Consider the following 210,572-nt stretch of genomic DNA (forward strand, 5'->3'; position numbering starts at 1 on the left):
TACCCCAATCCAATCACCCCACCGCATCCAATTCACCTACACCTATCCAATCCACCACACTCAATCCAATGCACCCCACCCTAATCCACCCCACTCAATCCAGTCCACCCCACTCAGTCCAACCCACCTCACTTCAATCTACCCCACCCCAATCTGATCTACCCCAATCGGATCCACCCCAATCCAATACAACCCAATCCGATCCACCCCACCCCAGTCCACCCACTGTAATCCAGTTCACCCCTTGCCACCCCAATCCAACCCACCCTATCTCACACCAATCTAATCCACCCCTCCACTCCACCCACCCCAATTTCAATCCACTCCACCCCAATCCACCCCACTCCAAACCACCCCACTCTACTCCATCCCACTACATATTACCCCAATCTACCCCACCCCATCCCAGTTCAGTCCACTCCACTCCAAACCAATCCATCCAGCCTATCCGACTCCAATTCACCCCACTCCAATCCACCCCACACCAATCCAATCCACCCCACTACAGTTCACCTAACCCAACCCCAAACCAATCCACCCCACCCCTTCCCAGTTCAGCTCACCCCACCTTACTCCAATCCAATCCATTCACCCCACCCCACCCCAATCCATCCCACTCTAATCCACCAAATCCGCCCGCTCCAATCCAATCCAACACACCCCACCCTAATACACCACACCTACCCCATTTCAATCCACCCACTCCAATCCACCCACTCCTCTCCAGTCAGCCCAACTCACTCAAATCCACCACACTCTACTCTAATCCATCCCACTCTATCCCAATCCAATCCATCCCTCCTCATCGGAGTTCAGTCCTTCCCACTGCAATCCACCCCAATCCACCCCACTCACTCCAATCCACCACCCTCTATTCCAATCCACCACACTCTATCCCAATCCAATCAAATCAACCCCACCCCATCCCAATTCAATCCACCCCGCTCCAATCAAATCCATCCAGCCCACCCCACTCCAATCAAATCCATCCCACTCCAAATCCAACCCACACCACTCCAGTCCTTTCCAGTCCACCCCACTCCAATCCAGTGAATCCAATCCACCCCACTCCAGTCTAATCTAATCCATCCTAAGTGTGCATGTCTGTTTGGTCGGCCTAACACAGCCAGCCAAACTGACATGTGCACTTTTAAGTGCATTCCTGGGACTCCACTCCACTCCTCCTCCCCCTCCCATGTCCTGGCCCTGCCCCTCCCTGCACACTCTAGCTTAGCCAGCAGCTGAAAAATACAACAATAACAAAATATTGTTTTATTTTTCAGCTGCTGGCTCTGAGCCAGTGGGTCGACGCTCCTCCGCCATTGCGGAGGAGCTGCCGCTGTGGAGACAGGATAATTGTAAGACTCTTTTTGTAGTGGCCGTTCTCTCTCTTTACATGCTGATCGCCATCGTGCTGGCCACACCCTCCCATATGTTTCATATTTAAACCAATGTAGTTGCTGTGTGAGCCACTATATTTAAAATACACGTGAAGTGAATTTTGGCCTTTTTGGTACCCTGATAGAGCAGTATATTTTGTTGCTGTTGCTGGACCTCCAGCTGAGGCCTGTAGGGACAATGTGGAATATTGAGGTGGTTCAGATGTTTGTTTTCCTCACACCCTTTCCGCAGAGAGCAGTGGCTGAGTAGTGCCGGGTCCTGCTTGGCACTGTCTCCTGCTTCAAAATTGCTTTTCTTCAATTATGGGCACACAACTAGCACTCTGTGTGTCTAAAGCTCAGCCAGCAGACAAAATAGTAGAGCTTTATTGGCATGACTAAACAGAAAAGAATTGTGACAGCTGAGTTTTGCAGTACACCTACTTCACTGCAGCATTTTATTTTACCATAGTTGCCAAGTGGCCACATATCCTGTGGGGGTGCTCTGAACCATTCCTGACACGGCTGGACTGGGTACCAAATGTGGCCCTGTTACAAATGTACAAAACATCCCTGCCCACTTCTTCCCCACATTCTCGCTTCAATCCAACCATTTTCTATCTCTCTTCTCTCCCCATCATCTCTTTCCCTCTCCTGTCTCTTACCTTGTGCCTCTCACTGTCCCTACTGCATTAAAGTAACAGAGGTGCCAGCAGGGTCCCTGGGACTTTAAAAATGGCGCCCGAAGGCGCCAGGCCACCAAAGAAAGGCCTAATGAGATAAGTGACAAGTTCTACCCGATTTTACCGCTTTGATTTCGCCCGTTATATAGAGTGTTTTATAGGCAGTTTTTCCTGTTTCATAGACATAACTGCATAAGCAATCAATGCCAATACCAAGGTGAAAGGTTTGGGTGCGTGTGGAGAAGACGCACAACATTAATTCTGGATGGGCGCTTTAAGGGGACATACTGTAATACGAAGAAATGATGTTATGCAATGTTTTTCACAAAACCAAACAGCACACAGATTGAATCCGAAAAAAGTCATGTATAGCCCCCTTATGATGCTTAGAACTGCCACATCCAATCAGCGCTGGCCTTTAGCATGTGCGAGCTGGGCCCATGTCCAGGGTGCCGACCTCCAGAGGATATGGTGGAGCTCCGTGCAGCAGTCTCTCTACGAATGGGCTCCAAAGAAAAGTTATTTGAACACTCTTTCTGAAGGCCGTTGGTGCCCTTGTCCGCTGTTTGTTTTTCTTTTCATGGCCCTTTAATCTTGCCCACTCACCTTCCTCCTGCTGCTCCCAGATGTTCAATACACAGGCAGTTAAAGAGGATGAGCAGTGATTAATTGGGAAAAAAATGAGTGCCAGGCCCCTGGCCAGAAGGCCATTGTGGCTTTCACCACCCATCTCCCTACCAGCTCTGCCAATGGCAGCACCAACACAGCTACTAACCACCACACTCCTGCAAGTGTGACAATTCAGACCATTTCAGGCCAGTCAAAGCTATAAGAATGGCTTGGTTGGCAGGTACTAGTCATTTTTAAAGTGTACTAAATTAGTAAACAACTGTAGTTGTGTTAATCTCTAAATTAGACAAACATTGTCACCATGTGGCAGACTGTCATGACAATTAAGTACTGGTGTAGAGCACCGGATACCAAAGGCTCAAATTAAGCAATAAGCATGTGTGGGAAGTGGCTTAAAATATGGTTTTGGCTAGGGCACTCTTTCAGCAAAGGCCAGCTTTGCGTCCCCTAAGCAGATCCATTAGTTTACCCTAAGGACATCATGCGGTGTCTTTCCTCCACACAACTAAGGATGGATCACACTTCACCAAAAGGTCAGTGATAGCAGAAGTGACCTCATGCACACTTTGACACACCCGCCTGCCCCAGCTCATTCAATTTACTTATTTTCCTGCTCACTAGCCACTCAAGAGTCTCCTATTTGCTGCTTAGCACTATAGGAATAGCAAGGAGAAGACAAATAAACAGAGTAAACAAGAGTCCAAAAGCTATCAAAATATTCTGTTCACTTTCTGCTGCTGCCAAGGATAGAAGCGCCTGTACCAAGGTTATCAAAAGGTAGGCCGTGATTATGTGTTCTAACCCCTGATGACCCCTAAATGAGATCCATACTCTGGAGATGTTAGCTTTGATGTATCAGGCATAGTAAAGCTGGACTATCCTCGCTGGAGTGGGATTCTACACCCGATACCCTGTCAGCGCTGATTTCTACCGAGCCTCACCAGGCCTGGTGCACTCTGTAGGATGGGCCAAAATCAACTAACTGGGAATGATAGTAAAAGAGCTGCAAGGGGAGGAAGGAAATTAAAAGCACCAATAATTGAAAACAAAAGGAAAGGGAGTTGAAAAATAAAGAAAAAAATTGAATTGATGCAGGTGCTCCCTGGTGGCCTTGCCATTTCTACCACTCATCAATCCGGCACCTATGGGGGAAGTTGACCCCATGGATGTCTCCCAGTCCACAGTGTAGCCGTAAGTTGGCCAGGGTATGCCCAGAGGTGGGTCCCTTGCTTGTTGTGCCATTGGATTCAAGCTAGCCTGGCTGATGAGGGGGGATACCCCAAAACCAGTCCCAGGATGCTTGCTTCAGGTCCAAGGAGGACCTGGTCTGGCAGTTCAGGCTGGACTGTTCCCATGGGGAGCAGGGAGAAGACTGATTTGCATATGGCTGGGTCCAAACTGGGGTGGCATGGTGAGCAAAAGAAGGATGTGTTATACCCAGATCTGTGACTGGTGGTGAGTATTGGAAACTTTTCCACACTCTGTCCATCATCCTTTTGTGTTGCGAAAGGCTAGTAGCCCCATTGGTGAGCACAGGGTGACACACTGACAACTCAGTTGTACTAACGTCTGACTGGGTCTACTAAAGTTGGCACTTCAAGGAATCAAAAGAATTGTTGCTTTAAACCCTACTTGATGCCCAAGTCAAATTTAATGTAATGTTTAAGAAAATGGCAATTTTAGAAAGTTGCCACTCTGTTGCCCAATGTTTTCCAGTGACTATTTACGGTTGCTGGTCACAAGACAGCCTTCTGCCCTACCCGAGGGAGGTGAGAATTACTCTGAGGAAGGAACACAAAAGGCCTGTCATTGGAAGAGGTGGTACGTGTCCCTGGCAGGAAGCTTAAACAGGGTGTGATCCCAAAAGGCAAGCTTCAAAACAGAAGATGCCTTTGAAGGGCAAATGGTGAACACACATGAGCAAGACTGCTCTTTTGTACAGGTTGGCTTTGGGGACAGAGAGGGGAAAACAGTTGCCAAACCAGTTTTCCCATGTGTGTGTAGCCTCAGGGTTGGGCTACCTAGCTCCACACACCAAGAGATAGGTTCTGCCATCTTGGGAGTGAGAAGAATATTACATTCTGGGATAGGTCAAAGCCACGCTTTGCAGGAAGTCATCAACAGGTAAGAGGGGACCTGGTAGCCCATTAACAAGTACTCGCCATATCCCTGAGTGCAAGTTCTTTGCATAAAAGTGGCACACAGACCTCGGATCATGTCCGTGCTAGAAAGAGGACTAAAGAAGGACTGCCCTGCTGTTCCTTGGCAAAGAGAGACTGCACCAAAACTGGACTGCACCTGCTGATCCTTGGTCTAGCAAAAGAGAGGTCTGTGTCTGTGCTGCTCTTCTCAAGGAAAAGTCATCCTGAGCCTCAGACAGAAGTGACTCCCAGAGCCAGTTAGTTGACTTCCTGTTACTGCCACAGGACCATGAAAGCTGAAGAAGCCTCCTTGTTGAGCTGATACTCAAGATTGCCTGACCGCTGAAGTGCAGCCTTGGAGAACAAGTCTTGAAGCTCACAATTAGCACACAAGTCTGCTGAACCCAGGAGAGTTGTCAGAGTACAATTTGGATGCAAAAGATATACACTAGCCTCAGTTAAAGGGAACCATTGGTTTCCCTGTAACCAGAGGCCAGTAGACCAGTGGCAACTGTTTTTTTGCTAGACTTTCACTGGGCTTCGAGAGACTTCGACCCTTATGGCCAAAGTTCCCAACATATTTCTGGAACGAGGGGTGGTCTCAGGAATACGGACATCACCCGATTAGTATCTTCAGCATCTTCAGTGGAATACTCTCCCATTGGTGGGTTTAGCATGTAGGGCAGTGGTGGCAGCATACTATGATTTGTGGATCCATAGTTGTGACCAGACCTTATTATCCCTGTCACAAGAGTCGAGGCCTGCTGGCCCACTCATGTAAAGTTTTGCTTCTGCGCTGTTACCTAAATCCTAGTGCTACTATCTCAAGTGTATGTTGTGCATGTTCTTGCATGTAGCCTACATGGCATATGCATGGTCTGTGTGGGATCCAGGGTAATGGTGGCTTGTGGGATCCGTTTTTGATACCCTTGGTATGTCCTTTTGCATAAGATGGTGGAAGGGTTGTTTTGGTAGACAATGGCAGTGTATTGCTGACATTCCTGAAGCTGGGTGGAGGAGACCTAGACAGTGAAGCGAGGTAAGAAGAGACAAGGCTCCTTTGGAAATTCATGCTTCCCTTTTGCCAGGCAAGGAGCTGCTGACTAGTCCTCCAGAACTGCCCTTTTTTCCTTTGGCGGCTCCTCCAAGGAGCGTCGCCCCCGCCAGCAGCAGAAGCTGCAAAAATTTCACAACGAGAGGATAATAAACCGTGTTTATTATCCCCTCTTTGTGAAAGGGGCAGGGCATCTGGGATGAGGAGCAGTGAGGGGGAGTGCTCGGCACTCCCCCTCACTGTGCATGTATGTTTGGCCAGCCGTCTCGGGACGGCCAAACACACATGCGCAGTAGGCTCTCTCCAGCCCGGCAACACTGTTGCCGGGCTGGAGAGTGCCTGCACAGGCTCCAGCTAATCCTAATGCAGCTTTGAGCAATGTCAGGATTGGCCGCAGGGCAGGCTGGGAGCCCGTGCCTGCGTGCAGCCAGCAGGGAAGAGGAGCGCGGGACAGCATTGAAAAGGTAAGTGTTTTTTTTTTTTTTATTTAATTACATTTTAGAACCCCCTCAACCCCCCCCCCGCTCACTGCACCTGCCCCACTGCTTTTGAGCAAAGTGAGCTGCAACTACATTTGATGGATAGTAGGAATGAATGGTGAGATTGCAAACTCCATGTATTGTGAGCAGAAGGGGTGAGTAAAACTGCATAAGGTCAGTTACTCAGAAATTAAGTTAACCAGTACCACGATGATTCTCTCACACCAATACCAGTCAAACAATCCAGCAGAATATTATGTGACACGGTGTTGAAGGCTGCAAAGGCATCCAAAAGGACCAACTGGCCTGTACCTGCTAATTCAAGGATCATTCTGATCCAGCTGATACCAGGATTTAGGGCAAAAACCATATAGTTTAGTGTTTAGAAAGTCATTATGTTCGATGTAGTAAGAGGGGTGCAATTTAACAAAGCTGTCCATAATCACAGCACTGAATGGAAAGAGCAGCTGGATCCCAGCAGACTGTTGCAGGACAGTCACCCACGCCTTAGTCACTAGCAAGCTCAACTACGGCAAAGCCCTCTATGCCGGCACCTCAACTAGGAACATCAAAAAACTACAACTCCTCCAGAACGCCACTGCCAGGCTCATTCTGGACCTCCCTCGCTGAGAACACATCTCCCGACACCTGAGGTCCCTCCACTGACTACCAGTCGAGAAGCGAATCACCCTAAAGCTTCTCACCCACACGTACAGGGCCGTTCACAACGAAGGACCAGCCTACCTGAGCCACCACGTCTTCTTCCACACCCCTGCCAGATCCCTCCGCTCCACCCTGATGGCCCTGGCCACCATCCCTTGCATCCGCAAAATCACCGCCGGAGGATGATCCTTCACCTACACTGAAGCAAAAAGCTGGAACAACCTCCCCCTGCACCTCAGACAAAGCCCGTTGCTCACCATCTTCATGAAGAACCTCAAGATGTGGCTCTTCATGTAAGGCCCCTCGTCTCCCCCCAGCACCTTGAGAGCCTCAAGGGTGAGTAACCGCCCTTTACAAACACTGATTGATTTATTGAAAGAGCAAGACCGGCCTATAGCTGGATAGTTGAGGGGTCTGCAGAAGTGTTTTAGCAGAGGCACTATCAAGGCCTTTTTCCAGGAATCAGGCACTATTACATAAGACAAGTAGGAATAGCAGAAAGAGATCAATTACAGATGCAATGGCTTTAGAAATATAGACAGGACATGATTCGAGCAGAGACCCAGAGAAAATGGAGATCAATTTAACCAGAACCTCTTACTGACTCACTAAATTAAAGGAAAAAGCTGTATCATATAGTTGGTCTCTTGCAGCTTGAGTGGAGTGTCTGGCGTAGAAAGGGGATCAGCCTAGGTCTTTGTGCCTCTATTGTGCTGTTCTAGACTAGAGAGAACCCATCCGTGAGAAACGCCACTTTGTATGGAGAACAACCTGAAAAGGATGCTTGAAAGGAGAGCCACTCCAAAACAGTTCTAAAAGCGAAGACATTGGATGCACATCTCCTGTCTTCTTTCTCTGTATAAAAGTGGGGCACCACTGCTCCACTTGTTGTTTCAGTTCCAAGTCCTCTATGGCCAAGGAAGGGAGCATTGAGAAGGCTCCTGTATGACCAGAGCCAGTGTGTACCTGACTGCCAGCTTCCAAAGGGGATGAGCAGGGACATAGCTTGGTCAGTAAGATTGGGGGGATGTGAGCTGCAGATTTTCCGACAATCAGGCTGGCATGTAATGGTAAAATACATGATATGACAAGCTGGGTGCAGAAGAGGAGCCTAAGGGGCAATGGAAATGGAGAGAAGTGAGGACTGGTAGATGTACTAAGTGAGAGAAAGCACAATATTTTGTAAAGATACCAACATTTTTGAAGACTTTCAAAGCAGAGAGAGGAGAGAGTGTGTGCAGGGTTTTGTCTGTGTGTATGTAAAAAGTACTGGTGAAATCTGACAGACACCTTACAATACCCAATTGAAAGTTCCTGTACCCAAATATTTGCCTGAAAATACTTTTATTTAGGGGTGTAACACCCCAAACACCTCCTCTGAAGCTATGCCCCTGGGGATTAGACTTAACGTAAATCTGATCCTTTGCAGGAAGAGTTCTATGCTTGTCTGAAGCGCCCTAAAGCCAACATGCTTGTCCAGAGAAGGAAGGAGGCTGACAGCTCTGCAGTGTACGTGACTGTCTAGGAGGAGGAAGGCGTTGAGGGCCCCAGTGATGGTGGGACTTCCAGAAAAGGACTGCGGAGAGCAATCTGTATGCCCCAAAACATTTGGGTTTGCAGTCTCTCTGGAAGCAGTTCATGGTAGGAACCGCAATGACTCATCCTGGGCGTGCCAAAACATGGTTTATTGCCCAGGAGAAGATAGGCCTGAGCTTGGCTGTGTTATCTGGGAGGAGCTCAGCCTGTGTGTGGGTGCTGCACCAGTAGATCAGCCAGTGCGTGGCCACACTGTAGGAAGGAGATCGGCCTGTGTGTGGTTGCACTGTTCCCTGAGAGTCAGCCCATGCAGGACCACCTGTTATGCGCTGAGATCAAGCCTTTCTTGGGTATCGCCTTCCCTGTCTGCTCAACCACCACCTTCAGAAACATGCAGAAATAGGACCTCTGAAGCTGTCTGCTGGGCTGATACCTGCAGCCAGTGAGGAGACCAAAGACAGAGCTGCTGGTGAGCACACCTCCTCCCAGAAGCAGGAAGATGTGGATGCCCTGATATATAGCTGGACGGCTGTCTGAAAGGACTGTTCCACCTCGGGTGGTAAGAACTGAGCAACTGAACTGCATAAAAAGTAAACTACTGTACTGTGTGAGATTGAGTGCAGAATCCTTAAAGGAGAAATCTGCACCTGAGCCATAATCACACTATTGCCCTTATCCCAGAGGAGACCTGCCTAAACCACAGGGGAGGGAACCAGGGAAAGATAGCGCCTAGAGGCCCGTATCTGCCCAATGGCTCCCAGGAGACAAAAATTGTGCTTTTCCTATGTTTATGTGTAGTGTGCTGTGTGATTGTTGAACACCCAATCACAAACCTGTGACTGTTTGCCATCACTAACACTGAGAGTCAAGTGCTGAAGCAGTTGTACCTGGCAGTTTGCAAAACCATAGTAGGCAACACCCTGGGGCATCTGAGGCAAGCAACTTTAACAGCCACGGTTGAATCCCAGCGGTGCCTGTTTACGCCGTGCCCCCGTAAACAGAGTCTGATTGATGCCAAGCAGGAAAATCACAAGCAAATCTGAGCCACCATCCAGAGCCTGAAAGAGAGTGGAATAACCGTGCTCTAGCAAATTGTGATTTCCTCAAAGGCACCATTCAGTTGTCTGTCTATGTCTTCCCAGCAGCAGTAGTGGGAGCCATAACCAAAAAAACATGTAGGACATTAAGACACTTGTAACGTTCACACAACTCATTGGAAGTCTCTAGTTTTCCAGACATGGTAACTACTGTGGTAAGTTGATTCCTAAATTAGCCGCCCTTACAGCACCCTGAGAGACCTCATCATGAAATACAGAGTGTAGCTCAGGCTGCCCAGAAGACTGTGTGGTACAACTTCAATACTGCTCTTCCACGCCACAACACAATTGCTTACTTTGACCCTCCAAACCATCTGAATGGTGGTGGGTGCCAGACATTGTGAGCTAAGTGCTGTTCTAATACAGGAAGACCCCAGTGAAAGCTACACCCTAGTGCTTACACAAGGCGTGCTGGCATGCCAGAGGACAACACTACTCACAGGTTTATACAATGGCAATATTAGTTGTGTGGAAATGCTGTCACTACCTCCTAAATCTGTATGGTCAGTCCCTCTTTGTTACACAGATCACAAACCACCAGTCCCCTTCTACCAGGGTCAGTATTGCACACCCAGGTAAGAATCAAGAAATAGAGTCTGCAGCTACCAATAAACAAGTCCCGGAATGCCATCCTGACATGAAGACACTAAGGGCCTGATTCTAACTTTGGAGGACGGTGTTAAACCGTCCCAAAAGTGGCGGATATACCACCTACCGTATTACGAGTCCATTATATCCTATGGAACTCGTAATACGGTAGGTGGTATATCCGCCACTTTTGGGACGGTTTAACACCGTCCTCCAAAGTTAGAATCAGGCCCTAAATGATTACCTATTTTATCAATTACATCGAGCAACCAGCCTAGAGAATGCTCGCCAACAAGGAACATGAACAGATGGTGCTGGAGGCAGCGTTAGCAAAGGCCCTTGCCCTTGTTGGGGTTATCTGAGGAACAGCTGCAAACAAAAAGCTAATGTTTAGAGAAACCCCCCTTGTACTGCCAGCCTCTTTTACAAAAATAACATTTCAGATAGCTCACAGCACCCATTAAGGAGTTGTCAAGACAAAGTCCTGCATAGGAAATGAATCTGTTACCCTAGCATGGACCAAGCGGTCGAAGAGAGAAGATCGCTGCATGGTTCATGAGTCGAGCCACTGGCCCATCAGAGAGGACTGCCACTATGGTCACTGTTCAGCTGAGCATCCCTCCCTGGGAACAGCTTAGTGTTCATTTCTACAGCACTGCAGATGGGAGGCATCTACTCATAAACATCTATGAATACTCAATATACCCTGAAGTGGAGCTGTCTCCACTACAGAAAGAGCAGTGTTGCCAAAGTAGAAGGAGTCATGGCCATGCCAATGTTACCCTCTGAAGTAAAGACAGACAATGACCTCTGTTTCAAAGCCATGAGCTTCAGGACTACCTGAAGTATTTTCCACATTTGCCTCACCCTGCCAACTCCAGGGCATCGGGCGGTTGAACATGTCACAAGAATGCTCAAGATAATGCTGCTTACAGCTTTTGAAGAGAGGCATGCTCCTGAGCTGGCTATGCTGACCCTCTCCAAGGACATTGTGGCCTGAAAAGACCTTGACTGATTAAACGTTGACCTCCTCCACCTGGCCCCCTTGCCCCAGTCAGTATCACGCACCCTTTGCTACTATTTGTGTTTCGTTTTGTTTGGAAAAGGATGTTGTGTCCATATGCTACCTTATCAATTTTCACCTTGAGGTCAGGAGTGCAGTGCCTTTGCGCTGCCATGACGCGTAACTTCAGGGAGAGTACTAAGGTTGGTACACCTTTCCAATAGATGCATTCTTTCAGGTTGCTCTAGGGTCTGCAGCACCGCAGACTCAAATGTATGTCTGGATGAATATTTAGAGTATTCATTAAGACCCATGACACAGACAGACACAGACTCACACCCCCCCAGGACTGAGAAAACAAACAGAATAATTATTATCTCCCGCTCACTCACCTTCTCTCTCTACCTACCTCTTCCTCTCCATGTGGAATGACCCATCAAGCTATTTACTGGCATTGGGACAGGTGACTTACGGTTTACACACCGATTGCTGCAGAATTCACATAAACTTGCAACTTACAAGTGACGCAGGCAGCAGTGGTTTCTTCTCAAGGGCGCGTCGCTCCACCTCCCTGTCTGCTGCGAGCCATGCAGGCAAAAATAAAATGGCAATTAAAAGATATCATTGCCATTTTATTTTTACCGGTGCGGCGCAGCGCACCAGCCTAGAGACATGCTGGACAGGTCCGACTGGAACTATGCCTTGACTAGATGCTCCAATGTGCACATCTCACTTTGGCTGGCTGTTTTGTACCTACCAAAGTGACATGCGCACTTTGAAGCTCTCCACTCAGCTGTATTAAGACAGCTGGGTGGATACCAAGCAAAGGCCTCTAGTGCCTGAAGGAGCATCCAGCCAGGTCGCTCCATCCAATCCAGGTGCTTCTCTCATGCTGGTTAACATCGTCTGGATTGGTTAGGGGAGCTCTTCTGGCATCAGAGGAGAAGAAAAGCACTGAGGAGGATGCACAGCCCGTGGGTAAGTGCTATTTTTTATTTTAAATGTGCAATGCATGTGTGTGTAATGCATTTATGTGTAATGCATGTAAATGTAGTGGTTTGTTCATTTTGTGTTTGGTTTTATGGTTTGGGCTTTTGAGGTTTACTTCCGGGTTTTGGAGGAAGGGGGTGATTTATTTATTTTGTTTTGGGAAGTGGTGGGGCACTTCACTTGCCCCACCACTTTCACAGGGTAGAAGCCTAAACCCTACGGTTCCTCGCCATAGTCTGTGGCAGTAACTGCTCTGGATATCAGGTGTGGCCGGGACAGAGAGGAGGTGGGCATCAAAATGGTGGTACATGCACTGGTTTACTGAAGTTCCTGTTCTGCCCTGTGGAAACAGTAGTTCACCATGCACTACCCTGCATGCACAGCGCTTTCAAAGGATTCCCGTGGCCACCCAAGATACATTTACCCTCCATCCTCCCAGGGATATGCAAGAAGGGTGGTGTGTTACCAACAGATCTGAGATTGCAAGCTCCACTGTCACCACCTTGTAGTTCCTGCTGGGTAGCGGATACTGCTGCTTTGGTGGCTGGGTGTATTGCCTCCATCTTCCAAATATAATAGCGACCTCAAGCTTCTTTGGCAGAACATTTCTCAAGCTCATCTTGTAGCCCCTACATATATCTCAATGCTTAGATAGATCTGAAGGGCTTCATATATGTTGTTTGCTCTTCAAAATATTATATTTCCTCTCACGAATACCCACAACAGCCAAATACTCTACCCATCCAGTACCTCCAGGCCATACCCACTCGCTGCTCATTGATTTATGTTTTTTCGCGAGGTTTGCCACTGTATTTATTGGCAAATCCCAGCCTCGCACCCTCCAAATCTCATTGAGCAAGATATGCTCTTCTGCAGGTACTCGGATCACACATGGAGTCACAGGCAAAATAAAAGGATCTTGCTCCACTCAGACAAGTCTGCACCCAGGCATTGTGTCAGTAGAGCATCGCCACAAGCGCTCCCCGCGTGTGGTGCTCTGTTTAATTCCCTGCGCATGCTACCTGCAATGGCCCACAATCTATCTATCACCATTATCATGGTGCAACCTAAATCAGGTGGAATAGTTTCTGCATCATTCGATGGGAGACCAAGGACCCGTATGTAGCAGTTATATCCAACTAGAAGCCAACTAGAATTGCCATCAAAGTGAGGTAAATGGTACTCCCTTCAAAGCCATAATCCGATGTGGATCATGCCCTTCATGATATACTTATACATTATGCCCAGGGCCACTGGAATTATGCGGCATGAGACGGCCAAATTATGCTGCAGGGTTTTGTAAATTATATGGCAGGAAAAGAAAATTATGCGGCATAATGCAGCATACTTTGTAATAATATTACTTCATTATTTCAACATTTTTAAACTTGATAACACTGTCTGGGCATTCGTTGCACCTCATTAGTATTATTTTAATACCCAAATGTAGTAATAAGCAACAAAAAGGGACCATTCAAGTTTTGCAAAGGGCCTTTCACTTCGCAGCAACACATGTCGCTACACTTTTAGTAACATTTGAACAATCTGAGCTACAAACAATTTTTTTTGTTAAAATCTGCAGATTATGTGGCAGATGATGTTTTATGTGGCAAATGCGAAAATCGCCGTGGCCACACAGTCCCATAATTCCAGTGGCCCTGATTATGCTGTACATGGCTAGGCCACCTTTTTGAGTGTTTCGGAGTGGCTTCACAGCTATTATTGTGCAGAAAAGAGGTCTTAACTGTGAATTGTTTCCCATAATTCACCATGCTAAATCGATTTGCAAGATAGTTGGCTTACCTAAACAAATCAAAAGTTAAATGGATGGTTAACACAGCGTTTTATTTTTATTTCAGTGCTGGTAAAAAAAAATGCTAGCTCTGCTTTCAGAGAATTAATCAGCTCACATGACAACCTCACTTTTCCAAGACCATACTTGATGCAAGCAGCTACCAATGAACACTGTCCTGTGTGTGAAAATAAACATGTAAACCCAGAACCCTGTCAGTAAAATGTTTCACTGTCCATGTTGCATTCCATCTTCATCCTTTCTGTCCTTTTAATCCCTCTGTAGAGTGTCAAGGTACTACAGGCGAAAAGCGCATCTTAGAATTAATATTTTAATTTCCATACAAAGAGCTTTGCATTTCAAATTTGATTTATAATAATACACATTGTTGCATAAAACACATTTTAAATATTAGCACATTATCGGCAACAAAAACACACGTTTCTCAAAACATTGACAGACGTCTGCCTTCTTAAGAAAATAGTAAATGCTAAAATGGATGACTTTTCAATGCACTAAATCTTTCTAAAAAGTACTTCAATCAATTAATCAATCATGTATTATAAAAAATGCATAACGAACATACGTAACAAAGCCAGAAAACAATGTTTCCTCGTCTATATATATTAAAAAAAATAAAAATAAAAAAAGAACGAAGGTATTTTGATAAGTTTCCTTTGCTGTTGTTAAGTCTTGATGTGCAGAATAACATTATTGGAACAGAAAGAACATGGAACTTCCCTTGCTTGTAGCCAGGCTCCTCAGCCATTCCAGTCCCCTATCCATTCAGCCTTTGATCCTGTTCAACAACAGCCCTTTGAGCTGAAGGCCTGCTCCGTTTTGATGTTTGGAGGTGATGTTTGCTTCATTTCTCTTTTTTTCATATAAACAGTCTTATGCATTGCTGTTGCTTCTGATTTTATCAGAGCCTGGATGAAGCAAGGGTTTTGTACAGGAATGACTGAATTGCCTTCTCTCCCCTAACAGAGGGCTCTCTGCCTATTCGTGCTCACTCTTCTGAGCAGGACCTCAGCAACAAGCAGTCTTAATTGAAAACAGACAGTTGTAGTGCTTTGTTACCTCTGAGTTTAAACGCTATCGAAATTGAACAAAATGAACGTGTGTGTTACATAAAAATAAACCTTGGGTGAATCACAGCCCAATGTCTGTACAAAAGGGCCAAAGCGCATAGTAATTGGCGAACACTGCGCTGTTCAAATGTGCAGTAACATAACATTTTCTAGGGCTCCTCAGTAAACTGCAACTGACATATACTAGTGCAAGTTTATCTTTTTTCATATAAATGTGAAAAAATATTATTTGCAACAGTTTTTAACGCACAAAAAAACAAATCTGGATAAATATAGATAAAATCATTTTTTTTTAAGTGATGGCTAAAAGGTCCATACAATCAGGAGCCCTTGTTATATTCGGCGTTCTGCAGCCACTCCCCTGGATCATGTGGCACTTGCCCTCTCAACCAGAACATTCCCGCTCCTTCTGTTTACCCTGGTTCATATCCACCCCTGCAGATCTTTGTATACATTGGATGCCAGGACAGGGAGCTGTGTGCAGAGAAAACAAGAGGAAACAGAACAGGAGAGCCACCCGGAAGAGATAAGGCTTCTCCCAGCCCAAACTAGACAAATAAACATGTCTCCTCTTTCCCCATCACAGACCAGGCCGTGTTTGTTCTTGCCACTTAGGGCTGAAGCCAGATTCCCACTTTTTACAACGTGGGACCAAAACATAGATTGCGGATGAGAAAAGGGAATTTGACTGGAAGAGGTGTATTTGCCTCAGCAACTTTCATTGAAGTGAGGCCTTTTTGAGGAGGGTGACAATTGAGAAGTAAGGGATTTTTTCTGTCGGATTCTGTCCTCAGCACGCACAGGTTTGTTTACTTTAGAGGCCACAATGTTCAAATGTAGTGAACGATACGGGTCCCTTATTCCCCCCATCAGTCCCAGGTGCCTGCTCCGGGCAAGGCTCAGTGTTTACAAAAGAAAATGGGGCGGGGAGGGCTGCAGAGCCCCCGAGAGACGGTGCGGGACAGGGCGTGCACTCGTCTCTGGATACCCTTAACCTCCATCTTTTTTTCTGTGAAAGGACTCTCCCGCTTCTTTGACTAAAAAAAGGGCTATTTTGCAAGTTTTTCGTCATTTATCCCTCAACGATTCGGTTTTGTCTGCCGCGCCCTGATTTCTCTTTCATCTTCGCTGCCTGCCATCAGGTACCTTTCCTTCGTTTATTTTCCCTCTCATTAGTCATTCCGTTTTTCTTAGCGGCGTGAAGGTCCTATATAGCAGTAGAAGCACTACAACCGAAACCAAAACACATCTCCCAGCAGCCCTCTCCTTCCCTCTCAAGTGGCGCCTTCCCTCTTCTGTTCCACTCTCAGTGCTTTGAAGAGGCCGACGGGTGGTATAAGCACCATACAAGGGACCAACATAACACGACATTCTGCCATTTTGTTAGCATTTAAGACCCATTGTATGAACTTGTGTTTATGACAAATATATTCTATAATGCACCCAGGATTTTGGTTCAACCTCCTTCAGCCTTTGGCTTCTTTATACGTTCAAGAATTGACTTGAGGTTTGTTAATTGCATCTTGGCCCAGCCCACAGGAGTAGTTAGTCTCATCTTCATTCTGTAAACTGTTTGAATTTATCATTCAACCTCCACAGGAATTATGTAGAGTATGTTTTAAATTAGAAAAGTACACCCTATCCTCACACATTTCTTTTTTTAACTAATTTATGCATTGCATACACAAAGCCATTCATTTGAGATCTAGGTTTTGACAGTACAGCTGGCAAAGAGAACTATTCTTTACAATATACACATAGTGGGCTTTGGGTCCTCCCTTTCAACCACTGGATATCTCAACCAGCCTCTTTCGGTCACTGTCTTTGGACTTTGTCAATGATGTCACAGCTCAGCCAATGACGTATGTATCTCTCACCTAATGCTATTGGTAGTCTAGGTGTATCCTTCTGCCTCTATTCAAGCGCTTACAACAAACTGCACGAGAGACTACTTTACAGCTCTAACCTTCTCTGTCTGCTACTGCAGGTTGCCTCCTGTGCTTCTCACACCGTGTAAGCACAGTCAACCCAGACCTATGTGCTTTGCACTGCTTGTTTGAATTGTTTTGCACTGCATGAAGTTTTTGTCTTGCTTTTGTCAACACTGGAGTGTGTCTAACCTATTACCTTTGCCAGAGCTTATATTATTTTCATTGTAAAGTGTGCATGTCAACGCTTGCCAGCCACCGTTGATGTCCCGCCATGCTGTTCTCCGACACCTTTCAAGTGGGAGAGAAGTATGTTACTTTATGTGAAGTAATTCAATACCACATGCCTTGCTTCCCTTGAAAGGTGATAGAGAACAGCAGGAGGGTAGAAGATGGTCGTTGACAAGCATTTTGTTATTCTTTTGTGCATATAGGACTGCTCTACCGTGAAAATGGTCAGTGTCCTTTACATAATACATCATTCACACAAATGGTGACTAGAGAAATGTTTGTAAATAGTTTGACCACTGGCAATCGTTCAGGGCAGCATTCCAATCCATCGTTTTTCACCCACTGCACCAATCTATACAAAGGCCCGCCGTATGCAAATCAGTACTGATCCTGTTCCTCAAGAGAACCGTCCATGCCGAACTTTGAGGCAAGTCCATCTTCAGATGGGAGCACAGGCAACCCCAGACCAGTTTCTGCATTGTTACGTGTCGTCAATTAGGTATATAGTGGACCGTATGGCACAGTGAGCACAGGAGCCACGTCTGGGCATACCCTTGGTCATAAAGGGTGTTACATCATTCACACAAAAGGTGAGCCTGGAACAACGAGTGATTGCTAGTGGTTAGACTATTTGCAAGCATTCCTTCCATTAGATTGTGTATGATTGGTTTGCTTCACATTATACAAATATGAAGAAACTAGTTTTTCTACAACCTCGCAATGAAATTCAAAATTCCCTTAAGCAGAAGAGAAGCAGGAAAGAAAAGGAGTAATATTCAGGTGAGGGGAAAGACGGGGGCGAAAGTTTGAGCCTGTCATTAAATAGATACAAAATAATTGACACCCTGCCAGGTGGCCGGCAGAGGTCCTCCACTCCTTCCGCAGAAGAGCGACCAACTGGAGGGGACCCCGGGTAAAGTGTTTCCACCGGCAGAGGGAGCTGAGGCTTCACCGGCAAAAGCACCTGCAGTCCCCCCACCTCCAGCTGAGGCAGGGGAAGGGTGAGGTTGGTGGATGGAACATCTGCCGTTTTTGGTCAGATGTGAGGCATCTGCTGATTTATAAATGACACCAGAGTGTCTTTTGTACAGCAGGGATGGAACAGAGGTGAGGTCGTCTTATGATTTTGATATAAAGATATCAGTGGAATAGTAGTGTGTTTGTTCTCGTAGGTCATTTTTTTGGAATCTGAGTTTTTTGAGGAGAGAGTTCTACAACTTTGAGGAGTCACTGAAAAGTTTTGTGAAGAAGGTGGGTGAAAATTGAATTACCTAACTTCAAGGGTCAGATAATGTTTACTCAGGCTTTTTCTTCATGGAGGAGGAGTGATAAAGTCTTAGCCTTCAGCTGTCAAAGTTGCAAAAATGTGGCACAAATTACATTGTAAAAAGTGAAATTTCTTGATGATCCTGGGATTTTGTAGTGAGGGCCCTTCAATTCCCATAAGGGTGTTGGGTGGAAGTCCAGTGGGAGACACCTGCAAAATAGGGAATAGTATGGAAAATATAGTTCGCTCCATTAAAACATTGATTGTTGCATTGTTTTACTACCAGATTACCATGAATAAACAAAAAGGTTGCCACTGCTGAATCAATAAACTTTATTTCCACAGTTCAGCACAAATATGGATCCTCTCTCAGCATCGGCGACTCAGATATGAGCAGAAAGTGCACAAAGGTACCACGAAGGTCGGCCCCAGCAATGGACCTAATTCATAGTACAACTGGGTCACTCTTTGCAGGCTGAAGGCTCACACTATTACCTTGAGGGTTTTTGCATTCCCCTATAGTGCTCACACTATGGGTTGTGAAAGTTCACATTGTGGCTGCTGCCAGTTCCCTATGCCTGCTCTTGGCTAATGGGCTGTCTGCTGCCTGCTGTTCAGGTTGTGGCTGTTGAGAGTTCACGACCTGTCTGTTGAGTGTTAGCACTGTAGCTATTCTGGGTTCTCTGTGCCTGCTGTGGGTTCCTCAGATTTCTGTTCACAGACCTCCAGAACCGGGGCAGTACCAACCGAAGGCTTAGGTAGAGCACGGCCCAGTGCTCAGATCCGCCCCCAAGGTGGGTGGCCATATGATGACTCAGCATGACTGTCCACTACTATCCCCATTGTTTTGAAGATGGTGTCACACCACTTTGCCCGGGGCCACCCTGTCCATCAGTGTGAGATGGGGACAAAGCTGCTGTACACCACCACAGCACCCGAAGCGGAGTCTAGTGCCTACCACCCCTACTTTTAGGCAGACTTGGTTGCTGACCCAATCTGTAATGGAGCAAACCCAGAGAGGGCATTCCCAAATGGTGCACCCTTGGTGGGGTAAAGTACCAGCCCCCTAAGAAACTTCCTTGCTCTCTAGGCTGTCTGCATAACTTCATGTTCTTCTTTCAGAACAATCTGGTTCACACTGACTTCAGATGTGCCTGTTCATTAATCTAGACAATCACACACCAACAGCGGCAGCTCCTCCGCTAAGGCGGAGGACCGTTGCCCCGCTGGATTTTAGCAAAATGAAAAATAAAATGATAACAACGCTATGTTATTATCATTTTATTTTTCCTGGGAGTAAGGGGGTAGGGCAGGGTGGGGCGGGGCTGGGCTGAAGGGGGTGGAGGAGGGCTGGAGGAGGAATGTGTGCACCTTAAATTGCGCATGTCTGTGTTGTCGGTCATGTTGGGACGGCCAAAAAAGACATGCGCACTTTGTATGTTCTCTACCCGGCTGTAGTGCACAGCTGAGTGGAGAACACACTCCTAACCCCAATCTGTGCGCTGAAGCAGGCCGCTCAGGCCAATCACAATGCTGCTGTCATGCGTGCGACGGGAAGAGGACAAGGACGGAGGGGAGATGAACCGTGTCTTCCAAAGGAGAAGGTAAGTGTTTTTTTTTTTAGTTCTTTTTAACTCCGCCCACCCCATCCTGCCTGTCCCGCCCATCCCGCCCCGGCCCACCACCCCCGTTCAGTGACAGCCTGCACACCAACCATTTGCACAATGATAACCAAGCACTATTAATGCACTGAAGCCACCGACCAGTACAGCTTCACCATTTCTAAGCCATTAACCGTCCACAAAATACATTAATTCAGTGTGTCATCGGTGCACCTCTTATATCAATACAGAGCTTTATTACGTGCTCAGTTACAACTAGCAATCATGAGGTTCTGCTTCCTTACTAGTAGACATCAGAGATGCCAGGTTCAGAGTGAGGAAGCAGACAAGAGTGATGTGAGGGTAGAGAACAGCAAAATTGCGAGACAACTAGGCAGTGGAAAGTGTTGTGATTTGTTGGTGGGTCATCGGTCAAGGCTTGTTTTATTTGTACAAATGGATTATCAGTTTCTCTAGACCACAGCAAGGGTTCGGTTGTCCTTTCTGACATAATCTAGCAGTGGCTTTACCGCAGTAGTTTAACCCAGGGACCCAGTCATACCCAAGAAAATTTGCACCTGGGAGATGGACACTAGACAGGCTATTATACGAATGGCTAATGGCTTTAATTTGCTCAGATAATAAGTGGCACTCTCTGGTGGAGATTTCATGACCAAGATATCGTACTTGCAGAAACAGTACTGCAGTTTCTCCTATCAAGCCTTATGCCTCTTCTTACCCAATTCAGTGGAAAGATAGAGGGATTTGGCCTTGCCTGCCCTAAAGTCATCAATGTATTGCACAAATGTAGAGCCCCTGTGAATGACCAAAGTGTCAAATTCTTTCTTTAAAGTATAGGAAAAGATTTATGGGTATTCTGCAGATTCTTCAGGAAACCTCCATCCTGAAAGTTATGATCTACCAAATAAGGACACAAAGAACCATTGACTCTCTTCCTGTATGGGGATGAAGAAGAAGGCGGAGTAAAGATCAATCACACTTAACCACAGGGCATTTGCACTGATGCAATAAAGGATAGTAGTATGATTATGTGCCATAGGGAAAATGGGGATAGCTACATCAATGATTATCCTAAAAATGTTGACAGATCTGTACACATTGGGCATTCCTGCTTTTTTATAAGGAGAATTGGGGTATTACATCTCATAACAATTGGTACCAAAACTCAGATCTTCATTAAGTCAGCAATAATGGGACAAATTCCTGCTTCAGCCTCTGGCTTTAGGGGGTACTGAGGAAGGAATCTGAAGCAGTTCCTTTTGTAGATTGATCTTTAAGTTCGCTAGTCCCATATAAGTTATGTATCCCACATCGTTGGCCCCTATGGACCATACTGTAGAAGGCCCCTAAAAAGTACATTGCTTAGATCTCGTGTCAGGTCAGTACAATATACAACAGGTTGACAATTCATATTTTCACAAAGCAGTGCAAACACCACATTCTTGTGGTGTTGGGGAATGTTGAGGTACACTCCATTGGGTGTACAGAGGACAGTGTAATTGAGTTTGCATAAAATGTCCTGACCCAATAGTGGTGAGGTAGACCTTAGTAAAAAGACATGTTTGTCTGCAATGGGCCAAGGGTTACCGAGACAGGGTAGAAAAAGTGGTGGGGAACTCCCTGATTTCAAATACTGATTGCATCTACGGGCAAGAGAGGAAATGAAGGAATTCAGAAGGCAGAGCAGCTGGTGCCAGTGTAAGTAAGTCTTACACAAAGAGAGAGGTGGGATTCAAATCCCAATATCACCTCCCCATATCAGAGTCTAAACACACACAAAGTGTATGGGGGATCTAGAATAAACAAACCATTGTAGGCCTGTTTGAACTTATTGCACGTCCCTACATTCGGGATTGACCTGTCTACAAGATATGGTTGTGTTGAGGGAGCCTACAGAGGGGATTCCTCCTTATGGAATAGGTGGTCTCACACACTTTATAGTGTCATGCTTCATCAGATGACCACCTACTCCCACCCACGTAGGATATTACCACTTGGGCAGCCTCAGCCTCGTCATTAAATGAGTTCCGAAGGAGTGCAGAAATCATAACTATCTGGATAGTGTGGGGATCCAGTTATACAGACATATACAATTACCTAATCAATCACCTGTGTGCATTGCACATTTAATAGTGGTGATTATTGGTGAGGTGAAAGACACAGTTGGGGCGCTACTGAATAGGATGACTCAAAGGGTCATCAAAATCCTACTGGCCAACATGTTTCTGCTCACTTATCTAAGCCAAAAAGGTCTGGGGCATTCATCAGGGCCTTGGATCCCTCTTGATCACCTATAGAATCGGTGCCTGTCCTCAATTGAAGGAGGAAGGCTTATTTTTAATAGTAAATACAGGGCCTACCTGTGGACCAGCCTAGTTCAGGAGGCCCTGTCAAGGTTGGGCGAGTAGCCCCTGGTCTGGGGTAGCCATATAGTCTCTTATAGTCATACATACGTCAAAGGGGGGCTTTGTGATCCTCACGGTGAGCTCCGGAGAGCGGCGTCGCTGATGTCATGGTGTTGGTCCCAGAGTTGGTGCAGGAATCGTCAGGTCGTTGAAGTCACACACCTTGCGGATCGAACTCTGGGCTGATGAAGACATGTGCGCTAGCGTTGATGGCATCGGGCTGTGGTGCGAAGCGGGACGATGCGACGTGCTGTGCTCACAGGTCACGGTACAGGCAGTGCCTCGGTGAGGGTGTCCAGCAGCGTCGGTGAGACTAGGTCTGCGGTGTGAAGTGGGGCGGTGCAACATGCGGTGTCCACAGGTCACGGTGCAGTCAACGGCGTTGTCATTGCAGAAGCGCTGTCGTCGGTAGTCCCAAGCCAGCAGTGCAGGACGGGACGGTGCTTCTTGACCCTCACAAGCGGTGTCCACAGGTGACTGTGCAGGCAGGGATGCCTGGTGACGACACTGGAGACAATGGTACTGGCGTCGGTGGACCGGGGCTGTGGTACATGACAGTGCTTTGTGCTCCTCACGAGCGGTGTCCACAGACCATGGTGCAGGCAGCGGCACCGGTGTCAGCAGGAGCATCGTCGTCGGGGAGGCCCAGGCTGCGGTGTGAGCAGGCGATGCTGGAGTGCGGGGCCCACAGGTCGTGGTGCGAGCTGCGACTCGGTGAAGTCATCTGATGACGGCGTCGGTGAGACCAGGGTCGCGGTGCGAAGCGGGGCAATGCGACTCTGTGTGTCTATTGTGTCTGTATGACCTAATAGTGCGACGAAGGCTCCTCCCATGTTGATGTGATCAAGAACTGCTAATCTGGTCCATCTGTGACCAATTAGTACAACCAAAGCTCAACCCATGCCACTGTGACTCACACACACTGGTGCTGTCTACTTGCACATTGGGACCTTGACCAGTGTCCAGAAGTGGGCAGGAGGATGACTATGGTCAGATCTACTCCATGGGGCCACCAGGACCCCATGTTACCTGAAATCCTAGCCAGAGGACCTCTGAGACTGGATCCAGCACCAACCTCAACAAAACTGAAGGAGGCTGCATCTGATTAGGAAGTGCACTCTCTCTGAGAATAAATAAAGAAATCCAACACCAATTTATACAAATAACACATACTTTTATATGAATTTAGATACCAAGATCACCAGAATCAGGTGTGTACTTTTGAAGTAATGAATGTTTAAGGTTTGCAAAAGTTGACACTGCATTTTTAAGTAGTGGCAATGTTAATCCTATAGAGGAAGAGAAAGCACTGCATAATAGTATAGTACAGTGACTCACGGGACCAATCTCCTGGTCTTAAGGTAAGTAGGGGGCAAGGTCCAAGGCCACACTAACCCACCTTGGGTGGCAGTGGGGCAGCCGGGTGCAGGGGTGCAGTTCAGTGTCGGGTGCCCCATGTAAGTCTATGGGGATCGGTCCAGTCACAAAGTTGCTGCAGCGGTGGACTGAGAGTCCAGGTGAACTACCGAGGGGGTTCAGTTCTTATGATGCTCAGGGATGTAGGGACACCAATGGTTCTGTTTTCCTCGGTCGGGGCATCTGGGTGCAGAGGTGGTTTGGACCTTTAGGTTTACCGTCACTGGGGTGTTGCGGTGGAATGGACCCACAGAAACAGGCTGCAGGCATGGACTTGTGTCTAGTCTGGCTGAACCAACAAGTGGGCTCAGGTCTCACAAGCCTATAGGATGTATGGACGCCATTTGTCCTCTTCTCCTCGGTGTGGGGCGTCCGGATGCAGAGGTGAAGTGAACCGCTGGCTCTCCATCACCTGTGAAGGGGGGGGTCTGCAGAAACCGGCTGCAGACACCACTGGGAGTCAACAGTCAGGGGACTCAAGGTGGGCTTCATCTCTGGAGGGCCTGGGAACCATGTTTACAACATTGGCCCACTTCAGCTCGGTCTAGGCGGCTTGGGCGCAGTGGTGCAGTCCAGCATCGGGTTTTGGCATCCCGGTCCTCACAGTTCTTTCTGTGAGGACCAGGGAAGCTGTGAGCTCCTCTGCTCCAAGGCAGTTCTTCTTGGCCATTTGGGAAGCACTGGCAGCTCTCCCAGTTTCTTGGAGGCTGCAGCGGCCGGACAGGTCAGTTGCTTCTCGAGAGTCAGGTGTAGCAGGCAGCTAGCAGGGTTGACGCCAAGTCTGTGGTGCTCCTCAGTTCTCGGGTTCATCAGGCTTCTTGTCCAGTCCTTCTTTTCTGTGCAACAAAGACCTGCTGTCCTGATATCAGGGTGCACCCTAAATAGTCAGTTTAGGGGGTGTTAAGTGGAGGGAAGGGTAGTAGCCAATGTGCTACTTACCCTTGGGGTCACTATGCCCCCCCACCCCCCCGAATGACCACTTCCTTTGGGGAGTGGGCTTCACCCTGTCCCAGAATTCCTAATTCCACCACACGCAAGATAGCGGAATTCCTAAGGCTGTGTTCATTTCAGGCTAGTCACCCTAGTGGTGTGTCCAGCCTGAAAATGCAACATGCCTCCTGCATAGCTAATTTTCCCATCTGTCCAGGGGCCAGATGGGCCCTGGGGCAGGGGGTCAGCATCTTCCTTGAGGAAGACCAGATCTGCATCTCAAAGGCGGTGAGCTTCTTTGAAGCCTCCTGCCTTGGAACACAGATTTTCAGGTCATCCTGTTGGGAGGGGTGTGTAACACCCCTGCCAGAACAGGCTTTGTTTCTGACCTCCAGAGAGCAAAGGCTCTCACCTTTGGGGGTCAGAAACGCATCTGCTGGTGGCAGGCTGGCTAGAACTAGTCAAGGAGCCCACCAGCAGTTGGTAGGTTTTCAGGGGGCACCTCTAAAGTGCCCTCTTGCTGCATGTATTAATAAATCAGACACTGGAATCCGTGAGGGTTTATTAATAAGAGATGTTTGATACCAAACATCCCTATTTTCACTGAAGCCATCATGTAGCTGGGGAACTCGTATTGACCAGTGTCCAGCACATGTATTTAAAATGGCTTCCCTGTTCCCTTACTATGTCTAAGAATCAACAAAGACATAGCAGGGGCATATCTGCTCTGGCAGACATGTCCACACAGCTAATATAATTCACCATGCCTTAGGGCTATAAGTCCTAATGTAGGGATGTCTTACAAATATTATATGTATTGTTTAGGGGACATGGCACACAGGTTGTGTGCCAGGTTGTGTTTTCACTTCTGGGAGCACAGTGTCACGCAGTCTGCAGTGGCAGTCTGCATGAGGTTGGTGCTGGGTCCTTTAGACGTGCACAAGTTGTGTGCAGCTCTGAGGGGCCCTCCTTAGTTCCTATGCCCTAGGTACCAGGGGTGCCATTTACTAGGGACTTGCAAAGGTGCTAAATGCCGTGTTCACTTGGGGATCAAGAGACCAGGTGTCTTGTTTTTGGGAAGGAACACTGGCACTGGAGACCTGGTTAGCAGGAACCCAGTGCACATCAGTCAAAGTTGCATCAAAAAAGCAGGCAGAATGTGGGAGTGGGTACTGCAACCAGAACCCAGCTTCTTACATTGTTGGCAAGCCTCGGCCCTGCAGTTTCAGAGATCCCCCATCATGGTGAGATACAAAGACTAATGAGAACTGTGATGAGCTAAGCACACTGAAAGTACTAGAGGAGGGTAATCTGCACCTGAGCATTGAATCATGCTAATAGAAACATTCTTAGAGGGGAGAACCACCTAGTTTGGGTGATTACGGAAACCCGGGAGAAGAGAAGTGGACAGATCGAAGTGCCTCAGTGATGATTACTGAGTTGAGTGTGTCGGAGTGGTGCCGACATGGACCTCACTTTGAATGCCTGGGGGATGCAGCTGTCGGTTTCACTGCACTGCAGACCTGCCAGCTCACAGGGTGCCACCGTGTGTCACACAATCAGCTACCATCACACGGTCACCCGGTGAGGAGTCGATATCACACAGTGGGAGGGAAAACACCTGAAAACCACTGCAAAATAATGGCCTTTCAGCTGTTTTTAGGAGGCTCTGAAAAGCCAATGTCACTTAAGAGGAATGAAAATACATCAGGAAATCGGGGGCAGCCGCCTCAGGACGATTTTGTTCTTTGTTTTTTTTGTTTGGTTTTATGGAGTAAGGAGCAATCGAGGGTGAAGGGGGCAGGAGTGTCTCTTATAGAAGCATTTCTCCGCACGAGGCACTGCCTCTTTCATGGCCCGGCCCCTAATCACAGGTGAAACATTTAACTAAGTTAGCAGGTCTGCTGCAGATTGGCGTGGAGGCCACTACTTTCAGTGCCTGGAAGCCATGCTGCACTCGGCCTCACCTGAGAGCGCTGATTTCAGTAACTGGTGACACTGCCCTGAGCTTCACTGAAGGACACTGCTTTCAGTGACTGGGGATGCTCCGCAAGGCCTCACTAAAGGCTGCTCTGGCCTCACGGACGACCACTGCTTTCAGTGTCTGGAACCTCTCTGCAGACCACTGTTTTCAATATATGGCTCTGGGCCTCACTGAATGAAGACTGTTATCTGGGAATGCTGCAGAGGTCACTGCTTTCACAGCCTGGGAGAGTCCTGCACGGGGTTTTATCTGCGAGGGCTGCAGAGGTTACTGCTTTCACTGCCTGGGAGAGTGGTGCACGGGGTACATTTGGGGAGGGCTGCAGAGGTCACTGCTTTCACTGCCTGGGAGAGTGGTGCATTGGGTATTATTGGGGAGTGCTGCAGAGGTCACTGCTTTCACAGCCTGGGAGAGTGCTGCACGGTGTATTATCTGGGAGGGCTGCAGAGGTCACTGCTTTCACAGCCTGGGAGAGTCCTGCACGGGGTTTTATCTGGGAGTGCTGCAGAGGTCACTGCTGTCACTGACTGGGAGAGTGGTGCACGGGGTACATTTGGGGAGGGCTGCAGAGGTCACTGCTTTCACTGCCTGGGAGAGTGGTGCATTGGGTATTATTGGGGAGGGCTGCAGAGGTCACTGCTTTCACAGCCTGGGAGAGTGCTGCACGGGGTATTATCTGGGAGGGCTGCAGAGGTCACTGCTTTCACAGCCTGGGAGAGTGCTAAAGGGTTTTTTATCTGGGAGGGCTGCAGAGGTCACTGCTTTCACTGCCTGGGAGAGTGGTGCAGCGGGTATTATTGGGGAGGACTGCAGAGGTCACTGTTTTCACAGCCTGGGAGAGTGCTGCATGGGATATTATTTGGGAGGGCTGCAGAGGTCACTGCTTTCATAGCCTGGGAGAGTGGTGCACGGGGTACATTTGGGGAGGGCTGCAGAGGTCACTGCTTTCACTGCCTGGGAGAGTGGTGCACCTGGTATTATTGGGGAGGGCTGCAGAGGTCACTGTTTTCACAGCCTGGGAGAGTGCTGCACAGTGTATTATCTGGGAGGGCTGCAGAGGTCACTGCTTTCACTGACTGGGAGAGTGCTGCACAGGGTATTATCTGGGAGGGCTGCAGAGGTCACTGCTTTCACAGCCTGGGAGAGTGCTGAAGGGTTTTTTATCTGGGAGGGCTGCAGAGGTCACTGCTTTCACTGCCTGGGAGAGTGGTGCAGCGGGTATTATTGGGGAGGACTGCAGAGGTCACTGATTTCGCAGCCTGGGGGACTGCTGCATGGGATATTATTTGGGAGGGCTGCAGAGGTCACTGCTTTCATAGCCTGGGAGAGTGGTGCACGGGGTACATTTGGGGAGGGCTGCAGAGGTCACTACTTTCACAGCCTGGGAGAGTGCTGCACGGGGTATTATCTGGGAGGGCTGCAGAGGTCACTGCTTTCACAGCAAGGGAGAGTGCTGAAGGGTTTTTTATCTGGGAGGGCTGCAGAAGTCACTGCTTTCACTGCCTGGGAGAGTGGTGCAGCGGGTATTATTGGGGAGGACTGCAGAGGTCACTGATTTCACAGCCTGGGGGAGTGCTGCATGGGATATTATTTGGGAGGGCTGCAGAGGTCACTGCTTTCATAGCCTGGGAGAGTGGTGCACGGGGTACATTTGGGGAGGGCTGCAGAGGTCACTGCTTTCACTGCCTGGGAGAGTGGTGCACCTGGTATTATTGGGGAGGGCTGCAGAGGTCACTGTTTTCACAGCCTGGGAGAGTGCCGCACGGTGTATTATCTGGGAGGGCTGCAGAGGTCACTGCTTTCACTGACTGGGAGAGTGGTGCACGGGGTACTGTTGGGGAGGGCTGCAGAGGTTACTGCTTGCAAAGCCTGGGAGAGTGCTGCACGGGATAGTATTTGGGAGGGCTGCAGAGGTCACTGCTTTCACAGCCTGGGAGAGTGCTGCACAGGGTACATTTGGGGAGGGCTGCAGAGGTCACTGCTTCCCCTGCCTGGGAAAGTGGTGCACCTGGTATTATTGGGGAGGGCTGCAGAGGTCACTGCTTTCACAGCCTGGGAGAGTGCTGAAGGGTTTTTTATCTGGGAGGGCTGCAGGGGTCACTGCTTTCACTGCCTGGGAGAGTGGTGCAGCGGGTACTATTGGGGAGGACTGCAGAGGTCACTGATTTCGCAGCCTGGGGGACTGCTGCATGGGATATTATTTGGGAGGGCTGCAGAGGTCACTGCTTTCATAGCCTGGGAGAGTGGTGCACGGGGTACATTTGGGGAGGGCTGCAGAGGTCACTACTTTCACAGCCTGGGAGAGTGCTGCACGGGGTATTATCTGGGAGGGCTGCAGAGGTCACTGCTTTCACAGCCAGGGAGAGTGCTGAAGGGTTTTTTATCTGGGAGGGCTGCAGAAGTCACTGCTTTCCCTGCCTGGGAGAGTGGTGCAGCGGGTATTATTGGGGAGGACTGCAGAGGTCACTGATTTCACAGCCTGGGGGAGTGCTGCATGGGATATTATTTGGGAGGGCTGCAGAGGTCACTGCTTTCATAGCCTGGGAGAGTGGTGCACGGGGTACATTTGGGGAGGGCTGCAGAGGTCACTGCTTTCACTGCCTGGGAGAGTGGTGCACCTGGTATTATTGAGGAGGGCTGCAGAGGTCACTGTTTTCACAGCCTGGGAGAGTGCCGCACGGTGTATTATCTGGGAGGGCTGCAGAGGTCACTGCTTTCACTGACTGGGAGAGTGGTGCACGGGGTACTGTCGGGGAGGGCTGCAGAGGTTACTGCTTGCAAAGCCTGGGAGAGTGCTGCACGGGATAGTATTTGGGAGGGCTGCAGAGGTCACTGCTTTCACAGCCTGGGAGAGTGCTGCACAGGGTACATTTGGGGAGGGCTGCAGAGGTCACTGCTTCCCCTGCCTGGGAGAGTGGTGCACCTGGTATTATTGGGGAGGGCTGCAGAGGTCACTGTTTTCACAGCCTGGGAGAGTGCTGCACAGGGTACATTTGGGGAGGGCTGCAGAGGTCACTGCTTCCCCTGCCTGGGAGAGTGGTGCACCTGGTATTATTGGGGAGGGCTGCAGAGGTCACTGTTTTCACAGCCTGGGAGAGTGCTGCACAGGGTACATTTGGGGAGGGCTGCAGAGGTCACTGCTTCCCCTGCCTGGGAGAGTGGTGCACCTGGTATTATTGGGGAGGGCTGCAGAGGTCACTGTTTTCACAGCCTGGGAGAGTGCTGCACGGTGTATTATCTGGGAGGGCTGCAGAGGTCACTGCTTTCACTGACTGGGAGAGTGGTGCACGGGGTACTGTTGGGGAGGGCTGCAGAGGTTACTGCTTGCAAAGCCTGGGAGAGTGCTGCACGGGATAGTATTTGGGAGGGCTGCAGAGGTCACTGCTTTCACAGCCTGGGAGAGTGCTGCACGGGGCCTTATACCCATCTACTGACGTCTGCCTGCAAGGGATGGGGGGAGAGCTTTTCTGGGCCTCAGATAGGGCTCCTACCCCCAATCAGCTACATGGAGACACCCTAGGCCCTGAAACTGGAGAACAGCAGAGCGGGGTCTGCCGCCCAGGGCCACACATCATGTGGTTAGATGGGCTGGGGGTGGGGGGCTGGGGGGCTGCTCTGTCACTGCAGATCTCTGCCTGCAGCCTTATTACACGGCTGCCTTCTCGAGGGATTTGGCTCTCAAAGATTCAGGGCAGATAGTGGTGGTGGAGGGGGGGGGGGGGGGGGGGGGGCGGGATGGAGGGTTGTCCTGGGCCCTGAGCTCCGCCTGCCCCTAGGGAAGCTTCGCCGCAGGAGAGAACTCGAGGGGTTGATGCAGCAGGGGAAGGAGAGACAGCTGTGTCAGAGAAGGAGCTTAAGAGACTGCTTCAGTCGAGTGAACGGAGACAGCGATGCCATAGAGCGAGCGGGAAAAAGAGAGCTCAGGAGACCGCTTCAACTGTATAACCTAAACGGGTGAGAGACATAGTTAAAGAGACTGCTTCAGCTAGGCGATTAAAGAGGGTTCCTTGACAGAAATCTTTAATAAGAGTGTCTCAAGTGGGACAGCAGAGACAGTTGAGGCAGAGGGATAACCCAAGAGAGTTTACTCTGGGAAAATAACGAGAGGCGAGAGAGCTCGAGAGACTGCTCCATCAGGTGGGGCGGACAGCTGCATGCGTGGGCTTCAGTCAGTACCTCAGCTGGGAGAGCGGATTCAGCTGGGCCGGAGGGAGAGGGCAGGAGACGTCTCCAACTCTAACAATATAAGTAAGCGAAAGACTGCCGAGTTCGAGTGACAGCGTCCGCCAAGAGACCCGAGCTAGCCGTGTAGGAGGAGAGCTCGGACTGCTGCTTCAGCTGAGAGAGCAGACATTGCTGCGTCAGAGAGAGCACCAGAGACTGCTTCGGCTGGGAGGACGGGTGATGAAAGGCAGAGCTCGTGACGCTGTTTGAGCTGGGAGAGCCGAGACATCTATCTGATGCAGAAAGAGCCGCTTCTCCCGGCAGCGTGGACGCGGGAGTGAGAGAGCGCTTCAGGGACGTCTCCGACCCGACAGGCGTCTCGGCCAAGAGAAGGAGTGCTGAAGACCTCTCTGCAGCTGGGAGGGCGGAGGCAATATAGACCTCGTCTTGGACGGGACATACAGCGGAGACAAAGGTCCAGGGACTGCTTGAACCTGGAGAGCAAAAAAAGGTGGAGGAGAGCGCCCCAGAGACAGCCTAAGTAGTGAAAGAGCAGGAAAGAGGCTGAAAGCCCCAGTGGAGGCTTCAGCTGTCTTCGGACCCCCCGTGTGATCTTCGGCAGTCTCGTGGGATGTCCAACTCAGAAACCAGGCGCTGCATTTTTATGGTTTTGTGAGTGAGGCGAGGCAGCGGCGCTGGTCTCCGCGGTTTGTCATGGACTCCTGAGGGCGGTGGATTCTGCAGTCTAGGCGGGAGCCCGACCCCCTGCAGGGACACAGCTGTGGGTTTCGAGGCACTGCCTACATATATCCTACGAGTGACCTTGGCCATTGCTGCTGTGCTAAGATAGCAATATCCGTTCTAGCGCCCGGATAGTCTCCCAGGTGAGATGGGAGCTCTACAATTAGTCATAACATAACATCCTCCAGAGCCCGCAGTGTTGTGCGCTTGGTTTCAGAGGCGCTACATTGTTTTTTACTGACCATGTGAGAAAGGTGTTGCATGCCCTGCGCACCCTGGGGCAGGACGGACCTGGACACGCGGCTCTCCTGGAAAGGAGGACGGACTATGGCACGTGAGGACCGGACATGCCTGGGGGCCCTTGGCTGCATGTGACTGAACACCAGCGATGTTGGTTGTGCACGGCGTGCTGCGGTTGTTGGCCCCTGTGCTACTGCACCTGTCGCACTGTCAGGTAAGAGCCAGCCATGGCTTTATCCACGCCACAGGACAGAAGACACTGCTATACAATTCATCTTATACCATAACTCCGTACACGTCAAACATAATGTAACCTCACAAAGGGACATTCTAGAAGTTAACACAATTTAACTTCACATACAACACTCAAGAAGTCAAAGTGATCCAACATAACTCTCAATGAGTCAACACAAAGTAACAACATAAAAACACTCAAGAAAGCAAACCAAATTAAATATAACGCGCAATAAGTCAAACTAATTTAACTTAACACCGTGTTGTTCTAAGGATTTTTGGGGCCCTGGGCAAAAATATTTTGGAGCTCCCCGTTCGTTATTTTTCAGCTAATTGAACACTGTATGATGCCAAACATTCAGAAACCGTGTTCACACAAAAACTGTTAAAATATGTCTTTTCAGAGGCTCCAAAAATCTTTAAAATGCCACTGAACAAACAGAGACACGGTAGTAGTAGGCAGAGAGGAGAGTCTGAAATGTGGAAATAGACAGAGGTGAAATAGAAAAAAAACCGCTTACTTTCCCAGGGCTGCCCTTGGATGGTGGGGTGGCGAGGCCGGGGCAATTGCCCACTTTTCATATGCCCTCAAACAGCCTCTGACCAAACATAGGAAAACTAAAGAAGTCAAAACACAGACCTCAATATGGCGCAACTCATCAAAACACCATAAAAAAACAAAACAATGCAACATAGAAAACCACAACTTAATTTAGGATAGCAAGCATGACACGGAATTACAGTCACTTGAAATTACATCCGCCTGGTTTAATAGAATGTAGTACAACGTGGCACATCTCAAAATAAAATAATCACCATCTAAACTGAACATAAAGTAACTCCACCTAGCTCAATAAAAAACAATTTTAATATCATCTAATGCAACACTTAACATATCAACTCAAACAAAATAACTTCACACAAATACTCAGCCAAGCCGCAACTTCACACTCGTCAGCACAATGTAAACGAGCTCCATATACCATAACACGACGCAACGTAACTTAGTTCAGCACAACCCACCGTAGCATACACATCCTATATTAATATAAAATGTCTTACCTTAAAATAGCACAATCATTGTCTCAACTCAACCGCCAAGTACCACAACCTAGCAACTCAACAAAAAACTCAAAAGGCAAAACATAAGGATTCATTGTATTGTAATGTAACACGTATTTAGTGCTTACTACCCATATGTGGGCGCTGAAGTACTTGCCTACATGAGTAGCACGCTACCCTGTGTAGAATGTGCTTGGAAGCCTGTTTTCTCCGTTTTATTCCTGTGTGAGAAGTGTTTCCATGTCGAGCGTGTCATGTTATGGGATGCAGCGCTTAGAATTCTCCTGGATGAGGAGGTGTAAGAGATGCGCAGTTTATGAGCAGCTCTGCAGGTCACTTTCTGGTATTTCCTCTGATCACAGTCCGCTGAGCTGGTTGCTGAGCTGGGGATATTTTGTTTAAGGTGTATGGTCCCGAGCAGGCTTAGGTTGGAGGGAGACACAGTGGAGAGATCTGCTGGGATGGACTTTGTTAATATCGTCTTTATTGTCATTGTGAGATGTCAAGAATCGGGCATGTGATGTAGGGTGTTGGGACCTGCAGTGGTGGGCTGTATTAGAGCCTTCTGATTGGCCAGCAGTATGTGGTAATGTCTTCGGTTATTCCATGCCTGATCACTTGCAGATGGCTGGTTCATAATCTAGAACAGTCTTGGGTGATTGACAAACCCACAACAGATGTATCTCATGAGAGTGTGTTGGACAGTATAAGGAAATGATTTTGCGCCCTGTATGAACTACAATGGATTGTCCTACTGCTGAGTGTCATGGTATTAAGCCCGGGAGTCATGGTTGTATCACCTTACACTAGAGAGCGTGCTGCTGCCAAGCCAGGGCTGGTGGGTTTATCATCCCAACATAACTCAATGTAATACAGCTTAATACACACGTTCAACATAATTGTCAACATGTCTCAGCGGGTGCTCTGGTATGACCAGCAGGTCACAAGATCGAACCCTGACAGGGCCAAGGCAGACTTTCATCATTCTGACGATAATACATGGAGTAACATTACACAGCATAAAAGTATCAACTGTTATGTACATAACTTATTAATAGCAAAACCTGTGGCATGAAGTGGTGTGCTAAAGTAAATTATTGTGTATGAGTCAGTCAATCATAAAATAAAACACCGTAATTTAGTGTAGCACCACAGCAAAACCATCCACTTTAGGGCGGCTGAACTCAATTTAACTTTATTTTGTTAGCTTTAAAGGGCTGTGAGTTTGTCACAGTACACTGGAGAAGGCACCTAGACGGCTCTCCTGTTTCTTTCCATTTCCTAAGACTGATTCTGAAACTTATAGTGAGTTATGAAGAACATGTCCCTCTTATTGGGAGATTTGTGGCCACGCCCTGCAGCAAACAGAGCCAGGAGGTACCACGCCTAAATTAATAAACCACGACACATGGGCTGCAACCCCCGAGAGGAACAGCTAGCAGGGTGAGGTTACTCGAACCTGGGGGTAAACTGCTACGATCTCTAGCCGACAGCAGGTGCCCAAGTGGTGTGTTACCACCCAGTGGAGGCCGCCACCTGTAGAGTCCAGCTGGACTCATTCTAGTCTTTCTGCCAGCCACTCTGCTGAGGGCTGGTCTTACAGATGTAACCCACACCCACCCAACACAGGCGTCACCAGTCAGGTGACCCTGCCAATAAAAGAGGCCAGGCGCACGTGCCTGTGGCCAGTTCAGTACCACCCTACCACCGTGTCTGCGTCCCTTCCTTTACTAGCATTAGGGCCTAGGGCCCCACATTACATTGGCGACGAGTGGGATCTGCAACCCCACGTGGTTGCAGACATGAACCTAATCGGTGGAGGAAAGGAGAGAAGGGAAGCCGTCGCAGCCCCAGTCACACTGGTGTAAAGAAGGGGGTGAGTTCTGTCGATGATAGCGTCCGCAGCGCTGCCAAAACGGCTGCGGTGCTGAAAATAAATAAAGCGCTGTGAGGCTCGTGTTCCCGGTGCCCCCCAGAAGGAATTGCCCTGAGCGCGCCCCCCCAGAGTCAGCACATGGAGAGAAGGCGCTGTTGTGCGCCGTTAAGAAAATAAAGAGAATGCCCAGGGCCGCCCCCCTGCACAAGCGCTCGGTGCTGCACCCGGAATGGAGAAATGCCTAGGGCCGCCCCCCCCCATCGAAGAATGTGCGAAAATGGGGCCGGTCAGTCCAGGAAAAGAACGCGGTCCGCAGCGTGTCCCGTGCTGCTGCGGTCGCGTGTGGAGAACATGGTGCGATCGGCACCAAGGAAAAAAGAAAATTACCGGGGCCGTTTCCCCCTTGTCATTTTGAAATGGCGCTGTCGCGCGCCGTGCACTATGAGGAGTTGCCTAAGTGTTCGGGGCCGGTCGCCCCTTTTCATTTTAAATAATGGTGCACACGCGCACCGAAGAAAATGCCTAAGGCCGCCCCACCCCAAAAGAAAAATGCCGGAAAACGGCCGCAGCACGGAGGACTGCTGCGGCCGCAACTTGAGATCACCGATGGTGCTGGCATGCACCAAATATGAAACGAAAATGCCCAGGGGCTGCCCCCCCCTTGTCCCGGCAGGAATTCAAGGATGAGGTGCAGACACGCACCGAAATAACATGGTGCAGACACGCACCAGGTGCCCACGGCCGCGCCCCCACCTCCCAGAAATGAGTAAAGAAGAGAGGTGCTCACACGCACCTACAGGAAAGAAAAAAAACAGTGCCCGGAGCCCCCACCCACCTCACTGAAGTCCTGCCATCTGCATGCCTCTTCAAACGAGGCTGTGCAGTTTAAAAAAAAAAATTGGACAGAAAGGAAAAAAAAAGAGGAAGAGAAAAGGGAGAGAAGTGAGAAAATAAATAAAATTGAACTTACCTGCAGCCCCCACCAGCATGACGAAGTCCTCCCAGCAGCATGCCCTCCTCACCGGCATCTGTTCAAACAAACGAGGCCGGTAACAGGAAAGACCGTCTTAAAGCTAGGAAAAAAGTGCACTACTGGCATCCAGTGGCCAGAGTTGGTATTGCACCCTATTTCTGTTTTAAAGATAAAGCAAGCTTGGATGAAGGAATGTTTACAGCAGCACCTTCAGAAAGTGACTGCTCCAAACCCAGAGTGCGCCCGGGGACCGAAACGGCGCAGAAGACGGAAACGGCGAGAAAGAAGGAAGCGACGCGGGCGACGCTGCAAAAGGGAAGGAGAAGACTGCAGCTGTCCCAGCCAAGCTGCAACGGTGAGAAACGGATGCAAGTGCCACGTGAGGTACGAAGAGAGCGCGCATGGTCTGCGCAGCCTCTGGCGGCCGTCCGCCACCACCGACGAGAGAACGCCACATGCCCCAGCAGTGATGGACATCACCGCAGGACAAGAAAGGGACATGCTAGGCGTTGCCACAGGACGCCCAGAGAAAAAAAGAGACGGACACGTGCGCAGCGTGCACAGAGAGCTGCGCCCGAGAAGGTGATGACATGGGTAAAGTCCGTGAAGATGGAGAGAGCACCCGAGAGCATGACGTAACGCACGGGAAAAGAAGCCATGTCAGCTGGCCGCACAGCGATGGAAGATGGCCACTGTTAGCCCATCAGTGAGCAGGTCATTTGAACTGACCAACCCTGCCAGAGCAGATGGCAGGAGTGAGCGCCACAACAGCGCAGCCTCGAGGCGCAAGAGCGGCGCCCTCGAGTGAAGAGAAGGAGGAAGAGAGCGGGGACCCTCCTGCCAGAGAGAGGTCCACCAAGAGGATCCGGGAACGGACCAGACCGGGAGAGGTCTGCTTGAAGAGCAGATCATGTCCTACCCGCAGGACTCAGCCTGTGAGAGGCTGCGAACGAGCAAGATGCACCAGAGGAGGTGCAGTGATAGGTCCATGTGACACAGCATGCGACCTGTGGCACAACGCCACATCGAGGACGAAGAGGAAGATGCACCAGCGAAGGTGCAGTGATAGGTCCGTGTGAAGCAGCATGAGACCTGTGGCACGACGCCACGTCGAGGACGAAGAGGAAGATGTACCAGCAGAGGTGTAGCGCAAGGTCCATGTGCCGCAACATGTGACCTGTGGCACGACGCCACACCAAGGAGAAGAGAGAGTGTCACGATGCCAACAAGAAATGAGAGGAGTGTGACAGACCGGTCACACCACAGATTAACTCCATCGCAGGTGTGAAAATGGAAGGAAGTAGAGTGACACAACTGAGGACTCGTGCGAGCAGATGAGGAGGCACCCATCAGTACAAGACAGTCACCGGGGTGAGCAGACGTCACTGAAGACAGCGATGCGGTTGGTCCCCCACGCTTCCCAGTACGACCGTCCTGTCACCTGTCACCGGCTGCTTGGCTGTGATGGCATCCCTGACGCCGACTGCACAGGCCACACAAGACCCGCCGTGGCCACTACGTCCATCCAGTGGTCCTTCCGCTGACGAAGCCGCCGCCACCTGTTCGATCTGCAAAAGGATGAAAAAACATCATCATCATGATGAGGTGCATCGCCTAATCATCGAAGGAGGAGCACAGCACCACCCGAGTGGAGACAGTCAGCAACAAGAACCGACGCTGACAAGGCATGCCTGGCAACGTAGAAAATTATCATCTGAACACTTGCCATGAGCTCCGTGAACCAGACGCCTGCCGGTGAGAGCAGACCAGATCATTTGGACCATCCACCCTTGGGGTTGCACAAGACTAGGACGTGGCCCTGTTGGGAGTTCAGAGAGACTCCTTTGGCGTGGCCGACGTTGGCCCACGCAGTCCCGCCGCAATTCAGGGACAAGGGCCTCCAACAAATTCCTGTGAGAGCGGAATATCGCTGACAGAATGCATCTGAGACAGCTCCACGTCAGGCATCCAGAAGCACGGAGGTCTCATATCGAGAGACTGGTCACCTGAAGACTTTGCACTATGACCAGAGCACCTGAATCCGGATGGCTCGAGCAAGCGGACCCTGCATCAACAACCCTTGTGGCTCCATGCGAGACTAGGATGTGGTCCTGTAGGCTGTTCCTCTGAGACGTCTTTGCTGGGCCTGAGATAGGCAAGCACAGTCCACACAGTCCTGTGGAAGCCCGCGAAAGGGCCTCGAGGAGACTCCTGCTTGATGGAGATCTGGCACGAGAGGGAAGACTGACGCTTCTCTGCCGCTGGACTCCCAGGCGCCCCAGGCCGTCACGTCATCTGCAGTCTGAGGAGGTAGACAATCTCCAGAGTCAGAATGCCGTCCAGAACTGTGTACAGTGGACTCCCCACTGCTCCAGATGCACCCGCATCAGAAACTGTAAATAGACTTTGACCACATGAGCCCAGGCAGGACCGGATCGACTATATCCAGTGAACTGTGAGGTCGTGGACAAGCAACTGAAGTATCTGGACTTCATCCACACTGTGTTCGTGCCCAGCTGTACCTGGTTAAATTATGGACTCGTGCGGAGGTGTCCGGATGCTCCCAGCTGCACCATGTCCACTGCAATTCTGCAGTCTGCCTTTTCGAGGCCGAGAGACTGATTGTGGTGCTTTGTTATTGTTTCTTTTACAGGTTGGACTTTTGTTTGGTTCCTCAATAAAGTTTGGGAGGGATGTAGAGTCCAGCTGGACTCATTCTAGTCTTTCTGCCAGCCACTCTGCTGAGGGCTGGTCTTACAGATGTAACCCACACCCACCCAACACAGGCGTCACCAGTCAGGTGACCCTGCCAATAAAAGAGGCCAGGCGCACGTGCCTGTGGCCAGTTCAGTACCACCCTACCACCGTGTCTGCGTCCCTTCCTTTACTAGCATTAGGGCCTAGGGCCCCACATTACACCACCCACGTTCTATGGTTAGCAATGGAAGGGATCCACTCGAAACTAGAGGGCAGCAGGGGTCCAGAATGTGACGGCCACTAGAGTGGGGCAGGTACTCGGGTAATATTAGTAACAGTATGAACTGGCAAGTGACAAAGTAATGCAAATAATTTCAGGGCGAAAAAGGTGCATTACTGATATTAACACAAGGAGGTGGGTGCGGAATGGCATTCTTAGCGCCTTGATACCCTCACAAATGGCGAGCAGCGCTTTACAAATCCACCTTATACGACATTGGTAACATTAGAGTTGAGCAAGTGCTCGAGTAATGTTATTATGAGTGTATGGATGGGAAGCATGTTGGACGCACCGGGAGGGACAGTAGAGTAGACGAAGACCTGACATTGTGGGGGGCAGGGTTGGTAAAATAACGGGGAGGGACACAGCGAGGGCAGGTAGCAGGGTTCCTTGCGGGAGCCCTGAGCTGCAATCTGTGGTTATCCATCGTTGCTTGCAGGTATGTATCTTGTCTGTCATTGCCAGTGCTTAATTTGCAAATAAAAAGGTGCCGATGCCCAAAGCCCTCCTCTTAAACGCGCGGCTGCTGCAATTAAATGTGTGAACACGGAATACTGAGGTGGCGTAATCCTGAGCCACCTCGGGCCTCTTTAATCCACATAAAGCCACTCTCTGCCCCTTCAGCTCACTCTTGCAGCTTTCTACTTTTTCCCTTTATTACGCTATTTCGTTTTTTCCTTTCCTCCGTCTTTCCCATATGTGTCTTTGCTCGCAGCAAATGCTTGAGGCAGAAGAATAAGCCCCGGCCCTAAAAAGTAAATGCCGGTCCTCAGCACCGGAAACAACACGCACAAATTAAGCACTGACCATTGCTGAATATGTGCAAACGTGTAACAGTTTGAGTTTAAACTGAATAAAAAGGTCAATAAACCTATTTTAAAAATCTGTAGCTACCCGGATAACAGAATATTGTGCCATGCCAACACCCACGTAAAACAATAGTATATCTGGCGCTTTATATTTGGTTCTGCAGAGGAGTTGGAGGCTACCACAGTTCGGTATTCTCTCTCTCCATTTCAGATTGACAGTTATCTGCAGCTAGTAATATGAATACTTTAGGAGGTACCACTGACTCTCTTGGGGCCCATTCATAAAGACATTTTGGAGTATGTATAGTAGTACTCAGTAGTACTGTTTTTGTATTCTTATATCACTTTGTGAATTGGCCAGAAAACATCTAAACTGATAATACTCATGGAGTATTCATGTAACGTTCGGACAGGTCTTCACACTTTAACTGGGAGTTGGATGTTTCAAAGCTGATTCACAAAGACCTGTAAGAGTTCCTCTAAGAGTACTACTGTGGTGTCACTTCCTGTACTCATAAATGCTTCAGTGCATCAACACATCTTGTGCGGTCATTATATAGTGGTTTACATGACCTCTTGTGTCTGGTTGTGGAGTTGGCTACAGATTAGTGGCCTATTGAGATCAGGTCACATGACAGCCTCTGACACCCTACGAACTGAAGAAGGCTTGGTGAGTACTGAAAATGGGTCAGTTTCCATGAAGGGAGACTAACATTGATCTATGTGCCGCCTGGCGCTGTCAGCTGCTTTGTTTGGTAGGTGATGCCAACTTCTTCTGAATCTTGAAAGTAGGTGGAGGGGTTAGAGTGGGTCTGAAAGCAAGCAGGAGAGCCCTTGGCAGGGTTGTTGCATGGTTGGCTGCTCTTCAAGAGAACACCTGGCCTTTACCGGGGTTGGCGCGGGGTGGCAGGGAGGCAGTTGATGGTGTAGTTTTGGTTTCCACCTTCCCTTCTCCAGTCTATTTCCTCCTCTAGCCCTGGTCGCATCATAATCAGATGGTGCTGAGTTGGTGCATGACGGTAAAGATGTGCAGCCTGACTCATGTCTAGGAATGAGTTCTCTACCACCCTGGTGTGGAGGCCACGCTGCTCTGTGGTTCTATCCAGGTTGTCTTTCCCTCTTATGGCTTGAAAGTATGCTGGGCGGAGGCCTGAACAGGTCAGTGTCGACATCCCTACAGGGTATGCCTGCATGGGGATCTTCCTGGTACAGCCATGGGTGTTCTGCCTCTCCTGGTCGCTTGGTGTGACCATTGGTCATTCTTTTAAGGTAGCCTGTTTCATCTCCCTGTTCCCTTTCATCATGAGAAATCAGGCGTTGAGGGGCTCTATGACATCTGTGTGGGTTTCTTTCACTGGTATGTGTGGATTTGGTCTTCTTGACCCGGACCATCTGTAGTCCTTTGCAAGAACATCAGTCTAACGTCAAAATATTGGAGTTTGCACCATTTTTTAGATGTGTAAACCTACCTTGTGTCAATGAGATGCAAGGTAGGCGTTCCCATCTAAAAAATGGGGCTAACCCCATAGCTCCATATTTACTCCATACTCCTGTGCTAAAATGATGCACGGGTGGGATGAGGAGCAAAATAATGGTGCTAAGCTTGCTTTGCACCATTATTTAATGCCTGGGTCAAACCAGGCGTTAAGAGACCTGTGGACCCATTTCCGTGGTTAAACACCATGGAATGGGTCCACAGGTGCCCTCCTCAAGCGCCAGGAACACCCCCGCCCACACCAGATGGACACCGGAGGATGGGGCACCCCATCCCAGGTAAGTACAGGTAAGTATTGTTTTTTATTAAAGTGCCATTGGGGGCCCAACCAGGGGCATGACACAGGGTGCAATGGCCATGCCCAGAGGACACAGGTCCTCTGTGCTGGCCATTGGGGTGGTGGGCATGACTCCTGTCTTTTCTAAGACATGAGTCGTCTGGTATGGATGGTTTTGCATAAAAAAATGACGCTAGGCTGGTTAGAGTCATATTTTTTTACTCTAACCAGCCTAATATCATTTTTTGGTGCAAAACCCCCTTCTCCCATACCACCAGCCCCACCCGGCTAATGTCATTTTTTTATGCTAGCCTCAATGCTTTAAATGGGCCGGTACTGTCCGGTACTGAGTACCGGCACTTTTTTATTTTGAGAGGGAGAGTACCGGCACATTTCAAGAAAAACGTAATACTTTTAATAGGAGAGTACCGGCACTTCTAAGGAACAAGCAGGTACTCTGGCACAGAGTACCGGCACTTTAATTTTTCCATTTCAAGCACTGGCTAGCCTTCCCTTTCCACCGGCTTGCACCATTCCATAAATATGGCACCTGGCTGGTGCTCAGGATTGGCGCAAGCCGGTGCTAAACTTTTTGGTGCAAAACTGCGTTAGTTCAGTTTTGCACCAGAAAGTATAAATATGCCCCCTTGTTTCTTATTCATCTGCTTGTCATACTTATGACCTGCCGATTGGCATCTCATCTTCACCATCATCATTTCATCTGCTGCTTGAGGCTGGGACTTTAGCTCTATCTACCATTGGCCTTCCTATCACTGGGTTGGTAAATCTGAAAGCTCACCTCCATTAAAAAAAAAAAATTATTGAGACTTGAGTCAACTTTTAGGATTTTGTGCTTCTTTTAAGTAAGAGAGTCTAATGTTGTTTGTTAAACATATCATTTTCTTTTTTTTTGCCACGTTGGTTAGTTTCTTCTGGTTTCTTTTTCTTACATTTTTCATTTGTTCATCTAAATATTGTACCACTTTGCATAATTTATTCTACAGAACTTTGGTGAAAGTGCTATAATAATTCTATAAAATATATAAATGCAGGGGTCACTTTATTTGTTTATTTGAAGAAGGACTGTCCTACTACCAGATGACTGCCCTGCTGCTTGAAGACTGTGTTGCTGCCTGAGATGGAAGACAGGACCTACTTGCCTTCATCCCAGACTAACCAGAGTGACTCCAAAGGGCTGTTGACTGATCTCCTGTGTGAGCTGCAGGCACACAACAAGCTTCAAAGGCCTCCCTGCAACAGCCCAGCTGATCAACTGCAACTGGATCTGTCTGAGCCCTACTGCCCTCTGCGGGAATGTGTTCCTGATCCTCAAGACATGCCTCTAGGTCCTGGACCCTTGGTTGGCAGCAGTTTGAGCTCCTCAAAAATAAGAAAAGATGAAATCCTGAAACTTAGTCTCTTCGTGACGACAAGAGAGCCCCTTAGCACAAGGCTCTGTCACCCAGGACAACTGTCAATCCGTAGCCCAGGTGAGACCTGCACTACATGCTACAATAATGACAGCTCAGGATAACCGCCTACTCAAAGCTCCAGCAACACGGTCTGCAACAGTTGACCAGGTCCTCGAGCTACAGTGGCGACCGCTGTGACACAAGGTGTGGTCTTTGAACTACAACAGAGACCACCTGTGACAATCTCCTTGCTCCTTGCGGCCTCCTCCACCGGAAATGGAATTCTTTGCACTGGACTTATGTAGGAAGTTGGCTGTGTATGCACTATTTCAAAGTAAGGAATAGTATGCACAGAGTCCAAGGGTTCCCCTTAGAGGTAAGATAGTGGCAAAAATAGATAATACTAATGCTCTATTTTGTGGTAGTGTGGTCGAGCAGTAGGATTATCAAAGGAGTAGTGTTAAGCATTTGTTGTACATACACACAGGCAATAAATGAGGAACACACACTCAGAGACAATTCCAGGCCAATAGGTTTTGTTATAGAAGAATATATTTTCTTAGTTTATTTTAAGAACCACAGGTTCAAATTCTACATGTAATATATCATTTGAAAGGTATTGCAGGTAAGTACTTTAGGAACTTTGAATAATGACAATAGCATATACACTTTTTACACAAAACACATATAGCTATTTCAAAAGTGGACACAGTGCAATTTTCAACAGTTCCTGGGGGAGGTAAAGTAATGTTAGTTCTTGCAGGTAAGTAAACCACCTACGGGGTTCAAATTGGGGTCCAAGGTAGCCCACCGTTGGGGGTTAAGAGCAACCCCAAAGTCACCACACCAGCAGCTCCGGGCCGGTCAGGTGCAGAGTTCAAAGTGGTGCCCAAAACACATAGGCTTCAATGGAGAAGGGGGTGCCCCAGTTCCAGTCTGCCAGCAGGTAAGTACCCACGTCTTCGGAGGGCAGACCAGGGGGGTTTTGTAGGGCACCGGGAGGGACACAAGCTCACACAAAAAGTACACCCTCAGCAGCATGGGGGCGGCCGGGTGCAGTGTGCAAACACGCGTCGGGTTTTCAATAGGTTTCAATGAGAGACCAAGGGGTCTCTTCAGCGATGCAGGCAGGCAAGGGGGGGCTCCTCGGGGTAGCCACCACCTGGGCAAGGGAGAGGGCCTCCTGGGGGTCACTCCTGCACTGGAGTTCCGATCCTTCAGGTCCTGGGGGCTGCGAGTGCAGGGTCTTTTCCAGGCGTCGGGATTTCAGAGTCAGGCAGTCGCGGTCAGGGGGAGCCTCGGGATTCCCTCTGCAGGCGTCGCTGTGGGGGCTCAGGGGGGGCAACTTTGGTTACTCACAGTCTCGGAGTCGCCGGAGGGTCCTCCCTGAGGTGTTGTTTCTCCACCACTCGAGTCGGGGTCGCCGGGTGCAGTGTTGCAAGTCTCACGCTTCTTGCGGGGATTGCAGGGGTCTTTAAATCTGCTCCTCTGGATACAAAGTTGCAGTCTTTGTTGAACAGGGCCGCTGTTCTCGGGAGTTTCTTGGTCTTTTGGAAGCAGAGCAGTCCTCTGAGGATTCAGAGGTCGCTGGTCCCGGGGAAAGCGTAGCTGGAGCAGTTTTCTTCTGAAGGAGGGAGACAGGCCGGTAGGGCTGGGGCCAAAGCAGTTGGTGTCTTCTTCTTCTCTGCAGGGTTTTTCAGCTCAGCAGTCCTCTTCTTCTTTAAGTTGCAGGAATCTAAATTCTTAGGTTCAGGGAAGCCCTTAAATACTAAATTTAAGGGCGTGTTTAGGTCTGGGGGGTTAGTAGCCAATGGCTACTAGCCCTGAGGGTGGCTACACCCTCTTTGTGCCTCCTCCCAAGGGGAGGGGGTCACATTCCTATCCCTATTGGGGGGGATCCTCCATCTGCAAGATGGAGGATTCCTAAAAGTCAGAGTCACTTCAGCTCAGGTTGCCTTAGGGGCTGTCCTGACTGGCCAGTGACTCCTCCTTGTTTTTCTCATTATCTCCTCCGGCCTTGCCGCCAAAAGTGGGGCCGTGGCCGGAGGGGGCGGGCAACTCCACTAGCTGGAGTGCCCTGTGGTGCTGGGACAAAGGGGGTGAGCCTTTGAGGCTCACCGCCAGGTATTACAGCTCCTGCAAGGGGGAGGTGATAGCATCTCCACCCAGTGCAGGCTTTGTTACTAGCCACAGAGTGACAAAGGCACTCTCCCCATGTGGCCAGCAACATGTCTCGAGTGTGGCAGGCTGCTAAAACCAGTCAGCCTACACAGGTAGTTGGTTAAGGTTTCAGGGGGCACCTCTAAGGTTCTCTCTGGGGTGTATTTCACAATAAAATGTACACTGGCATCAGTGTGCATTTATTGTGCTGAGAAGTTTGATACCAAACTTCCCAGTTTTCAGTGTAGCCATTATGGTGCTGTGGAGTTCGTGTTTGACAAACTCCCAGACCATATACTCTTATGGCTACCCTGCACTTACAATGTCTAAGGTTTGGCTTAGACACTGTAGGGGCACAGTGCTCATGCACTGGTGCCCTCACCCATGGTATAGTGCACCCTGCCTTAGGGCTGTAAGGCCTGCTAGAGGGGTGACTTATCTATACTGCATAGGCAGTGTGAGGTTGGCATGGCACTCTGAGGGGAGTGCCATGTCGACTTACTCGTTTTGTCCTCACCAGCACACACAAGCTGGCAAGCATTGTGTCTGTGCTGAGTGAGGGATCCCCAGGGTGGCATAAGATATGCTGCAGCCCTTTGAGACCTTCCCTGGCATCAGGGCCCTTGGTACCAGGGGTACCAGTTACAAGGGACTTACCTGGATGCCAGGGTGTGCCAATTGTGTGAACAAAAGTACAGGTTAGGGAAAGAACACTGGTGCTGGGGCCTGGTTAGCAGGCCTCAGCACACTTTCAAATCAAAACATAGCATCAGCAAAGGCAAAAAGTCAGGGGGTAACCATGCCAAGGAGGCATTTCCTTACACAACCCTTCCCCCCCCAAACGAAAGAGGATGAGACTAACCTTTCCCAAGAGAGTCTTCATTTTCTAAGTGGAAGAACCTGGAAAGGCCATCTGCATTGGCATGGGCAGTCCCAGGTCTGTGTTCCACTATAAAGTCCATTCCCTGTTGGGAGATGGACCACCTCAACAGTTTTGGATTTTCACCTTTCATTTGCATCAGCCATCTGAGAGGTCTGTGGTCAGTTTGAACTACAAAGTGAGTACCAAAGAGGTATGGTCTCAGCTTCTTCAGGGACCAAACCACAGCAAAGGCCTCCCTCTCAATGACACTCTAACGCTGCTCCCTGGGGAGTAACCTCCTGCTAATGAAAGCAACAGGCTGGTCAACGCCATCATCATTTGTTTGGGACAAAACTGCCCCTATCCCATGTTCAGAGGCATCTGTCTGCACAATGAACTGCTTGGAGTAATCTGGAGTTTTTCGAACTGGTGCTGTGCACATTGCTTGTTTCAGGGTGTCAAAGGCCTGTTGGCATTCTACAGTCCAGTTTACTTTCTTGGGCATTTTCTTGGAGGTGAGTTCTGTGAGGGCTGTCACTGTGGATCCTTATCCCTTCACAAACCTCCTATAGTACCCAGTCAAGCCAAGGAATGCCCTGACTTGAGTCTGGGTTTTTGGAGCTACCCAGTCCAGAATAGTCTGGATCTTGGGCTGGAGTGGCTGAACTTGGCCTCCACCTACAAGGTGTCCCAAGTAAACCACAGTTCCCTGCCCTATCTGGCATTTGGATGCCTTGATAGAGAGGCCTGCTGATTGCAGAGCCTTCAAAACCTTCTTCAGGTGGACCAGGGGATCCTGCCAGCTGGAGCTAAAGACAGCAATATCATCAAGATAAGCTGCACTAAAGGACTCCAAACCAGCAAGGACTTGATTCACCAACCTTTGGAAGGTGGCAGGGGCATTCTTTAAACCAAAGGGCATAACAGTAAACTGATAATGCCCATCAGGTGTGGAGAATGCTGTCTTTTCTTTTGCTCCAGGTGCCATTTTGATTTGCCAGTACCCTGCTGTTAAGTCAAAGGTGCTTAAGAATTTGGCAGCACCTAATTTGTCTATCAGTTCATCAGCTCTAGGAATGGGATGGGCATCTGTCTTGGTGACAGAATTGAGTCCTCTGTAGTCCACACAAAACCTCATCTCTCTCTTTCCATCTTTGGTGTGAGGTTTGGGGACTAAGACCACTGGGCTAGCCCAGGGGCTGTCAGAGTGCTCAATTACTCCCAATTCCAGCATCTTGTGGACTTCCACCTTGATGCTTTCCTTAACTTGGTCAGACTGTCTGAAAATTTAGTTTTTGACAGGCATGCTGTCTCCTGTGTCCACATCATGGGTACACAGGTGTGTTTGACCAGGGGTTAGGGAAAAGAGCTCAGCAAACTGCTGCAGGACCTTCCTACAGTCAGATTGCTGTTGGCTAGAGAGGGTGTCTGAATAGATCACTCCATCCACTGAGCCATCTTTAGGGTTTGATGAGAGGAGATCAGGGAGAGGTTCACTCTCAGCTTCCTGGTCCTCATCTGTTACCATCAACAGATTCACATCAGCCCTATCATGGAAGAGTTTTAGGCGGTTCACATGGATCACCCTCTTAGGGGTCCTGCTAGTGCCTAGGTCCACCAGGTAGGTGACCTGACTCTTCTTCTCTAGCACTGGGTAAGGGCCACTCCATCTGTCCTGGAGTGCCCTGGGAGCCGCAGGCTCCAAAACCCAGACTTTCTGCCCTGGTTGAAATTCAACCATTGCAGCCTTTTGGTCATACCAAAACTTCTGGAGCTGTTGGCTGGCCTCAAGGTTTTTACTTGCCTTTTCCTTGTACTCTGCCATTCTTGAGCGAAGGCCAAGTACATAGTCCACTATGGGGGTCATTCTGACCCTGGCGGTCACCGACCGCCAGGGCCAACGACCGCGGAAGCACCGCCAACAGGCTGGCGGTGCTTCCTGGGCCATTCTGACTGCCGCGGTCAGAAAAGGGGAGCCGGCGGTCTCCCGCCGGTTTTCCCCTGGCCCAGGGAATCCGCCATGGCGGCGCTGCTTGCAGCGTCGCCATGGGGATTCCGACCCCCTTCCCGCCATCCCGTTCCTGGCGGTTTCTACCGCCAGGAACAGGATGGCGGGAACGGGTGTCGTGGGGCCCCTGGGGGCCCCATAATGATTTTCAGTGTCTGCTTTGCAGACACTGAAAATCGCGACGGGTGCCACTGCACCCGTCGCACCCCAGCAACTCGAGTCGGAGCCGGCTTCATCGTTGCTGGGTCTTTCCCGCTGGGCCGGCAGGCGGCCTTTTGGCGGTCGCCCGCCGGCCCAGCGGGAAAGTCAGAATGACCGCCGCGGTCATTTGGCGGTCTCCGCCCGGCCGGCGGCGCCCGCCGGTGTCGGAATGACCCCCTATGTCTTGTTTAGGCTCATGAAGAGGTCTCTCCCAGCCTTCTTTCACAAGAGCTAGTGGTCCCCTTACAGGGTGGCCAAACAGAAGTTCAAAGGGTGAGGACCCTACTCCCTTCTGAGGCACCTCTCTGTAAGCGAAAAGCAGACATGGCAAGAGGACATCCCATCTCCTTTTGAGTTTTTCTGGGAGCCCCATGATCATGCACTTTAATGTCTTGTTGAATCTCTCAACAAGGCCATTAGTTTGTGGATGATAGGGTGTAGTGAATTTATAAGTCACTCCACACTCATTCCACATGTGTTTCAGGTATGCTGACATGAAGTTGGTACCTCTGGTGTGAGGTTTGGGGACTAAGACCACTGGGCTAGCCCAGGGGCTGTCAGAGTGCTCAATTACTCCCAATTCCAGCATCTTGTGGACTTCCACCTTGATGCTTTCCTTAACTTGGTCAGACTGTCTGAAAATTTTGTTTTTGACAGGCATGCTGTCTCCTGTGTCCACATCATGGGTACACAGGTGTGTTTGACCAGGGGTTAGGGAAAAGAGCTCAGCAAACTGCGGCAGGACCTTCCTACAGTCAGATTGCTGTTGGCTAGAGAGGGTGTCTGAATAGATCACTCCATCCACTGAGCCATCTTTAGGGTTTGATGAGAGGAGATCAGGGAGAGGTTCACTCTCAGCTTCCTGGTCCTCATCTGTTACCATCAACAGATTCACATCAGCCCTATCATGAAAGAGTTTTAGGTGGTTCACATGGATCACCCTCTTAGGGGTCCTGCTAGTGCCTAGGTCCACCAGGTAGGTGACCTGACTCTTCTTCTCTAGCACTGGGTAAGGGCCACTCCATCTGTCCTGGAGTGCCCTGGGAGCCACAGGCTCCAAAACCCAGACTTTCTGCCCTGGTTGAAATTCAACCATTGCAGCCTTTTGGTCATACCAAAACATCTGGAGCTGTTGGCTGGCCTCAAGGTTTATACTTGCCTTTTCCTGACATGTTCCAGGTATGCTGACATGAAGTTGGTACCTCTGTCAGACACCACCTCCTTAGGGAAGCCCACTCTGGTAAAGATACCAATGAGGGCCTTGGCTACTGCAGGGGCAGTAGTCGACCTAAGGGGAATAGCTTCAGGATACCTAGTAGCATGATCCACTACTACTAGGATGTACATATTTCCTGAGGCTGTGGGAGGTTCAAGTGGACCCACTATGTCCACACCCACTCTTTCAAAGGGGACCCCCACCACTGGAAGTGGAATGAGGGGGGCCTTTGGATGTCCACCTGTCTTACCACTGGCTTGACAGGTGGTACAGGAGACACAAAACTCCTTAACTTTCTGGGACAAGTTGGGCCAGTAGAAGTGGTTGACTAGTCTCTCCCACGTCTTGGTTTGTCCCAAATGCCCAGCAAGGGGAATATCATGGGCTAAGTTCAGTATGAACTCTCTGAACGCCTGAGGCACTACCACTCTCCTAGTGGCCCCAGGTTTGGGATCTCTTGCCTCAGTGTACAGGAGCCCATCTTCCCAATAGACCCTATGTGTTCCAGTTTTCTTGCCATTGGACTCTTCAGCAGCTTGCTGCCTAAGGCCTTCAAGAGAGGGACAGGTTTCTCGCCCCTTACACAACTGCTCCCTTGAGGGTCCCCCTGGGCCTAAGAGCTCAACCTGATAAGGTTCTAACTCCATAGGCTCAGTTCCCTCAGAGGGCAGAACTTCTTCCTGAGAAGAGAGGTTCTCTTTTTGTTGTTGTGTTGCAGCTGGTTTCCCAGCTGACTTTCCTTTCCTCTTGGTAGGCTGGGCCCTTTTTCCAGACTCCAGATCTACTTTTTCACCCTGAGCCTTGCACTTTGCCCTTGTCTTGACACACACCAGTTCAGGGATACCCAGCATGGCTGCATGGGTTTTCAGTTCTACCTCAGCCCATGCTGAGGACTCCAGGTCGTTTCCAAGCAAATAGTCTACTGGGATATTTGAGGAGACCACCACCTGTTTCAGGCCATTGACCCCTCCCCCACTCTAAAGGTACCATAGCCATGGGATGTACTTTAGTCTGATTGTCAGCGTTGGTGACTGGATAAGTTTGTCCAGCCAGGTATTGACCAGGGGAAACCAGTTTCTCTGTCACCATGGTGACACTGGCACCTGTATCCCTCAGGCCTTCTACACTTGTCCCATTAATTAAGAGCTGCTGCCTGTATTTTTGCATGTTAGGAGGCCAGGCAGCCAGTGTGGCTAAATCCACCCCACCCTCAGAGACTAATGTAGCTTCAGTGTGACACCTGATTTGCTCTGGGCACACTGTTGATCCCACTTGGAGACTAGCCCTTCCAGTGTTAGCTGGAGTGGAGTTAGAAGTGGTAGTTTTCTTGGGACAGGCCTTGTCTCCAGTTTGGTGTCCAGGCTGATTACAGCTACGACACCAGGCCTTTTTGGGATCAAAGTTTTTACCCTTGTACCCAAAATTGTTTTGTGAAGAGGCTCTGGGCCCACCCTCCTGTGCAGGTTTTTGGGGGCCTGAAGAAGACTCTTTACAATTTTTGTTTTTGGATGTCTCAACACTCTTCCCCTGGGGGGTCTTTGTGACCCCTTTCTTTTGGTCACCCCCTTTGGTAGTCCTGGTCACCCTAGTCTTGACCCAATGGTCTGCCTTCTTTCCCAATTCTTGGGGAGAAATTGGTCCTAGGTCTACCAGATGCTAATGCAGTTTATCATTTGAACATTTACTTAACAGGTGTTCTTTCACAAATAAATTGTACAGCCCATCATAATTATTATCACCACTGCCTTGAATCCAACCATTCAGTGTTTTCACTGAGTAGTCCACAAAATCAACCCAGGTCTGGCTCGAGGTTTTTTGAGCCCCCCTGAATCTAATTCTATACTCCTCAGTGGAGAATCCAAAGCCCTCAATCAGGGTTCCCTCCATGAGGTCATAAGATTCTGCATCTTTTCCAGAGAGTGTGAGGAGTCTATCCCTACACTTTCCAGTGAACATTTCCCAAAGGAGAGCACCCCAGTGAGATTTGTTCACTTTTCTGGTTACACAAGCCCTCTCAAAAGCTGTGAACCATTTGGTGATGTCATCACCATCTTCATATTTAGTTACAATCCCTTTAGGGATTTTCAACATGTCAGGAGAATCTCTGACCCTAGTTATGTTGCTGCCACCATTGATGGGTCCTAGGCCCATCTCTTGTCTTTCCCTTTCTATGGCTAGGATCTGTCTTTCCAAAGCCAATCTTTTGGCCATCCTGGCTAACTGGATGTCCTCTTCACTGGAGTTATCCTCAGTGATTTCAGAGATGTTGGTCCCTCCTGTGAGGGAAGCAGCATCTCTGACTACTATATTTGGAGACAGGGATGGAGTGGCCCTGTTCTCCCTAGTTAGGACTGGTAGGTGGGAATTTTCCTCTAAGTCACTAACTTCATCCTCTGTGTTGCCATCCTCCGAGGGGTTGGCCTTTTCAAACTCTGCCAAAAGCTCCTGGAGCTGTAGTTTGGAGGGTCTGGGGCCCATTGTTATTTTCTTTATTTTGCAGAGTGACCTTAGCTCCCTCATCTTAAGATGGAGGTAAGGTGTGAGGTCGAGTTCCTCCACATTCATCTCTGCACTAGACATTATGGCCCTCATTCTGACCCTGGCGGTCGGTGATAAAGCGGCGGCCAAGCCGCCAACAGGCCGGCGGTCTAAAATATGCAATTCTGACCCTGGCGGGAACCGCCAACACAGCCCGCCAACTTAACACTCCGACCGCCACAGCGGTACAAACAAACAGCGCGGCGGTTCCCGCCAACAGCCCGGCGGCAGACAATGTACCGCCCACCCTATTACGACCCACCAATCTGCCACCTTTTCCGGGGCGGGAGCACCGCCGATAAGAACACGGCGGAAACAGACTACGAACGGGAAAACGCTCACCTCTACGCACTCCACGCGAGATTCCGGCAGTATGGAGCCAGAGTTGCAGGTCATCCCCGCACTCCTATTCCTGCTCATATACCAGGAGCACGCCCGGCGGCGCGGAAGACATCGGTGAGTACTGCACCTACGACACAGGGGAGGGAAAAGATTACCGGCACACACCCACCCACCCACACCCACTACAACACACACATCAATGCATTCCCACAGATCACTGTCACAACCCACAAACCACCCCCCTCCGAAATAATGCAAAGACCAAAAGAAGAGATCATAAACGGGCAGATATATTGAAATATGGACACCAGTAATCCCAATTAATAAATAAACTATGTACAAAATATATACAGCTACTAAATGTAGTCCAACCACTGTCCGTGGATCACAGGGGTCCTGTGCAAAGGGGCAAGGCCCAGTCCCACGACAAGAACTCCACGGAGAGAACACTGCAGGGGCATCAGAAAGAAAATAGGACAGGCACCTCAGGGGGAAGGGAAGGGGGGGCACCTCAGCCACTTGAGTACACGACGCCAGATCCACGAGGGGACTCCATGACCACCGGCCCATCCTGGGGAGAGCAAAGCCACAGTCCAAACAGTCCATACAGTGGGTGGCCTGCCCACTGGGCCATCCTGGGGAGAGCAAAGCCACAGTCCAAACAGTCCATACAGTGGGTGGCCTGCCCACTGGGCCATCCTGGGGAGAGCAAAGCCACAGTCCATACAGTCCATACAGTGGGTGGCCTGCCCACTGGGCCATCCTGGGGAGAGCAAAGCCACAGTCCATACAGTCCATACAGTAGGTGGCCTGCCCACTGGGCCATCCTGGGGAGAGCAAAGCCACAGTCCATACAGTCCATACAGTGGGTGGCCTGCCCACTGGGCCATCCTGGGGAGAGCAAAGCCACAGTCCATACAGTCCATAACAGACCCCACTGCCACTGGAGGAGGCAAGTTGGCCAGAGGACATCCTGCAGCCCTGCCCGAGATAGATCCTGCCCTGCCACGTCTGCCAAAGGGCCAGCGGTTCTTGCCCTGAAGGGCCCAGTTCAGCGGTTCTTGAGACGGCGGGGCCCAGTTCAGCGCTCCTTGCCTTGAAGGGCCCAGTTCAGCGCTCCTTGCCTTGTAGGGCCCAGTTCAGCGGTCCTTGCCCTGAAGGGCCCAGTTCAGCGGTTCTTGAGACGGCGGGGCCCAGTTCAGCGGTTCTTGCCCTGAAGGGCCCAGTTCAGCGGTTCTTGAGACGGCGGGGCCCAGTTCAGCGGTCCTTGCCCTGAAGGGCCCAGTTCAGCGGTTCTTGAGACGGCGGGGCCCAGTTCAGCGCTCCTTGCCTTGAAGGGCCCAGTTCAGCGGTTCTTGAGACGGCGGGGCCCAGTTCAGCGGTTCTTGCCCTGAAGGGCCCAGTTCAGCGGTTCTTGAGACGGCGGGGCCCAGTTCAGCGGTTCTTGAGACGGCGGGGCCCAGTTCAGCGCTCCTTGCCTTGAAGGGCCCAGTTCAGCGCTCCTTGCCTTGTAGGGCCCAGTTCAGCGGTCCTTGCCCTGAAGGGCCCAGTTCAGCGGTTCTTGCCCTGAAGGGCCCAGTTCAGTGGTTCTTGAGACGGCGGGGCCCAGTTCAGCGCTCCTTGCCTTGAAGGGCCCAGTTCAGCGCTCCTTGCCTTGTAGGGCCCAGTTCAGCGGTCCTTGCCCTGAAGGGCCCAGTTCAGCGGTTCTTGAGACGGCGGGGCCCAGTTCAGCGGTTCTTGCCCTGAAGGGCCCAGTTCAGCGGTTCTTGCCCTGAAGGGCCCAGTTCAGCGGTTCTTGAGACGGCGGGGCCCAGTTCAGCGGTTCTTGAGACGGCGGACGGTCTATGGCCAACTGCTAATTGCCTGGTGGTGCCCTCCTGGGCAGCGGGGATGGTGCTCCTTCACTGCCCACCTGGGCTGTGGGTGGTGGGGCCCTCCTGGCCAGCTGGGCTGGGTCCTCCCTGGGCAGCGGCTATGGGGGTGGTGGGCTCTCCCGGGGCAGCTGTGCCGGTTCCTCCCGGGGCAGCGGCTATGGGGGTTGTGGGCTCCTCCTGGGCAGCAGGCCTGCTGCCTGACCTCTCTGACTTGCTGCCCTTGCCCTCCTTAGTCGTGGGCCTGTGGCCCTTTCCTCCCTTTGGAGCTGTGGCTGGTGACTGTCTCTGGGTGGTGTCCGGGGGGGATGTAGAAGGCGGGCTCCTGCGGCGACCCTTCCGCCTTCTGCTCCTCTTCCCAGGGGGTGGGCTGGCTGTCCCCTTGCTGCTGGGCGAAGATCCAGACATGCGGGCTGGCGGGCTCCAATACCCCTGCACCCTTGTCAAGGGGGCTGCAGGGCTGGTGGTGGCTGAGGTGCTCTTCTTACCCCGACGAGAAGGAGGGGGGGGCTCAGGGTCAGGAAAGAAGTTAGTAGTGGCGAGGAAGAGCTTCTTGGGACAATGGAGAGTGGTAGGTACAGTGGGAATGGGAGTGGAGGGAGAGGATGTGGTTGTAGGTGAGTCACGTTTGCTGTCTTTGGGTGCAGGTGCAGGAGGGATAGGCTGTCGTGAGGTGGATGGCTGTTGGGTGGGTGGGTGGCTGCGTTTGTGTGGTGTGGAAGAGGGGGTGACAGACACAGTGGGAGAGGACACAGGGGACGTGTAAATGGCAGTGGGGGTGGTGACTGCACGTGTGCGGACTGGAGTGGAGGGTGTGCTGGTGATGGAAACACTGGCTGATGGTGAGGTGAATGGAGGTGTGAGTGTAGACGTCACAGGGAGGGAGGAGGGAGACGAGGAGGTGGGGGTCACAGAGGTGGTAGTGACTGTTGGCATGTCTGCATCGGAATGTTGCGTGTGTGAATGTCTGCGTGATCTGTGGTGCTTATGTTTGGATGAGCTTCTCTTGGGTGTTGAGGTGTGTGCAGGCTGGTCTGATGGTGTGGGTGGGACAGGCAGAGGAACAGGAGACTGGGAGGAGGGAGTTAGTAGAGGCAGGCAGGAGACAGGGACAATGGCTGCCGTCAGTGCTGAGGCCAGAGCCTGGAACGATCGCTGATGGGCAGCCTGACCCGAATGAATGCCCTCCAGGTACGCATTGCTGCGATGAACCTCCCTCTCCACCCCCTGGATGGCATTCAAAAGGGTAGTCTGCCCAACAATGAGCGTTCGGAGGAGGTCAATGACCTCCTCACTGAGGGCAGCGGGGGTAACAGGGGCAGGGCCTGAGGTGCCTGGGGCGAAGGAGATGCCCGGCTTCCTGGCAGAGCGGGCACGGGGCGAACGCTGAGGGGCTGCTGGGAGGGCGGAGATGGTGCGCTGGGTGGCGGCTGTACCTGTAATGGCGGGGGGCACGGATGGTGCCACCCCCGCAAGGGAGCCCCCTTCCGAGGACGTGTCCGTGTCGCTGCAGGGTCCAGTCGTCCCCGTCGTGGAGCTCCCCTCGCCCTCCGTCTCACTGGTCCAGTCTGACTCTGTGGCATGGCCCTCCTGGGCCATGTGAGATGCAGCTCCCTCCTGCCCCGATGCCACTTCTCCTCCGCCTGATGATGCTGATGCACACAAGCACAGAAAGACAAACAAAAAGGGGGGGGGAGAGAGAAATAAAGGGAAGTTAGCGGACATGACAGACACAGATGCCCCCTGCACTAAGTTGCGCACTTGGGGTACGCTACGCATTCCGTGGAACATGCCCTACACGCCTAGAGTTGACAACTGCACCCATGGATGACACGGCCCAGGGATGGCTGTACTGACAAACTACTGAGGGTGGTGGCTGGGGACACAGGGGCTTACGGGGGTGCCCAGCCTACAGATATCGCCCTGGCCTAGGGGGACCCCCAGCCCTCCTCCCCCACCCAGACACCTCCACTGCGCGACAACAGAGTAGATAATGCTTGTACTCACCCCCTTGTGTCTGCTGTGCTGCCCTCACGCTCCCATCCAATTCAGGGTAGGCCACCGCCAGGATCCGGAACATCAGGGGGCTCAGTTGACGGCAGGCACCCCGCCTACGTTGGGAGGCCATCCCCAGCAGAGACTCGGCGGTCTTCTTGGTCCCGCGGCGGATGTCCTCCCACCTCTTGCGGCAGTGGGTGCCCCGTCGATGGTGGACCCCCAGGGCCCGGACTTCCTTGGCGATGGCACGCCAAATCCCGATCTTCTCATGGGCGCGGACCTATGTGACACGTACAGGGAGGGAGAAATACCACGTTCAAGTTTCTCAGCATTTTCCTTTCCAGTGGCCCAACGCCCCCCATCCCCGCCAGGCCCCCCGCCATGCCCCCCGCCATGCCCAACATGCCCCCCATCCCCGCCAGGCCCCCCGCCAGGCCCAACATGCCCCCATCCCCGCCAGGCCCCCCGCCATGCCCCCCGCCATGCCCAACATGCCCCCCATCCCCGCCAGGCCCCCCGCCAGGCCCAACATGCCCCCCATCCCCGCCAGGCCCCCCGCCATGCCCCCAAGCCAGCCAGTGGCCCCAAATCCATATTGAATTAAACTCACTTGTTGGTCTGGAGGACCGTAGAGTAGCGCATACTGGGGGAGGACCCCATCCACAAGTTTCTCCAACTCCTCTCCAGTGAAGGCAGGGGCCCTTTCCCCAGGCGCAGCAGCCATTGTCCCTTCCAGACCGAAGTCACAGCAACACTTGCAGTATAGGTCCTCTCCTGTGAAAGTTCAAGTCGCAAGTGGATAAGTAGATAGAAAATGGCGGTCACGTCCGCGGCGGTGCGTATCGCGGCGGTGCGTCCCGCCACCGCCGGCGCCCTTCGCCATTGGCTCCTGAAACCCATAGGCTTCAATGTTAACCAATGCGGCTTTGCGCCGCGGTCTTCGCCCGCCGCCCGCCGCGGTGTGCCACGCCAGCGCATTGACCTCACATCCCATTGTCACACTTCACAGGTCAGGCAGCCGCCATTTCCAGGGCCCACATGGCTCAATTTCAACTGCGTCACACAGGCCTAGGCCTTGCATAGCCACTCAGACACGCCATTCACTGCATAGAGAATCGTATACTGTGCTAGCTGTGAGTACGTACCTGTGGGTTGCTTGACTGTGTGCTCCATGTTGTCCTTCCTAGGCACCGTCCGCTGGGTTGGGCGAGGAGACGGATGAATCCTCCCGTGTACCGACCGCTGGTGGACCTGTCGACAATGGAAGAACGCCACATTATCCTGACCTACCGTCTTAACCGTGCCACTATCCATGAACTGTGTGCCCAGCTGGAGCCCGACCTGATGTCCCCCATCCGCCAACCCACAGGGATTCCCCCTCTGGTGCAGGTCATGTCAGTACTACATTTCTTGGCAAGTGGGTCATTTCAGACAACCGTGGGAATTGCTTCTGGGATGTCTCAGCCCATGTTTTCGAAGGTGTTATCCAGAGTGTTGTCTGCCCTGATGAAATCCGTGAGGAACTACATCATTTTCCCTGAGGTGGGCGAATTGGCTACAGTGAAGGGTGATTTCTACGCCCTTGGACATATTCCCAACGTAATTGGTGCCATTGATGGGACCCATGTGGCTTTGGTTCCCCCAAGAGACAGGGAGCAGGTGTACAGGAACAGAAAAAATTACCATTCAATGAACATCCAGGTGGTGTGTTTGGCTGACCAGTACATCTCGCATGTAAATGCCAAATTCCCAGGGTCAGTGCATGACGCCTACATCCTCAGGAATAGCAGCATCCCTTACGTGATGGAACAGCTACAGAGACACCGTGTATGGCTAGTGGGGGACTCTGGGTACCCCAACCTGTCGTGGCTACTGACCCCAGTAAGGAATCCCCGGACCAGGGCAGAGGAACGGTACAATGAGGCCCATGGGCGTACTAGGAGGGTGATCGAACGCACCTTTGGCCTCCTAAAGGCCAGGTTTAGGTGCCTGCATATGACAGGTGGATCCCTAATGTACTCACCTAAGAAGGTGTGTCACATCATCGTGGCCTGCTGCATGCTTCACAACCTGGCTTTGCGCCGCCAGGTGCCTTTCCTGCAGGAGGATGGTCGAGACGGTGGTGTTGTGGCAGCGGTGGAACCTGAGGAGAGTGACGAGGAGGAAGACGACGGGGCTGAAACAGACAACAGGGACAGAATCATTGAACAGTACTTCCAATAGGACACAGGTAACATTTCAAAGATAATTTAGTAAAAGTTAACTACTCTCCAGCATCTCTGCTGCCTGTCTATTTGCCCCAGTGTATGATGACTGAGTTTTGGCTTTTCCCTCCCTATTTCAGATCTGGGGTCCCCACTACGAGTCCTGTGCTTCGTTTCCCCATGGACTACAGCTTTGTGGCAGCTGTTTGTTGACTTCACCATGTACAAGGACATATTTGCACTGTCATGTCAATTACAATCTATTGAAATCACAGCCAGACTCCAGATATTTTGGTGCAAAATAGGTGTTTATTTAAGTGCTCAAAATGGGATGGGTGGTTTCAAGTGGGTGGGGGCTATGGTGAAGGAATGTCCATGGCAGAGTCCAGAGTAACAGTCACACAGGTGCATTGTCCAGAGGCTGTGGAGAGATGGAGCATGGGCAGTTCAAGGATGGACAGGGTGACTATGTGGGACAGTGGGATGACATCAGGTGGTATCCATTGCTGGCGGGGGTCTTGACATTCTACTCTGTCTTCTTGCGAGATCTCAGGGCCCTCTTGCGGGGTGGTTCTTCTCCTGCAGGAGGTGGGGGTCTGGTGGGCTGCTGCTGTGCGGGGGCCTCCTGTCCACTAGCGCTGGCGGAGGTGGTTGGCTGTTCTTGGTCCAGGCTAGTGGCAGGGGCCCTTGGGTGTTGTTCAGTGTCCGCCCTGTTGTTGACGAGGTCCTGCAGCAGCCCTACCATGGTAACCAGGGTGGTGTTGATGGCTCTGATGTCCTCCCTGTACCCCCGATAGTGTTCCTCCTGCAGCACCTGGATCTCCTGGAACCGGGCCAGTACCGTCGCCATCGTCTCCTGGGAGCGGTTGTATGCTCCCATGATGGTGGTGAGGACCTCATGGAGAGTGTGTTCCCTGGGCCTCTCCTCCCCCCCCTGTCGCACTTGCACTCCGAGTTTCCCTGTTTCCCTGGGCCTCTGCCCCCTGGCCGGTGTGCCCACTACCACTGCCCCCAGGTCCCTGTTGTTGTTGGGGTGGTGGGTTATCCTGGGTGCCCTGTAGTGGTAGACACACCGCAGATTGACGCGCCCTGGAGACAGAGGCATGGGCCCGCTGGGTGGGAGCTGTGCTGGTGTTCCCAGAGGGGTTTGGGTCTGTAGTGGCCTGGGCCTGTGTGAGGGGAACCGACTGTCCAGAGGTCCCCGATGGTCCGGGCTGGTCATCGGTGTCCAGGTCGACAGAGCTGCTGTCATCGCTGACGGCCTCTTGGGTGGGGGGTGTGGAGAATTCTGGCCCCTCCGCCGCGGTGTGTTGACGGTCGGGTCCTGCAGGGGTATAGAGGTATGGTTATAGTTTCAATGTGTGGCATATGGGTGTATCTGTGGGTTCTCGTGTCCCCAAGTGCTGGCATTCGTGTGTGGGGGCTTTGGTGAGGGTGGCTTGTGGGGGGGATGTGTATATGCATTGGGCATGCTTTGGTGATGGGTGTCCATGCTTAGTGGACGCATGCAGGCCTAGGTTTTGGGATGTGTGGGTTGTGATGGTGAGACATTGGCGGGGAATAGGTGTGCTGGGGGTGGGGGTGAGGATGGTGGTGGGGGTGAGGGTGGGGGTGACGATGGGGGTGGGGGTGAGGGTGGGGTTCGAGGATGGGGGTGAGGTTTGGGGTCTGATTTGGCATGCAGGTGGGGGGGAAGCAGTATTGAAGCTTCAACTTACCAGTATCCATTCCTCCGCCGACTCCTGCGAGGCCGTCAGGATGCAGGATGTTCAAGACTTCCTCCTCCCATGATGTGAATTGTGGGGGTTGAGGTGGGGGTCCTCCGCCAGTCTTCTGCACGGCGATGTTGTGCCTGGATACCATGGGACGCACCTTCCCCCGTAGGTCGTTCCATCGCTTCCTGATGTCTTCCCGATTTCTGGGGTGCTGTCCCACTGCGTTCACCCTGTCGACAATCCTCTGCCATAGCTCCGTCCTCCGGGCAATGCTGGTGTATTGTATCTGTGTGCCGAACAGCTGGGGCTCTACCCGAACGATTTCCTCCACCATGACCCTGAGTTCTTCGTCTGTGAAGCGGGGTTGTCTTTGGGGTGCCATGGGGTGGTGTGTATGATGTGTGGGGTGGAGTATGTGTATTTAAGTGAGTTGAGTGTGGTGGTGTGTGTTGTTTTGTGTGTGGATAGTGTGTGGGTGATGGTGTTGAGTGGCTGTGGCTGTTCTTTTTTGGATGCTGGTGTCTCGCTCTTGCCTTCTTGACGAATTTTTTAGCGTAGGGGTTTGTGGGTGATGTGGGTGTGTGTTTTATATTGTATTGTGTGTGTGGGAGTGGTGTGTGTATGTGTATCAGGTGTGTGGGATTCAAATCGTCCAATGTGGCTGAGTTTTGTTCGTTTGTGTGTATTCTGACCGCGGCGGTGTGTCCCGCCAATGGAATACCGCGTTTGAATGACCGCCGCGTGGATTCGTGGGTCGTAATGGGATGGGCGTATTTCTGTTGGCGTGGCGGTGGAGGTTTGGTCACCTCCACCTTTCCGCCGACCGCTGGTCTGGCGGTCTGTTGTGGCGGTCGGATTTTCGGAGGTTTGCCTTCTGCGGGTCAGAATGACCGTGGCGGGTTTCCGCGACCGCGGCGGGATTATGGAGGATTTCTGACCGGCGGTAGGCGCCTTTTACCGCCGAGGTCAGAATGACCACCTATGTTTCTTAAAGTTGGAATACTTTTTAAGAATCTAAAACTAGTTCTAGGTTCTAATTCAAACTTTCACAAAACTTTTAAACTCTAAAAGGAATGCTAAACGGGGACTAACACAAGGCCCTAGCAGGACTTTTAAGAATTTAGAAAAATAGTTCAAATTGCAAAAATCAATTTCTAATGACAATTTTTTGAATTTGTCGTGTGATCAGGTATTGGCTGAGTGGTCCAGCAAATGCAAAGTCTTGTATCCCACCACTGCCACCAATGTAGGAAGTTGGCTCTGTATGCACTATTTCAAAGTAAGGAATAGTATGCACAGAGTCCAAGGGTTCCCCTTAGAGGTAAGATAGTGGCAAAAAGAGATAATACTAATGCTCTATTTTGTGGTAGTGTGGTCGAGCACTAGGCTTATCAAAGGAGTAGTGTTAAGCATTTGTTGTACATACACAAAGGCAATAAATGAGGAACACACACTCAGAGACAATTCCAGGCCAATAGGTTTTGTTATAGAAAAATATATTTTCTTAGTTTATTTTAAGAACCACAGGTTCAAATTCTACATGTAATATCTCATTTGAAAGGTATTGCAGTAAGCACTTTAGGAACTTTGAATAATCACAATAGCATATATACTTTTTACACAAAACACATATAGCTATTTCAAAAGTGGACACAGTGCAATTTTCAACAGTTCCTGGGGGAGGTAAAGTAATGTTAGTTCTTGCAGGTAAGTAAACCACCTATGGGGTTCAAATTGGGGTCCAAGGTAGCCCACCGTTGGGGATTCAGAGCAACCCCAAAGTCACCACACCAGCAGCTCAGGGCCGGTCAGGTGCAGAGTTCAAAGTGGTGCCCAAAACACACAGGCTTCAATGGAGAAGGGGATGCCCCGGTTCCAGTCTGCCAGCAGGTAAGTACCCACGTCTTCGGAGGGCAGACCAGGGGGGTTTTGTACAGCACCGGGGGGGACACAAGCTCACACAAAAAGTACACCCTCAGCAGCACGGGGGCGGCCGAGTGCAGTGTGCAAACACGCGTCGGGTTTTCAATAGGTTTCAATGAGAGACCAAGGGGTCTCTTCAGCGATGCAGGCAGGCAAGGGGGGGGGCTCCTCGGGGTAGCCACCACCTGGGCAAGGGAGAGGGCCTCCTGGGGGTCACTCCTGCACTGGAGTTCCGATCCTTCAGATCCTGGGGGCTGCGGGTGCAGGGTCTTTTCCAGGCGTCGGGATTTCAGAGTCAGGCAGTCGCGGTCAGGGGGAGCCTCGGGATTCCCTCTGCAGGCGTCGCTGTGGGGGCTCAGGGGGGACAACTTTGGTTACTTACAGTCTCTGAGTCGCCAGAGGGTCCTACCTGAGGTGTTGTTTCTCCACCAGTCGAGTCGGGGTCGCCGGGTGCAGTGTTGCAAGTCTCACGCTTCTTGCGGGGATTGCAGGGGTCTTTAAATCTGCTCCTCTGGATACAAAGTTGCAGTCTTTGTTGAACAGGGCCGCTGTTCTCGGGAGTTTCTTAGTCTTTTGGAAGCAGGGCAGTCCTCTGAGGATTCAGAGGTCACTGGTCCCAGGGAAAGCGTCGCTGGAGCAGGTTTCTTCTGAAGGAGGGAGACAGGCCGGTAGGGCTGGGGCCAAAGCAGTTGGTGTCTTCTTCTTCTCTGCAGGGTTTTTCAGCTCAGCAGTCCTATTCTTCTTTAAGTTGCAGGAATCTCAATTCTTAGGTTCAGGGAAGCCCTTAAATACTAAATTTAAGGGCGTGTTTAGGTCTGGGGGCTTAGTAGCCAATGGCTACTAGCCCTGAGGGTGGCTACACCCTCTTTGTGCCTCCTCCCAAGGGGAGGGGGTCACATTCCTATCCCTATTGGGGGGATCCTCCATCTGCAAGATGGAGGATTCCTAAAAGTCAGAGTCACTTCAGCTCAGGTTGCCTTAGGGGCTGTCCTGACTGGCCAGTGACTCCTCCTTGTTTTTCTCATTATCTCCTCCAGGCCTTGCCACCAAAAGTGGGGCCGTGGCCGGAGGGGGCGGGCAACTCCACTAGCTGGAGTGCACTGTGGTGCTGGAACAAAGGGGGTGAGCCTTTGAGGCTCACCGCCAGGTGTTACAGCTCCTGCAAGGGGGAGGTGATAGCATCTCCACCCAGTGCAGGCTTTGTTACTAGCCACAGAGTGACAAAGGCACTCTCCCCATGTGGCCAGCAACATGTCTCGAGTGTGGCAGGCTGCTAAAACCAGTCAGCCTACACAGGTAGTTGGTTAAGGTTTCAGGGGGCACCTCTAAGGTGCCCTCTGGGGTGTATTTCAAAATAAAATGTACACTGGCATCAGTGTGCATTTATTGTGCTGAGAAGTTTGATACCAAACTTCCCAGTTTTCAGTGTAGCCATTATGGTGCTGTGGAGTTCGTGTTTGACAGACTCCCAGACCATATACTCTTATGGCTACCCTGCACTTACAATGTCTAAGGTTTGGCTTAGACACTGTAGGGGCACAGTGCGCATGCACTGGTGCCCTCACCCATGGTATGGTGCACCCTGCCTTAGGGCTGTAAGGCCTGCTAGAGGGGTGACTTATCTATACTGCATAGGCAGTGTGAGGTTGGCATGGCACCCTGAGGGGAGTGCCATGTCGACTTACTCGTTTTGTCCTCACCAGCACACACAAGCTGGCAAGCAGTGTGTCTGTGCTGAGTGAGGGATCCCCAGGGTGGCATAAGATATGCTGCAGCCCTTAGAGACCTTCCCTGGCATCAGGGCCCTTGGTACCAGGGTACCAGTTACAAGGGACTTACCTGGATGCCAGGGTGTGCCAATTGTGTGAACAAAAGTACAGGTTAGGGAAAGAACACTGGTGCTGGGGCCTGGTTAGCAGGCCTCAGCACACTTTCAAATCAAAACATAGCATCAGCAAAGGCAAAAAGTCAGGGGGTAACCATGCCAAGGAGGCATTTCCTTACAACCCCCTTCTCCCATTCCACCAGCCCCACCCGGCTAATGTCATTTTTTTATGCTAGCCTTCCCTTTCCACCGGCTTGCACCATTCCATAAATATGGCGCCTGGCTGGTGCTCAGGATTGGCGCAAGCCGGTGCTAAACTTTTTGGTGCAAAACTGCGTTAGTGCAGTTTTGCACCAGAAAGTATAAATATGCCCCCTTGTTTCTTATTCATCTGCTTGTCATACTTATGACCTGCCGATTGGCATCTCATCTTCACCATCATCATTTCATCTGCTGCTTGAGGCTGGGACTTTAGCTCTATCTACCATTGGCCTTCCTATCACTGGGTTGGTAGATCTGAAAGCTCACCTCCATTTAAAAAAAATAATTATTGAGACTTGAGTCAACTTTTAGGATTTTGTGCTTCTTTTAAGTAAGAGAGTCTAATGTTGTTTGTTAAACATATCATTTTCTTTTTTTTTTGCCACGTTGGTTAGTTTCTTCTGGTTTCTTTTTCTTACATTTTTCATTTGTTCATCTAAATATTGTACCACTTTGCATAATTTATTCTACAGAACTTTGGTGAAAGTGCTATAATAATTCTATAAAATATATAAATGCAGAGGTCACTTTATTTGTTTATTTGAAGAAGGACTGTCCTACTACCAAATGACTGCCCTGCTGCTTGAAGACTGTGTTGCTGCCTGAGATGGAAGACAGGACCTACTTGCCTTCATCCCAGACTAACCAGAGTGACTCCAAAGGGCTGTTGACTGATCTCCTGTGTGAGCTGCAGGCACAAGCTTCAAAGGCCTCCCTGCAACAGCCCAGCTGATCAACTGTAACTGGATCTGTCTGAGCCCTACTAGCCTCTGCCGGAATGTGTTCCTGATCCTCAAGAAATGCCTCTAGGTCCTGGACCCTTGGTTGGCAGCAGTTTGAGCTCCTCAAAAATAAGAAAAGATGAAATCCTGAAACTTAGGCTCTTCGTGACGACAAGAGAGCCCCTTAGCACAAGGCTCTGTCACCCAGGACAACTGTCAATCCGTAGCCCAGGTGAGACCTGCACTACTTGCTACAATAATGACAGCTCAGGATAACCACCTACTCAAAGCTCCAGCAACACGGTCTGCAACAGTTGACCAGGTCCTCGAGCTACAGTGGCGACCGCTGTGACACAAGGTGTGGTCTTTGAACTACAACAGAGACCACCTATGACAATCTCCTTGCTCCTTGCGGCCTCCTCCACCGGAAATGGAATTCTTTGCACTTGACTTATGTAGGAAGTTGGCTCTGTATGCACTATTTCAAAGTAAAGAATAGTATGCACAGAGTCCAAGGGTTCCCCTTAGAGGTAAGATAGTGGCAAAAAGAGATAATACTAATGCTCTATTTTGTGGTAGTGTGGTCGAGCAGTAGGCTTATCAAAGGAGTAGTGTTAAGCATTTGTTGTACATACACAAGCAATAAATGAGGAACACACACTCAAAGACAATTCCAGGCCAATAGGTTTTTGTATAGAAAAATATCTTTTCTTAGTTTATTTTAAGAACCACAGGTTCAAATTTTACATGTAATACTTCAAATGAAAGGTATTGCAGGTAGGTACTTTAGGAACTTTGAATAATCAAAATAGCATACATAGTTTTCAAATAAATCACATATAGCTATTTTAAAACTAGACAGTGCAATTTTCAACAGTTCCTGGGGGGAGTAAGAGTTAGTTAGTTTTTGCAGGTAAGTAAACCACCTACGGGGTTCAAGTTTGGGTCCAAGGTAGCCCACCGTTGGGGGTTCAGAGCAACCCCAAAGTTACCACACCAGCAGCTCAGGGCCGGTCAGGTGCAGAGATCAAAGTGGTGCCCAAAACGCATAGGCTTCAATGGAGAAGGGGGTGCCCCGGTTCCAGTCTGCCAGCAGGTAAGTACCAGCGTCTTCGGAGGGCAGACCAGAGGGGTTTTGTAGGGCACCGGGGGGGACACAAGTCCACACAGAAAGTACACCCTCAGCAGCACGGGGGCGGCTGGGTGCAGTGTGCAAACACACGTCGGGTTTTCAATGGAAATCAATGGAAGACCAAGGGGTCTCTTCAGCGATGCAGGCAAGGGGGGGGGGGCTCCTCGGGGTAGCCACCACCTGGGCAAGGGAGAGGGCCTCCTGGGGGTCACTCCTGCACTGGAGTTCCGATCTTTCAGGTCCTGGGGGCTGCGGGTGCAGAGTCTTTACCAGGCGTCGGGATCTGGGAGTCAGGCAGTCGCGGTCAGGGGGAGCCTCGGGATTCCCTCTGCAGGCGTCGCTGTGGAGGTTCAGGGGGGGCAACTCTGGCTACTCACCGACTCGCAGTCACCGGGGAGTCCTCCCTGAAGTGTTGTTTCTCCACAAGTCGAGCCGGGGGCGTCGGGTGCAGTGTAGCAAGTCTCACGCTTCCGGCGGGAGATGTAGTTGTTTTAAAGTTGCTCCTTTGGAAACAAAGTTGCAGTCTTGGGTGAACAGGGCCGCTGTCCTCAGGAGTTTCTTGGTCTTTCTAGAGCAGGGCAGTCCTCTGAGGATTCAGAGGTCGCTGGTCCCTGGGGAAAGCGTCGCTGGAGCAGTGTCTTTAGAAGTGGGGAGACAGGCCGGTAGAGCTGGGGCCAAAGCAGTTGGTGTCTCTGTCTTCTCTGCAGGGTTTTTCAGCTTAGCAGTCCTCTTCTTCTTAAGTTGCAGGAATCTGAGTTCCTAGGTTCTGGGGAGCCCTTAAATACTAAATTTAAGGGCGTGTTTAGGTCTGGGGGGTTAGTAGCCAATGGCTACTAGCCCTGAGGGTGGGTACACCCTCTTTGTGCCTCCTCCCAAGGGGAGGGGGTCACATTCCTATCCCTATTGGGGGAATCCTCCATCTGCAAGATGGAGGATTTCTAAAAGTCAGAGTCACCTCAGCTCAGGACACCTTAGGGGCTGTCCTGACTGGCCAGTGACTCCTCCTTGTTATTCTCATTATCTCCTCCGGCCTTGCTGCCAAAAGTGGGGCCGTGGCCGGAGGGGGCGGGCAACTCCACTAGCTGGAGTGCCCTGTGGTGCTGTAACAAAGGGGGTGAGCCTTTGAGGCTCACCGCCAGGTGTTACAGTTCCTGCAGGGGGAGGTGTGAAGCACCTCCACCCAGTACAGGCTTTGTTACTAGCCACAGTGTGACAAAGGCACTCTCCCCATGTGGCCAGCAACATGTCTCGAGTGTGGCAGGCTGCTAGAACCAGTCAGCCTACACGGGTAGTTGGTTAAGGTTTCAGGGGGCACCTCTAAGGTGCCCTCTGGGGTGTATGTTACAATAAAATGTACACTGGCATCAGTGTGTATTTATTGTGCTGAGAAGTTTGATACCAAACTTCCCAGTTTTCAGTGTAGCCATTATGGTGCTGTGGAGTTCGTGTTTGACAGACTCCCAGACCATATACTTTTATGGCTACCCTGCACTTACAATGTCTAAGGTTTTGCTTAGACACTGTAGGGGCACAGTGCTCATGCACTGGTGCCCTCACCTATGGTATAGTGCACCCTGCCTTAGGGCTGTAAGGCCTGCTAGAGGGGTGACTTATCTATACTGCATAGGCAGTGTGAGGTTGGCATGGCACCCTGAGGGGAGTGCCATGTCGACTTACTCGTTTTGTCCTCACCAGCACACACAAGCTGGCAAGCAGTGTGCCTGTGCTGAGTGAGGGGTCCCCAGCGTGGCATAAGATATGCTGCAGCCCTTAGAGACCTTCCCTGGCATCAGGGCCCTTGGTACCAGGGGTACCAGTTACAAGGGACTTACCTTGATGACAGGGTGTGCCAATTGTGAAACAAAAGTACAGGTTAGGGAAAGAACACTGGTGCTGGGGCCTGGTTAGCAGGCCTCAGCACACTTTCAAATCAAAACTTAGCATCAGCAAAGGCAAAAAGTCAGGGGGTAACCATGCCAAGGAGGCATTTCCTTACAACTTAGAAGGCAATTGCTCGGCAGGACTAACCTGGCCCCTATATCAGGTACACGCTCCATCTTGATCAGCCCAAACTTGGGACTTTCTCCAATTCTGGCACGGCCAGATGACCGCGAGTTGAACTTTGTGCATCAAGGTGCTATTTCTTTTGCTAAAAACCTTAAAATTGAATATCTCCAGTTCTAGTGATGGGATAGATGATGTTCTGGTATAATTTTGTTTATTACAATATACTCTATTTTTCTACATTGGGATTATTCTTATGTTTTTACTTTATTTTTGTTTGTGTGCTGCACAAATACTTTACACATTGCCTTTAAAATAGGCCTGGCTGTTTAGTGCCAGGCAACCAGAGAGTTAAGCACAGGTTAAATTAGTGACTATTATGGCTCACCCTGGCAAGGCCTGTGGTTGTTGCCTTAATGGGGCTTCCATCCACCCCAGGCAATAATACAATTTCTCACAGAATATATATAGGTGTACATGATTGATAGTATAGACATGGGTAGAGTACTACGGGATTGGTAAGGGTGGAAGTACTAGGGCACAGGCAGAGGTAAAGGACAGATGTTAAGCATCATAGTTGTCAAATTTGCTGCTCTGCAACGACAGAGGTCAAATTTCAGGTTATGTCTGCTTACCAATTGCTGCTTATTTTTTTAACATGTGGATTGGTGTTAACAAACTCCTCTCACTTTGTAGTCAGAGAAACAAAAGTAAAGTGAACTATGTGACAATCTTACTAGGATACGGGGAATTGGAAAGGCAAGGGTGTAGATATCATTTTTTGTAACACTCAACAAAATGTAAATACCTGTAAATGAACTGTGCACATTTAGCACTTAGGAAACCAAGAATGAACTATTTTTTGTAATTCAAAAGTGTGATGGAAACAAAGATTTTAATGGTATAAAATCAAGATACTTTACTTGGTAAGGCACAAACAATAAATATTTACTGAAACTCGATTTCCACCCATCATCTGTATGTAATATAGTTGTATCAGTAAAAATGCATGTGTGTGCAAACTTAGGTGATCATTCTGAGTTTGGCGGGTGGCGCAGGCCACCTGCCAAACTCATCCCACCACCTAACCGCTAGTGCGGCCAGGACCCCGCTGGCCATATTCCAACTGCACCGCAGGACCGGCGGGCAGAAACAGTGTTTCTGCCCACCGGCCCTGCGTTGAAGAGGGCCTTAACATTGACGTTGGTTCGGAATTGAGCCGGCGCCAATATGGCGGTGCGGCGGGTGCAGCAGCACCCATTGCGCATTTCAGTGCCCGTAATTGGGGCAGTGAATTGCACGACGGGACTGTGCATGGGGGCCCCTGGCACCCCCATTCTGCCAGCTTTTAGACAGCTGTGTAAACTGCCATGGAAAGACTGGCAGATGGGGACTTGAATTCGGAACGCTGCCCTGGTGCTTTATGACTGGCGGAACTGCCAGGCTGCAGCATGGGGGAATCCTGGCGGTGTCGGCGGTCCGACAGTGGCGGCTCCACCAGGTCAGAATGGGGCAGTCGGACCTCCACCACCTTAGTGTCCAATTCAATGTAAAATGTGTTCTCTGTAAATGGTAATGCTCTACAACACCATGCTTTAGTTAGATAGTGCTGGGGGATGGTGCTTTCTGGACCAGGGAAGGAGAAGGGCCTGGAAAGACACACACGCTGAGCTCTGCTGCAGTGGGTGACAGGCCTAGGAAAGGGGGAAGGGCTGGCCCTAGTTAGGCTGGGCCTGGACACGAAGGAGCCCCTGGTATGTTCCTGCCCTTGCACGCTCTCGGAGTCCGATATTTATATTCCTTTACTGGCTTACCTTGCACTCTTTACAGTTCCTGCCATGCTTTATGGTAGTGGATCAGTGACTAACCAGCGCCTCACAATATGTTGATTTAAACTCTGAAGAGGGCCTGTGTGCGGGAGGTTCGTCAGCGCTGCAATCCACCAGCCAGGCGTGCCTGAGCACTAAAGTGGGAATGAGATTAAATCGGCAGAAGAGGAAACAAAGGGAGTGAGAGACCGAGGACTGTGGACTGTACAGAAAGAGTCTGAAAATAAACTTGCCCCCTTTTATTTTGTATCTTCGCTGTGATTATCCAAGCTGTGTATGTAGAGGTATCTAAAGGCAGTATATATAGAGAGTTAAACACTTATGTAACTACTATCCATGCTGTGTGTCAAGATCTGCAGTGTGGGCCCATTTTACAAACTCCTGTTAATCTGTATCTAATGTGATGCAAGGTGTACACTCTTTGTATTTTGCCATGTGTGAAGTATTCGAAGTCAAAGTTACTGCGTAGTGTAGGTACATGTACAAGCTTAGCTGCATGTTCAGAATTGTATCCTGTACATATAACAATACTCAAGATAAAAATTAAAACACATACATGTCAATAGACCCAATTCAGGCGGAGAGTCACAAGTCTTAAGCCAAGAATGGCTTTATTTTGGTTTTCTCCTGCCTGAAATTGCCTTTGTTTCAATAGAAGTAAATAGAGAAAATACATTCTCCCAATTCCTTTGACAAAATATCCCACTTATCCAGTGCTTAATTTGAGCCGGTGGTTTCCGGTGTGGGGCACCGGCACTTATTTTTGAGGGCCGCCCCTTATTTTTATGCCTCAAGCATTTACTGCGAGCAAAAGACTCACATGGGAAGGAGGGGGGAAGAGAAAAACGAAAAAGTGTCACAAAGGGCGAAAGCAGAAGGCTGCAAGGGTGAGCTGAAGGTGCAGGAAATGGCTGTAAATGTATTAAAGAGGCCCATGATGGCTTCAGTATTCTGTGCTCACACATTTCCTTGCCGCAGCCACATGTTTCAGAGGAGAGCTTTGGGCACTGGCACATTTTTATTTACAAATGAAGCACTTTACTAACCTATTCTAAAATGTTGGCAAGTATGCACATAGGTGGAAGTACTAGGGCACAGGCCGAGGTAAAGGACAGATGTTAAGCATAATAGTTGTCAAATTTGCTGCTCTGCAACGACAGCGGTCACATTTCAGGTTATGTCTGCTTACGAATTGCTGCTTAATTTTTTAACAAGGGGATCGGTGTTTATAAACTCCGATGGTGTCCATGGGGTGTGACAAGGAAATGGGCATTCACTGCAGAAAAATAGGAGTGGTAAGGGTGAAGCCAAGGAATAGTCCAAATGTGACAATGCAAACCACCATACACAGCCACAAGGGAATAAATTACCCAGGACTCGGAGGAATACTGGTTCACAAATAAGTATATATACATACTCCAGTAGTAATCACATGCCAGTCTGCAAAACGTTGCTCCTATTCATATTGGAGTAAGTCATATCCTACATGCAGGGCGCACTGGAACTGAAAAAGGCACAAACAGCTTGTGTGATTAATCCCCAAAGAAGACATAAAAATATATTCCTACTTAGTGGAAAGGAAAAGTTAAGAAGCATCCTCACAGCTATTGTGCAAAAATCTTCATGATGAAATTTTGGGAAATATAGGACTCCCACCTTAACCTGATAAGCAGTATGTTGTGGTGCACCCAAGGTACAATGAGGGGTCTACATCGGAGGCATGTAGCATGGGACATTACTTTGCATACATATATTTCCATATATTTACTGAAAAAAACAAAGGTTAAAAGGATGTTATTTCCAGGTGAATATTACAGTTAAAACCTCAAGTTTTTAAATAAACAAAACTGCTAAAATTCACCTGTTATAGTTATTTTAAGTAACTATAACTCATGTCCTAAGGTAACTATAACTCCCACCCCAACCATGCACAGTTTTGTCATCAATAATGTCATTGCTAATGAAGACACAGACTCACCTTTGTTGATAAGTCCTATACCTCTATTTTTCTAGAGCACTCTGTTGCAGAAAGGTGTCTTGGCATTGGGAGTACTAATGAGCAGTCCCTCACTATAACTCATGCCTCTGCAATGGACGGTGTTGTCATCAATTATGTCATTTTAGATGTTGCATTGATGTTATCAGTGGTTTGACAGAACATGTCATGAATGATGGAATATGTGAGGTAATTAGCAGTGCATGGCGAGGGCTTACCTTATAGTTACTTTAGGCCTTGAGTTATAGTTCCTTGAGACAGCTGTAGCTGGTGAATTTCAGAGGGAATGCATCAGGTGGCTGATGCTTTTTTAGGTTTCGCCTACAGCACATGTGGGCTGTCAGTGACAGCTATTGTGAATTTTAAAAAAAGCTTAAAAACAGGCATAGGAGACCATCCTATACTTACTGTTACTTACCATTGGTTTGCTCCCACATTCCCCTCATTTCCTTGCTTCTCATTGGTTGGGGGCTCCTGCTGATTCCACTTTTTCTTCTTCCTCTTCAATCGTCTGGTCATCCATAGAACTTGAACGAAGTACATTTTCCTGTCTCTGCAGCCAGTGTCCTTCCACTGGCTGCTGCTGATTGAGGTCCTTTTTATAGGTAGAGCGCGCAAGCGTTCTGACCTGTGTAATCTATCGGTGGACTTTTAACCACGCCCACCGCACGCCATCATTATCACCCATTCGTGGGCTTGCCTTTAAAAAATCCTTTGTTATCATTGGTAACTTCTTTACGTTTGTACCTCCTTGGGGCGGTTTGGTTACCACCTTGGACATCGACCCTGTTACATGTATAATTGCACGATTGCAGATACGTTTGACGGTGAGCGAACTTCCTTTTCCTTTTGTGTCTCTCCTTTGCGCTCATGCTCATGGCAGCCGGGGTGCTTTGAATCAGCTCGATTATGTCAACTGTTTTATTTTTCATTTTCAATTTAAGTGTCAAGAAAAGTCCAGTTAGGAATTTGCAACGTTAACAGCTCTAACTCGAGCAAACACGAGACCCATTGCATTGAAAATGCTTGTTTCTATTTTAATCTAGCCTTTCTCCCATCCTCATTGTTTTCTCTGTCGCTCACACCTCTCCCGCATTGTAATTGCCTATGTAGCTTTTTTTATTATAGCTTTTTCATATTTTTTTAATATAGCGCAAACTCGACCTGAAGGTATTGGGCCACTGCATCATTCTTTTTAACCCACTCACCGCACCGCCATTGGCCGAATCTCTTGGTGTTGATTCGAGCCCCGAGATTCAAACATGGTTGTCCAGGTCTGTAGGGGGCAGTTCTGGCCATAACGCCACATCTGCTTTAAAAAATATTAAAAAATGCTAAATAGCTCAAGCACAGCTATTTGGCTTTCTTAACTTTTTTAAGATGGTGCATGGCAGCACGGGCTGCTGTGCAGCATGACTTAGAGTAAACAAAAATGAGATATGACAAGGTCAGCACTGGCTGTGCCATAGCACTTAGTTTCTATTTACTTTTAGTCATATTGCACAGTAGCTTGCACTGTTGTACAAACATCTTTAAAGAAATTGGCAACACCAATAGGTCTCACATAGGCAAAACCTAATGGCTTTGCCAATGCTTGTTTCTTTTTGGGGTGGGGGCCTGAGGACCCCTTCCCCAAGTCTTGGAAGGACCCTGGGGACCCCATCTCCATGGAGCTGATCCTTTTTTTTGGTGGGGGGAGGAGGGGGTGTCGGTCCCTACTCCCTGAGGCATGGATGAGGGGACTTGCTGTCCCCTATCTGCAAGTGCGTGTGCAGGGAGAACTTCATGCTCCTGCCTGGCCGAAGAAAAGAAAAACTGTTTCTACCAGAGAAAAGCAATCAAATGTAGCTGTCTCCAACTGCACCCGAAATAAGTGCAGACAAGAGAGCCAGAAGGGACCACGAGGGCCATGGGGCTTCCCCTGTGACCCAAAGGGCTCTCATTGCTGTGGGGGACCAGGGTGGGACTGGGGCACCCAGGACAACCAATAACCAATAATTGTTTGGGCTGTGGGGATTGAGTCCTGTGCCATTTTATGGCTTAGGGAGGGGGCGGGTACACCCCCCTTAAAAAGCAAATCGGTCCAAAGGGATGGGGTCTCTAACAACTAACAAATAAAAAAAACAAACACGAACAGCCCTGTCCCTTATAGGGGGTATTAAAAAGGGCGCTTGTTTGTCCTGTAAACAAAAAATATTGTTTATGGCATCTGGGCAGTTCCCCCTCCCCTTAAAAAGTAAATTGTCCTCTGAGGAATGGGGCCCCTGGAGCCTTATAACGGAATTAGGGGGGTCTGTGCCCTCCTCCACTTTTTTTAATGTGATGCAGCCCCAGGAGTGGGGTCCCTAAAAACTAGAAAAAAAACAACCTCAATTGCCAACGCCCACACAGCGGGAGAAAAAGTAAAAATGGCTACCTTTGTTTGACCACACCCCAGATCCATGGTAAAAGCAATAAATAAATACAGTTTATGCACCCATACTCCCCACCAGGCATGGCCCAAGGTATCTCATCCATGCCCCCACTATATGTTTTTGTTTACCTTTTTTGAAGGCAGGGAACTGAGGTACTGATTACGACCATCGTGGTGGGCATTACTACGTCCCAAATGTGATGCATATCCCGTCTGCCATGTTACAAGTTCCATAGGATATAATGGAACTTGTAGTGCAGCAGGCAGAATATCCCACATTTGGGATGGAGTAATGCCCTCCACCAAGGTCGTAATTAGGCCCTAAGTTTCCTAGTCTTAAAATGGCTGTTTCTTCATCTTTGTTGATGTGGCAGTCAATCAGATCCTATCTTTAGATCTGTCGGATCCGCAGATCCTCCACGAAGTGAGATATACATGAATTTCGAACCTTAATTCCGCAAACACTACTGAATAACAGATTTACACCAAATATCAACAAGCACACTTCCTGCACCAAGATCAGGCTATCTGACAACTTTGGTGTAATTCCATCCAGGAGTTTTTGTGAAATCCCTGTTCAATTTTCCAATTAAACAATGTATGGGGAAATGCATTTTGGGGCCTCCCTCCCTTTTTTCTAAGCCCCCTCTTGACCGACCACCCTGAAACTTTCCAGGAAGGCATTAAGGTGTATGAGACTTTATTTTGGAAAATTTTGTGAACATTTGTCAAATGGCACCAAAGTTATAAGCAAACCAAAAAAAGTTTCCTTTGGAAATATGGTCCTAACTATAACCACCCAATGGCAAGCGTTGGTGGATTTTCACCTCTACAGTGTACTTATTTGATCATCCATGTGCTCTAATATTATATAATTTGTAGGCATACATTGCACCTTGCTGTAGATAACCAACATTATACCGTCTTTATGAATCCTTAATGAAACATCTCCGATTAAGAAAATCATTGGCAAGCAGTGGGGGATTTTGCAAGCTGATTGGCTGGTGTATTGAGAATGAACCCCCAAGTTACATTCAAAAGATACCCCTTCATAAATGTTCTTTCTCGTGATACTATACTGAAAGCAATGCTCCTTCTAATTAGGTTTCTCTGACTGCAGCAACAATATGCTCACGTTCACACTTTTCAAAACTGTATGCGAAATTGAGATCAGTGACGAGTCTCTGTGCCACTGATTGTGGTGACTGATCTACCACTCATGTGAGATGGATGGGTGTCATAGACAGGAGCTGTGGCGACCTAGCCAAGATGATTATTACTAATAACTGAGGTAATATCAAATCTGCTTCAAACCGGGATCAGCTGTTTATTTTGGACTCTTATTGTGGACTAAATAGGTTCAGCTTTAAGAGTTTGCAGTTGAGGCTTAAACCTACTGATTCCAGTGTGAAGATTTCCTAACATTCAATAAATTAGGTGAATTATGTTTGTTGTAACCTTTACTCCAATCATAATTGCTGCTTAGCAATCACTGTAACAGGGCACTTCAAGTATGCTTCACACTCTACACTGCCATCCCTGCAGGGTGGCCTATTGCTTAACCAAGTTGCTCTTTTATACACAGTACTCACAACAAAGTGTAGCGCCTGCGATCAGTCAAGGTAGGTAGAGGGTCTGAAATCCAAATACCGTGCGACCGAGTCATTGCACTTGAAGAACACCCGATCACATCTGCATCTTCTAAAGGCGCTTGAGGAAAGTGACCCTGAAATGGTTTTCACCTTGCTCTCCTTAGAATGCTCTGCTATAATGCTGGGATCCTGACTTTATGGGGCCGTGAAGGTTTAGAACAGAACACTCTGCACATATAAGCAGACTCATGCATCACACATTTAGATGCTGCTGGGGTTTTGATGTTTGCTTTGAACGTAAAAGCAATTTTGAGATGCATTTCCAGGCTCACCCTTACTTCTCAGTGCGCCATTGTGAAACTGCCCAAGCACATTTTTATAGACGAGCCTGTCACAGTTTCAGCGTTCTAGTGCTCCTGCACTGATCCGCTGAATTAGAGGATGAGTTTGTCAATGACTGAAGTATGCAAATATCACTGAGTTGACCATACATGTGCACTCTCAGTCCTTTGCAAACTTTCTTACTCTCGTACTGGTGGGCATTTCACAGGATACCCTTCTGCCCTAATGAGAAACAGTGGAAAGCATGTTTTAAAGTCATTTTTCTTCTGTTTTGAGGGGAGAACGTACTTGGAATTAGTATTCTTCGAGTGCGGGCTAGCGGGGCCTTTCATTTAATTAGGAGACCTGGGGATCAAAGCAGCGGTGCCAAAGCTTTCATGAGATGCGAAACGCTCTCCCATCACATTTAATCTTTGTGGCAATGCTGCTGGGGGAAAGGGGGGAATGTAGTGGCCTGCATTAAGGCTTCCATAACCCAGCGGGGGACCGGCCATAAAGCCATTCACGCAGCCGGGCCCAGAGTTGTAGTTAATGGCCAGCACTGCCTCCCATAAAGAAAGATTCCTTTTACTTTTGGTGCCAGCTCACACGTTTTGTGTGCGAGTAATAAAGAGAGAAGCTGGGTGGGCACTCAGGCACGCAGTTTAAAGGGAACACAGATTGGAAGTACTATTTTGTCTGCCAAAAAAACAAGCATTTGCAATGCAGTGGGTCTCGCTTTTGCTCGAGTTAGAGCTATAAGCGTTGTAACTCCCTAACTGGACTTCCCTTGCCACTTAAATTGAAAATGAGAAGTAAAACAGTTGACATAAGCCAGCCGATTCAAAGCGCCACGGCCGCCATGAGCACGAGAGACAAAAAAGGAACAAACATTTACAATGCAACGGGTCTTGCATTTCATCGAGTTTGAGCTATAAGCATTGTAAACTCCTAACTGAACTTTTCTCAATTGGAAAAAAAAAGAGCGCGATCGCGCTACGTAATAAAGAGATAAAGTAGTCCAGAAACCATACAGAAAACACAGAGCCTCGAATGTTTTCAGTAGTTTGTCTGTGTGCTCGAGGAGGGCTAAACACCGGAAAAGGCATGACGTATGCATGCATTTCACTAATGAAAGTAAGCGGATTTTAAAAGGCAAGCCAATGAACCAATGAAAGTGGCTGACGTAACATGGGCGTGGTTAGAAGCCCAAAGAGAGATTACAGCAGGATCCGAGCGCTTTGCGCTCGACCCTAAAAGGAAGTTCCCTCGCCATCAGATGTATTGGCAATCCCGCAATTATCCATGTAACAAGGTCGATGGAGGTAACAAAACTGCCCCAAGGAGGAACAAAAGTAAAGTGTAAGGAAATGCCTCCTTGGCATGGTTGCCCCCTGACTTTTTGCCTTTGCTGATGCTATGTTTACAATTGAAAGTGTGCTGAGGCCTGCTAACCAGGCCCCAGCACCAGTGTTCTTTCCCTAACCTGTACTTTTGTATCCACAATTGGCAGACCCTGGCATCCAGATAAGTCCCTTGTAACTGGTACTTCTAGTACCAAGGGCCCTGATTCCAAGGAAGGTCTCTAAGGGCTGCAGCATGTCTTATGCCACCCTGGAGACCTCTCACTCAGCACAGACACACTGCTTGCCAGCTTGTGCGTGCTAGTGAGGACAAAACGAGTAAGTCGACATGGCACTCCCCTCAGGGTGCCATGCCAGCCTCTCACTGCCTATGCAGTATAGGTAAGACACCCCTCTAGCAGGCCTTACAGCCCTAAGGCAGGGTGCACTATACCATAGGTGAGGGTACCAGTGCATGAGCATGGTACCCCTACAGTGTCTAAACAAAACCTTAGACATTGTAAGTGCAGGGTAGCCATAAGAGTATATGGTCTGGGAGTCTGTCAAACACGAACTCCACAGCACCATAATGGCTACACTGAAAACTGGGAAGTTTGGTATCAAACTTCTCAGCACAATAAATGCACACTGATGCCAGTGTACATTTTATTGCAAAATACACCCCAGAGGGCACCTTAGAGGTGCCCCCTGAAACTTAACCGACTGTCTGTGTAGGCTGACTAGTTCCAGCAGCCTGCCACACCAGAGACATGTTGCTGGCCCCATGGGGAGAGTGCCTTTGTCACTCTGAGGCCAGTAACAAAGCCTGCACTGGGTGGAGATGCTAACACCTCCCCCAGGCAGGAGCTGTAACACCTGGCGGTGAGCCTCAAAGGCTCACCCCTTTGTCACAGCCCAGCAGGGCACTCCAGCTTAGTGGAGTTGCCCGCCCCCTCCGGCCACGGCCCCCACTTTTGGCGGCAAGGCTGGAGGGAACAAAGAAAGCAACAAGGAGGAGTCACTGGCCAGTCAGGACAGCCCCTAAGGTGTCCTGAGCTGAGGTGACTCTGACTTTTAGAAATCCTCCATCTTGCAGATGGAGGATTCCCCCAATAGGGTTAGGATTGTGACCCCCTCCCCTTGGGAGGAGGCACAAAGAGGGTGTACCCACCCTCAGGGCTAGTAGCCATTGGCTACTAACCCCCCAGACCTAAACACGCCCTTAAATTTAGTATTTAAGGGCTACCCTGAACCCTAGAAAATTAGATTCCTGCAACTACAAGAAGAAGGACTGCCTAGCTGAAAACCCCTGCAGAGGAAGACCAGAAGACGACAACTGCCTTGGCTCCAGAAACTCACCGGCCTGTCTCCTGCCTTCCAAAGATCCTGCTCCAGCGACGCCTTCCAAAGGGACCAGCGACCTCGACATCCTCTGAGGACTGCCCCTGCTTCGAAAAGACAAGAAACTCCCGAGGACAGCGGACCTGCTCCAAGAAAGGCTGCAACTTTGTTTCCAGCAGCCTTGAAAGAACCCTGCAAGCTCCCCGCAAGAAGCGTGAGACTTGCAACACTGCACCCGGCGACCCCGACTCGGCTGGTGGAGATCCAACACCTCAGGAGGGACCCCAGGACTACTCTGATACTGTGAGTACCAAAACCTGTCCCCCCTGAGCCCCCACAGCGCCGCCTGCAGAGGGAATCCCGAGGCTTCCCCTGACCGCGACTCTTTGAATCCAAAGTCCCGACGCCTGGGAGAGACCCTGCACCCGCAGCCCCCAGGACCTGAAGGACCGGACTTCCACTGGAGAAGTGACCCCCAGGAGTCCCTCTCCCTTGCCCAAGTGGAGGTTTCCCCGAGGAATCCCCCCCTTGCCTGCCTGCAGCGCTGAAGAGATCCCGAGATCTCTCATAGACTAACATTGCGAACCCGACGCCTGTTTCTACACTGCACCCGGCCGCCCCCGCGCTGCTGAGGGTGAAATTTCTGTGTGGGCTTGTGTCCCCCCCGGTGCCCTACAAAACCCCCCTGGTCTGCCCTCCGAAGACGTGGGTACTTACCTGCAAGCAGACCGGAACCGGGGCACCCCCTTCTCTCCATTCTAGCCTATGTGTTTTGGGCACCACTTTGAACTCTGCACCTGACCGGCCCTGAGCAGCTGGTGTGGTAACTTTGGGGTTGCTCTGAACCCCCAACGGTGGGCTACTTTGGACCAAGAACTGAACCCTGTAAGTGTCTTACTTACCTGGTAAAACTAACAAAAACTTACCTCCCCTAGGAACTGTGAAAATTGCACTAAGGGTCCACTTTTAAAACAGCTATTTGTCAATAACTTGAAAAGTATACATGCAATTTTTATGATTTAAAGTTCCTAAAGTACTTACCTGCAATACCTTTCGAATGAGATATTACATGTAGAAATTGAACCTGTGGTTCTTAAAATAAACTAAGAAAAGATATTTTTCTATACAAAACCCTATTGGCTGGATTTGTCTCTGAGTGTGTGTACCTCATTTATTGTCTATGTGTATGTACAACAAATGCTTAACACTACTCCTTGGATAAGCCTACTGCTCGACCACACTACCACAAAATAGAGCATTAGTATTATCTATTTTTACCACTATTTTACCTCTAAGGGGAACCCTTGGACTCTGTGCATGCTATTCCTTACTTTGAAATAGCACATACAGAGCCAACTTCCTACATTGGTGGATCAGCGGTGGGGTACAAGACTTTGCATTTGCTGGACTACTCAGCCAATACCTGATCACACGACAAATTCCAAAATTGTCATTAGAAATTGATTTTTGCAATTTGAAAAGTTTTCTAAATTCTTAAAAGACCTGCTAGGGCCTTGTGTTAGATCCTGTTTAGCATTTCTTTTAGAGTTTAAAAGTTTGTAAAAGTTTGAATTAGATTCTAGAACCAGTTGTAGATTCTTAAAAAGTATTCCAACTTTTAGAAGCAAAATGTCTAGCACAGATGTGACTGTGGTGGAACTCGACACCACACCTTACCTCCATCTTAAGATGAGGGAGCTAAGGTCACTCTGTAAAATAAAGAAAATAACAATGGGCCCCAAACCTTCCAGGAGCTTTTGGCAGAGTTTGAAAAGGCCAACCCCTCTGAGGGTGGCAACTCAGAGGAAGAGGATAGTGACCAGGAGGAAAATTCCCCCCTACCAGTCCTATCTAGGGAGAACAGGGTCCCTCAAACCCTGACTCCAAAAATAATAGTCAGAGATGCTGGTTCCCTCACAGGAGAGACCAACACCTCTGAAATCACTGAGGATAACCCCAGTGAAGAGGACATCCAGTTAGCCAGGATGGCCAAAAGATTGGCTTTGGAAAGACAGATCCTAGCCATAGAGAGGGAAAGACAAGAGATGGGCCTAGGACCCATCAATGGTGGCAGCAACATAAATAGGGTCAGAGATTCTCCTGACATGTTGAAAATCCCCAAAGGGATTGTAACTAAATATGAAGATGGTGATGACATCACCAAATGGTTCACAGCTTTTGAGAGGGCTTGTGTAACCAGAAAAGTGAACAGATCTCACTGGGGTGCTCTCCTTTGGGAAATGTTCACAGGAAAGTGTAGGGATAGACTCCTCACACTCTCTGGACAAGATGCAGAATCTTATGACCTCATGAAGGGTACCCTGATTGAGGGCTTTGGATTCTCCACTGAGGAGTATAGGATTAGATTCAGGGGGGCTCAAAAATCCTCGAGCCAGACCTGGGTTGACTTTGTAGACTACTCAGTGAAAACACTAGATGGCTGGATTCAAGGCAGTGGTGTAAGTAATTATGATGGGCTGTACAATTTATTTGTGAAAGAACACCTGTTAAGTAATTGTTTCAATGATAAACTGCATCAGCATCTGGTAGACCTAGGACCAATTTCTCCCCAAGAATTGGGAAAGAAGGCGGACCATTGGGTCAAGACAAGGGTGTCCAAGACTTCAACAGGGGGTGACCAAAAGAAAGGGGTCACAAAGACTCCCCAGGGGAAGGGTGATGAGACAACCAAAACTAAAAATAGTAAAGAGTCTTCTACAGGCCCCCAAAAACCTGCACAGGAGGGTGGGCCCAGAGCCTCTTCACAAAACAATGGGTACAAGGGTAAAAACTTTGATCCCAAAAAGGCCTGGTGTCATAGCTGTAAACAGCATGGACACCAAACTGGAGACAAGGCCTGTCCCAAGAAAGGTTCCACTCCAAACTCCCATCCAGGTAACACTGGTATGGCTAGTCTCCAAGTGGGATCAACAGTGTGCCCAGAGCAAATCAGGGTCCACACTGAAGCTACTCTAGTTTCTGAGGGTGGGGTGGATTTAGCCACACTAGCTGTCTGGCCGCCTAACATGCAAAAATACAGACAGCAACTCCTAATTAATGGGACTAGAATAGAGGGCCTGAGGGATACAGGTGCCAGTGTCACCATGGTGACAGAGAAACTGGTTTCCCCTGGCCAATACCTGACTGGAAAAACTTACACAGTCACCAACGCTGACAATCAGAGAAAAGTACATCCCATGGCAATGGTTACTTTAGAATGGGGAGGGGTCAATGGCATGAAACAGGTGGTGGTATCCTCAAATATCCCAGTGGACTGTCTGCTTGGAAATGACCTGGAGTCCTCAGCATGGGCTGAGGTAGAACTAAAAACCCATGCAGCAATGCTGGGTATCCCTGAACTGGTGTGTGTGAAAACAAGAGCACAGTGCAAGGCACAGGGTGAACAAGTAGAGCTGGAGTCTGGAAGAATGGCCCAGCCTACCAAGAGAACAGGAAAGTCAGTTGGGAAACCAACTGCAACACAGCAAAAGAAAGGGAACCTCTCTTCTCAGGAAGAAGTTCTGCCCTCTGAGGGAACTGAGCCTTTGGAGCTTGAACCTTATCAGGTTGAGCTCTTAGGCCCAGGGGGACCCTCAAGGGAGGAGCTGTGTAAGGGACAAGAAACCTGTCCCTCTCTTGAAGGCCTTAGGCAGCAAGCTGCTGAAGAGTCCAAGGGCAAGAAAAATGGAACACATAGGGTCTATTGGGAAGATGGACTCCTGTACACTGAGGCCAGAGACCCCAAACCTGGTGCCACTAGGAGAGTGGTAGTGCCTCAGCTGTTCAGAGAGTTCATCCTAACATTGGCCCATGACATTCCCCTTGCTGGACATTTGGGACAAACCAAGACGTGGGAGAGGCTAGTCAACCACTTCTACTGGCCCAATATGTCCAACATGGTTAAGGAGTTTTGCCTCTCCTGCCCCACCTGTCAAGCCAGTGGTAAGACAGGTGGGCACCCAAAGGCCCCCCTCATTCCACTTCCAGTGGTGGGGGTCCCCTTTGAAAGAGTGGGTGTGGACATAGTTGGTCCACTGGAACCTCCCACAGCCTCAGGAAATATGTATATCCTGGTAGTAGTGGATCATGCTACCAGGTATCCTGAAGCTATTCCCCTTAGGTCGACTACTGCCCCTGCAGTAGCCAAGGCCCTCATTGGTATCTTTACCAGAGTGGGTTTCCCTAAGGAGGTGGTGTCTGACAGAGGTACCAACTTCATGTCAGCATACCTGAAACATATGTGGAATGAGTGTGGAGTGACTTATAAATTCACTACACCTTACCATCCACAAACTAATGGCTTAGTTGAGAGATTCAACAAGACATTAAAGGGCATGATCATGGGGCTCCCAGAAAAACTCAAAAGGAGATGGGATGTCCTCTTGCCATGTCTGCTTTTCGCTTACAGAGAGGTGCCACAGAAGGGAGTAGGATTCTCACCCTTTGAACTTCTGTTTGGTCATCCTGTAAGTGGACCACTTGCCCTTGTTAAAGAAGGCTGGGAGAGACCACTCCATGAGCCTAAACAGGACATAGTGGACTATGTACTTGGCCTTCGCTCTAGAATGGCAGAGTACATGGAAAAGGCAACCAAAAACCTTGAGGCCAGCCAACAGCTCCAGAAGTTTTGGTATGACCAAAAGGCTGCACTGGTTGAGTTCCAACCAGGGCAGAAAGTCTGGGTTCTGGAGCCTGTGGCTCCCAGGGCACTCCAGGACAAATGGAGTGGCCCTTACCCAGTGCTAGAAAGGAAGAGTCAGGTCACCTACCTGGTGGACCTGGGCACAAGCAGGAGCCCCAAGAGGGTGATCCATGTGAACCGCCTTAAGCTCTTCCATGACAGGGCTGATGTGAATCTGTTGATGGTAACAGATGAGGATCAGGAAGCAGAGAGTGAACCTCTCCCTGATCTTCTGTCATCAGACCCAAAAGATGGCACAGTAGATGGAGTGATCTACTCAGACACCCTCTCTGGCCAACAGCAAGCTGATTGTAGGAGAGTCCTACAACAGTTTCCTGAACTCTTCTCCTTAACCCCTGGTCAGACACACCTGTGTACCCATGATGTGGACACAGGAGACAGCATGCCTGTCAAAAACAAAATCTTTAGACAGTCTGACCATGTTAAGGAAAGCATCAAGGTGGAAGTCCACAAGATGCTGGAATTGGGAGTAATTGAGCGCTCTGACAGCCCCTGGGCTAGCCCAGTGGTCTTAGTCCCCAAACCTCACACCAAAGATGGAAAGAAAGAGATGAGGTTTTGTGTGGACTACAGAGGGCTCAATTCTGTCACCAAGACAGATGCTCATCCAATTCCAAGAGCTGATGAGCTCATAGACAAATTAGGTGCTGCCAAATTCTTAAGTACCTTTGACTTGACAGCAGGGTACTGGCAAATAAAAATGGCACCTGGAGCAAAAGAGAAAACAGCATTCTCCACACCTGATGGGCATTATCAGTTTACTGTTATGCCCTTTGGTTTAAAGAATGCCCCTGCCACCTTCCAAAGGTTGGTGAATCAAGTCCTTGCTGGCTTGGAGTCCTTTAGCACAGCTTATCTTGATGATATTGCTGTCTTTAGCTCCACCTGGCAGGATCACCTGGTCCACCTGAAGAAGGTTTTGAAGGCTCTGCAATCTGCAGGCCTCTCTATCAAGGCATCCAAATGCCAGATAGGGCAGGGAACTGTGGTTTACTTGGGCCACCTTGTAGGTGGAGGCCAAGTTCAGCCACTCCAACCCAAGATCCAGACTATTCTGGACTGGGTAGCTCCAAAAACCCAGACTCAAGTCAGGGCATTCCTTGGCTTGACTGGGTATTACAGGAGGTTTGTGAAGGGATATGGATCCATTGTGACAGCCCTCACTGAACTCACCTCCAAGAAAATGCCCAAGAAAGTGAACTGGACTGTGGAATGCCAACAGGCCTTTGACACCCTGAAACAAGCAATGTGCTCAGCACCAGTTCTAAAAGCTCCAGATTATTCTAAGCAGTTCATTGTGCAGACTGATGCCTCTGAACATGGGATAGGGGCAGTTTTGTCCCAAACAAATGATGATGGCCTTGACCAGCCTGTTGCTTTCATTAGCAGGAGGTTACTCCCCAGGGAGCAGCGTTGGAGTGCCATTGAGAGGGAGGCCTTTGCTGTGGTTTGGTCCCTGAAGAAGCTGAGACCATACCTCTTTGGGACTCACTTCCTAGTTCAAACTGACCACAGACCTCTCAAATGGCTGATGCAAATGAAAGGTGAAAATCCTAAACTGTTGAGGTGGTCCATCTCCCTACAGGGAATGGACTTTATAGTGGAACACAGACCTGGGACTGCCCATGCCAATGCAGATGGCCTTTCCAGGTTCTTCCACTTAGAAAATGAAGACTCTCTTGGGAAAGGTTAGTCTCATCCTCTTTCGTTTGGGGGGGGGTTGTGTAAGGAAATGCCTCCTTGGCATGGTTGCCCCCTGACTTTTTGCCTTTGCTGATGCTATGTTTACAATTGAAAGTGTGCTGAGGCCTGCTAACCAGGCCCCAGCACCAGTGTTCTTTTCCTAACCTGTACTTTTGTATCCACAATTGGCAGACCCTGGCATCCAGATAAGTCCCTTGTAACTGGTACTTCTAGTACCAAGGGCCCTGATGCCAAGGAAGGTCTCTAAGGGCTGCAGCATGTCTTATGCCACCCTGGAGACCTCTCACTCAGCACAGACACACTGCTTGCCAGCTTGTGCGTGCTAGTGAGGACAAAACGAGTAAGTCGACATGGCACTCCCCTCAGGGTGCCATGCCAGCCTCTCACTGCCTATGCAGTATAGGTAAGACACCCCTCTAGCAGGCCTTACAGCCCTAAGGCAGGGTGCACTATACCATAGGTGAGGGTACCAGTGCATGAGCATGGTACCCCTACAGTGTCTAAACAAAACCTTAGACATTGTAAGTGCAGGGTAGCCATAAGAGTATATGGTCTGGGAGTCTGTCAAACACGAACTCCACAGCACCATAATGGCTACACTGAAAACTGGGAAGTTTGGTATCAAACTTCTCAGCACAATAAATGCACACTGATGCCAGTGTACATTTTATTGCAAAATACACCCCAGAGGGCACCTTAGAGGTGCCCCCTGAAACTTAACCGACTGTCTGTGTAGGCTGACTAGTTCCAGCAGCCTGCCACACCAGAGACATGTTGCTGGCCCCATGGGGAGAGTGCCTTTGTCACTCTGAGGCCAGTAACAAAGCCTGCACTGGGTGGAGATGCTAACACCTCCCCCAGGCAGGAGCTGTAACACCTGGCGGTGAGCCTCAAAGGCTCACCCCTTTGTCACAGCCCAGCAGGGCACTCCAACTTAGTGGAGTTGCCCGCCCCCTCCGGCCACGGCCCCCACTTTTGGCGGCAAGGCTGGAGGGAACAAAGAAAGCAACAAGGAGGAGTCACTGGCCAGTCAGGACAGCCCCTAAGGTGTCCTGAGCTGAGGTGACTCTGACTTTTAGAAATCCTCCATCTTGCAGATGGAGGATTCCCCCAATAGGGTTAGGATTGTGACCCCCTCCCCTTGGGAGGAGGCACAAAGAGGGTGTACCCACCCTCAGGGCTAGTAGCCATTGGCTACTAACCCCCCAGACCTAAACACGCCCTTAAATTTAGTATTTAAGGGCTACCCTGAACCCTAGAAAATTAGATTCCTGCAACTACAAGAAGAAGGACTGCCTAGCTGAAAACCCCTGCAGAGGAAGACCAGAAGACGACAACTGCCTTGGCTCCAGAAACTCACCGGCCTGTCTCCTGCCTTCCAAAGATCCTGCTCCAGCGACGCCTTCCAAAGGGACCAGCGACCTCGACATCCTCTGAGGACTGCCCCTGCTTCGAAAAGACAAGAAACTCCCGAGGACAGCGGACCTGCTCCAAGAAAGGCTGCAACTTTGTTTCCAGCAGCCTTGAAAGAACCCTGCAAGCTCCCAGCAAGAAGCGTGAGACTTGCAACACTGCACCCGGCAACCCCGACTCGGCTGGTGGAGATCCAACACCTCAGGAGGGACCCCAGGACTACTCTGATACTGTGAGTACCAAAACCTGTCCCCCCTGAGCCCCCACAGCGCCGCCTGCAGAGGGAATCCCGAGGCTTCCCCTGACCGCGACTCTTTGAATCCAAAGTCCCGATGCCTGGGAGAGACCCTGCACCCGCAGCCCCCAGGACCTGAAGGACCGGACTTCCACTGGAGAAGTGACCCCCAGGAGTCCCTCTCCCTTGCCCAAGTGGAGGTTTCCCCGAGGAATGCCTGCCTGCAGCGCTGAAGAGATCCCGAGATCTCTCATAGACTAACATTGCGAACCCGACGCCTGTTTCTACACTGCACCCGGCCGCCCCCGCGCTGCTGAGGGTGAAATTTCTGTGTGGGCTTGTGTCCCCCCCGGTGCCCTACAAAACCCCCCTGGTCTGCCCTCCGAAGACGTGGGTACTTACCTGCAAGCAGACCGGAACCGGGGCACCCCCTTCTCTCCATTCTAGCCTATGTGTTTTGGGCACCACTTTGAACTCTGCACCTGACCGGCCCTGAGCTGCTGGTGTGGTAACTTTGGGGTTGCTCTGAACCCCCAACGGTGGGATACCTTGGACCAAGAACTGAACCCTGTAAGTGTCTTACTTACCTAGTAAAACTAACAAAAACTTACCTCCCCTAGGAACTGTGAAAATTGCACTAAGGGTCCACTTTTAAAACAGCTATTTGTCAATAACTTGAAAAGTATACATGCAATTTTTATGATTTAAAGTTCCTAAAGTACTTACCTGCAATACCTTTCGAATGAGATATTACATGTAGAAATTGAACCTGTGGTTCTTAAAATAAACTAAGAAAAGATATTTTTCTATACAAAACCCTATTGGCTGGATTTGTCTCTGAGTGTGTGTACCTCATTTATTGTCTATGTGTATGTACAACAAATGCTTAACACTACTCCTTGGATAAGCCTACTGCTCGACCACACTACCACAAAATAGAGCATTAGTATTATCTATTTTTACCACTATTTTACCTCTAAGGGGAACCCTTGGACTCTGTGCATGCTATTCCTTACTTTGAAATAGCACATACAGAGCCAACTTCCTACATAAAGCATTTACCAATGATGATAAAGGATTTTTGAAAGGCAAGCCCACAAACGAGTGATAGTGATGGGCATGCGGTGAGCGTGGTTAAAAGCCCACATATAGATTACAACACGTCAGAGAGCTTGCTGTGCTCGACCTAGAAAGGATACTTGAGCATTTATGGGCAACCCCAAATGTGGCAAAAAACATATCTAGAAGTGAGACACTCCAACAGTTTATTGAGATAGTTCAGTATTGCCTGTATATCGTTGAGTCCATGAGGGAATGATCATAAAATGAAGTTAGGACAGCTAGAATCAAGATACATTCTTGGCTTAGATAGTCATGTGCTGAGTTGACTGAATGTGGAACAGGAATTGGGGGTACACATGCGAATTACAAAAGCAACTTGTGAACAACCACATTATAATTGACCAAATAACAAGCTCACTACAGCCACCCTGGTTACTTGGACATCTTTATCGCAACTAGCACTTCTTCTAATATATTGACGTGAAAGCTCTCTGTGATGCAGGGGTATACTTGAGCTGTGTGTGTGTATTTCACTGGTGCAACAACTGAAAACTTAATTTTTCACCACTCAGAGGTTGCTGCATAACTGTATGCTGATGCCTACGGAGATATGTGGTTCTTTATTGTACATCTCTACAGAGCCTCCCAGGCACATGTTCACAAAGTGCTTAAACTGCATTGGGAGGCGCACATAGGTTGGACTCACTCTTACACAGGAGATCACAGTGAAAGCATGTGGAATGTGAGAAGCTGAGATGTTCATGTGGAACGCACACCGTGCACATCTTCACACTAATGATTATGCCTATCCTCTTTTCACATCTCCTGACTCCTTGTATTCGAGCCCATCACTGTACTGAAACTGAGCTCCCACCAAGACAATAACAAAAGTCATCATTGAACTGGTAGTTGGTCTGCTCAAGTCACACTTAAGGCAACTGGATACCTTTAGGGTGTGTCCCTTTGCTTCCCAGGAAGGATGTCGTATTCTGCTGGTATTGCATAATATCATTGACCCAGAGCCACCCACCTGGCCATTCCACAATGGTTGGCTGAATGACCAGGACAGGTTGCACCATATCCACCTCAACTACTGGAAGAGGCAAGAATAGTTAGTTATTCCAAGACAGGAGTTGCAAAGTAGGCTAGACAATGATTGCATTAATGACAGAGGTGGTGAGAACCAAAAGATTAAGATTGCACAACACTCGGAGACAGGTATAACATGTCCTGTGACAGAAACCTATGTGAGACAGTAAAAAGTAGACATCTTTGGTGGTGATGTGACACTGAGACAGCTACATGACCCTGACACAGTGGTTGGCTTATGGTCACTCCACGTTGCAGTGTAGTCCCATTTCCTCTGTTGGGAAAGGCAGAGGGTGTGGCTGACCCAACTGGTGCTGCAAGGTTAATAAAATCCATCAATTTCAAAACGGTATTTAGGTATATTTATAGTGGGAGAGATAGGTGGAGTTTGCCGAGTGTTTGGGGTTTGTGGTATCGCCAAGGGGAGGGGGGCAGAGCCGTAATGGCACAATTTGACGGGATGTGTGTGTGCTATGATGGCAAGATGGAAGGTAATTAGAAGGGTAGGTAAGTACATGTAGCTTTGGTCCTTACCCTGCCTTGTCACCATGCTATCAGTAACAGAGAGGTGATGCAGCTGAAGGGGGTACCTCATTTTCATCATCTGCTGCTCCACTGGGTTCAGTCGAAGATTTTTTCTGGGTCTGCCTCCAGCCAATGTACCTGACACTTGTATCCTGGTGCACATCCCTTTTACCTGAATCGTCTCCTTCTGCGATTTCTTTTTGACTTCCTCCATGTTGTTTACACAACCCCTTGGCATTCACCATGTCTCTAACATGCTGCAACATGGCCTACTTGTCAGGGGCACTGAGGTTGTGTGGTGGCAAACTGGAAAGTTGTCCGTAGTGGTCCATTGCACAGTAGATCAACACCTCCACCATTCCTCTTCCTCTTCAGTGCTTGGGCCTCCATCTTTGCTGGTTAATATGTCACCACAGTGACCATGAGAGGGAAAGGGCGAGGGAGGCTTTTCTGCACTTATGTGTATGGATCTGTCATTGTTATCAGCTGAGTGCTATGTGCTTCCTATTTCTACCATTTGTAGATTTACAGCATTTACAAGTATGTAGGTTATGTGATCCATGTTATTCATAATTTTATACTTTCACAGGCGTAGCTCCGCAATTGCACATCAATAATTTGCATATGCTAATTATGGGAGGTCCTTCATATGTTTACATACAGGTAAATATACAAACACATTTTCTGTGAATCGGGAGAAATCATAGATTTACGTTGAAGATGAGATACAGTTTTACTCTGGCATGCTTTTAGGGGACAGGTCCAATCGTACTGTTGGATAGTGAGTACCTGCAGTTTTATTCTTTCATTCAGCGCACTATAGAGGGGTAACTGTGTAATCAAGTGAGACGGTGCAGAATAACCGAACAGGCAGGTTAAGAACAAAAGGCTGCTTTATAAGGACAGACTGCAGCTGAACTTTTTAAAACAATACAAAGACATCAAACAACCCCACCTCATTAATACAATAAGTCACCTTGGCCCCTCCCATCCTTAAACCTCTCCCCAACCTGCACAAACTCCCAACAAAAGACCCCAACCTTAAACATACTCCCCTTTCATTCCATTCACCATCCTTGCAGACCTGACCCCGCCCTCACTCTTCTGTACTCCTTCTGCCAAGGTCCCCTCAGCAAGGCCTCAACCCTTCCGGCCTAGTGGTGAGCCCTCCGCTTCCCTGCCACCTGTTCAAAGGCGACAAACTAAAATGTAACCTCAACCTGAAGAACCAATAAAGCCAGCGGAGCACAACAAACATTTGAGTGTCTATCGACTCTATGGGAAGGGAGAACGGAAACAAAATATAACCTACCCTACAGTGGCTGCAGGACCACAGAACAACCTACATTGCCCTCTCAAACCGAGGGGCCCCAAGTGACACTAGAGCCCCGCCTCTGCCTATATACTATCCAATCCTTATCCCGCCCAGATCACCTCTCCCCCCGGGGCCTGCTCAGCACCGTTCGCCCAAAAACTCCTGGGATCTACATCATAGTAATACAAAGGATGGCCTGGTACCCGGGTAGTGTTACTAACAGTGGAATGCGATAAGTATCCGAGCGATGTTATTAGCATGATACCAGGGTGATGTTATTTGGAGGTACTGTTCATTCTATCCCATCTCTCTTTGAATGGCATTGTATCACTCACACAGAAGGACAGTGGGTGTTCACAGTGCCGCAGTTGTTTGAGCCTTGGTAACCACAGTGGCGTAACATAAGCCCCTTTGGTGTTGGGGGGCCCCTGACCTCCAGGGGCCACCCTCAGTGTAGGGGGCTGACCCACTATGTAGTGTGTAAAGCTAGACACACTCTGCAGGGGGTCCAGGCAACATTTACAGGGATAAAAACTAGATCCCCTAATGCTCTAATTTTTAAGGTAGCTTTGTCGAGCAGTTAGGCCAGTCTTGGAGAAGTGCAAAGCATTTGTTGTACTCACAGAATCAACCTTGCAAATCACACACTCAAAAGAATAACTCGAGACTGACTTATAAAAATACTTCAGATTTTTATGTAGTTTTTAAGACCAAGATTATCAAAATTGGTTAAGTACTTCTTGAGATATGAAATTTTGAAGTTTAATAAAAATAGTTATTTTGTGCGGAATTACACACCATAGGAATCAAAGGAAGATCACCTTCAAAAATACATATAAAATCGTACAGTTGGTTTACCAAGTTCTTCTTTTGCAGGTTGGTTGAGGTCATCGATGGGCATACTGTGCCAGCTGTAGAAGTTCAAGCAGCTCCCAGTTCCGGCCTGAGCAGCGATGAAAGGTCTCTGGACATGGTGCTGGGCCACCGAGAGGGACCACTGTGAAAAGCAATGCACAGGTAAGCTTAAAGAAGGTTCTTTGGGGTACCCTTGGAGTGTCGAGGTTGCAAGGGCGGGAACCCTTAGGTCACAGCAGATTCTTCGTTGCAGGGCACAGAGCAGCCGGGTGCAGAGCAAATCAGTGAGTCAGGAGCTGTGTGCAAGGATGCCCTCTGGAGCATGAGGTAAGTTGGTTCAACGGTCGGTTGCAGGACAACGGGAGCACTCTGGTGGGAGGCTCTGGGTGTTCCTGAAGTCCCTTGGCTAGGGCTTCCTCCTGGTCCCTTTCAGCCCCAGGTGGGCTGGTTTTCTTGGTGTCTGATGTTAACTGACCAGTACTCACGGTATTGGCTCGGTTTGACCATTGGAGGGCACAGTGCCACCAAACTTGGCACACTTGCATGGTTTGTCCTTGTGTTCATCCGAATGTCGTTTGGTCCAGCTGCGGCTTCTGGTTCGGGAGTTAGCAGCTGGTCAGTGAAGTGACCCTCACTGGCTTGGTGGTACATTGCTGTTGTAGAGTGTTACCTCCACTCTGGAGGGAGTTCTGTGGTGATTTTCGAAGCCTGGAGGTCCTCTGGGTTTTTTTAGAATTTTTCCAGTTGTCCAGCAGCTCCTCAGCGGCAATAGTCGGGTCCTGGGTGCAGCAGGCAGGGTTTAGCACCTTTAATTTGTTGCAGCAGGTCCACAGTTCTTGTGCCTTGGATCTTCTTGGTGCCGGTCTTCTTTTGTCCATCAAAACTGATGTCCTCGTCCAGGGATGCCCACTAAGTACTGTATTTAGTGGTCATTTTAGGGGAAACCTAGTAGTGACCAATGGGCCAGCTACCTTAGGGTGGCTACACCAATTTAAGTGACCACTTCCTTTGGGAAGGGTCACTTCCCTATCCTTGATTGGCTATTTTCCTTCAATCCAAGATGGAGGAAAATGAAATGGAGTACCCACCTCGCAGGCAACAACTTAGGTGTCATGCATGCCAGGTGGGCCACTCCTCCTATCCTTTGTGGAGTTTCCCACCTTTGCACCCACCAAAAGTGGGAGTTTGCAAAGGGGGTGAACATCTGCTGCTAGCAGCAGGCCTGAGGGTTGAGTTTCAAAGGCGGTAAGCCCTTTGAAGCTCGCCGCCCAGGCAGTGCACATTTCTGAGGGAGGGGCTGTTAGCACCGCCACCCAGGAAGGGCATTGTTCTACAAACCAGAGAGACGGATCACTCTCCCAAGGTTTGTAGATTGGGTGTCTGGAGGTGGCAGGCTGGATAAGACCAGTCAGCAACCATGCCAGGGTAGTTAGCTTTTGCAGGGGCTCCTCTAAGGTGACCCCTGGGTACATTTAGGGATAGATCCAATACTGGTACAAGATTTATCATTATGCGTTGAAACCAAACAACCCAGGGTTCAGAGTAGCCGTCATGTAGCTGGGAAACTCGTATTGACCAGTGTCCAGCACATGTATTAAAACTGCTATTCTGTTCACTTACTATGCCCCAGGTTTGGCTAGGACACAGTGGGGGCATATTGCGTATGCAGCTATGCCCTCCCATATAATATGGTGGACCCTGCCTTATGGCTGGAAGGCCCGCAAGAGGGGTGTCTTAGCCATAGTGTATGCAGTGAATGGGGGACAGGGCACACAGGCAGTGCCATTTCGAGTTTGTGTTTTAGGTTTGCACCAGGACATCCAGCCTGCAATGACAGTGCTGGGTGCATCTGGATGCACGGCCCTAGCGGGTGGCAAAATCAGTGCTGTTGCTCTCAGGGGACCTCAGGGGCCTACCCTTACTATACCATGCCCTGGGTAACTAAGTATCTTTTACTAGGGACTTATAGTGGGAGCTGAAGGTGTATCCAATTGTGCCAATGCATCGCAACAGTTTTAGGGAAGAGCTCTGGTCCAGGGAACCAGGTTAGCAGCGTTCCTGGGCACTACAATTTTTAGGCTACATCATACATCAGGAAAAAAGTGGGGGCTAACCATGTCAAAAAAAGGCATTTTCTGACACTCCGCAAAAGAGGTAGGTAGCGGGCCCCCCTCCATGTACATTGCAGCCCTCGCCCCCACCCTCAAGTTTCTTTACAGCACTGGGTAACCAAGGGAGGGTAGGGACCTGGACTGAGAGTCAAACTGAGCTCCGCTGCAGTCAGTGTCATCATGCGGCTTGAGTTAAGCCCAGGAAGAAGAGAAGGGTTACTCCTGGTTAGGCTGTGCCTGGTCACGTAAGCGCCTCTGGTATGTGTCGGCCTCTGCACACCCCTGATCCCTTATTGTCTTAGCAAGTCGTTTATTTTGATTTCCTGGCTTCACTTTACAAGTTGCTGCCATGAGGTTTGGTTGTGGGTCAATGACTAATCCATAACCTTCTCGCGAGATGTTGATTTAAACTCTGAAGATTTGCGTCTGTGTTGGAAATATTTCAAAGCTGCCAGTCAACGGAAAAGCGGCCAGCTGTGGGTGTAATAGAATGAGATGAAATCAGCAGAGGCACCGGAAGAGGAAACCAATAAAGTGAAAGGGCAACAGGATTGAAGAAAGAAATGAAAAGTGAGGCATACACGTGACGTTTCTGTTGCTAAAGTTCGCAAAACCGTGTGAGGAATGATTCACAAAGTCCTTTACTGTGCAGATAAAGCTTACATATGCAAATTGATTGATTTGCAAGGAATCCACAAAAGACGATCTTGCACTCATAAAAAAATGTAACCGTGCTTTATACGGCGCCATTATGACGTAATATAGTTTAAATCGTATAGGGGGGACTTTTTTCGTGGACGGCCGTTAAAAGAACCAAAACGCCGTTCTTCTCAAACCTTTTTCCTACACACCTGAAAACGGTTTAATATTTATTGCTGGCAAAGAAAATGGAAAATCCCTTTCCAGAATGCGAATGGGAGTGTAAAAACCCCAGCACGTAGGGAAGGGTTTCTCCATGTGGAGAATATTTTCTTCATAGAGAAATAAAAGTGATTGCAGAAATGCAATGGCATGCACCCAAGCAGACTTGTACCCTGTGTATTATTGCGCATGTGGAAAGTTATGCGCCTAGACTAATCTCAGAAGTCATGGAAACCTGTGACTGTCGCAAGCTTCCAGAAGTTCTCTTGGTGAGGTTTGGGGTTTACTGATATTCATTCATCGGCACCTATGTGAGAGTGTTAAGCTGTGGGTGCAGATATACGCATGTTTTTATGAGTTGGGCCTAGACCATAGTTAGTCATCTGGCGGCACTGGAAAACGCAGGGCTGGACAAAACCTCTCGGCACAGAGGGGTGTGCGTGCTTCGGCCAGGCTTAGCAAGCATTGGCAAAGCCAGTGGGTCTTGCCTATGAGACATGTTGGCTTTGGCAACGATTTGTAGCATTAAAATAATGGGAAAAAAGCGCGGCCAGCACTAATGCGTTTTCATAAAAAGAAGGACATTAGCACTAGCCTTGTCAAGTGCTTTTTTGTTATTATTTTTAACCACGTGCTCCAGAGCCCCTCTCAGCTGTCCTTCCCCCTCCCACCTGCGTCTGTTTTCCCCGTCTGCCCTCCTTCCGCGTTGCCCCAACCTCTAACCGACTCACCAGACAAACAGGGGAGTGGGCCAGGGCACAAGGCAAAGCTGAGGAGAGAGGTGTGGGAGGAAGAGGAGGACGCAGGTGGGGTAGAGGACCAGCGAGCGGGTGGATGGGAGAGCACAGGGACACCATGAGACAGGCGGGAAGGACAGGGGGGGGTACATGGTCAACAGGATGGGTGGACGGGGCTAGGGAAGCACATGGACACTGGAGGGGTGGCGGGACAGACTAGGCCAAGCACACGGACAACAGAGGATGGGTGGGAGTCAGCGCAAGCACACGGACAACAGAAAGTGGGTGGGATATGCTGGGGCAGGCACAAATCAACCCTGGGAGGCAGAAGGGACTTGGGCAAGTACGTGGACATTGGAGAATGATCTACAGGGGCTGAGTCAAGCACCCGGGCACTCGAGGGTGTGCAAGAGGGCTGAGGCCAGCACACAAACAATGGAAGGTGGGTGGGAAGGGTGTGAGAAGCACACAGGCAATGGAGGGTGGGCGGAAGGGTGTCAGAAGCACACAGACAATGTAGGGTGGGTGGGAAGGGCTGGGGCACCCACAGACAATGGAGGGTGGGCAGGAGGGCTGGGGAAACAAACGGAAAGGCACACAGACGATGGTAGGTGAGTTGGGAGGTGTTCGGGGGAGTCCACTGACAACCTAGGGTGGGTGAAAAGGGCTGTGGGAAGCACATGGGTAACAGAGCGTAGGCTGGTTGGTTTAATGGGGAAGAACGCGGAGGGGGTTGAATACACAAGGGAGACGGGTGGAAAACACATGCACTCTCATAGAGTTCTTAAGCAGAATGAAAAAAGTGGTGCCTGAAAAGCAAGCAGTGGAAGGACACAGTTATGCGACCAGGTTCCAGGGAAGGGGCAGACATAGACAGAGGAAGGAAAGTCTGCAGAAGCTGCTGAATTAGAAATAAGGAATGAGAGGAACAATGAACTCAAGCAATGGTAAGTAACGGGCGAGCTCTAAGCCTACTGTAAGGCAACAAATGTCTAGCAACAGTGAATTGGCTGTCTGGGGCGAGACCTAAAAAGATCTCTACTGTTTATTTGTTGCATGCTAATAACTCCCTTCAAAAACCATTAAATGGGACATCTGGTTTAGTTACTAAGCACAACACAATTTACACCATATAGTACTTTCGTCTCATACATGAGCGAGTGTGTGGTTACAGATGGTATTGGACTCTAGGATTGTTGTGAGATCTCTCATTCTCTCTCTCCTCTCTCTACACTCCTTGCACTCTCTCTAGTGACTCCTTTGTCGTTCAACTTTTCTAACCGTAGGACTGTAGTATTTGGAACAAACACCATGAGGCCATGTTAGAACTCGCAAGGTTATTCATCCATCTAAAAGGAACTCTGCAAGGATAGGTGCTTGACCTCGAGTAGGCCTCATAATATGAGTAAGCATTCCTACATAGGTCTTTAGTTCTTTTACTGTAATATACATATAAGTAAAATCTGCATTTAAGAGTAGTTTTGCTCGACTAAGCCCTACACAGTCCAGCAAGGTATCAAACTAGGGTAAAGCATGCACTCCCAGTTTGATTTTGCACTTCTCAGCACACTAATTCAGCATCTTTAAGGACATCAAGAGTTGTCATATTTCACTAGCTCTGCTCAAAATAAGATGCCAGGCCTTTGTTCTCCCTACTGGACCAAGTTAAGTATTCTGCTTCCGAGCTCAAAGAACAAAGATCTTCCCACACAAAGGGAGCAATTATCAGTGAGACCTGGTTCCTGGAAGGAGTATGGGGGAAATCTTCATCTGATAATTAACTGTTACACTGCACCTGGGCTAGGTTAGCTTAGGCCCACTGAAACAAGGGAGGAAGGCCAGACATCTGGAGCCAATGCAGGAGAGGCTCCCATTTGAAGTTTTGGTGTAAAGGATTCTAGCATTGATGTCAGCCGGTGTGGAGCTGAGGCCCTCAGAGGAGCTCTTCACAGAGAAAACTTGAAAACTCCCTATTGGATTGCCCAGAATGCTGTGTAGAGCGGTTGGAATAGGGGTGGAGGGATATTGTGGCATCTTAAGAACGGCTAAGGATGCCTGTCATCCAGAAAATTCCACTCCCACATATGATCAGGGGTGTGGACTTTGATAAAATATCTACTTGTCCATGTGACAAGTTGCTTCATAAATTTACATGTCCTATAAAAAAAAATCTACTTGTCCCTTTGGTGCCATGTAGTTTGGCGATAAATTATGGCAGCAATCTCATTATGTGAGATCTCTGATAATAGCCCCACTGATTATGCCAGGGCTAATACTAAAGTAGGGGTTGAGTACTAGCAATTTCCTTATTTTGCAACCTTTCCGCAAGTCTACATACTGAGGCTGGAGATAGTGGGTAAGCAATAGTTCCAGGGTTCTAATGCCCTTTTGAGTCTGTGGAAACCTACAAACTTGCATGTTTTAAGGTTTTTCACCAGCTCTCCACTAATCTTTTCCCATACTGAGAAAAGTTGGATATTTACTCCTAGCAAGGGCGGAAGTCAAACTTCTTCCAGGGTTCTAAAAAAAATTAGTTTGAGAGAAAGTGAACTTGTAAACGCTTAGCAGATTTTTGCATGAGCAAATCTACACATGTATATTTGCTCGAGCAAAAATAGAGTTCACAAATATTTTCTAGGAGTACAATTTCTTGGCCTACTTGTGTAAGTTCTTGTGAATTCTTGAAATACGTAAATCTACACTCATGCAGTGACATCTACCCTGGGTGCATTTTTGTGACTTTCTTTAAGAATTAGGTCCGGTGTTAACCAAGACCTTTTGTTTTTATTAAAATTCTCTCTCTCTTTCCATCCATCTGTCAGCTGGCTTCACTGTGGGTGATAGCAATTGGCTATTTCACAATGAGCATATCTGCACGCAAAGTAGTTTTGTTCAGTACCAGGAACTACTGTGGCAATGTGTACTTTTTGAAACCAGAACATGTTTTTGCTTTTTGCCAGCATTTGTTACAATGCCGAGGGCCCAGCAGCCCCCATAACAATAACGTTTTATAAAAACCATGGCTAAACAAGACAGGTATGGACGAAACCAAAACACTGACCACCAATGTCGGGCCAACTGACTTTGCCAATGCTTGTTTATTTTCATGTTTCCCATAATCTTTTTTAAACTGGTTTCACTGATTTTCCATTATTAATATTATTTGGAAACACTAGCATGCATCAACACATTTTACTAAATAATACTTCAAAGAAATGGTACCTTTAATTTAGCAAAACATTTTTTTCCCAGCTGCATTTTTTTAGAACATTTTATCTTGAAAGCAAAGGCTCCACAATTTTGCTTTAAAGTTTCTGCAAATATTTGCATCTAATCAGAGAATTATGGGAGCATTATATGTAGCCTCATATTGTTAAACTTTGAAAAGGTGTACAGATTTTTTTTTCTGGAACCACTGTCAGAAGTGCAGTCCAAGCTTACAACACTTATTTGGAGCACTCACTCTAATAATAAAGGCTTTGCATTAATGAACCATAAATACAAGTTCAAATTGAATTAACATAGGGACACAAACATGACCCCAAACTGCATACAATTCCCTTCCCTGCTTCATAATGTGGTGCTGTAAACTGGCAGTCAAAGGGTTTGTGCTGCAGGGGGTTGGGCCTTCTCATTCCAAAGATAAAAGAAACATGAAAACTTATTGTCCTTGACCCCAAAACAATATGTCCTGGGAATTGGGCTATAGGAATTCCATATCCTTGATATAAACCCCTGCTTAAGGGAGAGACAGGGAGCAAGAAGGCAACAGCTGTGAATTAATGGACAGCTGGAAACTGAAGCCACCTGATACCTTGCAAAGTTTGACTAAAGACTTTGTAGCTGTCTCCCAGGACTAGATAGGTCTCTCTGAGGCCAGAGGCCCTGGCCCCATTATACCTGCTGAGGACCAGTGGAGTAAGACCTGGACTCTATTTCCTCTCTGAGTGCCCTGTATGACACCCAGGTGCCAGGCAGAGACAAAGAACACTTTCACAGGGAGCCTTAGACCCAAACTCCCAGTCAAGTCTTCCCTTTTAGATGCCAGGAGGCCTGCTGACAATGCTCCTAGTGGCCAGAGGTCACCACCAGGAATAAAAGGAGCCAAAGATCATGAAACTGGCCCAAAGGGGGCAAGTGTTATGTTCCTTTAAAGATGTCACATTTGGCTCAAAAACAAACAAAACGAGAATGTTGTGCTGTAACGTCCATTATTTCCACGGGGTGGTCCAGGGCCCAGGGGTTGGTGTGTATTTGTTTTTTTTTCCAAATTCTTAGGCAGAGGGGCGTGCATTGAGCCCCCTCTTGACAACAGTTTTAAGTCCTAGCGACCCCATCACCAGGGCCTGGAACCAGGATGGCTCTAAGGGGCCCCACCCCTCGGAGGCAAACAATAAAGCCAGCAGCCAGCCTAGGGCCAACTGGCTTGAAGCTTCCCTGTCCATGCTCCTCACGAGCAAGGGGAAATAGAGTAGCTCCTGCCATGGGTAGGAGCCAGCAAAATGGCTGCTTCTGCCCAGCAGGGGTACAGGGAAATGTGGTCAGCTTTCACAAAACACCACAGAATGGATGCTGCGCAGAGGAGCCAGTGGGGCTGCACGGGTCTCCACACATTCCCCGTTGTGAATAGAGGTATCGGGATGCTCCTGGTGGGACCAGGACACCCCCATCCTAAGAAGACTCCAGGAGCACTCCATAATGCCCTGAAAGGGCTGTTATCTGCACTTTCCCTTCCTCGTGATGCCCCAAGGAAAAGCAGTGACACCACTAGCAAAATTAGTAGTGTTATCAGCGGCTGTAGGGAGTGCAGCAGCCCCCAGAAAGGTTTTATAAAAACGAATCCTAAGTCTATTTACTGTTTTTTTAAGCTCTCTCTGAGCTGAGGTGTGGTGCTTTTCAGGTCAGAAGTGCAGGTACCCTTTGTGTTTGGTCCTCTGGCTACTTAATATGGCCTCAAGAGAGTAACAGAAAGGCTCAAACACACATATGTTTTTGTTTGCCTTAAAATCTAATGTTTTATTAAAACTTGTGATAAACATTATCATGTTTTACTAAAAATAAATGTATTTGAATATGGTTATTTAGTCAATTGGTTTTAATGACGAAACCTCAACATGTTATTGTTGATTTATTAATAAGACCCCTTGACAAAGCCAATAGGCTTGCCTGATATACTGATGTGGTCATACCTTGACAAAGCCATGATTGGTGTTGCATCTGGTATAGGAGGGGTATTCTAACTATGGGGATCATGACCCATTAGAGGTGAAATGTGAAACAAGGGTGCCATCAAAGTTATTTCCGTCTACCTGCTGTTTTTCTTTGTAAATTATTGCATACTACACAGTGTGTGTGTGTGTGTGTGTGTGTGTGTGTATACAGTAAATGTATTTTTCCTTTTAGAAAAAAAAAGAATTGACTGGAGAATAATTTATTGAATGTTGTTGTTGCATGCCAGCTAAAATGTAACCTCAACCTGAAGAACCAATAAAGCCAGCGGAGCACAACAAACATTTGAGTGTCTATCGACTCTATGGGAAGGGAGAACGGAAACAAAATATAACCTACCCTACAGTGGCTGCAGGACCACAGAGCAACCTACATTGCCCTCTCAAACCGAGGGGCCCCAAGTGACACTAGAGCCCCGCCTCTGCCTATATACTATCCAATCCTTATCCCGCCCAGATCACCTCTCCCCCCGGGGCCTCCTCAGCACCGTTCGCCCAAAAACTCCTGGGATCTACATCATAGTAATACAAAGGATGGCCTGGTACCCGGGTAGTGTTACTAACAGTGGAATGCGATAAGTATCCGAGCGATGTTATTAGCATGATACCAGGGTGATGTTATTTGGAGGTACTGTTCATTCTATCCCATCTCTCTTTGAATGGCATTGTATCACTCACACAGAAGGACAGTGGGTGTTCACAGTGCCGCAGTTGTTTGAGCCTTGGTAACCACAGTGGCGTAACATAAGCCCCTTTGGTGTTGGGGGCCCCTGACCTCCAGGGGCCACCCTCAGTGTAGGGGGCTGACCCACTATGTAGTGTGTAAAGCTAGACACACTCTGCAGGGGGTCCAGGCAACATTTACAGGGATAAAAACTAGATCACCTAATGCTCTAAGTTTTAAGGTAGCTTTGTCGAGCAGTTAGGCCAGTCTTGGAGAAGTGCAAAGCATTTGTTGTACTCCCAGAATCAACCTTGCAAATCACACACTCAAAAGAATAACTCGAGACTGACTTATAAAAATACTTCAGATTTTTATGTAGTTTTTAAGACCAAGATTATCAAAATTGGTTAAGTACTTCTTGAGATATGAAATTTTGAAGTTTAATAAAAATAGTTATTTTGTGCGGAATTACACACCATAGGAATCAAAGGAAGATCACCTTCAAAAATACATATAAAATCGTACAGTTGGTTTACCAAGTTCTTCTTTTGCAGGTTGGTTGAGGTCATCGATGGGCATACTGTGCCAGCTGTAGAAGTTCAAGCAGCTCCCAGTTCCGGCCTGAGCAGCGATGAAAGGTCTCTGGACATGGTGCTGGGCCACCGAGAGGGACCACTGTGAAAAGCAATGCACAGGTAAGCTTAAAGAAGGTTCTTTGGGGTACCCTTGGAGTGTCGAGGTTGCAAGGGCGGGAACCCTTAGGGCACAGCAGATTCTTCGTTGCAGGGCACAGAGCAGCTGGGTGCAGAGCAAATCAGTGAGCCAGGAGCTGTGTGCAAGGATGCCCTCTGGAGCATGAGGTAAGTTGGTTCAACGGTCGGTTGCAGGACAACGGGAGCACTCTGGTGGGAGGTTCTGGGTGTTCCTGAAGTCCCTTGGCTAGGGCTTCCTCCTGGTCCCTTTCAGCCCCAGGTGGGCTGGTTTTCTTGGTGTCTGATGTTAACTGACCAGTACTCAGGGTATTGGCTCGGTTTGACCATTGGAGGGCACAGTGCCACCAAACTTGGCACACTTGCATGGTTTGTCCTTGTGTTCATCCGAATGTCGTTTGGTCCAGCTGCGGCTTCTGGTTCGGGAGTTAGCAGCTGGTCAGTGAAGTGACCCTCACTGGCTTGGTGGTACATTGCTGTTGTAGAGTGTTACCTCCACTCTGGAGGGAGTTCTGTGGTGATTTTCGAAGCCTGGAGGTCCTCTGTTTTTTTTAAGAATTTTTCCAGTTGTCCAGCAGCTCCTCAGCGGCAATAGTCGGGTCCTGGGTGCAGCAGGCAGGGTTTAGCACCTTTAATTTGTTGCAGCAGGTCCACAGTTCTTGTGCCTTGGATCTTCTTGGTGCCGGTCTTCTTTTGTCCATCAAAACTGATGTCCTCGTCTAGGGATGCCCACTAAATACTGTATTTAGTGGTCATTTTAGGGGAAACCTAGTAGTGACCAATGGGCCAGCTACCTTAGGGTGGCTACACCAATTTAAGTGACCACTTCCTTTGGGAAGGGTCACTTCCCTATCCTTGATTGGCTATTTTCCTTCAATCCAAGATGGAGGAAAATGAAATGGAGTACCCACCTCGCAGGCAACAACTTAGGTGTTGTGCATGCCAGGTGGGCCACTCCTCCTATCCTTTGTGGAGTTTCCCACCTTTGCTTCCACCAAAAGTGGGAGTTTGCAAAGGGGGTGAACATCTGCTGCTAGCAGCAGGCCTGAGGGTTGAGTTTCAAAGGCGGTAAGCCCTTTGAAGCTCGCCGCCCAGGCAGTGCACATTTCTGAGGGAGGGGCTGTTAGCACCGCCACCCAGGAAGGGCATTGTTCTACAAACCAGAGAGACGGATCACTCTCCCAAGGTTTGTAGATTGGGTGTCTGGAGGTGGCAGGCTGGATAGGACCAGTCAGCAACCATGCCAGGGTAGTTAGCTTTTGCAGGGGCTCCTCTAAGGTGACCCCTGGGTACATTTAGGGATAGATCCAATACTGGTACAAGATTTATCATTATGCGTTGAAACCAAACAACCCAGGGTTCAGAGTAGCCGTCATGTAGCTGGGAAACTCGTATTGACCAGTGTCCAGCACATGTATTAAAACTGCTATTCTGTTCACTTACTATGCCCCAGGTTTGGCTAGGACACAGTGGGGGCATATTGCGTATGCAGCTATGCCCTCCCATATAATATGGTGGACCCTGCCTTATGGCTGGAAGGCCCGCAAGAGGGGTGTCTTAGCCATAGTGTATGCAGTGAATGGGGGACAGGGCACACAGGCAGTGCCATTTCGAGTTTGTGTTTTAGGTTTGCACCAGGACATCCAGCCTGCAATGACAGTGCTGGGTGCATCTGGATGCACGGCCCTAGCGGGTGGCAAAATCAGTGCTGTTGCTCTCAGGGGACCTCAGGGGCCTACCCTTACTATACCATGCCCTGGGTAACTAAGTATCTTTTACTAGGGACTTATAGTGGGAGCTGAAGGTGTATCCAATTGTGCCAATGCATCGCAACAGTTTTAGGGAAGAGCTCTGGTCCAGGGAACCAGGTTAGCAGCGTTCCTGGGCACTACAATTTTTAGGCTACATCATACATCAGGAAAAAAGTGGGGGCTAACCATGTCAAAAAAAGGCATTTTCTGACACTCCGCAAAAGAGGTAGGTAGAGGGCCCCCCTCCATGTACATTGCAGCCCTCGCCCCCACCCTCAAGTTTCTTTACAGCACTGGGTAACCAAGGGAGGGTAGGGACCTGGACTGAGAGTCAAACTGAGCTCCGCTGCAGTCAGTGTCATCATGCGGCTTGAGTTAAGCCCAGGAAGAAGAGAAGGGTTACTCCTGGTTAGGCTGTGCCTGGTCACGTAAGCGCCTCTGGTATGTGTCGGCCTCTGCACACCCCTGATCCCTTATTGTCTTAGCAAGTCGTTTATTTTGATTTCCTGGCTTCACTTTACAAGTTGCTGCCATGAGGTTTGGTTGTGGGTCAATGACTAATCCATAACCTTCTCGCGAGATGTTGATTTAAACTCTGAAGATTTGCGTCTGTGTTGGAAATATTTCAAAGCTGCCAGTCAACGGAAAAGCGGCCAGATGTGGGTGTAATAGAATGAGATGAAATCAGCAGAGGCACCGGAAGAGGAAACCAATAAAGTGAAAGGGCAACAGGATTGAAGAAAGAAATGAAAAGTGAGGCATACACGTGACGTTTCTGTTGCTAAAGTTCGCAAAACCGTGTGAGGAATGATTCACAAAGTCCTTTACTGTGCAGATAAAGCTTACATATGCAAATTGATTGATTTGCAAGGAATCCACAAAAGACGATCTTGCACTCGTAAAAAAATGTAACCGTGCTTTATACGGCGCCATTATGACGTAATATAGTTTAAATCGTATAGGGGGGACTTTTCTCGTGGACGGCTGTTAAAAGAACCAAAACGCCGTTCTTCTCAAACCTTTTTCCTACACACCTGGAAACGGTTTAATATTTATTGCTGGCAAAGAAAATGGAAAATCCCTTTCCAGAATGCGAATGGGAGTGTAAAAACCCCAGCACGTAGGGAAGGGTTTCTCCATGTGGAGAATATTTTCTTCATAGAGAAATAAAAGTGATTGCAGAAATGCAATGGCATGCACCCAAGCAGACTTGTACCCTGTGTATTATTGCGCATGTGGAAAGTTATGCGCCTAGACTAATCTCAGAAGTCATGGAAACCTGTGACTGTCGCAAGCTTCCAGAAGTTCTCTTGGTGAGGTTTGGGGTTTACTGATATTCATTCACCGGCACCTATGTGAGAGTGTTAAGCTGTGGGTGCAGATATACGCATGTTTTTATGAGTTGGGCCTAGACCATAGTTAGTCATCTGGCGGCACTGGAAAACGCAGGGCTGGACAAAACCTCTCGGCACAGAGGGGTGTGCGTGCTTCGGCCAGGCTTAGCAAGCATTGGCAAAGCCAGTGGGTCTTGCCTATGAGACATGTTGGCTTTGGCAACGATTTGTAGCATTAAAATAATGGGAAAAAAGCGCGGCCAGCACTAATGCGTTTTCATAAAAAGAAGGACATTAGCACTAGCCTTGTCAAGTGCTTTTTTGTTATTATTTTTTAACCACGTGCTCCAGAGCCCCTCTCAGCTGTCCTTGCCCCTCCCACCTGCGTCTGTCTTCCCCGTCTGCCCTCCTTCCGCGTTGCCCCATCCTCTAACCCACTCACCAGACAAACAGGGGAGTGGGCCAGGGCACAAGGCAAAGCTGAGGAGAGAGGTGTGGGAGGAAGAGGAGGACGCAGGTGGGGTAGAGGACCAGCGAGAGGGTGGATGGGAGAGCACAGGGACACCATGAGACAGGCGGGAAGGACAGGGGGGTACATGGTCAACAGGATGGGTGGACGGGGCTAGGGCAAGCACATGGACACTGGAGGGGCGGCGGGACAGACTAGGCCAAGCACACGGACAACAGAGGATGGGTGGGAGTCAGCGCAAGCACACGGACAACGGAGAGTGGGTGGGATATGCTGGGGCAGGCACAAATCAAATCTTTTGTTTTTATTAAAATTCTCTCTTTCTTTCTATCCATCTGTCAGCTGGCTTCACTGTGGGTGATAGCAATTGGCTATTTCACAATGAGCATATCTGCACGCAAAGTAGTTTTGTTCAGTTCCAGGAACTACTGTGGCAATGTGTACTTTTTGAAACCAGAACATGTTTTTGCTTTTTGCCAGCGTTTGTTACAATGCCGAGGGCCCAGCAGCCCCCATAACAATAACGTTTTATAAAAACCATGGCTAAACAAGACAGGTATGGACGAAACCAAAACACTGACCACCAATGTCGGGCCAACTGACTTTGCCAATGCTTGTTTATTTTCATGCTTCCCATAATCTTTTTTAAACTGGTTACACTGATTTTCCATTATTAATATTATTTGGAAACACTAGCATGCATCAACACATTTTACTAAATAATACTTCAAAGAAATGGTACCTTTAATTTAGCAAAACATTTTTTTCCCAGCTGCATTTTTTTAGAACATTTTATCTTGAAAGCAAAGGCTCCTCAATTTCGCTTTCAAGTTTCTGCAAATATTTGCATCTAATCAGAGAATTATGGGAGCATTATATGTAGCCTCATATTGTTAAACTTTGAAAAGGTGTACAGATTTTTTTTTCTGGAACCACTGTCAGAAGTGCAGTTCAAGCTTACAACACTTATTTGGAGCACTCACTCTAATAATAAAGGATTTGCATTAATGAACCATAAATACAAGTTCAAATTGAATTAACATATGGACACAAACATGACCCCAAACTGCATACAATTCCCTTCCCTCCTTCATAATGTGGTGCTGTAAACTGGCAGTCAAAGGGTATGTGCTGCAGGGGGTTGGGCCTTCTCATTCCAAAGATAAAAGAAACATGAAAACTTATTGTCCTTGACCCCAAAACAATATGTCCTGGGAATTGGGCTATAGGAATTCCATATCCTTGATATAAACCCCTGCTTAAGGGAGAGACAGGGAGCAAGAAGGCAACAGCTGTGGATTAATGGACAGCTGGAAACTGAAGCCACCTGATACCTTGCAAAGTTCGACTAAAGACTTTGTAGCTGTCTCCCAGGACTAGATAGGTCTCTCTAAGGCCAGTGGCCCTGGCCCCATTATACCTGCTGAGGACCAGTGGAGTAAGACCTGGACTCTATTTCCTCTCTGAGTGCCCTGTATGACACCCAGGTGCCAGGCAGAGACAAAGAACGCTTTCACAGGGAGCCTTAGACCCAAACTCACAGTCAAGTCTTCCCTTTTAGATGCCAGGAGGCCTGCTGACAATGCTCCTAGTGGCCAGAGGTCACCACCAGGAATAAAAGGAGCCAAGGATCATGAAACTGGCCCAAAGGGGGCGAGTGTTATGTTCCTTTAAAGATGTCACATTTGGCTCAAAAACAAAAAAAACGAGAATGTTGTGCTGTAACGTCCATTATTTCCACGGGGTGGTCCAGGGCACAGGGGTTGGTGTGTATTTGTTTTTTTTCCAAATTCTTAGGCAGAGGGGCGTGCATTGAGCCCCCTCTTGACAACAGTTTTAGGTCCTAACGACCCCATCACCAGGGCCTGGAACCAGGATGGCTCTAAGGGGCCCCATCCCTCGGAGGCAAACAATAAAGCCAGCAGCCAGCCTAGGGCCAACTGGCTTGAAGCTTCCCTGTCCATGCTCCTCACGAGCAAGGGGAAATAGAGTAGCTCCTGCCATGGGTAGGAGCCAGCAAAATGGCTGCTTCTGCCCAGCAGGGGTACAGGGAAATGTGGTCAGCTTTCACAAAACACCACAGAATGGATGCTGCGCAGAGGAGCCAGGGGGGCTGCACGGGTCTCCACACATTCCCCGTTGTGAATAGAGGTATTGGGATGCTCCTGGTGGGACCAGGACACCCCCATCCTAAGAAGACTCCAGGAGCACTCCATAATGCCCTGAAAGGGCTGTTATGTGCACTTTCCCTTCCTCGTGATGCCCCAAGGAAAAGCAGTGACACCACTAGCAAAATTAGTAGTGTTATCAGCGGCTGTAGGCAGTGCAGCAGCCCCCAGAAAGGTTTTATAAAAACGAATCCTAAGTCTATTTACTGTTTTTTTAAGCTCTCTCTGAGCTGAGGTGTGGTGCTTTTCAGGTCAGAAGTGCAGGTACCCTTTGTGTTTGGTCCTCTGGCTACTTAATATGGCCTCAAGAGAGTAACAGAAAGGCTCAAACACACATATGTTTTTGTTTGCCTTAAAATCTAATGTTTTATTAAAACTTGTGATAAACATTATCATGTTTCACTAAAAATAAATGTATTTGAATATGGTTATTTAGTCAATTGGTTTTAATGACGAAACCTCAACATGTTATTGTTGATTTATTAATATGACCCCTTGACAAAGCCAATAGGCTTGCCTGATATACTGATGTGGTCATACCTTGACAAAGCCATGATTGGTGTTGCTTCTGGTATAGGAGGGGCATTCTAACTATGGGGATCATGACCCATTAGAGGTGAAATGTGAAACAAAGGTGCCATCAAAGTTATTTCCGTCTACCTGCTGTTTTTCTTTGTAAATTATTGCATACTACACAGTGTGTGTGTGTGAGTGTGTGTGTATACAGTAAATGTATTTTTCCTTTTAGAAAAAAAAAGAACTGACTGGAGAATAATTTATTGAATGTTGTTGTTGCATGCCAGCTAATGAAGATTATTACCTCCCCTGAGTCTGCCTTTGACTTCTCTGCTTCGCTACCCTGGCAAAGGCAAGCGCTACAATGGGATACTTAGGCCCATATTTATATTTCTTTTGTGCCGCATTTGCGTCATTTTTTGACGCAAAAGCAGCGCAAACTTGCAAAATACAATTGTATTTTGCAAGTTTGCACTGTTTTTGCGTCAAAAGCTGCGCAAATGCGGCACAAAAAAAGTATAAATATGGGCCTAAGTTTTCCTTAAGGGAACAATTTGTGGACCCATTACTTGTGAAAGACAGACTCATTCTTCACTACTACTAACCACTTTCTTTCAGTTTGGAAATATTTTTACATTTGGGGTGTCCTAGGGATAAAACGCTGGGGAATTCTGGGAAATACACAAAAGTCAGAAACTTCCTATATTGTTAGCTGCAGGTGCTGTGCTTTGCCCTGCAGTTAGTTTCACCATCAATAAGATAATTGAGAAAGTAGTATCAAATGATGCTCCTCTCTCTCAGTGAGATGCTCAGCAGGCGTGCTGTATTAACAAAGGTAGAACTGAGGAGGAGAACTGGTGAGTGGAAGGGTGAGGTTGCCCTCTCGCAAGTAGTTTTCAGGTTCTGTGTGCTTGTAATACATTTTTCTCTGCCTTGCCTTTCACAGTTTTGAATATTAAGAATAGGACACCTACAGGTTTACTTAGTGTCTCGCTTCCTAGTGATGTTTGCCACTTACACAATTGCATGCGTAAGACTAACATACTTAGTTTAGTTTCTAAACAAACAATAGTACGTGTGATTTCAATACCCACATGAGTATAGATTGATCTACGACCAATACTAGATGATCATATCATATTTCTGATGTTCGGGTGCTTCCTGAACACTGATTTTCACACTGTAATGCCTTTTTGTCTCGCCTTTTCTGACAGCTTGAGAATCTTGGGGCACCAGCTGTATGACATTACACGGCCAACCTAGAAATAGAAGCACCATGGCATATCCAGAAGCTGGAGCCTTTCTCTATGTCTCCAGGAATCCGCTTATCAGGTCCTTCTCCAAGGCCCTGATGTCAGTGAAACACGTTTCAGCCATATGGGACACCTGTGTTTCCATAGGCCTCTGGACATTCCAGTTCTGGAAAGGTGGCCCCCTGCCCATCTTCCTCCCGGGACTACTTTGTTTTTGATTTCAGATATCAAGAAAATGTATCCGCCAGCAGAGAACAGTAAATACCCTCAATTAGGAGTGGTGCAGACATCTCCACTTTTTTCTTTTTCACCCCACGATTTGTGGTTCTTCAATAACAACGTAAAGAAACAAGCTGTTTTAGCTGTCGGGCATAAACTCTTCCGTGCATGAGTATCCCTAAGCACAAAACGAAGATAAGTGGAGCTGAATTTATACAGATATTTGTCACAACTAAAGGTGAGCTAAACCACCCAGCAAAGCCCAGGCACCTGGGTCTTTACCCTCGGTTTTCAATAGCTTAAAGTTGTCAACTTCTGTGATCCACTCAATTCCTTTTAAAGTGAGTGACTTCTTTCAAAGTAATGAAGGGCTTATTTAGCCTCTGGTGAACTGTACTCTGTGTTCAGTAAGGCAGTGGACGGATGTACTCCGCTGCCCTTGTGGACAATAGTTGGGTCCACTGGAATTATGCGATGGTGCGACCACAGAGTTTGTAACACAACTATGGAAGTGGCACCTTTGCCACATAATCCATCATATGCTGCATAATCTGCAGATTTTAACAAAAGAAAAATTGTTTCTAGTTCCAACGGTTGAGAAGTCACTAAAGCTGCAGCGACACGTGTTGCCATTAAGTGCATGGTCTTTTGTAAAAGGTTGACTGGTCACCTTTCCGTTGCTTCTTGGTATATTTGGGTGTTAAACTGGTACTAATTGGGAGCAACCTATGCCCAGACAGTGTTAACAAGTGCAAAAATGAGAAAATAATGAAGTAATACTATCACAAAATGTGCTGCATTACGCCACATAATGTGCCTTTTCTTGCTGCATAGTTTAGTCAACCCTGCCTCATAATTTGGCCCTGCCACATAATTCCAGTGGCTCAGGCTATACCTGCCATAATTTACAAAGCCCACTTGCTTGGGGCAGATCTGTGTTTTTAGTGAAGACGCCTTCACAGCGGCTCCAACAAAAGGCACTGAAGCTTTGTTGATGCAGGCTCCTCTTCAGAGCACCTGCAGGGCAAAGTTTTAGTTTTAAAAAACAATCCCCCTAATCTGGAGATTGTTTTCGAAAAACAAAGGATAAATTCCTCACGCTCGTAATGGTTATTTATTCCTTTCCGGTTCAGTGCTTACAGGCTTTCTCTGGTGGTTCTAAACAGGAAGAAAGTACAACTGCTCTCAATAAGGTGCATGGTCTTGGGGTACTTTGACCAACAACCCAATGTCAACCAATAGAGTCAACTGGGATTTTGATAGGCAGGGCACTCCAGCACATTTGTGGTGGACTACTCTGTTCTGCAAACTATAACAAAGGCCCACATTGGGTCCCTCACGTGCATGTCCACAATGGTGACTATATTGTCTCACCTGGCTGTAAGCTCATCAGTGCTCTAATTATCCCTTCAGTTCTGTGCTTCAATGGGATCCTGAAGCTTACATATCACAGTCTAGGCATCTGACCACCGACCTGTACCTTCAGCAGTGGGAAAGGAGATTCTTTAGTTAAGGGCATGGAATATGAATAAAAAGCTGAGGGGTGCCACTTTCATTATTTGAGGGAGGAACCCAAGTACATCTCACAAAAGAGTAATCTTGAGGAAATGTTAACCTCAGCCTCCAGGACTCTCTCCCACAGAGCCTGGCTTTGGGTCTTCTGGCCATCTTCTTCAAGCACCAACTCCTGCTGACTTCTGATTAGAGTCGCACCCCCACACGCAAAATTCCATGAAGCGCTGACTAGGCTCCAAGTATCACACCGCCATTTGGAACGGAGGTGCAGGAACATACAACATTTACATCGCTAGAAAATAATCGTTGTAGAGCGGATGACACGTTCATTTACCATATGCATACCCCCAGTTTTAAAATGCAACATGACATACACATCCAAAAATAGGATTGTTGAACTAAGTTAAAACACGGTACCACCATAGATAAATCCAAAGCCTCTGTGAACTTCTCAAAAGTACTTCCATTATACCTAAATAAGTCTCTTGTGAAAATGTTCAGAACCCCTTACTCCAGTATTAGGAGCCGATCAATTAGCTTATGGCTTGCTTCAAAGTTACATTCAGTCTCTCAGTCAGTACACTAGTGCGTGGGTGACAAAGAGCTGAACCGAGGAAGATAAATTCGTCATTAGACAGACGGTATTGAAGAGAACAGTTTGAGTAAATATAAGGAGCTGTGCTGAGCAACAGCAAGTCAACGCCACTCCTTCTGAACTATCTTTCAATGATCCCACAATTGTACCCATGAACCCAGTTGACCCCCTGTCTGAAATTGCACCATTTAATTCACCATTCTGTAACTCCACATATTATACACTCGACAGTCTTACTTTCTTTTATTTTTACAGACGTTCAACCTGCTTAACCGGAACTACACCATGGAAGGTATGTTGAAGTCTCAGGATTACTGTCTCTAGACCTATTATTCTTATGTGTGTGCAGCAGTTTAAGAATTTTAGATGAATTCTGTCTAAGAGGAGAGGAATAATGTAATTTGCACTTGCAAGGAGCCGAATTTGTTTAGGAATGTTTTTGGTAATGTTACTTTCTAAATATAAGACAGTTGTGGCTAACCTCTATTTCATGTTCCAGTGCACTCATTGCCCTCCCTTGAGGTGTCTGAAGTTATTGTTCCTGCAATTGTAATTGTTTTCTAACTTGATGCGTCTTCCAGAGTAAATCTGGAGTTGGTGAGCTAAGAAACACTGACTCTGCACTAGACAACACTAGAGGTGGACAAGGAAGAACTGAGCCAGAGCCAAGCCGGTGGTCTGGCGTGAGGCTGGGAGTCATTATAAAGTCAAGCCATCAGAAGAGTAGCGTGAAAATTCAAAGAAAACAAAATGATAGAAACTTATTTCTCAGAACCCAACTAATCTAAAATACAAAATTCAAAGAAAAACAAAATAATAGCAACTTACTTCTCAGAACTCAAATAATCTAAAATACAAAATTCAAAGAAAAACAAAATAATAGGAACTTATTTCTCAGTACTCAAATAATCTCAAACCCCTTTAACGAGAAAAACAGTAGAAAAATTATTTGGTCCAAAACAATAGAACACGCCTAAGAACAGTTCATAAAAGTTATTTGAATCTTTTGTTTTTTTAACAAAACTATGGACCCGCCATAGAGAAGACCAGCTGGGGAACACCATTTAAAAATTACAGTGGAAAAGATTAGGATGCAAAGTATAAGTGAGGCTGGTTAGGGGAAGGGTTAAGAGACGGAATGGGGTGTTAATGGGGGGTACAAAGTAAAGTAGAACAATAAGAAGCATGTGAATGGAGAAAAATAAACTAATTTTAAAATGGATGAAGCAGATGTTTTGAGAGTGTTCTCCCCAAGCAAAGGGAAGAGAAGGAACACAAGAGGAAAAAACAGTAATTTGTTTTTAAAATGAAACACACCCCTGTAGCTCGATGTGGGAAGGGAGGTGATGAGTGGAAAAGAGGCATACTCAAAGCTTGTTGAAAAAATGAAGAGAGACACCATTTCCCAGATAGAATAATGGCATTACAGCTTTAGAAAATCATGAAAAAATCTGATTTTGAAAAACATTAGCTGGACTAAGGGGTTACTGGAGATTGGGCACATGGGAACTGATGAACTGGAACACCAGAAAGGTGATCATTGACAATACTGATCTTTACTTCAGGGAGAACACAGGAACCGTGACATCAAAGGTAGACTTATGGGAGGCTTACAAAGCAGTGATAAGGGGCCAGCTGATCGCCCATGTGGCAGGAAAAAGGAGAGTGAGAGACAAGGAAAGTAGGACCTGGAGTAGGAACTAGTGGGCTGGAAATGGGAATACACAGGCTCACTCTCACCTGGCCCACAAGATCGAGGGCGTGAAAAAGAAATACAGAGCCCATAGAGAACAAGAAACGAGGGCCCAATTTATAGCAAAACAGGGTACGCTATATGATGTGGGCAATAAGGCTGGGAAAGTCCTGACCTGGTTGGCATAAAAAGAAGAGGGCCAGCGATGGGTACCTGACTTTAGGATAGAGGCTACTGTAAAGGTAGAGACCCCTGCTGAGATTGTGTGGGCCTTTGCCACTTCTCTAGAGGATCTGTATAGAGTGCGGCCCGGGGACAAAGCGGGAGACTTGAAAAGTTTCATTAATGTCCTCCTAACCCCCAAACTTAGGACTGAGGAGTGCCTCTCTCTGCATACGGAGATCACGGAGACCGAAATCTCGGAGGTCCTGACTTAGTTTAACGTCAGTAAAAACCCAGGCCTCAGCGGCCTGGCTCCAGAATTCTTTTTAAGGTGTGAAAGCCCGGGTGGTGGGTCCACTCTGTAAGATATTCTAGGGGCCAGAGAGAAAGGTGTACTCCAGATAAACCTCAGGTGGGCAACAGTTGTACTGAAGACGAGGAAAGCACCTGAAGACTGTGCCTCTTACAGGCCAATATCGTTGTTGAATGTGGAAACATAGATATTGATATTGATACTTACAAACCACCAGATGCATGTGGTGGACTCCTTAGTCGGGTTTCATGCCCTACTGGGCAACATGGCAGAACCTGTGGCGACTGGCTGGGTGCTTGGCATGGAGGGACCACGTAGGCAAGCCGGACATCCTGCTAACCCTAGATGATGAAAAAGCATTTTGCTTCCTAGAATAGTCGTACATGATGGCCATATTGCAGAGGATGGCCTATGGTCCAGTTTTCTTGTCCTGGGTGAAGTTGCTATACATAGATCCCATAGCTAGATTTCAGGTCAATGGGGCATTTTTGGGGGGCATTGAGGCTGAGCAGGGCAGCAGGCAGGAGTGCCAATTGTCCCCCTGCTCTCCACGGTAGTGCTTAAACTACTGGCTACATGGATCTGCACTGATGCGTTGGTTTGCAGTCTTTCCTGGGACCTTGACTGGTAGGACGTCAACTCGCTTTATGTGGACGATATCCCATTATATCTAGCGGACCCAGAGTGCTCCCTCCAAAGAGTTCTACACATCCTCAAAACTTTTGGGTCTCATGCTGGGGTCCGTATTAACTGGCATAAGTCAGTGGCGCTCCCATTCTTCATTGAGGAGCTAGGCCGTAATTGGAAATATCTCCCCCGATGGGAGGCCTAGGGTTTCATATACCTATGGATCTTCACAATGCAGACCAGGGCCTATTTTTTCAACAAAACCTGCCCAGAGTCCTAGGCATGTATAGGAATGGTGCAGGGTAGTGGTGGTAACTCACAATTTCTCTACTGGGATAAATGGCCCTCTATAAGATGATTTACTGGCCAAACATTTCATGTGTTACAAAATACTCCGTTGAGGTTCCGGATAAATACTTCCGCGCTCAGAAAGAGGTGACACGAGTGCCGCTATGGAATAGAAGGGCACCCAGGATCACCTTGGCAACTCTGTCCAGACGACTAACAGAGAGGGCATCAGCCTTTCCAGACCTCCGACTGTACTATTGGGCTGCACAGTTGTTGGTTATTAATGACTAGGCATTCTTGACCTTCAAGAGTTGTCACTTTTGGCAGATAGATGTGCAATGGACTCAGAATGCTACCTCAACTGCTCTATGGAGGGAATGGACTGGCACCCCTGCCCCCCCACTGATGGCCACTGTGAAGACATTGAGACGGGCAACCAAGGCCTTTCCATAGCAGGGCAAACTTGTGTTAGAAACCTCCTTTGGGACTCGCATCAATTGAGTGGCCTGTGGGCAACATAGGGCTACAGGAAAAAGCCACGATGGGCATTTCCAAACTAGGGGATATCTGGCAAGATGGAGATGTGATCCCCTTTTTAGAACTACAAAAAGAATATGAACTAACGGGGAGCCAATTCCTTCAATACCAGCAACGGAGACACATACTAGAAGGACACAGTATGAGGACATGGGGCCCTCATTACAGACGTGGCAGAAGAGTCTCCACTAGAACATAGGGTGTTTAAGGCCGCCCTGACAAGCTATGCAACATCACAAATTTACTCCACTCTAAATAGCTTAGCACCGATAGGCACGCTGAGAGTTGAATGGGAGGGAGGCTTAGGTAAATTGGAGGACGACCATTGGTGGATGGCATGTCGATTTCTGGGAGAGGTGGCAATCATGGCAGGTTTCCAGTTGATCCATTTAAAGTTGGTGCACAGGGCATATATAGTAGAACCCTTTCTGGATGGGGAGGATTGAAAACCATCAATGGAGGGGCTGTAATCGGAAAGGTACCCTGATACACACGACCTGGGAGTGCCAGAGAGCTCGAGAATACTGAGATAAAGTAGATCATAGATTTTCGGCAGTGCTAGACTGCCAGATTACAATCACTCCACAATTGGTGTCCCCAGGTATGTGGGAAGAACAATGCCTTGACCATTACTCACTTCTTCCCTGCAAAGCGGCCCTGGTGGTAGCATGAAGGGATCTGATTAAATAATGGCGGAAATAATTGCTGCCATCTTTGCAGGAGTGGGAAGATAATATGCACTGGTGCATGAGAGCTGAAAAGTTAGTATACGGGGCACAGAGATGCCCCCACAAGTTAGAAAGGATCTAGGGCCTGTGAAAAAACATAGGAGAGATGGCCTATTGTATACTGGTAGGAGGACGGGAGAAACAGACCAGGGGGAATCGATGGGCCCACGGGGGTGAGATGACACAGGTCTGTATGTACTATATTTACTCCCGCAGGCACACGGTGGTCTGCTCTAATCTTTTAAATGTGAATTAGATACAAGGCGAAGATAGCGCGACAATATGCCCCTTGAAGTTGGTATTGATTTGTCATAATACTTAGCTATGTATCAAAATTTAATAAAATTATTTTCCCAAAAAAATGAAAAAAGGCATTCTACTAATGTGCTGATTCCAAATGCCTTTCATCTTGAAAAATTTGATTAAACAATTAAAGTGAAATCGTTTCTCAGAAGTGGCATTGTATGAATACGTTCTTATATGAAATTGCATACAAGCACAGAAAAATCCGCCCTGCCCTATAAATAGCGAGCATGTTACATTGTATAGGATTCTTTGAAATTTAAAAATAGTGCTTTTATGTTTACATTTTTATGGTTCATTTATATACATTAGTTTACACTACTGCATTTAGTATCAACCCGAACCCCATTGGATTTTTTATATCACAGAATAATGGTCAGATGCAAACAAATGACCCCTAACTTTCCACGTGAACCAGGGTGTTTTGACCTCCTGGGCAGAGTTAGTATGGCCACGACCTCCAAATCTGACACGCTGAGGAAGGTGCAGGGGAGAGGGTGTGGGGTTTACATTTAGCACGGTCATGTCCGGAGATCCTCCGTTTTTGGACTCGAGTTATTAACACCGTCCAGAAAATGACAGAATGACAGTTGTCTCCTGCCATGGCCCTACTGGGATCGGTCAGGACCATACCTTATTTCAAGTGAACATTTGCTGCCCTAGCACTTCTATTGGCAAAACACTGGCTGCACTCTTTTGGGGAAGAGGACGCACCCCTATAATACACCTTTGGATGTCGATATCGCATACTGTAATGAGCAATTTGAACTTCATGAGGACCTGCTGCCTCCCGCCATGCAGGGGCGGCTCCTCCATGAGAGTGGAGGAGTGTTGCCTCCCCCCACCTCCCCGCCAGCAGCGACAGCTGCAGAACATTTACCAAACAACGATAATAAACTATGTTTATTATAGTTGTTTGGTAAAAGGTGCGGGGTCGGGTATGACAAGTGTGAGGGGGAGTGCCCAGCACTCCCCCTCAAAGCCCAAATGTGTTTGGCCGGCCGTCTCGGGCTGGCCAAGCACACATGCGCTGTAGGCTCTCTCCAGCCCAGCAACAAAGTTGCAGGGCTGGAAAGAGCCTGCACAGGCTCCCAGTCTGCCTGGGAGCGCCCAGGCTGGGCGCTCCCAGCCAATCCTGACGCTGCTTTGAACAGTGTCAGGATTGGCTGCATGGCAGGCTGAGAGCCTGCGCCTGCAGTCGATGAGGGACACAGGAGCAACACACAGCGGACGAGGTGTTTTAAAAAAAATATTATTTACTTCCCCGCCCGCCCCCTCCCCCGTTCGCCACCCCGCCACTTTACCTTGCCCTGAGCTTCTCCTGCCGCCGTGCACGTCAAATCAATGAAATGCCAGGGGTTGGAAAGTAATATCTCACGCCCCTTGACCTCCACTTTCACTCACACACATACTTACACATACACACAAATTCACGGTTACGTAAACACATACTCACCCGCAAGTAAGCACACAACAAACCTTTCAAAGCATTTTTTACTTACCTCAGTTGCCACGGAAGGGCAAGTCCGGCTAATAGTACTCCATTTTTACTACACTAATAGTGAAAAATACATTATTATTCACTATTAGTCTAATAAAAAAATTGAACGAAAACAAAGAATGTGGAGTCCATAAGGACGACCCACCACTGTGTTTCTGGCACTGAATTTGCCTCCTCTGTGGCCAGGGGTCGCAAAGGGAGTGCCAGGGGTCTCAAAGGGCAAGCCAGGGGTCGCAGCTGCGACCCCTAAATGACGTCCATGCCTCCCGCTTAAAAGGTTCCGAAAATATCTAATTTTATGCTGTGATGACGAGGAGGATGCCATCGCACCCCGGCAGAGGGCAGACTCTGGAGGAGACTGGGGCGAAAGATAATCTAAATGAGCAATAGACAAGCAAGGAGATCGGTAAAGGTGCGTGGGTTCTGGGTATGGGACGGGAACAATGAGTAATGTTATTTCATACTGCTATGATGTAATAAGTCACATTTCAATAAAACAATACAAACAATTAACAACTTGAAAAGATTTAGGAGAAAGCTTCCCAGGTTATTGTCTAGAGTGAGCCACTAGAAAATTATATTTTCCATGTGCACTTCATGAATGATCAATATTTCTATATATGTTACAACATTATATATTACAAAATATGTGTGTAAATCTTTTTGGGAATTGCAAACAGTTAAGTCAATCACTTCTAGGAGTTTCCAAATGAAAACGAGGCCCATTAACGTAACGTGACTTTCTCCTTCTCAAGTGATGGCTGAACGGGGAAGATCGGATTTGAGTCCAGGCTTCTCCACCACACAATCTCCAATGCAGCACTGTAAAGAAATGGCTCCCTGTTGCAGTTACCCCCCACTTTTTGCCTGATACTGATGCTGACTTGACTGAGAAGTGTGCTGGGACCCTGCTAACCAGGCCCCAGCACCAGTGTTCCTTCACCTAAAATGTACCATTGTATCCACAATTGGCACACCCTGGCATTCAGATAAGTCCCTTGTAACTGGTACTTCTAGTACCAAGGGCCCTGATGCCAAGGAAGGTCTCTAAGGGCTGCAGCATGTCTTATGCCACCCTGGAGACCTCTCACTCAGCACAGACACCCTGCTTGCCAGCTTGTGTGTGCTAGTGAGGACAAAACGAGTAAGTCGACATGGCACTCCCCTCAGGGTGCCATGCCAGCCTCTCACTGCCTATGCAGTATAGGTAAGACACCCCTCTAGCAGGCCTTACAGCCCTAAGGCAGGGTGCACTATACCATAGGTGAGGGTACCAGTGCATGAGCATGGTACCCCTACAGTGTCTAAACAAAACCTTAGACATTGTAAGTGCAGGGTAGCCATAAGAGTATATGGTCTGGGAGTTTGTCAAGCACGAACTCCACAGCACCATAATGGCTACACTGAAAACTGGGAAGTTTGGTATCAAACTTCTCAGCACAATAAATGCACACTGATGCCAGTGTACATTTTATTGTAAAATACACCCCAGAGGGCACCTTAGAGGTGCCCCCTGAAACTTGACCGACTATCTGTGTAGGCTGACTAGTTTTAGCAGCCTGCCACAAACCGAGACATGTTGCTGGCCCCATGGGGAGAGTGCCTTTGTCACTCTGAGGCCAGTAACAAAGCCTGCACTGGGTGGAGATGCTAACACCTCTCCCAGGCAGGAATTGTCACACCTGGCGGTGAGCCTCAAAGGCTCACCTCCTGTGTGCCAACCCAGCAGGACACTCCAGCTAGTGGAGTTGCCCGCCCCCTCCGGCCAGGCCCCACTTTTGGCGGCAAGGCCGGAGAAAATAATGAGAAAAACAAGGAGGAGTCACTGGCCAGTCAGGACAGCCCCTAAGGTGTCCTGAGCTGAGGTGACTCTGACTTTTAGAAATCCTCCATCTTGCAGATGGAGGATTCCCCCAATAGGGTTAGGATTGTGACCCCCTCCCCTTGGGAGGAGGCACAAAGAGGGTGTACCCACCCTCAGGGCTAGTAGCCATTGGCTACTAACCCCCCAGACCTAAACACGCCCTTAAATTTAGTATTTAAGGGCTACCCTGAACCCTAGAAAATTAGATTCCTGCAACTACAAGAAGAAGGACTGCCCAGCTGAAAACCCCTGCAGCGGAAGACCAGAAGACGACAACTGCCTTGGCTCCAGAAACTCACCGGCCTGTCTCCTGCCTTCCAAAGATCCTGCTCCAGCGACGCCTTCCAAAGGGACCAGCGACCTCGACATCCTCTGAGGACTGCCCCTGCTTCGAAAAGACAAGAAACTCCCGAGGACAGCGGACCTGCTCCAAGAAAAGCTGCAACTTTGTTTCCAGCAGCTTTAAAGAACCCTGCAAGCTCCCCGCAAGAAGCGTGAGACTTGCCACACTGCACCCGGCGACCCCGACTCGGCTGGTGGCGATCCAACACCTCAGGAGGGACCCCAGGACTACTCTGATACTGTGAGTACCAAAACCTGTCCCCCCTGAGCCCCCACAGCGCCGCCTGCAGAGGGAATCCCGAGGCTTCCCCTGACCGCGACTCTTTGAACCTAAAGTCCCGACGCCTGGGAGAGACCCTGCACCCGCAGCCCCCAGGACCTGAAGGACCGGACTTTCACTGGAGAAGTGACCCCCAGGAGTCCCTCTCCCTTGCCCAAGTGGAGGTTTCCCCGAGGAATCCCCCCCTTGCCTGCCTGCAGCGCTGAAGAGATCCCGAGATCTCTCATAGACTAACATTACAAACCCGACGCTTGTTTCTACGCTGCACCCGGCCGCCCCCGCGCTGCTGAGGGTGAAATTTCTGTGTGGACTTGTGTCCCCCCCGGTGCCCTACAAAACCCCCCTGGTCTGCCCTCCGAAGACGCGGGTACTTACCTGCAAGCAGACCGGAACCGGGGCACCCCCTTCTCTCCATTCTAGCCTATGCGTTTTGGGCACCACTTTGAACTCTGCACCTGACCGGCCCTGCGCTGCTGGTGTGGTGACTTTGGGGTTGCTCTGAACCCCCAACGGTGGGCTACCTTGGACCAAGAACTAAGCCCTGTAAGTGTCTTACTTACCTGGTTAACCTAACCAATACTTACCTCCCCTAGGAACTGTGAAAATTGCACTGTGTCCACTTTCCAAACAGCTATTTGTCAATAACTTGAAAAGTATACATGCAATTTTGATGATTTGAAGTTCCTAAAGTACTTACCTGCAATACCTTTCGAATGAGATATTACATGTAGAATTTGAACCTGTGGTTCTTAAAATAAACTAAGAAAAGATATTTTTCTATACAAAAACCTATTGGCTGGATTTGTCTCTGAGTGTGTGTACCTCATTTATTGTCTATGTGTATGTACAACAAATGCTTAACACTACTCCTTGGATAAGCCTACTGCTCGACCACACTACCACAAAATAGAGCATTAGTATTATCTATTTTTACCACTATTTTACCTCTAAGGGGAACCCTTGGACTCTGTGCATGCTATTCCTTACTTTGAAATAGCACATACAGAGCCAACTTCCTACATTGGTGGATCAGCGGTGGGGTACAAGACTTTGCATTTGCTGGACTACTCAGCCAATACCTGATCACACGACAAATTCCAAAATTGTCATTAGAAATTGATTTTTGCAATTTGAAAAGTTTTCTAAATTCTTAAAAGACCTGCTAGGGCCTTGTGTTAGATCCTGTTTAGCATTTCTTTTAGAGTTTAAAAGTTTGTAAAAGTTTGAATTAGAACCTAGAACTAGTTGTAGATTCTTAAAAAGTATTCCAACTTTTAGAAGCAAAATGTCTAGCACAGATGTGACTGTGGTGGAACTCGACACCACACCTTACCTCCATCTTAAGATGAGGGAGCTAAGGTCACTCTGTAAAATAAAGAAAATAACAATGGGCCCCAAACCTACCAAAATACAGCTCCAGGAGCTTTTGGCAGAGTTTGAAAAGGCCAACCCCTCTGAGGGTGGCAACTCAGAGGAAGAGGATAGTGACTTGGAGGAAAATTCCCCCCTACCAATCCTATCTAGGGAGAACAGGGTCCCTCAAACCCTGACTCCAAAAATAATAGTCAGAGATGCTGGTTCCCTCACAGGAGAGACCAACACCTCTGAAATCACTGAGGATAGCCCCAGTGAAGAGGACATCCAGTTAGCCAGGATGGCCAAAAGATTGGCTTTGGAAAGACAGATCCTAGCCATAGAAAGGGAAAGACAAGAGATGGGCCTAGGACCCATCAATGGTGGCAGCAACTTAAATAGGGTCAGAGATTCTCCTGACATCCTAAAAATCCCCAAAGGGATTGTAACAAAATATGAAGATGGTGATGACATCACCAAATGGTTCACAGCTTTTGAGAGGGCTTGTGTAACCAGAAAAGTGAACAGATCTCACTGGGGTGCTCTCCTTTGGGAAATGTTCACTGGAAAGTGTAGGGATAGACTCCTCACACTCTCTGGAAAAGATGCAGAATCTTATGACCTCATGAAGGGTACCCTGATTGAGGGCTTTGGATTCTCCACTGAGGAGTATAGAATTAGATTCAGGGGGGCTCAAAAATCCTCGAGCCAGACCTGGGTTGACTTTGTAGACTACTCAGTAAAAACACTAGATGGTTGGTTAACTGGAAATGAAGTGTGTGACTATGTTGGGCTTTATAATTTGTTTATGAAAGAACACATTTTAAGTAACTGCTTCAATGAAAAGTTGCATCAGTATCTGGTAGACCTAGGTCCAATTTCTCCCCAAGAATTGGGAAAGAAGGCAGACCACTGGGTCAAGACTAGGGTAACCAAAACTTCCACTGGGGGTGACCAAAATAAAGGGGTTACAAAAACTCCCCAGGAGAAAGTGGGTGACACTAGAAACAAAGAAAAAGAGTCCTCTGTAGGCCCCCAAAAACCAGAACAGGTGGGTGGGCCCCAAGACACAACCCAAAACAAAGGTGGGTACCAGGGTAAGAACTGGGATGCCACTAAGGCATGGTGCCACAACTGTAAACAGTCTGGGCACCACACCAAGGACACTTCTTGTCCCAAAAACAAACCCCAGAACAAGATTCCAGGGGTAACCAGTGTAGCCATGGGAGATGACTCCTCAGATGAGGAGGTCTTCATAGCCTTCAACTGGAAACAGGGCCCAACAGGTGAGTTGGAGATTCCAGAGGGAAGTAGACACTTCCACCACCTACTGGTGAATGGAATCCCAACCACTGCCCTGAGAGACACTTGTGCCAGTCACACTATTGTGCATGACAGGCTGGTGCTCTCAAACCAGTACATCCCAGGTGAGACTGCCAGGGTAAGAGTTAGCCTAGACAGGGTCACTAAGAGGCCTGTGGCTTTAGTGCCCATAGAAGTGGGTGGCACTCTTAGCTGGAGAAGGGTAGTAGTCAGTACAGACCTCCCCCTTGATTGTCTCCTTGGAAATGACTACCCAGAGGTTAGTCAGAGCCCAAGAGAGGAACTGGTCCAGTGCCAGTCCTCTCCCAAGGATTCTGGAAGTCCTGCCTCTGCAGTAAATGCAAGCAGGCCCCAGAAGAAGAAGAAAAGAAAACAGAGTAGGAAGGGTGGACAACCTTTAGCCAAGGTTACAGCAAGCCAAGGAGATTCTGCTCCAGTAGGGGAGAACTCCAAAAATGGCCCTGATAAAGTCCAACCTGACCCACAAGAAGTCCTGGCTAGTCAGGCAACTGTTAAACCTGAGTGGGTGGCTCCTCAGCTAACAGAAGAAAGAGTGGAAGAAGGGTGTTTACTACAAGATGTGGTAACCCCCCACTCTAATACAGCAGACAGGCAACCTGAACCCAAAGAAGCCTGTAACTTAGCCCCTTCCCTTTTAGGTGAAGAGCTAAAGGTGTGGTTCTGGGCACTGACAGCTGTCAGTGGCCTCTGCTGGGTGTTAGCCTTTATGGCTGCACTATCCTTGGCATGGTGGTCTGACCCCATGCCAAATAACAAGTTAGGCCCCCTGACCCTGTTGGTCATGGTGGGGTTACTCCAGCTCTGGGTAACCTCTTTGGGTAAGCTAGGGGTGACCCTGGCTAAGATAAGATTAGCAGAGGTGGATACCTCTGACCTCAAAATAGAGAGAATGGGTGAAGACATAAAAAGCACAGACAAGAGGCAGTTCAGACTAGGTCCTATCACTGTGGAAGTGGGTCAGTTCCCCAGAGGGAATGACCTGAACAGGAGGATGTAAGGCAGAGTAGGCCCTGCAACAAACCAGCCATTTCCTCTACTCTTCCTCGCCTGACAGACTAGGAAGACTCTTCCAGCGTTGGCTGAGTCTCCTGGCCTGTGGGCTGGGGGGGGCTTGTGTAAAGAAATGGCTCCCTGTTGCAGTTACCCCCCACTTTTTGCCTGATACTGATGCTGACTTGACTGAGAAGTGTGCTGGGACCCTGCTAACCAGGCCCCAGCACCAGTGTTCCTTCACCTAAAATGTACCATTGTATCCACAATTGGCACACCCTGGCATTCAGATAAGTCCCTTGTAACTGGTACTTCTAGTACCAAGGGCCCTGATGCCAAGGAAGGTTTCTAAGGGCTGCAGCATGTCTTATGCCACCCTGGAGACCTCTCACTCAGCACAGACACCCTGCTTGCCAGCTTGTGTGTGCTAGTGAGGACAAAACGAGTAAGTCGACATGGCACTCCCCTCAGGGTGCCATGCCAGCCTCTCACTGCCTATGCAGTATAGGTAAGACACCCCTCTAGCAGGCCTTACAGCCCTAAGGCAGGGTGCACTATACCATAGGTGAGGGTACCAGTGCATGAGCATGGTACCCCTACAGTGTCTAAACAAAACCTTAGACATTGTAAGTGCAGGGTAGCCATAAGAGTATATGGTCTGGGAGTTTGTCAAGCACGAACTCCACAGCACCATAATGGCTACACTGAAAACTGGGAAGTTTGGTATCAAACTTCTCAGCACAATAAATGCACACTGATGCCAGTGTACATTTTATTGTAAAATACACCCCAGAGGGCACCTTAGAGGTGCCCCCTGAAACTTGACCGACTATCTGTGTAGGCTGACTAGTTTTAGCAGCCTGCCACAAACCGAGACATGTTGCTGGCCCCATGGGGAGAGTGCCTTTGTCACTCTGAGGCCAGTAACAAAGCCTGCACTGGGTGGAGATGCTAACACCTCTCCCAGGCAGGAATTGTCACACCTGGCGGTGAGCCTCAAAGGCTCACCTCCTGTGTGCCAACCCAGCAGGACACTCCAGCTAGTGGAGTTGCCCGCCCCCTCCGGCCAGGCCCCACTTTTGGCGGCAAGGCCGGAGAAAATAATGAGAAAAACAAGGAGGAGTCACTGGCCAGTCAGGACAGCCCCTAAGGTGTCCTGAGCTGAGGTGACTCTGACTTTTAGAAATCCTCCATCTTGCAGATGGAGGATTCCCCCAATAGGGTTAGGATTGTGACCCCCTCCCCTTGGGAGGAGGCACAAAGAGGGTGTACCCACCCTCAGGGCTAGTAGCCATTGGCTACTAACCCCCCAGACCTAAACACGCCCTTAAATTTAGTATTTAAGGGCTACCCTGAACCCTAGAAAATTAGATTCCTGCAACTACAAGAAGAAGGACTGCCCAGCTGAAAACCCCTGCAGCGGAAGACCAGAAGACGACAACTGCCTTGGCTCCAGAAACTCACCGGCCTGTCTCCTGCCTTCCAAAGATCCTGCTCCAGCGACGCCTTCCAAAGGGACCAGCGACCTCGACATCCTCTGAGGACTGCCCCTGCTTCGAAAAGACAAGAAACTCCCGAGGACAGCGGACCTGCTCCAAGAAAAGCTGCAACTTTGTTTCCAGCAGCTTTAAAGAACCCTGCAAGCTCCCCGCAAGAAGCGTGAGACTTGCCACACTGCACCCGGCGACCCCGACTCGGCTGGTGGCGATCCAACACCTCAGGAGGGACCCCAGGACTACTCTGATACTGTGAGTACCAAAACCTGTCCCCCCTGAGCCCCCACAGCGCCGCCTGCAGAGGGAATCCCGAGGCTTCCCCTGACCGCGACTCTTTGAACCTAAAGTCCCGACGCCTGGGAGAGACCCTGCACCCGCAGCCCCCAGGACCTGAAGGACCGGACTTTCACTGGAGAAGTGACCCCCAGGAGTCCCTCTCCCTTGCCCAAGTGGAGGTTTCCCCGAGGAATCCCCCCCTTGCCTGCCTGCAGCGCTGAAGAGATCCCGAGATCTCTCATAGACTAACATTACAAACCCGACGCTTGTTTCTACGCTGCACCCGGCCGCCCCCGCGCTGCTGAGGGTGAAATTTCTGTGTGGACTTGTGTCCCCCCCGGTGCCCTACAAAACCCCCCTGGTCTGCCCTCCGAAGACGCGGGTACTTACCTGCAAGCAGACCGGAACCGGGGCACCCCCTTCTCTCCATTCTAGCCTATGCGTTTTGGGCACCACTTTGAACTCTGCACCTGACCGGCCCTGCGCTGCTGGTGTGGTGACTTTGGGGTTGCTCTGAACCCCCAACGGTGGGCTACCTTGGACCAAGAACTAAGCCCTGTAAGTGTCTTACTTACCTGGTTAACCTAACCAATACTTACCTCCCCTAGGAACTGTGAAAATTGCACTGTGTCCACTTTCCAAACAGCTATTTGTCAATAACTTGAAAAGTATACATGCAATTTTGATGATTTGAAGTTCCTAAAGTACTTACCTGCAATACCTTTCGAATGAGATATTACATGTAGAATTTGAACCTGTGGTTCTTAAAATAAACTAAGAAAAGATATTTTTCTATACAAAAACCTATTGGCTGGATTTGTCTCTGAGTGTGTGTACCTCATTTATTGTCTATGTGTATGTACAACAAATGCTTAACACTACTCCTTGGATAAGCCTACTGCTCGACCACACTACCACAAAATAGAGCATTAGTATTATCTATTTTTACCACTATTTTACCTCTAAGGGGAACCCTTGGACTCTGTGCATGCTATTCCTTACTTTGAAATAGCACATACAGAGCCAACTTCCTACAAGCACTGAAGTTATTGCCTCCAGTTCCAATTTTTTTCACAAAGGATCAAGCTTCATGCATAGTTCTGAGAAAAGGTCTGAATATGCACCTTGTGTTCATTAAAGCTGACTTGTAAAGAAATGACATGATAAATCAACCTTAAACCGAATAACAATTTTTATAGATAGATATTGGTCAACAGAAGTGTAGCTTACACTCTAAAGAGAGAATATCACATAAAACACTCATTAAATGCAAAATGCGTACAAATAAAATAAACCAGTAAACTACATGAGACAGTTTCCATTTGTGGATAAACAGTTGTGGATATGAAAATGTGTCAGCATTTGCAATTTTATTTTGCTCTGTGGCTGAAACATTTTTTATAGCGGAACCACCTCTCATATGCCACTACAATCTATGAAGAAACAGATTTACTACTACTCTTGAAAGAGGTAAATGTCAGCCTTTTTCCAAAGTAGGGATGAGTTGAGAAAATTAGTGAATACGGTGAGTATTATGAAGTGAGTATAGTGAGAATTATTAAGATAGAAGTCGCAGGAGTTTAGAAGGGTTGGTAAAGGCAATTGTCTATCATTATCACATATTATGCGTGAATACCTCCAAGTTGGCCATACTGGTCCAGGTCTGAAAAAAAATAATTTAGGGTGTAATGAGCAGATCTTTAGGGCTTGGGTTCATATAAAGCTAATAGGTATTTGGAAAGACCTAGATTTGACAAGGTATCAAGAGTCCCTTCATGAACTTGGGTTTGGAGGTAGCAAGAAGGGATATATAAGAAAGACAGGCTAATTCCGAGGTTCCCATAACAGAGCTGTGGTGCAGGACCATAGATTGCTAAAAGGATACTGACAGATTGATCTCCCTGTTGTGTAAAAAGGAATTTCTCCGCAGACTCCAATTACCTCTGGAGAAACGACACATGGACTAGTGTTAGAGCCATTCATTGTAACTACCGAAACCATGGGCAACACTGTTCTAATACAAATATATGCATGTCACCATATGTTTTAAAGGAAAAAGAAGGAAACTCAAAATATTAGTATTTTTTAAATCAAATAGATGTCTTGCCCAAATAGTCCCCTCACAGTAGGCTCCCTCCTTCCCTACGCTGAGCTCCCCTTTACTGTCGAGCTGCACCTGAGGACCTTCCAATCGGCTGACCTGTCTACTACCACCTTCAATAGCCATCTTAATATTTTACTCCTAATAGAAACCTCTTAGACCTTAAAGGCAATCTCGTCCCCCCTAACGTTTGATCAGGATCACCAGGAAAAATAGAGGGTCGCATTGCCATCCTCCACAAAAGCAGACTGTCTTGTTCACTCTCTCCCACATTAGCTTTATCTTTCTTTGTGCTTCTTCAATTTGATTTGCCCCTCATGAAAATTAGAAAACTGAGACTTGTTGCTATCGACCATCCCACTGGAAACAACAAAACGTGCTTGAATTAGGTCAATTAATTAACCACCTCTAACCTATCATTTGTCACTGTCATCTTGGGGGATTTCAACATTGGGTGCAGGAAATCCTATGACCTGCCGTCATCTGAGACTGGCATTCTTCTTCTCAGCTAATTATCTTTTGCAACGCTGCTGCAAACCTGTCCACGGCAAAGACTCCGTCCTCGATCATGCCATCACCAAACAAGATTGCATCCAAAACTCGGATCCTATCTTGGACTTATATGACCATTTCCTAATCCCAGTTATATATATCCACTCTGGCAATGCTGCTTGGACTTGAACCAAACCAGGTTATGTTGTGTCATGATTATCAATTACTTGACAAAGATGATCTGAGCACTTCTATCTCATTCATCCACCTGTTTCCTGTGACACTAATCTCATCTTTGATGAATATAACTCCTGCCTGGCTCCCACTGTTGATGATCGTATCGCTCTCTCTAAAAAACAAACATTGTACAAAACCAAGGCCTCCAAATAGCTCTCACCTAGGCTCAGTCTCAAAAGACTCTCTGTTAGAAAAGTTGAAAAGCTCTGGAGAATTACAAAAAGTCCTTTGTTACTTACCCATCTCAAACACAAAAGGAAAATCTACAATTTTTCCTTTTTGACAAAGTGGCATGTCTAAACTAACAAATACACCTCTTCAAGAACAGAACTAACAAACGGTTGAAATTATTAGATCTCAAACCAATGCTTCCTTCCTTTGATTTTGATTCTGGCACTACAAGATGCAATTAATTCTTCTTATCCTTCTCCAGCAAATTAAACAATCAAACTGGAACTTGATGTCTCTAATAACATCTCTTTAATCAGGGCTCAACTCTCCAGATCCTCTCATGCCATCCCAGCACCAAACCAGTTTTTTTCTTGGCGCTAATTCTCCCTCATGTGGGAGGACACTTGCATCTCCTCTGTCCCCTATTTGAAACCTTCATCCTACTCTGGTGACCCAATATCTCCCCCTAATGCCAAAGCTCTTGTTCAAGCTTTTCGCCCATTGGCTGGCCCTCACAAATTCATGGCCCTGAAAGGGTATTGTGCCGATTGGTGTCAAAGTTGCACACATTATAGCTCACCTCGAAAAACTTACCATTACACTCTCCAACTCTGAAAACTATTGTCCCATCTCGAGCCTTGCCTTTCTAACTAGGGCAACTAAAAAATATGTGTCCTCCTAACTGAATAACCGTGTACAGTATTCAGTAAAATTACCTGTTGAGTCTGTTCCAGTCTGATTTTAGTGCAGGCTACAACAAAGTATCTGTGACCGACAATATCCTTTGCACTTTTGAGGAAGGCCACCCCTTCCTCCTCTTTATTATAATTCGTTACTGTTGAAATGCAGATTGTCCTAAAGACTCTGAAATCATGAAGGTTCTGGAGGAAGCAGTCCTGAAGTGATGTCACTGTTATCCCTCAGTCCTCTCTCTACTGGGTAGATTAGTGCGCCTACTCCGATCACGCCATCATCTCATGCAGTCTCATTTAGGGCTCCATCGCAGCACCCATTCTTTTTACTTCTTACATATTTTATGTTGAACTCTGGGTTAGCTGCTTAAATATCTTGCATCTCATTCCATGACTGCGCACATGAGACCCCGGTTTCATCTCAGACCGGATACCTCGATTTGATCGACAAGATAAACTCCTCACTTGAATGCATTCAGAAATGGATGGAGGAAAAATATCTCTAATGCAGTGCATTTTTTGTCTCTTCACCCCAAAACCTGACCTGAGATATCCCTGTTTTATCTGGTTTGAGTCCCCAAAATCCACAGGTATCACTCCCAGATTGACCACTTCTATGTCCTTGGGTTTCCGGCTCGACTGAGCCGTAATCTCATTGGTCATATTCAAACTATGGACAAGTCCTCCAGGGTCAAACTAAAAAAAAGATAACACAAAATCTGCCCCCCGTCCCCCCAGGATTTACGGCTGGCAAACAATGCTATAATAATGCCCACCACTTGAGAACGGTTCCTCCATCCTCACTGGCATACTCAAAACGAGCCTTGCCCCACGTGCCCTTGCCAGGTTTCTCACAGCTTTAAGAAACTGGACCAGGTTACCCCCCTAACTCGATTAACTTACATGGCGCCCAATTAAGGCACTTTGCTCTACTGAAGTGCCTGTCTTATGTTCAAAGCTTGAACCTCAAACTTCAAAAAATATTGCTCCCAAAATCTATCCTTTTTGGAAGACTCGTTCTCTCTTTATTGCAAAGTCAGACGATCTCTCTCCACTCCACGTTTCAAAGAAAACTACACACGGTGCACATCCTTTCCTGGCAATCCTCTCTCAATCTCGAACACCCCACTTTTCATATAAATAATGACGCCTCTCCTCCAACTGTGGGCTCCAAAACCCTTCGTAAGCACATACCTCTTGAAGTGTCTGCACCTGTTAGTATAATATTTTTCGATTAACGTACCACCTTCTGCACTCTGTGTTTCCACCCCCTTGGAGGGTTCTTCCTTTGGGCTCGCCTAGATTGAAATTGTGAGGGCTAGGGAGGTCAGCCTGCATGCTTCGACAACTAGCAAAATTTGTATAGACCTTTCTGCACAAAAAGGGCATGCCACTCGCCTCTGCATTGCCCTGTCTTGTAGAGCAGCGCCATCTGCTGACTGCCTTTCAGGAATGACTCGTGTAACAGACTAGACCGGTTCTTAACCTGTGGGCGAACCCCACCTATCGTCACCGACATCCAGGGACCCGCAGTTAATCATTATTGGAATCCGGGGACCCGCACAAAATCATTACTGGAAGCCAATTTCGATGATTTGAAACAACGCACATGAATAACACCAACAAGTATTCATCAAAAAAATGCGCACATTTTATTTCTTTCACAAGCAAATATTAAAAAACACATTTTAATGGGTAGGTTGGGCCTTTTCTAAATTCAACTGAGGACACCTATTGCCCATACTAGATTCTGTTTAATACATTTGCGCTGTTCATTTGAACAGTCACAGTTCCCCTGAGTTGGCATCCCAGACCCCCAGTGGTCCTCGGACCAAAGATTAAAAACTGCTGGACTAGATCACAGATAAGGAAGTCAAAAGACACAAGGCCACTCTTAAAAAAAATAGGTACTTTACAGGCTGAATCAAACTCTTGCCCCGTCCCAGTAATGCAAATCATTTCAAAATCTGCCAAGATACTTGTACAAGGATAGCAACCAACCCAAACAACTTAAAAAACTGTTAATACGTATTCCAGGGCTATCCAATTTTAAATCAGGGAATATCAGTTATCTCTATGCCAGAAAAGCCAAGTTCAGCTACAACGATCTGAGGTCCATCATTCTGCTGTGGCTCTAAAGGTCATACAACTCAGCCACTGATAGTTCGCAGCCAACCAGATACCAGCAGCTCAGGATTTCCCACTCTGCCACCAGTTTACAAGCAGGCACAGGCAGGCAGTTCTGGTGTTCTCTTCCAGCCTTTTGGCTTTGTCATTGCTTGATTTTGTTGTTGTTGTGGTCTTTCCAAAGCTTTATTTTTGGATACACAGCCAGGCCCTCATCAATCTAAAAAGAAATTGGTCAAAAGTAAAAATATTTCTTGGTCTCTAAAACCACACATTCCATAATACTTTCTGGCATGTAACCTAACTACTTTGTGAATGGGCAAATTGCCATCAGTCAGGGTGAAGTTAGTCAAAATGGCTGAGGGCTACCCTTAGCCCAGTGCTGGGTGGAAGAAAAATATGAATGCCTAAATAACAGACTAGTGGTTGAAGAAGTCTGACTGCAAGCCCCAATAAGTAAGTATATCTTAGATATAATTTTAGTGAAATCAAAAGGTCTTGACAAACTCCAGTCCAAAAACATCAGTCACCTAGACCACCGTTCTCTGAAACATGCCCCACAGTGGATGGCGGTTTTCTAGGGGTCATATGCCATCACCCCCAATGACACCCTTGGCCAGGACCCACCAGAAACAAACTTCAGGTTCCCTCACGCTTTAGGTGATCCACGAAGAGGTATTTTTAGCATGTTATTCCTGCCTGTGTTTGCTTTAATAATAATTTAGTCTAAACAGCTCTAAAATACTTTCACAGTGATTTCTGTGTGTATTTGCTTTGTTATGTTTTCATTTAAAAAAAGAGGGAAATATCAGATTTAGTTGAGTTTTCTCATTTTTAGGCGGAGCATAGCAGTCCGCAAGTGCTGCTCTTCTCAACATGTTGTAATGTACTCTGTGGGCTTTAACCATGCCAGTCTCCACCCACCACTTTCACTGGTTCCTAGGCCTGCCTTTTAAAAATCCCTTGATGTCATTGGTAAATGCTTTATGTTTGTCCCTCCTTGAGGCTGGTTTGTTACTGCCTTGGAGATTGACCCTGTTACATGGATTATTGCACAATCAGCCATGTAACTTAGTGTGGCGCACTATTTTTCTCTTTTACCTCGCCGTTTCGCAGTACGTGGCCCTAAGTTGTTTTTTCCTCTTCCTTGTTTTTGGGCATCTTGCTATTTCTTTACGATGTCTACGTTTTTTGTTGTTGTTTTTTTTTAAGTTTTATGTAGAGCATACTCGACACAAAGGTATTGTAGCTCTTTTTTTTTTTTTTTTTTTTTTTGCAGTTTTATATAGCGTGAACTCGATACAAAGGTATTGCCGTGCTTTACATGAGCACCGGTTACATTACACAAGAACACATTCATTTCTTGGAATCACAGGGTGTTGAGCCGGCGCTGTGACCCAAACCGTGTTTCCCAGCTCCAAAGTCGGCAGCTCTGGCCCTTGCGCAACATCCTCTCCCCTAGGGTTCTTTGTTTGGTGCATGTTGGGGCAACCTAGGAATAACTCCTTTTTTTTTTCTTTTTTTTTTTTGATATAGCACTTGGTAATACAGGTTCTACCATGTTATAGCACTGCAAAGATCATAAACAAAATAGCTATAATTCATTTGCATCAAACTTGCAGAGATGAAGAAGGGAAAAAGCTATGTCAGGATTGTAATCCGTGACGTTCTCATTCTGTCAAGACCTCCGCAGTGGGTGCATTAAGCAACTGACTTGAGCAGAACTTAAAACTAGGTGATAGTACATGCTCTAGATAACCTTCAGAGGGTCACCAGCCAAGCACATAGGTTAGTTCTAGGCAAGGAGATGGCGAAAGGTGTTGTCTCCAAAATGGTAGAAAAGGAATCACAACTCCAGACCCAAGCACTTCACAGACTCAAGCTTGATAGCAAAACACATCTAGCCTTTGGATGTAAATTGGGCATCTTCAATTAGAGTTCAGTTAGTGGAGGCAGCAATTTTTCTAACCCTATAGCACAAGGAAGCTAACACAAGGGTGCCACAGTGAGAGGAGCAGCTTATGATAGGGCACAAAAGTGGAATAAACTCCATTACTGCCTTCTGTCAGAATTCACTGGTGTCATGGCTTTGTCAGTCTGCACACAGCTACTGCAACCTTGCAGATGCCACTTGGGAAGCGCTGCCTAAAACAGCGCTCTAATAGCTCTGCTTCCTGTTTGAAGAGGCCCACCTTGAATAACCCCCAGCTGCTGTCACAGGCGCACAGTGCTTTCCCATCACCCCCGGGACTCCTGTGTATAATATCACAGCCAGTCAGTAGAAATGAGGCAAACACACTCCCAAGATGGTGGCCTTGTTGTGTCCTCTCTCCTGCAGTGACAGGCCTGAGAGGGTTGCTGTGGCACCTGGCATACATCCACTACACTCTAAACCAAAACACATAGGTAAAAGACATTGTTAATTACAACGCCAATGGCTCTAACTCTCACAAATGTGAGACCTATTGCATTGCAAATGCTTGTTTTAAACAGGCATAGACATAAAAATACCAGCCATGATGGTAAAATACTGGTCATGTTGTAATCCCTGTTCGTATCCTCCATGATCTAGACTTGCTGATCAAGCCACTAATGACTGAAAATACGATCACACCGAATCTCAGAGAATGGCCTTGGCATCCACTTCCTGCAGGACCTCCTAGATTAACTCATTCATATCTTCATGTTTTGTCTAACTCTGTTTCTTCCAAAAAATGTTTCTTTACTTCCCCGAAACATCACTCGGTTCTAGTTAATAACTTCTTCTTTGCTAGACTTGAATAAGTAAACACCACTTATATGGGCCTATAGGTTGTGTCAGTATATAAACTTTAAAGATTGCAAAATCTATCAGTTTGGCTGGTCTGCCTCCTTAAAAGCCATGGCCTTGTCTCAGCCACATACAAAAAATAGTCTAACATGCAGGACATTATGGTGGTCATGATAAACTCATTGTCAATTTGACACTGAGGTTCCTCACCACATCAAAAGGGATGCAGAATTTACGTGGTGCAGAGGGCCAGGTAGAGAAGCCCCACTGGAATTTGCTCACATTTGCCAAAACGAGCTTTATTTGTGTTTAAAGAAATGTATCACTCATTCAAGCCTAAATGGACATAAAACAATACCTGAAGCTGCAGGTGTGTTGGTCGAGTGGTGGTTCAGACAAAGCAGGCCCAGAGTACCAGTATCACAGCAGTTAAACCAAAATAATGAGATGGGCGAAGAGCTGAATATACAGGGAGTGCAGAATTATTAGGCAAATAAGTATTTTGACCACATCATCCTCTTTATGCATGTTGTCTTACTCCAAGCTGTATAGGCTCGAAAGCCTACTACCAATTAAGCATATTAGGTGATGTGCATCTCTGTAATGAGAAGGGGTGTGGTCTAATGACATCAACACCCTATATCAGGTGTGCATAATTATTAGGCAACTTCCTTTCCTTTGGCAAAATGGGTCAAAAGAAGGACTTGACAGGCTCAGAAAAGTCAAAAATAGTGAGATATCTTGCAGAGGGATGCAGCACTCTTAAAATTGCAAAGCTTCTGAAGCGTGATCATCGAACAATCAAGCGTTTCATTCAAAATAGTCAACAGGGTCGCAAGAAGCGTGTGGAAAAACCAAGGCACAAAATAACTGCCCATGAACTGAGAAAAGTCAAGCGTGCAGCTGCCACGATGCCACTTGCCACCAGTTTGGCCATATTTCAGAGCTGCAACATCACTGGAGTGCCCAAAAGCACAAGGTGTGCAATACTCAGAGACATGGCCAAGGTAAGAAAGGCTGAAAGACGACCACCACTGAACAAGACACACAAGCTGAAACATCAAGACTGGGCCAAGAAATATCTCAAGACTGATTTTTCTAAGGTTTTATGGACTAATGAAATGAGAGTGAGTCTTGATGGGCCAGATGGATGGGCCCGTGGCTGGATTGGTAAAGGGCAGAGAGCTCCAGTCCGACTCAGACGCCAGCAAGGTGGAGGTGGAGTACTGGTTTGGGCTGGTATCATCAAAGATGAGCTTGTGGGGCCTTTTCGGGTTGAGGATGGAGTCAAGCTCAACTCCCAGTCCTACTGCCAGTTCCTGGAAGACACCTTCTTCAAGCAGTGGTACAGGAAGAAGTCTGCATCCTTCAAGAAAAACATGATTTTCATGCAGGACAATGCTCCATCACACGCGTCCAAGTACTCCACAGCGTGGCTGGCAAGAAAGGGTATAAAAGAAGGAAATCTAATGACATGGCCTCCTTGTTCACCTGATCTGAACCCCATTGAGAACCTGTGGTCCATCATCAAATGTGAGATTTACAAGGAGGGAAAACAGTACACCTCTCTGAACAGTGTCTGGGAGGCTGTGGTTGCTGCTGCACGCAATGTTGATGGTGAACAGATCAAAACACTGACAGAATCCATGGATGGCAGGCTTTTGAGTGTCCTTGCAAAGAAAGGTGGCTATATTGGTCACTGATTTGTTTTTGTTTTGTTTTTGAATGTCAGAAATGTATATTTGTGAATGTTGAGATGTTATATTGGTTTCACTGGTAATAATAAATAATTGAAATGGGTATATATTTGTTTTTTGTTAAGTTGCCTAATAATTATGCACAGTAATAGTCACCTGCACACACAGATATCCCCCTAACATAGCTAAAACTAAAAACAAACTGAAAACTACTTCCAAAAATATTCAGCTTTGATATTAATGAGTTTTTTGGGTTCATTGAGAACATGGTTGTTGTTCAATAATAAAATTAATCCTCAAAAATACAACTTGCCTAATAATTCTGCACTCCCTGTAGACAAACACGATTAGCGAAAAAATTAGGCCTTGCACAAATCCAGCCTTTTTTCTAATTCAATATTTTATTGTTTTTTTTAACAGTATATATTGCAATTATACACAGAGTTCGTATATACTTTACAAGTCACTGGATATTAAACCTGTAAGTAAGCATATAACACAAATCAAAAGAGTTTGTGGAATTTCCTCAGCTAGTATTCCACTATCACCTTCCACAAATCCAGTCACGATGATTGCCTCTTCTGTGCAATATGGGGATCAATCTGTCGGCTAGCCAATGAGATGCTGTGCTCTGTTCCAACCAGCTTGCTGTGTGTGATCGCTTTTTGTTAAACACTTGGAAGCGGAGAGTAGGCCTTAGCTAGTTTTTCATTGTTGACGAAATTGAGGTTCCTCGTTATTTGAAACAGAAACAAACAAGCATTTGCAATGGAATGGGTTCGCGTTTGCTCGAGTTAGAGCTGTTAACCGCGTAAATTCCTAACTGGACTTTTCTTGCCACTTAAATTGAAAATGAAAAGTAAAACAGTTGACATAAGCGAGCCGATTCAAAGCGTCATGACTGCCATGAGCACGAGCGCGAATGAGAGACACAAATCAAAAAAGAAGTTTGCTTGCAGTCAAACATATTGGCAATTGTGCAATTATCTATCTATGTATCAGGGTCGATGACCAGTGCAGTAACCAAACCGCCCCAAGGAGGGACAAACGTAAAGTATTTACCAATGATAACAAAGGATTTTTGAAAGGCAAGCCCATAAATGAGTGAGTGTGATGAGCGTGCAGTGGACCTGGTTAAAAGCCCACAGATGGATTACAGCAGGTCAGAGTGCTTGCGCGCTCGACCTAAAAAGTATCAAAAGAAAACATGAAATTACATGACATTTTTGGAGTATATTGGAAACAGTTTGAACAGCACCTTTGGTTTCTCTGCTCAGGAGGATGAATGCAGGCTATCTATGGCAAGAGGATATATGTGGGCGGGAATGAGGAGTCAAAGTCCTTCGTGGTAGAAATATCTCACTTGCAAAGCTTGCTAGATCGTATCATGCAGCCATAACTTTGACTTCTTTATGACTATGAAGAAAATAAGACACATTTCTACAATCGGGGAGAAGATGGTGTACCAAGCAGGGAATTTAACAGAGAGGAAAAAAGATGTTTTCTTAGTTTTTTTGTAAAATTTCATTTTACAGTTCTGAAGGCCCTACAGGCACCGTCTGAGAATAAAAAAAAGTAGAGTGATTTATTATTATTTATCTTTGAAGTTTTATAAAGCACTGATTGGGTCGAGGAAAAGAGCGCAGCGCCCCATACAGGGTGGAAGAAATTTCTCTACTCTGAGACATGAAGTCATAGAGAGAAATTAACTAACAGTGCCCGAGAAAGAGAAGGTTGATACCTAAATATAAATCCATCAAAAATAAGCAGAAGTAACAGTATTTTTCTGATCGTACACCCCTCCACTCTATGCCACGCTACTCCACTCCACAACAGTCTATGCAACTCCGAGCCACTCCACTTCACTCTCCTCTACGCCACTAACCTTTAGCCATGTAGCCATGGAACAGCAGCCCTGCTTCCGTACTACACAGCTAAAACATTTTGGCAAAGCCAATACCTCTTGCTCACATGAGATCTATTGGCTTTGCCAATGCTGCTTCTTCATCCAACCGCCCTCCAGATATCAGTATTGTCATTTTTCAGTGTTACTTGACCAATTGGTGTGAACAGTTTGAGCCACGGGTGCCCCAAGGAGGGGCATGAAGTAGCTCCCTGGTTGCTGGTTTAGTGTTACTCTGTGTATTCGAACACCTTTAACAATATATTGTGGGATGGAGCGACGTCCTACTTGGAGTACCTATCCAGTTGCCACTGACTGTTATTTGTCCTGCTAACTTTATGATTGATTTGAGGTTGGGCAACAACATTACACAAGTGAGCGTACCACGCGCGGGTTAGGCACAGTGCTTTACAGTAGCTGCATTAACCATTCAAGCTATCTCATGAAGATTCAGACATGTGACCTGCAGGCCATACGCAGCTCCATACAACATGCACTGCACTGCACTGGAGCACAGTCAACCTCATGCAAGATGTGCACTGCAGGGCAGTGTGCATGCACAGAAGGGAAACGAGCACTTCGCACCATCTCAGTATTGCCTTCACACACTGTTAAGGAGCCCAGGAGAACTGAAACAGCGTGGGAATAAAAATGACAGGAAATGAGGCGTTTCGTAGGATGTGTGAGAAAGAATCCTGCTAATTGAAACATTGATTCAGCACCATCTGAAACTCATTTTTTAAGATGATGGTTGTATTATAATTTATTGGTGCCACAATTCAGCAATTGAAAATAATTAAACGCAGTCTGTGTATGCAAAGTGCTACCCAGCTCAGTCTGCGAGATGCTCCACCGAAGAGCGCACCCAGGTATTGTAAAACAGCATTGTAATTGAACCCAAGTTTAGTTTATTCATTTTTTGCGCTCTAAAGGCAGGCTCTATTTATGAATTTGCCAAACAAAGGATTCCAGTCCTCAAGTATTCCTTCCCAGTCTTTAGTTATGCCTTTCTGATCACTTCTTTCGTGCCTGCACTCCCATGACATATTATTCTCTTTCCTGGGCGCACACACTTGCACACTCACAGCCATGCATTCACGTGCACACACACTCATTCACAACACTCACTCACAAATACTCCTACATTTATACCCACAGGCACGCACCAAACACTCAATAAAAAACAACACTTACCTGCACTGCAGCTCGGGAAAAGAAGCCTTGGTGGTGCCCGGAGGGTTGAAACTGCTGCCTCCACCCCCTTGACTAACCGTAGGTCAGCCAATGAGGGGAGGCAGCAGTCCCTACCTCATCACAGAGTAGGATGGGGTGAGAGAGACTGCTGTCCCACTAACTCTGTGATGAGATGTTAGTGATAGGCACTCTAGAGCTTAAACCTGAAGTGTCCGGGTACAAGGCTATTACAAACGCTGTCCCTCATTAGGAGGTGGAGGGCCTCGAGGACCTTTGCTGAGCTGAGAGGAGCTGTGATCTCATTGGCCCAGTACAGTTCAGCTCAGGCTGCCAGGAGCCTGCACATTTAGCACACGTCTCGCTCCTGGCTGCCTGGAAAATAAAGTGTGTCTGTCTGTCAGGCTGAGCAATGGGCAGGCTAACACTTTTTATGTCCATCCAATAGGTGCAATGGCATGGCCCCTCTGCCCTTAAGGAGGGGCCGCTGCTAGACGAGTGTCAGCCTGACAGATGCTCATACATGTTCAAGTCAGGCATCCAAGTGCTATACATGCGCTAAATGTGCAGGCAACTGGCTGCCTGAGCTGCAGTTTGCCATGCTAAAGATGCCACAGCCCTGTGGGTGTGACCCCCTAGACTGGCAAAGCGCTTGGAGGATCTCCTCCCTCATGACAAGGGTGGTCATCACTGATAGCCTCAGACCTGGGTGCCTCATTTTAAAGCCCTAAAGTGCCCAGGGCTGAGTATCAATCAGTGGCAATTTGTCACGTATTGCTTACTGAGAGACATGGCCTTAATACAGATGTAAGCTTGGCTAGATCTGGAGCTGGCAGGGCGGCGTTCTACCCAAATATCAAGTTGTTTGCACCACGCAGTAAGCTGATCTTCTTAGTGCAGTACTTCAGGGGTCAACTGAAGCCCCTCTTCTACAAGAAGGTGGCTACTGCAAAATAGTGAGAGAATGGGGGCTAAGAGAAGGCTTAAGTTCAAAACTCCGGTAAGAGCCCAGCTGTGACCTTACGTAATCCAGTCCCCACCTTTTGTAACGTCCACCACCAAAAGCTGTCACTTGTCCACTGACAGACTCCAACTGAAGGCACTCCCCAGACCATCAGAATGGAGCTCACCCCCTTCTTAATATATCCCCAACCTGATAAATCTCAGAAGCATACAAGAACCTGGTCATTTTAGGCATGTCAGGGGTCAACAGCTGGGATTCTGGCACCACAAGGGAGAGTGCTACACTTCCCAGCACACACACCATGATGCTCTGCCGACCCACCGCGACTGGTTATATACCGTCAGGTTATGAAATTTCTGCATGCTTACAGCGTCTCAAAGCACTCAGGTGGCCTTAGGGAGGTATGGTAAAACAGTGAAACGTCCAAACAAAAAAGCAAACAAAGAAATGAAGCTGGTTGCGTTTCATGTCACAGATCTTTCTGTACGGGGAGGAGGTTCAGAGTGGATTTCCTTCAGCCCTTGGGGTTGTCTAACACAGGTCTAAAAGTTACCATCTAATCCCATATGTATAACTTTGAACCCTCAAGGCCCAAAGAAATAGTGATATAATCATATTTCAAAGCTGCTGCTCCCCTTAGAGTTGACCGGGCAAGCACATCATCAAAGAAAATGTGGGTCTAAAGAAGTCAGAAATTAAGTAAAATTGTGCAAGGGACCCAACTCTGTGTCTTTCCTTATCACAAGCACCTAGCAGAGAAGGAGCTAGAAACCATAGAAGAAAAACATATCTTACTGACTAAAATTCGTGAAACAAGATGTGGTCTGAACTCCCTTGTCAATGCATATATTTTCTCTTTTAGGAACATGAGTTGGGGACAGAACCTCTCAGTCCACGGGTTCCTATGGTATATGCTATAAAATGCAGGGTGGACAAACCCTGCAGCATATGGGTGCCTTTGGCCTCTGCCGCTACATTTGGTGAAGACAAAATCCGAAGACCATAGGCTCCTTTGATCTTTGATACAAAATACGGTGTGGATAGTCTCTGTTACAACATGCAGTGCATACAAACCTGTGGTCCACAGGTTCATTTGGTTTCTGCTTCAATATGTGGTAAAGAGAGACCCTCTGCCCCATTAGTTAATTTGAATTTGATTTCTTCTGCAAAATGCCTCGGGGACAGATCCTGTGGTCTACATTCTTTTGGTCTCTGACACAACATATGGTGAGAATGGACCATATTTCATGTGTTCCTTTGCTCTCTGCTACAGAATGTATTGTGGACAGACCCCATTGTCCTCAGGTTTCTTTGGTCTTTGCTGCAACATGCTGTGGGGGCAGATCATGATCCAAAGATTCCTTCGTCAATGGCATGTTGTTTGATGTGATGTAGATAAAAACGTCTGTCAATGTGTTCGCTTGATATCTGGTATAACATTCAGTGGGGCGTACCCCACAGTCCACTGGTCTCTTCTACAAATGCAGTGGGGACCGTCCCCATGGGCCACAGGATCATTTAATCTCTGTTACAGCATTTAGGGCCATATGTACCAACGCATTTTCCCATAGACACAGAATGGGTAAAACCCTTTGATATATCTGGCCCTTAGTGATGACGAACTCCATAGTCTACAGGTTCCTTTGGCCTCTACTACAGCATCCACTGGGGAGTAACCTCCCTTTCTACTGGTTTCTTTGGTCTCTGTTACAAGATGCAGCTGGGATGGACCGCATAGACTGCAGGATTCTTTGGTCTCTTTTACAACATGAAGAGTGGACAGACCCCGTAGTCCACAAGATTCTTTGCTCTCTGTTACAACATAGAGACGGGACACACTCCATAGTTAAATTGTTGCATTTGTCTCTGCTAGAACCTCTGGGGGGGACAGACTTCATGCTCCACGAATTCCCTTTGTCTGTTGAACATTTTGTGAAGACATTGGCAACAGACTCCATTGCCATGACTCCCTTCTGGCTCTCCTACATGTGCTATCAAGAGACTCTATGGCAACAAATACTCCTGCTTGTTTTACTACCTGAGATGGAACACACGCCAGGGTCCACTAGTCTAGATATGTCTGTATAGACTGCACAGTGAGATCAGACATCAATTCTCCTTCTGCCTCTTCTGCGCTACTTAGCGTTTGTAGAGGGTAATGTTTGCCAAATGCTTAGCATTTTACTGCGTTTTGGTGTCTTTGTACACCGAATGTTGTCAATTGACTGAATTCATCGCTAAGCAGGCTTTTGGTTGGATTTTGCAATCTTGCACTAACCTTTGTTTGTGTTTCCTGGTGTTAGTGTGCAGATTGTTTTTTTCTTGTTGGGTATTTCCCAGTGGCTGATGTTTTGAAGTGGAGGTCGGATCTTGTAACCTTACATTAAGTAATGCTTAGTTGTCCATGTGGATGTGAACTTAGTTGGGTTGTGCATTTCAGTAAAATTCTCTCTTTAGTGTGTTTTAGGTCTCCAAGACCTGTGTATTGGTTCCTTATATATGTTTGGCCTCCATACCGTTTGTGTGTGTTAGTGCACCATTTTGTGTATGTGTGTGCCGGATCTGTGTGTGTTTTTTTTGTCTGGTGTGTGTTGTCTCCAAGTCAGGAATATCCTCGAGTCATGATTGTGTATGTGTGTTGGTTCTGTGTGTGTGTTTGTTTTCTAATCCACATGTGTGTATGTGTATATTTCTTTGTCCGAGTATTTGAACTGAGATTCTTTCCCAGGCGAACCTGTTTCCTTGATCCATGCTGTGTTGTCCTTCGTGCTAGTATGTTGTGAGCGGAGTATTTTGGGTCTGATGTGTCTGGGTTAGTAGATATAAGCCTGGTTCGAAGCTATTTAGTTCACTGTTTCTTTGGTGGCCCTTCCCTCCCTCGTGCTATAAATGTATCCTGATTTAGCACTTTCTTTATCCAGTTTCAGTTAGTTCCTGGACTTGCTGTTGTTCAGCTTAAGTTCCCTTCCAGTCACCTGTGCTTTCCTTTTGCTACATTATTAGAGTGTTTGCAGCCATGTGGTTGGTTTGTGCCGTCACCTTGTTAGTGCATCTTTTGTTCACTTCACAGATGTATGTTGTTTTGTTTGTAGATGTTTTTAACAAGCAGATCATTTTAATAAAGGTAGAAAATACACAGTGTGAGTCACAATTTGTACATCAGTGGAACGTGAAGAGTATTTGATAACCATGTATTTACACATAGTAAATATTTTCTTTGAAGATGTAAAACTTAAGTGTTCATGGAGCAGGGAATACTTGATCTCTCAGTCAGATTTGTAGTGGGAGTTTGACTTCTACCATCTGGATCTGCTAGTGTCTTCCGGAGAAGTAGGCTGATATATCTACAGCTAGTGAAAGTATCCCAGAAACCACATCTTCTTTGAGACTCAACCAGAAATAGAAGCAAGCAGTGTAGTGTTTGTAGGTGAAAAACAGGGAGAGATCAGAGTCTCTGGTAATACCCTGGTTTCGACCGCCATGTTCGGAGAAGAGCATGTGCCCATCCTAGTTGATCAGGGCAGGCATTTAAGGGCTTCTGACTGCCGCATACGAGAATCTTGGTCCTATCGAGATAGAGTTTGTGGTGCCACCCACTCATCCCTACACTGATCTCATGAGGAGACTTAAGGAGGTTGGGGATACCTGGTGAGAGAGGACCAATTTATTTGGAAGATGAGCAGTGTCATCAACATAGCCATAGCATATCAAGCAAACAGGTTTATCAGAGACATTCGTAGCATCAGGTTTACAGAGATAGACCGGTATTGGTGACAGAGTCCATTGCCATAAGCTTTTTCGGATCCCTTCTGTCTCGGTTATATTGCATGATTGGGGTAGATGTTCGTCCAGAAGTGTTTTCCTCTGTTACATCCCGCAATGGGCATAAACCTCATGGGTGAGGGATTAGTTCTGTCTCTGTTACCACTTGAATGAATGATGGGAGATATATTTACAGCACAACCCCTTTGCATGAAGCCTCCTCAACTGTTTTGTAACTTTAGGAACATACACAGTGGTCTAAGTGCCCAGTCTCTCCGCATTACTTCCTTCTGTGGTAATTGTCATGATTGCTAACACATCCTTTGGTCCTTGTTCGAAGTCTCTTAATTATATGAAACTAACAGATATTCCTTGTTTCATCTCTATAATGAAATAAAGGCATTGGTTTTCCTCCTTTCTTGCCTAGTTCAATCAAAGGTTGGCATGTGGCCCAACTGAAAAGGATGGTAGTTGGTACTTATTGTACCCCTTTAGGCAGATGCATCCAATATGTCCTGCATTCCACCCATTCTCCCTGCCTCTATTGGTGATCACTTATATTTCCCATCCTTCCATACATTCCCCTATCACTGACGGTCAAGAATGTTGACTCACGGGGCCGTGGCTGACATCATGGCAGGATAGACGTGCCTGAGCTGAGCTCCAGCTTAGCCCATTCACCTCCTGCCTAAATCCTGCACCCCATCACCCATCTGTCCCACAATCCTGCCCATAACGCCCTAAAGATAACAGCCTGCAAGAAGACAAACCTGGGGCTGCAAAGAAGGCACTGAGCTGAGGGGTGAGGGTCGGTCGATGCGAGGTGGCCTGTGCAATATGGCACCTGCCCTCGCCGCAGCCTGAAGATGGAACTGCGCACACCCTGAGAGACCTGACGGGGCCAGAGAGGTGAAAAGTGAGCAGCTGCCGACACAGAAATCCATGTGGGCCATGTCCTGGGCCCCACGCCAAGGTACTTGCACACCTAGGACAGCGGGGGGAGACTGAAACTCACTAGAGGCCGATCAACGCAGTGCTCCCCACCTTCACCTGAGATGACACCTGCGACTTTAAATGCCTGTGCCTAGTGGTAAACACATCACTGGTGTCTACATCGCAGCGCCCCTGCCTAAGGTCACAATGGGCCCGCACATACTGCAGTGATTACCGAGGCTCAGGCCGATGTAGCGCTGGTCCTGAGAGCCTTGAGAGGTGCGGTCCTGTGGCCGGCAGTGTCAGCAGTGAAAAGCAGTGAGTGACAAACCCCTGGGGTGGAGACTGAGTTTGGGGGACCTGAGGGGTCATCCTATTAGCTACCCAACTCTTAACCGTCTGACGAAGGATCCCTGCGGCTTGGCAGGCAAATAATTTGAGTAAGAACCTCCCACTACCATCCTATCATTAACTGTGGTGGTGATGGGGACAGATGAGATCCTTGGCCCTCAACTCTGTGGACTTTCCCCCCAAACGAGGCCTTTGTGATACTGTAGCCTGAGTTAGATCACACACCACGGCCCATAAAATACTCTGATTGGACTTGGGTCCCTGGTCCTTCTCCCCTGCTGCTTCAAATGGGTCCCATGGCCAATACATGCCCAATATGGGCCAGAGACTTGAAAGGTGGGTTCCACACATACTGAAACCCTCTGCTGCTGAGGGATCACCCCTACACAATAAGGCCCACTGCAGTAAGATTGACAATTGTGGTCCTATATTGAGACCCGGGGACTAGGGAAGCGCTTCCTAACACAGGAAAAGGCTCCTTCACTGTACATCGGACGTTGAGGGAGCCCCACCTTTTGAAACCCGACCAAGAAAGCGACATTATTTGGGAGCGAACACTACCGTGCTGTGAAACCGCTGGGAAGTAGAAGCCGGCTCTTGTAACCACCGAGGGACCCAAGGTCTTGTTAGCAGCGGCAGCCTCTGGAGGAGGACAGGGGAACAGAAATAAGCACTCCGTCTCCCCTATCTTAAATGGCTAAAGATAAAGACCCAAAACCTCCAAGGCAGGGGATGATAGACAGGTATACTAAAACGATGGAAGTTCACTCCCACCCGAGTGATTCCGCAACCCCTTTGCCCTATCACTGATGGTCAAGACATAGCCGTACTGCTGGCAATTCAACAATTCCGGGTGGCCTTAGAAACCAAAGTAGGAGAGGTAGCCATGGCAGTCTCCCTGCTGAGAGAAGACCTCCGTAACGTTGCTGATAGAGTGACAGAAACAGAAGATGGGATATCTGAGCTGGAAGACACAGCCAGGGTAAAGACTTGACTACTATTAAAGCACTCACTAAAGATCTCTTGTGGAGAGTGGACAATGCTGAAAATCGCTCACGGTGCAATAACCTCCCCTTTGTGGGCTTTCCTGAGGGTGTGGATGGAACCAACGTACCTGCTTTTTTGGAGCAACGGCTCCAGACTCACTTCACTTCCGCTAATTTTTCTATATGCTTTATTGATAGAGAAGGCCACAGGGCATTGGCAGCAAGACCTGTGGAGGAGTCCCCTCCGAAAGCCCTCATCCACGCATCCTGAATTATTATGATAGAGATATTATACTCAGAGAAGCACAGCAGCTTGGTGCGCTCACTTATGACTCCTCTTCTATACACCTGTTCCTGGATTATTCCCGCGAGGTGCAGAAACAGCGTCGTTCCTTTGATGCAGTCAAAGTGAAACTTTGTGCAAAGCAATGCTGTTTTTTCCAGCAAAGTTGAAAGTTATCCTACAGGATAAAGCATACTTCTTTGAAACACCTGAAGAATCTTGGAGATGGTTGGAGGAAAGACCCCCCCCGTCACACCAAATGCAGACAGCCATGACAACAACACTCTGGGGGAAGGAACCGGAGGCAAGACTAACAATCTGGACCTCAAGACGCGACCGGTAGACCCGTCTAAGGGCAGGTTGCGAAAAGTCTTGAGAGACTATATCTACACAGGACCCATTGGGAAGCCATTCCTCCGAATCAGACACTGGAAGACTGAGGAAGATATCATCCCCACCCCCCCCAATTTCGTAACCAGTGGTCCACTGCATCTGATATCGGAAGGAGGTGCGGTTCTGGCTCAGGAGGGGTGAGTCCAACAGCTGAGGCGTGATTGACTGAACGGATTGAACTAGACTCTTATTGAGTCAAACAGAGAGACAGATGGAGACACTGAACATTGATGTTCAAGTGGGGGGAAACATTTTTCCTTTCAAGGGCCACCATATTGCTTGCAGGGGAATGGATGGGATAGGCGAGAGAGCTCTCTTTTAGTCCTTTTCCCTTTTCTCCTCTCCCACACCATCTTCCCCCTTCTTTTCTTCTTTTCCCAGCCTTTTTCTTCTTTACTTTTCTTTTTCTTTTACTCAGTTTGAAACACGTTACATGTGTGTGCACAGAGTGACTGGGGTTTACAGACCCTTTAGGCCTGAATGTAAGTACAGGAGTAACGGAGGCAGCTGCAGGCTTAATTATTTATTGCCCTGCCATACAGAGTAGGTGACCGCCTTTATCAGGCGCCAGAAACCGGATGTCGTTCTCTTGCAACAGACCCATCTTCGAGACAACCGATGTCGCTTCTTGGCCCAGGGACCATATACCATGCTGGCACACGCTGGATTTACTCGAAAGGCATGGGGTGTAACTATCCTAATCCATAAAACACTCCCCTTACTCGTCCAAAGAACATGAATAGACCCCAATAGGACTTATGCAGCTGTCCAGGGCATGTGGGGAAGGGAGGATGTCACTATCATCAGCGTTTATGTGACCACCCGTCTGCAGCAACCCACATTAAACACAGTAGCTGGAATTCTCTTTAAAAATGTCATATTACTGGGGGATACTTCAATGATGTGTTGCTAACTACACTAGAAAGGTCAGGAATACCACCCACTATAACTACACCTAAACCCACACTGGGCATGACCAACCTATGGCAGTGACATCGACTGACAGCAAGAGGTTATTCTTATTACTCTGGATTGCATTAAGTGTTTTCCAGAATGTATTATATATTCACGTTGGCTGGGGACGTGGGAGTGATACATAGAGCAGAGTATCTAGTGCAGGGTCTATTTGATCATTCTCCGCTTTAAGTTTCAATAGGACGGAGGCCCCAAGACCGAGGTAAAGGTTGGAGGCTGAGTGCTTGGGAGTTAAGGCAATACTTAACCCCTTGACCCTTAGACAGATGGAGACCCTGCATGCAGAATATAGAGCACTAGCTACCAACAAGGAACGCACCCAATTCTTGGCCACACAACACCACTTCTATGACATTGGCAATAAAGCATGGAAATTGTTGGCATGGCTGGGACGATGAAAATTAGAGATGAGACGGGTGAATCAAGTAGAGGGAGATGGAGGAACTCTTTATGCAATGGACAAAGAGAAGGCAGACTTATTACCTCACTTCTATGAGGCACGCCCTTGAGAAGACCAACACCAGATATAGGAATATCTGAATGTGATAGACATTCCTGCACTGTCTGTGGAAGACAGTAAAGTAAGTCCCTAGAAAGTGAGATCTCCCTTGCCGAGGTAGGGGAGTCAGTAGCAAAACTCACTCGAGGGAAAGCTCTGGGCCAGAATGGCCTTCCAGCAGAGTTTAAAAAAAAAGCAGATACATATATTGATACCCTACTTACACAAACTGTATGTGATAGCTCTACAAAAGGAGGTTCTTCCACCTGATCTGCTCAGAGTAACAATAGTAGTGATTCATAAACCAGGAAAACCACCCACTGAGTGTGGATCTTACAGTCTGATTTCTCTACTCAATATTGAAACTAAGGTCTTGGCCACAGTGCTCACTACCAGACTTTCAGTAGTTATTTCACCCTTGGTTCAAGACCAGTCAGGGTTCATTCCAAAGCGCTCTATCAGGGGTAACCTTTGCAGACTTCAAAACTGGATAGCTACAGTGGAGTCCTGCCACAATCCTCATATATTTGTGTCGTTAGATGCAGAGAAGGCCTTCGATGCCGTCCATTGGCCTTTTATGAGGCAAACATTGAGGAGAATGGGATTTGGATGAAAGTTTTTGGCCTGGATAGCACTACTTTACCGAGAACCTTATGGGGTGTGTGAGTTAATGCATAATATTGGCAGGGCTGCCCACTTTCCTCCTTCCTATTCACCCTCACCCTGGAACCTCTGGCCTGCATAGTCCGCGACAACCGATCTATAAAAGGCTTTAGGGCCCCTGTATACTCCATAGCAGAAGAAAAAATCTCATTATATGCGGACGATATCTTTTTATACCTCACCCACCCAAACACTCTGATCCCTGCAGTGTTCCAGTCGTTTGAGACCTACTTTGTCCATTCAGGATATACTATTAATTGGAATAAATCAGTCCTTTATTTGGGAACCCACCATGACGCTTTACATAAATTGGCAGGGCAGCTGAGTGTGGTCTGAAAAGGCTTTCAATATTTGGACATTCATGCGACACTGAACCCCGGGAGAAGTATAGAACGTAATATTGGGAAAATACTGGCCCTTTCTCTCACAACAATGGGTAAAGCAACCATGATTAAGATCGTCGCACTCCCTAAACGTCCTACAAAACTGCTATTATAAACTCCCAGATAAAACTTCCAGCAAAATGGAAGGAGAACAACAGAGTGTCATATGGAATGAGATGCACCCCAGGATACGCCTCCAGACATTGCAACGGAGTTGCTACAACGGAGGTGTAACCCTGCCAGATGTTAGGGCATATTAATGGGTCCCCCACCTGGTTGTGATAAACGACTGCTGTCATGTGGAGGGGGGATCACCCCACCTATGCTTTGGAAAGAATGCAATTTACGAACCATCCTTATTTCCACTATCTTGACAGGGTTAGGGGAGTGAGGCGATTCCTACCCACAACCCAAGTAACAATCGAGGTGTGGCAGACGTATGTGGTGGGTGGGGAAAATTACTCGGGGAAATTCCATTATGGGCTGGGAACAGTCTTAAGGAAATTGGTAAATTGAGAGGGTTTCATGACTGGGACCACATAGGAATCTCTAAGGTGGGTGACTTTGACTTACTAGAAGAAGGGGCTCTTAAGTCATTTTCCTCCATCCAGCGAGAATCTCAGCTCCATGATACACAACAATCCAAATACCTCCAACTTAAAAACCCCTGGGAAGCAGAATCTATTCCATCTGACCTCCCTGAGTATGCACCCCTATAGGGTAGGTTGTTGATGAGGGAAATAACTGCAAAGGCAATCTCATTCATATACAAAAACATTAATAATAACATGCAGAAACTTAGGCAAGATTGGTGAATTAGAGAATGTGGATTGGGATGCTGCCCTTATGTTCCCCATAGAGGTAGCGGTTAAATCTAGATTACGTCTTATTCAACTAAATATTCTACACCGAATCTATTATGACAGAGCACGTCCATGTAAAATGGGAAGTATGTCATTGTCAGACTGTCTGTGATCCATGGGTCAGGGGGTGATTTCTTTTATACACCCTGGACCTGTCCAGTCATACTGCCCTTCTAGCAAAAATTACTGTTCGGGATAGGGAAGGTACTTGAGACTACGCTACCAAATGACCCTAAATATACCCTGTAAGTTTTCCCCAGAAGAGTACATCTTCCCCGAATGAAATTGCTGTTTTGTAATCTAGCCCTGGTGATTGCCAAAAGAGATCTGGCTAAGTACTGGGGGGCCTCGGAGGCACCGCTATAGCAGATTGGAAGCAAGGGATGGACTTGCATATGGTGGCTGAGAGGGTGGTATATAAGAGTGGAGGATGCCCTCCTAAATTTCTTAAGATATGGGGTGCCTGGATTAAATACTATAACGTTGATTCCCAAGATGATGCAAACACAGAACTGCTTACTCGGTGCTGATAATCCGAACTGCCTAAGTGATTATAGCCATGTGCAGGATATTACTCCACTGTATACCCTGAAACTGATGATATTGTATCCTGTGACATTATTTGATATACTACTGCCTCCTGCATTGTCTTCTGTTATGCCTTGGACACATGCTCCTGTTCCTTTTGTTATGTATTACTAAAAATCAATAAAAATATTCATAAAAAAAGACTGTTGACTCCCAGACGTCTCTCAGAAAAACCTTTAGTACACAATCCATATCAGTCCTTATCATACCCTCTTCACAACTGACTGTCCTTTGTGGTAAGCTTCCTCGAAACCTTCTGTTTAACCCAGTCACTAGCACTCTTTACTCTTCCTATTTTCCCTGACAACCTTCCTCCAATCTTCCTATATTACACAACCTGAAGTCTTCTTCACTATTGATCTTCTCTTTGAAAAACACATACAACATACATCACAGTTGGAAATAAATGATAGGCCTCCATACTGATGAGCATGTTCTAAACCTTCAATATCACCCAGTATCCAAGCATCTACACCCTTGGCCTTGTCTTCCTATAAACGTCCTGTATCAAAAAGTCTTTGGTTTTCTTGACCCTCCCCCCCCCCCCCAACAAATTTCCACTAAGCCTCCTGTTTTACACAGTCTCCAGTCCTCTAAACTCTTGGCCTGTTCCTTAGCAAGTTTTCTCTAAGCACAACATAGCACACAGCCTTTCTCCACTGACACTGCCTACTCACTGTCATATCTCCTGTACATCTGGGAGAAGCATATTGTGCTTCCTCAGTGTATCTAACTCTTGGCCTCTTCTCCTACAGCTCTGCCCTTCAGTGATGTCTTGCACCGCAGTGTTTGCCGGCCACTTGAGAAGTTGGTGAACATTTTGACTGAGTACCCAAGTGAGATCGATCATATGTTCAGCCCTTCATGTGTCCCTCTGCAACGCTGCGCTGGATGCTGCGGGGATGAGCGGCTGCAGTGTGTAGCAGTGGAAACCGCTAATGTGACAATGGAGGTAAGAGATCCCTGATCCCAGACCTTCAAAGCAGTTTGTCAGCTCTGTGTATGTGGCACGCAGGAAATGCATAAACACCATCCAAGCCAGTTATGCTGATGACAGCTATAATATAATCATAAATGGTGACCGCAACCATGTAAGTCGGGATGAAGACATTAGCCTTGTAGATAAAGTGACTAAAATTCTTATCCTATTGTAAGAAATTGGGTTATTAATTGAGAGGGATGAGAGCCCCACTCAAATAATACATACAATCCATGTCAGGGTGAAACAGAAAAGTCACTAAGTACACCTGTGCTTAACCCTCTGGCAGCTTGGCAAAAAAAATCAGTCAGGCCTAATTTTGAAGGCTTTATAAATACTTCACACGTTACCTCTAACAGTAATGAAGTGAAAACACAAGAAAAGTCCCAAACAAATTTAGACGAAGAGTGTACATTTTATTAAATGAAATCACATTAAAAAAAACAAAAGTCCGATAAGTATAACCGAAGATTATGATTTTTAATATTTTAGGTAAAAATAGCACGAAGAAGCACAAGGAGCCACTCTTGGTTATATGTTTGCACTGGAACAGGTCAAAGCCACAAGTTTAGGCCGACTGTGATGGAGTGGCAGTTGGGTACACAGACCAGGTTCGCCCCAGCGAGGAGTTTATCTTCCAACACAGTCCAGTTCCTCGCAAGGTGCCTCAGCCGGAACTCCGCATTCGCAGAAGCAGCAAAGAGATCATTGTCAAAGAAAATGTGTCAGAGCTTCACATTGGCAGCAGATGCAGGCAGTTAGTTCTGATGTGACTAGCAGGTCGCTTTTGACGGGAGATGTGGCTGTTGTTTGCAGTTGCGAGGAGCCCCAAACTTCAGGATTGTCACCTGGAGTCCAGTTCTTGCAGTTTTGAAGTAGAAGGAGCACACTCTGTCCGAGCCCAGGGTCCCGTGGGGGTCCCTCTCTTTGTCTACCCTTAAACTGGTTGTGGTACGTTTTTTTCCCTTCGCCTTGGTCTGGTTCCAACCTGTCTAGGGTAACAAAGGGTAGACAGGCCCAGGTGTGGGCTGCATTTGTCAGTGACAGGACAGGCAGCTTCAGAAGTCGGGGTGGCACAGCCCTCAGGCTACTCTTTAATGCTCAGGATGAACCGAGTGCAACCCCTTCAATCCATCTAGCTCCAGAGAGGAACACCCTTCCCCACATTCCAGGCCTTTTTGTCTTCTGTCTGGAAGGAATACACGTCACACCACAGAATATTCATTATCAATCAAGTGTCCCTGCACATTGGCAGAAAGACACATTTGTTTTAGGCAGAAAAATGCCAACTTTCTAAAAGTGGCATTTTCAGAATAGTACCTTAAAATGTTAATTAATCATTAAAAATGATTTTAAATTGCAATTGTATTGAGTGGACGAAGTATTTTTCTATCTGCTCCCAAACTGAAGTTTGCACTTACTAAGATTAATAAGGTAACCTAATGTTAATCTATGTTCCTATTCTCCCCTAAAGGAAACATCCAGCTCAAATTGCTGCTTCTCGTATTTCTGGCTCCGGACTTTAAGCAACATGAGGCATTCCTTGGTCTCATCTGTAAGGAGTCTCTCGGCATAGCAAGTTCTAAACATAACATTCCTACTTGCAGTGATTCAATGATCTAAAATAAAATGGTAATGAATGGAACTGCTCAGTCGAATTCTCTGGTGGGGAATTCCAGATTGGATGTGCTGTCCCTGATTGTGCCACCATGCATACTTAAATGGGTGTGCCTGGTGCAGACCGCACCAGTTCCCCTGGTCGCACAAAAAATGCAATTTCCCAACTCATTAGGGAAAGATTGAGTCATGATTTCAAAATATATATAAATGTTCAGAGTGTAACATGCTGTATATTACTGAGTTATTAACCCTCCATCCACCCTTTGGCAAGGTGGAAGAGGCAGGGCCAAAGGCAGACCCTGGGGCTCTGTAGCTTCCTTTGTGCAATTTAAAATTGTCCCCCTGTCCTTGGGAAAGGTGGGTGTGCATGGGGTGCACTTTCTCCTAATGACTCTGAGGTAAGGCTAGGAATTAACTTCCCCAACCGTGGACTAGGCGGGGGAGCCTGTGAATAGGTTCCAAGGTCCTTGCAGAACAGGAGAGTCTGGGCAAATTCTGTTTTCCTTTGTTTTAATCTTTCCTTGACCTGTGAATCCCAGGCTTACTCACCCACTTATGAATCTTTGAGCATCAGGTCTCCTGATTCGCAGCTTCCTTTATTTAATTTTTCTTGTGTTTTCCGCGCAATATTAGTGAATACTAGGAGGAAAGCACTTGTGAGTGTGCAATACACATCTACAGAGGGTTCTCCGTGCTCACCGTGTTCTGATTGTCTACCATCAATGAGTTCACAGGTATATTGAACAGTGTACATACTCTGACTTGCGCCCTGGGCACTCACATGTTGCCTTATATCTTCAAACCAGCAGAATGGTTTTGCCCCAATCTAAGAAAAGGCATTTAATGACTGTAAGGCCACTCGCTGTGCCATAATAAGTTTGCAATTTCAGAATTACGCAAGGAGACACATCTACTATTGGGATTCCCTTAAAGGCTGGTGTGAAACTGTTTTGGTCTTCTGTAGATTGTATCTTAGGGGACAGAGTTGTTAGGGATACAGCAATCATATTTCCTGTGGAGTGAGGAATTAACCTTAAGTGTAAAGATGTGAATATATATTTCATGGTTAGGTGAACAAAATGCATTGATATAAAACACCTAATTGAAATGGAACCAGTGAAATATTTATATATTTCATTGAAATGACATCATAATGAAAGCCTCTACAGAGCTTCACCATTGCCCACTGTTTATTTATTAACCGCTTCATAAAAAATAAGAAGCCAAAGAAATACTGGAACATTCAATTTGCAACTAGGACCCATTATCAGTGGAACATTACATGAAAATCTTCAAATATATCTGAGCCAATCCATTGCATGTTCTTTATTTAAGAAACTGTGAAACTTAGTCAAAATCTGAACTTTCTAACTGCAATCAAGGGGGTATTGGTAGCTGAACGTTGCAGGAACAGCCTTATAAATCTCTGACCTTGACCACTTTTTATTATTTAATCAAAAGTCTATTCATGCCGGCTGGACATTCTTTTATCACTCAGGGCCCGTTGGTATCTGTGCCCTGCTGACACTAGCTATCTAAACTCTGATTTCTATGGACAAAATATGCTTTTTTAAGAAAGCAAAACAAAGCATTGTACATCTGACACCCTTTCTTATTCTTCATAATTAAATACCTTGATGTGGTCATTAACTGTTTGTTTTCAGAAACAAGCTCCCACCTTGGGAGCTTGTTTAAAAAAAAAAAAAACTTTATAAAGGTTTGGTGGATAGCTTCAAAACCAAAGGCGGCCGCCCACCAAACTTTTAGTATGTTAAAAGGATCCATTTTCAGTGTACAGAGATGACGGCAGAGCTATGCGGACATCTCTAAATTTGGCACATGTAATGTTTTCCACAATCTCTATGGACACAGCTCCCTCTGCCAAACTCTAAATAAGGTCATCAGTGTTCATCGACACCGTTTCTGCATCCTTGGATTTTCCTTCCTACTTAGAATGTCAAACAACCTCTGCTAGAGTGAAAATAAAAAGTATATTTGTATGGATTTTGAAAAATACAATGTGTATAAGGGATATGTGCGGGGTGTTTGCATTAATATGGACTGCTTTGAAATAGTAGTTAGATACCTTTGACCATTTTCTTCTATATTTCAGCTCTTGAAGGTAGTGCCTGGACAAAATGCATACATGGAGCTGTCCTTCATTGAACACAGGCGCTGTGAGTGCAGGTATGGGACCCTGTTGAGGACATGTATCTTGTCCAAGGAGGATAATTTGTGAGTTGACTCTGCCTGCTAGGGAGCTTTAGCACAGAGGGAACTCCTGGGGGAAAGTCGCTCTGATAGAGGGAAGGACACAGGAATAGAGCGTAGATCGGTGTGACTGAGGACATTTCAAACTGCTGTGGTCCTGTAGCATTGACAGACTCCTGAAGGTAGCTCATGCTTCTGCGGACCTATAGCAATTCACACGGCACTGGAGCATGTTCAGTTAATATCGCGTGGGCCCTGGTGCAGTGTAGGAAGTCGTACTAGAGCTCTTAGATAGGGTGACCACAATTTTAAAGCCAAAAACCGGGACATTTAACTAAAATAGAAGAAGGACTACAATTTTACTTCAACCGAGCGCACAGAATGAGCGCGCCCATCAGCGAAAAATTACAGCAGAGCCACTAAGAACATAAATAAAATGCAATTTTTAATGCCAGTATTCAGCCAGTTAATTAATTTGCTTTCTTATAATGGATGTTACCTCTGCCTACTTCGGAAAACATAAAAAGTCCCTCTCACCTTTTTCAGTCGACCCTGTCAAAAAACCGGGACATGAGCAAAGTTCCCCGAATCTGCCGGGACAGCTGGTTGAAAACCGGGACCGTCCCGGCAAATTCGGGACGCCTGGTCACCCTACCTTAGAGCACTGAGGGTCACCGCAAGCAGCAAGCTCACAGGCTTGGTTCTTATGGCGCATGCAGGGAATGATGATTCAATGAAAAACACACAGCTAGTATTGCATAGCATCTTCAGACTACGGGTGGAGCTAGCTCACGCTGCTGGGTTTGTACAGCGGTAGCAGGGCATGACGGGGGACCTGTAACACCTACAGCACTGGGGGAGCTCGCTTACACTCCTGGGTTACTGTAGCACTAACACAGCGCAGCTGGGGGCCTGTATATTTCGCAGCTTATCTGCTGAAGTCTTGAACACTCTACGAATACACCTTGGGAATATTCACATGGCGAAGTTCTGTAACTCTGACAAGGGCACTGATGGAGGGAGCTCAGAAAGCACTGAGAGGACAACACAAAAGTTATAGATGGAAGAACTTGAATCAATTTGAGTGACTGATAAACAATTGGGGCACATTCCATGTCATCAGTTTTAGCTTGTCTGTGTCAATACAGACAGGAATCAAACACACGCAAATGGGTGTGGTCTGTACAGAAAAGTTGGCGTTTTATTTGGATCCTCTATACCAGTGCTTCTTAACCTTTTGACTGCTGTGGACTCCCACTGAATCATTACTGGAATTCGGGGAACCCACACTGAGTCATTACATGAAGCCAGGGCCCCCGGCCTAAGCAATTTCTATGATTTGAACCTCAAAAATAAAAAAATACAAGTAAAAGAATATAAAAGTAACATCTCCACTGGACCAACTGCTGACATCTGACGTTGGAAAGCAAATAAGCTGTACCCTTTGTGACTTCCTCTCGTGAAATTGCATCTGCCGAATGCTTTCCCTTGTGGGAAAAAATAAAAACAAGGATGTTCTTTTGTGTTTCTAGTTTTACTTGTGAACACATGGGTGCATGTAAACTAAAGGTATTGGTTATTGTTTCTCTTGCTATCACAAAACTCTTGCAAAGCATGTTTTATCAATTAACAGGTGCACTGCTATTTCAGTACAGGCAGTCACAGAGTTCTCACATATATCTGTGTCCTGACTTGCACCATGCACTGCTATTGTGGGCTAGGAAATCAAGAGAGCTTTCCCAATGCATTTCTACTCTCACTTGTAAACTGTTTTGAGATGTCAGGACTAAAACTAAGTACCCTAACCCTCACTTCCATCAGCCTTCCTACTCCAGGAATAATTATTTCCACAGTGGTCTCCCTCTGCTTCTCTGTCCTGACTTGCACTGTGCACTGCTATCCCAAGACTGAGACATCCTCAATGCACTCTCAATGCATTTCTATCCCAGTAAGAATTCAACAACATAACTCTCAGTGCATCTCTACCTTCATGTGTCACATGCATTTCTATTCCAGTATGAATGCCACAGACCTTTTGTGATGCAGATCTACCCTAACAATGCAGACCTATTCCCGTACGACTTCCAACAAGCTCTCACAGTATATCCCTACTTCACTTGTCCATGCATTTCTATCCCTGTAAGACTTCTTTCTTGTAATGTTACCCTGGCTGGTACCATATGCTCCTGTCCCACTATGGCTTTTAGAACATGCGCACAATACACCTCTATCCTCTCTTACCTGCGCCCTCCATTGCCATATCAGTAGGGCTTCCACAGATCTCCCACAGCGCCGCTTTACCCTGATGAGCGCCATGTTGAGCTATTCCAGCACGACTTTCGCGAAGGGCTTCAGTGCATCTTTACCCTATGTGTAACTTGAATTGCTATACCAGCAGGACTTCCCATGGAGCAGTGCAACGCAGCTCATCCCTGACCTGCACCAACACATCTATCACAGTAAGATTTCCACAAAGCTTGCACAGTACATCTCTGCCCACACTTGAACACTATATTGTTCCACCAGTAAGGCTTCTGAATAACTTTGTTTTTCTATATCTTGATTGCAACATGTACTGCTGTCCCATTTATAAGATCTCCAATGAGCACTTACAGACTAGCACCGCGACTGATCACGCACCATACAAGAAAAAACTCTTAGGTGAAACTCCTCATTCTCTGTACAAGCAGAACAAATATGGAATTCCCTCCTGTCAGACTGTAACGGCGTGAGGTGAACCTTGGCTCTACCAACCCAATGATGTAGGATGACACCGACCAATAATGAGACCCCATCCCCCACACAAGTAGTGATTGGACATCAGAGGACTGAACACGAAAACCACCAAACAACTAAAACATTTCTTCCCTAAGAGACGGTGGGCATGACCACATGCCAGAATATCTCTGACTGTACTTCATTTCTCTTGAGTCTTGAGTAGCAACACAGTTGCAGAGATGTGAGATAGACCGTCCTCTAATCATCATGCACAACACAAAAACACTAGTAACATAGGCCAGAATCACAACACACATCCTTTCAACCAGACACAACAATGACACAGAACTCAAGTGTTTTGTTCCTCAATCCTCTCTGCTCTGCAGCATGCTGAAGCCCAGAGAGGGAACACTGGCTACTAGCACCACTCTTATCACTATGCACAACACAAAACCCTTCCCACATGAGCCTCACTACAATCTAATATCCTTCCCATGGATCACACCTGACCGCTTACTCACCAGGGGTATGAAGCACCAGACAAATGTAACTACAATGCAGACAAATAAAAAGCTTGATGGTAAAGGAAGTCCACCATGTTGGTACCAGCTCAGGCAGCATCAGTTTCAGAGATCTGTTTATCCTACAAGGATATAATCTAATATCAGATGAATACCATTGAGTTGAGTAGTCATAACAGCTGCAACCCACTTCCAGTTGTTTAGCTTTGCTTTGCATACCTTAGGGTTTATGTTAAACCAAAGCATAAAATGGGGTTCAACAAAGCAATTTACTAACAGTCTGCAGATCTCTGTGTGCTTTACAAGTAGCTGCAATAGTAAGATAGTTCTACAACTTAAGCTCTGTATACAAAGATTAGTGAGGATCCTGCGGTAACCGGCTTAGGCACATTTGGGAGAAGAGCACATGCCTTGAAGCTTGTGTTACTTGCAGGTCATGTTTATCACTAGCAGTGAAATAGTGTGGCTGGGTAATGCTTGTGCAGAAGAGACCTGGGTGTAGCACGCAGTTTCTAGGTGTTGTTAAAATTTTAATGTTTTGCAACCAGAAATCATTAATACATAACACTGTGAATCGGTATTTAGAAGGGGCGCTTTAAACATGCCATTTCTCAATAACGGTTAACAAGCCAAATTGAGATTCATTAACAAGTTACTGAATCACAATTAGGCTTTTGTGTGTTACAAAATACTTTTTGGCGGTCGCAAACAGTCTGATTCAGCAAATCAGGCTGTTTGAGGCTTATCTACCCAATTTAAGTCCTTTAGACTTTACACATTTATCCGTTTCAGCATTTCAAGTTGTTTTTCCGAACACAGTCCTGATTTTCTATGAACTATTGGCCGTGTTTTGCCTTTTAACAATACAAGCATGTTGGCTACCTATGGAGCTTTTCTACAGTCCCATATCCATTGCATATTGTCCACAACTTATTAATCTTCACTATTCAATTGGCATTGCCAACCACCTAGAACCAAAACAATATTCACCAGTTGTCTAATGGCACTTCTCTGAAGAGCTCCTCAGCTTTCAACATTCACTGAATCAAAGACTCTCTAATACTCTCTCAATACTGGATGTCTAGCACCTACCTCAAAAAGTCCCAACCAACATTAAGGCCCTCCTCTTTACTAGAAACAACAAAAAAGTCCCAAACTGGTCTACCAGTATGTATCTGCATGGAGTAAACCCCCAACTGATAACCAAAGAGCTCACTAGGCTATGCCCTCAATACCGACCTCTTCAGGGAGCACATCGCATAGAAATTCGGCGCAAAAAAGTAACAGTACTCCCTAATGAAATAATTTTAAAAGGTAATCTTTTCCTCCCTAGAAACGATTTCAGGACTGATTTACAAGCCTTCTACTTTCTTGTTTAGATAGAGGTAACGCCCTACTCCACAACCGCACCACATTAGCCACCAAGGAAAGCCTATTCCATGTGTCAGTATGTGTAATAAAAAGCCTCTAAAAATTTGACCGCATTGCCCATACCCTAATGGGATTTTATTTGCTCCACCTTCACACATTATTTAAATTCAAGAACAGCTGTATCGTGTAGAAAGCCACCAGAGCCAACATTCATGCCTATCTTGCTCAGAAAGTACTCACCTCTGATGGACATCTCATGTGGAGTCATGTAATAGCCAGACTGCAGGTGGAGAATTGTAAGAAAACAAAAAAAATCAAAATCATCTCCAGCTATGATAAGAGGATATGAAACAATATACTTATCAACATGACAACCACCTCAAACCTCTCCTATTTGAGGATGAAACTCGAGAATCACACAATATTAATTATACCATCCCCACTCACCTAAATGGTGTAAGCAACCCTCCTTTGATCTGTACAGGTCTCCGGTACATGTAATGAGGTGCACATTAAATTAATATATTTACTCACATACATACATATAGGGCCAATAGATTTGACAATCAATTTATTGGAAGGCAGCAATACATAGAAAATGGACCAGTGGATAAGGGGACAGGGCCTTAAATGATTGTGCGGGTCAGACAAAAAGTAGATTGGCCAGTTAGTGACTGATGGGTCAATTAATGGATTTACTCTGCAAAGGATAGGTTGGCTAATCAATGGGCTGGCTCGCTAGTCAATGAATACACAGAAAAATTAATAGTAAGATGTGTAAGTAAGTAAATTGCTCAGTCATTAATGGACAGGTGACCTTATCAATAAATGGATGCTTCTTTCAGTAACTCGTTGGTCTACTGGTCCGTCAATTAATAGATGGGCCAATTATGTTTGCAGACTGGGGACAAAGAGAGCAAGAAAAAAGGCTTGGTAACAGGCCTTCTCCATTTACGCTCTTAGGAACTGGAACAACATCCTCATATCCATCTGGGCGACCTCCACCTTTCTTCAATGTATGAAAGAGCTGAAGACACAGTTCTTTTAAGAAAGCTACATTGTGATGCAGTTTTGTTCACCAACTCCTAGAACCCAAAACCCCCTGTTGAGAATCACTCTCTGATTATGTTTCTTACTTCAACCATGTATAGCCTCTGATGCCTTTCGCCTAGGTTAACGCTATGGAGACACCATGTACATCCACACCTTAAAAGATATTCGGGATAAATGATCAGTAGATGCACCAATAAATTGATAATTATGTCAGTCACTGGATATGTTAGTTCATTATCAAATAATAAATGGATAAAGAGGGACATTAAGGGATGATATGTAAATTAATTGATGCATGGACCCATAAATGGCTAGACATATCAGTTGATGGATGTTTGGGCCAAACAATAGGTATAAGTATCAGCATGGATGGGACAGTCAGTGAGCAGATGATGCAGTCATAGAAAAGGCTTTCAATAGATAGGGAAGCCAGTTGATAAGTAGTTCAGCAAGTGGTAATTGGAATAGCCAATATGGGTCAAAAAGTATGTAGCTGGGTTAGTGCATATCTAGATGAGACAGTGGACAGATAATCTAGTTGTTAAATGAGACAGTGGTCTCTGGAACAATGATTATATAGATGTGGCAACCAATGGATAGATCAGGAAATCTATAAATATGTGGGTCAGTCTATAGGTGAATGGGTGGGACAATCAATGGCTAGTCACTGGATGGATGCCTAAATCAATCAGTTGGAAATTGGAGTAAATGGATGGCGTAGGCAATCAACCAGTGCGAATGAGGTACTGTTTGGGTGAATGTAAGGAGCAGAAGGGTATGGATAATTGGAATAACATTTGCTGCATATTCAGCCAATGTATTGGAGGGTCAGTAGAATGGGTAAATGACTAAATCGGTGTTTGGACAAGTGTGATAATAGCATATAGGGTCAACACAAAAGATAGATGTATGGACTGAGCCGTCAAAATGGATGAATAGTTCAGCCACACAGCCAAGGAAGGCATTATCCGATAATGGATTTATGAACAGATGGGCAATTGGGATGCGGGTCACACTGTCAATGGATGGAATAAGGAGTCAATGGATTGATAGCTCAGACATTTAGTAGGGCATTGAGCAGGTGGCTGTCAATAAAAAAAAATCTGGATGGATGATTTAATAGTTACTATGAAAAAATATCAGTATGTGAATTTAAGAGACAGTGAGTGTTCTTGACAGATAATTTTTGAACTGACCAACAGCTAAAGAGCAGTGATCTGGTTTCACATTATATTCTGTCATGCTTTTCAGGCCCCGCAGGAACAGCCTGAAACTTAATAGGTAAGTGATATGTGTTTCCTCTCATTTAATTTATTGCGAGTCTCTTCACCTCAGTCTGGAGTTAATTTTATTTTTCATTTCTAAAGGCAGAAGATGAGGAGTGGAGAAAAGGCTAGGAAGCGGGAGAGGTCAAGAGGGCAAAGTGTCAAACGTGAGTATGGGAGAGACGGGAGACCTGAGAAAAATTAAAAAGAGATGAAAAAACCTTGCATTCATCAGAACCATTGGCCTTAATCACTCCTACCTTTTACCCCTGTGGGGACACGGACACACACACACTCGCACACTCCCCTACTGCCCCAACACACACAGAATCCCCTCGCCACAGTGGAACCTTCTTCTGCGCAGGCCCACCAACAAGGCTTTTGCAGATGTCCAGTATGAAGAACTTGCCTGAAAGACCTCCATGGAGACTCATTGTGAAGACCTAAAAGAGGAGGCTTCCATAGAGGCACAACACGAAGAAGCAGCAAACCCCATCTAGAAAGCTCTGTGTGCTCAGTACCCCAAAAGAGTCTGCATGACACCAAGAGTTAAACCTGCTCTTACCTCTCATAGTACCTTTTACAAACTCATATCATCTTCTAAGGATATAAGACAGTGGCCCTCATTCTGACCCTGGCGGTTCCCTACCGCCAGGGCCAACGGGGGCGGGAGCACCGCCGACAGGCCGGCGGTGCTCCCTTGGTCATTCTGACCGCAGCGCTTTGGCCGCGGTCAGAACGGGAAAACCGGCGTTCTCCCGCCTGTTTTCCACTGACCCTTAGAATCCTCCAAGGCGGCGCAGCTCGCTGCGCCGCCGAGGGGATTCTGACCCCCCCTACCGCCATCCTGTTCATGGCGGGAAAGCCGCCATGAACAGGATGGCGGTAGGGGGGGTCGCGGGGCCCCTGGGGGCCCCTGCCGTGCCCATGCCCATCGCATGGGCACGGCAGGGGCCCCCTAACAGGGCCCAACTAGGCTTTTCAGTGTCTGCGATGCAGACACTGAAAAGCGCGACGGGTGCTGCTGCACCCGTCGCACGCCTTCCACTCCGCCGGCTGGGCCGGCGGGCGATCTGAATCAGATCGCCCGCCGGCCCAGCGGGAAAGTCAGAATACCCCTCGCGGTCAATTGACCGCGGGGCGGTATTCAGGCGGATTCCGACGGGCGGGCGGCAACCGCCGCCCGCCTAGGTCGGAATGACCACCAGTGTGTGTTGAATTTTCAGACCAAAGTCCACTAGTCTCCATTTTCTCAAAAATTGTTACTATTGCGACACAAAGGACATCCTCTCTCTTCCCCTGAAGAAAATGGACTGCCATCGCCTCCCAAGTCTCAGCTGTAGTATGAAGCCTTCATTGTGAGAATCTAAATATCAATATTCCAGGGTTTTACCACTATCTTAATATTTGAGATCTGTCTTTATCAAGAGGGCCTGTGAGGATTATAGTACATACACACAGTAGCTATTAGCCAAGTACTGTAAGAAGAAAAAAGGATTTGGTGATGGGGACCCTCGAGTCTTGCAGTCAAGACTGAAAAGAATGGTACTTTTTTGTATGTTGATGACATCAAGTGCCCTATTAGGGGCACAGGAACAATTTCTGTTGGCTGGTACACAGTAACAGTGCTGGAAGAGATTGCCCACTCTACGGGTGAACGCAATCCGGGCTTCTAGACTGTGTAGGGTAGGAAGTCACTGCAAGCCTGCAAACACTTGTGATCTCTGGTATGTGCAGACTCTAAGTATTTAGTAGCTCTCCTCCTAAGCTGCCAGTGAAACCTATGGCTTTCTAGGCAATATATTTTGGACACAATTGCTGTAAAATGCACCATTTGGCCTCTTTCCAAAATGTCTTGCAGAAGGACTTGAGACTCTGGAGGCGGTCGAACATTTTTGCCAGTGGGACGTTGACTTCATGATCAGCCCTTGCTCAGATGATAAAGCAAGATGTGCAAGGACTCTCTGAACATCACACTGCCAATGTGTTGTTGATATTATTTTCATCTTCCAGAGTAAAAATGTAGTGGTGAACAAATTGATGATTGGGGAAATGTTGTAAGGAAACTACTGGCCATGCAGAAAAGCATTGGAAAAATATTTGAACACTCTAAAGGTGGGTCATGCACCGAGCAAGATTAATACAAGGCTCGCTAGACTAGTTAATGAACTGGCATATCTCGCTGAAAATATAGTGATCCAACAGGAATTTTATTACATTAGCCTACAATAGTGAGACAAGTGTGGCAGAAGCTATAACAGTAACAATTTTGAGGCAAGTCAGTCAATCCTTATTCCGAACTTAAAAGGCCTGACGTTAAAGGGCAGATTACAGAAATTTGACCATTGGACCTTGTTAGTAGATAGTACCTGAGATGATTACAACAGGTAGTGCCGTTCAGTGATTAAGAATGAGGCAACTAGCAGTTGTTACTGGCTCCCATAATCCACATATCCACCATGGGCGCCGACCTATAAGAGGGAGTCCAGACGTGCTACAATCTGGCTCACTACTCTACAAAGCATTCTCAATGCAAGGCGAACCCCTCCTGGGTGTCTCATCATAAGATAAGGCATCTTCATCTGCGCCTTGGATATGCTCACATTGTGGTACCTACTGACATTCAAGTCTCTACACATGAACATTTGTTCCAGTGACATCTATCCAAAGCTTTGGGTATGTCCATATACTGGTACCTGTGGAGTTAGACATGTTTCAGACCTGTAAAGACTGATGTCTCTTTCTCACAGCAGTTGTTGAAAAGGTTTCAGTCATGCCAAGGTTTCTAAATAACTGCTCTCCTTCTCGGTGTGCTAGTTGTTAAACTGTTTTGAGGATTTAGTAGATCTCTGGTAATTGTTCTCTCTTCTACTGTATTTCAGGAATGCGACCAGAATCAAAAGGAGGTCAGTTCCGAAGCACTGTGGGTAAGATTTCCATGTCTTGTATACTTAATTGTATGACACTATATCAAGGTCGAAAACATCAGTCTACAAAAAGGACACATATGCTACATTACATTGGTGGCAGTAGTAACCAAAGAGATAGAAATCAAAAAGATGAAGAAATAGTTTAAATATTGGGCACCTGCCAACAGAAACAGAATAGTTAAGTTGGGTCAGGGTATCTTGGTACGTGCATGTATGCGAGTCTGTGTGTGTGAGTGCATGTGAATATCTACCTGGACATTTATTGGCAGTATTATGAATATTTTGGCATACGAGGCACTAAATGTTCACATGTGGCTTTTATTAGACGGGTGTCTATGAACATTTGAGTCTCTACCTGCAAAAATGATGGTCGAACCTTGGCGTATTACGGGTAATCCTTGGCATATAATGCTTAAACTGAGCACATGAGTTTCTGCTTCAGTGCATGGGTCTTCATATGCTTTGGAGGTGATGGAGCAGATATTTCAGGCAGGTAGGAGGAGCTTGCTGGAGTTCCTGAAGTGTCGTGGTGAGCTGATTAAACTCTCTTAGCCCCTTGATAGCCTTGGTGGCTTTATAGCAGTAGCTCTGCAGCCATGCCAGATGCGTGTTAGGGATGCAGGTGACCAGAAGATAAACTTCTTCCAGTGCTTGTAGTGCCATTGTGAAGTCAGATTTGGAGAGTCACACCTTGACTCTGTAAAAGAAGGATGTGGCAGTCTGAAACAGAGGCCATTCGTGCTGTAAACAATGAGCGATGCGGCACTGTTTGACAATTGAGGGTTGAGGCTATAAAGGTAGGGCGTTCAGCTTCAACTATGCATTGAACAGCAAGAATAAGTTGCTGGTGACATAGTCCGCGAGGCAGTTGGTGTTGCTACTGAATGAGATGCCCAGGTAGAGCTGTGTTTCACCTGCATATTTAGGGATATTAGAATACTGGAATGTTGGGAGCTCCATTGAAAACAATGGAGTGCTCTGGGCTTCAGCTGGTCGGTAGAAGCCCAGAGCTCCAACATTCCAATGCCAGTCACAGCTGTTGCTGTGAACAAGGGCGTAGCTTGGACAGTATGATCTGTGTGGGGGGGGATAGCTCCAGATTTCCCGACAATCAGGCTGGCACTTGATGTTAAAACACATTATACAACAAGCAAGTTGCACGAGAGGGGTTTATGCACGAGAGGGGCTTAAGAGGTAGTGTAAAAGGAGAGGAATGCAGATTGGTAGGTGTACTAAGTGAGCGAAAGCATATTATTTTGTGAAATAACCAACATCTTTGTAATGTTTTCAAACAGAGAGGGAGAGAGTGTGTGCGTTCTTGTCTGTGTGTGTACAAATCTCTGGTGAAATATGACGGACACCTCACCATACCTGACTGATAGCGCCTGCACCCAACTATTTATCACAAAATAGATTTATTAGGGGGGTGTAACACCCCACACACCCCACCCAAACCCCCGAAGCTACACCCATGGCTGTAAACAAAGGCCTGACTGAGCCCGAGGGGATGTTAATCCCCTCAGGCTCCGTCAGGCCTTTGTTTTATTTATTAAAAGTTCTGCCATCTAGTGGCAGAATGTTCTAATTGCCTTATAGCCCTCCAAAGCAGGGCTATAGTGGCATTAAAGTCCCGCACCCTTGTTAAAGGCCCTCGCCTTCGGCTCTGGCCATTATCCCTGGAGCCCACTATGGCAGGCTGTAAGGCGATATTTATGTTCCTGCTAACCAGTAGGTAGCGGCAAAGTGGTTCCTTCTATAGGTTGAAGATGAGCATTAACACATTGGAGCTTTGGGAAATGTCACAGGTCATAGTGAGATGCTCCGAGCTTGAGAGCTTGAGGTGTTTACTTGAAGGACCTTGTATTTGCTAGAAGGCAAACCACATTAATGGTATGCCATTGGAGCCTATTTATGAGTTGATAGTATCAATCATATCAAACACTGTAGAGAGGTCAAAGAGGACGGGAGTCATTATTGCTAGTGACCTGGATGGTTTCTGATTTTGTGCAGAAAAAATGACTGGTCATCCTGTAGGAAAGTGTAAGTCTTGCTCACTGCACCGCAGTTATCTTATAGACAATCCTGGCCAGGACAGGAAGGTGTAGAATTAGCCATAGTTGGGAAGGTCTTCTGAATCAAGGATGGTCTTCTTCAGCAGTTGGAGATTCTGTGACCCCTTGAGAGTATCTTGGAAGATGCCTGAGCAGATTGTTAAAGTTATATCTGGATATGTCAGGCTGTATCTCGACATATTATTAGTGATCCTCAACATGTAAGTGTGTATTAGCTTATGAACCTAGGTAGGGTTATTTGAAGTTGTTCCTACCATACAGTGGTGGTACTTTAATACACGAGGCAGTACCAGAGTATGCGAGGCACAGACTGCAAGGCCATGTCCCCTCTAGACAGGAAGCCAAGAAACTATAGACTGGTTTCAGCATTGGGGGTCTCATCAGTGAGGTGCAGTTTGGATCCCATGGCTCATTAAGGACAGGATCACACAAGAAGAACTATGACTAATTTACATGTGGTTGCTCCCTACCTGGGTTGGCACAGTGGGCAAAATAAATGATATGTTGGGATGCTGCCAGAGCAGTTGCCAGTGGTTGCCCTACATGAAATGCAACCTTCCATCAATTTTTGACGCGAGGAAGCATTTTATGCTAAACAAAAATGTAAAAAAAACAAAAGTACCAACAACAGCTGCTTGCATTCTGTTGCTTCTGTGTGTTCACAGTAGATGTTTACCATGAATGGCACATAATTACGCAAAGTGGTGTAATTTCGGAAATTTCGCATAACAACCAGAACGTGCAGATTACATGGGTGTAACCTACATTTTGCCCAAGCCTAGTCATGAGTTTGAAAGTTTGCCAGCCGCCACTACAAGTACCATACTCTCCAGTACAAAATCTCCAGCAAAACATAGATCAGCATTTGGGAGAAAGCAGACAAATGAGACTACATTATGGTGGAAAAATAACACGTCAGAATGAGATGGCAAGAACGGACCAACAGAAGAGACAAGAGGAGGGATGTAAACAGAAATAGAGCAGCAATGAGATCTCAGCCCTTGCCTCTTCACAATAGACCGATTGAGTAAGTGCACATTCTGAATCTTAGAAGTGAGTGAGTGTTGATACCGTCACTGATATAGACATTGATATTACAGATGGCATCCGCATGTCGGTAGGCAATTTAAAAATGATGCTGTATGTTGATGACATTTTGATGAAACTGTCCACCCCGACATGTCTATATCTGCTCTTATGGAGACCATTTCACAGTTTTTTTGGTATTCACTGAATAAAGATTCACTGTTCAAAGAGTGAGACATTGCTTATGTCCACGGTCACTACAATGCAGCCCCTCCATGGTCTCCTTTTCCACTGGAAACCCGTGAAAATGAAATGCCTGGGCATTTGCATGAGTATTGACTTCCAAATGACGACAAATCACAACACTGACATCCCCCAGGAACGGATGCTGAAGGACTTTGCCAAATGGAAACATCTACAGATTTCCCTTTGTGGTGGGGCAAACAGTCAAAATTGTAGAGGGAACTTGCTTCAACTATGTTTTCGGAATGCTACCCTCACCAATCCCTACACATCTTTGCCACATTGATGGCCAAATCAGGAAATATATCTGGTAAGGATAGACCCCTATCAAAGGCTAAGCTGTGTGCTGCTTTGAGCTCCTAAGTATAGAACTGTATCCCATTGCTACACCTTTGATGCAACTTCATTACTACTTCCATACCAAACGCGGACTCGTTACTACTGGAGAATCATCTTCAAGGGGACAATAAAGGCATTCAGCTCCTATGCTACAGAGCCAGTGAAAGACAACCCTATCATCTCAGGAACCAACAAAGTGTAGGAACATAGATTAAACTACTACAGCAGAACAGATACCTATGTACTGCCACACCTATTTGGCATACTATGGAAATCAGAATAGCTTATGAAACCCATAATTGGCCGCCCTATGGTGGTCACAGAAGGGTATCCTCTGTGTTAACCATTATTCAAAATGGCACATTTAAATCATTTTCAAGGTTGGAAATTAAAAAAAAAATCTGGTGCCTGTGCAGGGCCTGCGCTATCAGCAGCTGTAAAGCGGTTTACTGTTGAAATTAGGAGGTCGGCTTGCTGCCACATAGTATGAATACCTGGCCAAGTGGGGTCCTGGTAAAATAACCTGCTCTCAGGTGTTATTGAAACAAAGATTGATGTAATTTACTCCAAACGCACCTCATTCTATCTCTTCAGGAAATGGAAGTCATATCTTCAGGAGTCTACGGATGAAAGTGACCGGCGCAATATCATATTTACACATGGCAAACGGTTCCAGGAAGTGCATCTCAAATTTAGCTTTTTCATAATCCTGCATGACTGGCACTGGTTGCCATTTAAGATGCATAGAGTGCCACACGCCCCAGAGAGTAAGTGCTGGAGGTATGAGCAATTTAAAGGAGACATGGTACATATTTTATGGCCCTGCCCAACAATCCAGTCATACCAGGACTCAGTGGAGTAGCCAGAAAATTTAAATACCACTCCCTTTGAATGATATCCTGAATGACAGTGAGTGAGGTGAGCAACCCCAGAATTGCCAATTTACTTCCCTGAGGGAATTCAGAAAACAAAATGCCCAACTTTCACACCTCACTATTTCAATGGTCATCAATCCATCTCTCTATCCTTGCTTCCATGTCTATACCCATCATTCTCCCTCCTCCTCCAGTCATCATTTTCTCCAGTCATTAATCACATCTATCTTTCCATCCATTCTTCTTTATTTCCCAAGTATACTTTCATCCTTCATTCTCTCCATCCAACCTTCTAATCACCCTTCCATCCCATCAATCTTTCACTCTATGAATCCACTCCTTCCATCTTTACATCCTTCCCTCCATTTATTTAAACTTCTAGCTACTCATCCATTTATCCCAATATTTCCTTCCCTCCACTCACCCAGTTTATCCAGTCATCAAGCTATCCTCCCTTTCTTTTTTTGAACTCCCTTTTTTCACTTATTCCTCACCCAACATCTCCATCATATTATTCTCTAGGACTGACTTTCTGTCTAGAGACACTGTCTCCAACCAAAGTTACAAGAATAAAAACAACAGTTTGACAGTCTTTTGGTTTACAAATAGCCAAGCGGCACCCACCCCCTGCTCAAGCTGCTGAAGTGTGGGGTTCTTGATGCCCCTGCTAGGGCGCAAACCGGAAAACACGACAAGATGCCATTGAACTACAAATACAACCCACCCTCCACCTTGCCATAGTGCATGGCAAGCAGGACAGTGTACGCATAACAAATCACACACATCTCTGACAGTGGCTACCTTATGCATGTTAAGGCATTGGAAAAGGCCTGAACTTTCCAAGATGGGGGAATGGTCAACAACTATGGGGGAAACAGTGTCATACAAACGAGAAAACGACAAACTTGATGGGTTGTGTGGTAATGGAAAATACTACATTTCCTAGAGGGAATATTAAATCCAGAATTATATAGTACTGGTACATAATTTTAATACACCATCAATATAGTGAAATAATCTACTTGTAGCATATGTACACCCGACATAATTAATATAATTACATCATATAGTTGCATACTACTGTTACATAATAAGTTTTACTCACTGTTTAGGACTACTCTGTATATATGTTCATTATATATGATTAAGACAGAGTAGTCCTTAACAGTGAGTATAGGTAAGTAGCCTATTCAAGACAGCATTTTGGAGTATGTAAAGTAATATTTCTGTAGCACTATTTTCTATACTTTTACTTGCATTTCTGAATTGGCCCAAGACATTTGAAATGAGAATAAGATAAAATATTCAGAAAATGTTCATAAACAAACAGTACAAATAGAAAAGACTGTGGGGGTTATTACAACTTTGGAGGAGGTGTTAATCTGTCCCAAAAGTGAAGATAAAGTGACGGATATACCACCAGCCGTATTACGAGTCCATTATATCCTATGGAACACGTAATACGGCTGGTGGTATATCCGTCACTTTACCGTCACTTTTGGGACGGATTAACACCTCCTCCAAAGTTGTAATAACCCCCTGTATCTTCATTGCGAGTTTGCAAACAAGGAGTTGATCGTTTTGGGGCCAATATAGCAAGGAATGTAAAAGTATGCAGGTGAGCCCTACAGGAGCACATATACATGCTTTTGTAAATCTGCCAACATCTATCTGTACAGTTACACAGCTAATACAGTAAAATTAGGGTCATGCAGTGTAATTCACATAGACCAAAGTTAAAATGTCAGCAATGTGCTGATATAAGAACACGCTTTTCCTTTGTTTGCCCTAATGATTCTTCTTATTCTGCTTCCACTGGTCACACTCTGTCACCTTTTCTCATGTTGTCTCTTTCCTTTCTTCACCCATATCCTATTGTATCTTCTGATGCTGTCACTTTGCTCCTAATCTATCAATCTTCTGGTCTCTTCTGAGTTTTTCTATTTCATTTTTGTTTCTTTTGTCTCTTTTTAGCTGCTCTCACATTCCCTTGCTGTCCATTTCCTGTGCTTAGTGTTAGCTGGAGCCTATTTCTTTCATTGAATCTTTTCTGCCTCTGTCTCTGCATTGGTATTGCCTCTTTTTGGGGTGCTTCCTGTTTCTTTACTTTGTTCCTATCCTGCGGCCTTTCCTGGTGCTATTTCCTTTCTTTGTTCCCACCTTTATTTGTTTTCTAATGATGCCACTATCTTTCATTGTTCCTTTGGTGGTGTCTATTTCTTTTATTTGTCTGGTTCTTTCAAGCGTTGTCACTTTCATTTCTTTTGCCCCATTCTGTTCTATTTCCTGATGCAGTTTCTCCTTTCTTTGTTCTTATTGTGTTCTGTTTCCTGATGCTCTCTGTTGCATTTCTTGCTTCTTTGTTCTTATCCTTTTCTGTTTCCTGATGCTCACTCTTTCATTTTTGTTTCCTACACTAGTGTATTTTAAAATGATGTTTCTTTCTTTACTCTATATTCATGTTATTACATCTCTTACTTTTTTATTTTACATTTTCTGGTACTTTTCCTTTTTTTCTTTGTCTGTATCGTATTCCTTGTTCTTATACTATTTTATTTGCTGATGCATTCCTTTCCTTTCGTCATCTTTTCAGATATGGGTGCTTTGTGCACGGCAGGTGAACTCCAGGCGGATTCTCCTGTCCCCTCAAACTCTAACATTGAATCCTTTCTGTCTTTGGCTCTTGTTCTATTCGGTCACTTTGGTGTGCTTGAAAATCCCTAAAGTCTTTCTGACACGCCTCTGTTGAGAACATGTGCTGTTTTTCCTCTATTCATAGAATGTCTGGAGGAAATGAAACACATAATAAAATAAAGGAGTTTAATAAGATATTTGAATTGTTGTGGTTAAAGTTGCAGAAGGCCTGGGCTGAGGCGGACCAGAGTTTGTGGGCACTGAATTAAGAAGTGACAGATTAAACATGACCGCTCACGCTTAAGGTTGATCATTGTCGTCTGCACCACAGATCCCCCCTCTCCATAGGAAATGGGGGCACAGGTGTCACACCAGGGGAGAATAGAGTGGATGCAGCTCAGCTGTATAACCATGTGCACAATGCACAGTGAAAAGTGCATCAAGAAGTTGTACACTGAAGAAAAACCTTGCGGGGCAGTACAACAGTGTTTTTTATGTTAGTTTTGATTGTATCGTGCATAGTGCAAACTCACTTGTTTCTAGGCACTGAACCATAAAAACTTTACATGTGGAGAGAAGTTACTTTTGATTAGTGCTGAACTGCTGAGTCCTGGTTCATTCACCATGTTCAGTCAGCCTCAGAAGGGAGCATTATACAAGAGGAGCTATACATACTCGAACAGTGCCCTGGGCTTAGTACACGAAGAGCGGCACACGAGACAAGTGTACTCCAACAGCAAGTTCAGCAACACAATATGGAAGAAGGAGCATGCTAAGGGAGAGTACACCAAACAGAAACACAACAGTACAACTGGAAAAGGACAATACACATGGGAAGGACACAGTGGGCCTGTGCACTGGGAGTGGAAGAGTTGTGAGATAATCATAATGCTGCAAGTTTGCTTACTGCTGCCATGGGTATTTTTTTTATCTAGAGGTTACGCCGTGCTTGTGGGCCATTACTCAGTTTTTGGGAGGAAATGTGTTTCAGTGTACAGTGTGCTAAGCAGATGTTTCCTTTGTTGCAGGAGCTCCTTCCCCCGGAGTTAACTGCATCACTTGAAGAGGTATCGGACATGTCTCCTTCGGCCATTCTTCGCCTCCATTGCAGTGTGGATCACATTCACTGTATGCACTGGGCAAAGGCGTTGCCTTCAGACCTCACATGTGCTGCGGTGTATACAGAGTGATCCTCCACATCCTCTACATTTGACACTAGGTGGCACATACCAATAGAGACAGGTGAACCACATCTCCGCACCGCCTCCAAAATCAACTGATCACTTGCATGGTTGGATCTTAAAATGACTGCTGTGGGGATAGACAAAGAGGACTAAGTACTTAACAGTATTAGGCTCTGCTTCTTTGCTGCTTTGTGCTTGTGATGCCTGCTTGCATTTTCAGCCATCAATCCGAGCCAAGTTGCCACCTTCCACATGCATGATGGCGAGCTGAGACTCAACAACCAATCCATCTCAACCTCTGCCCTGCTCATGTTTTGTTTGTACCATTGGGAATGCTGCCTGTTTCTCTTGCAGTTCCGTTTATTATATTGGACTTAATGGTGACGTTGGGCGCATATTCTAAGCGCTCAGAATGCATGAGATTCCCTGACTCGGATAACAAGTTCTCTCTTGTGGTTCCAAAGCTCATACGTTGGGCAACAAGTCCCCAACTCCAGTATTTATCCTCATACAATCCAGTAGCCTACACAGGTGCGCCCATGACTCTGCTGACTAGGCAGCCCTCCACTAGACCACGTTTTCCTGACCACACCTTTCCAGTAAATGACATGTTCTTCACTAGATGACACATCCTGCATTAGTCCACAAGACTGTCTCAGATTTACCCTCTGAGGAAGAAATATTGCTTTGGAAACTCCCTCTATCAAATGGCAACACCAGAGACTCCCGCTTACACAACCTTCCCAACAAGGTCACACACACCCTCACCAAAATACCACACCGAATAGACCAGACTTCTCTAGATAGGACCACACCTCCACTAACTAGCCCATGACCTGTCTATTACTCGCACCTTTCACACCAGAATGCACTTCCAACATCAATAAACCTATACACTTCTCTGCATCATGATTCTTCAGGGATAGAGTGTCAGTGGTTGGCTCGTGTATTATAAACACTTTAGTTACTTTTCAGCAGAATATAGAAAACAATGTTTAATTTCTAATATAAAATAATTATTCACATCAGACTGAATTACAAGAGCAAAGTTAAATAGTTCACATGCATACAAAAAAAATTGTGATAAAACATAATTTAGAGGATTTCTCATTGTGAAAGGAAACCAAAGAAAAATGTGTTGTGTAACATCAAGAGTATTATAGAGTAGGTCTCTTCTCCCGCCACTTTGATGTTTTTGAGCTTGACATTATTTTATCCAGACTTCTTCCAGATGGTCTATGAGAATCCATCACCCAGACTTTAAAGGAACTGTTTCTATGTGGATTCTGCATCCAAACATCTCTGAGATGTTGTATGTGAGCCCTGCATTCGGACATATTCAAGATGATGTTCTACTCCTCATCTAGATTTCTTCATGAAGCTCTTTGTGGATAATGTAGCCAATGCTCTACAGAATTGATCTGTGTGGTGTCTGCTTGTACTCTCTTTCAAGATGGCTCAAAGCAGAACCTGTATCCAGACATTTATAATATGTATCTGTGTACATTCTGTATCCTGGTTTCTACAAAACGGCTCTGTTAGGAATCTGCATTGCAGCTTGTTCAAGATAGTCATCTCCAGATCCTTCACCTGATTTTCTTCAAGATCGCTTTGTTCACATTCTGTGTCTAGTCATTACAAGATGGCTGTGCCTGGATGGTGCACTCAAGCTGCTGAAAACTATATCTTTTCACATTCTATATTGCTGATTTGTCAAGATGCTTCATCCACACATCTCCAGGATGGCTTTGTGTGGATCCTACCGTGAGACTTCTTGAAAATGTGTGTGTTGACTCTGCGTCCACACTTCTTCAAGATGGCTCTGTGTGCATACTGAAACTAGGACACATCAAATGGTTCTAAATTAAGCATTTGTTCAAAACTCTTTAGATAGTTCTGTGTGCACCCTGAATCTAGGACACTTCAGATGGGCCAAAAGCAATCCTCCCATCATTCATCGCTGACTTTTTAGATTACTCTCAATCAATCCTGCATAGCTTCCAACCAGATGTCCTTAAGCTGGGTTTGTGCTGGGTAAAGGCATTGGCTTGTCAAAACATGTTGAGCTTGGCCATCCGCACATTCGAGGTCATATCTCTTAAAAACAGTTTGAGCAGACCACCATGCATCTTTATGGATTCTGCCTATATGTTGATAAAGAGCAGATGTCTCTACTCGAGGTCTACTCTTTTAAGCAGTCCTTAGTACATTGTCCCAAACACCATCTTTATCTACTAACAAGCCACCACTTTATGGAACAAGCACTGCTTTTCACTCTATGCAAAGCATAAGATATCCAGCTACACCTGATACAAATAGAACATTTTAATTTCCTGTAACTATTGGTTAGTAGCTTGTAGTGCAGTAGATTCACATGTGCCCTCCCACCTCCCCATATGTTACATTATGATTTAGGTATTTCACAGTACTACACATACCTTTTTAACATTTTGTCAGTGCACCTCAAGACATCCCTGCGTGCTTCACTTCACTCCACGTACTTTCACTCACCATTCGTGGGAAAACAAATGAAGGTGTAACCTTTATCCTAGTGCATTGTGGGTTTTGGGGAAGGGTCACAAGTCACCTTGAAACCTGATTTTTTTCTTCGAAAAGAAAACAATGTGTACTGACCTCGGTAAACATTGCATGGCAGGAGGCGTGAAGCCTGTTAATTAGCACCACCAGAAGTCACAGGTAAGTTACAGTTCCCTTATTATCCCTGCACTGCACCTGTTGCTTGTATTTCCTGTGTAACAATGCAACTAACTATCCCATAACCTGCATCTTTGGATATTTGGCCACATATTTGCTGGATCCTGTTCCCTTTTCTAATAATTACCTGGAAAGATGCCTCCTACAGAGAGCGCCTCCTACAGGACTGTTTGTAATCTGCTGCTCACAGGTTGAATTTGGGCAGGGAGACTTAGGGCCTGATTACCACTTTGGCGGAGGGGGTTAATCTGTCCCAAATGTGACGGATATCCCGCCCACCGTATTACGAGTTCCATAGGATATAATGGACTCGTAATACAGAGGGCGAGATATCCGTCACATTTGGGACAGATTAACCCCCTCTGCCAAAGTTGTAATCAGGCCCTTAATGCTTTCGTCCTTTAGGGGTTTATAAATTTGGGATTACTGGGTGGGATGATGATAACGATAGCAAATAAGCGCCTTGCGCCTGTTCCTTTCGTGGTGCGTTCTATTTATTAGTCAGTTTTATAATAATCTGTCCTGTGACTGCTGGACAGGATGACCCAACACGTCTTCTTCCTCACCTGGCAGCTTGCAACGGGGGTGTTCTGGCAAGCTTTGGGGCACATTCTGTACAGCACCATTTGTGTTTCACTTCCTCATTGTCGCTATATGGGGACTTTCCAAGCACTATTTATAACAGTGTTGTGAGAATGTAATAATTCTGGTGCCGGAATTATACTTTAAATTCAACATTTTTATTTCTTCACCTTACACTTTTTATTGAGCACTAATAGCCGAAAATCATAGTGTATGTTCTTGTTATCTACGGCCTAATGTATTTTGTATAAAACTAAAATGAAAAATAACTGCAACATTGAATAAACTTTATGAAATAAAAACACAAATTGTCTCTACATTCCACAAGGCATTGCTTTGGCAGCTGCTTTGGCAGAAACACCTTGTGTGGTGACTTCTCATTGTTTATTTTTTGATTTTGTTAAAATACTATTTTCTTGAGATTATCACAGATTTCTGGCGGTCATTGGCAAATATTTTCCATTTGACTATTGCTCTCTCTTCTACTCTTCAATAGCATTTTTTTTCAATTTATGTTCTTTTCCCTGGTGAATTTTTATTTTTTCCTTTTTTAATTTTTTGCCAGTGGCATTGAGTTGTGTCCCCGTCCCTCTATCAATGCAGTAGTTTTCCCCATAATTTTGAGCCCTATATTTAAACTGCACGCATCTTGAGATGGGCGCCACCTCCTGTGATTCCGATCTAGAAGACTTTCTTTTGGGCATGTGGGGAACATGAAAACAACATGTGTGCAGAGGCAAAAAAAACAATATGCTTCATTGTATAGTGTATATTTCAACTCTTCGCATCATAACGCTTTTGATATTAACAGTTGAGGCATCTGAACGATTTTAATGGAAATCCTAAATTTGATACACCTTGAAACTAGCCAAATATTTTGGTCCATAATTCCCAATTTCAAGCTCAAGGCAGGCTTCATAACAGTGGATTCATTTAGCCCCCACAAAGCCCTGTTGGAGCTGCATCTCTTTTGCAAATTGAAGTTGGGTTTTATAATATTGCCCCAAATAAGCACTCAAGGTACCAGTTCTATGGTGCCTGATCATTATAATTGCCAGCTTCAATGTTAGGTTATCCAAATAATTATTCCAGGATCCAGACCTATCAAAGAAAGACTCCAGGATAAATGTAGGAAAACCTACTTTCTGAGATCACTGCGTTCAGCCACCATTTGGTGCTACTGCCTTTTTCCAAACACTAACTGGGTCATTTAACGTTTGGTGGCTGCAGATGACACTCCAACTACGGCAAATGTACCATCTACTTCCGCTGTGTACCATCCTCCCTCTTTGGAGTTAGCCTCCATGGTGGGATGGCAGCTATGGTCTTCCCGCCATGTTCGCCAGAAACCTCCATCTTAGTCTGCAGACGAGATACCGGAGATCATCGGTGAGCAGCCAAAACGCAGCAGACTATCTGTCATATTTAAAGTCATCCTTCCACCGCCAGATGCATGCCATATAGACTGGCACACCATGATTGGAAGACGTAAACATCAATAGGTTGTCAAAACCCATATGTCGATCAACAGCAGCAACTTGGCCCTGCTGCTGCAGGCATGAGCGCTTCACCTCAGGAAGGTTGTAGCTAACTGGCATCTGTAGTTGCAATTCAAGGATTCCCACAGCACGACAGCAATACACAAAAATGTTACAATTATGCACAACAAAGCAGTCCTGCAATGTACAGAAATGTGCACGACACAAGTGGTATTGACAACGATTGTCCCTCTCAAAAGTATCGCAACCTGTCAGCCACACTGTTTGTAAGATGATGGGGTGTCTCAATTGCATATGACAATTGTATAAAACTGCCTGGTAACATAGCGTACTTATAGTGGTTTCCTAACCCTAAAGATGTGCGAATGTGCTGTTACTTTTGTGTAGAAAGTTGTCAATTCATGGGTTGTGTGTTGCTGCAAAACTCTTGGATGAGAAGTAACCTAATATTTCCATCAAATGCAGCATGATAATTTAGCAAAGTAAACGCAAACAAATGCCACCCAATTACTTATTATTGTTCCTGAATCTCGCCCAAAACCCACTTTTAGTTATAAGAACATCAGGCCCGTTTCAGTCAGGCTGAGCACCTCACACCATATCACTGTGGGCATTGCCACCAGTTCTGGGTGCGTAACCTGCAAAGTTTTGCCATTATGGGCCTGATTACAAGTTGCAGACCACGGGGATAGAGGTAAAACTGCATGCATCTTTACCATTACAGTGCAGTGAAGCCACACCAATACGGTGCAATTAAGAGTAAAACCCCATGAATTGTGGTATCGCCATGTGGGATCCATTTTTCTGACCATGAAAACAAACAGAATTGCCAATTCCACAAAGTTCTAATCCATACATTCGGATGGGGTAGAGAGTGAGGGACGTGGGTGGGGGGGAGTCGGAGAGGGCAGGGGAGTGTTTGTTTCTGGATGGGAAAGTGCTTTCTCTCCCTGTCAAGAACATTGAATAAGGATTACTTGGCAGCTGTTCCAACCAAATCCTCATGCAGTTTTTTCTGACTGGAATTACTAGGCAGGAAATGCAGGTTTGGTTCTCCCATACCCAATAAAATAGGTGTGAAAAAACCTACCCACTCTGAATTAGGGGCTAAAAAAGTCCATGTGATAATTGACTCAGAATCGAGGCCTGTGTATGTTACTGTAATCAGACCAATATGTCCTACTGAAGGCTTCAACATAGAGAATGCATGGAGGAGACACTTACAAGTTCACAGCTGGAATAAGTGTTCAAAATGACATTGAGTGATGTGGCCAACTTATGAGTCACCAACTCACCCATCACCTTAACGTGTTACCATGGCCAAAAAACAGGTTGATAACAAATAGAGATCACTCACAATGTGAACATTTTGAAGCCGATGGACTGATCTAAACACAATCTGCTCCACATGCACAGAATACAACCTAGAAACATCCTGGGCATTGTGTCGCAGGTGAACCCCTGACCCTGAGGTAGTGGGAGAAAATGCACACCTGTGACTAAATAATTAAACAACACTGACATGAATTATCCAATAATGGGATCTCATAGTGAAGCTTAACCTGTCACTTCTAACCGTTACTCCCCGCCCCATGAGCTGCAGAATAAATATGTTGAGTGACAACAGCTCGAACAACCACTCATGAAGAACACAGGTAGCACAAAAAGTCACAAGTCAGGATTCCAGGTGTGCAGTGTGGTTTTCCCTGGGGACCTCACATGCATGTCAGTGGAGGCAGGTATATGTACAGTTAGCAACTGATTGTGTGCTCTCAACACCCCGCTCCCTCACGCAAAGAATCCTGCACCTCCTCAGAATCTCAGGCATGTTAGTGGGTGGTATTCATGGATTAAATTCTGCTTTCTGCAGAATTTGCAGTTTATTAACCACTTCTGAAGATTCATGTACAGGGCTTTACAATAATCCAATTCAGAAAGAATAATCCTGGTGACAACTAACTTCCTCAGCTCTAGAAGGATGAAAGGAAGAAACTTTCTGAGAGCTTTCAAAGCAAGGAAACCGGAAGATGCAACAGAACTAATGTGTTTGTCAAATGAAAGCCTCTTGTCAAAGATGACACCAAGATTTCTAACCTTGGAAACGGGTCGGAAGGCAGCCCAACTCTAGGGGCCACCAATCTGGAGACCAGAAGGACTTGTTGTTCCCTAAAAGCAGGACCTCGGTTTTGCTAGAGTTTAATTTTAAACAGTTATTTGACATCCAGAGGCTGATATGGCGCAACCAAACGAAAAAACTTAGATGTGACCAAGTTCCATTGATTGGAGGGTTTGTTGCTGAGGCAGAGACAACAATCTGTATGTTCTCAGAATAGCTGACAACCGAATACCTGGAGGATTTAATCAGTAAGGCAAGCGGGGTCACATTCAGGTTAAAGAGGGAGAGTTAAAGACGAGCCCTGTGGAACCCCACAATGAAAGGAAAAAGAATTGGAGGTAAAGTTATCCAGGGCAACAAATTGCTGTCTCTCTGTAAGAAAAGACTTAAGGCGGCCTAAAGCAGGTCCTCCAATGCCAAGGGATTGGACACGGACAATCAAAACCTTGTGACTGACCATGTCAAAAGCCGCCAACAAATCAAGCAGAATGAGTGCTGCCATCACTCCCCTATCTAGAATGGCCCTCAGTTCATCGACAGCAGTTAAAAGGGCAGTCTCGGTGCTATGTTGGCTTCTAAAGCCACACTGAGTATTGTCTAACAGACAGTCTGGATCAATAAAGGTTGTTAGCTATTTATTTATTGCATTTTCCACTAGTTTAACAGGATGAGGTAAGCGGGAGATAGACAATAGTTGTTGCAGTCCAAAAGGGTTTAGATGAGGCTTTTGTAGCAGAGGTAAGATAGACACCACCTTCCAAGCTTCTGGGAAACAATTCATTGAATATCGGGGCCAGAAGATTGGCAATCGTTTTAGAGGCCGAATGCAAAACCTTCGGAGGGAAAGGATCAAGAGGTGAGCCCGATTGGGTGGTTAGAATTACCTTGTGTACTTGGTCCGTATTTAAAGAAGAGAAATTGGAGAACCTGATAGGCACTACAATGGGCGCAGTGTATTTACTTGGATGAAAAGAAGGCAGAGCCTGATCGTTAAAATTATTAAAAATACCCCAAACTTTAGATTGAAAAATGTATGCAATGTTATCGCACAGAGATTGAGAGCTCGTAATTTTTCCCTGATCTTGAAAACTGGCTAGCTTTTTGACCGTGGAAAAGAGTTTCTTAGGGGAATGTTTGCTGCCCATTTTTTTTTGTGCAAAAAAACCTGATTCTCTGCAAGAATCGCAGAAAGCTTTAGTTTATCTGACATTTTTCATTGGGGTCATCCTGGAGTCTCCAACGACGCTCACGCCATTGACAAGCCTGTTTTAAAAACCTGAGCTTCTCAGAAAACCAAGGCTGAGAAGGAGATAGCCTATGGATACATACTACTTTAGAAGAAGCTGATCTGTTGTCGGCTCAAATTAACCAGCCATTATAAGCCTGAGTATCATCATCAAGGTGATGCGATACCATTGGCAGAGATGATGTGAGGGCCTCACTCAGCTGCGCAGAGTCAATTCTATGCCAATAGCGGCGCTGAGAGCTCAGAGTGGGCTCATATTTAGGCAGTTCTGTTCACCAACTGAATATTAAATATGACTGCTGCATGATCTGAACATATAAGAGGTAGTACTTCCGAGAAGAGTAGCAAGGGGCTGTCCGAAAAGACGCCATCTAGCGTGTGTACAGCCAAATGTGATGGCCCAGAGACCAACTGATTCAGTCCAAGAGTGTTGATTAGATCAAGAAGAATATCAGAGTCTCAATCCAGTGTATTGTCCAAATTAAAATTAAAATTACCTAAGATTGTGAAGTTGTCAACATCAGCCTTGACCTACTAGTGAAGAAAAGCGGACCTTAGTCCAGGTGGTCGATAGATTAAAAGCCCATTAAAGGATGTGTGGTGATCAAGAATGATTTTAAAATTCAAAGCCTCACAGTGAGAGGAAGGAGAATGAACAGAAAAGAGCCCTTTAAATAATTTTTGCAGACAATCGCTTAGCCGCCACCCTGCTTACCAGTTGGCAGGTCTGATGTCTCATGCTGTTCTCAATGACTGCTCAAGCCAAGCAGTCTTTGCACACTTTTTGCTTCCCACTGGTAGCTGCTGGGGATGTCATTTACTTCTAGGACTGCCAGTGCACTCCTGTCACGAGGGCTGTTTCATGGGTATGGGCCACACTGCCTGCCTGTCCGCCACCTCAGCCGCCCTTCTTTTACTTGTAATTTGCTCTGCCAGGGATGGCTCGGCTGTGACAGAAACTTGCCATGCGTTTACAATGGGGAAGGCGCCGGACTCTGTCAATTCTTCTTCTGGCACGTGCCACGCGTTTATAATGCGAAAGGCTCTGGACTCAATCGATTCTTCTTATTGCACGTGCTGTGACGTAGACTCAGAGTTGGGCAGAAACCTGTCCAGCTTCCAGCAGCACCGGAACAACCAGTGCTCCTTTCTGCAGTCAGCTAACTAGCTAAGGCAGTGGTTACTGGAATTCGGGGACCCCACGGAATGACTATTTGAATCCGGTAACCACCAATGAATCATTATTAGAAGCCCGGGGCACTGGCCTAAGTAATTCTGATGATTTGAGCCACAAAACTATCCCACAAATCAATCTGAGGATGTCAGCTTAATTTTTAGACCCCTATATAACATTTCTTTGCATTTACAGAACAATTTAAAACTTTCAGTTTTACATGGTGCTTATTCATTTATTTGCACTTTATTAATCTGTTAACATTATTTAATTTTCAAAGCAGTCACAGCCCTCCTAAGTGGGCTTTGTGGTCTCCCCAATTATCCCTGGACCACAGGTTAAAAACATCATATTTAACTGATTTAGCATCTCAGCTATGATGATGCATAAAACCAAGGTGCAGCTGGAGAACTTTTTAGCCCTGGCAACCACTCGGTGCACCCTCTCCACTCTCGTTCTCTCTCTTGCTGCATGCAGGTGCGCATTTGCCATGGTACTGCTAGTGCAGGAGCTCCAACATCCAGATGTCTGAGGGGCCCACTACACAACTGCTTCATTAATTCATTAACGTGCAGTACTGGAGCAAGCGGAGGCATAGCAGCACGATTTGGGAGTGCTTGCCTGCAGCCTATAGGCCCCAGCCCCGCCATCTGGAGTGCGTGCCTGCAGCATATAGGCCCAGCCCCACCATCAGGAGTGCTTGCCTGCAGCCTATATGCCCCAGCCCCACCATCAGGAGTGTCTGCCTGCAGCCTATAGGCCCCAGCCCCGCCATCAGGAGTGCTTGCCTGCAGCCTATAGGCCCCAGCCCCACCATCAGGAGTGCTTGCCTGCAGCCAATAGGCCCCAGCCCCACCATCAGGAGTGCTTGCCTGCAGCCTATAGGCCCCAGCCCCACCATCAGGAGCGCTTGCCTGCAGTCTATAGGCCCCAGCCCCGCCATCAGGAGTGCTTGCCTGCAGCCAATGGGCCCCAGCCCCACCATCAGGAGTGCTTGCCTGCAGCCTATAGGCCCCAGCCCCACCATCAGGAGTGCTTGCCTGCAGTCTATAGGCCCCAGACCCGCAATCCGGAGTGCTTGCCTGCAGTCTATAGGCACCAACCCCACCATCAGGAGTGCTTGCCTGCAGCCTATAGGCCCCAGCCCCACCATCAGGAGTGCTTGCCTTCAGCGTATAGGCCCCAGCCCCGCCATCAAGCTATACCTTACTTGGAACTGATGGAGAAGGCCTCATGGTGGACCCAAGGCCCGAGACTGCTCTTTTATTGGAAATGTGAAGAGACGTTCTACTGATGCCTGTTCCTGTCCTCTTCCATTTGCCACAAGTCCCACAGCTGTTGCTAGAACCTCTTCATCCTGCCACTATTAATCCCATTCTTCGTGGCAATGTACTGTGCCCCAATAAACAACGTTTGTTAAAAAAAAGGATAATGCAACTGAGAGCTGAGAATCCAACATTATTTTGCTTAGCTACCTCCCTGAAATGTCTGTTTTATAGTGAACATCAGAGGCATCCCACGGGACAGGCTTGTCTGTTGCCTCTCCCCCTTAAAATATAGCGCTGACTGGCAACAACCAAAGATCCAGTGCTTGACTTGTCTGGAAAGTGCGTCTATGTGAAAGAAGGTATTGTGCTGAAATTTACATTATTTCTTTCCATTTTTGATGTTTATTTAACAGTGACAAGTAATCATTCTATTCATACCCTGACATTTCAATATGCAAACAGACGTGTGACCTTTGAAGAGTTCTTTTAACCTCTTACACCTGATAGCAACAATATATTTCATTTGCCCGGTAAGTAAGTTTTTCACCTGTAATTCCAGCCTTCTATAAAAGGTGGAACAGGCAAAAACTCTATGCACTCAAATCTCTTCTATCGCGGACCTCTGTCCACAACTAAATAAAAGGATTGAATCACGTACAAACCTTTAAATGGGCCGGTACTGGCCGGTACTGAGTATAGGAACATTTTTATTTTGAGAAGGAGACAACCTGCACTTCTCAAGAAAAACGTAATACTTTTCATTGGAGAGTACCAGCACTTCTCAGAAACAAAAACAGCCGACCCCGAGCTGAGACTGCAGCCTGGAGAGTGGCCGCGCTGCATTGAGAGGTAGGCCGCTGGTACCAGATGGTGGGCGCGCCTGCTACAGGAGTGACAGAGGCTGGAAAGACTCCCGGGCGGCTGTGGCGACTCCGGGAGAAACGAGAAGGAGGATCGGGGGTCGCGGCTGGTCGAGACGACGGCGGGTCTTGGACTGGACTCAAGGCAGTGACAGGGATGGCATCCGACCGGATCTTGGACCAGACCGTCGGGGAGTTGGGCGCAGCCGATGTCGCGACTGGGGCCGGCTGCGCAGCGTTGCCTCCAGCTGAAGGTGAGCAGTGGATAGCGAGGCGGATTGCGCTCCGGGATGATGGCCAAGCTCATAGCAAGCCCCCTGTCCTTATGCACAGTCGCACATGAATTCTATGTCTGGACCAGAGGCTCCGATTATGCTTCTCTTTCCATGCTTTAATTTTTTAGCAGCCAATAGAAAAACAAAACAAAAACATCACTTCCTGTGACAGAGGCCACATGACCACCATAGTCCAGCCCTACATTAACCCCTCCAGTCAAACACGCCGCCTCCTCTTTCTTTGCAGATTCGCAGCCAGTTAAGTGCCATTGTTTATTCAAACTTCAATGTTACGATCGCAGAGTTCGCACTGCGGGACAAGTGTATTCAAATATATTGCCTGTGTACACCACGTTGTTGTTAATTAGTTTTATTGTGCATCGCTTCATTTTGGGAGTGTTATTCTCCCGGGGAGGTTTTTTTCTAAACCCTCACATTTCTGTAAGTGGAGTGGATGTTAGGAGAGCGAGGACAGCGCTTTATGTCTAACCCACTGTCCTCTTTCTATTTCGGTGTTTTGCCTCTCACGCGCATGCACGTCTCAGCTGACTCCGTTCAGCCTTTATTCCCCAAGGGCTCAGAACACGTGTGTGAGAAAGTAGCCTCTTTCTAGCATGGTTACCCCCACTTTTTGCCTGTTTTTGAGTGTGTTTTGACTGTCTCACTGGGATCCTGCTAACATGGACCCCAGTGCTCATAGTTTGTGGCCTATATGTGTTGTCAGTAGTGCTTGACGGTGTCACTGAAGTTCTGCTAACCAGGACTCCAGTGCTTATGCTCTCTCTGCTTCCAAATTAGTCACTATAGTTTAGTTACTTCATATTACAATTCCAATTGGCACATTGGACCCCCCCTTATAAGTCCCTAATATATGGTACCTAGGTACCCAGGGCATTGGGGTTCCAGGAGATCCTTATGGGCTGCAGCATTTCTTTTGCCACCCATAAGGAGTTCAGACAAACCTTTCTTCCGGACTGCCACTGCAGCCTGCGTGAAATAGTGCACACATTGTTTCACGGCCATTTTCACTGCAATTAAGTAACTTATAAGTCACCTATATGTCTAGCCTTCATTTACTGAAGAATAAGCACAAAGTTACTAAGTGTGAGGGGACTCTTGCACTACCAAAGGTGTCCTCACGCTGTCCAGGGCCAATGTTCCGGACTTCGTAAGTGCGGGGACACCATTACACGCGTGCACTACATATAGGTCAATACCTATATGTAGCTTCACAGTGGTAACTCCGAATATGGCCATGTAAGGTGTCTAAGATCATGGAATTGTCCCCCCATTCCAAATCTAGTATGGGGGGGAATCCCATGCATCCTGGGGGCTCCACCATGGATCCCCAGTACTGCCAAACCAGCTCCCTGAGGCTTGCACTGCAGCTACAGCTGCTGCCACCTCACAGACAGGGTTCTGCCCTCCTGGGGTCTGAGCAGCTCAGTCCCAGGATGGCAGAACAAAGCATTTCCTTTGGGAGGAGGGTGTTACACCCTCTCCCTTTGGAAATAGGTGTTACAGGCTTGGGAGGGGTAGCCTCCCAGAGCCTCTGGAAATGCTTTTAAGGGCAGAGATGGTGCCCTCCTTGCATAAGCCAGTCTACACCGATTCAGGGACCCCCAGTCCCTGCTATGGTGCAAAACTAAACAAAGGAAAGGGGAGTGACCACTCCCCTGTCCATCACCAACCCAGGGGTGGTGCCCAGAGCTCCTCCAGTGTGTCCCTGGCGTTAGCCATCTTGTTTTTCCAAGGTGTGGGGACACTCTGGAGATCTCTGAGTGGTCAGTGCCAGCAGGTGACGTCAGAGACCCCTCCTGATAGGTGCATACCTGGCTAGGTAGCCAATCCCCCTCTCAGGGCTATTTAGGGTCCCTCCTGTGGGTTCCTCTTCAGATTCAGCTTGCACGTTTCCTCCAGGAATCCTCTGCATCCTCTGCTTCAGCTTCTAACTGTCGGATCAACCACAGACTGCTCCAGGAACCGCTGTAACTGCAACAAAGTATGCAGAAAGGCTACTGTGACCCTGCAACTTCAGCTCCAGCCAGCAACTGCAACAGTTTCCAAGGTGTGCACGCTCTGAGGACTCCCTGCCTTCACCCTGCACCAGAAGAACCAAAGGAATCTCCCGTGGAGTGACAGAGTCACTTCCCTGCTCCAGCAGGCACCTTCCAAGACGACAACCGTTTCTCTGGGACTCTTCTCCTGGCGACGAGCATGCTCCCTGGAACACAGGTGGTGGAACCCCTTCCACCCAGACTGTCCTAAAGTCCAGCTGTCCAAATTTGGCGGAGGTAAGAGCTTGCCTTCCTGGTTTGCGACAGTACCCCCTCTGCACTGTGTCATCTCTAGCTCCTAGGGCCTCTGTGTACTTTTTGAAAGAATCCCTTGTCCATAGTGTGGCCCAGATCCCCAGCACTGCATCCTGCGACGCACAACTCGCTGAGTTGTTCTCCATCGGCGTGGACCTTCTTTTGATGTGCTGCACCAACCGCAATTTGCACCTTCTTTGTCCCCGTGTCCTGGGACTCCTGTGGGTGCTGCCTGGTCATCTGTGGGCTCTCTTCAGCGTTGGGAGCCCCCACTACCTCCTCAGTCTGAGTTGAGGCCCCCAGGTCCCTCCTGGGTCCAGGCAGTGCCATTTTGACCTGAACCGCAACCTTGCTTAAACCAAGGCTTGCTGGCCGAATCCAGCACTGCAACTTGGAACATCTCCTGCACCATGCAGGAACCTGTAGCCATCTTCTTTGGTGCTCTTCTGCAGACTTCTTGTAACCGGAGAATCCTCTTTTGCACCATCTTCTAGGTTGGCAAGGGCTCCTGTCCTTCCTGGAATCTTCTGCAACTTTTGGACTTGTCTCCTCTCTTCACAGGTCTTCAGGTCCAGGAATCCACCTTTTGTTGCTTGCAGTCTTACTTCTTCTTTCCTGGGCTCTGGGGTGGGGTTTTTTACTCACCTTTGTGGTTTTCTTACACTCCCAGCGCCCCTCTACACACTACACTTGCCTGGGGGGAATTTGTGATTCGCATTCCACTTTTTTAATATATGGTTTGTGTTGCCCCTAGGCCTATTGCATTCTATTGTATTTTCTACTGTTTGCACTATTCTGTGACTATTTACGTACCTGATTTTGGTCTCTAGTGAATATATTGTGTATAATACTTACCCCCAGGAAGGAGAATTGCCTCTAAGATAATTTTGGTCTTGTGTCACTAAAATAAAGTGCCTTTATTTTTGGTAACACTGAGTACTGTCTTTTATTGTGTAAACGTACTGTGTAACTACAGTGGTATTGCAGGAGCTTTGCATGTCTCCTAGTTCAGCCTAAGCTGCTCTGCTACAGCTACCTCTAGACAGCCTAAGCTGCTTGAACACTGACTACATTTCACTAATAATAGATAACTGGACCTGGTACAAGGTGTAAGTACCTAGGATACCCACAAAAAAACTAGGCATGCCTCCTACAATGTGTGAGACGCATGTTCTCGTCTCTGAAGGATTTTCACCTGCTATCCGTTATACGCCCACTCGTTTATACTGTTGGACTGTAATAAATTATAAGTAGGCTCTGTCTTTTTCGAATTGCCACTTTGTGGTGGATAATTTTTCCTGTGTTTTTCTTATAATATTAGCAGGCCTCCCTCCACACTTTATTCCTGGCTTTAGTTTTGTTTCCCTGAGCACTGAATCTGCTTTAAGGATTGTCAGCATTTCCACCCCACTTCATTGGAAGTCATTATTGGCAGATTGTCTGCCCTTTAAACTCTCACTTGTGTGACCTGATATTGTTCATTATGATTGGCTATAAAGGAGACTCTGGGGAAGGTACCTTTTATGATGATCCTGAGGAGTCCTTTGAGCAAGACCTTGTCTATGCCCTTGATGCTGGTGTTAGACACACTGTTAATGTTGCCTTGGCCCAGGCTATACAGCCAATTTAGCAACACTTATTGGGTTTTACGGAGCAGCAGGGCTCGATGCCCCTTTCTCGCAGCCAGGAAGAGCTGCCTTTTTCACAAGATTCCAGTTCAGCCTCAGATGCAAACCCTCATCAAGCTGACTTTGACCAACTTTTGCAAGCTTTTTCTTTGGACCACCATTATTCTTTGCCACAGTCTCTTCATCCAAGAAATGCGAGTAAGGAGGATTGTGATGCCTTGGCTTCTTCACAGGCTCCGGAAAAGGACCCTGATTCTCCTCCACGTAAACGTAAGCCCAAATCCTGGCACATGGAAGTGCCTTCTCAACCCATGAAAGTTCTAACTTTCGAACCGGAAGATATCATCCACCCCAGATCTTCCTCCTGGATTCTGCCTTCCGAGGTGGCTGAATACGTTCAGGCACACATTCGACATAGTTTCAATAAGGACGTCCGATCTCGCCTGAGGTCAGAATGTCCCAGACCAGATTTCTCCTCTAAGGTCAATGAGACACCTGAGATTGACTCCACCTTGGTAACGTATCTTAAGAAATTCTCTAAGGATCTGAAAAAGGGCATTGATCGTGCCTGGCGTGGTTGTCAGGATAAACTCCTGGATGTCTCGGGTCCTCTTACCAAAATCCTGGAATTGGGTTTTCAGGCTAAGGAGTCAGGGGTCCCTGTTAACCCGGAAGTTTTGGTTGGTTGGGCCCAGAGGGCCTTATGTTTTTTGGGGAACGCAAACTGCGCCATCTCCAGTGAGAGGCGGCACTCTATTCTACTCAAGATGGATCCCAAGCTGACGGATCTGGCCTCGTCTGAATTGGGCCCATTGACTCAGGGTCTGCTTTTTGTGTCTCCTTTCCTCAAGGAACTTTCGAAGTTCGCCTCCACCTATGCCAACCTGGACAAGGCACAGGGATCCATAAAAAAGGTTCCTCGCCCCCTTTTTAACAGGCCTGTACGCTACAGTGGGTGAGCCTTGAGCCGCAATTACTATCGAGGCCCTTAACGTGGTTCCTACCAACATACCAGAGGAGGCTACCAGGACTCCGCCTCCACTTTCTACCCCCACAAGATCCTGTGGAGGTCGCAACTGAGTCCGGAGAGGGAAATCTAATGGAACCTACACCTCCTATCAGGAGTCCAACCCTGCAGGTGAGGCTTATTGCGATTTCAGAAGTGATTCTGGGGGCAGGACATCTTTATTTGTACACAATTGGCAAAATATCACCCAGGACCCCTGGGTCCTGGATGATATCCAGGGCTTCAAACTGGAATTTTACAATTCCCCAGTTCAGTGGGTTACTCCTCTGGAAATGTATTTTTCCCTACAAGATCAGGAGTTCATCTCCTTGGAAGTCACAGCTCTCCTAGTCAAAGGGGCCATAGTAGAATCCTCTCCCCATCCTCACGGTTTCCTCAGCCCCATTTTTCTGTTAGAAAAGAAGGGTGGCAGTTACCGGTCGGTTCTGAATCTAAAGGATTTCAATGGCTGGATTACTTACCACCATTTCAAGATGGAGGGCATTCATTTGCTAAGGGACATCTTAAGAAGACAACGATTGGATGGTCCGCATAGATTTAAAGGATGCTTATCTGACCATTCTGATTTTTCTTCCCCCCCAGAGGTTTCTTCAATTTCAATGGCAGGGCTGTTGTTTCGAATTCAAGCTCCTTCCTTTCGGCCTGTCCATGACACCTTGGGGCTTCATGAAGGTGATGCGCCCCCTTGCGGAGCACCTTCGTGCCAAAGGGGTACATCTGATCATATATCTCGACGACCTTATCATCATGTCTCAGTGCCCTCTTCTTGTACTGACCCATCTGGAATGGGCAATATCTCTCCTTCAGGACTTGGGTTTCATCATCAACAGTCAGAAGTCCATCCTGGTTCCTTCCCAGAGGTTGGAGTTTCTGGGCTTTCACGTGGACTCTGTCCTAGCCCATCGATCCTTCCTCCCTCCAAGGTCCGCAACATAAACAAGGAGTTAAGGGCGATGTTGTCCAAACAGATGGTATCTTTGAGACGCCTAACGCGAATGGTGGGTCTCCTTTCATCGTCCATTCAGGTGATATTTCTGAGCCCTCTCTATTACCAGGACCTTCAGCGTCTGAAGATCTCTCATCTCCAAAAGGGTCTCAGTTATTCTGCCCTGGTCCCCCTCTCATCCAAGGCCAGGACCGAGATCCAGTGGTGGCTCAATCATATGGATGTTTGGAATGGGAGCGCGATCTTTGGCTCGTCTCCAGAGATCCTGATCACATGCCATGCCAGCCGCTGGGGCTGGGGAGCCCATTGCGGCTCAATAGTCATAGGGGGTCGCTGGTCAAGGGCGGAGCTAGCTCTTCATATCAATTGCTTGGAACTCTTGGTGGGTCCTTTTGCGATTCGCAGTCTCTCTCCAGAGAGGTCAAATTGTTGCATCCTTCTTCGGATGGACAACATTTCGGCAGTCCGTTATGTCAACAGGCTGGGCGGGACAAGATCTCGCCTTTTGGCACTTTTCCCTTCAACATCGGATTTCAGGGGTGGCAGAGTATCTCCCGGGTCAGAGTAATACAGTAGCTCATTGGCAATCTTGTTATCTTCGCGACTTCAGCGATTGGAGACTTCATATGAGAATATTTCACTCTCTCCAACACCTGTGGGGCCCTTTCTCAATAGACCTCTTTGTGTCTTGCCTCAAGTGGCAGTTGGATCGGTTTTTCAGTTGGCGCCCGGATCCAGAATCCCAGGAGAACAATGCATTCCTGCAGGACTGGTCTCAGTTCCTGGGATATGTTTTCCCTCCCTTCATGATGATTCCCAGAGTTCTGACTCAAGTGCGTCATCAGAGGGTGGAGCTGGTGCTTGTGACCTCCCTTTGGAGTACCCAAGCCTGGTTTCCTGTAGTTCTAGAGATGTCTTGCTCTCTGCTGGTCATTCTTCTGCATCATTGGAACCTGTTACAAGACCCGATGGGCCTTCCTCATCCTCTAGTGCAATTGCATTCCCTAACCCTGGTGGCGTGGAGAATTTCCGGGAACAATGGTCTCTCCCAGGACTTTAGTTCTAATCTCAGGATTTGGAAACGTTGGCGCTCTTGGTGTGGTGAACGGTGTGCTGATCCATTCTCAGCTGATTGCTCCATGATTCTAAATTTCTTGTCTCATTTGGTAGCTTCAGGTATGGCCTACAGATCTGTTAATAATTGCACGTCGGGCATCTCAGCAGTTCATATTCCCATCGAGGGTAAACCTATTGGCAAACTTCCGATTGTGTGTAAACTTCTTCGGGGAATTTGGTTTTCGAACCCTCCTCAACCGCGTTATTCTACCCTTTGGGATGTAAATATTGTCCTACGTTTTCTAGATTCCTGGGCTGCTAATAAGTACCTTTCTAGAAAGCAGCTATCTGCTGAACTTACTATGCTTTTGTGTTTGGTATCTTCTAAATGGGTTTCTGATGTAAAGGCATTAGATCTCTCAGGTAGAGTTTTTTCCCCTTGAAGGAGTACCCTTTACTATTTCTCACCATACCAAGTGTAATACTAAATCTGTGTTTTATCCTAGTTTCCCGTATAATTCTAAGTTGTGTGTTGTACAATGTTTGAAAGATTATGAGGTGGGTACAGTCCAATTTTGCCCTGACATAGGTGGTCAATTATTAATTTCCTTAATGAAGCCTTTCCACCCAGTGTCTTTGGCCACTTTGGCTAGATGGATGCTGTGGCTTATGAGTGAAGCGGGCATTGATACCAGTCAGTTTGGGGCTCACTCTGCGTGAGGCGCTATGGCGTCTAAAGCTTTTCCTTTAGGTTCTCGCTTGGAGGACATTTTGAGATTGGCTGACTGGTCATCTGAGTCTACCTATAAGGCTTTTTACTACAAACCCATTTTAGATGTTGCAACGATTGTTCTAGATCAGCTTTAAACTAGCATAATCAGAGCTTCCGGTCCTGACATAGAATAAAACATTTTCTATCTTTCGGGTCAAGAATTTTTCAGTTCTATTAAGGACAAGGAGGTGAGGATTATCCCTCCCTCAGAAAAGTGTTTTGTATAAAATTACACGTTATTGATGTCTTGACTTTCATGTTATGTTCCTTTTCTTACCCTCCCCGTTTTGAAATAATGTTGAAATATCAAGGGGTATGGTTCAGTGTTTATGGCTCATTTTTTTTGTTTATTCTCAGGCAATGAAGACACGTGACTTCTGTTCTTCTGAGTGAACGTCGTTCCTGCTATCTGGAATCTCCTTTTTGGACACGGCCCATTGGCCCCTCAATGGTTGGATTTCAGTGGTTCTGTTGAAGCTCCTGTATGGTTCGCTTTTTTCCTCAGTTGGGGATTTGTTCTTGAGACTTTTACTGTTATTTGGACTCACACAAAGAAAGGGGTTTATGTAGGGCTGGACTCTATGGCGGTCATGTGGCCTCTGTCACAGGAAGTGATGTCTTTGTTCTGTTTTTCTATTGGCTGCTAAACAATTAAAGCATGGAAAGAGAAGCATAATCCTCGCCTCCGTGTCCTTAAGAGAATTGAAAAATTCTTGACGCAAAAGCTAGAAAAACTTAAACTCTCGTGGGGCCTGCCAGCTGCATAGAGGAAGTCCCCACTAAAAAGTGCAAAAATGACCCGGTAAGGGTCCTGCCAGGAGCAAGGGCTGCTCCCACTGCTGTGCTCCTTATCTGGAGCTGTACTGGCCCTGGGGTGCATGAAGATACCTGCATTTTGCATTTATGAGGCACGGGAGGAGAGAGGGCCACAAAGTATACCCTACTGGAGTAGTTGTGTCCTGGGACAGCGGAGCCTACTCCTTACGCCTGAGCATGGACATTACAATATTGCAATGTTCCCTTGGGGGGGCCTTGAGTCATTAGGAGTGGTGCCTCCTAACCCCCGGCGTGCACTATAACAGTGATACAACGCAAGTGGTATTGGACAGCTTCCTCCCCCCAAAAAATATACCCTTCTAATGGTGTACAGACGTAGCGGAGAGGCAAACTACCTGCCACCTCATTAGACCATAAGCACATGCTAGTGCCACCTCACGAGCGCATTGAGCCTGCAGAGAATACCAACAGATATATCCCTGCGTGATAGGCACCCAAATTAGGGGACACTCCTCTTTTGCCATAGAGAGACACTGCAGTAGTGCCTAACTGAGCTCCTGCATACTCAGGCATTACTAGGTGGACATTTGTTCATGATCTACTGCGCAGACCACACCTATCCGGGTTGTTGCATGGTACGACCCAAACCAAAACCTATTGCCATGCGAAAGATTAGCCGAAGGAAAGGTCTTTCTGCAGACCACATATTATAGGGGGATGAACGTCGGGACCTCACCCAAGCTACCGGGGAACTGGCACCTGCAGAAGACCAACAATGGGCCCAACACTCAGAGACATTCTACAAGCTATCACAGCTACTCGTGAGGCACTAGAGACCAAAATTGATACCCTCGCAACCGACTTGGGGCTCCTGCGAGATGACCATCGACGACTGGCGGAACGAATCGCGACAGCAGATAGAGAAATTGCAGACATACCACCAGCAATAGACTTGGCTGAAGGACGTCTGACTCAATGGAGCAAAAAATAAGGACCCTGGAAAATTGCGCCGAAGATGCAGGAAACGGGTCTAGACTAAATAATATCCGCGTAGTAGGGCTACCCAAAAAGAATGAACGCAATAATATGCTCTCATTCCTAGATGAATGGATACCCACTGAGGTGGCTAAAAAAACAATGGGGTCCCCTGACTTAATAGCAGTAGCTCAAGCAGGGAAATATACAGTGTAGAGTAAACCAAGTTTATGAGCTACTTTTGATGCTACTAAAAAGAGAGGTGCAGCGCCAAAGGGCTACTTTCCTAGAAGCGGAAAGGAAACTCAGATCTATGAGAATCTCTTACTCAATGCTATTCCTGGCCAAGAGTGGGGGTGGATCGAGCCCCTTGTCCACCGGGAATGGCAAAGGAGCAGAAGACACAGAGGTGGTCATTCTGACCCTGGCGGTCTTTGACCGCCAGGGCGGAGGACCGCGGGAGCACCGCCGACAGGCCGGCGGTGCTCCAATGGGGATTCCGACCGCGGCGGTAAAGCCGCGGTCGGACCGGCACCACTGGCGGGCTCCCGCCAGTGTACCGCGGCCCCATTGAATCCTCCACGGCGGCGCAGCTTGCTGCACCGCCGCGGGGATTCCGACCCCCCCTACCGCCATCCAGATCCCGGCGGTCCGACCGCCGGGATCCGGATGGCGGTAGGGGGGGTCGCGGGGCCCCTGGGGGCCCCTGCAGTGCCCATGCCACTGGCATGGGCATTGCAGGGGCCCCCGTAAGAGGGCCCCTACATGTATTTCACTGTCTGCTGCGCAGACAGTGAAATACGCGATGAGTGCAACTGCACCCGTCGCACAGCTTCCACTCCGCCGGCTCGATTCCGAGCCGGCTTCATCGTGGAAGCCTCTTTCCCGCTGGGCTGGCGGGCGGTCTGAAGGCGACCGCCCGCCAGCCCAGCGGGAAAGTCAGAATTACCGCGGCGGTCTTTCGACCGCGGAACGGTAACCTGACGGCGGGACTTTGGCGGGCGGCCTCCGCCGCCCGCCAAGGTCAGAATGAGGGCCAGAATCTGATGGAGACTCTTGCTCATCGACGAGTCCAAGTATTGAGATGCCAATAGTGACACAGGTGACTGTTGATGACATTATTTGCGCTTCCTTGGTAACTTTAAGCAGCTTCAAAAGGGGTGCTAAGAGTGAAATTACATTTTTACATTGGGGTCGCCCTTCTGGCTTAATTAGCCGGGGTGGGATCGACTGGCCAGGGCCCCTGTGGGTCCATTCACCACCCTCCCTTATTTGATTGGTGTGTCACATAAGTGTTGGCTGTTGGCAGGTTAACCAATAGTTTAGATGGGAGTTGTCTAGTTTAGGTAGTTATCTACTTGTCCTGGGTAGAGGGAGTTGGGATGACAGTTGTTTGTTTTTTATAGTTAGATTACACAGCTGCATCCCCCGCAAAACAGAGTTCAGGTGGTATTATTGGTCACAATGGAGGAGAGGACGTGGAACAACTGGAGTAGGGAGTGTGCATGGAAGAATGGACACCCTAGATGGTGGTACCTCTGACGTATAAAATCATCTCCTGGAACTTCAGAGGGATGCTTACGATATCCAAATGCTATAAGGTGTTCTCATATTTGCAATGAAGGGGACCCACATAGCAATATTGCAGGAAACACATCTAACGGTGTTGGAAGGTAAAGGAATACTACTCTATATACTCTGCTTATGGTCGGGGTGCTCTCATATGGATCAGGACAGGAGACCCATTCCAAAAAACTAATGTAACTGTAGACCCTGATGGCAAATACGTTGTGGTGGTGGGCCACCTGGGAGGGTGGGATATAACACTCATTAGTACTCATCATACTCATCGCCGGCACGATCAAAGCAGTAACCTGCTTGTATAAAGCAATGCGAGCAGGGGTGCTGCAACTTGAGATGCAAATGGAAAGAAGAGCTCTGAGTTCCGATACCAGAGGGGGACTGGGAGTCGATCATAGGGAGGATTCCTAAGGTGTCTAGAAATGCACAATATAAGTTAATCAATTTGTTTGCATTACACCGGTCATATCTCACCCCTGGAAGCCTTCGCAAATATTTCAGTGTGACGGAGAGGAAATGCCTCAGACGTGGGGTGGAAGAGCCGGAGCTTTTACATATGTTCTGATCTTGCCCATATCTCAGTGACTAATGGGGGAGGTAACCTCACTGCTGTCAGAGGTTACGTCATGAGATGTCCCTTGCACACCTGGACACTGCCTCTTACACTAGTTCCCCCACACCCCTAAGAATAGGGTCACAAGTAGGTTTCGGGACCTAACATATATACTAGCCATAAGAGAGATAACGAGAACCTGGAAAACCCCGGGAGGACCCTGAATACATAGCTGGAAAAGGGAACTTGAGAAATGGTCTGGGAGCAAAGGGGTGGTGTTGCTTAGGGAAGTTAAGGGGGGTAGAGGCTCCCTGAACTCGCCAGAACCTGATAATTCTTTTTAGATTGCTTGAAGGAGGCTGGCCAAATCACATTGACACCTACACCTAAGGCCTCTCTAAGTGCCTCCTAAAGGAGAACTCTACTGCTGATGTAAACATACTGTATACTAGGAACATTGCTCCGTTGACTACTAACCCAACCCGTAGGTTATTTCTGATAGTTGGGAAGCACACCACTGGGTTAACTGGGACATATAACAAGGTTAGAGGGGATGCAGCAGGGGGACAGGGAAGAGGGGAGGGGACGAGGATAATAGTTGCAGTATGATGTATTACAAATGAGTGAGGGACTAACCAAGATATAGTGCATTGTTACTGCTGAATTAACCACTGTAAAACAATAAAATCAGTTTAATAAAAAATAAGACCAACTGACTCAACAGAGAAAAAAATAATATGGAAACAGAAAGCACTGCGTCTCAGTGCCAATGGAAGACATCCAACAATTAACCCAAAACATCAGTTTCCAGTGAATCAACACACACTCAAAGACAATTCCAGGCCAATAGGTTTTTGTATAGAAAAATATATTTTCTTAGTTTATTTTAAGAACCACAGGTTCAAGATTTACATGTAATACTTCAAATGAAAGATATTGCAGGTAGGTACTTTGTGAACTTTGAATTAGCAAAATAGCATATACAGTTTTCACATAAATGACATATAGCTATTTTAAAACTAGACAGTGCAATTTTCAACAGTTCCTGGGGGGAGTAAGAGTTTGTTAGTTTTTGCAGGTAAGTAAACCACCTACGGGGTTCAAGTTTGGGTCCAAGGTAGCCCACCGTTGGGGGTTCAGAGCAACCCCAAAGTTACCACACCAGCAGCTCAGGGCCGGTCAGGTGCAGAGGTCAAAGTGGTGCCCAAAACGCATAGGCTTCAATGGAGAAGGGGGTGCCCCGGTTCCAGTCTGCCAGCAGGTAAGTACCCGCGTCTTCGGAGGGCAGACCAGAGAGGTTTTGTAGGGCACCGGGGGGGACACAAGTCCACACAGAAAGTACCCCCTCAGCGGCACGGGGGCGGCCGGGTGCAGTGTGCAAACAAGCATCGGGTTTTCAATGGGAGACCAAGGGGTCTCTTCAGTGATGCAGGCAGGCAAGGGGGGGCTCCTCGGGGTAGCCTCCACCTGGGCAAGGGAGAGGGCCACCTGGGGGTCGCTCCTGCGCTGGAGGTCGGATCCTTCAGGCCCTGGGGGCTGCGGGTGCAGAGTCATTACCAGGCGTCGGATCTTTGAAGCAGGCAGTAGCGGTCAGGGGGAGCCTCGTGATTCCCTCTGCAGGCGTCGCTGTGGGGGCTCAGGGGGGGGGCAACTCTGGCTACTCACGGTCTCGCAGTCGCCGGGGAGTCCTCCGTGAAGTGATTGTTCTCCACAAGTCGAGCCGGGGGCGTCGGGTGCAGAGTGCCAAGTCTCACGCTTCCGGCGGGAAACACAAGTTGTTTCAAAGTTGCTTCTTTGTTGCAAAGTTGCAGTCTTTGGTGAACAGAGGCGCTGTCCTCGGGAGTTCTTGGTCCTTCTAGATGCAGGGCAGTCCTCTGAGGCTTAGAGGTCGCTGGTCCCTGGGGAAAGCGTTGCTGGAGCAGTGTCTTTAGAAGTGGGGAGACAGGCCAGTAGAGCTGGGGCCAAAGCAGTTGGTGTCTCCGTCTTCTCTGCAGGGTTTTTCAGCTTAGCAGTCCTCTTCAAATATAAAGTGGTACACTGTTCCGAATAAGAGGAAAGAAAAGGAGTCCTGAAATTCAGGAGCAATGGTCCTCACACACCTTGGTTGGTGTCATGCTTCATCATCGGACAGCTCCTCGTCAGAGGTAATGCTCGGATACTCACACAAAACATTTAAGAAAAGAGGATGGTGGAAATAATCCACTCCTCATTAGTATACTAATGAGGAGTGGATTATTTCCACCATCCTCTTTTCTTAAATGTTTTGTGTGAGTGTCCGAGCATTACCTCTGTTTCCACTCCCTACATTTTTTTATTTTTGACCATCTCCCAATAGCAAACAATAAATCATTTGAGTGAGGGATTTGAGCCAATTTTATCCTTATCTTTCTCTCTCTTGTGGATTTGTTCTTTTCTCAGATCCATATTAGGTCCCACGGCATCATCGACTATATAAAAAGATCTCCGGCAAAGAGCCCCCCCTCGGGGGGTGCCCGTCAGACATTGCAGCGCCGGTCTGACGAGGAGCTGTCCGATGATGAAGCATGACACCAACCAAGGTGTGTGAGGACCATTGCTCCTGAATTTCAGGACTCCTTTTCTTTCCTCTTATTCGGAACAGTGTACCACTTTATATTTGCATATTATTGGGAGAACGTACACTGGACCGCCCAATTCTCCCTTTTTTTCCCCCCCTTGTGTTTTGAAGTAGCAGTCCTCTTCTTCTTAGGTTGCGGAATCTGAGTTCCTAGGTTCTGGGGAGCCCTTAAATACTAAATTTAAGGGCGTGTTTAGGTCTGGGGGGGTTAGTAGTCAATGGCTACTAGCCCTGAGGGTGGGTACACCCTCTTTGTGCCTCCTCCCTGAGGGGAGGGGGGCACATCCCTAATCCTATTGGGGGAATCCTCCATCTGCAAGATGGAGGATTTCTAAAAGTTAGAGTCACCTCAGCTCAGGACACCTTATGGGCTGTCCTGACTGGCCAGTGACTCCTCCTTGTTTTTCTCATTATCTCCTCCGGCCTTGCCGCCAAAAGTGGGGCCGTGGCCGGAGGGGGCGGGCAACTCCACTAGCTGGAGTGCCCTGCGGTGCTGTAACAAAGGGGGTGAGCCTTTGAGGCTCACCGCCAGGTGTTACAGTTCCTGCAGGGGGAGGTGTGAAGCACCTCCACCCAGTACAGGCTTTGTTACTAGCCACAGAGTGACAAAGGCACTCTCCCCATGTGGCCAGCACCATGTCTGGTGTGTGGCAGGCTGCTAAAACTAGTCAGCCTACACGGATAGTCAGTTAAGGTTTCAGGGGGCACCTCTAAGGTGCCCTCTGGGGTGTATGTTACAATAAAATTTACACTGGCATCAGTGTGCATTTATTGTGCTGAGAAGTTTGATACCAAACTTCACAGTTTTCAGTGTAGCCATTATGGTGCTGTGGAGTTCGTGCATGACAGACTCCCAGACCATATACTCTTATGGCTACCCTGCACTTACAATGTCTAAGGTTTTGCTTAGACACTGTAGGGGCATAGTGCTCATGCACTTATGCCCTCACCTATGGTATAGTGCACCCTGCCTTAGGGCTGTAAGGCCTGCTAGAGGGGTGACTTATCTATACTGTATAGGCAGTGTGAGGTTGGCATGGCACCCTGAGGGGAGTGCCATGTCGACTTAGTCTTTTTATCCCCACTAGCACACACAAGCTGGCAAGCAGTGTGTCTGTGCTGAGTGAGGGGTCCCCAGGGTGGCATAAGATATGCTGCAGCCCTTAGAGACGTTCCCTGGCATCAGGGCCCTTGGTACCAGGGGTACCAGTTACAAGGGACTTACCTGGATGCCAGGGTGTGCCAATTGTGGAAACAAAAGTACAGGTTAGGGAAAGAACACTGGTGCTGGGGCCTGGTTAACAGGCCTCAGCACACTTTCAAATCAAAACTTAGCATCAGCAAAGGCAAAAAGTCAGGGGGTAACCATGCCAAGGAGACATTTCCTTACACAACCCCCCCCCCCCCCAAATGAAAGAGGATGAGACTAACCTTTCCCAAGAGAGTCTTCATTTTCTAAGTGGAAGAACCTGGAAAGGCCATCTGCATTGGCATGGGCAGTCCCAGGTCTGTGTTCCACTATAAAGTCCATTCCCTGTAGGGAGATGGACCACCTCAACAGTTTTGGATTTTCACCTTTCATTTGCATCAGCCATCTGAGAGGTCTGTGGTCAGTTTGAACTACAAAGTGAGTACCAAAGAGGTATGGTCTCAGCTTCTTCAGGGACCAAACCACAGCAAAGGCCTCCCTCTCAATGGCACTCCAACGCTGCTCCCTGGGGAGTAACCTCCTGCTAATGAAAGCAACAGGCTGATCAAGGCCATCATCATTTGTTTGGGACAAAACTGCCCCTATCCCATGTTCAGAGGCATCTGTCTGCACAATTAACTGCTTGGAGTAATCTGGAGCTTTGAGAACTGGTGCTGTGCACATTGCTTGTTTCAGGGTGTCAAAGGCCTGTTGGCATTCTACAGTCCAGTTTACTTTCTTGGGCATTTTCTTGGAGGTAAGTTCTGTGAGGGCTGTCACTATGGATCCATATCCCTTCACAAACCTCCTGTAATACCCAGTCAAGCCAAGGAATGCCCTGACTTGAGTCTGGGTTTTTGGAGCTGCCCAGTCCAGAATAGTCTGGATCTTAGGCTGGAGTGGCTGAACTTGGCCTCCACCTACAAGGTGACCCAAGTAAACCACAGTTCCCTGCCCTATCTGGCATTTGGATGCCTTGATAGAGAGGCCTGCTGATTGCAGAGCCTTCAAAACCTTCTTCAGGTGGACCAGGTGATCCTGCCAGCTGGAGCTAAAGACAGCAATATCGTCAAGATAAGCTGCACTAAAGGACCCCAAGCCAGCAAGGACTTGATTCACCAACCTTTGGAAGGTGGCAGGGGCATTCTTTAAACCAAAGGGCATAACAGTAAACTGATAATGCCCATCAGGTGTGGAGAATGCTGTCTTTTCTTTTGCTCCTGGTGCCATTTTGATTTGCCAGTACCCTGCTGTTAAGTCAAAGGCACTTAAGAATTTGGCAGCACCTAATTTGTCAATCAGTTCATCAGCCGTTGGAATGGGATGGGCATCTGTCTTGGTGACAGAATGAAGTACTCTGTAGTCCACACAAAACCTCATCTCTCTCTTTCCATCTTTGGTGTGAGGTTTGGGGACTAAGACCACTGGGCTAACCCAGGGACTGTCAGAGTGCTCAATGACTCCCAATTCCAGCATCTTGTGGACTTCCACTTTGATGCTTTGCTTAACTTGATCAGACTGTCTGAATATTTTGTTTTTGACAGGCATGCTGTCTCCTGTGTCCACATCATGGGTACACAGGTGTGTCTGACCAGGGGTTAGGGAAAAGAGCTCAGCAAACTGTTAGAGGACCTTCCTACAGTCAGATTGCTGTTGGCCAGAGAGGGTGTCTGAATAGATCACTCCATCTACTGAGCCATCTTTAGGGTCTGTGGAGAGGAGACCAGGGAGAGGTTCACTCTCAGCTTCCTGGTCCTCATCTGTTACCATCAACAGATTCACATCAGCCCTGTCATGGAAGAGCTTAAGGCGGTTCACATGGATCACCCTCTTGGGGGTCCTGCTAGTGTCTAGGCCCACCAGGTAGGTGACCTGACTCTTCTTTTCTAGCACTGGGTAAGGGCTGCTCCATCTGTCCTGAAGTGCCCTGGGAGCCACAGGCTCCAAAACCCAGACTTTCTGCCCTGGTTGAAATTCAACCATTGCAGCCTTTTGGTCATACCAAAACTTCTGGAGCTGTTGGCTGGCCTCAAGGTTTTTGCTTGCCTTTTCCATGTACTCTGCCATCCTTGAACGTAGGCCAAGTACATAGTCCACTATATCTTGCTTAGGCTCATGAAGAGGTCTCTCCCAGCCTTCTTTCACAAGAGCTAGTGGTCCCCTTACAGTGTGGCCAAACAGAAGTTCAAAGGGTGAGAACCCTACTCCCTTCTGAGGCACCTCTCTGTAAGCGAAAAGCAGACATGGCAAGAGGACATCCCATCTCCTTTTGAGTTTTTCAGGGAGACCCATGATCATGCCTTTCAATGTCTTGTTGAATCTCTCAACAAGGCCATTGGTTTGTGGATGGTATGGTGTGGTGAATTTGTAAGTCACCCCACACTCATTCCACATGTATTTCAGGTATGCTGATATAAAGTTGGTACCTCTGTCAGACACCACCTCCTTAAGAAAACCCACTCTGGTAAAGATACCAATGAGTGCCTTGGCCACTGCAGGGGCAGTAGTCGACCTAAGGGGAATTGCTTCAGGGTATCTAGTAGCATGATCCACTACTAGTAGTATGTATAGGTTCCCTGAGGCTGTGGGAGGTTCAAGTGGACCCACTATGTCCACACCCACTCTTTCAAAGGGGACCCCCACCACTGGAAGTGGAATGAGGGGGGCCTTTGGGTGTCCACCTGTCTTACCACTGGCTTGACAGGTGGCACAGGAGACACAAAACTCCTTGACCTTCTGGGACATGTTGGGCCAATAGAAGTGGTTGACTAGTCTCTCCCACGTCTTGGTCTGTCCCAAATGCCCAGGAAGAGGAATATCATGGGCTAAGGTCAGAATGAACTCCCTAAACTCCTGAGGCACTACCACTCTCCTAGTGGCACCCGGTTTGGGATCTCTTGCCTCAGTGTAAAGGAGTCCATCTTCCCAATAGACCCTATGTGTTCCTGTTTTCTTGCCATTGGACTCTTCAGCAGCTTGCTGCCTAAGGCCTTCAAGAGAGGGACAGGTTTCTTGCCCCTTACACAACTGTTCCCTTGAGGGTCCCCCTGGGCCTAGGAGCTCAACCTGATAAGGTCCTAACTCCATAGGCTCAGTTCCCTCAGCGGGCAGAACTTCTTCCTGAGAAGAGAGGTTCTCTTTTTCTTGTTGTGTTGCAACTGGTTCCCCAGTTGTCTTTCCTTTTCTCTTGGTAGGTTGGGCCCTTTTTCCAGGCTCCAAAACCACTTTTTCACCCTGAGCCTTGCACTGTGCCCTTGTCTTGACACACACCAGTTCAGGGATACCCAGCATGGCTGCATGGGTTTTCAGTTCTACCTCAGCCCATGCTGAGGACTCCAGGTCATTTCCAAGCAAACAGTCTACAGGGATATTTGAGGAGACCACCACCTGTTTCAGGCCATTGACCCCTCCCCACTCTAAAGTTACCATAGCCATGGGATGTACTTTAGTCTGATTGTCAGCGTTGGTGACTGGATAAGTTTGTCCAGCCAGGTATTGACCAGGGAAAACCAGTTTCTCTGTCACCATGGTGACACTGGTACCTGTATCCCTCAGGCCTTCTACACTTGTCCTATTAATTAAGAGCTGCTGCCTGTATTTTTGCATGTTAGGGGGCCAGGCAGCAAGTGTGGCTAAATCCACCCCACCCTCAGAGACTAATGTAGCTTCAGTGTGACACCTGATTTGCTCTGGGCACACTGTTGATCCCACTTGGAGACTAGCCATTCCAGTGTTAGCTGGCGTAGAGTTAGAAGTGGAACCTTTCTTGGGAAAGGCGTTGTCTCCAGTTTGGTGTCCAGGCTGATTACAGCTACGACACCAGGCCTTTTTGGGATCAAAGTTTTTACCCTTGTACCCAAAATTGGATTGTGAAGAGGTTCTGGGCCCACCCTCCTGTGCAGGTTTTTGGGGGCCTGTAGAAGACTCTTTACTATTTTTCCCTTTGGATGTCTCAACACTCTTCCCCTGGGGAGGCTTTGTGACCCCTTTCTTTTGGTCACCCCCTGTGGAAGTCTTGGTCATCCTAGTCTTGACCCAATGGTCCGCCTTCTTTCCCAATTCTTGGGGAGAAATTGGTCCTAGGTCTACCAGATGCTGATGCAGTTTATCATTTGAACAATTACTTAACAGGTGTTCTTTCACAAATAAATTGTACAGCCCATCATAATCATTTACACCACTGCCTTGAATCCAACCATCCAGTGTTTTCACTGAGTAGTCAACAAAATCAACCCAGGTCTGGCTCGAGGATTTTTGAGCCCGCCTGAACCTAATTCTATACTCCTCAGTGGAGAATCCAAAGCCCTCAATCAGGGTAGCCTTCATGAGGTCATAGGATTCTGCATCTTTTCCAGAGAGTGTGAGGAGTCTATCCCTACACTTTCCAGTGAACATTTCCCAAAGGAGAGCACCCCAGTGAGATCTGTTTACTTTTCTGGTTGCACAAGCCTTCTCAAAAGCTGTGAACCATTTGGTGATGTCATCACCATCTTCATATTTAGTTACAATCCCTTTAGGGATTTTCAACATGTCAGGAGAATCTCTGACCCTGTTTATGTTGCTGCCACCATGGATGGGACCAAAACCCATCTCTTGTCTTTACCTTTCTATGGCTAGGAGCTGTCTCTCTAAAGCCAATCTTTTGGCCATCCTGGCTAGCAGGAGGTCATCTTCACGGAGGCTATCCTCAGTGACTCCAGAGGTGCTGGACCCTCCTGTGAGGGAAACAGCATCTCTGACTATCACAGTTGGAGACAGGGCTTGAGGGGCCCTGATCTCCCTAATTAGGACTGGAGGGGGGAATTCTCCTCCAAATCACTAGCTTCCTCCTCTGGGAGGTCATCCTCAGAGGGGTTGGCTTTGGCAAACTCTGCCAACAGCTCCTGGAGCTGTAGTTTGGTAGGGTTTAAACCAGCTTTAATATTTTTTAATTTGCAGAGAGACCTTAACTCCCTCATTCTAAGATGGAGGTAAGGTGTGAGGTCGAGTTCCACCACATTCTCTTCTGCATTAGACATTATGCTTCTAAAAGTTGGAATACTTTTTAAGAATCTAAAACTATCTCTAGAACTTAATTCAAACTTTCACAAAACTTTTAAACTCTAAAAGAAATGCTAACAGGGACTAACACAAGGACCTAACAGGATTTTTAAAAATTTGGAATAATAGCTCAAATTGCAAAAATCAGTTTCTAATGACAATTTTTGGAATTTAGTTGTGTGATCAGGTATTGGCTGAGTAGTCCAGCAAATGCAAAGTCTTGTATACCACTGCTGCCACCAATGTAGGAAGTTGGCTCTGTATGTACTATTTCAAAGTAAGAAATAGCATGCACAGAGTCCAAGAGTTCCCCTTAGAGGTAAGATAGTGGCAAAAAGAGATAATTCTAATGCTCTATTTTGTGGAAGTGTGGTCGAGCAGTAGGCTTATCAGAGGGTAGTGTTAAGCATTTGTTGTACACACACAGGCAATAAATGAGGAACACACACTCCAAGACAATTCCAGGCCAATAGGTTTTTGTATAGAAAAATATATTTTCTTAGTTTATTTTAAGAACCACAGGTTCAAGATTTACATGTAATACTTCAAATGAAAGATATTGAAGGTAGGTACTTTGGGACCTTTGAATTAGCAAAATAGCATATACAGTTTTCACATAAATGACATATAGCTATTTTAAAACTAGACAGTGCAATTTTCAACAGTTCCTGGGGGGAGTAAGAGTTTGTTAGTTTTTGCAGGTAAGTAAACCACCTACGGGGTTCAAGTTGGGGTCCAAGGTAGCCCACCGTTGGGGGTTCAGAGCAACCCCAAAGTTACCACACCAGCAGCTCAGGGCCGGTCAGGTGCAGAGGTCAAAGTGGTGCCCAAAACGCATAGGCTTCAATGGAGAAGGGGGTGCCCCGGTTCCAGTCTGACAGCAGGTAAGTACCCGCGTCTTCGGAGGGCAGACCAGGGGGGTTTTGTAGGGCACCGGGGGGGACACAAGTCCCCACACAAAGTACACCCTCAGCGGCACGGGGGCGGCCGGGTGCAGTGTGCAAACAAGCGTCGGGTTTTCAATAGGTTTCAATGGGAGACCAAGGGGTCTCTTCAGCGATGCAGTCAAGGGGGGAGGGCTCCTCTGCGTAGCCACCACCTGGGCAAGGGAAAGGGGCACCTGGGGGTCGCTCCTGCACTGGAGGTCGTATCCTTCAGGCCCTGGGGGCTGCGGGTGCAGAGTCTTTACCAGGCGTCGGATCTTTGAAGCAGGCAGTCGCGGTCAGGGGGAGCCTCGGGATTCCCTCTGCAGGCGTCGCTGTGGGGGCTCAGGGGGGGGCAACTCTGGCTACTCACGGTCTCGCAGTCGCCGGGGAGTCCTCCCTGAAGTGATTGTTCTCCACAAGTCGAGCCGGGGGCGTCGGGTGCAGAGTGCTAAGTCTCACGCTTCCGGCGGGAAACACAAGTTGTTTCAAAGATGCTTCTTTGTTGCAAAGTTGCAGTCTTTGGTGAACAGAGGCGCTGTCCTCGGGAGTTCTTGGTCCTTCTAGATGCAGGGCAGTCCTCTGAGGCTTCAGAGGTCGCTGGTCCCTGGGGAAAGCGTCGCTGGAGCAGTGTCTTTAGAAGTGGGGAGACAGGCCGGTAGAGCTGGGGCCAAAGCAGTTGGTGTCTCAGTTTTCTCTGCAGGGTTTTTCAGCTTAGCAGTCCTCTTCTTCTTAGGTTGCAGGAATCTGAGTTCCTAGGTTCTGGGGAGCCCTTAAATACAAAATTTAAGGGCGTGTTTAGGTCTGGGGGGGTTAGTAGCCAATGGCTACTAGCCCTGAGGGTGGGTACACCCTCTTTGTGCCTCCTCCCTGAGGGGAGGGGGGCACATCCCTAATCCTATTGGGGGAATCCTCCATCTGCAAGATGGAGGATTTCTAAAAGTTAGTCACCTCAGCTCAGGACACCTTATGGGCTGTCCTGACTGGCCAGTGACTCCTCCTTGTTTTTCTCATTATCTCCTCCGGCCTTGCCGCCAAAAGTGGGGCCGTGGCCGGAGGGGGCGGGCAACTCCACTAGCTGGAGTGCCCTGCGGTGCTGTAACAAAGGGGGTGAGCCTTTGAGGCTCACCTCCAGGTGTTACAGTTCCTGCAGGGGGAGGTGTGAAGCACCTCCACCCAGTACAGGCTTTGTTACTAGCCACAGAGTGACAAAGGCACTCTCCCCATGTGGCCAGCACCATGTCTGGTGTGTGGCAGGCTGCTAAAACTAGTCAGCCTACACGGATAGTCGGTTAAGGTTTCAGGGGGCACCTCGAAGGTGCCCTCTGGGGTGTATGTTACAATAAAATGTACACTGGCATCAGTGTGCAATTATTGTGCTGAGAAGTTTGATACCAAACTTCACAGTTTTCAGTGTAGCCATTATGGTGCTGTGGAGTTCGTGCATGACAGACTCCCAGACCATATACTCTTATGGCTACCCTGCACTTACAATGTCTAAGGTTTTGCTTAGACACTGTAGGGGCATAGTGCTCATGCACTTATGCCCTCACCTATGGTATAGCGCACCCTGCCTTAGGGCTGTAAGGCCTGCTAGAGGGGTGACTTATCTATACTGTATAGGCAGTGTGAGGTTGGCATGGCACCCTGAGGGGAGTGCCATGTCGACTTAGTCTTTTTATCCCCACTAGCACACACAAGCTGGCAAGCAGTGTGTCTGTGCTGAGTGAGGGGTCCCCAGGGTGGCATAAGATATGCTGCAGCCCTTAGAGACGTTCCCTGGCATCAGGGCCCTTGGTACCAGGGGTACCAGTTACAAGGGACTTACCTGGATGCCAGGGTGTGCCAATTGTGGAAACAAAAGTACAGGTTAGGGAAAGAACACTGGTGCTGGGGCCTGGTTAGCAGGCCTCAGCACACTTTCAAATCAAAACTTAGCATCAGCAAAGGCAAAAAGTCAGGGGGTAACCATGCCAAGGAGGCATTTCCTTACACCAATGTCTATCAAAGGAACTTCATATGTTTTATAATAAAATCCAACAAGTGTTTCATTTGTGCCTCTACTTGGAGGTGCTGAGCCTTATAGTTTTCAGTGCGGAGGGTATGATCAACACTTCCTGCAGCATGCAGTGATCACTGTTATCGGTCCTCCACTTTGAAGGGACACTGCAGATGATTCCACCTTGTGGCTTGCTGGATCCCTGTAGCTTGAACAGGGGTTTAGCCTTATGAACCTTTGAGTCTAGCTCTTTGTCCTGGGTACAAGAGGGAGCAGGTCCAGCCTTTTGGACTTATCTCAGGTCACAGACAGCAGGTCCCATTTGCTTCTGTTCATTCTCAGATCGAGCAGTGTTCTGAATGGGTGCTTGGCGTTGCCACATGTATGCCTGGTGTGAGCTAGTGAGTGGGAATGATTCCTGGACAAGCCCTAACCAAGAAGTACAAGTTTCCAGGCCAACCCTTTCCACTTTAGGCATTTTTAAGATGGTTAAAGTTTTCAGCCACACTAACCTTGGGCTCTGAGGGCTGTGTGTGGGGAGCGTACTATGGTAATCCTAGTGTCCTCACTCATCTAATACTAAAATCCAGTTTGGGAACACCAGTGTACTACCCAGAGACGAAAGTCTGATATAACAAAAGTAGGGTTTTCCAGAAATCAGACAGAGGCTACAGAAAAAATGTTGTGCCATCCTCTTTGCCTTCCTTTTAAGTATGCCACCTGTGTTGTTTGTTAGATTCAGAGACAGAAGTCTAGTAGGACAAAGCAGGATTTATGAGCGACCAGACAGTAGATATGCAGGAATTGTCTAGCCGTTCTGTTCTCTGAATTTCAGGTGTGCCCCAAAGTGTTATAGGTAAGCCCATCTGGCCTGTCAAGCAGGATTTTATACTGTAATTCAAAAGGGATGCTCACAGCCCTCACCCTGCATATTCTGGGAGATTCAGGGGAGTCATCTCAGCCTATTCAGGTAAGCCTATTGTTTGATTCTTTCAAGCATCAAGCATTTTACACCTTTTTCATGCCTAATCAAATGCTAAGTATTGGCTGGAAGAAGTAGGAAAGCAAATGGAAATTTGGGCTCCAGAAACATCAGGCAGGGAAAATGTAACTTTCTTAAAGTTACTTTTCCATAATACATATTACAAATTTGACTCCACGATTGCATTGGATTTTTAATACTTATTAAAATAGTTGTTTGTTTATTTTAATAGCTAGTTTCATTTCTGAGATACAGTATTAAGATTTTTTTTCTATAATCTAGTTTTCTGCATAAGACAGCTA

At 47.4% G+C, this 210,572-nt stretch overlaps 1 protein-coding gene across 2 annotated transcripts; it reads left to right on the forward strand.

The window, feature by feature from the left end:
- The first annotated feature begins 30,654 nt into the window (after positions 1–30,654).
- On the forward strand, positions 30,655–177,784 carry PGF (placental growth factor). 2 transcript variants are annotated; one of them, XM_069208474.1, is made up of 8 exons: positions 30,655–32,268; positions 112,273–112,309; positions 151,894–152,090; positions 155,851–155,924; positions 162,863–162,892; positions 162,979–163,043; positions 165,759–165,803; positions 174,024–177,784. In XM_069208474.1, the coding sequence occupies exons 1-8, from the start codon at positions 32,203–32,205 to the stop codon at positions 174,056–174,058; spliced, it is 549 nt and encodes a 182-aa protein (XP_069064575.1). In that variant the 5' UTR covers positions 30,655–32,202; the 3' UTR covers positions 174,059–177,784. The 2 variants fall into 2 exon arrangements, with proteins under 2 accessions (XP_069064575.1, XP_069064576.1); XM_069208475.1 differs by having other exon boundaries at positions 30,668–30,863.
- The last annotated feature ends 32,788 nt before the right edge of the window (positions 177,785–210,572 follow it).

Source organism: Pleurodeles waltl, chromosome 9 (genome assembly GCF_031143425.1).
Source record: "Pleurodeles waltl isolate 20211129_DDA chromosome 9, aPleWal1.hap1.20221129, whole genome shotgun sequence".
Lineage (NCBI taxonomy): Eukaryota > Metazoa > Chordata > Amphibia > Caudata > Salamandridae > Pleurodeles > Pleurodeles waltl.

Excerpts from the sequence above, each read along its gene's own strand:
- PGF (XM_069208474.1), top strand. The coding sequence starts at position 32,203 with ATGTTGGTTGTGCACGGCGTGCTGCGGTTGTTGGCCCCTGTGCTACTG. Across the intron at positions 32,269-112,272 it reads TGCACCTGTCGCACTGTCAG|ACGTTCAACCTGCTTAACCG; the intron begins GTAAGAGCCAGC and ends TTATTTTTACAG. Across the intron at positions 163,044-165,758 it reads AAGAGGGCAAAGTGTCAAAC|GAATGCGACCAGAATCAAAA; the intron begins GTGAGTATGGGA and ends ACTGTATTTCAG.